The 212,500-nt window shown below is 42.1% G+C and overlaps 12 protein-coding genes across 15 annotated transcripts in view; 7 read left to right on the forward strand and 5 right to left on the reverse strand.

Moving 5' to 3' along the window:
• LOC138951928 (kinesin-like protein KIF26B) overlaps nt 1-2,401 on the forward strand; it is a 128,840-nt gene extending 126,439 nt beyond the window's left edge. For both annotated transcript variants that reach the window (XM_070323487.1, XM_070323488.1), the window contains exon 12: nt 1-2,401. This exon is cut by the window's left edge and continues 733 nt beyond it. The gene's annotated coding sequence lies outside the window, so the exon portion shown is untranslated.
• Nucleotides 2,402-11,951: 9,550 nt separating this feature from the next.
• Nucleotides 11,952-24,521, reverse strand: LOC138951971 (anti-sigma-I factor RsgI6-like). Its single transcript, XM_070323541.1, has 12 exons — nt 24,224-24,521; nt 22,903-23,039; nt 21,991-22,092; nt 20,220-20,385; nt 19,862-19,907; nt 19,272-19,433; nt 17,746-17,801; nt 14,833-14,970; nt 14,151-14,322; nt 13,538-13,648; nt 12,760-12,978; nt 11,952-12,213 (listed from the first exon to the last, which is right to left on the reverse strand). Exons 1-12 carry the CDS (start codon nt 24,394-24,396, stop codon nt 11,998-12,000), a joined length of 1,698 nt encoding a protein of 565 aa, XP_070179642.1. The 5' UTR covers nt 24,397-24,521; the 3' UTR covers nt 11,952-11,997.
• A 9,882-nt stretch (nt 24,522-34,403) lies between these two features.
• On the forward strand, nt 34,404-68,546 carry LOC138951932 (neuroglobin-like). Of its 3 annotated transcripts, XM_070323493.1 has the most exons (5): nt 47,289-47,851; nt 51,776-51,820; nt 53,954-54,133; nt 66,962-67,187; nt 68,080-68,546. In XM_070323493.1, the coding sequence occupies exons 2-5, from the start codon at nt 51,780-51,782 to the stop codon at nt 68,239-68,241; spliced, it is 609 nt and encodes a 202-aa protein (XP_070179594.1). In that variant the 5' UTR covers nt 47,289-47,851; nt 51,776-51,779; the 3' UTR covers nt 68,242-68,546. The 3 variants fall into 3 exon arrangements, with proteins under 3 accessions (XP_070179596.1, XP_070179594.1, XP_070179595.1); XM_070323495.1 differs by lacking the exons at nt 47,289-47,851; nt 51,776-51,820 and adding an exon at nt 34,404-34,558; XM_070323494.1 differs by lacking the exon at nt 51,776-51,820 and having other exon boundaries at nt 47,290-47,851.
• Nucleotides 68,294-72,418, forward strand: LOC138953336 (uncharacterized). Its single transcript, XM_070325135.1, has 3 exons — nt 68,294-68,347; nt 68,772-69,920; nt 70,644-72,418. The coding sequence occupies exons 1-2, from the start codon at nt 68,294-68,296 to the stop codon at nt 69,870-69,872; spliced, it is 1,155 nt and encodes a 384-aa protein (XP_070181236.1). The 3' UTR covers nt 69,873-69,920; nt 70,644-72,418.
• A 513-nt stretch (nt 72,419-72,931) lies between these two features.
• Nucleotides 72,932-84,030, reverse strand: LOC138951934 (uncharacterized). Its single transcript, XM_070323496.1, has 6 exons — nt 83,886-84,030; nt 80,664-80,706; nt 79,715-79,984; nt 76,022-76,123; nt 74,908-75,384; nt 72,932-73,315 (listed from the first exon to the last, which is right to left on the reverse strand). Exons 1-6 carry the CDS (start codon nt 83,949-83,951, stop codon nt 73,311-73,313), a joined length of 963 nt encoding a protein of 320 aa, XP_070179597.1. The 5' UTR covers nt 83,952-84,030; the 3' UTR covers nt 72,932-73,310.
• A 970-nt stretch (nt 84,031-85,000) lies between these two features.
• Nucleotides 85,001-138,251, reverse strand: LOC138953339 (TPR repeat-containing protein DDB_G0287407-like). The gene is made up of 27 exons (XM_070325139.1): nt 137,743-138,251; nt 137,181-137,357; nt 130,083-130,205; nt 129,565-129,603; nt 128,657-128,843; nt 127,757-127,924; nt 126,925-127,286; nt 125,267-125,428; nt 123,548-123,652; nt 122,882-122,949; nt 121,985-122,069; nt 120,120-120,259; nt 119,655-119,717; nt 118,717-118,765; nt 118,131-118,285; nt 112,578-112,737; nt 111,654-111,749; nt 111,032-111,177; nt 110,020-110,119; nt 104,539-104,688; nt 103,932-104,050; nt 99,593-99,737; nt 95,737-95,854; nt 94,082-94,331; nt 93,337-93,571; nt 91,582-91,830; nt 85,001-91,295 (listed from the first exon to the last, which is right to left on the reverse strand). The coding sequence occupies exons 1-27, from the start codon at nt 138,001-138,003 to the stop codon at nt 91,221-91,223; spliced, it is 3,987 nt and encodes a 1,328-aa protein (XP_070181240.1). The 5' UTR covers nt 138,004-138,251; the 3' UTR covers nt 85,001-91,220.
• Nucleotides 138,252-138,301: 50 nt separating this feature from the next.
• On the forward strand, nt 138,302-144,999 carry LOC138951973 (RRP15-like protein). The gene is made up of 5 exons (XM_070323543.1): nt 138,302-138,442; nt 138,716-139,101; nt 140,368-140,453; nt 143,466-143,652; nt 144,821-144,999. The coding sequence occupies exons 1-5, from the start codon at nt 138,373-138,375 to the stop codon at nt 144,974-144,976; spliced, it is 885 nt and encodes a 294-aa protein (XP_070179644.1). The 5' UTR covers nt 138,302-138,372; the 3' UTR covers nt 144,977-144,999.
• Nucleotides 145,000-147,103: 2,104 nt separating this feature from the next.
• LOC138951968 (heat shock protein 68-like) lies at nt 147,104-149,447 on the reverse strand. The gene has a single exon (XM_070323538.1). The coding sequence runs from the start codon at nt 149,319-149,321 to the stop codon at nt 147,405-147,407; it is 1,917 nt and encodes a 638-aa protein (XP_070179639.1). The 5' UTR covers nt 149,322-149,447; the 3' UTR covers nt 147,104-147,404.
• Nucleotides 149,448-160,921: 11,474 nt separating this feature from the next.
• Nucleotides 160,922-163,362, forward strand: LOC138951937 (heat shock protein 68-like). Its single transcript, XM_070323502.1, has one exon. It carries the CDS (start codon nt 161,060-161,062, stop codon nt 162,974-162,976), a length of 1,917 nt encoding a protein of 638 aa, XP_070179603.1. The 5' UTR covers nt 160,922-161,059; the 3' UTR covers nt 162,977-163,362.
• Nucleotides 163,363-168,290: 4,928 nt separating this feature from the next.
• LOC138951938 (heat shock protein 68-like) lies at nt 168,291-170,685 on the forward strand. Its single transcript, XM_070323503.1, has one exon. The coding sequence runs from the start codon at nt 168,428-168,430 to the stop codon at nt 170,336-170,338; it is 1,911 nt and encodes a 636-aa protein (XP_070179604.1). The 5' UTR covers nt 168,291-168,427; the 3' UTR covers nt 170,339-170,685.
• Nucleotides 170,686-179,221: 8,536 nt separating this feature from the next.
• LOC138951941 (heat shock protein 70 B2-like) lies at nt 179,222-181,549 on the forward strand. Its single transcript, XM_070323505.1, has one exon. It carries the CDS (start codon nt 179,356-179,358, stop codon nt 181,270-181,272), a length of 1,917 nt encoding a protein of 638 aa, XP_070179606.1. The 5' UTR covers nt 179,222-179,355; the 3' UTR covers nt 181,273-181,549.
• A 990-nt stretch (nt 181,550-182,539) lies between these two features.
• LOC138951940 (uncharacterized) lies at nt 182,540-211,762 on the reverse strand. Its single transcript, XM_070323504.1, has 13 exons — nt 210,708-211,762; nt 209,692-209,779; nt 198,922-199,121; nt 198,527-198,654; nt 191,770-191,951; nt 190,482-190,577; nt 189,959-190,113; nt 189,438-189,595; nt 188,534-188,853; nt 187,619-187,824; nt 186,548-186,788; nt 184,604-184,880; nt 182,540-183,187 (listed from the first exon to the last, which is right to left on the reverse strand). Exons 1-13 carry the CDS (start codon nt 210,835-210,837, stop codon nt 182,975-182,977), a joined length of 2,394 nt encoding a protein of 797 aa, XP_070179605.1. The 5' UTR covers nt 210,838-211,762; the 3' UTR covers nt 182,540-182,974.
• Nucleotides 211,763-212,500: the final 738 nt, after the last annotated feature.

Genomic DNA, 212,500 nt, shown 5'->3' on the forward strand with positions numbered 1-212,500 from the left:
GAGCCAACTTCCCAGATGGTCAACATTTATGGTCATGACTGATGAAAAATCTATACCTCGGAGTTCAAAATGTACACGAAGTTCTTTGCGTCCCGTAGACCGAAGAACAGTTAACAAGTTCGTTGCGTCCCGTAGACCGAAGAACAGTTAACAAAGTCAAGTCAAGACGATGGTTTATTCAACAACCCTTTTGGGGTTGCGGACAGAACCAGACCTAAACTACCTGAGACACGTGTGTGTACTGTTTACACAACTTGACCCGAATATTTCGAAGGTTGCGCTCAGTACCTGAAATAGAGGGGCAGCTACCTCATCTCACGTCATCGCAAATTTCGACCTTGTCAGAGGTTGTTCTCACTTTTCATCACTCGCAAGCGGAACTTTCGTCGTTTGAGAAAGGTCTTCCCACGCGGCCATAATCGGAACACTGAATGAGAGAAACCTGGGAACCCTCTCCACAAACAATCATTCATTGGACATCACAGCTGAACGGGAGCAAATTCACGTGAATGAACGCTGGCTCGTGTGCGTGTTCTCCCTCGGCAATTTTTCGGGATCCGTGTGCAGTACGGTGTATGTGTGAAACTGAAAGTTGCATCAGCACTTGGATTATTTTTCTGTGAACATGCTCGTTTCGTGTACAAGAGACTTCTCTGCGTCGTATAGTCGGATATGTTAGGCTTCCAATCTCCTCGTATAGCCAAAGAAGTTTGCCTTACTGATTTTTTTGTCTACAGGAACCCATTTCTTTTTTGTCAATGCTATACTACTACTTGACTTCTACACGAAGCGGCGTTGTGGTTTTTGTCAACCGCCGTGACAGGTTTAGGTTTCCCACTTGACCTGGTTATGAAGCACGTGCATAACTGGACGTATATTTTAGCCTCTCTAGATTATACCATGAAGCACTGTGCGCTCTACTGTTCACACAGACTTGAACACGGTTACTGAGACTTGTATGCAAGATTGTTTTTTTGTTCGGTGCAAATCTGTTCACGTCATATTGATGATCATCCGTGCAAATCTAAACTGCTGTTGATGATTATTTATTTTGTTACAACACTTGCTGCATCAGGATGCAATGAATGATCTTTCGACGGTTTTTTCTTTAGAGTTTTATTTTGTAATCCTACCTGTATCGTGTTGTGTGTGTGTATATATTTAGTAGCAACAGACATTTTAAGTATCTTTGTACATTATGAGAAAGAGGATATATATTTTCTACGGTTTCCTATCTTCAGCTATACATGTACGTGTGAGTATGTGTCCCCCCTTTATTTCATGTTGAATGTACATTAATTTTTAAGTGTTGGTTTTGTTCTGGTACCATATGTGATCTGTTAGTGTCATCTGACTGCTTAGACTTTTGACATCGTAACTGTATTTGGGACGACCTTTGGACCGTGGAACTTTTTACAGACAAGCTGTACAAACAAAATCTGATCGTTGTATATACAGTAGTAGACTTTCAGGTCCTCTTTTCGGATATCTGTGTTCGGATACGATCGTTACTTGGACAATGAAGTGGATGTGACAGAAAGCAAAAGTGACGATATGCGCAGAACACGAGTTATTGCAATCAGCGTCAGTCGAGCTTTCGGTATGACGAAGCCCTTTGCGATACTGCAGCCAACTTACATAATTTTAAGTCTGCAATATAAAAAGAAAGATCTGGTGATTTCCTTGTTGATGAGTAATTTATTTGTTTTACAATATGTTTAGCCAAATAAGCCTGGTCTGCTTTCAGATAAAGCGCGTAAGAAGCACCTGCTTTGTTCAAGTTTAGGAGTCATTGTATAAAATAAGAGGGATTTATCCGTTTTGTACATTTTTTTTTCAAGCAATAATTTAACTATAATGTTCAATAGACGAAGTCCGGAAATAACTCTGTTGGGTTTGTATTGCTTGTGGACGAGTTCCTTTCCCTTTTTTCTCCTTGATTTTCCATAGAAACACTGAAGCAACCAACACGTGACATTGTGCGCTTGTAGTCTCGCGGTCTCTATGGAAACGAGGGAAAGCAACTCGTCCAGAATCCACAGACACTTGACAGAGTTAGTTCCGAACATAGTCTTTTGAGGAGGCGTACTACATCAGATTGTGGGATTCTGGCCAGTAAAGCGGCGGAGGAAGAGGGGACTATTTGGTCAATGTGTGTATATCTGACTTGTTTATTCTCAGGTCGTGTCTGTAGTGGCCGTACTCGCTAACCGTAGTACGCGTTGTCAGACGGTGGGGAAAACCTTAGCACTGCTCTGTCTTTTGTCTGTGTGTGGAACCTGTAGCATACATGTTAGAGTCCTGCGTCGGCTTGCACCATACTAGAGCGATGTAAAATGTATGTACATTATACTAATAAAACATAACTGTGCAACATAATAATAAAGAAACAGAAAGAGAGTGAGGTTTTGTGCTTGACTACATGATTTGCGAGACTCGATGTGTGTATGTGTGTGTGTGTGTGTGTGTGGGAGGGGGAGCGACAGGCAGCGAGAGTGAATGCATGTTGTGGGTGTGTGTGTGTGTGCGAACGAAACAGGCAGGGAGAAAGAAAGTGTGTGTGTGTGCATGTGTGTGTGGGAGGGGGAGCGACAGGCAGCGAGAGTGAGTGCATGTTGTGGGTGTGTGTGTGTGCGAACGAAACAGGCAGGGAGAAAGAAAGTGTGTGTGTGCATGTGTGTGTGGGAGGGGGAGCGACAGGCAGCGAGAGTGAGTGCATGTTGTGGGTGTGTGTGTGTGCGAACAAAACAGGCAGGGAGAAAGAAAGTGTGTGTGTGTGTGCATGTGTGTGAGCAATTGAGTGAGGATCAGGCATCGTTAATCAGACTGAATAAGAACAACCTGTCGTTAACCCACTGGAATCGTGTGCCATCTCAACAGTAAGACGCCACTACACTCAGTCACTGGTAAACTTTAACAAATTCTGCCAAGTTCGGGATCAAACGGACTTCAAAAATATAAACACAAGAATATCACACACACACACACACACACACACACACACACAGACACACACACACTACACACACACACACACACACACACACACACACACACAGACACACACACACACACACACACACACACACACACACACACCGATAGAGAACAGTGCGTTGTATGGCCCCCTCATAACACTCGTTTATAAAATGTCATAGTTATGGAGAATTTTCGGGTTGAATTCGCCAGTAAATGGTTTCCTTCGGGGTCGCGGACATATAGGCTTTAACATGAGAGACACATTCGGGGAAATAACGAATACACACACGCATATTACATCCTTCGAACATGTTTTTTGCAGTGACCAGGTATACAGTCACAGGGCTTCGAGGTTATCATGTATCTTGTGTAAGGTTCCAAGGGAAACAACTCATCCCATTATTTCCTGCTTAAAAGTCGTCGTCTCTAGTCAAATCAGGCGACTCCACCTTCTCTCTCTCTCTCTCTCTCTCTCTCTCTCGCTTTACACACACACACACACACACACACACACACACACACACACTCACACGCCCGCCCGCCCGCACACAAACGAGCATATACGCTCGCACAAGCGCGCACACGCACGCAACCACACACACTCACACACACACACACACACACACACACATACACGCCCGCCCGCCCGCACACAAACGAGCACATACGCACGCACACACACACACACACACACACACACACACACACACACACAAACACACATACACGCACACGCGCGCACACGCGCACACACACACACACACGCACACACACACACACACACACACACACACACACACACACACACACACACACACACACATACACTCTTCAAAAAAAGTTAAGGAACGGTTGAAAAAACGGATCTAATAAAAAATTGCCAAAAAATTAAACATCGACATAATAATTAAAAGATTAATGTGTTTGAATTAACAAATGAACAAGAAGTCTTGACCTAGAATTTTGTTTGGCAGGCAGAGTTATTTCCCTTTGTGGGACTTCTCAAAAGCTTCAGCATTTTGGAAGAAAAAGGGTGTTTTTTTATAGCCCCATGAAATTTGCGGAACGCATGCCAGGGCAAAAGGTTGTGATGCACGTGCTACAACAGGGTCCTGGCTATGAACATCGCTCACCAGCTTGTGTTTAAAGGTTGACACGCTGAAACAATTATGCACAGTAGCAACATGCCCCCACGAAGAAAACTGAGCGATTTGGATAGAGGAAGGGCAATAGGATGGCTACAAGACGGTGTTGCTGCCAGGCAAGTGGCCCAGAGGCTTTCAGTGGCTCCCTCTGTCATCATCAGACTAAAACAGAGATTCCACGCAACTGGAAGAGTGCAAGAGCGACAACGTTCTGGTCGGCCCAGAGTCACCACACAAAGAGAGGATCGCTTCATTCAGAGGCAGGCCATGCAACAAAGAATGGCTACGGCAAACAACATTAAGCAACGCCTACAAGCTACCACCAACACTGTTGTTAGTGGTCAGACGATCCGAAACCGCTTACACAACTTTGGCTTGCGTGCAAGGCGTCCAGTCCGAGGAACAACCCTGACTGCTAATCACCGAGCAGCTCGCCGAGCCTGGTGCACTCACAATGTGAGGTGGCAACGGGCTCAGGTGTTGTTTACAGATGAGTCCCGCTTTTGCTTGGAACCTGCTGATGGTCGCATCCGAGTGTGGAGGCGTCGCGGAGAGCGCTTCGCAGAAGGCGCTCTTCTGGAACGACAGCGTTTTGGCGGAGGCTCTGTGATGGTCTGGGGAGGGATCAGCACACGTCTAAGGACACCTCTGTACCATGTAGTGGGCAACTTGACCGTTGTCCGCTACCAGAATGAGATCCTGCAACCCCTGGTCGTTCCAGCCATGCAAGCGATCGGCCCTCGTGCGATTCTTCAGGATGACAACGCACCTCCCCATCGCTCTGCAGCTGTAAACACCTTCATCCAGCAGGCCAGGGTCAACAGGATGATGTGGCCAGCCAACAGCCCGGACCTGAACCCCATAGAGCACATCTGGGACGAGGTTTTGTCGTCGGGTACAGCAACATCACCCTCCTCCTGCCAATCTGGGTCAACTGCTGCAATGGCTCCAGCAGGAGTGGAATGGAGTTCCCAGAGCATTCATATGCAACCTGATCCACTCCATGCGCCAACGATGTGTTGAATGCCTGGCACACAACGGAAGGCACACGCGTTATTGACACTGATTCACATTGTTGTGAATTCCACCCCCACCCCACCCACACACACTCACACAGAACACCTTCCCAAAAATTTTCACCAGACTAAGACAATAGAATGTCAGTTGGACCTTGACTAAAAATATGTATAGGTAAAGATGTCCCAGCTACAACAAATTGTTCTGTCAGAAGACCTACATGTCGAAATGATGTGATGGCCGACCAGCCAAGGATTAGAACAATGCGTCATATAATATAAGCATGTATCAATGACCCTAGGCTGAGGCCCGACAATAACACTGCCTTCTCTCAAATATGATTTTCTGTTATATAATAATATGACTGCTGGAACATTCATCTTAGCGTTAAACAAGGATTTTACCTGCAAACACACACACACACACACACACACACACACACACACACACACACACACACACACACACACACACACACAGTGACACACACTTACTTGGCCTCAACAGCCAGAATGTCGGGGTTGTACCTTGTAGTTTACATCCCTGTGAATGCTTTCTGTTCCATCCTCATGGTAATTCCATGACATCTAACACACTTCAAGTTCGTTTCAATTAACTAAAGTTTGATTACTCTTGGCAGCAGTGTTGATATGATTAGTTGCTCCAGCTGATCTCCTTGGCCAAAATAAATAGGGTAGGAAGGTAGGCAATCCCTTTTTTTTTTTTTTACTTTTTTTCCTTAATAGCAGAGCAACCAAGCGTGTAGCACTCGCAACCGAAGAAGATGCCGCCATTTTTGTCATGGCAAGCGTCTGTTGGGCCTTTTTAGTAATTTCCCATGCATCGTCTGTCGTCTGCATGACGACTCGAGCGCTTTCGCTTTCATTGCGTTTTCTGCACTCGTTTTCTTGTTTTCATTTTTTTTTCTTTTTGACAAATGTAATAAAACGTTATAGGGTCGGCCCCTAAAAATAGGGTAGGTCGGGTTACTGTAACCACACCTATTTTTTGTTTAGGCCTAATAGTAAATATAACGTTTTGTTTTGTCAATAGTAAATGTAACGTGTTGTTTTATCAATAGTAAATATAACGTTTTGTTTTGTCAATAGTAAATGTAACGTGTTGTTGTGTTAATAGTAAATGTAACGTGTTGTTTTGTCAATAGTAAATATAACGTTTTGTTTTGTCCATAGTAAATATAACGTGTTGTTTTGTCTGTAGTAAATATAGCGTTTTGTTGTGTTAATAGTAAATATAACGTTTTGTTTTGTCAATAGTAAATATAACGTTTTGTTTTGTCAATAGTAAATATAACGTTTTGTTTTGTCAATAGTAAATATAGCGTTTTGTTGTGTCAATAGTAAATGTAACGTTTTGTTTTGTCAATAGTAAATGTAACGTTTTGTTGTGTCAATAGTAAATGTAACGTTTTGTTGTGTCAATAGTAAATGTAACGTTTTGTTTTGTCAATAGTAAATATAACGTTTTGTTTTGTCAATAGTAAATATAACGTTTTGTTGTGTCAATAGTAAATATAACGTTTTGTTTTGTCAATAGTAAATGTAACGTTTTGTTGTGTCTACAGTAAATATAACGTTTTGTTGTGTCAATAGTAAATATAACGTTTTGTTTTGTCTACAGTAAATATAACGTTTTGTTTTGTCAATAGTAAATATAACGTTTTGTTGTGTCAATAGTAAATATAACGTTTTGTTTTGTCAATAGTAAATATAACGTTTTGTTTTGTCAATAGTAAATATAGCGTTTTGTTGTGTCAATAGTAAATGTAACGTTTTGTTTTGTCAATAGTAAATGTAACGTTTTGTTTTGTTAATAGTAAATATAACGTTTTGTTGTGTCAATAGTAAATGTAACGTTTTGTTGTGTCAATAGTAAATGTAACGTTTTGTTGTGTCAATAGTAAATATAACGTTTTGTTGTGTCTACAGTAAATATAACGTTTTGTTTTGTCAATAGTAAATATAACGTTTTGTTTTGTTAATAGTAAATATAACGTTTTGTTTTGTTAATAGTAAATATAACGTTTTGTTTTGTCAATAGTAAATATAACGTTTTGTTTTGTTAATAGTAAATATAACGTTTTGTTTTGTCAATAGTAAATGTAACGTTTTGTTGTGTCTACAGTAAATATAACGTTTTGTTGTGTCAATAGTAAATATAACGTTTTGTTGTGTCAATAGTAAATATAACGTTTTGTTTTGTTAATAGTAAATATAACGTTTTGTTTTGTTAATAGTAAATATAACGTTTTGTTGTGTCAATAGTAAATATAACGTTTTGTTGTGTCTACAGTAAATATAACGTTTTGTTGTGTCAATAGTAAATATAACGTTTTGTTGTGTCTACAGTAAATATAACGTTTTGTTTTGTCAATAGTAAATGTAACGTTTTGTTTTGTCAATAGTAAATGTAACGTTTTGTTTTGTCAATAGTAAATGTAACGTTTTGTTTTGTCAATAGTAAATATAACGTTTTGTTTTGTTAATAGTAAATATAACGTTTTGTTTTGTCAATAGTAAATATAACGTTTTGTTTTGTCAATAGTAAATATAACGTTTTGTTGTGTCAATAGTAAATATAACGTTTTGTTTTGTTAATAGTAAATATAACGTTTTGTTGTGTCAATAGTAAATGTAACGTTTTGTTTTGTCAATAGTAAATGTAACGTTTTGTTTTGTCAATAGTAAATATAACGTTTTGTTTTGTCAATAGTAAATGTAACGTTTTGTTTTGTCAATAGTAAATATAACGTTTTGTTTTGTTAATAGTAAATATAACGTTTTGTTTTGTCAATAGTAAATATAACGTTTTGTTTTGTCAATAGTAAATATAACGTTTTGTTTTGTCAATAGTAAATATAACGTTTTGTTGTGTCAATAGTAAATGTAACGTTTTGTTTTGTCTACAGTAAATATAACGTTTTGTTTTGTCAATAGTAAATATAACGTTTTGTTTTGTCAATAGTAAATATAACGTTTTGTTTTGTCAATAGTAAATGTAACGTTTTGTTTTGTTAATAGTAAATATAACGTTTTGTTGTGTCAATAGTAAATGTAACGTTTTGTTTTGTCAATAGTAAATATAACGTTTTGTTTTGTCAATAGTAAATATAACGTTTTGTTGTGTCAATAGTAAATATAACGTTTTGTTTTGTCTACAGTAAATATAACGTTTTGTTTTGTCAATAGTAAATATAACGTTTTGTTGTGTCAATAGTAAATATAACGTTTTGTTTTGTCAATAGTAAATGTAACGTTTTGTTGTGTCTACAGTAAATATAACGTTTTGTTGTGTCAATAGTAAATATAACGTTTTGTTGTGTCTACAGTAAATATAACGTTTTGTTGTGTCTACAGTAAATATAACGTTTTGTTGTGTCAATAGTAAATGTAACGTTTTGTTGTGTCTACAGTAAATATAACGTTTTGTTGTGTCTACAGTAAATATAACGTTTTGTTGTGTCAATAGTAAATGTAACGTTTTGTTGTGTCAATAGTAAATGTAACGTTTTGTTGTGTCTACAGTAAATATAACGTTTTGTTGTGTCAATAGTAAATGTAACGTTTTGTTGTGTCTACAGTAAATATAACGTTTTGTTGTGTCAATAGTAAATGTAACGTTTTGTTGTGTCTACAGTAAATATAACGTTTTGTTGTGTCTACAGTAAATGTAACGTTTTGTTGTGTCTACAGTAAATATAACGTTTTGTTGTGTCAATAGTAAATATAACGTTTTGTTTTGTCAATAGTAAATGTAACGTTTTGTTGTGTCTACAGTAAATATAACGTTTTGTTGTGTCAATAGTAAATGTAACGTTTTGTTGTGTCTACAGTAAATATAACGTTTTGTTGTGTCAATAGTAAATGTAACGTTTTGTTTTGTCAATAGTAAATGTAACGTTTTGTTGTGTCTACAGTAAATATAACGTTTTGTTGTGTCAATAGTAAATGTAACGTTTTGTTGTGTCTACAGTAAATATAACGTTTTGTTGTGTCTACAGTAAATATAACGTTTTGTTGTGTCTACAGTAAATGTAACGTTTTGTTTTGTCAATAGTAAATGTAACGTTTTGTTTTGTCAATAGTAAATGTAACGTTTTGTTTTGTCAATAGTAAATGTAACGTTTTGTTTTGTCTACAGTAAATATAACGTTTTGTTGTGTCTACAGTAAATATAACGTTTTGTTGTGTCTACAGTAAATATAACGTTTTGTTGTGTCTACAGTAAATATAACGTTTTGTTGTGTCTACAGTAAATATAACGTTTTGTTGTGTCTACAGTAAATATAACGTTTTGTTTTGTCAATAGTAAATGTAACGTGTTGTTGTGTTAATAGTAAATATAACGTTTTGTTGTGTCTACAGTAAATATAACGTTTTGTTTTGTCAATAGTAAATATAACGTTTTGTTTTGTTAATAGTAAATATAACGTTTTGTTGTGTCAATAGTAAATATAACGTTTTGTTTTGTCAATAGTAAATATAACGTTTTGTTGTGTCAATAGTAAATATAACGTTTTGTTTTGTCTACAGTAAATATAACGTTTTGTTTTGTCAATAGTAAATATAACGTTTTGTTGTGTCAATAGTAAATATAACGTTTTGTTTTGTCAATAGTAAATGTAACGTTTTGTTGTGTCTACAGTAAATATAACGTTTTGTTGTGTCAATAGTAAATATAACGTTTTGTTTTGTCTACAGTAAATATAACGTTTTGTTTTGTCAATAGTAAATATAACGTTTTGTTGTGTCAATAGTAAATATAACGTTTTGTTTTGTCAATAGTAAATATAACGTTTTGTTGTGTCTACAGTAAATATAACGTTTTGTTGTGTCTACAGTAAATATAACGTTTTGTTGTGTCAATAGTAAATGTAACGTTTTGTTGTGTCTACAGTAAATATAACGTTTTGTTGTGTCTACAGTAAATATAACGTTTTGTTGTGTCAATAGTAAATGTAACGTTTTGTTGTGTCAATAGTAAATGTAACGTTTTGTTGTGTCTACAGTAAATATAACGTTTTGTTGTGTCAATAGTAAATGTAACGTTTTGTTGTGTCTACAGTAAATATAACGTTTTGTTGTGTCAATAGTAAATGTAACGTTTTGTTGTGTCTACAGTAAATGTAACGTTTTGTTGTGTCTACAGTAAATGTAACGTTTTGTTGTGTCAATAGTAAATGTAACGTTTTGTTGTGTCTACAGTAAATATAACGTTTTGTTGTGTCAATAGTAAATGTAACGTTTTGTTGTGTCTACAGTAAATATAACGTTTTGTTGTGTCAATAGTAAATGTAACGTTTTGTTTTGTCAATAGTAAATGTAACGTTTTGTTGTGTCTACAGTAAATATAACGTTTTGTTGTGTTAATAGTAAATGTAACGTTTTGTTGTGTCAATAGTAAATGTAACGTTTTGTTTTGTTAATAGTAAATGTAACGTTTTGTTTTGTCAATAGTAAATATAACGTTTAGTTTTGTCAATAGTAAATATAACGTTTTGTTGTGTCAATAGTAAATATAACGTTTTGTTTTGTCAATAGTAAATGTAACGTTTTGTTTTGTCAATAGTAAATGTAACGTTTTGTTTTGTCAATAGTAAATGTAACGTTTTGTTTTGTCAATAGTAAATGTAACGTTTTGTTTTGTCAATAGTAAATATAACGTTTTGTTTTGTCAATAGTAAATGTAACGTTTTGTTTTGTCAATAGTAAATATAACGTTTTGTTTTGTCTACAGTAAATATAACGTTTTGTTTTGTCAACAGTAAATATAACGTTTTGTTTTGTCAATAGTAAATATAACGTTTTGTTGTGTCAATAGTAAATATAACGTTTTGTTGTGTCAATAGTAAATGTAACGTTTTGTTGTGTCTACAGTAAATATAACGTTTTGTTGTGTCAATAGTAAATGTAACGTGTTGTTTTGTTAATAGTGAATGTAACGTTTTGTTTTGTCAATAGTAAATGTAACGTTTTGTTTTGTCTACAGTAAATGTAACGTTTTGTTGTGTCTACAGTAAATATAACGTTTTGTTGTGTCAATAGTAAATATAACGTTTTGTTTTGTCAATAGTAAATGTAACGTTTTGTTTTGTCAATAGTAAATGTAACGTTTTGTTTTGTCAATAGTAAATGTAACGTTTTGTTGTGTCTACAGTAAATATAACGTTTTGTTGTGTTAATAGTAAATGTAACGTTTTGTTGTGTCAATAGTAAATGTAACGTTTTGTTTTGTTAATAGTAAATGTAACGTTTTGTTTTGTCAATAGTAAATATAACGTTTTGTTTTGTCTACAGTAAATATAACGTTTTGTTTTGTCAACAGTAAATATAACGTTTTGTTTTGTCAACAGTAAATGTAACGTGGTTTTTTTCTCAATAATAAACGTTCCAATTACCTACCATTCTTGTTTTTGGATTCAGTTGGAGGGTTCATTCAATAATAAGAAGGGAGTAACTTAATTGACTTACTGTAGGGCATATTGTAGGTGACGAATATTGAGTATCATTTGTGGTTTGGAAACGTCTTTTAGTGATGGTGGCTGCTAATTGCTGCGTCAGTCGTTTCATGTTGGGAATGGTGATAGATCTGTTCACAGTTGTGCAAGGTGGTCTTGAAAAGAGAGGAAGAAAGAGACTGTCTGGTGCCTGGTATCTTGCCTGACTGACTGACTGATTGATTGATTGATTGATTGATTGATTGATTGATTGATTGATTGATTGATTGATTAATTGATTGATTGATTGATCACTTCATTAACCACTAAACAAAACAAGAACAACATTTCAATGGATTGATACGTTTTATAACGTCATTTTGTAGGTTTAATTACACTTTATTTGTGAACATTGATGTTAACCGTATGAGTTCCTTTGCTGAGAGTGAACGTCTGATTCAGGCTGCTCAGTTCCCTCCCCTGGTAGATGACGTGTACCTCGTAGTCACCATGGAAACCACGCACAGTCATCTGGCTTCCGGAGAGATTGTGAGTCTCGTCCGTCATCCACTGGTTCTCCAGGAGGTCAAAGACACGACGACCTGCTGCGGTCATCTGAAAATAAGGGTAGAAGTTTAGAAGCATTGTTAAGACAACGTTAAAAACTGATCAGTGCCAATCCTTCAGCTGTGGTCATTTGTTGCAGTTAATCTAGATTATTATCTGACAATTTGCACAGATGGGTCGATGTCTTGAAAATGTTTACATGGAATTTGCTTTACCGTTTTATCGTGTTCTCCGGGAAAGGGGGGGGGGGGTAGTATGTTTTATGTCTTTTGTCCTTCATAGAATAAGTTTACAAAACGGATATTGCATCAGACTAACTTGGCAGACTTGTGAGAGTCATTGAAGAAATCTTTCTTTCCGCCATCGTGCACGTTTGTTTATAATCACATTGCTTCATTTCCACCTCAGAAAAACCTCTGTCGAACCTTGAATCACATGACTTATTATCCTGTAACACCTTTCTCAAGAGCTGAACGATTGCTCGTTATTGCACCCCTACCCCCATCCCATCCCCATTATTCTCCAAACGAGCGTTAAACGCGAATGGTCTTTACACACAATCAACCACGAGTGAAACTCGGCTATTTCAGTTACCTGCAGGTCGTTTCCCTTGACGAGGGAAGCCTTCTCCCCCCTCCAGTGGGCCTGGTCCCAGAAGCCCCAGAATATGATGCCCTCAACAGCCGGGTGCCCGTACAGAGCTCTCAGCGCCTTCTCGTAGAAGTCCGCCCTCTTGTTCTCGTCCTGAGCTATCACATCCAGCTCCGACACCCAGATGGGGATGCCGGCCTGGGCCAGGATGTCCAGGCGTCCCTGGCAGAGGGACGAAAATAATAGAACGTCAAAGAGAAATCCAGCTTTCGAACTCTTTGTCTTGAGGGCCTGAGAATCGAATTCTGGCCAAAGATGTTGGACTTCAAGGAGAAACTGTGGGGTCCAGCGGAGTCCCTTCAGCGAACTGCAGACTTGATCACGTCAACAACCTTGACAGTCTAGCATGGCAACGGGAACGCAGAAGAAGAACTCTTTGTCTTAATCAGACAGACGATCGATGCATTTAAGTAACATTGGGATTGGTTCGTTGACTAGTTATTTTATTTGTGCCTTTGTGCCTTCTATACACTTACGAAACATATCACATAAAATAGAATTAACTTTATCATTTAAACATGACGAATTACAGTGGAGGTGCACACAACAGACGAGACAACAGACAAGACACTTACTACAACAGTATGACCGTTTAAAAATGTTGCAAAAATCAGTTAGATTAACTTTCAGGAGACCTTTCTTGTGTTGCCAGGAAAACAGACGCTGTCTCAGGAACAGGAGACACCAGATCAAAGAGAGCGACATTAAAAATGGATCGTACCTTAATGACGGTGGGGTCGGGCTCCTGCTCGCTGCCGAAGTGACACTGCACCCCCATACCATAGAGACCGACGTTGGCTTTCTTGAAACGCTGCGCTTGAGCCAGGTAGTCCTGTGGCACAGACAGAAACAGCAGGAAAGCAACCGGTCAGATGGCTTGTGCACAATTCAGTGGACAAACATAAACAGTTCAAACACTACAACAAGAAAGATTGGAAGAGAGCCAGGGCTGGATTTAGTGTAACAGAGGGAAGGGGCTTCAAAAATGATACAGGGGCACAGGGGGTTGACCAGGCGCGGGGATCTTTGGGGCACTGCCGCCCAGATTCTGTTGACATTCAGCATCTTAAAAGGGTATTTCGGGTCACTCTTTGAAAATAAGGTACATTAGCCGGGTAAGGAAGGGGAAGGGGGGGTTGGGGGCTTCCGGAACCCCGGACCCCCCCCCCCCCCCCCCTTTCTCTAGATCCAACCCGATTCGTTTTGTCAACAAGTCGACGTTGCATTAACTTATGATTCTTGTACGGGAATGAGAACAGAGATGCAACGTTCATATCGATATAAACAAAATAACCAATATATTATGGATAACACTGTGCAAATGAAAGCCTCACGCTTGTTTCGGAACCAGCAGCAACGACGTCGTAATCGTTGAGGAATAGCTTGACGCTGGAATCAGCATGGTGAGCGATGCGGAACAGTTCAAGGTCATAGTCAGAGTCGTGTAGTCTGTCCTGGTACCACGTGAAGTGCAGGTTCTCGTTGTTCACGTCCCATTGCTCCAAACTTCAGACCAAAAAAAAAGTGACATGTATATGAAGCTTCCAGTTGGAAAGAAAACAATTGGCGTAGCCTCAAAAACGGTGTACGTCTCGAGTCGACCCTCGTATTATGTAGGGGTTGTAAACAGCAGTCATGTTGCACGCTCTTCAGTTCAAGAAATGGTTGCGAAGTTTTATAATCGACGGGCGCACTGGCTTGGTGGAAAGACTCCGGCATCCAAAGCGAAAGTTCGTGGGTTCGAATCCCGGCCGCGCCGGGTGGGTTAAGGTGGAGATTTTTTCAGAAGAAGAAGAAGAAATAATCGAAATAACTACTTTATCATACTAAGAGATCAGAGATCAGACTCTACACTTATACGCTTCACGTATGATAACACACAAAACAAAAATTCATATATTACACGAGTGATATTAAAAATAACAAACAAACAAAAAAACTATTTCTTGTTCTATCATCTTTTCGTACGATTTCTGATCTTTGTGTGACAGCACACAGTCTACGCATGATACTCACAGTCCGCGTGTCTTGTTCATTGTCTCCTCTATATGATTCTTGACCTCTGTCCTAAGCGTGTTGCCGGACAGCTCCTTGACCCAGTTCGGCACCCAGCTAGGCACTGACCACACCAGGTTGGAACCTCGCACCTTCAGGCTGAGAATACGGAAAACGGAATACGGTAAGTTGATTCGAATTGGCCTAATGACCCTTTCCAAGGGCATACACAATATACAAAGGCAGGGATTTAATGGACCAGCAAATTAGATGGACCAGCAGCAAAACAAGATGGGTTTCAACAGCAAATTAGCTGCGATAAATATTTTGGGCAGCAAAAAATACACTTAGCAGCAAATTGGATATTTTAGCAGCAAAAAAGATGGTTAACCAGCAGATTTGCTGTTTGAACAGCTGAGATGATATTTAAACTGCAAATTAGATACTTTACCAGCAAGAAAATACAACTGACAGCAGAATTGATGGTCACAGCAGCAGAATAGATGATCACAGCAGCAGATTACATGAATTCAACAAACGTGACTACATATGAAATGTAATCAGAGTTGTATCTGGGTCTTATTCACCTGAGCTTTGTTCGCCTTCCTGCCATCAGGAACGGATATGCCTCTGCCTTTGGGCGTGAACCGGAAAAAAACCCATCACATGCTGGGCTCATGTTGTCATGAACGTAGACAAGCATCTTCTGAGAATCAGAGACCAAAGAACCCGTCAAGCTGTACGTGATGACATCAGTCAGCTGCAGCTTTGTCTAGATGAAGATTCATTTCATCATGCAGTTCTTTTGTTCCTGGCCAAATGGGAAGATTCCGACGATCACGGATTGTTGTCTTTCGTGGAGTACTTCAAGGGGTCATGGATCGACCGCAATGACACCTGGTACGAAGGCTACGCCCCGGGAATTCCTTCCACAAACAATGGACTGGAGGCAATAAACCAGACCATCAAACGTCAGAACACATTTCGTGAGAGGCTTGACTTGTCCAGATTCCTAACCCTTGTTGAAAGAGACATTGTCCTGAACTGGTCCAGGGAGAGAGACAACGCTCAGCCTGATCATATCCCAGTGGCACAAGAACCAGACAGAACCTTGCCCTGCTGGACGGCTGCCTATCAGTGGGCATCTTCAAACGCAAAGTCCATCAAGAGGAACCAGAAAGTGTTCGTGGCCTCGGAGTCGCTTCAGAACATGGACCTGAAGACAGCTGTCAGGATTCAGCAAGACCAGTTCCAGAGAGCCTCTTGGGAATCGTTTGACCAGTACAAGGAGAGCCGGAACTCGGTTTGGAGTCTGACCGTGGAGGACAACAGAATTGACTGCAATTGCCCTGTCTACATGAAGTCCAACATATGTAAACACTCACTTGGCATGGAAATCCGGCTGTCCATTTCTGAACCACCAGCACAGGCAAAGACCGCCCCCCTGGGAGAGAAGCGAAAGAGGGGACGACCTAGGCTGGCAAAACCAGCTCTCATACGTCAGTAGGTCTGGTTTATCTGCTGCTAGCGCTCTGCATGGGCATTCTCTGCATCCGACTGTCTGGTGTACTTGCTAGGGCGCTCTGCATGAGCATCCTCTCAGATTCCTTTTTTTGGTGGTGGTGCAAGGTGGTGTGTGTGTGTGTGTGTGTGTGTGTGTGTGTGTGTGTGTGTGTGTGTGTGTGTGTGTGTGTGTGTGTGTGTGTGTGTGTGTGTGTGTGTGTGTTTGTGTTGATTTTTTTCAAATAGAGTGAATGCGATTTCATGTTTTTGTCCATTTTCTGTATGAACGTTTTCTTCAATTTTTATTACGATTTTGCTGATTTGTGTCCGTTTTGCTGTTTTTTCATCCTTTTTGCTGTTCTCATTTTGCTGGATTTTTCCTCTTTTTTACTGTTAAAGAAATCTGCTTGGCTGTTCAATTCATCTATTCTGCTGTTGAATTCATCCAATTTGCTGCTTCACATTCGCTGCTCACTCCTTCCTATTTGCTGCTGAAACCATCTATTTTGCTGGTAAAATATTTGTATGCGATATACAAATTACTCTTTATAATCATAATTATAGACATTATCAGATATGACAATAAAGACACTAACAGTTATAGGCGTCAATAATTGTGGTTTTCTAGAAGAGAATATCTCAACTTGAAGGAAATGAACAGTTAAATGTTAACAATTAAATCGTCATTTCTTGATTTCAACAATTGGGCTGTATTGAATTTGTGCGACTGCATATCTTTTTTTTCGTGTTCATTGCAATAAAAAAAATTCATGTAACCCTAGGTTTTTTTTAAAATAAATATTGACTTGAAACTTGGTAGGTACTTTACACGGTTTTCGACGTAAGTTGGACAATGAAATAGAAAATGATTTTCGTCTTCTTCATTATTTTTACAAAAAGGGCAAACTTCCCTTTCTTGTGCTGGAGCAGAACTTCAGGCTGAGAGAAAAGGAGAGAGTTTGCACACAAAAAATTGTCACAGTCAGCTATATATGTTTATGCTCTCTTGCTACACCTGCTGCGTGCATTCTTTTAACATTTAGTTCCAGTGAATTCATGTCAAGAAAACTTCAATATCTCACACATTGTCATGAGAAGTTACAGTGGTGGTGCATAGCACACCAGACACAGCACTTAAACACAAAAGACCTCAAACAAAACCTATCTCGGATGCAAACACTCTCAGAGTTAAAATGTAAGTTAATATTTCATTTTAAAAAATAGGCCTACATTCAGTTCCTCTTAACATCGAAAGGTAATCCGATGGATGGAGCATGGTACTATTCAGAGCCACACTCTGTCCAAAGTTAGAGACCATCTCTCTCTCCCATTTTTCAATGCAAAAGAATCTCTCCATTTCACTTCACACACCTTCGGGCCCACAACTCAGATTGTCTGAGCTAATACGGCAAACAAAGTAAATACTCTTACCCGTGGCTTCTTACGCTGTGAATCATTTTGAGGGCAAGATCGTAGTCCTTTTGTCCCTGCAATACGTGCAAAACAAGAAGGGCAAAGCCCATACGACTCACATGCTTTACACATTTTTCCTACCAAAATACAGTGGTTGTGTCCAAGGTCATGCAACACAAAGCTGTTAATTCAAGACATAGGAAGTACAATGGTGCTTATTGGCTCTTTCTACCATGAGATATGGTCACTTTTAGTGGTTCACTACCTTATTTTGGTCACATTTCATAAGGGTCAAAGTGACCTTGACCTTGATCATATGTGACCAAATGTGTCTCATGATGAAAGCATAACATGTGCCCCACATAATTTTTAAGTTTGAAACAGTTATCTTCCATAGTTCAGGGTCAAGGTCACTTCAAAATATGTATACAATCCAACTTTGAAGAGCTCCTGTGACCTTGACCTTGAAGCAAGGTAAACCAAACTGGTATCAAAAGATGGGGCTTACTTTGCCCTATATATCATATATAGGTGAGCTATTCAATCTCAAAAACTTCAGAGAAAATGGGAAAAATGTGAAAAATAGCTGTTTTTTAGGCAACATTTATGGCCCCTGCGACCTTGACCTTGAAGCAAGGTCAAGATGCTATGTATGTTTTTTGGGGCCTTGTCATCATACACCATCTTGCCAAATTTGGTACTGATAGACTGAATAGTGTCCAAGAAATATCCAACGTTAAAGTTTTCCGGACGGACGTCCGGACGGACGGACGGACGGACGGACGACTCGGGTGAGTACATAGACTCACTTTTGCTTCGCATGTGAGTCAAAAAACCAACCAAATAAACAAGTTTAGACATGCATTTTAAAATGATTGGAACGCCTGTAAAAAAAAGACCTTATCAAATGGAATAATGTCATTCAATCCTGACAACCGCATGTCTGCATTTGGAAAGAGAATGAGTGAGTGAAATACAGTTCTTCAGTTGAACGCTGTAATTAGGTTTTAAGTTTGAGTTCAATTTATAATGAAGGACATATTTCACCCGTAAAAAAATCCTAAGAAGGTGCGTTTGGGTGTAGAGTCTTGAGATGAGGCGGTTAATGTTATAACGAGTTGCCCTGTTATTTAAACACAGAATGCACAGACACCCTAACAGTCAAACTCGCAAAAGCTAAATCAGGTTCGTTCAAATGAACGAAGAATCACAACAGCTTAAACAGAACAACTTCTGCATGTCGGTGAAAAGAACAGTTCATGCTCAATCCAGAATGTCCAAAGCCGAAACGACATTCCAAACGGGGTATGTAAAAATAAGACGACCCACGTAATTCCTAAGCAACGAAAAAAAATCGTTCTTCTTTGTGAATGTTATTCCTCATATTTCGCTCTACCACATGGCTAGTGAACGAGTTGTTTTGTCCTGAATTAAACGTTCGAAACAAAATTAACCTTTATCATTTCTTCAACTCTAGTACATGGCTTTTATATATCTCGTAAAATTGTACAATATTCGTGTTTCCCATGCACAAAGTGACCTACCCTCTGCGGTTCAATGATCTTCCACTTGACCGCGCTCTCGGGCGCCATCCAGTTGAAGTGGTTGTGGACAAAGTCGCCATACTTGCCCCCCGCGACCTTGGAGTTGTACTTCCACGAGTTGACCGCTGTGCCAAACGGGAATGACTTCTTCTTCTGCAGGACCTGGTGGATGACACATTACACGATTCCATCATTACACAATAGATTCATGCTCACTTGTTTGTTTGTTTATATGTTCTTTGAGTCATTAAAAGATTCGTTGACTTTACAACAACAACAACAACAACCACCACCACCACCACCACCACAACAACAACAACAACAACAACAACAACAACAACAACAACAACAACAACAACAACACACTGATTCTAGCGTATTGTTAAGGATAGCAAGCCTTTTTCTGTTAATGAAGATTGCTCTTTAGACAATATTCTGTTGTCTTGTTGAAATCTTGTTTGTGAAAGGATAAATGTAAATGTATTCCCAAAACCATATTTGATCGTAGGGGAGCGAGATGTTAGAGATGTCAACGTTTGAAGGGTCAGCTTTTTCATAGGGCGTGTCTTTTTGTAACAAATTATACTTACATGAATCTGGACGTCATTCTTGTTAATCCCCGCTGCTGTAGTTACGCTGGTGAGACAAAAACACACGCCATCTTAAATATATAATACCAAAAAAGAAACTATAATCATGAAAAGGTAAAACAGCGGCTATACGCGGGTAGGTTAACAACTAAAGCCGAAGCGTTTTCGTTTTACGAAGTATTCTATTACATGTTCAAAGCAGAAATACATGTATACTTTCATTACTTTACGTATGTTTTTGAGACCAGACGTAGACAAATAAAATGCACGCATAAAACTGAACCGCATAAATGTTCCCTATTTCCAAATCTTCGACTTCCAGAAAAATAGAGTTTCTGAAATCGTGTACACTACTTACTGAAGGACTATGTTGCTTTTGCGCTGTTGGTCAATCACGTGATTAAGGTCAGTAAAGGTCACGTCACCCCCACTTCCGCTTGCCGGTGTGATGGTTGCGGAATCCGTAAGGAAACCAACAGATCCTTCAGGACCGCTCTGGATGTAGGGCCGTAGCCGTTTGATGGCTTTGAACACACACACACACACACATACACACACACCAAACACACACACACACACACACACACACACACACACACACGGGCACACGCAAACACACACGCACATACACGCACGCGCGTATGCACGCACACACACACACACACACACACACACACACACGTACGCACGCACACACACACACATACACCACAATCAATAATGGTCTCCTTAAAAACATGGTTCTAATGACACTCAAACAAACTTCTAAAATACACATCAAACGACCCATTCATTTTAAGACGGGGGTACTGGTGTGTTGTGTAGCATCACGGATACCTTCATTCTCTGTACATCACCACAGATCTTTGTAGAATGTTACAACGCGGTAAGAGCATTCTTTCTCTCAGTCAGATACCTTCATTCTCTGTACATCACCACAGATCTTTGTAGAATGTTACAACGCAGTAAGAGCATTCTTTCTCTCAGTCAGATACCTTCATTCTCTGTACATCACCACAGATCTTTCTAGAATGTTACAACGCGGTAAGAGCATTCTTTCTCTCAGTCGGATACCTTCATTCTCTGTACATCACCACAGATCTTTGTAGAATGTTACAACGCGGTAAGAGCATTCTTTCTCTCAGTCGGATACCTTCATTCTCTGTACATCACCACAGATCTTTCTAGAATGTTACAACGCGGTAAGAGCATTCTTTCTCTCAGTCAGATACCTTCATTCTCTGTACATCACCACAGATCTTTCTAGAATGTTACAACGCGGTAAGAGCATTCTTTCTCTCAGTCAGATACCTTCATTCTCTGTACATCACCACAGATCTTTCTAGAATGTTACAACGCGGTAAGAGCATTCTTTCTCTCAGTCATACCAAAAATCAACAGCGCGGCTGCTTCTCGTGCATAGATGAACATTGTTTGCTGTAAATGACCACAGGAGCTTGTATCAAATCGCCGGTCGATCATTATTTACATTCTACTACTACCATATACTACTACTATAATGTAAATAATGATCGACCGGCGATTTGATACAAGCTCATGTGTAAATGACACTATTACGTTACCCTGCGAAGGTAATTCAGTTAACACCGGTTCGCTCTACACAGTTTTCATCCAGAAAGTTGATGTTCAGTATGTATCGTTCTGGAAAGATTCGATTATCCTGTGTAAAAGCCTCCACATATATATCTGTGTTGGTTTACATGATTGTTCTGCTCAAAACGTAAGGTATGGTTTTCTTTTCGTATGCTAGTGCACGAAACACTTGAATTACCTTCGGAGCAAATCATAAGTTAATAGCCCTTATTTAAAACCTGCCATGTGAACACAGAGCATAACAGGAGACAACAAACGTCAGACTTTATCACCAACAGCTCTCTATAATCCATAGGTGTCACGCCTATTCGGGAGTCAGGAAACGTTTCAGCTATAAATAGCTCATACTCAAGGCCGGCAGACAACTCCGCAGAGCAGCTGAATGTAAAAGGGGGACTACTGCGTCATCCTGTCACGTCTTTTATAGAAATCTCAGCAATGATGTCACAATAGTACTGGTGCACTGTCAAAATACACGAACGACAACTGTACTGACACAGAGAAAAGTTGCCTACGTTTGTTTGTTGGTGCTGTAAAAATCCCCTGCAGATGGATCCAGCCGTCTGACGTCTTTGCGTTGGCATGGCGCGCCACTATCTCGTATTTCCCACTGCCGTCTGCACAACACAAATTGCTGGGTAGGTATAAATCCAAAGACAACAAGAAATTCCTTCGAGGTAGGAAAATCACCCCCGTTGGTCAAAGGGAAATAACCATTCTCACTGCACCCATTCTCACTGCCACCAACTGAGAAGGTTCTTTCCCTTTGACCATGAATATGTTTCTGTATAAGTCCTTGTAGAATCTTAATCCACCAATAACTCCCTAACCGTGTGTTTGACTGGTCCCAATTTTTGTAAGGACCGTCTCAGGAATGTATAGAACCTGTTCACCAAGTTTGGTGACGATCGGTCCGTTCATTCTTGAGATCTATATGCGAAATCAAACACACAAACACACAAACAAACAAACAAACACATCGACCGAAACCTATACACACCCCTATACCGGGGGTGTAAATAGACTGCTGACGTTTCAAAATTCAGAATCAAAAAACAAGAATTGCTGGTTAATGTAACGTTTAGTATTGATACAACAATAACTTCTATTATTGTAATAGTATTGTATCGTTTTTGTTTTATCAATAATAAACATTCCCTTAACCTACAATTTCTTTTTTGCTGACTATTTAGATCTCGATTTTACGAACATTTCAACGTATCACACTGCATTCGGCTTTTGAGACTCAAATATTAAACCGAGGTGTCTTTTGGGATATAAAACTGCTAGCATAGTTCAGCATGCATGCATTCCCACGCGCATGACTAAAAAAGAAGTTTACTCCCCCCCCCCCCCCCTCCCCCTCTCCCGTAGTCCCTCAAAAGAAAGACCCACAAATAAACGAAATTCGCTAACTTTTCACTGACCTGTGAAATAATAATTATTCATGAGCTCAATGTTCTGGCCGGCGTGGTCATTCAGCAGCTTGACCCACACCCCTGCCTTGTAGACCTGACCCCCGGTCACCTGAATGTACTGGGATGGTCCGTCTGCGTCTTTCGACCTGGGACACAGTGGTCATTACACATTCAGACATATGTAGACATTGGTATAGTTCTTTCTTTCTTTCTTTATTTGGTGTTTAACGTCGTTTTCAACCATTCAAGGTTATATCGCGACGGGGAAAGGGGGGAGATGGGATAGGGGAAAAGGGGGAGATGGGATAGAGCCACTTGTTAATTTTTTTTTGTTCACAAAAGCACTAATCAAAAAATTGCTCCAGGGGCTTGCAACGTAGTACAATATATGACCTTACTGGGAGAATGCAAGTTTCCAGTACAAAGGACTTAACATTTCTTACATACTGCTTGACTAAAATCTTTACAAACATTGACTATATTCTATACAAGAAACACTTAACAAGGGTAAAAGGAGAAACAGAATCCGTTAGTCGCCTCTTACGACATGCTGGGGAGCATCGGGCAAATTCTTTCTCGTCCCAACCAATATGGGACTCCCCCTAACCCGCGGGGGGTATTGGTATAGTTGACTTCGTTGCTTAAGTTTTGGATAATTCATCCGCGGGTCGAGAAGGCAACATAATTAGAACTTTGTCCGATTTCTACACAAGCCTTCGTTTATCTAAGGTGTTTTATTATATACTGTAACAATGAAATAGGGATTTTGTTTTTAAATAAAAATGACAGAAATGTTCATCTTTCGTGAGTAATTTTTCTCCAATATTTGTTTTTGCTGTGAATACCTCAAGTTTATGTTTTATCATCACCCCAACTATACACACATGTGTTATATGTTAACCAGCTATTTCTCATAAGTTCACAGGGAAAGTCGTTCAACATTCACTGAAACAAAAGAAGAAGAAGGAGAAAAGGAAGAGGACGATCAAGGGAAGATCTGAAAGTTTCAATGAAATAATGAAAACAACACCCAGAAACCCAGACAAATAGACAGACAGACAGACAGACAGACAGGCAAACAGACAGACAGACAGACAGACAGACAAACAGACAGACCGACAGACAGACAGACAGACAGACAGACAGACAGACAGACAGACAGACAGACAGGCACACACACACAGACACAGACACACACACACAGACACAGACACAGACACACACACACACACACACACACACACACACACACACACACACACGCATGCACGCTCAAACAAATTAACACAAAACAAACAAACGGTTAGCATGAGCACAATTTCATCTTCACCTGCCAGTAATATTGAGAGAGTGTTGGCCGGAGTGTCGGTCGCTGCTCAAAGAGCAGTGAGAGTTCCAGCAATCCCAATGGTCAAGGGATTCAAAGTCTGCATTCTGTAACAGCTCTCCTGCGGTCAGTGCAGACAGAGCTGCTAATGCTATCAAATTGCCAAGTATCACCATGGTTTTCCAGGAGCAGCGCCCACCTTAGACGCCGTGTCGACAAGAGCTCTCTGACGAAAACAGAATCCGCTGGTTCAGTTTGCTGGAACAAACGGTTACTGATTGTGATTTGTTTTTGCGTGTGACAGATAAGACGTGCAATGTCAACGGAGTAGGTATCCGGGTCATTGGAGCCAACTGTGCCAGGTACGCGATGTTCACAGTATGGTATGTTGGTATGCTTGGCACAAAGGGTCAACAATCTCCAAAAAATAAGGCCTCAAGAAAATAGGGCCTTTTTCGGAAAATAAGGACTGATTTTAAAGAAATAAGACCTATTTTCAAATCAAGGCCATAGATATTTCAGGTCTTTTAAAGATAAGACCTTATTTTAAAAATAAAGCCTTACAAGTAGACGGGGACCATCCGTCGCGATATAACCTTGAATGGTTGAAAACGACGTTAAACACCAAATAAAGAAAGAAAGAAAGAAAGAGGGACCATTTTGACCTTTTGTGCCTGTGCTGGCAGCCGCATTGCGGACAGGTTGTGGCAGACCTTCACGAAATTCACGTGGAAACCGTGCGGGTATCGGGTGATTTCGCTCACCGTTTAGATCACGTGTTCCAAGCATGCTATAGGTGTGTTTGGTAGGCGAACAGTGATTGATCAGGAAGATCGCTTGGTTTGGGGAAGCGACTGCCGATTGATCAGGGAGATCACATGGTCTTTCTTTCTTTTCTACAAGCTGGGCAGACGACAGGTCTGGGGTATTGCTCTGTTGACTAAGATTTGGAGGATTCCAACGCGTTGAAAGACTGGTTTAGGTCTGCCAACGGGCTTCTGATGTTAGTTCCATACACAGAAGGCTTAGGACAGAGAAATTTGGCCTTTCGCTGACGAGCGGGAGCCAAATATTCAAGCGGTTTGCTTGGGAGAGCTGCGTTCCACGAGCTATTGAGGTATTTAGACGTTACTTTACGTTGGTGACCGGTCAATGTTTGTGAAATGTAAACTCTGTGTCTTGTTTCTCCATTATAGCGTATAACTTGCTCATTATAACGCTAAATTGTAATCTGTATATGGTTTTTGCAGATATGGAGAGGCGGAGAAAATGTCTTGAGTTGTTATTAAAAGTCTATCCTTGCAGGTACCACGTGCTCGCTCAGGGGGAAGTTAGATATATATGTTTAAAGGTGGTAAAAGGGGGGATTGTGGGCATGGTCACTGCACCAATTGCTCTTGTTTCAGCTTGTTCCTGGTTGTTGCTGGAGGTGTTGCTGGTTGTTGCTGGAGGTGTTGCTGTACGTTTGCTGGACGTTTGCTACCTGGCTGCTACCTGTTTGCAGTTGAAGACGGGCTACACTGTTGCTGTCCTTTGCTGTATGGTTGCTGTTCTACGGCTGTTACTGGTGTTGCTGCAACTTTCACCTCTATACATCACTGTGCCACTGTTTCATCGAATGGACCCTGGCTACACCGAGAGTTGAGTGCACCCATGCGTAAACGCCCCCCCCCCCCCCCCCCCCACCTTGTCATCTTTCTAACCCTTTATGACGAACTTTGAGTTGTGACAACGTGGAGTGTTAACGCCTGTACAGTCTAAGACTTTTTACAGAGCAGCTAAGTGTTTTCTAACTTTACACGGTTCAGCGTGTTCTTATTATTTCATAAACTCTAACTGGCTTTTGTCAGTTATTATTGCTTTACGACTTGGTCGTAAAAACACTTTTGGCTTCACGAGAAGAGGGAGGTGGAGAGTTAGTGTATATAAACAGACGTCTAGAACTTATACCTTTGTTGATTCTTACTTCTTTGTGTGACTGCGAGAGTGGGTCGTGGTGTGGTTAGTCAGTTAGCAGTAATTGACCGTTTAAGGTCATTCATTTGACTTTAAAACGTGATAAGGGTCGGTGGTCAATAAAACCCTGAGAAGATTTGTTTCCAAACATCGTCAACTGTAGTGTTGCTCCTAGGCCTAAGTTTTTTTTTCTCTCACTGGTCCACACTTTTTTTCTTCTGATTTGAAGCACTGTTGTGACCACTGGCTAGTCAGCCTGCTGTCCGGTACATTTTGACATGTTGGAGGCCCTCTGATTGAAAAAATATTGTGATAAATCTTGAAGAAGTTGGCCGCTGAGGTAAATCCACTTCCTCTCCACTGTATAGTTCTTGTTCATCAGACTGTTACTGAAACAAACAGTTCAGAATATCATTAGTGCGTAGGCCTATAGTCCTTAAGCCAAAACACTGCAGCTTTTTTCTTTCACCTCTCCATCTACTTATTTGTTTTGCTTTTGTACGTAGTACACTCACTCTTATCACACAGAGTTTCTCAAATAAAAAAGAAACAAAACTAAAAACAGAGGAAACAAGCAAACAAACACCACCACAACCAAGAAGAAGAACAACCTAGCTGAAGACAAGCTGTTTTGCATAACGCAAACATGTGCATAATTCAAAATGGTAATCGGGACCTTCCGCGGGGTCGTCCGCCACCTCCACGCCCAAGTCCATCTCCAGCAAAGACTCGCCGCTGCTGACCGCCAAGCAGACCTCGCCCAAGAGCTCCGCGCTGCCCGTGCTCACCAACGGTCACGGGGCTCGCAAGGACAAGGACAAGAACGGCAAGAACGGCTCCAAGGACAAGACCTCCGCCAGCTGCAGCAGCCTCACCTCCTCGCCGTCCGGCAAGAACGGGAACAAGCCCGGAAACGGCAACGGAAGCAGCAAGCTCCCTCTGTTCAGCAGCAAGTCACCAGTGCTAGGGTCCTCTTCGCCCTCCCCTGTGAAGGATTCCAAGCTGCGCAAGAAAGAGAAAGAAAACGGGAAGGTGAGTGTGAAGAGTTCGACCATCAGTTGTGTTTTCAATTCTTAGAATCGTTCTTATTGACGACATTGTGTGTACATGCCGATGTAGCATGCATTCACCTATTTTTTTTTATTGTGAATACGTTTGCTTCAGCCCTTTTACGGTGTAAAGCAAGTAAACCGTGTTTTTATCATGGCACCTTGTTGTGACCTGTTTTTGTGGAGCGTTACTGTTTTTACGTGTGAGACTCACGTGCTCCTTGTTGTGACATGGTTTTGGTGTGAGCGTTGCTAAACTGCGTCGTAAGTTTAAGAATACGTGTGAGATTCACGTGCTCTTTTCCGTGTCCTGGTTTTGGTGTGAGCGCTGTAGAACTGCGTTGTATGCTTTAGAATACGTGTGACTCACGTTTTTTTAGTGTCAGTTAGTTCTTTGATCTTCTTTCTGTAAAATATACTGTTTCAAGTTTTGAGCATGCACGAGGTGCGTGATCAGTTACTGATTGGCTGTAAATAGTAGTCTCACCCAATCCTGTTTTAGGAATGTTGTTGGTTGGTCAATGTGGTGACCTTTTACCTTTAAATAACTATTCCATGTTAAGTTTTTGTTTTCTATAAATATTACTGTCTGACTTTCTCTCTTCAGTCGATCTGAGGGTTTTATGAAGTGTTTGGATTTTCGTTCTGTAAACGTATGAAGGTTAACAAGTAAACCAATGGAATGTTTCTTGTTGTGTTTTAACGTCAACGTAATGTTTTTTGAAGACAGTTGTATCTCAAGTGTGAATTGTTTTGTGCCCTTCGTTTGGGAGGCTACACGTTTCGGTACTCTGGTCAACCCACACAGCGCAAAAAACTAAACAGAAAGGAAAAGAGAAAAGAAAACAAATTATTAGACATGGCAAAGGTATCAAAAATGCATAAACAAAACGCAAGAAACAAAAAGGGAAAAATAAACAATCACAAGACAGGAGAAGACAAACAGACAAGAAAGTTACAATACCAAACACTCGTTGGTTAATCCTTTAACAGTAATAAAGGATTACGTTCCTTACGTTAAACAATACAATAAACACTAAGAATACTCAAGAAACTTAGCATAAATACGTTTAAATCCAAAATGGCTACTTTCAGGAAAATACAAAACGTTGACTCATCAGGCCAGGAATACAAAGCAAACTGTCATACCAAAAAGTCTCTAAAACGACAACGTTCCTGCGTTAATCAAAGTCACAAACAAGATATTTCCTCATCCAATTTCCCCCAATAGCGTTATTAGAAATAAGCTCGTTTACAAAACGATCACCACAGACCGCAAGCTCTTTTACCTAAATTCCTTTAACGTAAGGCTAGGATAAGTCAGAGAAAACGTTTCATCTTCGAACTTCGTTAACCACAGAAAACACAAGTTATCATTATAAACATTAGCGACTTTCTAGCGTCTACAAATCATTGCTGTACGTTTCACAAAACTAGAATAGTTGAACACACAATAAAGAAACACTACAACATGTCAGACTTTCAACTCATGTTTAAACAACTCACAAAGTCATTTCAAAATGGCGACCAAAATACAACACAAACTGAAACAAGTAACAACAAAATTACCCAATACTGTAACTCTATATATATACAATACTGATACCTAGTATCAGATGTAAAGTAATAAACCAGTATTTTTGCGCGTTATCGCTTGTAACCTGTGTTTGTCATTTCGTATGAACAATTTGTAGTACCAGCCTCGCACAACCCCCCGCGGGTTAGGGGGTGTCCCATATTGGGACGAGAAAGAATTTACCCGATGCTACCCAGCATGTCGTAAGAGGCGACTAACGGTTCTGTTTCTCCTTTTACCCTTGTTAAGTGTTTCTTGTATAGAATATAGTCAATGTTTGTAAAGATTTTAGTCAAGCAGTATGTAAGAAATGTTAAGTCCTTTGTACTGGAAACTTGCATTCTCCCAGTAAGGTCATATATTGTACTACGTTGCAAGCCCCTGGAGCAATTTTTTTATTAGTGCTTTTGTGAACAAGAAACAATTAACAAGTGGCTCTGTCCCATCTCCCCCCCTTTCCCCTATCCCATCTCCCCCCTTTCCCCGTCGCGATATAACCTTGAATGGTTGAAAACGACGTTAAACACCAAAGAAAGAAAGAAAGAAAGCCTCGCACACGAAGGCGCGCACATTGTGTGAACGCATTCAATCTAATATCCGAGAAACCCTTGAAAGGGACGTAAGCGCTATGAAATGCATTAGACGTGTGCAACAAGAGTAAGTAAGAGTTATGGGCAACCAATCTCTTAGCACCTGAGAGGATAACAAGCATTAAAAAGAACAGGCGACTTTCATTTCATTCGAATTTAATCTGGCGGTTCACCTGGACAGATGTCTAATAAACGAAGCTTCAATAGTTCTCGGCCAAAACGTACCTAAAGATAGTTTCAAGTAAGTTGTTTACGTACATTTAAGAATTTTAAAGCCTATTTTTGAAGCGCGCTAGGTCTCTTCAAAAGTCAATAACAGAAAACAGTATAACAAAGAATGTTTCGTAACCACTACGGCAGCGATGGCCGTAAAAAAAAACCAAAAAAAACCGAACGTTTATCACCCGAATGAATTGGAGCACACAATTGTTCCTTGTCGTCAACTGCATGTCACGTGGTAAACAGATTCAAAATAAACCATGCAGGAATGCATTGTAACGCTGCGACCGTCGATCGAACTATCGTACCCTATACAAAGTTCTGCTGCAGTAGATTATAGGGGACAATACTTTAATCAACTGGTCCCCGCCCAGCACTTTGGTACAAGTCCGTGTGACAGCAACTGCGCAGCATTTCACCGCTGAAAACATCGGTTGAACGCTGATCGCAAAGTCTCTCCTCTGACCGATACAAATACAGTTGCAAGAAAAGTATTCAGTACCTATCCTACGATGGGCGGATTAGGGGGGGGGGGGTTACATGGGTTCCGAGCCCCCCCCCCCCCCCCCCCCCGGCTGTCAATAAAAATTAACACTAACTTTAAAAAAATAATGAGTGGCTGCTGACACCAGTTGATCATGTTTAAAATCAAGGATAAGCCATAAAATAGCTAAAACTCTTCAGCTTCTGGGGGGCCTTGCCTTGCCCATGTACCCCACAAGGGATCTACCCCTGGAGCCCAGGTTGTAACCCCCCCCCCCCCCCTCCTTCTGGCTTAACTGCTCCGCCCCTGCCTACCCTACCCTACCTTACCCTCTTAAAGGTACATGTAGTGTCCTCTTGGTGTAAGCGGAAATGTACACTACCTCAGATCTGCCCAGACCTCTACATTGGTACACTGCTACTAATACAGTCGCCAGCCTGGCTGCTTAAAGATACGTGTATATTGTCTAAGCCGCCGTTTTGGAGTTTTCTGGCGACTCGGACCTTAAAAAGTTAAAGGGACATTCGTTGTACTGTAATTTAAAAACACCTGCAATGATTTGCTCAAAACGGCTTCGAAACTATGACAAATAATTAAATGAATTTTAATCAGCGAGCGGTTTGCATCGCCCAGCTCTCCTGTCAGGAGTCATCCTTATCTATTTAGTTTTCATAGATACCCATTCGTCAAAGTAGATCAAGACCGTTGGATTAAGGAAGTCAAATGTACAGTCTAGCTTATGCATGCAAATTATGTGCCATACAGCGCTAAAACGCTTCGCACAACAGAAACAGACACAATGTCGGTTGGAGAATATCAAGGTCTGCAATGACTACCAAACACAGCATTCAGATTTGAAAAATAGAACGCTCAAACACTAATTCTAAGACCTTCCTCGTGAGTATTGTCATCTATTCAACGCCCAAAATGTACTCTGCAGCTCTCGGTTCAATTTTACATCTGTATCTCTGGGAATAGTGCATGCAATACTCGGGGACGAAAGGTAGGACGAAAATTATGACTCGCTCAAAGAACGTCCCAATGAGAACTACCGTCTGGAAAACCCACTCAAAACACACCCGTTTTCAATTTGAGTGACTCGGCGCTCAAACATTTATGTTAAGGTATTCCACGTGTGTGGTCACATAAAAGCAAGATCTAGATCTTTAAACTTTTCAGGACGTGTACGGAAACGTGTACGTGTAGCTTCATCAAATCTAGGTTTTACGTCACGCGTTTGCCAAGATCTGCAGTCTTGGTGGGAGCAAAACAACGTATGCATTTGGAACATTGGACAAAAAAGTGAGTCACGGGTGACGCAATACGTACACGTACACGTACAGGTCTTTGCTACACGTTCGACCATCTAGAACACTGTAATTACTACTCCCAGCCTGAACTGCATAGCTCTTGGGGCGATCTGAGACAGTGTTCTTGTTAGATATAATTTTGTTAAAGTGCAGAGTAGGATTTGTATTTCTTCCTCTAAGTTAATTTTACAAATTGACATAATAAGTATCACTCAAGAAACGAATTCAGAACTATGGGATTGCATTTTAGTTTGGAAGCTAAATCACTGATTTAAGTTATTTGTCATTTAAAATTAGGCTTGACATTGAAATTGCAATTACAGATACAAAAAGTCTTACATTGTATTCTTGTGTATGTCCTGAGTATAAAGCTTATATAAGTATTCAATGTTTGGGTTGAACACGGCAGGGGCGGATCAGTTCATTTTAGGGGGGGGGGGGGGGTTTCCAAAAGTATATTGTGAAGATATGGGTGTGAAGGCGCAAAGCGCCGAGCCGACGGCGCGAAGCGCCTAGCTTGCTAGGGGGGTCCGGGGGCATGCTCCAACGGAAAATTTTGAAAAAAAGGATGCAAAATGGTGCAATCTGGTGCATTCTGAGGATGATCATTACCAGTTTCAGGCAGCAGATTTTGTCCAACAACAACCAAAAAAAAAAAAAAGATAATAATAATTTTTTGGCTGGGGGGGGGGGGGGTTCCGGAAACCCCAGAAACCAAACCCCCCCCCCCTCGTCCGCCCCTGTCACGTGCTCAAAACTCAGAAAGTCTCGTCATAGTGAGCAGTCAGACATGATTTTTGCTAAATGTCCAAGTGGATACATGCTCTTACCGCATTTTAAAGTTTAGACAGGTCTCAGGTGAGATACAGTATTGGGGTTTCACACACAACACGAGAAGACTGGTACCTCAACAGGTTGCGTGAGAAATCTCTATAGTATGTACAAACACCAGTAGTTCTTCCCTCACCCCCCCCCCCCCCCCCCCCACTAAACAAGTGTGACAAGAAATGAGCTTCTGAGAACCTTCTTTACTTAACCGTGATAAACCTAAATGTAAATAGTTTTAAACACTTCTCACTGTATACACTCCTGCTAGACAACTCCGCTCCTCTTCTGATAGCCGCACCCTAGTCATCCCACACACAAAATCAAAAGCATATGGACAACGCACTTTTGCATTTTGCGCATCTACTCAATGGAACTCTCTCCCCTCTCACATTCGCCACTCTCAGTCAGTACAGTCATTCAAGCGAGCACTCAAAACTCACCTCTTCCAGAAACACAACTCCTAAAGTCGCAACATTTTGCCATCCTGTTCTGTAACGGTTCCATCTCTATTCAGCTTGTTATTTTTGTCTTTTGTTTTAAATTATTATAAATATAATTTTTCACTGCAGTAGTCCTTTAACTTTAACCCTTAGCTGTAAGCTAGATATGCACAAGTCATGTCGGTGCCACATAATGCTGACACACATGTTCCTGTGCATAGTTTATGGATAACGTGTAGTTGGGAAGTTAAGAGTAGAAATATTTAGTGTTGGGGGTGGGTAGGGAGGGGGTGGGTATGGTTTACTTTGAGCAAGTCGGTTTCAGTTTTAATAAACAATTCTAGAGAATTGTGTATCTTATATTTGAGTCTTTCGTGTTTTAGACATTGATGCATTTAATAGTTTTAACGAGTTGCCTTTTGTTTTATCATTCTGGTGTTTATCTAGATGTGCTGTGTATCTTATAAGAAGTTCTTAAAAGTTCGAAGTTATTTTAGCATATAGGTTTTTTATGGTCTTAACAGTTAAACATGTATTACGTTATCATTAAGATTCATGCTTTGTTAGCACTAAGCAGTTGTTTTAATCAGTCTGGTTTTTCTCTTGTTTTCATCTTATGAACATTCTAAATGTTAGACTAACTTATTGTCTTGTACAGAATAACAACTGTGTGAATGGTGCTATACGGAATGAAAGAGTGTGACATGAAGTTCTTGTACATCATTGTAAAGAGTGTGAATGACGTTTTAGTTTAGATGTCAAGCGCTTAGAGCAAGCCTTTTTAACGAAAGTTTTTGATTTAGCGCTATATAAATGTTCTTATTATTATTATTATTATCCTGTAAAATTAGAAAGTAAACAAAAATAAAACAGTCCCGAATGACCAGATAGTTTGGAGGGACATAAAAGAAAAATATTACCAACGCCCACCCACCCCCATCCCAACCCACCCACCCCACACCCCATCCATTACCCACACACACCCCCCCACACACACACACACCCCCTAGTATCCCTACCTGACCCCCCTCGACGTCCTCTCACCCCACTAAAGCCCCCACCCCTCTCTGATCAACACCAGTTGAGCCGGCCCCTGAGGGAAGAGCTTATAGTTATAGGGTTAAAAGTAGAGCCACTGGAGAATGTACCAAGTCTATGTCCTATCATCACTATTCAGACAGTAAATAAACGTACTATCTCTGCTAAACATCATAAAATGTAGCTCAGAGGCTCTGACTTTTTCCCTCTAACTATAACTATTATGCATTAAATTGATCTTGGTATTGTATTTATGTTCGATTAAGCTTTTTCATCGTTTTTTTGTTTTTTTATTAAAAATTCGATGTGGTGCCAAAAGAAAAATGTCCATGTTTGTCCAAAATGAAAATGGAGTTTAAAAGTTTTGTTATCTTATCTTATCTTAAACAACGTGCTGAAAAGTGTGTATTTTTAAAATAGCACAAGCAGAGACAACCAACACAATTATTTACTTAAAGAAAAGAAATCGTTCAGTAGCTGACTGGGTGGTAGTTGATCATGCAATGTTTATCTGAATGCGGTCGATCAACGCGGGGTTTACTGACAATATGATATGACAATACAAGCGTTTCACAGCGTTCAATGTCATCAACTCCATTACTAACTGGCGTCCATAAAATTCGCAACTACCCAACGTTTACGATCCCTCAAAGACGAAATAAAAATACGAGTTGGACTAACTGTTGTCATTCCATGTCATTGACATTGCCATTCCCGTAGAATGAGTTGATTTGTTATTTGCTAGCCAACCAACTCTCTGTGTCCTTCTTGCGGTCACTTTTTCGCCGTTAGTGGTTTGGTCTGTCCGGTCAGTGTTTACTCCGTACACCTCATCGTCAAGGCAGAAGGTAAGAGAGAGGGAGAGAGAGAGAGAGAGAGAGAGAGAGAGAGAGAGAGAGAGAGAGAGAGAGAGAGAGAGAGCATGTGTAAGAGACTGAGGTAGAATATGTGTGTGTGTTTGTTTGTTTGCTTAACGCCCAGCCGACCACGAAGGGCCATATCAGGGCGGTGCTGCTTTGACATATAACGTGCGCCAGTGTGTGTGTGCGCGTGTGTGTGTGTCAGTGTGTGTGCGCGTGTGTGTGTGTGTGTGTGTGTTATTAGGACACATCATGCGGAAGTAATTGACAAATGTTCAATTTTTTTATATATTTTTTTCCGTTTTTGGAATCATTCTTGAAATGCAAAAAGGAAGAGACAAAATATTTTGTCAAAAGTTTCCGATGTTTCCGAAACGTAACTTGTTTCACAACCAGCATTTATTGTCAGCAACATTAACATTCGATTCTATTTATAGGCTTGTTCTGTGTTTGATTAAAACTTCCTCATGCCTGAAACTATTCAACAGCAAAGAATAAGTACATGACTGAACAGTGAGACTAGGAGTAGTACATAACATCTTCATCTTGACCTCTGAATATTACATTCTTCATGAACAAAATGCACGGGAGGTAGGTCTCAAGTTCGTAAAATGTATTTTCTCTTGAAGACAAAATACGTATGCAAAGAGAGCCAAGACTTAATACGTATTGGTGTCTAAATCTGGGGCGGGGATGTAGCTCAGTCGGTAGCGCGCTGGATTTGTATCCAGTTGGCCGCTGTCAGCGTGAGTTCGTCCCCACGTTCGGCGAGAGATTTATTTCTCAGAGTCAACATTGTGTGCAGACTCTCCTCGCCGGTGTCCGAACACCCCCGTGTGTACACGCAAGCACAAGACCAAGTGCGCACGAAAAAGATCCTGTAATCCATGTCAGAGTTCGGTGGGTTATAGAAACACGAAAATACCCAGCATGCTTCCTCCGAAAGCGGCGTATGGCTGCCTAAATGGCGAGGTAAAAACTGTCATACACGTGGGAGTGTACGTGGGAGTTTCAACCCACGAACGCAGAAGAAGAAGAAGAAGGTGTCTAAATCTAAACAACAGAGTGACTGTGGGTGAGATGAACAAAGTTTTAAAAAAATAAATAAATACTGTACTCACCAATACAAGGACAGCACACACAATACTGAATCAAATTTTCGCTTATAATTATTAGCTTCTTCAGGACTATTAAACAAACAAATAAACACGAAGGAACACAAAAAGCCAAAGCAACACGGAACGTAATAGGTATGAAAAGAAGATGGAGGGGAAACAAAAAAGGGAAGAAACTCTAGGAAAAGAAACAAATTACAGGGGAGAGAATTAAGTGGTTAGAACTTTTGCTTATTGTTGGCTCACGTAAGTGTAGCCTATGCGATGATAAACTTTGTCTGTCTGTGCGTGTGTGTGTGTGTGTGTGTGTGTGTGTGTGATAGAAACTTTAACATTTCCGAGTCTATGGATAAAGCTCGCATAAGAAGATTACGTCTCGGTCAAAAATGTTTGACGTGTGTGATAGAAACTTTAACATTTGAAGACGTCACATTATGACGTAAGAGGGTTAGACGTCACGCAAAGGAATTACTGAAAGTCTCGGTCATTGTTATTGTGAGCGGGCCGAGACTAGTTGGCAGATCCAGTGTCTCGCTTTCTTGCACAGTTTCACCTATGCTTACTGTGTGTGTGTGTGTGTGTGTATGTGTGACGGAGTGATTGAGTTTGTGTTACTGTTTGTCGATTTCTTACGTGAGCCTTGAAGGCTTCGCCTCTTGTTTTCATTTGTGTTATTTTTTTTTTTGGTTAGTCCTGAAAAAGCTTATATCAGCGAACATTGATTTAGTCATGTGTGTGCTGTCCTTGTATTGGTGAGTCAGAATTGTTTTGTTTTTTTAACTACATATTGTTGTGTGCCAAATCAAGTCGTCTATTTTTGACCCATTTGAAGTTAAGTATCCAGAGGAAACGACAAAAAATGTCCAGAAAAAACGTTTGTCTCGGCCACTTCGTCGTATAGGCAGTGGGAAACAAATCGTAAGGTCACCGCCATGCTGTGCATGTATCGGTATCGTATCTCATTATTGAAGGCACTTTTTTTCCCCCGTGTAAATGATCGTGGGATTTGTTTGCTGAATCAATACGACACGAGACAGCTATGTCAGTTCTTTTCACTGCACAGGAAGCAGCCATGATATTGAGTTTTGGTATACAATACAATACAATACAATACAATAACTTTAATAATCTCTAAAAGAGAAATTACATTGCTGAGCGTTTGTGTCCGTAATAATAACATACATAAAACATTCAAAATAAACATTTGTTCTTTGTCCTGAGAAAATATAGCACATTGGTTATCACATAACTTATATTAAAAATAAATTAACATGCATTCACCATCAACAATGCACAAAAGAAAGTCAGCACCTTGCCGGTTATCACATATTGTCTAAGATTAAGAGAGTAGAATTCAAAACAAAATCAACAATACTGAAACAATACAGAACACTGACCCCGTGCATCAGAGCGACAACACCAGCATCTACCGCCCCACCTGAGAATTGAAGATGTGAATTGCAGATGGAATGAACGAATTTCTGTAGCGTGTGGATCTTGCGGTTGGTTGTCTGAATCTGTTGCTCCTGTCTGTCCGTCTACTGTCAAATTCCGGTCTGAGTGGGTGCGAGTCGTCGGCCAAAATCTTCTGTACCTTGTCAGTCAGTCGTCGTTCATGTGTTGATGTGAAATTGTCCTGCTTCCTCCCAACCACCCCACTTGCTTTCCTGATGAATTTATCTAATCTATCCCTGTCTTGCTTGTTGATGTTGCCACCCCAACACACGGAGCCAAAGTACAACACACTATTGCACGTTGAAGTGTAAAACATCTGAAGGATTTCTTGTCTGATGTTAAAAGACCTGAGTTTTCTCAAAAAGTACAGGCGAGAGTGGAGTTTCTTCACAAGGGCATCAGAGTTTGGTTTCCATGTCAACTTATTGTCTATAATCACCCCCAAATACTTATACTGCTCTACCTTCTCTACGACCTCCCCCTTGATCACTATCTCCCTGTGTACATGTTCCCCCCTCCTGTTGTCCATTATCATTTCCTTTGTCTTCCCCACATTAAGCTCTAAATAGTTGTTTTCACACCACCCCACAAACTCTGTAGTCAGAGTCGTCGTCAACAGTCAGCAGTCCGGTCAGTCCAGTGTCGTCAGCAAACTTGGTTATGGGGCAGGAGTCACTAGAACTTCTGAAATATGCTGTGTAGAGAGAAAAAAGAAAAGGTGAGAGTACTGTGCCTTGTGGTGCCCCTGTGTTTGTGCAGATTGTGTCTGAAACTGATTGCCCCCCCACCCTAACATACTGTGGCCTGTTTGTCAGGTAGTCCATAACCCAGAGGATGGTGGCTGCTGGGACATTCATGCTAAAAAGCTTCTCCGCCATTAAATGAGGCTGTATAGTATTAAAAGCGCTGGAAAAATCAAAGAACATCAAGCGAATATAAGAGCCAGGCTTTTCTAAATGAGAGTAGATCTTGTTTAAAACATTCAACACAGCATCATCAACACTCCTGTTTTTCCTGTATGCAAACTGACATGGATCAATAAAATCTTTCACACAATCACTCAATTTGAACAAAACAACTCTCTCAAAGACTTTCATACAAACAGAAGTAAGTGCCACAGGTCTCAGGTCATTCATGGTTATCACAGTCTTTTTCTTTGGCACAGGAACAATGCATGAAGTTTTCCATAGGGCCGGTACCCTGCTAGCACCAAGCGACATGTTAAAAATGACTGAAAAAATATAACTAAGTTGCTCTGCACATAGTTTTAAAACTTTGGGCATCATCCCATCTGGTCCCCCCGCCTTGCTAGCATTAACATTCTTCAGCCCCCTCTCCACCTCTTCTTCCGTCACCACTATTGGGGAATCCCCTTCCGTAAGCCCACTATCACTGGTCAACCTGTCCCGCATTGCCTTCCTTTCCCCGCTGAAGTCATGCTTATCGAAGCGTGCATAGAACTGGTTGAGATCATTTGCATCTGACTGCGTAGCGTTGCTTTTTTCCTTACTCCCACCCTTCTTCCCCTTGTAGCCACTCATGACATTCAACCCCTCCCATGCCTTCTTCATGTTGTTCCCCGTGAAATTTCCCTCTACCTTCCTCTTAAACTCTTCCTTCCCCCTCCTTATCGAACTCTGGACCTCCCTCTGAACCTCCCTCATGTTACAATTCCCTTCTCTAAAAGCTTTCTTCTTCTTATTCAGCACATCTTTGATATCTTTCGTGACCCAGGGCTTTGTATTGCTGTACACCTTCACTGTTTTCTTCGGCACAACATTGTCCACACAAAAAGACACATAATCGGTTACGCATTCTGTCAGTTCATCAACATCACGGGACGAGTCCACAAATACTGTCCAATCAGTGCAATCGAGGCACCCTCTAAGAAGATGTGAACAAGTGTAAGAATGTGTTTGCCCCAAGTAAAAGCCGGGACATATAATTATTCGGTGATGTACGTGATCGTGCGCACGAGTAGTTTAAAGGCTGACATATAGTCCTATTTAATTAGCTTAATTACTTCCAGGGCTTTTCCCATCGTTGCGGGGGTGTATAAATTAAGCTTCCTGCAAAGTTTTAGGTTTGAAGTCCTTACCAATTACGAGAAATAATTAATTCTTTATTGCTATGTTTAGCAACAGTTCTCCTGGACTTGGGCTATTTTTAGACCGTCAACACAGACAGTACAGCTTCGTCAATCCCCGCGTGAAGGAAATCGCTCACCTTCCACGTGCAAAACGTAGTGATATTGACACGCCAGAGTAGCGCGGTAGCGTATTGTGCTAAGCAGGAAAGCGCGCTTTTCTGTATTCTTGTTAACTTCGCAATTTCCGGAAAACATCCACTTTCACTTTGAGACTGTTCTGTTTACATTCGACACTATCAACACCACTTTGCAATACTGAAATAATTTGTTTCTGTGTTCGAAAGCTACAGCCAATCGTTATTATATCCCCTTAGCTACAGTTTTATAACATTATTGGCACATGTAAACAATTAGTAATTGAATTACACATTAACATGCTTCCATTTGAAACTTCGGGGTCTTCATCGGGGATTTCGCTCCGTCGGGCTTCAATTAGACTTTGGGAGGGCGTCAATCCCCGATGAAGACCGAGAAGTTTCAAATGGAAGCATGTTAATGTTATTGTAATTCAATCTGACGACGATCTCTTTCCTGCTTTCATGCGGTTGTAAACAGACAGAATTGGTTCTGTTCTGTTCACACACTACTTTCAGTCCACCTACATGCAAGGGTCAAGTCCCAAGAAATATGTCTGTATTCCTATCGTATCACTCTGCTCCTGTTTTGTTTTCTTTCACACACATTTTCCCTTCTTTTTTGACGGGTTTCTGGACAGCAAACTCCAAAACAAATTCTTTTCATCACAAAAGCGATCGTAGTCCGGAAGAATTCATGCATCAACTTACGTCACGTATTCGACGTCATCACTTCGCATACCTTATGGTCTCGGTATTTCGTTGGCCTTCATATTTCCTACTTATAAAATGACCCTCAAAGCTAACCGAGACTAGTTGAGGCTGTATCAATGCGCCTCGCCAGCAGGTTGTTAATAGATTTTTTAGCGAGTGGTTATCGACAATTAATGACCGGTAATTTTTAATGAGTTGGGGCATTCTGACCAATCACAGGATCTGTTTCATTAAAACGCAAACTTGATTGAATTACAATATGAATTAATTAATGAACGCTACGTATATGGCCGCCTTTAAGTATCTTTAACTGTACTGCTGGGGCATACAATGCAATGATGAGGATGAAAGTCGCGTACGTGTTCCTTCCAATGCTTGTTATTCTCTCAGGTGAAAGGAGATTCTGCATAACTCTCACTTACTCTATTACACATGTCGTATGCATGTACTTCAATTCAATTCAATTCAATTCAATAAAACTATATTGTCTGAATATAACATACAGAAATGTTTCTTTTGGCTCGTGTATAACATCACATAAAAACACACTCTCAGAACACATATGCACATAAAAGTACACATCAATACACACATAACCCAACTTCCCTTTGTTTCTCAGATCGTACAATGCAATGTTTTTGCCGAGGACAAGTTCATTAGTCAAACAACAGTAAATAATAAGAAATTCCTCCGAGGTAGGAAAAACACCCCCGTTGGTCAAAGGGAAATAACCATTCTGACTGCCACCAACTGAGAAGGTTATTTCCCTTTGACCATTAATATGTCCCTCTATAAGTCCTTGTAGAATCTTAATCCACCAATAACTCCCTAACCGTGTGTTTGACTGGTCCCAATTTTTGTATGGACCGTCTCAGGAATGTATAGAACCTGTTCACCAAGTTTGGTGACGATCGGTCCGTTCATTCTTGAGATCTATATGCGAACACAAACAAACAAACACATCGACCGAATCCTATACACACCCCTATACCGGGGGTGTAATAAATGCAGTGGTATTGCAACGTCTTTGACGCGCGGTACGACCGAATATAGGTGTACTTCGATCACCCATTGCCTGGCATTCTATTCCCTAGTAATCGCTTTGTCAGTTTTACCACCGACGTTGATCCTTGGTCAACAAATTGAAAAGCACACCGACAATCTTTGACGTGCGACAGTTCGCAAAAACATGCCTAACAATGGTGTAACCCTCTTACCGCTGTTTGCTCCTCAAACAAAAGCATACCGACCCAACTGTCGATTCCGGGTGTGTGGGGGGGTCTTACACACACACACACACACAGAGACACACACCCACACCCCCCCCCCCCCCTGTCATTCCTCCTGCAAAGACACACATTAACACATTATCAATCAATATGAAGCTTATATAGCGCGTATTCCGTTGGTACAGTTCTAAGCGCTTATTTTCTTATTACAAGTCAAAAAGCATAGATGTAACATCACTGAGTAAAATGCTTAGGTATCAATTTCATATAGACTAACCGTGTACGCCATTGCATTGTCAGACGTGACTCTGACAGTCAGCTTATCATGAGGATTTCATCTAAGTTTGAAACAGAAGACCTGCAGTATGTAGAAGAAAGACTGTTGCAAGCTGAACAATAACAATAACAACAATAACAATTTATTGTTCATTAAAATGAATACATTACCATGGAAAATTGTCTTCGACACGTCTAGCCTGCCTGTCAACGATTATAAAATACACAACGGGATAGGAACCACAAGGACTGTCAGGACACAAGGACATCACGAGAGAATATTTCAATCACGCATGGTGATTGATACCAACTGTTAAAGGCACAGTCAGCCTCCCGTAAACCATCACAGACACTGTCAGGCTTTTACACACAGTACAAACACCCTTTCGTTTAAACAATCACCGCTTGAGGACATTCTAGGTGCCCTACGTAAAGAGCGAGCAATTTTCAAAGAATTTATTTTTGCGTGGCCAGCCGGATTGTCTGATCAGACAATCGGACGGCGCGATTTGGCGCTAGACCAAACTTTTAAAATCTAAATAAAAACAAGAGGCGAAGCCTTCAAGGCTCCCGTAAGAAATCGACAAACAGTAACACAAACTCAATCACTCCGTCACATACACACACACACACAGTAAGCATAGGTGACACGGTGCAAGAGTGGGAGACGCTAGATCTAGATCTGTCTGTCTGTAGCCTACTTACGGGGACACGACTGCCAGATCGACACTGCGCTTTCGACAGCGCTTCCTCGCGCAGACACTGAAAACACGCTGTGCAGATCAACCTGTAGGAAATCTCCTTTGGTATTTTCTTTATCTATTTTTCTGGAGCCGCTACGAAACCGAACAATGTGAAATCGTCTTCCCCGAATCGGCGAATGCAGCTCGGTTAGAACTGAAAAGTGAATCTATACCACAATCCTTCACGCGATCTGACCTAACCTTGACCCCTGACCTGGTCTACATACCACACACAACACAAACCAGTCACCTGTTTTTACCCCCCCCCCCCCAAAAAAAAAAAACCCACCACCGTTTTCTTTGGATACACACTTTAACTACATACGTGTCGACGAAATGTTGTTCATTGCTTCAATACTTTGAAGCTGTTGCTTGGATAATAACCCGGTAAAATTAGTATTTCGGTGTTCAGTCAAATGTTAAAGTTTCTATCACACACGCACGCACAGACAGACAAAAGTTAGCATCGCATAGGCTACACTTACGTGAGCCAAAAATGGACAGCTTGTTACACAAACATTCTTAAATCATAAAAGAATTCTTTTTTCATCAAGACAAGATCAGTACAACTCGAAGTTTTGAAAGTTTAAAAAAAAAGATAGCCCGGAAGTGTGTCCCGCAAAACGTGGTTCTCGTAGCAGACGAATGTTCTGCATGTCACCAGTTTCTTTCAACGGTCAACCGCAAGGCGTCCGCCCCGTGATCGGGAGGTCGTGGGTTCGAACCCCGGCCGGGTCATACCTAAGACTTTAAAATTGGCAATCTAGTGGCTGCTCCGCCTGACGTCTGGCATTATGGGGTTAGTGCTGGGACTGGTTGGTCCGGTGTCAGAATAATGTGACTGGGTGAGACATGAAGCCTGTGCTGCGACTTCTGTCTTGTGTGGGGCGCATGTCAAAGCAGCAGTCCATTTTATATTATTTGTTCCTTCACTATGAACAAAACATTTCCATCTTAACGGACTATTCTCGTATCAGTCCAAGAAAAGTATTATTATTTCAATGGCCTCTGGTAACAAACGACTGACCGTAACAGCATCAATGCAGACTATACGTCGACCGAGAGTGTCTGTCTGCGCAGGTCAACCGTGACAGCGGTTCAATCGTTTCAGCTAGCAGTGGGAAGTTGCTTTTATTTGGTCCCGCTAACGCTTTCCGCTTTTGTGTGTTCGTTTTTTGTGTGTTCGTTTTTTGTGTGTTCGTTTTTTGTGTGTTCGTTTTTTGTGTGTTCGTTTTTTGTGTGTTCGTTTTTTGTGTGTTCGTTTTTTGTGTGTTCGCTTTTTGTGTTTTCGTTTTTTGTGTGTTCGTTTTTTGTGTGTTCGTTTTTTGTGTGTTCGTTTTTTGTGTGTTCGTTTTTTGTGTGTTCGTTTTTTGTGTGTTCGTTTTTTGTGTGTTCGTTTTTTGTGTGTTCGTTTTTTGAGTGTTCGCTTTTTGTGTGTTCGTTTTTTGGGTGTTCGCTTTTTGTGTGTTCGCTTTTTGGGTGTTCGCTTTTTGTGTGTTCGTTTTTTGGGTGTTCGCTTTTTGTGTGTTCGTTTTTTGTGTTCGTTTTTTGTGTGTTCGTTTTTTGTGTGTTCGTTTTTTGTGTGTTCGTTTTTTGTGTGTTCGTTTTTTGTGTGTTCGTTTTTTGTGTGTTCGTTTTTTGAGTGTTCGCTTTTTGTGTGTTCGTTTTTTGGGTGTTCGCTTTTTGTGTGTTCGCTTTTTGGGTGTTCGCTTTTTGTGTGTTCGTTTTTTGGGTGTTCGCTTTTTGTGTGTTCGTTTTTTGGGTGTTCGCTTTTTGTGTGTTCGCTTTTTGTGTGTTCGTTTTTTGGGTGTTCGTTTTTTGGGTGTTCGTTTTTTGTGTGTTCGTTTTTTGGGTGTTCGTTTTTTGTGTGTTCGTTTTTTGTGTGTTCGCTTTTTGTGTGTTCGTTTTTTGTGTGTTCGTTTTTTGGGTGTTCGTTTTTTGTGTGTTCGTTTTTTGAGTGTTCGCTTTTTGTGTGTTCGTTTTTTGGGTGTTCGCTTTTTGTGTGTTCGTTTTTTGGGTGTTCGTTTTTTGGGTGTTCGCTTTTTGTGTGTTCGCTTTTTGTGTGTTCGTTTTTTGGGTGTTCGTTTTTTGGGTGTTCGTTTTTTGTGTGTTCGCTTTTTGTGTGTTCGTTTTTTGTGTGTTCGTTTTTTGGGTGTTCGTTTTTTGGGTGTTCGTTTTTTGTGTGTTCGTTTTTTGGGTGTTCGTTTTTTGTGTGTTCGTTTTTTGTGTGTTCGCTTTTTGTGTGTTCGTTTTTTGTGTGTTCGTTTTTTGTGTGTTCGTTTTTTGTGTGTTCGTTTTTTGTGTGTTCGTTTTTTGGGTGTTCGTTTTTTGTGTGTTCGTTTTTTGTGTGTTCGTTTTTTGGGTGTTCGTTTTTTGTGCTGAGTGCCAGAGGTCATTGAACAACCCTCGAAAATGGAATTCACAACAATGTGAATCAGTGTCAATAACGCGTGTGCCCTCCGTTGTGTGCCAGGCATTCAACACATCGTTGGCGCATGGAGTGGATCAGGTTGCATATGAATGCTCTGGGAACTCCATTCCACTCCTGCTGGAGCCATTGCAGCAGTTGACCCAGATTGGCAGGAGGAGGGTGATGTTGCTGTACCCGACGACAAAGCTCGTCCCACATGTGCTCTATGGGGTTCAGGTCCGGGCTGTTGGCTGGCCACAGCATCCTGTTGACCCTGGCCTGCTGGATGAAGGTGTTTACAGCTGCAGAGCGATGGGGAGGTGCGTTGTTATCCTGAAGAATCGCACGAGGGCCGATCGCTTGGAGGGCTGGAACGACCAGGGGTTGCAGGATCTCATTCTGGTAGAGGACACCGGTCAAGTTTCCCACTACATGGTACAGAGGTGTCCCTAGACGTGTGCTGATCCCTCCCCAGACCATCACAGAGCCTCCGCCAAAACGCTGTCGTTCCAGAAGAGCGCCTTCTCCGAAGCGCTCTCCGCGACGCCTCCACACTCGGATGCGACCATCAGCAGGTTCCAAGCAAAAGCGGTACTCATCTGTAAACAACACCTGAGCCCACTGCTGACGTTGCCACCTCACATGTTGAGTCCACCAGGCTCGGCGAGCTGCTCTGTGATTAGAAGTCAGGGTTGTTCCTCGGACTGGACGCCTTGCACGCAAGCCAAAGTTGTGTAAGCGGTTTCGGATTGTCTGACCACTAACAAGTGTTGGTGGTAGCTTGTAGGCGTTGCCTAATGTTGTTTGCCGTAACCATTCTTTGTTGCATGGCCTGCCTCTGAATGAAGCGATCCTCTCTTTGTGTGGTGACTCTGGGCCGACCAGAACGTTGTCGCTCCTGCACTCTTCCAGTTGCGTGGAATCTCTGTTTTAGTCTGATGATGACAGGGGGAGCCACTGCAAGCCTTTTCTTCCAAAATGCAGAAGCTTTTGAGAAGTCCCACAAAGGAAAATAACTCTGCCTGCCAAACAAAATTCTAGGTCAAGACTCATTGTTCATTTGTTAATTCAAACACATTAATCTTTTAATTATTATGTCGATGTTTAATTTTTTGGCAATATTTTATTATTAGATCCGTTTTTTCAACCGATCCTTAACTTTTGTTGAAGAGTGTACATATGTTATACTAGATGAATACCCGCTTCGCCGGGTACGGCTTCGCCGGGAAGAAGTCGAGCCGAATACCCGGCTGCGCCGAGAACCCGGCTTTGCCGGGTGTACGCCGGCTTCGCCGGTGCACCGCACGAAGGAAGGGAGATAAACGCGCAAAACACTGGAGAAGAGTAATACCCGGCTTCGCCGGGACAGTGACCTTCTAAAAATAGTATAACGGGAATATGGATTGAGCGTTGTCGACAGTGACCTTCTAAAAATAGAAACGGGAATATGGATTGACGCCACACGAAGGAAGGGAGATAAACGCTGAAAACACTGGAGAATATAAGAAAGAGTTACTGGGAATGGATCCAGAAAAAAAACGTAAATCGGTTTAGCGCTGCGCGCTGAGAGCACGTGTTGAAATATCTCATCGACCAGGTTGTGTCCGGGGTGTACCTGAATATGGCCACCAAATTTGAAAGAGATCCATCGAGAACTTTGGCCGTGCATCGCGGACACACACACACACACACACACACACACACACACACACACACACACACACACACACACACACACACACACACACACACACACACACACACACACACACACACACACACACACACAGACACAAGTCGTATATATATATATATATTTGGATTACAAACAAGCTCTGAAAATTAAAAATATGAAAATTATGATTAAAATTAATTATTCGAAATCGATTTAAAAAAAATTTCATCTTATTACTTGTCGGTCCCTGATTCCAAAAACATATAGGTCATATAGATATGATATGTTTGGATTAAAAACAAACTGACTCAGTAAGCTAAAAAGAATAGACATACAGAAAAGCGTGTTATCCTGCTCAGCGCGATCACTACCGCAATATTCTGCATGGCTTGTCGATTTCACTGCCTTTGCCACGAGCGGTGGACTGACAAAACTACGAGTATGTGGTCTTGGTGAAAAAAGCAGTGCGTTCAGTTTCATTCTGTGAGTTCGACAGCTTAATAAATGTTGTTATTTCGCCTTACGCGACTTGTTGATATATGCTTTGCACAAACACACACACACACACACACACACACAAACACACACACACACACACACACACACACACACACACACACACACACACACACACACACACACACACACACACACACACATACCCAGGGAGACAAACCTCGCTCTCCGCTCTCGTTAAAACACTCATTACTTGACTGAATGTAAAACAGAAAAATTAACAATCAAAATCAAAAAACAAGAAAGGTAGATGGTTCGAACGTTTGTTATTGACACAATACATTCTATATAATTTCTATAAAAAAAAATAGAACATTTTAACAGTATTGCTGACATAATTATATTATATTATATTGTCTTTTTACTACGGTGTATGTACCTGCGATGTGTGGCCCCTCCGATGAGAGGATACCTCCCTTAAAAGGACACCTTCTGAGGTCCCTTTGTCTATTATCTCTACCAAAGTATACCTGTCATGAAAGGCCACCTGCAATGTAGGGACACTTTTTTTCTGGTCCCAAAGGTGTCCTTTCATCGCAGGTACAACAGGCACTGTACATTTTTCCAGACAACAAAAAGAGTGTACATGTATTATGAGTCTCGGTCAGCGAATACTGAGTCTCCCTACTATACCGGGGTCATGGCACCCGAGACGAAATATAAGACTTCGCAGGTCTCGGCGAACAAAACATGGTGACTCTTTGGAACGATTTAGTTCGTAAGCTTACGTCACATCGCGCAAACAATGGATGAATGACGTAGGTTCCAGACGTGACAACAATTTTCGAGACAGCACGGACTCTCGTACCGTGTTGTTCCTCGCAATCTGTGCCTTCTATTCAAAAAGACTCCTGTTGAAGTTCAGAACACGACTTTCAGACTGACTGGTTGAATTTTTTGGAATATCGCTGTCCGAAAGAACATGGTTAGTTACAGTGCTCTTCGCCTTCGATTGGCTTCAATACTATCAGTTCATGGTTAACTGTTTTGGGGACATTTTTCTCTGCAGACTCTTCGCTCAAACAAAATGAAAAAGAAATTATGCCGTACCACTCTCGCTCATACATTTAGCACCTGTGGGTTTTGATGTATAAGAGTGTTTCAGGTCACTGTATCTCGACCACAGTGGGGGAAAGGCTCCTAATATGGACCGGCTCCTAATATGGACCACCTCCTGTTCTGAAAAACGAACGGCGCTAGAGCGCTCAAAACAATTTAATTCGCTTTGTTCACCCTCTCTGGATAAGTTGCACATGTCAAAACAGTTGCAGAAACACAAACCTCAAAACCGTTAGGCTTTTTCGCTTTTTATATTTAGTCAAGTTTTGACTAAATATTTTAACATCGAGGGGGAATCGAAACGAGGGTCGTGGTGTATGTGCGTGTGTGTGTGCGTGTGTGTGTGTGTGTGTGTGTGTGTGTGTGTCTGTGTGTGTGTGTAGAGCGATTCAGACTAAACTACTGGACCGATCTTTATGAAATTTGACATGAGAGTTCCTGGGTATGAAATCCCCGAACGTTTTTTTCATTTTTTTGATAAATGTCTTTGATGACGTCATATCCGGCTTTTCGTGAAAGTTGAGGCGGCACTGTCACGCCCTCATTTTTCAACTAAATTGGTTCAAATTTTGGTCAAGTAATCTTCGACGAAGCCCGGACTTCGGTATTGCATTTCAGCTTGGTGGCTTAAAAATTAATTAATGACTTTGGTCATTAAAAATCTGAAAATTGTAAAAAAAAAAATAAACATTTATAAAACGATCCAAATTTACGTTTATCTTATTCTCCATCATTTGCTGATTCCAAAAACATATATATATGTTATATTCCGATTAAAAACAAGCTCTGAAAATTAAATATATAAAAATTATTATCAAAATTAAATTGTCGAAATCAATTTAAAAACACTTTCATCTTATTCCTTGTCGGTTTCTGATTCCAAAAACATATAGATATGATATGTTTGGAAAAAAACACGCTCAGAAAGTTAAAACAAAGAGAGGTACAGAAAAGCGTGCTATCCTTCTTAGCGCAACTACTACCCCGCTCTTCTTGTCAATTTCACTGCCTTTGCCATGAGCGGTGGACTGACGATGCTACGAGTATACGGTCTTGCTGAAAAATGGCATTGCGTTCAGTTTCACTCTGTGAGTTCGACAGCTACTTGACTAAATATTGTATTTTCGCCTTACGCGACTTGTTTTAACTTTTGGCAGCGTTCACTCTAAATTTGCCGCCTAAAACGGACTCGTTTCTGTCCACAGCCAAAGCTTTCATAACACAAAAATGGCTATATATATGACAGCTAAGACAGTATTTGTTACATTTTAACAGTGTGTACCCCGAGTTTCTACTGCAAACAAAAAATAATAGCAAAACCTCAAAGTATGTGTGAGTCCCCTAATATGGACCACCTTCAACAAATCGAAGAAAATAAAAACTAAAGGCAATTTTAATTGATTCATTAAGAAGCTTGCTGAAAATAACCTATAACTAGCCCTTAAGATTTCAAAAAAATACAACAAATAGTCTTTTTTTGTGGAAGTTGATAATTTAAGTTATTGAGACATCCCAGTGCACTAAGGGATTTATAGAGCAAATCGAGAAAATTAATTATTGAACGAAGCGCATAGCGCTGAGTTCAATAATTATTTTCGAGATTTGCTCTATAAATCCCTTAGTGCACTGGGATTGTTTCAATAACGATATTATCAGTACTGCCAGAGAAAAAAGAAGATTCAAAACGCACATTTTGCAACGCGCATTTGGATAGGCGTAACTGTGTGGTCAGGTTTGTGTCAGATCTACTTTTGTGTGGGCTGTCTCAAGTGTGTCGTGCTTTCGTCACACGCAAACTCTTGTTTTAATTTCTGTTGAGACCTCATTTAAACTCGGAGAAAGGACTGTGCTCTGAGTGATTTGCGATTCGAAACCTTCATCGAGCTTACCGTGCACAGTGTTGCCCCTTGCCAAGGTCGACGGTAAGCACATTTTCAAAATAAATGTGGCATGTTTCTCGTGTGGTATCTTCACTCATCGGGGAGTCTGGTACTAAATATGAACGGTAAGAATGCTCTGAACCCTACACGTATTATATCCCCATCGTTTTATCGTTCACATTTGCCCAACATGTTAATTTGCTGAGCGGCATTTATGTCGTCTGCTAGGCTATGGCAATCGAACCACTGCACTGAGTCTCATTTCAAAAACAAAAATTGCTCGTCACGTTGCACTGAGTCTGCACGCATGAGGCAGGCTGGTAATAAGTCTTATATATGGTAAGAACGTTCTAAACCCTACACGTTTTCGATTCCGATTGTTCTTGCCTTGAAATAATAATTCGGAAAACATTAATTTACTGAACAGATGCAGTCGTATTTTAGTGTAGTCTGCTACGTGCTGATCTAGCTGCTACGTTATCGGAATAACACTTGTTTTTTTCTGTTAGCTGCTGGGAATTGCAAGGCCGGACTACCGGGGGGTTATGGGGGTTGCGCAACCCCCCCCCCCCCCCCCCCTAGCCTAAACATGTACCTCACTTATTTTTTTTTATTTATTATTATTGTTTATTTTATGCCGTTTCATGCAATGAGCGACCATTTTCCTATCTCAGAATATGACCTACCCATCAGCTTCAGGGGGCAAAGCCCCCTGACCCCCACAAGGGGCTCTGCCCCTTGACCCCGCCAGAGGGAACATCCCCCTGGACCACCACTGGCAACCCCCCCCCCCCTCCTCTTAGCCTAGTCCGGCCCTGAATTGTATGCTAACTCATCATTTGGTAATGTGGATAATAAGAACATGGCATAATTATGAGAGGAATCTTCGCAAGTCGAAACTGAAAAATTAGACACAGCGGGTTCTATTTTTAGATCAGTGGCAACTGTGGCACAGCAATCTGTCAGAAAAAAACCACTTCTGCTTTAATTGAGAAGCAGGAAATTTATGGTCATAATCATTGGTATTGTGGAGAATATAAGCTACATGTCATTAATTAATTCTGAGGATGAGAGTACACTCTCGCTTAGGCAAAGTGCGGATGAATACGCTCTGTGGAAAAGTTAGCGCACTCCAAGAGTGCGCTAACAGTTTTAGCGCATCGCCATTAGCCAATCAACTGGTTCACATCAGTCATGTGACACCAGTAATTACTGACAATTTCACTTATTTTCACTCTGTTTTTGATAAGATTCTTCAGGTTTCCTGGTGTGCTTAAAATAATGCTCTCATCAACCCGAAACAGCTCAATCTAAAGCATATTTGAATAAGTCTGACTTGCACACTAAGTTGTATTATGTTATTTTGAAGTATAGGGGGCTTTTTACAGTGATTCGTGAAGACCGCTTCACTGGTCCATATTGGGCGCCCAGGCTCCTAATATGGACCATTTGTGATTTTGTTCTGTATTTAATTTTTGCTGAAGGTCTATCAAAGCTATTTCACTCTAATTAGGCCTAACTGTTAAACTAAGAGAGAAGGACTACCAACCACAAAATGAAACTTCTTCGCAAGAAAACAAGCCAGTTATCAGCAATAAACAAAAAGTGGTCCATATTAGGGTCCCTTCCCCTATTACCTGTTACACGTCAGAACCATCAACATCAACAAGATGATGGTAGATGTTTCATTAAAAAAAGGAGAATAATGAAGTCGTCTTAGCTATGTCCAATTCTACTTCACTTGTTTTTCGAAACTGTTCACCAGCCATAACCTGTAGGCTACATACGTTCTTAAGTCAAAGATAGATCTCTCTGATTTACTGTAATTAGACCCACAGTTACTGAATCAGTAAAAGGATCAACCAGTCAGTGTCTGGGTCGACGACTTATCTCTCTTGTTTCGTCTCTAGCAAAATGGGTTGTTCGGGCAGCAATCTAAAAACGAAGGAGAAGGCGTAAGTAAACAACAGACCGTGACTCAAGTCTGCATGCATTAGTTTGAGAGAGAGAGAAAGTGCACTCACGCATGTTTGACTCACCTGGGCAATCAGGAGAGGCTTTGTACTGAGCAATGTCAGGTCATTTGACAAAGTCAAACACGGACGACCTTCTTAAAATAAGAGAATACCAACGAGCTGGACCTTTTGTGACAAATATGGTTTATAAATACAGCTGAACATGTCTATAACGACCAACCAAGAGATCGACCAACCAAGAGATCGACCAACCAAGAGATCGACCAACCAAGAGATCGACCAAAAGGTTCGATACAGACAGGTGGTCGCTATGGAAGGGTGAATACTTTTTTTTTTAAATCAAAATAATCAACGTGGATCTTTTGGGTAGTCGTAATGGGAAGATGGTCGTTATCGAGAAGTGGTTGCCAGGGCAGGTTTGACTGTACACATAAGTCGTTGGAGGGAGGGGACGGAGTTTCCTGTATCAGTTTGATCAAACGTATAATTTCTACCTACGACTTTTCTGCCTGACTTAGTCTAGCCTATGTCTTTAAACGTTACACCGATGTTTCTCTGTTCCTATATGGATACTATTCTGAGTGTCCGACCGAAAGCATCGGTGCTGCTAAGCAGCAAGGTGTCTTTAAATTGACGACAATGCTAAAAATCTCCTTTGTAGTTGTACCTTGCTGCTCATTAGTACAGTGTTCTAGATGATCGAACGTGTAGCAAAGACCTGTACGTGTACGTGTATATATTGCGTCACCCGTGACTCACTTTTTTCTCCAATGTTCCAAATGCATACGTTGTTTTGCTCCCACCAAGACTGCAGATCTTGGCAAACGCGTGACGTAAAAACTAGATTTGATGACGTTACCCGTACACGTGCTGAAAAGTGCCACATCTAGATCTTGTCATCGATTCGAAGACAATGTAGTAGTTTTTTCTTTAAGTTTGAAAACGCCTTCCAGTTTGTTTTGTTTTGTTTTTTACAGTTAACATTCACCCCTGACCCTTGCTCCACGCCGCGCCGCCCCAAAGACACTCCCTTCCCGTGTAATCGATTCGATCCACTATATAAGATCTGCTGAGGCTTCCACATGGAATAATACCATTCCTCCCTTCAACACAACAGCTTGATGTCAAGTGTCTCCCTTTGTGTCGTATGTGTGTCAGAGGCAGTGTCTTTGGGGCGGCGTGGGGCAAGGGTCAGGTCGGGTGAATGTTAACTGTAAAAAACAAAACACAACAAACTGGATGGCGTTTTGAAACTTAAAGAAGAAACTACTACATTGTCTTCCTTTGTGTCGTGTGTGTCAGAGCCATTGTCTTTGGGGCACGGTGGGACAAGGCCGCTAGGGTCAGGGGTGAATGTTAACTGTAAAAAACAAAATAAACCAAACTGCAAGGCGTTTTGAAACTTAAAGAAACTACTACATTGCCTTCCTTTGTGTCGTGTGTGTCAGAGGCAGTGGCTTTGTGTCGTGTGTGTCAGAGGCAGTGGCTTTGTGTCGTGTGTGTCAGAGGCAGTGGCTTTGTGTCGTGTGTGTCAGAGGCAGTGGCTTTGAGGCAGGCCGTGGGGCAAGGGCCAGGGGTGAATGTTAACTGTACAAAAAACAAAATAACTGCAAGGCGTTTTGGAACCTACACGATAAAACTAGTACAGTGTCTTCCTTTGTGTCATGTGTGTGTCAAAGGCGGTGTGGGGCAAGACTAATTAGGAATGTTTACTGTAAAAAAAAATAAAAAAAATATTAAAGTTAAAAAAAAGTAAAACCAACAACAGCAAGGCGTGATGAACATTAACGACGAAACTAGTACAGTGTCTTCCTTCGTGTTGTGTGTGCTTGTGTGTGGGGTAATGGCTTTGAAGTGGCGTGGGGCAAGGATAATTTGGAATGTTTACTGTAAAAGATAAAACAAAACAACAACAAGGCGTGTAGAAACGTAAAGATGGAACTAAACTACTATGTGTGTTTTCCTTTGTGACGTGTGTGTGTGTCAGGGAGGCGGCGGCGGAGGAGAGCGACGAAGGGCATCGCGTGTTGAAACTTATAGATGAAACTACTACAATGTCTTCCTTTGTGTGGTGTGTGTGTGTGTGTGTGTGTGTGTGTGTGTGTGTGTCAGGGAGGAGGCGGCGGCGAAGGCGCAAGACATGGGTTGCGGGTCCAGCAAGGCCGTCGTGGCGGAGGAGCCCGCGCTGAACATCACTGACGAGATCAAGGCGAGTGTCAGGGAGTCCTGGGCCCTCTTCCTCCAGGCTAACGAGGACAGTCAACAAAATTACGGAATGTTCATCTTCGTCAAGTAAGTGCCACGTTTATGAGGGGAACATATGGGATGAATGTGGGCGTCATTTCTCCACTCCATTCGTGGTTACCCCAGATCGGCTAACTGGGCCCCAGAAGACATGTCCAAAATAACATGGAGCCGATATGAGGCTCACAAGCGGTGCTGGTAGGGGTACGCCCGGACAGTTAGATCACTGTCATACATAATACATGAACACAAATAGGCGAATTCCGGAAATAACTCTGTCAAGTGTTTATGGGGCTTGGAAGAGTTGCTTCCCCTCGTTTCCATAGAAACACTCACGCAGGCCTACAATGTCACGTGTAGTTTGCCTCCTCTGTAATGGAATATTCCAAGCATGGAGTTTTATAATTGCTCAAATTCTGTACCTGATTGCTCAAATTCTCTACCTGATTTGATAAAACTAAGAACCTAATCTCTCAATCAGTCTCAGATACTTCTTCATTTCCAAGCAATGTGCATGGTGTCACAAAAAAGCATGCGCTGTTATGGAACGCAACCGTGCAAAATGTAAGGAAAATGGTGCAGAAAAAGAAAAACACACGCATTTATTAGAAGAAAAACAAACGATGACTGTGAGTGTCGCTGTCAAGTATTCCGGTGATTGTCCTCTTAAATTCATGCAGTAAATGCATATGTCCACAAACCGATACACTGAACTATGGCGGCCCGACAAGGTCAAAAACAGGGTATGATACTATATTCCCTCCCTAACATCAGAACTGAAAGGAATACATTCTCGGAACGTCGTCTTTCGTCAGGCGTGATAACGAGGATCAATTCATCCCTCGCACGCTCGGGGTCGCTTCAAAACTTGCCGTGGTGATAAAGGATTGCTGGTCGTGTGAGTAACTTAAGTAAAGACTCGTACAAGTAAACGGCACGCATGCTAGCAAACAATGAACACAAGGACAAGTCAGTTGAACGCGTGAAACGGTTTAAACTCTCGGCTTATTCGAGTGATAGCAAAATCACAACAACTATGAGGAATTTTTGATATCGCCCACTTAGTGTCAACGGTTTTAATACCAAATATAGATAAAAAGTTGGAAGTTGTCTTACAACTTCAGATACAGACAACTTCATACCAAAAAAACACACCACTCAAAACATGTGGCCAAGCATTGAATATAGCCGAACTTTCACCATGATCAAATGAAATCAGCAATTGAGAATATATCTCGATCCGGATCTTCTCTGTAGTATTCTATACTAGGGTACAATAACAAACCCAAGAGGCTCTCTCGTCAAAAACGCATAGATTTAGATCAAGGGCCACTTATCAAGTTACCGGCAATAAAAACAAATCCTTGCCAAAAGCATAACAGGCACTGTCACTCTCATACTGTGAAAGAGCGATTCGGTGGTGATCACCGATAAAGGGTCTGCTGAAATCCCCGCAACAAAGAAGAGCATAGAACATACCTTCAGGTTTAATGAAAGAAAAGTATAGCTCTAAAGAATTTCTAACGTGCATATAAAGCTGTGAATATAAATTCCCCACAAGGGTAGTGTGGGAAAAAACCGTACATTACACAAATTCAAAAGATCTAAATACACACAGCCATACATTTATAGTATCTGCGCAAAGTCAAGGATCACATGAAATGAAAACGTACGTTACATAGCCTCAAAATGTCCGAACAAGACACGGATGTTCAGCTGAAAACCCATATCAGTGACGTTCCCATTTACAAGACAACGCAAAAGATGGATGCAACAAATTTGCTTTGGAAATCTCGTTGAAAAAAATATTGTTTTCAAATTTAAAACAAATCAAAGTCTCTCCGTTAAGCCTTGTCCTTAAACCGGGTGAAGTCGACTACGCAAAGACTTAAGTATGCTTCTCAAAGCTGGCCGCACGAAGCTTTATCACTGAGTGTTCGGCAGCAGCTACACGCAAATGAAACTTAGACAGAATCTGTATCAATCATTTATCTGTAGATTATGCAAAGTCATGATTTTTTTGGACACAAGTGAACAATCCTATGACAAGTTTAACAACATTTTCCGAAACATTGCGTCACATCTGGATAAATAACCGTAACGATCCAAACTTTCGCACGAAGTATCTCTAGTATGTTGGTAAAATTTTCTGAAAGTTTCAAAGCAATCCACCAAGTCATTGCTAAAATGTAGCGCTTTTTGACATGATACCCATACAAATTGACGTAAAACGTTCCGTTTTTGACTGCTCTTGCGATCGACACCTGCATCAGTAGGAAGAGCATAGCACGCGAAATACGCAAGGTAGCAAAACAAAATAATCAGTTCAGGGTAGATAATTGGTTTGACTTTCTTCTTGTATGTGAAAAGTGCAAAGTTTTGCCTATTGTGATTTTTTGTCGATTTTTCATTCGGCTCTTCCGTTTTTATCTGGTCGATTTTGAGGGTACACTTACTTGAGCGGCGGTCACGTGATCCCTGTAAAAGAAATATTTAATCCAAAAGGTGATCCTGAAGGTTACGTGAAAGGCCTTCTTTGGCATATATACAGTTTTAATTAAATGACACAGGAATGATGCCGCTGATGCCCCCAACAAAAGATTTAATACTATTAATACTCTTTAGCTAATCATCAAGAGGTTACACACACAAAAACATACGTCCTAACACAATTAGTGAGTTCGGAATGTTAGGCAAAAAGAATAATTAGTCTGTTTACGGTAACATAGGCCAAAAAAAATAGGGTCGGTAGGTCGGGATTGTTTTTTTTTTAATTTTTATAAATTGTTATTCCCCAAAAAACATATTTTTAAGTTATTTTGCCAAAAAAACAAAGACTTTTTTTTTCCCCAAATGCCAAAAAAAAAGTCTAGGGTCGCGCGAAAAAATAGGGTCGGTCGGGATACCGTAAACAGACTTTTTTTGGGGGGAGGGGGGGGCTTAGCAGTCTATCTGTTTTATTGGATTTCTGATGATGCGAGATTTGCTTGAGAAATGCAAAAACTCAGAAAATAAAGGCAGTTCGATGGGTTTTGGAAGTAGAAATGTGCTTTATTTTACAAAATCAGCTCGTATATGACATCGGTTTGGGATTTTAATGGACGATGGAGTCATTGAAGATGCAAACAAGTGCTATTTTGGGGGTAGAATATATCGACCGACACTGTAGACGAGAGGCGGTCACATGTGAGAGATGAGCGTACGCGGGGCTGCCGACCGCGAATGGGACAGCAGATTCATAATTTGTTTTGATCAGTAACATACAGTCTTTTGTTATAGAATATTTTTTTCAATCAAATCAATCATTAGAACTCTCTATCTCTATCTCTATCTCTATCTCTATCTCTATCTCTCTCTCTCTCTCTCTCTCTCTCTCTCTCTCTCTCTCTCTCTCTCTCTCTCTCAATGATAGATAAAAATCCATGATAATCTGCACTCGCCAAAAACATAAACTTTTAGAAATAACTCCGAGTCTGTCCATAAATGAGCACCCCATTGAGCAAGTAGCTGAGCACCGTTTATTCTTTCTTTATTTGGTGTTTCCGTTTTTTTCCGTTTGTATGGCCATGTTGGGTTTGATGCGTGCATGCCTGGTTTTCTCCTGTAGATGGGTGTCGGCACAGAAGGTCTGCCCGCTGTCCTCAGCCAACATGCTCCGTCTTCATGGCAGCTCAAATTTTTTATCGAGGTTCTCTCCTCTAGATCCGCCGTGTTTCGCCTAGGGGCTTTCGCTGCCTAGTTGATAGGGTCACCTCGTAGAGGGTGTGGTCATAGACCACGCACGGTCGGTCTTGGGATAGGGAAACGTTATGCTAGTCCGGAGGGATTACGCCACAATGGCCACCTCGCGAAGACCCAGGGTCCTAGACTAGGGAGGTCCAAGGGGGAGCACCGGGAGGGCTACCCCTCTACCCGCACCTCCAACACAATCCCTTCCCCTGGTAGCTTCATCCCCAAGGAGGAAACAAAGCTACCTGCAACACCCCATTTGGTGTTTAACGTCGTTTTCAACCACGAAGGTTATATTGCGACGACACCGTTTATTGGGACTAATTGTTGATAATAATCTGAGATGGCATACTCACAGCAATGAAATTTGCAAGGAAATTGCTAATTATGTGTTATCAAATTTCTCTTATTAAAGTTGCAATGCATTATTAATTTTGACACACGAACTCTTTTACAAGGCCCACATAAAACCCCACACTGATTATGCTTCTATAGTCTGGGACGGGTGTAGTGAGGTTCACTTGAAGAAGTCGCTCCAGCGAAGAGCTGATAAGGTAATTCTGCCCAGTTCATCTCTTTCTACCAACGAAAAGATGGAAAGTATAGGGATGTTAAGCTTAAAGAAGCAGATTTTAATAAATGTTCATTTATGTACTAGTCGTCTATCACGAAACCCCAACCTATCTCATACAACTCTTCAAATTATCTCCGTCATATTATCCAAACACTAGAAATAACCTTGTTTTGCCAAGGCCCCGCATTGATTTGCTTAAAACAAGTGTTTCTAATATGGTGCATAACTTTGGAATTCACTGCCTGTAAATATCAGGTCATGTCTGTCATTATCTTCTTTTAAAGTCCGTCCTTAATTGAGCACGAAGTCGACTTGGCGAAGCTTCGCGAAGTCTTTATACCAAAAACCCACAGCTACGGCGAAGTACTTTGTACCCTACTTCGCTTCGCAAGTTTTGACATGCGAAGCTACGCCGTAGCTCTGCGACGAAGTTGGTTTTTTTGTCAGAAGAGTGCTTTTTGATTCAAGATGGACGGAGAAATCACACTCGAAAGAGCAGAGTGCATTCCCTTGGACTTCGCGCGAAGCTATGCTGAAATTAGTTCAATTAAAGCCCCAGTGCGTCCCAAATGGTTTACAGAACGATTTAAATCTTCTCAAGAAAAAAGCAGTTCTAACCTTATCGAACACACTTGCAATAGCATTTTGTGAATAGCATTAAATGACACAGTTCGTTTGAATGGCTATTTTGCTCGCGTAAACCACACACCTTTTTTTTTTTTTTTTTTTCTTTTTTTTTTTTTTTTTTAAACCTCAGTTGCATGCAGGTTTGCTACTACAATTATTTTTTGCCCCTTTTTTTTCTTTTTTTTTTTTTCTTGTGTGGCTTGGAGCAAACCTTCTTCATAGGTCTTTTCTTTTCTCAGTCAAAGGTGTACATTTTTAGATCAACAAACTTTATCAGTAAACTAATATGTTTAAGTAAATAAATAAAGATAATCATAACATAAATTTATTCCTTATCATACATTTCTATCCGTAAATAACAGTCTCTAAATATTATCATTTCAAACACTCAATTTAAACTTACACTTGTTTTATACCAGGCCCCTGAGGGTTAAATCCCTTTGAAAAATAAATAATATTTCAAGGGGTGTCCCATATCTAAATTTACTTATACACATTTTTCCAATCAAGATTAAATGGGTAAGATACTTAAACATATCATGTGTCAAACCATTCTTATCTCGCACACAAATCAGCACATCTGTTGCTTGTAAAATAATTGCTATGTTATATCGATCGTAAAACAATGTTTCAACATGCTTCCACAAATGGTGAATTTTACTGCAATAGAAAAAGAAATGTTCAATATAATCAACTTGTTCAATACAATATGGACATTTATCATTATTTGTGAGTCCCATTTTTAAGAGAAGAATATTGGTTGGGTATATATTGTGTAATATCTTCCACTGTAATTCTTTTAGTCTGGTTTCTGTTGTTGTCTCTTTTGCATTGAGCCAAACTTTTTCTTCAATATTAATACCAAGTTTGTTCAGCCAAAATCGAACACAGCAGGGTGGACTATATTTCATATCTGTCATAAAATTTCGAAAGTCTCTAGCTTTTAACATAACTTTATCATTAAAATACAATTTCGAAAATTCTTCAGTAACAGCATATACATAATCCGTATTGTTCTTTAAATAACGAGACAACGCCGAGTGAACAACAATGTACTGTAAATAGAGTTCTGGTGAAGTACCAATTAAGTTCTGTACATTTTGAAATGACAAAATGGAATTGTTTTCTAAAAGGTCATTGACATGTGTTATTCCTTTTTTTGCCCAGTTGTCAAAATAAATTACATTATTTTGATATTTTATATCGACATTATTCCATATGCATGCCATCTTCAGAGATGAAGGAGAGTGCAGTGTATTATGTTCCAACCAGACTCGCAGTACTTTGCTCCAGAAGGAGGACTGAAGACTATTTAACCCTTTAAACTTTTTAGGACCAATAATTGAATTAAAACAAGATAAATCTGTTCCAAAATTACGGAAATATAATCTAGGAATCCAAGTCCATGTACTATTGTTATTCATATTCGAAAGCTGAGCAAGCCAGCCGCACAGAATAGATTCTTGCAATATGTGCATATCAATCATTTGAATTCCTCCTGTTCCTATTCCACTGCACATAACACTTCTCTTCACTTTCTCAAACGCTTTCTTATTACAATTAATTTTCCTCCAAAGAAAACGAAACAATATCGTATTAATTTCTTTCAACACAGGTTCAGGGATGCATATTGCCTGCATAACATAAACAAACTGGGAAATCAAAAAACTTTTTATTACGCACATTTTACCAAATATGCCAAGATTCCGTTTTTCCCAGTTTAAAATCACCTGTTTAATACTCTTAATTCGTTGTGTCCAGTTTTCATTCACGAGGGAGGCACTGGATGTATTGCAAAAATATATTCCCAAAATCTTCATTTGTTTAACCCATCTTAATCCGTATCCTCCCTCGTTGCTATTCCGTTTTGATCCAATCCACATTGCTTCTGATTTTACTCTATTTATCTTCAAACCGGATATAATTGTAAACTCGTCTAATATCCCCAAAACAGCTTTAATGTCATCTTTATCACGCAAAAACATGGTAACATCATCGGCATACAGAAGTGCCTTCAAAATCTTTTTAAACATATGCAATTCTTCTGAATCGTCAGTTTCAATTTCCAAACCTTTTACTTCAGAACCTTTTCGAAATCGGGTTGCAAGCAGCTCAATTCCAATAACAAAAGCTAGTGGTGAGAAAGGACAACCTTGTCGCACCCCACAGCTGACTTCAAAATCACTTGAGAGCCAACCGTTGTATCCAATGCAGCTTCTTGTGCTACTGAACAATACTTCTACCCAACGTAAAAAGTCTGTTCCAAATCCGTATCTCTTAAAGGCATATAACATAAACTCTTTCGATATGCTGTCAAATGCTTTTTTGAAATCCAAAGCAAGTACCAAACCAGGTTTTTCTTGTAATCTAAAATGTTCAATAACATCATCTATTGTTCTCAGCGTATGAGAGACGTTTCTACCTTTAATGAAACCAACTTGATCTTCGTGTACTATCTTTTGAATAACTGGGCTTAACCTATTTGCTAAACATTTAGCTAAAATCTTATAGTCTGTATTTGTCAAAGAAATTGGTCTCCAGTTTGATAAACTGTGTTTTGATAAATCTTTCCCTTTGTGGATCAGGGTAATAACCGCCGATGCTTGGGTGTAGGACAGACTTCCATTCTCAAATGATTTGTTAAATGAATCAACAATAACAGTTCTTAACTTTGACCAAAAAAACTTAATAAAGTCTGTGGTAAGGCCGTCCATGCCTGGTGAGGAACCATTTTTCATCAATTTAAGTGCCGATGATGCCTCTTCAACCGTTACATTTCCTTCACACTCTGCCTTCTCCTCATCACTTAACTGAGGAACATCGCAATCTTGCAAAAAGGATGCAATATTATTGTCTAAATTTTCATCAGGTATTTTTTGTGAATAAAGAGTTTGAAAATACTCTCTCTGAGCTTCCAGTATATCAAATTGATCTGTAATGACTTCACCATTCTCCAGTTCTAATCTTGGCATTAATTTTGATTGTGCACGTGATTTTTCTAAGTTAAGAAAATACTTTGTATTTGTTTCTCCTTCTTCGATCCATTTTACTCGTGATCTTGTCTGGGCACTGTGCAATTCTGTTTTTTCAATAAGTTCCAAATTCAATTTTAACTTTTCTCGTCGAAAAATAGCGTTTTTATCATCTGGGTTTTTGGCTAAATGTGATTCGCATACATTTAAATCATGTAGCAATTTTATCTTGTCTGTTCTCTTAATTACGGCATTTCTCTTGCTGTATTGCATAGAGATGTCCTTAATTTCCAGTTTCAGTAACTCCCATTTCAATCCCGCATGCTGTGTCGGGTGCTCAGAGAGAAAATTATCAATGGTCTGATTCATAATATCAACGTATGCCTGTTGTTTTAATAGAGAGTTGTTAAATTTCCAGTACCCTGGACCTCTGCATGTGTCAGTACATTTTAATTGTAAATAAACACCCCTGTGATCAGTCGAAGGTAGTGAGTATATATTGCATTCAAGCACTTCGTCAGTTACGTTATCATTTAGTAACATGTAATCCAGTCGCCGTGCAATAAATGTACCCCCTCCCTTTGACCATGTGTATTCTTTTTCTTGTGGGTTGCAAATCCGCCACATATCATTCAAAGCACATTCATTTATAAAAGAGTTAAAGGCTTTTACCAAACTCTCTTGGTGTTTTTGGCCACTAATAATATCAAGTTCATTATTCAACACAGCATTAAAATCTCCACAGATTATTTTCCTTTCACAATCACATTCTTTAACTTTGACAGCCAAGTCATGTAAAAATTCCTTGATCTCTTTTGTTACACTGGGTGCGTATATATTAAACACACATACATCTCTATTCTCAATGGATACTCTTATTGCAATAACCCTTTCGTTTAATATAAAGGTCTTCCATGCGAACGAAAACTGCTTTCTAATTAATATAATCTGACCTTTACTGTGTGCAGTACTTTCTGAAAAAATCAAATCTCCTCCCCATTCTTTTTTTTCATAAGTCCACCACACCTTTGGTAACATACGATTCTTGAATACATATAATGTCATATTTTTTTTCCTTGAAATGTCGAAAAAGACTTTTGCGTTTTGTTGGATTTCGTAATCCACGCACATTAAGTGATAAAATGTTCAACGTATCCATAGGAAAGAGGGTACAAGGTTAATAAATACAACGAGTGTAAACACTTGAATCGTAAGACAATCGGGAAAGTCCATAGTCCGGGCCAGGTCGTAAGGGTTGAGAAACTTGGACAGGTCGTCCTATTCCTGTGTATCAGAGGTTAGCGCTGTCATGGGCTGTTAAGGGGTTGCGTTCGCGGCGCGGTTTCTTTTCGAGTTTCTCGAGTATTTTGCCCCCACTCTTTCCACCCTCTTCCTGGCTCGATCGCCGGCGCTTGGAAGACTCGGACCGGCTTCGCGAGTCACTAGCGTAGTGAGAGTGAATAGCAGTTTGGCGGGCTGAAGGACGAGGCGTGCGTGTCTCCCCACCTGTTTTCGTGGTTTATCTAACCCCTGAGCCATCGTGAACCCGTGTGATCCACTTTCCTTTTTTGACTCACATGCGAAGCAAAAGTGAGTCTATGTACTCACCCGAGTCGTCCGTCCGTCCGTCCGTCCGTCCGTCCGGACGTCCGGACGTCCGGAAAACTTTAACGTTGGATATTTCTTGGACACTATTCAGTCTATCAGTACCAAATTTGGCAAGATGGTGTATGATGACAAGGCCCCCAAAAACATACATAGCATCTTGACCTTGCTTCAAGGTCAAGGTCGCAGGGGCCATAAATGTTGCCTAAAAAACAGCTATTTTTCACATTTTTCACATTTTCTCTGAAGTTTTTGAGATTGAATACCTCACCTACATATGATATATAGGGCAAAGTAAGCCCCATCTTTTGATACCATTTTGGTTTACCTTGCTTCAAGGTCAAGGTCACAGGAGCTCTTCAAAGTTGGATTGTATACATATTTTGAAGTGACCTTGACCCTGAACTATGGAAGATAACTGTTTCAAACTTAAAAATTATGTGGGGCACATGTTATGCTTTCATCATGAGACACATTTGGTCACATATGATCAAGGTCAAGGTCACTTTGACCCTTATGAAATGTGACCAAAATAAGGTAGTGAACCACTAAAAGTGACCATATCTCATGGTAGAAAGAGCCAATAAGCACCATTGTACTTCCTATGTCTTGAATTAACAGCTTTGTGTTGCATGACCTTGGATGACCTTGACCTTGGGTCAAGGTCACATGTATTTTGGTAGGAAAAATGTGTAAAGCAGTTCTTAGTGTATGATGTCATTGCTAGGTTTAGTTACCCTAAAGGTCGAGGTCAAGCATGTGAGTCGTATGGGCTTTGCCCTTCTTGTTTGTAATTTAGTAGTCAGTTTGTGATTTCAATGCGACTCGCTGTATCAGCAATAGCGCGTTATTGTGTACTACTGAATCTAAAACACAACAAACGGCTGCGAGTCACACGAACTTGAGCGGTGGCGGTTGACCGTTCAAATAAACTGGCGACATGCAGAACATTCGTCTGCTACGAGAAACACGTTTTGCGGGACACGCTTCCGGGCTACCTTTTTTTAAACTTTCAAAACTTCGAGTTGTACTGATCTTGTCTTGATGAAAAATAGAATTCTTTTATGATTTAAGAATGTTTGCGTAACAAGCTGTCAATCTATTATTTAGATTTTAAAAGTTAGGTCTAGCGCCAAAACAAGCCTTCCGATTGTCTGATCAGACACGCAAAAATAAATTCTTTGAAAATTGCTCGCTCTTTACGGAGGGCACCAAGGATGTTCTCCAGCGGTGAGTGTTTAAACGAAAGGGTGTTTGTACTGTGCGCCTGACAGTGTCTGTGATGGTTTACGGGAAGCTGAGTGTGCCTTTAAGGGACGAATTCTCGTTCCGGAAGCTTCGCGAAGTCGACTTAGCCCAATTGAGGACATGCTCAAAAGACAGCTCCGAAAGCACCTCTCTAACAACTAAGTGTGTTGTGTGTATGTGCATACTGTGTGTGTGTGTGTGTGTGTGTGTGTGTGTGTGTGTGTGTGTGTGTGTGTGTGTGTGTGTGTGTGTGTGTGTGTGTGAGTGTGTGTGTGTGCCGTTATCTTAGGGCAACAGCTATAGGGTACGTGTGTTTCTAGGTTGATCAAAATGTTCATTGAAGGGATGCACCGAACCGTTTTATTGCACAACTCAACGCTTTTCTGACATTTCGTTCCCATGTGCTTCTGTTGTCCCATTCGCGGTCGGCAGCCCCGCGTACGCTCATCTCTCACATTTGATCGCCTCTCGTCTACAGGGGTCGGTCGATATATTCTACCTCCGAAATAGCACTTCTTTGCATCTTCAATGATTCCATCGTCCATTAGAATCCCAAACCGATGTCATATATATACGTGCTGATTTTGTGAAATAAAGCACATTTCTACTTCCGAAACGCATCGAACAGCCATTTCCGGCGCTCGATCGCCGACATGTTCAGCTTTGAGGGTAATTTACGGACAAATATGAACCGCTCTATGGCATTTTATGCATCGATAAACAAATTAAGGCATCGCTGAATCTGTAGCTTACCTTAAATCCCGACGTAAATCAAACAAATCCAAGAAAACTGACAAAACGTGCCTTCAATCGTGTCAGGCCTCGCGTACACCCTCTGCCCCGCTTATGCCAGGTTATCCCCCGTGTACCTCCCACAGAGCAAAATGAGGACATATCATACGAGGTTTAAAAAACAAAAGGCATCAAAGATACACGTATTTCAATGCATTTCCATTGTTGACACTCGGGCACTTGCATGTCAGCAATCCGATTAATACACACACAGTCTTTTAGTAATCAGTCAGTTAACCCTGCCTGAGTCAACAGAATCAAATAAAGATGTTCGACTTCTTTGAATTGTTTTCGAGATAGGCCTACTGCGGATGTGTATCTTTCTGTATATTTTGTGCAGGCTGTTCGAGCTGTCCCCAGAATCGAAATCACTGTTCGACTTCGTGAACAGCGTGTCGGCTGCATGTATGACGTAGAGCTCTGGAATTTTGCAACACGATTTGTTCTAGGCTTCAGAATCAAAATCACTGTTCGACGTCGGGGAATTCTATTTATAGTCGGTTGCATGCATTATTTAGAGCTAGAGCTCTGTATTGTTGCCACACGAATTTGTTCTAGACTCTGTACTTTGTTGCAAACTGTTCGAGCTTTCCCTAGAAGCGAAATCACTGTTCGACATCCGGGAATTATAGTCGGTTGCATATGCACGATGTAGAGCTAGAGCTCTGTATTTTTGCCACACGAATTTGTTATATAAGACTCTGTACTTTGTTACAGACTGGTCGAGCTTTCCCTAGAAGCGAAATCACTGTTCGACGTCTGGGAATTATAGTTACTTTTTTTTTTTTTTTTTTTTTTTTTTTTTTCATTTTTTTTCATTTTCATTACTTTATTGTCCCATCGCTGGGAAATTCGGGTCGCTTCCTCCCAGTGGAAAGCTAGCAGCAACGGAGTCGCGCTACCCAGGTGTCTGCGTGTATAGGTGTATTCAGCCACCTGCACTTATGGCAGAATGACCAAGGTCTTTTACGTGCCATTGTGATGACACGGGGGTGGGACATGGCTTCCGTCTCTGGGTCTGCACATAAAGTTGACCCGTGTCCGTCCCGGCCCGAATTCGAACCTGGGACCTTTCGATCACAAGTCCAGTGCTCTACCAACTGAGCTACCGGGCCTTCATGATGTAGACCTAGAGCTCCGTATTTTTGCCACACGATTTGTTCTAGACTCTGTACTTTGTTGCAGACTGTTCGAGCTTTCCCCAGAAACGAAATCACTGTTCGACGTCTGGGAATTATAGTCGGTTGCATGCATGATGTAGAGATGCATGATGTAGAGTTCCGTATTTTTGCCACACGATTTGTTCTAGACTCTGTACTTTTGTTGCAGACTATTCGCTGTTGCCCCAGAAGCGTATTCACTGTTCGAATTCGTGGAAGGCTTGTCGCATGAGGACCTGGTGGACAACGAGAAGCTGGGCTGGCACGTGAAGAAGGTGACAGAGGCCATCTCCGCCGTGGTCATCAACCTGGATGACATGGACTCGGTGGTCAAGATGTTGGTGGACCTGGGCGGCAGGCACTCGGCCTACGGCATCAAGGAGGAATACTTCGTGGTGAGGCCATCGTCTTTCCACTGTTGAAGTAGCCTGTAGTGTTTGTTTCTGCTCAATTCAACATTGATCGCGATAGTCATTATCCAAACTCTCACAAGTAAATGTGGACATTTCTACTAAGGCGAAAGAGGTTAACATGCCGAAAAATCGCCGAGAAATACACGTGCAAACCGTGGCGCCGTTCTCGTCTGCATGCACTTATTTTTGACTCACCTGAGTAATTGGTGAGTATTGGATTCATATGTCTCCGTCTGTGTGGACGGCCGGCCGTCCGTGGACAAAAACCTTAACGTTGAGGTTATCTCGGAATTTTGTTAAGCTAGACCTCTGAAACTTTGCACACAAGGGTTTAATGATCTTAAGAAGTGACCCCAGTTTGGCTTACCCTCGTCAAATTTGGGGGTCACAGCGGGGTCATGTTCGTTTCATAAAAACTTAACGTTGAGGTTGAGGTTATCTTGGACGTTGTTGAAGCTAGAGCTTTGATACTATGAACACTTCTAGGGTTTGATAATCTACTGACTTGACCTAAGTTTGATTGACCCTCGTCAAGTTTTGGGGTCACAGTGGGGTCATGTTCGATTCATAATAACTTAGCATCGACGTTATCTCAGACGGTTTTGAAGCTAGAGCTTTGAAACTTTGAACACTTCAAGGGTTTGATAATCTACCGACGTGACCCTAGTTTGGTTGACCCCCGTCACATTTTTTTTCAGGCACTTATTTCTTGACTTGAACGATGCCATTTGCATCAGTATTGGATCAGTTTTATCACCTATCTCAGGCACTTATTTCTTGACTTGAACGATGTCATTTGCCTCGGTATTTTCTATTTGCCTTGCAGAAGACTCGATGAAGCCAAATGGAATGTGTGTGTGTTGTTGTCGTGCAGGCTATCAAGGAGGCCGTGGTATACGCCCTGGAGAAGGCCTTGAAGGACAAGTTCACGGAGGAGCACAGGAAGTCGTGGACCATCGTCATGGAGGTCGTCGTACACTTAATGATCCAGGGCTTACTGAGCAACTCCATGGAAGAACAGAGTACCGTCATCTAGACATCTCTACAGACTTTTGTTTTTTAATTTAATATTTTTGTTTGGATACCTCATGAGGCAATTCCTATTTTTAATTGTCAAGATCAGAATCGAAGTTGATAGCTGGGTTATAGTCCAAGCAAGCAAGGAAACAAACGAACAAACAAACGAGCACATGAACTCAAGACTGACACCTCGATCTACATGTTATAGTCTATACCCGAAAGGTTGTGGCTCCTGTTGTGAGTTCCTGATCTGCCATCCCGTCATCTTCTCTCTTCATCCTTTTCCTCCCCACTGCAGACCCCCCCCCCCCCCCTGCACCCTACCTCCATCCCACCACCCCCCCCCCCCCCCCACCCCCACCCCCCCCCCCCCTCATTCCGCCACCGTCCCATTTCCACCATTTCCCGTCCAACGACCAAACAAATTAAAATTATAACTACAACGATAAAGCAATCATAGTTACCTTCAGTCCTGAAAGCTTGGGGTCACATCATCCACAGGCACCTGATTTTGATTTTGAGTAAATGTATTGTGGATTAATTTAGCCTTTTGATTTTGCTAATGCTGCTCTCGATAGCACGCGAACCAGGACGACCGACATACCTCTGTTCTGTTCGGGTCCAAAAGCAGGCCCACGTGTGCCTTGTTTGTATGTCTTGATATACTTATGTTCTGGTCTAGAATCAGGCTCACATGTGCCTTGTTTGTATGCCTTGATATACTTATGTCCTGGTCTAAAATCAGGCTCACATGTGCCTTGTTTGTATGTCTTGATATACTTATGTTCTGGTCTAAAATCAGGCTCACATGTGCCTTGTTTGTATGTCTTGATATACTTATGTTCTGGTCTAAAATCAGGCTCACTTGTGCCTTGTTTGTATGTCTTGATATACTTATGTTCTGGTCTAGAATCAGGCTCACATGTGCCTTGTTTGTATGTCTTGATATACTTATGTTCTGGTCTAAAATCAGGCTCACATGTGCCTTGTTTGTATGTCTTGATATACTTATGTTCTGGTCTAAAATCAGGCTCACATGTGCCTTGTTTGTATGTCTTGATATACTTATGTTCTGGTCTAAAATCAGGCTCACGTGTGCCTTGTTTGTATGTCTTGATATACTTATGTTCTGGTCTAAAATCAGGCTCACATGTGCCTTGTTTGTATGTCTTGATATACTTATGTTCTGGTCTAAAATCAGGCTCACATGTGCCTTGTTTGTATGTCTTGATATACTTATGTTCTGGTCTAGAATCAGGCTCACATGTGCCTTGTTTGTATGTCTTGATATACTTATGTTCGGGTCCAAAATCAGGCCCACGTGTGCCTTGTTTGTATGTCTTGATATACTTATGTTCTGGTCTAAAATCAGGCTCACATGTGCCTTGTTTGTATGTCTTGATATACTTATGTTCTGGTCTAAAATCAGGCTCACATGTGCCTTGTTTGTATGTCTTGATATACTTATGTTCTGGTCTAGAATCAGGCTCACATGTGCCTTGTTTGTATGTCTTGATATACTTATGTTCTGGTCTAGACTCAGGCTCACATGTGCCTTGTTTGTATGTCTTGATATACTTATGTTCTGGTCTAGACTCAGGCTCACATGTGCCTTGTTTATCTTGGAAGTGTCTCAGGTGCTTTTGATTTTAGACCATGATTATACACTACTGTTGTTGCTGTTGTAACCTGTTTTTGAGTCACTTGAGAAAAAGTGACTATGTAATCGGTCAGTGTTAGTCTGTCCGGCCGGCCGTCCGGCCGGCCGGCCGTCCGTAGACACCACCTTAACGTTGGACTTTTCTCGGAAACTATCAAAGCGATCCGGCTCATATTTTGTTTAGTCGTGACCTCCAATGACCTCTACACTTTAACGATGGTTTCGTTGACCTTTGACCTTTTTCAAGGTCACAGGTCAGCGTCAAAGGAAAAATTAGACATTTTATATCTTTGACAAAGTTCATCGGATGTGATTGAAACTTTGTAGGATTATTCTTTACATCAAAGTATTTACATCTGTAGCCTTTTACGAACGTTATCAGAAAAACAAGGGAGATAACTAGCCTTTTCTGTTCGGCAACACACAACTTAACGTTGGGCTTTTCTCGGAAACTATAAAAGTGACCGGGCTCAAATTTTATGTGAACGTGACTCCCAGTGACCTCTACACTTTGACGTCTGCTTTGGTGACCTTTGACCTTTTTCAAGGTCACAGGTATGTCTTGAAGGAAAAAAATTGAAATATCATATCTCTGAAACTATTCATCGGATTTGATTCAAACTTTATAGGATTATTCTTTACATCAAATTATTTACATCTGTATTGTGTTGTGAATAGCAATTTCTTCCTGTCCATCTGATGCCTCATATAATATTCAGAACTGCGAAAGTGACTCGATCGAGCGTTTGCTCTTCTTGTTAAAACACTGCTCCGCGGTGCACTCACAGGTTTTGCATTTTGAATAGTCGGGCTGACGTTTTAAAGGCACATTCCTTCTGGTGCAAGCGAATAGTCGGGCTGACGTTTTAAAGGCACATTCCTTCTGGTGCAAGCCAATAGTCGGGCTGACATTTTAAAGGCACATTCCTTCTGGTGCAAGCGAATAGTCGGGCTGACGTTTTAAAGGCACATTCCTTCTGGTGCAAGCGAATAGTCGGGCTGACGTTTTAAAGGCACATTCCTTCTGGTGCAAGCGAATAGTCGGACTGACGTTTTAAAGGCACATTCCTTCTGGTGCAAGCGAATAGTCGGGCTGACGTTTTAAAGGCACATTCCTTCTGGTGCAAGCGAATAGTCGGACTGACGTTTTAAAGGCACATTCCTTCTAGTGCAAGCGAAATCGTTCACCAACACAGACCTGTACAGGCTTTTACACAGGATAAAAGCATCCTCTAACTGTAACACACGCCAACCATCAACAGTCTGGCAGCTTGCTGCGCTGAGTGGGAATTTCTTGTTGAATTAATTAATTGTTGAATTGATTTGGTGACAGCTATATCATCCTGCTTGAGCTGTTGATTTTTGGTATGTGTCCAAGAGCATGGGTGATCTTATCCCGTGTATAGTCCTGGCCAGATCTGGGGCGGTGTGCATGATCGTGTGCTGGAAAGGATGGTACCTAAACAAAAATTGAGTGAAAGGGTTGGCAATAGGCAAGCTGAATTAAAGACAATTCTATTTATGTGATTTTACACTGGTAGTATTTTTTTGACAAGAGATATTCTTGAGGATGAGAACGTTCATGTTTTGAATAGTGTACACTCAGGTGACAATGATACATTTATGAAGCAAACCAAAAGACAGAAAGAATTCCGAAGATACAAAAACACCGTTATACAAATGTATCTTTACAAACGGGCCCGAAAACACCGAAGACTTCCCGCAGTGGGGCACTGCGGTTATGAAATTAAAGGCCCCTCCTGTTTTTGGAACCGCAGGAGCTTTCTAGTTTGCTGTTAGGTAGATTTTTGGTTCCTCTTTCCTGTCATGCTCTCTTTTTCTTCATGAATTCTTTTCTTTTTTCTGCCTTCTTGCTCATTCACCTGTATTTTTTCCAAAAATCTCTTCTCTTGCCGCTTGTCTCGCGATTCATGTATAGTTTAATCTGTTAGTGTTCTGATGTAAGTCCAGCAGTAGATAGGTTAAGCCTATTTTAACATACTGGAAACTGGTAATCTTCCAGTAGGTATTAATTTAGTTTTACTAAAGCCTGCTGGGACACAAGTAATGGGTTAGTGCATTTGTAAACAGGAATCGCTTGACAAGTGGCCCCCTTCATCCCCCCCTTCCTCGTCCTGATATGGCTCTGCGTAGTCGGCTGGACGTTAAGCAACAAATAAACAAACACCGAAGACTCAGTTATATCTCTCGACACCCTGCTGGTCAAAGCATTCACATTGACTCGTATAAGACATTGATTCATATAAGACAAGATCGTATAGCGTCTAGGTATTTCAAGTGTGTAGTTTGGAAATATGGTTTTAAACTTGCTCGCTTCATTGTTAAACTCATTTTATGTGTGTCTTATGATGTGTGTATAGAAACAAAAAAAAGTAAATAATGTTGCCTTCATCTTCGGTCATCTGACCATGTTCGTAGTTCGTAGTGTTAAAACCAAGTGAAAGAGCAACGTTGAGCCGCCTGTGATATCGCCTTATGTTTGAATTTTGAAGAATAAACGTTGTTTTATGTATACGTGCATTGCTTCTTGTGCTGGGATGTCTTTTGTTGTCGTGTTTCGTGCACTGCTCAACTTGATAGGTTTTTCTCTCTTTCGACTTTTTAGGTACAACCTTCACAGAAAAACACGGGAATGCAACGGACACGGACACACACACACACACACACACACACACACACACACACACACACACACACACACACAAACACACACACACACACAGCGCACACGCACACACACACACACACACACACACACACACACACACACACACACATGCGCGCGCGATTAAGTTCAGAAATCATAAAATGAATACAGCCGTACAATAAATATCTGTGTATACATGTAACTCCCTTTTACACCGTACTGTGACAAACATTAAATCCAAGCACTGACTTAGGCCTACTGCTGTACAATTAAAACCGGTATTTGTTTTGAAAGTGATCCTGGCATGTCTGCACAAATCGGTCACAGTCATTCGTAGACAAAAGACGAGAAAACTTGTGACTTCATTTAAATCCATGATTCTTTTTTTTTTTTTTTTTTTTACAGCTGTAGCCGCTATAATGAAAGGCGTAGGCCCTATATAGAGTGAATTTCCCATAAACGGATTAAAAACATCTGTCTCTTAATATGCTTGTGGCATCACCCATGGCCATTTATCCAAATGGTTATTTCATATAACGCTGCATTGTGTTCCAAGATGGTTGCTTTCTGGTCGAAGGTAGTTGTCCGTAAATGGGATTAGTCTGAAATAGTTCAGCCTGGTTATAAATGTCAGACAGTTCTGGGACTGCAAGCCATTGTCGTAGTGGATCTCTTGTATAGAACGCTACGACTCCATAACGGTGCAAACTGGGCTCACATTCTCCCCCCTCGGAAGTTCTAGGAAGGTGGCGTTCTCCTAATCTGCAATGTAGAAGTTTTAATATAAAGAAAAACTAGTTGTGTCAAGCGCACCGAATGGCAAAAGTGTCATTAGCAACTAACACATCCGTTATGAGTAATCTTTAGTAACTGAGGCGCTCTGTCTCTCTCTGTCTATCTCTGTCCTTTTCCATCTCTCTCTCTCTCTCTCTCTCTCTCTCTCTCTCTCTCTCTCTCTCTCTCTCTCTCTCTCTCTCTCTCTCTCTTCCACACAGCCCTTATTATTGACATAAAACACATTTTCTTGATTTTTGAGCTTGTTTTCAATCCAAACACAACATATGTATATATATTTGGATTTAGGAGATGTCGAAGAATGCAGTGCAATAATGTTTGAATCTGTTGGCAAAAATTTGATTTTTACCACGATTTTAATTCACAAACTGATTGACTAATTGTTCAGCTTCCGAGCTGAAATGTCTGTAAAGTTTTATAAACATCTGTCTGGTAGATTTCCTGGATGGCCATTATTGTTAATCGTCTCTTCAGCATCCTGGAATCGCTCTACACACATACACCATCACCTCCTCTGGATTCAAAGTCTATGTGAAAACGTTTACTCAAAACTGACTTGATGTAAAAAATTAAAAAATAAATAGTAATAATAATATTTAAACATGTACTTAAAAATAAAAGAAATTAGAAAAACAAGTCGCGTAAGGCGTAAATACAATATTTAGTCAAGTAGCTGTCGAACTCACAGAATGAAACTGAACGCAATGCCATTTTTCAGCAAGACCGTATACTCGTAGCATCGTCAGTCCACCGCTCATGGCAAAGGCAGTGAAATTGACAAGAAGAGCGGGGTAGTAGTTGCGCTAAGAAGGATAGCACGCTTTTCTGTACCTCTCTTTGTTTTAACTTTCTGAGCGTGTTTTTAATCCTAACATATCATATCTATATGTTTTTGGAATCAGGAACCGACAAGGAATAAGATGAAAGTGTTTTTAAATTGATTTGGACAATTTAATTTTGATAATAATTTTTATATATTTAATTTTCAGAGCTTGTTTTTAATCCGAATATAACATATTTATATGTTTTTGGAATCAGCAAATAATGGAGAATAAGATAAACGTAAATTTGGATCGTTTTATAAATTTTTATTTTTTTTTACAATTTTCAGATTTTTAATGACCAAAGTCATTAATTAATTTTTAAGCCACCAAGCTGAAATGCAATACCGAAGTCCGGGCTTCGTCGAAGATTACTTGACCAAAATTTCAACCAATTTGGTTGAAAAATGAGGGCGTGACAGTGCCGCCTCAACTTTCACGAAAAGCCGGATATGACGTCATCAAAGACATTTATCAAAAAAATGAAAAAAACGTTCGGGGATTTCATACCCAGGAACTCTCATGTCAAATTTCATAAAGATCGGTCCAGTAGTTTAGTCTGAATCGCTCTACACACACACACAGACACACACACACACACACACGCACACACGCACATACACCACGACCCTCGTTTCGATTCCCCCTCGATGTTAAAATATTTAGTCAAAACTTGACTAAATATAAAAAGAAAAGGAGCTGACACGACCTAAACAAAAAAAAAAAAGACAAACTCACTTTCAGCCTCTCGACGAACACGAGCGAACTGACGCTGCTGGTGGTAGTTCGTCTGAGGACTGTGGTACGAATACTGAGAGCCAGAACGTTGCCCGTTGTAGCTTGGATTCTCTCGCTGATAGTTATATTGATGATATCCATAGTCCAGACCGCCCGTCTTCACCTGGGCTTGGGAACCATAGTAGGCTCCAGTGTTGACAGGGTACTGCGGATATTGGGGGTAATCGGGGTATTTATTGTAACCGTGAGAGTACCCCGAGTAGACGGAGGCCTTCGGATAGTCGTAGCCGGTGTTGTAATCGGGGTAGCTGTAGTATTGGTAGTCCGTGAATTGGCGCGGCGTGTCCGGGTAGTCGTTGTACTCGGGGTAGACGTACTCGCTGAAGTCGCTCCGCCCTGAGAAGACCCGACGGGTCGGGGTGGGGGAGATGTCGGAAGGATTGTTTAAAGTTCTCGGCTCGTCTGAGACAGGGAAAGCTGTAAAAAGGACATTGTATCGAGTGAATCATGGCTGACCTTGTGGTGATGGTCGAGGAGAAAAGATGCCTGGGTTTGGGTACTGGAGGGGGGGGGGGGGGAGGGGGGAAGCGTGACAATAAAAAGCTGAGACAAATGAGGCCGTCATTCCGTACTTTCTTACCTTTCTGACGAAGGCAGTTTGTCTTCCGAAATATTGATAAAAAAAAAGTACCTAACCTGGTTACTGGCGTGTCTTCTTTTTATCTAAAATGAAGCGTAAAATGTAAAACGATGCGTGAAAAGATAACAAAAAATATAACCTCGATCAAGATGGAAACAGACTCGAACCCAGCTATGGATATGAACTTTATCAGTGGTCAAGAACTGAAAAACACCCAACTTGGGAGGTAAAGAGCATACAATGTTATAAAACTTACATGGATACGTAAAACTTCATATGCTACGGTGTGAGAAACTGATGTCCGAGGTTCAGTGCTAAGCCACACGTTTGACAAACCACTGAAGCAAGTAGTCGCACAAAGACCACTTGAAGCGACACGGGTACAGCACACGGCAATCAAATGATACTGGGGTGAAAAGGAAGCACAATCAATCAATCAATCAATCAAGTGGCGGTCAGATAGGCTTTTCTTACCTGGCTGTCTGCCAACGCTGTAATGTAGATCGAAGCCGGTACCGGCCACAGAGTAGTCAGACTCAAAGTGAATGGTGAAGGTTTCCCGCGGACCCACCGGTACTGTTGAGGAGAAACAAGTCGCGTAAGGCGAAAATACAATATTTAGTCAAGTAGCTGTCGAACTCACAGAATGAAACTGAACGCAATGCCATTTTACTCGTAGCATCGTCAGGCCACCGCTCATGGCAAAGGCAGTGAAATTGACAAGAAGAGCGGGGTAGTAGTTGCGCTAAGAAGGATAGCACGCTTTTCTGTACCTCTCTTTGTTTTAACTTTCTGAGCGTGTTTTTAATCCAAACATATCATATCTATATGTTTTTGGAATCAGGAACCGACAAGGAATAAGATGAAAGTGTTTTTAAATTGATTTCGACAATTTAATTTTGATAATAATTTTTATATATTTAATTTTCAGAGCTTGTTTTTAATCCGAATATAACATATTTATATGTTTTTGGAATCAGCAAATGATGGAGAATAAGATAAACGTAAATTTGGATCGTTTTATAAATTTTTATTTTTTTTTACAATTTTCCGATTTTTAATGACCAAAGTCATTAATTAATTTTTAAGCCACCAAGCTGAAATGCAATACCAAACCCCGGGCTTCGTCGAAGATTACTTGACCAAAATTTGAACCAATTTGGTTGAAAAATGAGGGCGTGACAGTGCCGCCTCAACTTTCACGAAAAGCCGGATATGACGTCATCAAAGACATTTATCAAAAAAATGAAAAAAACGTTCGGGGATTTCATACCCAGGAACTCTCATGTCAAATTTCATAAAGATCGGTCCAGTAGTTTAGTCTGAATCGCTCTACACACACACACACACACACACACACACACACACGCACGCACACACGCACGCACATACACCACGACCCTCGTTTCGATTCCCCCTCGATGTTAAAATATTTAGTCAAAACTTGACTAAATATAAAAAGATATAAATGAAAGTAAGCAAGACTGTACACCTCTCTCTGTCTCTCTCTTTAAGTAAAGAATTGTCATTGTCATTCTCTCTCTCTGTGTCTCTGTGTCTCTCTGTCTGTCTGTCTGTCTGTCTGTCTGTCTGTCTCTCTCTCTCTCTCTCTCTCTCTCTCTCTCTCTCTCTCTCTCTCTCTCTCTCTCTCTCTCTCTCTCTTGACTTGACTATAATAAATGTACCCTTATGAGCAAAATTATCACTGGATGTGTACCTGAAACTCTACATACAAAATGTACCATGAGGAAATCACGTCAATTTATGAGATTAAACACTCCTGTTCCTCGGATTGACCTGTTTAAGTCCAGTTTAGTTTATTCAGGTAGCAGTCTCTGGAACTCTCTTCCAACATTCCTGAGGCAAACTACCAGCACAAATAGTTTTAAGAGCAGATATTTGTCTTATGTAATGAAGTCAAAGTAAATGATATTTGTCTTAAATGGTATTCATTTTTATATTTAGTCAAGTTTTGACTAAATATTTTAACATCGAGGGGGAATCGAAACGAGGGTCGTGGTGTATGTGCGTGTGTGTGTGTGTGTGCGTGTGTGTGTGTCTGTGTGTGTGTGTAGAGCGATTCAGACTAAACTACTGGACCGATCTTTATGAAATTTGACATGAGAGTTCCTGGGTATGAAATCCCCGAACGTTTTTTTCATTTTTTTGATAAATGTCTTTGATGACGTCATATCCGGCTTTTCGTGAAAGTTGAGGCGGCACTGTCACGCCCTCATTTTTCAACCAAATTGGTTCAAATTTTGGTCAAGTAATCTTCGACGAAGCCCGGACTTCGGTATTGCATTTCAGCTTGGTGGCTTAAAAATTAGTTAATGACTTTGGTCATTAAAAATCTGAAAATTGTAAAAAAAAAATAAAAATTTATAAAACGATCCAAATTTACGTTCATCTTATTCTCCATCATTTGCTGATTCCAAAAACATATAAATATGTTATATTCGGATTAAAAACAAGCTCTGAAATATAAAAATTATTATCAAAATTAAATTGTCCAAATCAATTTAAAAACACTTTCATCTTATTCCTTGTCGGTTCCTGATTCCAAAAACATATAGATATGATATGTTTGGATTAAAAACACGCTCAGAAAGTTAAAACAAAGAGAGGTACAGAAAAGCGTGCTATCCTTCTTAGCGCAACTACTACCCCGCTCTTCTTGTCAATTTCACTGCCTTTGCCATGAGCGGTGGACTGACGATGCTACGAGTATACGGTCTTGCTGAAAAATGGCATTGCGTTCAGTTTCATTCTGTGAGTTCGACAGCTATACTTGACTAAATATTGTATTTTTGCCTTACGCGACTTGTTTATTTTTTTATTAAACACGCCCCTCTCCTCTTTATTGGTATAATGTACACAGACCCTTTTCGGATGAAGGGACTTAAAAACCAAGCACTATTTAGATGTGTGATGATTTTTGCAATGTCTTGCTTGTTTGATTGTTTTCCTTAAAATGCAATGTATGGCTTAGAGCATGATGTTGAGACAGTGCAAGCTGCTCTATACCACTTAATTCACATCAATTAACTCGCAATCTACCTCAATGCAATGCATTTTGTGTACATATGTATCATGTGTTTTCACTTTAGTTATCTGTTAAAATGTAGAATTTTAGTTTGTTTTTTATTTTTTTTATTTTTTTTTATCTTGTATTTTTACTTCATTGTCGTAGTTAGTCCCTCTTTAGGGCGAGGGCTGGATGTAAAAAAGCAGACCACTGCTTAATCTACTACCCTCGTTAAATAAAGAATTGTCATTGTCATTGTCATTCTCTCTCTCTCTCTCTGTCTCTCTGTCTCTCTGTCTCTCTCTCTGTCTCTCTGTCTCTCACTCTCTCTCTCTCTCTCACTCTCTCTCTCTCTCTCTCTCTCTCTCTCTCTCTCTCTCTCTCTCTCTCTGCCGTATGTGCATCATTGTGTGTGTGTGTTTGTGTGTGTTTGTGTGTGTGTTTGTGTGTGTTTGTGAGTGTGTGTGTGTGTGTTTGTGTGTGTGTGTGTGTGTGTGTGTGTGTGAGTGTGTGTGTGTGTGTGTGTGTGTGTGTGTGTGTGTTATTGTGTTTGATTTGTGTGTGCGTTCGTCTGTGTCTGTGTCTGTGTTTATTCTAGTACTTGACCGTCACAGTTCGCACTCTGATTCATTGACATTGTTCCTTATAGCTTTGATGCTGTGGTCTCTTTCGTTTGTGTCAGCAAGGCTAAAGACTTCAAGAATAGAAATGAATGGGGAAAAAAAACAAAAGAGAGAAGAAAATTTATGATTTTACACGAGGCTCTTACGAGTTGAATGTGCCCCAGTTTTCATGATGAACTGAACGGAAGAAGAATATTATAATTCAATTGGCAAAGGGGAAAAAAACAATGAAAACTATGCATATTCGAGATTTATACCCCCAAAACTACATAAGAACTACTAGTAAATGCAAATTTTCTGAACAATAAGGGAAAATCAACCACTAATAACAGCAACACTCAATTCCTAGGCTGTGCTGTCGCTGTCATGCGGAACATATACGTTCAGCTTGATTGAAAACGTGATCTTTGCACTTCAGACCAAGTGACTGTACAAAAAAGAAAACTTCGTTCGAAACACTTTCATTGGAACATTACACGACAAAATAATTTACAAACAACAAAACAATAACGTTACTCGAAAAGGCACCACTCCGCTGTCCACAAAGAACCAAACGTTCTCGGTCAGCCGAGCCGCCAAAAGCCAGTCTGTCTCGGTCACAGTTCTCGCTGTCCTCGATGTCTACGCGGTACCGGATGTTGATCCAGCAGGCGGAGGGCCGGTTGTTGGAATAGCGGAAGTTCCAGTCCGCCTTGTTGGCATACTTGCTTGGATCATCGGGGGCACTGTCGCACGACTCCACGCCGTCGATAGTACCTGATTCCTCCAGCGTCACCTCGCATTCTGCTGAAATTGTTAAACAGGAAAATTCCTAACCACAATAAAGATCTTCAAGGCAAGTCCTTAATTGATTGAGCCCAGACCAGAACTTAATTTGTTGTCTTTTTTAGAAAAGAAAAATTGGTTGGATCTGAAAAGTAGACGATGGGGATTAAAGTTGTGTCTTTTCATCAAGAGTTGCATGTCGTGTTGCACTGAGTTCACTTGACTACACTAACCCCAGGTCTCCTAAGGACAAAGAAACGGACCAGAGGTAACGCAGTCAAGTGAACTGCAGACAGCTGGCAAGACACGGTTTGACGTGTGAATCACAAAATGACAAGGTGCGTAGGACTTATCTCTTCCGTGCGAAGACAGGCTACAGGTGTCGTGTCTTAGGCTTGCGAGCGCGCGCGGGCTGCGAAAAACGAACTAATTAAACTACTCAGTGATTCAAGTTATGGTAGGTTAGGTGCTCTCTCTCTCTCTCTCTCTCTCTCTCTCTCTCTCTCTCTCTCTCTCTCTCTCTCTCTCTCTCTCTCTCTCTCTCACACACACACACTCACACACTCACACGTGCGAGCGAGCGAGCGAGAACTAAACCGCAGAAAAGACCTCATATTTCGTTGTTGACATCTCAAAATTGGAATTAGCCTAAGGGCAGGGTAAAAATGTAAACAGAAGTCAGTATTGGTAGTGTACTTACAGATAGGCTGCTCCACTTTCTTGCCTGTTAATTGTCGCCCTTGCTTGATTTTGACAGGAAAAAAAACATCGATAAATTAAGAGAACATGTACAAATTAAAAGATACGATTCTTTCCGTGTCAGTAAACACTGCTTCAGATTTGTCCAGGCGTTAGCATGGGACAGGACCATCCTTCCACGTAGGCACAAATGCCCAAAACAAACATCATGACTGCTTCCTGCGTAGTGCCAAGATAGTTGTCCCTGAATTCATTTCGCAGGTTGACATATATGTGTTAGTTATGCAATTCATTCCAGAAATAATTCCCATTCTGAACCTGACTCTCCGGGTTTGGTGTGTGTTCAGATGGGGAGATGCTCTCACAGTGCTGGCCGGAGCACTAACATTTTACTCCTATTCGTGACTTTTGTTTTTAGAAATCGGCATCAAGAAACTGTTAATAATGTGGCGCTTTTGACGCGACAAGTCTATCCGATGATTGTTTTCCATCAGAATTCTTGTAGTTTTACATATAACGTGATTTGGAGCGTATAAGAATGTGTAAGTGGAGCGTGGTCGAATGTCCATGTGTGAATGGGTAAGTTGAGCGTATAAGAATGTCCATGTGTGCGATGTGTAAGTGAGACATGGATGTGTTCATGACTGAATGCGTAAGCACAATGCAAGGAATGGCCAGAGAGGTATCAGTGTGGGAGGTGTGTTTATAACCTGCCCTGTTATATAGTGCTATATGTCTTATGTAAAAACAATGTCCTGTTTGTATTATTGTTATGTACCACGCCTGAATTTCTCTATGAGATAATAAAGTATTCTTATTCTTATTCTTATTCTTATGTTGGAGTCGTCAGCCAGATTTTTCATAAAAATTTCCCAGATTTGCTCAAAATGTATTCTTGTAAAAAAAATTTTAAAAATGGTTTTAAAACTTTTGAAAAAATACAGTTTTCCTCTATTAATAAAGAAGGTTCAGTTTTGTTATTCCATCATTCGAAACTACCTCAGAATGTGAAAAGTTTTGTTGTTGTTAAAAGGCGAAATTACTACATTTAGTCAAGCTGTGGAACTCACAGAATGAAACTGAACGCACTACATTTTTTCACAATGACCGTAGTCCGCCGCTAGTGCAAAAGGCAGTGAAAGTGACGAGCCTGTTCAGAGCGGTAGCGGTTGCGCTGTGTTGCATAGCACGCTATACTGTACCTCTCTTCGTTTTAACTTTCTGAGCGTGTTTTAATCCAAACATATCATATCTATATGTTTTTGGACTCAGGAACCGACAAGGAATAAGATAAAATTGTTTCTAAAACGATTTCGGAAATTTTATTTTAATCATAATTTTTATATTTTTTATTTTCAGAGCTTGTTTTTAATCCGAATATAACATATTTATGTTTTTTGAATCAGAACATGATGAAGAATAAAATAAAAGTAATTTTGGATCGTTTTATAAAAAATAATTTTAATTTCAATTTTCAGATTTTTAATGACCAAAGTCATAAATTAATTTTTGAGCCTCCATGCTGAAATGCAATACCAAAGTCCGGCCTTTGTCGAAGATTTCTTGGCCAAAATTTCAATCAATTTGATTGAAAAATGAAAGTGTGACAGTGCCGCCTCAACTTTTACAAAAAGCCGGATATGACGTCATTGAAGACATTTATCAAAAAAATGAAAAAAACGTCTGGGGATTTCATACCCAGGAACTCTCATGTAAAATTTCCTAAAGATCGGTCCAGTAGTTTGGTCTGAATCGCTCTACACACACACACACACACGCACAGACAGACACACAGACGGACAGACACACACACACACACACACACACACACACACACACACCACGACCCTCGTCTCGATTCCCCCTCTATGTTAAAACATTTAGTCAAAACTTGACTAAATGTAACAAGTCGCGTAAGGCGAAATTACAATATTTAGTCAAGTAGCTGTCGAACTCACAGAATGAAACTGAACGCAATGCCATTTTTCAGCAAGAGCGTAGCATCGTCAGTCCACCGCTCATGGCAAAGGCAGTGAAATTGACAAGAAGAGCGGGGTAGTAGTTGCGCTAAGAAGGATAGCACGCTTTTCTGTACCTCTCTTTGTTTTAACTTTCTGAGCGTGTTTTTAATCCAAACATATCATATCTATATGTTTTTGGAATCAGGAACCGACAAGGAATAAGATGAAGGTGTTTTTAAATTGATTTGGACAATTTAATTTTGATAATATTTTTTATATATTTAATTTTCAGAGCTTGTTTTTAATCCGAATATAACATATTTATATATTTTTGGAATCAGCAATTGATGGAGAATAAGATAAACGTAAATTTGGATCGTTTTATAAATTTTTAATTTTGTTTACAATTTTCAGATTTTTAATGACCAAAGTCATTAATTAATTTTTAAGCCACCAAGCTGAAATGCAATACCGAAGTCCGGGCTTCGTCGAAGATTACTTGACCAAAATTTCAACCAATTTGGTTGAAAAATGAGGGCGTGACAGTGCCGCCTCAACTTTCACGAAAAGCCGGATATGACGTCATCAAAGACATTTATAAAAAAAATGAAAAAAACGTTCGGGGATTTCATACCCAGGAACTCTCATGTCAAATTTCATAAAGATCGGTCCAGTAGTTTAGTCTGAATCGCTCTACACACACACACACACACACGCACATACACCACGACCCTCGTTTCGATTCCCCCTCGATGTTAAAATATTTAGTCAAAACTTGACTAAATATAAAAAGGTTGCACCATGCTACCACTGCATGGATTCAGTTGTGTATCTCGGGTTCAAGCGGTTATGTAGTCAAAATTTCTGCTTTGAGGGGCATTTTATTTATCTTGTAGACTATGGTCCGGGTGAGTTTTCCAGTTTTGAAAAGTGCATAGATAAAAAAAACAGTTATAGGGCCTATGTAAAATGGCCGTATGCCAGATAGCTTTTGGGTAGAAGTGTCACCACCAATAAACAATCAACGAAAGAAACAGACAATAAATAGAAAATGAAATAAACAACAAACAACAAAATAAATGGATAAAAGCATTGTAGGCACGAGTCGCACTTCACGTGGTAAGAGAAAATCAATTTCAGTAATAGTGTCATCATCATCTTCATCATCATCATCATCGTCGTCGTCGTCGTCATCATCATCGTCGTCATCATCATCGTTATCATCATCATGAATAATGTATGGCAAACAAAACACCTCCTACCCTTTCCTCAACCAATGCGTTGGCAAAGGCCAGGGCTAACGCCAGACAAATCAAAAGCCTTCTCATGATTCTCCTGGCCACAATACCTCTTCCTTGCTTCAGCAACCGTCACTGCAGCGATGGCAAGATCGAAAGTATTCAAATACTTTTTTGCCCATGAACTCACAGCCACGTCAGTCTCAAGCTGCCCTCTAATGACGACAATGGCACACTTTGTACAGTGGAACCCCCCTTTTAAGACCTCCAAAATCTTGAGAAAAAGTCTTAAAAATGAGGGAGTCTTAAACGGGGGGTACATGTAGGGGTGTTATGAACAGGATGTGTGAATACTCAAGGTCTTAAAAAATGGGGATGTCTTAATTTGGGAGCGTCTTAAAAGAGGAGTTCCACTGTAACGTCAGCTGTCCGTGGGGTCCTACACCTGCTCGCCCCAGCTGATGTCATCAGAACAGCCTCCGTATGCACAGGCTGGTGCATGATGCAGGTGTGAGGCTGTACCGTCGGTCTACTTCTTTACCAGGTGATACCTGATCTTCTCTTGTAAATAGCTGAAATCAGACGCTGGGCGTACTTTCATTGCATAGGTAACTTACTGTGTTAAAATGTTCTTTCTTGTTCTCAGTAACTGCGTCTCAGTGTGTGCGTGCGTGCATGTCTTGCGTGCACCACGGTTTGCGTGTGCGTCAAGTTGAGAAGGGGGGGGGGGCATGTTTGTGTGTGATGTGTATGTACTTTTGTGTGTGTGTGTGTGCACGTTTGTTTGTCTGTGTCTGTATGTGGGTCTGTATTTTGCGCGCGTGTGTGTATGTAGTTTGTGTGTGTGCATTTGTGTGTGTGTGTGTGTGCGTTTGTAAATGTGTGTGTGTGTGTGTGAATGTGTGTGTGTGTGTGTGTGTTTGTGCATATGAGTGATTGTAGCTTGTGTGTGTGTGCATGCATGTGTGTGTGCACGCGTACATTTGCTAACTCGCTTGCATAACACATGTTGTGTGCATGTTTGCCTGTCATATAAATGGATGAGCAAGTGTACGACGATGTAAGCATACAGCTGCTTATCAGGCAGGCAAGGCAGACACTGCAAGACAAATTGGTACAAGTGCAAAAAAGGCAACAACTATTTATGAAAGTAAAATTTATTCCTATTCATACTACAAAATGGCGTCGTCAGACAGGATGTGTTACTAAACTTGACTCAGAAGTTCCTGGACTCGGAAGAAGTGATGAATTGTGACAACTTCACTCTTCAGTACTGGTGATGACGGACCTTTCCTGCCAGGAGTTGTGTACTCCATGGTGTCTTGGACGATCGGCATGTCCTGTCCTGTGATGTCATGTACGTTCCTGCGTTGCTGTTGCTGTAAACTACGTTCCTGTGATGCTGGTAATCTTCGTTCCTGTCCTGGTAGCTGTGTCATCTAATATAAAAACAATCATTCAAATTCATAGTTTTTCACTGTTAAACGTTGAGCTAGTAATGGTATTTCAGTTCATATCTTGTTGTTGTTTTTATCAAACAAAGAACATGCTGATAAACATTATGTACTCTACATTAGTGGGTATTATATAGTCCATCTGGAACAAAATCTCTGGTTAAAAATTTCTCTTAAAAAAAAAAATCAAGAAAAAGAATTCAACACAGTAAAAAGAAAACGAAAACATGAAACGCGGAGGCAAGTATCACATTTACCGAAGCTAAGACACACACAAATGGACGGAAAGTACTAGTTTTCCTCCAATTTTTTGTTTGTTTGTTTATTTGTTGCTTAACGTCCAGCCGACTACACAGAGCCATATCAGGACGAGGAAGGGGGGGGGGATGAAGGGGGCCACTTGTCAAGCGATTCCTGTTTACAAATGCACTAACCCATTACTTGTGTCCCAGCAGGCTTTAGTAAAACTAAATTAATACCTACTGGAAGATTACCAGTTTCCAGTATGTTAAAATAGGCTTAACCTATCTACTGCTGGACTTACATCAGAACACTAACAGATTAAACTATACATGAATCGCGAGACAAGCGGCAAGAGAAGAGATTTTTGGAAAAAATACAGGTGAATGAGCAAGAAGGCAGAAAAAAGAAAAGAATTCATGAAGAAAAAGAGAGCATGACAGGAAAGAGGAACCAAAAATCTACCTAACAGCAAACTAGAAAGCTCCTGCGGTTCCAAAAACAGGAGGGGCCTTTAATTTCATAACCGCAGTGCCCCACTGCGGGATTTTCCTCCAATACAATGCATGAAATTAAATAAAAAGTTGCAAAAGCAAAATATTGTATCACATAAATATCACACACAGGATTGCTACTTATATGCACAGGGAACAAAACACCATACATGCATAATTATTACAAATCCCTCTCAATATTAGTGCTTTGGCTATTATATAGTCACTGCCTACATGTGATAAGAAATATTTGTGAGCACAAAAAAGCCAGCTGAGGTACTGTGTATTTAATGGGGTTTATTTGTGCCATCTAACATGAAAAAAAGGCAATTGTGATATGTAATAGTATGGCGTTTGGTGTTTATATTCGGAGGCTATCATAGGCTCACACTCTGGGCCACATCAGTATAACATCAGACGAATGTCTATATACAATACAATACAATACAATACAATAATCTTTATTCATCTCTAAAAGAGAAATTACAAGCTTGACTGTGTGTCTGTAAAATCAATCAATTAATCAATCAATCAACCATGCATGTAGTAACATTCACATCGCATATTCACATCATATCGTTACACGCAAACATTGTACCCACACACTTGCTAAAATAAGCCTACAAATAGAAGCAATGCATTGCCTGTTTAAAAATTATATCACATTATCACCTTATCACACGTTAACCACATTATCTTCTCACATTTGTATCCTATAAGTCAATATAACTAACAACAGAGAAAAACAACTGATAAAAGGATGTAAAGATTATGCCGTTGTCAGAGCGACAGCACCAACACCTAGCGCCCCACCTGAGAGTTGAAGTTTATTCATTAAAGTATAGAGCATAAGACATAAGCAGCATACAGTAACAGAGTTGAGCACAGAGTGAAACTTATTAGCATAAGCTAGGATGCTGTGCTGGAAGAAGTTTAGGATGCACAATGAACACTTATTTCAACTGATGATACCAGACCGTGGGAAGAGGTCTGAGAGACAACAGTCAGGAGAGGCTGGGTGGTGGCACAGTTGATAGTACTACATGATAGAGATTTCTCTTTAAATCAAACAAAAAACTAAAATAACATAAAAATTATGCAAACCTTCAAGCAAATATCACAGTAAAGAAAACTTGGGCACACTCAGAATGGACGGAATGTAACATTACTTCTTGATCTCCAATAAAATATGTAAAGTAAAATGAAAATGAGCAAAAGCACAGTTATTCTACAATATCAATATAATATCACACACAAGATTACTATTATGCACAGTTATTCTACAATTTCAATATAATATCACACACAAGATTACTATTATGCACAGTTATTCTACAATATCAATATAATATCACACACAAGATTACTATTATGCACAGTTATTCTACAATATCAATATTCTTCTTCTTCTGCGTTCGATGTACAATATCAATATAATATCACACACAAGATTACTATTATGCACAGTTATTCTAGACTATCAATATAGTATCACACACAAGATTACTATTATGCACAGGAAACAGAAGAGTACAAATATTGTGGAAAACAAAAAAAAATGCCCCTCAGACTCATGATCACTATCTACAAATATGCTGTTCAAAAACAAAAGCGAGACAGAGTTAATTTTTCTCTCAAAAACTGACAAAATATAAATGTAAAAGTAATCATGACAAATATAAATCAAAAACAAACTATCAGTAAGGCAAATGTGATAGTGCATGGTGCTTACAAGAAGGTACAAAAATAACATTTCTTCACACATAAAATACAGCAATGAAGTTTACATCAGAACTTATTTGAAAAATGACACTTTAATTCTCCCTTAAACTTTAGATGCAAAACTTGCATGGACAGTTTTTAAGGTGCAAGAACAAATATACAACTACTTTATTGCTAATATTGTACAGTAACTATACATTATTTGTTTTGTTGACAAAAATATCTCTCCCTCACTTGCATGGACAGTTTTAAAGGTGCGAAAACAAATATATACATCTACTTTGTTGCAAATATTTTTCACACTATACGTTATTTGTATTGTTGAAAAAAATATGACATTTTACACCAATCGAGACTGTCAGTGTTCCTCCGAGACCGCCAAGGGGTTGATGTGAACAATGACTGTCGAGATCTGTGTAAAAGTGTCATATTTTGGACAATACAAACAACATTTAAGTATCGATTGACTTAAGCTCAAATTCCTTTTACTTTTTACGATTGAACGCACATGCACAAACATGCACTCTTTTGTAGTCTGGGCTAACCGTCTGAACATGAGTTTTTGTTGGACTCTGACGTCACATGGCTCAAAGAAGGGAATTTTTTGTTGTTGTTGTTGCTTAACGCCCAGCCGACCACGAAGGGCCATATCAGGGCGGTGCTGCTTTGACATTTAACGTGCGCCACACACAAGACAGAAGTCGCAGCACAGGCTTCATATCTCACCCAGTCACATTATTCTGACACCGGACCAACCAGTCCTAGCACTAACCCTATAATGCCAGACGCCAGGCGGAGCAGCCACTAGATTGCCAATTTTAAAGTCTTAGGAATGACCCGGCCGCGGTTCGAACCCACGACCTCCCGATCACGGGGCGGACGCCTTACCACTAGGCCAACCGTGCCGGTTAAAGAAGAAGGGAAATCCTATGTTCAATTGAGACATAAGATAATAACTGACGCTGTGTCTAGAATTGTGCTTCTTTTTCTAATAATGGCCGAATTTCCTTTCATACTGGAAGGGGACAGGACAGATGAAATTGCGCTGAGCGGCTTGCTATGTACATGTATGTGACAGGGTGATGCAGTAGTCCGCCTTGTCACGGGCAGTTTCTCTGCATTGACGGAGTTGTCTCCCTGCCAACAATGTAGCCCAACATTCTTAAGGCCTGTCCAGACACTCCAGGCTGACCCTGTCCACATTTGACTTATGCTCAAAACGGTCCCACTGGGCGCGCCGCGGCGGGCTATGATCGCGTAGCGTTATTTGCAGAAGAATAGAACGTGTTCTAATTTCTCTGACACAGACATAGAACGGCGGAAATTTGACCACTCAGAGCAAACCAGAGCGATGACGTCAGCCGCTCGCGGCGTGGCAGTCGATGTAACTGAACCTTCCTGCCTTTAGGTGACCTTGACGCTTCCACTCCACTGATACCGCGTTGTGAAAAAAGTCATCGATGTGTGGCCACTCGGCAAAATTCCGCGCGACGCATAAAACGGCCTGCGGCGCATATACCGTAAAACGGCGTCCAAGTCTGGTTGGCCCTTTAGCAAGTCGGAAGACGCCACACCCGTGAAACGTGTAGTGGCTGTCGTGATGGGGTCTGGCCGCTGTTGTCACTAATTGTATGCTCTTGGGAATCTTAGCGTACCCATGGCACTTTTTGTAGGGCTATCAAGTTAGCTCTAAAATTCTCCACCCTGTTTGACTGGCTTTGCCTCCGAAGGTGATTGTTGTGCTTAATGCAATTCGTTACATGTACATCTTCAATCCCAACAACTTACACGTTTGGCAAACAGTTCCCTTTTTAATTTTTGGCTAGATTGTAGCTCTGCAACCATTTCAGTGTTAAATATACCTCTTGAAATGCTCCAAATCTGAGACAGATTCTTACTCATATACCATACTGATTTCAGTAAGCACGAACCAATGTAAATCCTGTAAATGTCAAAAGAACTTTGTCATAAAAGAGTCTAAAAACATTTGCAAAAATACAAAACATCAGTAAAAATGTGTGCATTCTCAAGTTCAAATTTCAATGTTAAAATGGTAAATCAAAGCCTGAAAGATATTCGCTCAGATCTTACCATGGTTAAACATTGAGTCTGTAACATGGATCCGGATCAATGTCAAGAAAAACAGAGGAAATTACATAAAAATTGTACATATTGATAATTTTCCTGGCAATTAAATCTCAAATCATTAATCAAATATCAGTTTCAAGCAATCCCCCAGTCCACAACAAACTTACACCATCGCTGCCTTTCAAGAGAAGTTTCACCAGGTAGATTGACACAGAAACAGGTAGAAAAAAAACTATGCATAAGAAGCACGATGACTGCATGTATAACAAAAACATGTTTTTAACAATCTGCAACATCCAGAACATATTTTTGGTCCTCTTTCTGTCAAAAGAAAAGTTCATTCTTCGATCGTAAAACAATTATGCTCAGCAACCGTTTGCTGCAAATGTTTGCATCCATTAAAAGTTACCTTCAATGTACAAGAAGTGATTCACTTAAAAATATTACACAACTCTCATGATTAAAATACATCCTGGAAGATCAAAAAAAAGATCCCGTCGCGATATAACCTTGAACGGTTGAAAACGACGTTAAACACCAAATAAAGGAAAGGAAAACAAAGATGGAAGAAGAGTAGGATTTCTTCTTCTGCGTTCATGAGCTGAAACTCCCACATACACTCGTGTTTTTTGCAAGAGTGGGGTTTACATGTATGACAGTTTTAATTACCCTGCCCTTTAGGCAGCCATACACTGATTTCAGGGGATGCATGCTTGGTATTTTTGTGTTTCTATAACCGACCGAACTCTGACGCGGATTATTGGATCTTTTCCGTGCGCACTTGGTCTTGTGCTTGCGTGTACAGACGAAGGTGTTAAGGTACAAGCAGGTCTGCACTGGTCTGGGAGATCGGAAAATTCTCAAACCTCAACCGACCAGGCGCGGCCAGGATTCAAACACTTCACCTTCTGTGTGGGAGGCCGGCGTCTTATCCACTAGGCCATTTCACCCGAATGCAGTGACACGGAACTTAACAGGCGCGGGAAAAACATGCATCAGGCACAGTGAAGGTCAGTGGGGTGCGTCACTGAGGCTCGTGCAGGGTTGAAATTTACCCAATTTTGGTTGAATCACTTATAAATTTATGAGGGTAAAGCAAAAACGATTAGGGATGGCAATTAAATCTTTTAACACAAGATAGTACTAATCGTCTTGAGCAAATTTTCTTCTAAACACTGTATAAAAGTCGCTTTGATTTATTTAAATAATTAACAAATGTTCTCCGCTAGCACCTCGGCCGGACTATACTAACAATGGCCGATTGCCTTGACAGACAGCAAGCGAGAGGACAGATGAAATTGCGTTGAGCAGCTTGCTGTGTACACGTACATCTTCCATGCCACCAAGATAGGAGTAGGATTTCAGGCGGCACAGGTGACCAGTGTCTTGGAGTCTTCCTCCTGGTCTTGGGGCAGGCCATCCAATGCAGCTTTTGCCTGAAAACATAACGCCAGCCAAACATGTTTCCACATATTCACAATAAACGCAGTTGCTTCCCTTAAAAGTGACTTCGGGCACACACACACACAAAAAAAGCATGCCCCCCCCCCCCCCTTCCCCCCCTCCTCCCCCTTGTTCTTTTTGAGAAATAAATCTCTCTCTCTCTCTCTCTCTCTCTCTCTCTCTCTCTCTCTCTCTCTCTCTCTCTCTCTCTCTCTCTCTCTCTCTCTCTCTCTCTCTCTCTCTCTCTCAACACACTTTGATGACAACACTTGCACTGACCTCGTCCTTCAGACTCTGATCTCGTGTCATGGCGGTCACCAGCAGCAGCAGCTGACGGGCCGGTCCCGTGTTGCCCTTGGCGATCAGAATCTTCGCTACATCCACTTTCAGTCTGGCAGGATCAACTTCCTCTGGGTTGAGCTCCTCGTTGCCTTTGCTGTAAGTTCTGACAAGGGCGTCTAGGAATGGGAATGCTTCTGTGGGACGGTTGAGATACATGCACACACGCATGAACAGCCTCTGGACTTTCTGTAAACACAGCAACAAATACCCTGTCGAGATATGCGAGAGAGAATGCCTAGGAGGGTTGGAGAGTCTTACAATACTCAATCAATCAATCAATCAATCAATGACGCTTATATCGCGCATATTATAAAAATAATAATAATACGAATATTTATAACGCGCACATATCTCACCAACAGGCGACTGTGGGTACAGTTCTAGGCGCTCTGCAGTGATGCCGTGTGAGATGAAATTTTATACGGCCAGTAATTGCAGCCATTTCGGCGCATATTTACCTTTCACGGCCTATCATTCCAAGTCACACGGGTATAGGTAGACAATTATTAACTGTGCCTAAGCAATTTTGCCAGGAAAGACCCTTTTGTCAATCGTGGGATCTTTAACGTGCACACCCAATGTAGTGTACACGGGGGGGGAGTTCGGACACCGAAGAGAGTCTGCACACAAAGTTGACTCTGAAATAAATTTCCGCCGAACCTGGGATCGAACTCACGCTGACAGAGCAAATTATGCCTGCTTGGTATTTGTATGTTTCCATAACCCACCAAACTCTGACATTAGCTAGGATGATAGGATCTTTTCCGTGCGCACTTGGTCTTGTTTTTGTGTTTCCATAACCCACCAAACTCTGACAAGGAAGATAGGATCTTTTCCGTGCGCACTTGGTCTTGTTTTTGTGTTTTCATGACCCACCAAACTCTGACAAGGATGATAGGATCTTTTCCGTGCGCACTTGGTCTTGTTTTTGTGTTTCCATGACCCACCAAACTCTGACAAGGATGATAAGATCTTTTCCGTGCGCACTTGGTCTTGTTTTTGTGTTTCCATAACCCACCAAACTCTGACAAGGAAGATAGGATCTTTTCCGTGCGCACTTGGTCTTGTTTTTGTGTTTCCATAACCCACCAAACTCTGACAAGGAAGATAGGATCTTTTCCGTGCGCACTTGGTCTTGTTTTTGTGTTTCCATGACCCACCAAACTCTGACAAGGATGATAAGATCTTTTCCGTGCGCACTTGGTTTTGTGCTTGCGGGTGCACACAAAGGGGGTTAAGGGTTAACAGGTCTGCACATTAGTTGACCTGGGAGGGGGTGCATGAGGAGCCGAAGGAGAGGGTAAGGGTGAAGAAACAATACTGCTGGTAGGAAAAGCACAAATACAGATGCATACAACAAGCAGCTCTCAGCTGATACATGTTGCTAAATGCCTTACACACAGTTTTGCATTGAGTTTGCATCAAGTGTGTTCCCTGAATATTCAGTTTTGTTCTCTTATCACACTCTTCTTTCTTCCAAGCGTATGTGCATGAGTGCATATTCCTTTTTGTTCATTTGTTTCTTTCTTCTAAAACTGACCTCCTCAATAAATTGTCTTTAAACCTTCAACCTTGTAAAATAACGTTCGTTCGTTCATTCGTTCGTTTGTTCGTTCGTTCGTCCTCTTGTCCAGTATCCAAAGCTTAACTACTGTCTTGTATATTGTATGACAAACTTTTCTCCCAACAAACCTTGTCCATCAGGTTCTCTTCCAGGCAAGACTTGAGGCATTCAAACCACAGCTCTTCCTTTCCTTCTTGCTGGGCGTACTCTGTGATGATGCCCACCTGCCCGTAATTCCAGTCAGTGTAGTGAGCGGCCATGTGCGAAATGAGCGACCTGATGCCCTCTCTGTCGTCCTTGGGGAACAGTTCAATCTTCAGCTTCACCTGGATCACCTCACTGTACATGGTGTGCGTGGCAAACCTGGAGAGAAACAAAACAGTATTATGTGAAAGCAGCTTAAAACTATTCTTGCAAGTATCATGTGAAAGCAGCTTAAAACTATTCTTAGCGGTGGTGACCTTACGAGTATTTTTCTACTGCTGATATGACGAGGTCACTGAGACAAACATTTGTTTACTCAAATTCTCTATCATTTCCTCAGGAGATTTACATTAGAAGTGACAGAACTTTTTCTTGACGCCATTATTCGCATTAATGACGTCTTCTCATACTTCGCTACGCTTTTAACGTCAGAGAATTCACCGTGGTTGAGAGGGTCAGGAAAAAACGTCTAGGTTTGTTCAATCTCCCCCGAAAGCGGCGTATGAAGGCCTGACTGGCAGGGTAAAAACGGTCAAACAGGTGAGCAAAAACATGAGTGAACATGGGAGTTTTAGCCCATGAATGAAGAAGAAGGAGGAGAAGGTTTGTTCAATAGATGTCGTATCTCATTAAACATAAGTCATGCTAAAAGTTTAGCCTATGCCTTACCTATCCAAACATCCATCAAGGGTGAAGCGGAACGGTCGTGGCACTCGCTTCTCTGCAGGAAGCGCCTTGTCAATGTCGTTCAGCTGGAAGTAGTTCATGGGGTGTGCCTTGGGGCTGTCTATCAAAGCCATGCTGATCTCCGCCGCCTTCTCCAGCATCTCCGGTTTGTTGTCCATCATGTACTGCACCATTTTCCGGTGCATCCCCGCCAGGCACTCCTCCAGCCAGCCGTTTTGGTTCAGGATGTCAACTGCACAATATAATAATAATAATGAACACTCATGAATCGCCCTTTCTCACTAGAGCTCACGGAGTGGTACAATAGCAAAAAACATCAGCACACACACACACACACACACACACACACACACACACACACACACACACACACACACACGATATCAAAATCCAATTGATACAGTTAAATAAAGCTTCTATCCCTACATAACCATAACAATTATTGGTCTAAAACTCAACAATACAGTGGAACCCCCCTTTAAAGACTTTCAACAATATGAGAAAATCAGGTCTTCAAAAGGAGGGAGTCTTAAGATGGGGGTCAATTTGGAGAGAGCTGTTATGAACAGAGAATCTGAGAAAACAGGGTCTTAAAAGGGAGCAAGTCTTAAAGATGGGGGTCAATTTATAATAATAATGAACACTTATATAGCGTGTCCTCCTCTGAAAGCGGCATATGGCTGCCTAAATGGCGTGGTAAAAACGGTCATACACGTAAAAGCAGTGGGAGTTTCAGCCCATGAACGAACAAACAAATAGCGTGTCCAACCACAGAATATTTCTGTGCTCTCCGCGCTTCACAAAATTTAGAGAGGTTTTGAACAGCTAGAGTCTGAGAAAACAGGGTCTTAAAAGGGAGGGAGTCTTAAATTGGGGGGGGGGGGGGGGGGTAAAAGGGGGGTTCCACTGTATATACCTTAGGTTTTAGTACACTACAATTTTGCAACCCTCTTTTAAAACTTCCAACAATATGAGAAAATCAGGTCTTAAAAAGGAGGGAGTCTTAATCATAACAATTGGTTGCCCTACATACCAACCGGCATAATGGGCAGTAACTAAGTAAGTAATCATAACAATTGGTTGCCCTACATACCAACCGGCATAATGGGCAGTAAGTAAGTAATCATAACAATTGGTTGCCCTACATGCCAACCGGCATAATGGGCAGTAATTAAGTAAGTAATCATAACAATTAAGGTTGCCCAACATACCAACCGGCATAATGGGCAGTAAGTAAGTAAGTAATCATAACAATTGGTTGCCCTACATGCCAACCGGCATAAAGGGCAGTAAGTAAGTAAGTAATCATAACAATTTGCTGCCCTATACATACCAACCGGCATAATGGGCAGTAAGTTAGTAAGTAATCATAACAATTGGTTGCCCTACATACCAACCGGCATAATGGGCAGTAAGTAAGCAATCATAACAATTGGTTGCCCTACATGCCAACCGGCATAATGGGCAGTAAGTAAGTAATCATAACAATTGGTTGCCCTACATACCAACCGGCATAATGGGCAGTAAGTAAGTAATCATAACAATTCAAAAGGGACACATTATACTCTTTATTGTATCATTTCAATGGTAATTTTTGATCCCCTAAAGTCACTTTTAACATGTCCACAAATACTTACATATTTCAATGAACAAGGGAAGCGCATCCTCCTGCTTATTCTCCTGTTTCATCATGTTTGCAAACAAGTTTTCTCGACATCGACGATATTCCTTCTTTGTCTTCTCAAACTCGTTCTTCTAGAAAACGAGAACAATCATGAATTAGAGTCGGGTTGTTTGTTTCCATTGCATATGCCTAAAAGTATATGTGTGTATTTGTTTGTCCGTACTGTTCCCAAAGAAATCAACGATACAACTAAATATGTCTCTGGTACAGGTCAGACAGGAACTTCTGCGATTTACAGTGGAACCCCCCTTTTAAGACCTCCAAAAATCTCAACAAATCAGGTCTTTAAAATGAGGGAGTCTTAACACTATTGTGACTAGCACTGCCACGGCGTTGACGTCCTGCCTGCCCAAGCTTGCCACCAAGAAAATTACAAAAAATCAGTAACTGTAAAGAAATCTGTCTAGCAAGCTTGAATTAAGTCCAATCACCACCAAATTTTTTGTACTAATCAAAAAATGGATGCCCAGTTCAGTCGTGCTATTTATAAGTTTGTCACGCGATTTGTTTTAGCAAAGGGGGGGTGAAAGGGGGATAATTTGTGTTTTTTAACGTTTTTTTGTGTGTGTTTTCTTTTCCACTGCTTTTTTACAAGTTATTTTTTAACAGAAAGTATTATAAATAATTTTATAACCAAACAAGGTGTAAAACCTATGAATTAGCTGAAATATTGTTAAAATTCTACACAGAAATAAGGAGACAGTACAAAGAAAAAAACAAGCAAATCCCGCATTCACTCACAGCATCCTGACTCAAATGAAACAAAACTGTGACACTCACCAAATGATGTCTAGGTAATCCATATTGAATATAAGTCACATTTTCACAACAAAGTCCCAACTGTACACCTATGAACATTTCCAAAAGGATTAGGACGCTCCAGCCATCCATTGTTATCAGTGCTGCCACGCCCCCCTTGCAACTACACATTCGAAGATTCATGCAGTAGACCTACCACCCTAACACGTGTAGTTTGCCGACTCATACTAGCAACACTGAACAGGACTGTTTCTTCCTCAATATCACTGCTATTATCGCTTTCTTGAGGCGAAAACAACACGTCGGAATCATGATCTACAGGGTCCTCAAGATCCAACATCCGGAGAATCTCCTCCCGTGACAAGGCTCGCCTTCGATTCATTTTTTTTCTCGAAAAAACCACACAAATATGGCGGAAGGGCACGCAAAGTGTGTCAAGGGAAACAACTCAATTTACTGCAAGCTTCAAAAACCGGGAAGCAATCACGAGTCGTGTACCCTGTATGGCTGTTACTGATTTATAAGCGTCCCGTCCATGGGCGTGTCAGCGCTGTTACTGATTTATCAGTGTCCCGTCGCGAAAGTGTTAAAATGGGGGTAAATTTACAGGGCTAATGAAAAAAAAATGCGAAAAGACAAGGGAGGAAGTCTTAAATTGGGGGGTCTTAAAATGGGGGTTCCACTGTATAGTTAATGGCTAATGTACTTGGGACTTCCACTACATCGAGAATTGGCAGCTGGGACCTACCTATTCTTCAAGGTCATCAAACTAATGTGTACATCACGCATCAAACTTGACACCACATAGACAGCGTTGCGCTACTTCTTCTTCTTTGTTCATGGGCTTAGAGTAGACTCCCACGTTCACTCATGTTTTTAGCACAAGTGGATTTTTACGTGTATGACCGTTTTTACCCCGCCATTCAGGCAGCATACGCCGATTTCGGGGGAGGCATGCTGGGTCTTTTCGTGTTTCCATAACCCACCGAACTTTGACATGGAATTACAGGATCTTTTCCATGCGCACTTGGTCTTGTGCTTGCGTGTACACAGGAAGGGGGTTAAGTCACTAGCAGGTCTGCACATAAGTTGACCTGGGAGATCGGAAAAATCTCCACTCTTAACCCACCAGGTGGGGCGGGGATGTAGCTCAGTTGGTAGCGCGCTGGATTTGTATCCAGTTGGCCGCTGTCAGCGTGAGTTCGTCCCCTCGTTCGGCGAGAGATTTATTTCTCAGAGTCAACTTTGTGTGCAGACTCTCCTCGGTGTCCGAACACCCGCGTGTGTACACGCAAGCACAAGACCAAGTGCGCACGGAAAAGATCCTGTAATCCATGTCAGAGTTCGGTGGGTTATAGAAACACGAAAATACCCAGCATGCTTCCTCCGAAAACGGCGTATGGTTGCCTAAATGGCGGGGTAAAAAACGGTCATACACGTAAAATTCCACTCGTGCAAAAAACCACAAGTGTACGTGGGAGTTTCAGCCCACGAACGCAGAAGAAGAAGAAGAAGAACCCACCAGGTGGCAGCGACCGGGATTCGAACTCACGACCTCCCGATTAGGAGGCCGACGTCTTACCACCACTCCACGGCGCCCGTCAGTTGCGCTACTTATAAGGCCTTCCTTAATTGAGCTCAAAGTTGACTTTGCAAAGACTTGGCTGGGGGCTGGTGAACAATAGACAGTGGGGAGGCGGGTTGTGACAGTGGAAACAGCACTGTTTCTGTTGTACAGTCCAATCAATCAATGAGTCTTATATCGCGCATATTCCGTGGGTACAGTTCTAGGCGCTCTGCAGTGATGCCGTGTGAGATGAAATTTTATACGGCCAGTAGATTGCAGCCATTTCGGCGCATATTTACCTTTCACGGCCTATTATTCCAAGTCACACGGGTATAGATAGACAATTATTAACTGTGCCTAAGCAATTTTGCCAGGAGAGACCCTTTTGTCAATCGTGGGATCTTTAACGTGCACACCCAATGTAGTGTACACGGGGGGAGGTTCGGACACCGAAGAGAGTCTGCACACAAAGTTGACTCTGTGAAATAAATTTCCGCCGAACCTGGGATCGAACTCACGCTGACAGCGGCCAACTGAATACAAATCCAACTGAGCTATATCCCAGCCACAAAGGGAGCTAGGGTGGGAGAGAAGGTGAACGAACAGGGCCGGTGCTTGCACGTTAAGTTATTGAAGCAGATGAGAGATTTTGGTCATGAAGATCGAGAGAAACACAATCACAGATGTAGACCTTTTGATAAGAGCCACGTCGCATATAAAAATGACTTTCTTCTTCTTCGTTCATGAGCTGAAACTCCCACGGCTTTTAAGTGTATGACCGTTTTTACCCCGCCATAGGCAGCCATACGCCACTTTTAGGGGATGCATGCTGGGTATTTTTGTATTTCTATAACCCACCAAACTCTGACATGACTGTTGCGCCAATATATGTCAGCAACATTGCGTGCCCTGGTCGGCACCTACAAATGTCAGTTGCAGGGCCCATATGCAATGCTGTGATCTGCAGCGATGAGGGTAGTTCTCATAAAACCCCTTCTTGAACACATCAACCTTACGCGTTCAGAAAGTATTCATCCAAAATCTTCTGTACGTGTGCATGTGCATGCATCTCTCTGTCTGTCTGCCAAGTGTGTGTTTTCCATATGTCGTGTCCAATGCTGATGGGGTCTAGCTATGTCGACCAAAAGAGTGGGATTCCCTGTAGGTGGAGTTCCACAGGGTGGAGTTTTTCAATAAAACTTGCAAACCATACTCGAATTTCTAAGAAATATCAAAAATTCTAAGAAATATCAAAAAAGATTGAAAAACATCAAATTCTACCGATGTCGCTAAGCATCACGTGACTTTCAGCGATATCAGCGACACGCTACAGAAACTAAATCCTGTGGTATTCCCTGTATACAGGGAATCCCCCTCCAGGAACTCCACCTACAGGGAATTCCACTCTTTTGGTGGACATAGACCCCATCAGCCTATTGTGTACTTTGAATGCTAATCACAACAAATAAAACAATCATTTTACCTTGTAGACCTCGATTGCCTTGCGTGTCCATTTTTCTGCAAAATCAAATCTACCACGGTGCATCTCTAGAGTGCCAAGGTTCATGTAGGCTGTGGCGATAACTACATGATCCTCGCCTACTGCGTTTTTCTTAATCTCCAGCGATCTGCACACACATTGTTACAAGCTCTGATAAAAAAAAATGTACAGTGGAACCCCCTTTTTAAGACCTCCACAAATCGGAGAAAATCAGGTCTTAAAAAGGAGGGAGTCTTAAAATGGGGGTACGTTTACAGAGGTTATGAACAGAACGTCTGAGAAAACAAGGTCTTGAAAAGGAGGGAGTCTTAAATTAAGGGGGTCTTAAAAGGGGGGTTCCACTGTATAACACACTAAAAGAAAATCAATTACATTAATTCACCCTTCTAAGACCCCCCAATGTAAGGCGCGCTTCCTGTCTTTTAAGAACTTTGTTTTTTCTTAGATTTTTTCTTCATAAACTCTGTAAATGTACCCCCATTTTAAGACTCCCTCCTTTTTACATTTCGTCAAGTTTTGACTAAATGTTTTAACGTAGAGGGGGGAATCGAGACGAGGGTTGTGGTGTATGTGTGTCTGTGCGTGTGTGTGTGTAGAGCGATTCAGAGAAAACTACTGGACTGATCTTCATGAAACTTGACATGAGAGATCCTGAGTATGGTATCTCCAGACGTTTTTTCATTTTTTTGATAAATGTCTTGGATGACGTCATATCCGGCTTTTCGTGAAAGTTGAGGCGGCACTGTCACGCTCTCATTTTTCAAACAAATTGGTTGAAATTTTGGTCAAGTAATCTTCGACGAAGCCCGGACTTTGGTATTGCATTTCAGCTTGGAGACTTAAAATCTAATTAATGAGTTTGCTCATTAAAGTTGTCATTAAAATTGATTTTTCGCAAACAGATTTAAAATTGATCGCATCGTAGTCTTCATCACATTTTGAATCTAAAAATATATACAAATGTCATGTTTACTCTTAAAATGTGATCACAATTAACGAAAATAGATTAATTAGTCTTACGATTAAAATGTAAGAAATCGATCCAAAAATGATTTCATCTTATTCTTTATCATTTCCTGATTCCAAAAACATATAGATATGATAGGTTGCATTCCAAACAAGCTTAGAAACTCTGAAAGTTAACAAGAATACAGAAAAGCGGGCTTTCCTGCTTAGCACAATACGCTACCGCGCTAATCTGGCGTGTCAATATCACTACGTTTTGCACGTGGAAGGTGAGCGATTTCCTTCACGCGGGGATTGACGAAGCTGTACTGTCTTGGTGAAAAAGTACAGTGAGTTCAGTTTCATTCCGTGAGTTCGACAGATTGACTAAATGTAGTAATTTCGCCTTACGCGACTTGTTAAGACCTGATTTGGTCAGATTTGCGGAGTTCTTAAAATGGGGGGTTCTTCTGTATCTTCATATACCACTGGCCACAGACATGCATGTACAGTCATAGAGATTAACAAAATATGCAAACAAACTACATATACTGTACGGTACCTATGCATATATACGTCACAGAGTTAAGAAGAGAGATAAAGAGGGAGAGGGGGAGGGAGAGAGAGGTGGTAATAGTTTAAATCAAACATTTTTCAAAACAGATTCTGTAAATGGGACTTATATAAGCTGTTAAATTTAAGCAGTAACACAAAGTGGAAATGTAACATAAAATAAACATTTCTTGCTTCTGTCATGCTTCTTCTTCTTCTTCAGTGTTCCAGAATTGTCTGGTTACGTGTGAGCTCGTTTGCCCATTTGGGTTCCCCACACTATACTCTGATAGCATAGTCAGCTTCACTCCGCTTTCGTTGGGTAGGCATGCTGGGTATTTTCGTGTTTCCATAACCCACCAAACTCTGACATGAATAACAGGATCTTTTCCGTGCGCACTTGGTCTTGTGCTTGCATGTACACACGAAGGGGGTTAAGTCACTAGCAGGTCTGCACATAAGTTGACCTGGGAGATCGGAAAAATCTCCACTCTTAACCCACCAGGCGGCAGCAACCGGGATTCGAACTCACGACCTCCCGATTAGTAGGCCGACGTCTTAAGTTAAAGTCACACACGCGATTCAATCGTTGAGATTCAATCGCGCGATTCAATCTTGAGCCGATCGCACATCACATCGTAGGCCATTGACCCGTCACACGATGAACGATAGACGAACGATTGACTAACGACTGACGAACGATAACTCCACGCGAGCTGGGCGGAAGTGACGTGTCAGAGTGAACACGGCAAACGCGCTTTGCGAGAGCAGACGCTAATTAATGTTCGAACATCGCTCTACCTTTCTAAAAAATACCTTTCAGCATTACGCCTTTGCGAGAAATAAAGTTCCCAGACAGTTGCAATTAATGGTTCCCGACCGCTGCACACGCTTAAAACGTCTCCTTTATATCTGAGTTTTGAATCGACGAAGAGACGCTGTCCGCCACTGTCCGCCATTTTTTTAGGTCACGACGTGATGGCCGCATCGACGCGTTCTGACTGGCTCTGCCCCTGCGATTGACTTACGACTGGGTCGCAGGAATAGAACAAGTTCTAAAGCTCAAAGCTACGAGGGAATCGCATGAGACTGAGTCGCATACTTGTCGTAGCTATTTTCCACGACTCAGTCGCCCGTGTGACAGGGTAAATCTCACGAATGAATCGCGTGTGTGACTGCCCCATTACCGCCACACCACTGCGCCTGTCTGTCATGCAACATACCGGACTGGGAGCAAAGTCTAAACCACCACATTTACTAAGAACAGTCAGGCTAATGTTTGAAAAATCAAATAAGGTTTATACAATTCTACAGGGAAGAGTGAAGTCATGTCATGCATGTGGGCTAACCGACACAACATGCAAGCATGGGTGCAAGCTGGCACACACACACACACACACACACACACACACACACACACACACACACACTCACACACACACACACACACACACACACACACACACACACACAGTAATTGTTGAAAAACCACTATACCAACATATATATCTACAGTCGAACCCACTTAAAACGAACACGCTTGTTACGAATTTTGACTTATGACGTATTAGTTTTAAGTTCCCAACTGAATGCCTCTTTCTTCATGCTTAAAAAAAATGCTTAAAACGAATTCTTTAAGACGAATTTATGCTTATAACGAGCACTTTTTGGATTCCCAAGCATGCATAATGTCTGTAATTTACTCACGCTTATGACGAAATCTTTAAACTCGTCCCGAGATCGACATATCATGGGAATTTAAGAAGTTTGAATGTGTCAAACGCGCCGGAATGCAAGTGTTCCGCCATGTTTATCAACGCACATGGACCGGATGTAATCATATTGCAAAGAGTATCTTCCCTTGCGTCGACTGCTTGAACCATCGCTCTACCGATCACTGAATAAAGTTAAACTGATTGTACTGTACTCACAAAACAAATTTAAATTTAGAATCAAAGTGATTGATAGCTCAGACACTGAACATGAATGACTGATATAAGGATCAGCTTTGATCGCGACTGCAGTCAGACAGATCGCCTACAACGATGGCAGATAAGAAACGAGCGATCTCTCTTTTTTGAACGGACGCCATTGTCAAAAAATATAGATGCCAGAGTGGTTTCCCTTGGACAACGTTTGCGTTCGCCGGTACGCGATAGTTTATCAGTCAGTCAGTACTATCGATTTGGATTTGAACATCATGTTGCAACAAAACAAAAAAAACTAAATTGGCCAAGGTTTGCTACCCGTCGCCAAGGTAAGTGATTCCGGACAAATGATAGGAACACCGCGAATGTGGACAGTGTCAGTGTGTGCGTGTGTGTGACCAAAAACGTAACAACTGGATGAAACATCTGTGTGCTCACTCTCACTCAAACTCAACAATCATCACTCAACATGAGACACACATGAACATGTAACTGAATATGTCACTTTATTGTCTAAACGTGAAGCAGCATGAAAGTTGCGAAAGAAACAAATTGAAACACCATAAAATGTACAAGACTTAAAAAAAAAAATATATAAAAAAAAAAATAAAAAAAAATCAATCAATTTTCTTAATACGAATTTTGGTTAAGACGAACTTTTTTTCCGATCCCCAGTGATTCGTCTTAAGCGAGTTCGACTGTATCATACACCTGTACGCATATATAGGCACAAACACACACAGAAACTACACGTAATGCAAAACCACCATATTAACACATATATTCATGCATTCACCTGTATGCACACACACACACACACACACACACACACACACACACACACACACACACACACACACACACAAATACACACACACACACAGAGAGTAACTCACTTTAAGTAGGCCTCCTCAGCTTTGTCAAGGTTATTCATGCGCCTGTGGACAAGGCCAATGTTGGTGTACAGGTTGCCAACATCCATAGTCAGCTGACCAAAATGTCCCTCTTCATATGCCTGTGATCACAAGTGTTTGGAAGTGATGTCATATGCTAAATATAACTACCAATTAGCATGATGAACAAGAACGCAAGTACGTGATAAGTCCTTTAGTCGCCATCTTAGTATTCTTCCCGAGACTCTTGTATTGATGCCAGAAGTCAGAGCTTAAAAGACAGAGTCTTAAAATGGGGGTAAATTTACAGAGGTTATAAAGTCTGAAAAAACAAGGTCTCAAAAGGGATGAAGTCTCAAAAGGGATGAAGTCTCAAAAGGGATGAAGTCTCAAAAGGGATGAAGTCTCAAAAGAGATGAAGTCTTAAATTGGGAAGTCTTAAAAGAGGGCCGGCTCCATTTGAACAACATTTTGCAATTGACCAAATGCCACTGATAGTTATATATGAAGTGTACCACAGGTAAACAGCACAGGTGAATCACAGAACCATCATATTTTTAAGCAGCATATGTCTTTGATAATTAGCATGGTGTCAAGCATTTATACATACCTCAAGGGCTTTTTTGTTGTATTCCAATGCTTTCAGAAACTCTTTTTTGTACATGTGCAAAAGGCCCAGGTTAACGTAGCCCGCAGCTTCATTAGTCCGATCTTTCTGTTCCTTGTGAAACTCAGCTGATTTCTTCAGGTACTCAATTCCCTACGAGTACAGAAAAAAATCACCCCTTCTCATTAATGGTCAACCTTAAAGGCATAGTCAGCCTCCCGTAAACCATCACAGACACTGTCAGGCTTTTACACATTGTACAAACACCCTTTCATTTAAACGCTCACCGCTTGAGAACATAATAGGTGCCCTCCGTAAAGACCGAGCAATTTTCAAAGAATTTATTTTTGCGTGGTCAGTTTCCTTTTTTTCACAATTTAGTCATCAGTTTGTGATTTCAATGCGACTCGCTGTAAGCTTATCTGCAATAGCACGTTATTGTGTACCTCTGAATCTAAAACGCAACAAACGTCTGTGAGTCACATGAACTAGAGCGGTGGCGGTTAACGTTCAGAGGAACTGGCGCTATGCAGAACAGTCGTCTTCTACAAGAAAGACGTTTTGCGTGACACGTTTCCGGGCTTTTCTTTTTTCAAACATTCAAAACTTCGAATTGTACTCATCTTGTCTTGATGAAAAAAGAATTCTTTTATGATTTAAGAATGTTTGTGTAACAAGCTGTCAATCTATTATTTAGATTTTAAAAGTTAGGTCTAGCACCAAAACGAGGCGCCTGATTGTCCGTTCGGATAGTCCACGAAAATACATTCTTTGAACATGTCTCACTCTCGACAGAAAGCAGCCAGGATGTTCCCGTTCGGTGAGCGTTCAAATGGAAGTATGCTTGCACTGTATGTAGAGGCTCGGGAAGCTCAGTGATGGTTAACAAGAGGCTTACTGTGCCTTTAAAGACAAATTCATGCTGCCCGATAGGAAACGCAGAAAACGCTAGCAAATGGGCACAAACACAAAGAGGACAGCAAGCGGGCAACACAGAAAGGAAGATAAATGCATGGGCACAAATTAAAAAAAGACAATACATTGGCACTAACACAGAAAGGTTGGGCAAATGGGTACAAATGCAAAAAGGACAGTAAATGGGCACAAACACAGAAATGACAGTAAATAGGCACAAAAACAGAAAGGACAGTAAATGGGCACAAACACAGAAAGGACAGTTCATGGGCACAAAAACAGAAAGGACAGTAAATGGGCACAAACACAGAAAGAACAGTACATGGGCACAAACACAGAAAGGACAGTACATGGGCACAAAAACAGAAAGGACAGTACATGGGCACAAACACAGAAAGGACAGTACATGGGCACAAAAACAGAAAGGACAGTACATGGGCACAAACACAGAAAGGACAGTACATGGGCACAAAAACAGAAAGGACAGTAAATGGGCACAAACACAGAAAGAACAGTACATGGGCACAAACACAGAAAGGACAGTACATGGGCACAAAAACAGAAAGGACAGTACATGGGCACAAACACAGAAAGGACAGTACGTGGGGACAAAAACAGAAAGGACAGTACATGGGCACAAACACAGAAAGGACAGTACATGGGCACAAAAACAGAAAGGACAGTTCATGGGCACAAAAACAGAAAGGACAGTACATGGGCACAAAAACAGAAAGGACAGTTCATGGGCACAAACACAGAAAGGACAGTTCTTGGGCACAAACACAGAAAGGACAGTACATGGGCACAAACAGACAGGACAGTACATGGGCACAAACACAGACAGGACAGTACATGGGCACAAAAACAGAAAGGACAGTACATGGGCACAAAAACAGAAAGGACAGTACATGGGCACAAACACAGAAAGGACAGTACATGGGCACAAAAACAGAAAGGACAGTACATGGGCACAAACACAGAAAGGACAGTTCATGGGCACAAACACAGAAAGGACAGTACATGGGCACAAACACAGAAAGGACAGTACATGGGCACAAACACAGAAAGGACAGTTCATGGGCACAAAAACAGAAAGGACAGTTCATGGGCACAAAAACAGAAAGGACAGTACATGGGCACAAAAACAGAAAGGACAGTTCAGCACAAACACAGAAAGGACAGTTCTTGGGCACAAACACAGGAAGGACAGTACATGGGCACAAACACAGACAGGACAGTACATGGGCACAAACACAGACAGGACAGTACATGGGCACAAAAACAGAAAGGACAGTACATGGGCACAAAAACAGAAAGGACAGTACATGGGCACAAACACAGAAAGGACAGTACATGGGCACAAAAACAGAAAGGACAGTACATGGGCACAAACACAGAAAGGACAGTACATGGGCACAAAAACAGAAAGGACAGTTCATGGGCACAAACACAGAAAGGACAGTTCTTGGGCACAAACACAGAAAGGACAGTTCATGGGCACAAAAACAGAAAGGACAGTACATGGGCACAAAAACAGAAAGGACAGTTCATGGGCACAAAAACAGAAAGGACAGTACATGGGCACAAAAACAGAAAGGACAGTACATGGGCACAAAAACAGAAAGGACAGTACATGGGCACAAACACAGACAGGACAGTACATGGGCACAAAAACAGAAAGGACAGTTCATGGGCACAAAAACAGAAAGGACAGTACATGGGCACAAAAACAGAAAGGACAGTTCATGGGCACAAACACAGAAAGGACAGTTCTTGGGCACAAACACAGAAAGGACAGTACATGGGCACAAACACAGACAGGACAGTACATGGGCACAAACACAGACAGGACAGTACATGGGCACAAACACAGACAGGACAGTACATGGGCACAAAAACAGAAAGGACAGTACATGGGCACAAAAACAGAAAGGACAGTACATGGGCACAAAAACAGAAAGGACAGTTCATGGGCACAAACACAGAAAGAACAGTACATGGGCACAAAAACAGAAAGGACAGTACATGGGCACAAACACAGAAAGGACAGTATATGGGCACAAAAACAGAAAGGACAGTTCATGGGCACAAAAACAGAAAGGACAGTACATGGGCACAAAAACAGAAAGGACAGTTCATGGGCACAAACACAGAAAGGACAGTACATGGGCACAAACACAGACAGGACAGTACATGGGCACAAACACAGAAAGGACAGTACATGGGCACAAACACAGAAAGGACAGTATATTAGCACAAAAACAGAAAGGACAGTTCATGGGCACAAAAACAGAAAGGACAGTACATGGGCACAAAACCAGAAAGGACAGTTCATGGGCACAAACACAGAAAGGACAGTACATGGGCACAAACACAGACAGGACAGTACATGGGCACAAACACAGACAGGACAGTACATGGGCACAAACACAGACAGGACAGTACATGGGCACAAACACAGACAGGACAGTACATGGGCACAAACACAGACAGGTTGGCTAACAGGCACGAACACAGAAAGGACAGTTAATGGGCACAAACACAGACAGGTTGGCTAACAGGCACGAACACAGAAAGGACAGTTAATGGGCACAAACACAGACAGGACAGTACATGGGCACAAACACAGACAGGACAGTACATGGGCACAAACACAGACAGGTTGGCTAACAGGCACGAACACAGAAAGGACAGTTAATGGGCACAAACACAGACAGGTTTTGTTTTTTTGTTTTGTGTGTATTTTTTTTCGTCTTTACACCTGTTCTTTTGTCCTGTTGTGCTCTCACACCGCCCCGTCCCTGCACTCGCTGCTCCAACCACCTCTGAATTTAAGACCGCTGCCAGACTTGTCGATTTTACAGACGCTCCAGGGGGGATGTCGGGTTGCTGCGGTAGGCTACCCTCGGAAGATGACGCTGCACTTCTGCTGAGTCACTTCGACAGTGTTCAGTAGTAGGCCAGTCCCGAGCTAACGGACGCAGCCCACTACCTACTATGCCCCCTACAAACGACATTGACTTTAAGTCGCGGAGCCAGACTGAGTGAGCGTCCCCTCCAGAGATCAGACCGCCACCACGTCCCTACGTCGACCCCTCAGAACGTCACACGTTCACGACTGACAGCAGAACTATTATTCAGGGAAGAATGGAACAGGAACACTGAGACCAAGGTCACCATGAGAGCTCCGGGCATCGAGGGGCCACAAGAGCAAGGATAATTTATATTTTGGATGATTAATGAGATGAGGATGATTATAATGATGATGCTTTGGATTTCCAATTTGGTTTTGAGACTACGTGACAGGGCAGCACTCTACGCTTACTGTCATAATATATCCTGGCGTCAACCAGGCCCGAGAAATGCCGCACCTGCGGTGTTGGTCAGGTATACAGAACCTGAACACCCTCAAAGTCGCATTCGTTAAGTGAATGACACTCGGCTGTGTGGTCCCTGCCTTCCCATAGGAACCATAGCACTTCAACTCTGGGTAGGAGCCGACCGTAGCCCGAAAAACCCACATGACCCTGATGGGATTCGAACCCACGACCTCCCGGCCCGCAGCCCGATGCGCTAACCACTGCGCTACGGGGGCCGGTTAACACAGACAGGTTGGCTAACAAGCACAAACACAGAAAGGACAGTTAATGGGCACAAACACAGACAGGTTGGCTAACAGGCACGAACACAGGAAGGACAGTTAATGGGCACAAACAGAGACAGGTTGGCTAACAGGCACGAACACAGGAAGGACAGTTAATGGGGACAAACAGACAGGTTGGCTAACAGGCACGAACACAGAAAGGACAGTTAATGGGCACAAACACAGACAGGTTGGCTAACAGGCACGAACACAGAAAGGACAGTTAATGGGCACAAACAGAGACAGGTTGGCTAACAGGCACGAACACAGGAAGGACAGTTAATGGGGACAAACAGACAGGTTGGCTAACAGGCACGAACACAGAAAGGACAGTTAATGGGCACAAACACAGACAGGTTGGCTAACAGGCACGAACACAGAAAGGACAGTTAATGGGCACAAACACAGACAGGTTGGCTAACAGGCACGAACACAGGAAGGACAGTTAATGGGCACAAACACAGACAGGTTGGCTAACAGGCACGAACACAGAAAGGACAGTTAATGGGCACAAACACAGACAGGTTGGCTAACAGGCACGAACACAGAAAGGTCAGTTAATGGGCACAAACACAGACAGGTTGGCTAACAGGCACGAACACAGAAAGGACAGTTAATGGGCACAAACACAGACAGGTTGGCTAACAGGCACGAACACAGGAAGGACAGTTAATGGGCACAAACACAGACAGGTTGGCTAACAGGCACAAACACAGAAAGGACAGGTAGTGGGCACAAACACAGACAGGTTGGCTAACAGGCACAAACACAGACAGGTTGGCTAACAGGCACGAACACAGAAAGGTCAGCAAATGGGCGGCAGCAAACACACACAAAGGCACACAGCTAAAGACAAGGACCGCGACACATGCAAATGGACAGACAGCCACAGACAGAAGGAAAAAGAAATGGCAGCTGAAACCAACCTTATCAAAGTCTCCTGTATTCATGCAAATAATCCCCAGCCCATTGTTGGTGTAGGCGATCTGTCTCTTTAATATCAAATCATCCTTCTCTGCCAGAGCTCTGCAAAACACAGGATAATTCATGACCTAACCTTCCACACAACCGTCCTATGGCACGATGTGACGGTTTGATAATCCTTGCAACTAAAATTAGAACAAAATTCTTTTAAATACACCTAAAGTCTGGACAAGGCACTTTCTCACTGAAAGGATTACAAGAGGGTGGAGTGCCCTCCACACACAGACACACACACATACAGACATACAGACACACACACACAGACACACACATACACAAACACACACAGACACACATACAGACACAAACACAGACACAGACAGACAGACACAGACACACACACACATACAGACACACACACAGACACACAGACACACACACACACACATACACAATGTGACACACACACCAACTCAATACTCTCCTTCTCCTTGCTTTCTCATATTTTCTGTTTATAAAGTCAGCATATAAATCCACCTTTATTTTAAGACCAACTCTGATTTTCCAACACTCTGGTGTTCTTAAATAGGAGGTACAGTGGTACAGTACCTTTGTTTAACGACTTTGAAAATGTAACCGAAATTCAGTCGTTATATCGGAGGAGTCCTAATATAGAGTTTTGGTTTGTTACGTCAATGTCTGGGTCCGTTAATATGGTACGGAATGACATGGACTTTTTGCTTAATACCGCCCATCAAAGTGATCATGTTTAATTTCTTTCCTTAAACAATAATGGTAACAAGTTGACTATTAAAATTAATTACACACATATAGTTTTGTTGCTTGTTTAATATTATTTTAGCCCCATAACTACTTGTCGGTTAAAGTTTGCAATAAACACAAAGAGGTCGAACAAAAGCTGCATATGCACATCGATGTTGATACTAGTGTGCCACTATATCCAGAATGCACACAATCCGGCTGCTAAACTTACAGCAGATTAATAAACCTCACTTCTCAAACTCAATCATATTGGACTCGTGCATGGCCTTGGCGTCATCGTAGCGATCCTGGGAGGCGTAAGTACAGGCCAGGTAATACCGAGCATCTCTAAGGAGCTCCAGCCTTAAGTTCTCGTCCATTTTGCCTTCAGTATTCTTCTGTTAAACAAATGACCTGATGCATGACATGTGAAATGGCCACCTCAAAAATTCAGTCAAGAAAAACTCACCAATGCAAAATAGTCTGAGTAAGCAAAAAAGAAAAAAATCCTTAACTTCAATTTGGTGTTAACATCAAATATAACCATTACAATATAGGTATAAAGCAGTGCATGGGTATCTTTTTCATACAAGAAACACTCAAATCATAAACCTGCAAATTCTAAAACAAAAACCATCACAGTCACATCAAATTCGTCTGCTTCTGCTCAAAAATACAACCCAATAATTATTAACCCTCTGTGACTGAAAATTTAGACTCACAAACACACACACACACACACACACACACACACACACACACACACACACACACACACACACACACACACACACACACACACACACACACACACACACACACATACACACACACACACATTTGCAAATAAATCAAAACATATGGTTATACCTACCAGCATTCCAATTTCTCGTTTGAGACAGATCTCCTCTCCCTTCAAATGATTTGCCAGACTGAAGAAAAGCCTCATATGCCCAAGTGCTGGTCGCATCTGTAACAGCACCCCCACCTCAATTTAAGTTTCCCTCTCCTTTAACAAGAAAGAACATCACGTATCTTCTTGACCCTCTCTTCAAAATTGAGATATCTGATGTCAAAAGCAGAAAAATATTTGAAAAGATATATGTACAAATAATGGTGTCACATACAATTTCGGTCACTTTTTCTGCATGTCTCGACAGTTGAAAATAACACAAAAGGTCACGTACATCAATAAGATTACCTGTTCATAACATCTGTAAATTTACCTCCGATTTGAGACTCCCTCCTCCTTTCCAAAGCCTAATTTTCTCAGATTTTTGGTGGTCTTGGAAAGGGAGTTCCACTGTACAGTACAAGGTCTTTGCGATTCCTTCATAAAAGAACATCCACTAGGAGTAAAAATAACAACACGCAGTGCTGGGAAAAAATCTCTAAAATATAGTGTAACCCTCCTTTTAAGACCCCCAATTTAAGACTCCCTCCTTTTTAAGACCTTGTTTTTTCAGACTTTCTGTTCATAACCTCTGTAAAATTACCCCCATTTTAAGGCTCCCTCCTTTTTAAGACCTTATTTTCTCAGACTTTCTGTTCATAACCTCTGAAAAATTACCCCCATTTTAAGACTCCCTCCTTTTTAAGACCTGATTTTCTCAGATTTTCTGTTCATAACCTCTGTAAAATTACCTCCATTTTAAGACTCCCTCCTTTTTAAGACCTTGTTTTCTCAGACTTTCTGTTCATAACCTCTGTAAAATTACCCCCATTTTAAGGCTCCCTCTTTTCTTCAGACCTGATTTTCTCAGATTTGTTGAGGTCTTAAAAGGGGGTTCCAGTGTACCTTAACCCCAGGGCAGCTCTCTGCCTCCAGTTCTCCTGCCTCTCTTGCCAGGTAGCAGTCTGCGATACCGATATCGAGCGCCTTCATCAGCAAGTTGCAGATTTCACTCCCCTTGGTTCCCGTCCATTGCCACAATGACAGCAACTCCAGTTCATGTTTACTGCAACATCATCACCGTACAGTCAACCTCATCATCATATTAGTGTTCTAGATGATTGAACGTGTAGCAATTAAAGACCTGTACGCGTACGTGTAGATATTGCGTCACCCGTGACTCACTTTTTTTCTCCAAATTGTATCAAATGCATACGTTGTTTTGCTCCCACCCAGACTTGGCAAACGCGTGACGTAAAAACTAGATTTGATGACGTTACCGTACACATGCTGAAAAGTTCCACATCTAGATCTGTCCACTTCATGATGCCAAGTCAAATACTTTGGTACAGTTGTACCTTTGAAAAATGGGCCGCAGCCTCCTAGTGGGTTAAGGGTGGCGATTTTTCCAATCTCCCAGGTCAACTTATGTGCAGACCTGCTAGTGCCCTATCCCCCTTCATGTGTACACGCAAGCACAAGACCAAGTGCGCATGGAAAAGATCCTGTAAACAATGTCAGAGTTCAGTGGGTTATGGAAACACAAAAATACCCAGCATGCTTCCCCCGAAATTGGCGCATGCTGCCTGAATGGTGGGGTAAAAATGGTCATACAGGTAAAAATCTACTCGTGCAAAACCATGAGTGAACATGGGAGTTTCAGCCCATGTATGAAGAAGAAGAAGAATTGGCAAAGTTTAACTTGGGAATAGCATAATATGTCCCTACTTTGTAGGTGGCCTGTCATGACAGGTATATTTTGGTGACAGTAAATGACAAAAGGACCACAGAAGGTGTCCTTTCACTGAGGGACCTCACATTGCAGGTACAGCGGTACCTCCCTAAATGACCCTTCTATTTTACGTCTCCCTCAATATTACGACCCATTTTTCTGACGGATTATTTTTCCTTCGATTTCTTTGTATTTCTTACTCTATACTACGTCCCCCTCTCTGATACAACATACAGCCGACCATCCGTGAACTTATAACTTTTCCCAAAATTATCAAGAGTTTGGTTTACTTAACTTCCTCTCTAGTCAAGTCAGTACGTGAAAACGTGGTAAAATCCTATCTGGGTACAACATCAGTTAGGGGCACAAACTAAAGTGTAGCCACATTTGTTCCTATCTATTTCAGCTTTTAATTATTACCCTATTTTGTCTAAATAAAGCTCATTTGCCAGATCTCTTCTTTATTCTGGAAAGAACGTTGCAACAACTCCATGTACATGCATGCAAAGTTACAAAATACGCTACTGCGTGTCGTGCCAGTGGGATGAAAAGCAAGTGAACCCACACCACTGGCTGCCATGCTTGAAAGTGTCATGTTGGTGGGAATCAATAAAGCAGACTAACTTGTTTATGGTTCTGAAGACGGCAAGGTCGGTGAGGGAGCGGATCTTCTTCTTCTTCTTCTTCTTTTTCGTTCATGGGCTGAAATTCCCTTGTTCACTCATGTTTTGCCACAAGTGGGTTTTTGTGTGTATGACCTTTTTACCCTGCCATTCAGGTAATTTCGGGGGAAGCATGCTGGGTATTTCTGCGTTTCTATAACCCACCGAACTCTGACATGGATTACAGGATCTTTTTCATGCGCACTTGGTCTTGTGCTTGCATGTACACACAAAGGGGGATAAGGCACTAGCAGGTCTGCACATTAGTTGACATGGGAGATCGGAAAAATCTCCACCTTTCACCAACCAGGCGGCAGCAGCTGGAATTTGAACTCACGACCTTCCCATTAGGAGGCCGATGTCTTACCACTACGCCAATGCTCCCCGTCTGTGCCTGCCGGCATAGCAACCCGCTTTACCCCCCTCTCTCTCTCATCCCCAACCTCCACTCTCTCTCTCCTTGGATCGTAGGCCTTTGCAAAAGTAGGCCTATAGAATCGAAACCTAGAACTTGCTGCTCGACGACACTGCATGTGGTGGCCACACGTGCTTTGCGTGGATCTTGAGATTCTTATGTTGGTTCGCTGCACCGAGATTTATAATGGAGAGACTCGAAGGGAGGTATGGAAATAGTAAAAACCTAAAATTTAGACCATTAATTAATTGTTTATTTTTAGTAGAAACGGCACCCTTTTTATAACCTCTGGTAGAGAAGTTGTGACCTAGACTTTGTTTTTTGACATTACGCAAACTTACGTTTTACTAAAAATAGCCGCTCCCCTTCAAGGCCGCTCTCGGTGTCACGCTCTTTCCAAATCGGTCTATTTTTTTGTGAGTGAACTCTGTCACGTGAAGAATTCTGAGTCTCTGCATCCAACGAACTTAGAATTCAGTTGGTGTGTCGAGCTGGTAGGCGAAGGGTCGTCCCTTGAAGTTGAATTGTCTGAAGAAGAACCCACTGAAGAATTCGCCGAGAGTAGCAAGAACTTAGAAGAACACACCGAAGATGAAGAAGAAGAATCTACAGAAGTTATGAAGACTCAGAAGTTATCTCCGTAATCCCGAAGTCTCACAGGCCAGGAATAGGTAAACTTTTACTCTTTATGTTTAGTTTAGCCTTGCAGCCTAGAAATAAAATCCAGTTTTATAAGGCTAGTCTCGAATTGACAGAAAATAGGCTAGAATTTAGTGGTAGAACAGTGTCAAATTGTGGTCAGCATCTTTAGGAATGATGAAAACAAAGGTGTTGAATTTTCTATTGTTTTTGTGCCTTGTAGCACATAAGTTATGATTTGACTTGTTTTTCAACTAAGTTTGGCACAAGAATGCTTGGCTTCTCTCAAAGTATAAAATCTTGGAATTGGCATAAGAAAAGTTCTGAATTCTCAATTGACCTTTTGAACTTAAAAACCCTTTTGAGTCAAGTTTCTTTATAGAAACATTTTTTTTGGTTTTCTTTGTGATAAATTGTTATTCCTTTTTTGTGCTTGTTTTTCTGCCTTTTTATGAACTAATTTTAATTGCCAGTTTTAAAGTTTTATAAAAAGGATAAAGACAATCTTGCTGACCGCAATGAGAACCCTTTTTTTTGGTATCCTTTTGTGATTTGATATGAAATGTGACTGAACAGCCTGAATTTATTGCGCTTTTATTGCGCTTTTTGAAATGAATTTTTGAAATATCATCCTGTCGGCAAATGCGATCATTGGGGTAAAATATAATTTGATTTACTTATTGTTCTTGATATTGATATTGGAACGGATGACTGCTATGTCATTGTAATTTCAGACCATGATTTATTTTTGAATTAAATTGAACACACAGTGAAAATTATACAGTTTGGTAGCATTTTGTTGTGTTTGCTTTGTGGAGTGATCAACTGAACATGTCGACGGTTTGGTGGATTACTTCACCCTTTATTGTAGAACAATTACATGATTTTCACTTGAACTGGACATTGAATATTTTTTCACCCAAATTGGTTGATTTATCTGAACTTTGAAACGCAATTTTGTTTTCTGAAATTTACCCTTTGATTGCTGCTGCTGCCAGTGTTGATTGTTTTTTGTGTCAATGATTTTGTATGTATGAATGATGTTTTTTGCCATGATAATAAATTTGGTCGAAACAGTTTTCGACAGGTTCAACAACCTAATAAACCTCGTTTGCGGAACCAAACCTGTTGGACAAGCCTTCATTTGTGTGACATCGGGCTGAATGGGTGTGAATCCACTGCAACACTGCATTTCCCACACCCTAATAAATGCTTCAGCATCCCAAGCATCTACACCGTCGATGACACGCAAGTGGAATGACACGCAAGTGAACCCACACCACTGGCTACCATGTTTGAAAGTGTCATGCTGGTGGGAATCAATAAACCAGACTAACTTGTTCATGGTCCTGAAGACAGCCAGGTGTCATGCTGGTGGGAATCAATAAACCAGACTAACTTGTTCATGGTCCTGAAGACAGCCAGGTGTCATGCTGGTGGGAATCAATAAACCAGACTAACTTGTTCATGGTCCTGAAGACAGCCAGGTGTCATGCTGGTGGGAATCAATAAACCAGACTAACTTGTTCATGGTCCTGAAGACAGCCAGGTGTCATGCTGGTGGGAATCAATAAACCAGACTAACTTGTTCATGGTCCTGAAGACAGCCAGGTGTCATGCTGGTGGGAATCAATAAACCAGACTAACTTGTTCATGGTCCTGAAGACAGCCAGGTGTCATGCTGGTGGGAATCAATAAACCAGACTAACTTGTTCATGGTCCTGAAGACAACCAGGTGTCATGCTGGCGGGAATCAATAAACCAGACTAACTTGTTCATGGTCCTGAAGACAGCCAGGTGTCATGCTGGTGGGAATCAATAAACCAAACTAACTTGTTCATGGTCCTGAAGACAGCCAGGTGTCATGCTGGTGGGAATCAATAAACCAAACTAACTTGTTCATGGTCCTGAAGACAGCCAGGTGTCATGCTGGTGGGAATCAATAAACCAGACTAACTTGTTCATGGTCCTGAAGACAGCCAGGTGTCGTGCTGGTGGGAATTAATAAACCAGATTAACTTGTTCATGGTCCTGAAGACAGCCAGGTGTCGTGCTGGTGGGAATTAATAAACCAGATTAACTTGTTCATGGTCCTGAAGACAGCCAGGTGTCGTGCTGGTGGGAATTAATAAACCAGATTAACTTGTTCATGGTCCTGAAGACAGCCAGGTGTCATGCTGGTGGGAATCAATAAACCAGACTAACTTGTTCATGGTCCTGAAGACAGCCAGGTGTCATGCTGGTGGGAATCAATAAACCAAACTAACTTGTTCATGGTCCTGAAGACAGCCAGGTGTCGTGCTGGTGGGAATCAATAAACCAAACTAACTTGTTCATGGTCCTGACGACAGCCAGGTGTCATGCTGGTGGGAATCAATAAACCAGATTAACTTGTTCATGGTCCTGAAGACAGCCAGGTGTCATGCTGGTGGGAATTAATAAACCAGACTAACTTGTTCATGGTCCTGAAGACAACCAGGTGTCATGCTGGCGGGAATCAATAAACCAGATTAACTTGTTCATGGTCCTGAAGACAGCCAGGTGTCATGCTGGTGGGAATCAATAAACCAGACTAACTTGTTCATGGTCCTGAAGACAGCCAGGTGTCGTGCTGGTGGGAATCAATAAACCAAACTAACTTGTTCATGGTCCTGACGACAGCCAGGTGTCATGCTGGTGGGAATCAATAAACCAGATTAACTTGTTCATGGTCCTGAAGACAGCCAGGTGTCATGCTGGTGGGAATTAATAAACCAGACTAACTTGTTCATGGTCCTGAAGACAACCAGGTGTCATGCTGGCGGGAATCAATAAACCAGATTAACTTGTTCATGGTCCTGAAGACAGCCAGGTGTCATGCTGGTGGGAATCAATAAACCAGACTAACTTGTTCATGGTCCTGAAGACAGCCAGGTGTCATGCTGGTGGGAATCAATAAACCAAACTAACGTGTTCATGGTCCTGAAGACGGCCAGGTGTCATGCTGGTGGGAATTAATAAACCAGACTAACTTGTTCATGGTCCTGAAGACGGCCAGGTCGGTGAGGGAGCGGATGAGCCCGTCCTTGTCGCCCTGTGCTTTCTGCAAAATGACCAGCTCCAGCATGGCGTGGTCCAGGTAGCGCTCGCCCAGCCTCCTGTCCACTGTCCATGGACGCAGCTGTTGCTGTTAGAGACAAACAGAAATTAACAGTTGTACTCTGGAATCCCTTTTTTACAGCCTAAATAAATAAAAATTAGAATTACAAAAATCTGTGAAATCCAGGTTTTTAAAAAGGAGGGAGACTTAGAAAGGAGGTAACATTCACAGAGGTTATGAACAAAATATCTGGGTGGGGGGGGGGGGGGGAGGGGGGGCACGGGGGGATAAAGTCCTTAAAAGGAGCAGAGTAATAAATCTGTAGGTCTTAAAAGTGAAGTTACACTGGACATACAAACCATTATGCAATTGTTTCTCTGCTGTCACAGGTTCAAAGTTAAAAGAAGTGCAGCACTCTCGACCTTCACGATTTACAGCATGCATTCTACTAATTAGTGTCTGTCAATTTAGTTGTCCTGCCTTATCAGTTTCAAATAAAGAATAATTAAAATACAAACCCTTCTGACTCCATCGAAGTAGCTGATCAGCTTTTCCCTTGCTTTTGCTCTGGAAAAAGAAACACAACAAAAACAATCAGGACTACAGTTGTACACATTGTTCAAAGTCATGGAAAATTAATTGTGGTAAGTGGTAGAAAGTTGTTAATTAGTCTGAGCCAATTTCCTAGATGTTTTCACCACCGCTTAACTCATTGTCTCCCAGGTACGGATATATCCGTACCAACTGATATGGCTCTATCTGTCCAGGTACGAATATATCCGCTCAGACTGTTGGCTTCAGTCGCTTCCTGTAACGTCCATCTATAACGCCTGCATTCTAGCGTGTTGATACACTGTTGCTACACAGTTACTAGAATTCTGAGTGACCTGCTGCAGCAAAACTTGTCTCGGCTAAAAAAAAAAGCTTGGTCAACATAGGTGGGGTAAAAAGTGTAAAGTCAAGCTCTCATTAATTGATATCATACTCATTGTGTATCCTATCCCGCCATTTTTGATTAGTCCCTCTTAAGGGTGAGGGCCAGATGTAAAAAAGCAGATCACTGCTTACTCTATTACCCTCGTTAAATAAAGAATTGTCATTGTCCTATAAAGAAGTGCTTGTGTGCAGCCAATCACTTGTCAGACTATTCTGGCTCAAGCTGGCAGGTGGGGCCATGCTTGTTAACTGTAAAACCTCATGAGATCACGGATCACGTTGACACACAATGACGCGTTTGAAATCTCGCTGACACGGTTTTCAGCGCAATGTGTATGCCATGGCATATGGAACAAAAATGTGCCTCTTGTTCCTGCAATGATATTCGTGGTATACTAATGGCTTTGTGACAAATTGATCACACAGCTATTGTAGCACTCTTTGTGCAGTGAGTGAGCACTTGTTAGTAATAACGCTTATTTAAACAAGGACCCAAACAACATAAACGAAATGTGCTTACACTGCATCTTCACTCTGAAGGTACTTCTCCTGGACAGCCTCTCGAAATTCACCAAAGGCAAATCTACAAAGAAACACACAGAAAAGCATTTTCTTCACGTTCTCGTCTGTTTTGTTTTATCAATTCTATGAATTCCTATGGTTTGAGTCAAATTCAACCTTGGAGAAACTGGATTTGAAATCTTAAACAACCCACTCAAAATGAATAAAAATTCCTTAAAAATCTAAATAAAAAAACCAAGAAGGTAAGTTGTTGAAACGTTTGTCATTGACAAAACCATACATTACAGTCACAGATATTTCAACCCAGCGGTCTTTTAAGGGCACAGACAAACAAACATTAATCAAACCAAAAAAAGACTTAGCTTTTTTGGGAACGTTGGCAGTCTTATTGTTTTTGGATTTTGTCTTAAAATTCTAAATATTTTAGATTTAGATAACGTAAGCACAAATTCAAAGCACTGACCCGAGGCTTCCCAGGTTGGATATGAGGAAGAAATCCATGGCAAAGTTGAAAGGTGACCAAACATTGGACGGAATGTGGAAAATGTTGATGATCTCACTCTCGGACAACCCTTGGTGAGCCACATAGATGGCCTTCAAGATCTGCAAAGACAAAACAAAACTAAAAACATACAAATCCAAAAACAAAGAGACTGCCAACGTTCCAAAATTCAGAATCAAAAAACAAGAAAGGTAGGTTGTTGGAACGTTTGTTATTGACAAAACAATACATTCGCAAATGTATCGACCCAACGGTCTTTTAAGTGCACAGACAAACAATAACGAAAACTTATCTGGCTGACTTTTTCTTCCGCCTGCCACTTTTTTTTCTTTCTTTTTTTTTAAAGAAAAAATCAGCCAGATAAGTTTTCGTTATTGTTTTTCTGTGCACTTAAACGACCGTTGGGTCAATATATTTGTGAATGTATTGTTTTGTCAATAACAAATGTTCCAACAACCTACCTTTCTTGTTTTTTGATTCTAAAAACATACAGAAAGTGTTTGCATGAACCCTCACATAATCACACACCAGCACACAATCATATGCGCACACACACCAACACACGATGATGATAAATGTTGTTTTATGCCCTTACAATAAAATCATTGAGGGTATAATTATGCTCCAGGGTTTTACTTCAGATGATGAACTGCAAAACAAAAGCCACTATCAACACTAACACATAGATACAGTCACTGTTAGGAAACGCTACCGTTGCTGAGCTTTGGTTCAGTTTTGTGTGTTGCATGTAGTTGACTTATTTGTACTTTGTGGGAAAGTACCGATATTATATTTTGTAAACACAATATTTATGCTTGGACGAGAATGCAGGTGAACTTTCTAGTCCTGTCAAAACAAGTTGTTTACCATGCTGTTTTAGTCGTGAGTTCGTGGCGTTCGTTCGGATTAAGTGCGTCGGCGCTTTTGATGTACGTCATAGAGAATGTCGCTAGTTTAGTCCATGCACGGCTCGTATAATGTAGTTGTATCATGTTCGGTCTGGAATATTCTCGAGATTGAGTATTTACTATATATGCCAGCGCGATTTGTATGTAAAAAAGCTTCTTTTTGAGTTCTGCTACGATGTGCAGTTGTATGTATGGAATGCTAAATAAATCCTCGAACTCAATTTGACGAGTTGTTTTCTGCTGCTGCGAAGACGGGCGACGTAGAATAAAAGAACACAACTATACGGCATTTGAGAACTTGTGGCAATCTCAAGTGTCGTGTAACAGACACACACAGACAAACAGCCACACACAGACACACACACACACACACTCACACAAACACACATATTGTGTCCCCTCCATTGAAACTGTTGTTATTTCTCTAAGATAGGATAGATCAAAAGCTTGCATTTTGCCACGGAATTCTGTTTAAACAACAAAAACAAATCCTTCGCGTGTGACTTCAGAGTCTTATTATGTTTTCATGCAATCCTGCACAATATATGTGTAACCGAGTGCCGAAACACCACCATCACCTTTGGAGGCGAAGTCCAAACAAACAGGATTGAGAATTTTAGAGCTTATTTCTAAGCCCTATAAAAAAAACTGTTATGCATTCGCAAAGGAATCCATGAACATACAGAGAGACAAAAGCCGCCAGACCCCATCACAAACAGAACTCTACAATCCACAGGTGTTGCCTTGCGAGCTATAAATAGCTTGCAACTTCTAAGGCGAACAACTCTGCAGAGTCTGCTGTGAAGGGCGACGGTAGTCTCCCTGTCACACATGTATAAGTCATATAAGCATATCATTTATCATAAAGAAAGCAATTTTATTTTCATGGATAGAAATAGCTCTTCAACAAACTCTTACATCTCCTACAAGATTCCCTGGGTATTCAGATACGTTGTAGTCAGCTTCCAGACGCTTCAGGCAGTTGTGCAGTAGTTCCTTGATGCTGTGAAGGAGAAAGAGAAAACCATTGTCTATCCTTAGTGGATGATGACATTATTCGGTTATTTCACACAAAAACATAAATGCCGCAGAAAAACGGTTTTGCGTGTATGTGTATACATGTGTATGTGGGCATGGGATTATACACATGTATGCACCTAACTGAGAAAAAAATGCTGCAGACTGGATGATGACAAACTTCGGTTCATCCACGGAAAACCCGTTCTTCCACAGCATTTCTGTTATTCCGCAATAAAAACGGAATACTGTCATTATATGCTAAGGATACTCATCAGTGGAGGTTATAATGCACTGCATTAAGAGGCATGCCTCAATTTTCAAAAGAAACTCAAAAGTAGACTTAATGATCAGTAGAAAATCCTGATACAGGTGATCGACCAATGTCATTCAAATGTGGTAAGTATATGTACATTAGTATCTGCTGATAAATGACGCCCTTAGGACCAATCAAAAGCGTCCCTTCATTGCAAAGTGGCCTGTCATGACAGGTATTTAAGTCAAGAAAATAGACAAAGGGACTAGTACTACAAAAGATGTCTTCTACTGGCAAGTGTTCTCTCTTCGGAGGGGCCTCATATCACAGGTGGCCTCATATCACAGGTGGCCTCATATCACAGGTGGCCTCATATCACAGGTGCCATTGCAAAGCTCAACACAATCTCACAGTCTGCACAATTTGAATTCTCTGGTTTTAACAAAAATTGCGATACTACCACAAAAAAGTTTGCCTCTAAAACTAGTCCGGCCATTTGAAACAACCTTCTAATTACTCAAGTGAGTGAATAATAAACTTACCTGGACACTTCTATCAAGGAATCAATTTTCTTATCAAGCTCACGGAATTTTCCAAAGATAGCCAGCTCCTGTAAAAAGTCAAGTTTTGTTAAATCAATATAAGCATAATCAGACATACTTCAGAGAATAAGTTGAAGATTTCAGGTTAATCAAAGAGTGTACAGAAGTCTTTCAAGTTCTTTCATAGGCAAGCTTACAGTTCATGTGTTAACCCATGATCAGGGAGTTCTATAACTCTTTATATTCATACGTTTAACAAACATTTAAATTATTTCACTCAGACCCCTCTTTGTCCAAACTCTCATTTTGGCAGTAAAGTGCATGTATGTGTGTAATGCCCACACACACATGCACAAACACACACTGACACAAACACACACTGACACTCACACACACACACTCACACACACACACACACACACACACACACACACACACACACACACACACGCATGCGCACAAACACACACACACAAACACAAACACACACTGACACAAACACACACTGACACACATGCACGCGCACACACACACACACATATGCACACACACACACACACACACATACACACAAACACACATACACACAAACACACATACACACAAAGTGCTATACATGCATTCTCCAAATCTTCCATTAGAAAAAATGCGCCCGGTGGTACTAACAGCAAGAACAATTTTGAGAAAAAGCGGATTCTCTGTCTGCACGGCTTTGACGATTCGGTCAAGTTGTTCTGGTGACAATTCCTTTCCACTGCGTTTCAAGGTTTGCTGAAACGAGAAAAACAAAACACAGCTATAGTTTGAAAATATGCCTTTAGTAAATTGTAGTACTGCAAAAATTAATTTCATGTCCTGATACAACTTGATAAGCAAAATCCAACACAGAGCTGTTATGCATTTAGTAATAAGCCCTTCCCAAAACAGACTCGCTGCTATTCATCTCTACTTCATATGAAAAGGGGAACCTGGATTTAGTAGGTTATGACAGACAAAATAAATCTGGGTTGTGCCACACAATTAAACCAAGATCCACTGGTTACCTTGGGGGGTGGGGGGTGAATCTTACACAAAACTTGAAAAAGTTATAGGAGCGCGACAGAAGGCTGTACGTGACTTAACACTATCGAGAAATTTAAGTTCTCAGGGATTCATCTAGGGCTGCGCCCTGCGCCAATGGAGCATTCTATCTTGAAATGACCCATAGAACCTTGAGCAAGTGCGCCGTATGACCCATCACTTAAGTGTTGCAATGCGCCAGCCTTCCTCCCTTTTCTGACTAGCTCACTTCATATCACTGCCTCTAGTACTTCCTAGCCAAGATAAAATGTTAATTAGTTTATTTTCCTCCTTTCAAATAAAATAATTCGTGACGGTCGTCGCTAACTGGAAGAAGAAAGGGAAGACGGCGACTGTGTGGTTGTGAAGAGAAACTGTCGTCTGCTTGTACAAGGGGAAGTAACTGTAATCGCCGGCACAGAACGGAAACGATGTTTGATTGGCTCATGAAATTGGTTTTCCCGGAAACGTAACATTTGGTTGTTGATCCCAACAATAATAGTGTCAGTGAAAATGCCACCGAAAAAGAAACTGAAGCTGATCAGCGGTCAAGGGAAGTTAGTGTTTGTGTGTGTGTGAGTGCGTGCACGTGCATGTGTACAGCAATTTATTTGGCTACATTTGTTTGCGGTGGCTTGACCCATTATCATTCAAATTGACCCATACATTTTCAAGAGAATGGGTCAATTGACCCATATGCCTGTCATTCTAGATGAATCCCTGAGTTTTACGCCCTCACGGCAAAGCCATTAGGAGCATGTCCCCGGGTGTTACCCCAACTTTAGATGTAACCAGCCACCTGCACTTATGGCAGAATGACCGAGGTCTTTTACGTGCCATTGGGGTGACACCGGGTTGGGACATGGATACTGTCTCTGAGTCTGCACACAAGTTGACTCGTGTCCCTCTTGATTGGTACTGGTGACCCGAGGATCACAAGTACGGTGCTCTACCACCTGAGCTACCCTGGACCCTCTACCACCTGAGCTACCCTAGCCCCTCTTAACACTTGGCTGTGCACACGTGTCAGATGTAGGGAGCTTTTTGTGATAGGGTCTGGCTGCTGTTGTATTCTGGTATGCTCTTGTGAACCTTTTGTGTCCACATATAGCACATTTGTAACCCTTTGCTTACTGATTTAATCCAAACCCAACCCTCCAGGGCCACTAATAGAGTCATGGCTCGCCCTGCCTGGCCTGGTTTATTTTCAAGCCTCAGACAGCGTGGAGAGATGGCTATTAATTTAGCCTAGACCATGCAATTCCTGCTTAACTTGCTTTGCCTCTAAAAATGATTTGAGTGTCATGTACACTTGGTTATACTTACTATACACAATTCACGCTGAGTCTCATGGTCCAGTGGCTGCATCCTCAGCACCTGATAACCAAGTTCTTTCTGCAGCTTGTCCACAGCGTCTTGGTCTGTGTCCATGGTGGACACTACACACATCACACCCTCCGGCAGCTTCTCTGGTAACCAGTGCAAAGCCTTGAACATGCACATATTATGTTATTTGTATTTTTGACCAAAATATGACATTTTACACAGATCGAGACAGTCACCTAACGGGCGCAGTGGCGTGGTGGTACGTCGTCGGCCTCCTAATCGGAAGGTCGTGAGTTCGAATCCCGGTCGTTGTCGCCTGGTGGGTTAAAAGTGGAGATTTTTCCGATCTCCCAGGTCAACTTATGTGCAGACCTGCTAGTGACTTAACCCCCTTCGTGTGTACATGCCAGCACAAGACCAAGTGCGCACGGAAAAGAGGGGGGAGGGGGGGGGTGTTCCAATGAATATCTGACAATGATACAATGATGCAGTCGTTCCCTGTGTCATGATAGAGGTGTTGTGATTGCCTCCCTTACATTGACAGCTATACAGTTTGGGGAGCTACCAAAGTCAAAGATTAATGCTGAATTTTTTTCCGGTACATGACAACATTTGTCATTCACAGGAAATAACACATTTTTGTTATGGGCTATATGATCGTATAATCTAAATGCTCCTTCAGTATCCTCACTCTTCAACATTTTTTCTACTGTGGGAGAGTTTTAAAAAAAAAAATTTAAAAAAAGTTGAACCTTGCGTATTCATTGATATTAGTGTAGCTGCAGGCTAAGGCCTAAAAAAAAAATAGGTGTGGTTATGGTAACCCGACCTACCCTATTTTTAGGGGCCGACGCTATAACTTTTTATTACATTTGTTAAAAAATAAATAAATAAATAAAAATTAAAAAAAAACGAGTGCAGAAAACGCAAAAGCAAAAGCGCTCGAGTCGCACACTTATTTCCCTGTCAAGTAGGTTGAATTTGTACACATTAGAAAAAAAAAGTTTAAAAAAAAAAGTGATTGCCTACCTTCCTACCCTATTTTTTTTGGCCATGTTACCTTAACCACACCTATTTTTTTATTTTTTTTTGCCTCAGCAGTGTCCAGTAACCAACAGAGATGCCCTTTCTTTCCCCTTTTTTTTTTAACTGATCCTGTTGGCCGTGATACAGTTACCAGAATGCTGTGGGCTTTACATATTGGTTCTATATACCGGCTGATGGGTTAAGAGTGGAGATTTTTCCGATCTCCCAGGTTAACTTATGTGCAGACCTGCTAAGTGACTTAACCCCCTTCGTGTGTACACGCAAGCACCAAGTGCGCACAAAAAAGATCCTGTAATCCATGTCGGAGTTCGGTGAGTTATGGAAACACGAAAATACCCAGCATGCCAATACCAACGAAAGCGGAGTGAAGCTGACTATGCTCTCAGAGTATAGTGTGGGGAACCCAAACGGGCAAATAAGCTCACACGTCACCAGAATTTCTGGAACACTGAAGAAGAAGAAGGTTCTATATAGCACACACCTCCCCTCCTCCTTCACCAACATTACAGGCTGACATCACATCTCAATAAAAACCCGAGAAAAAAAAATCACCATACTTAACTGGGTGACAGGCACTACAGTTAAAATTGTGACATGTACAACAAACTCACTACACTGATCTTGGCAGCCACCAGACGGTTGATGGCATCAAACACAAGCACAACTCGGCGACCCTCCTGAACAAGCTTCTCCAGTTTCTTCACCATCTGATGCTGCAGTTCTTTCCCCTTGGGGCGAGGTGCTGCCTTCGGTTTCTTCAAGTCACCTTCGTCGTTTGATTTGTCTTTGTCTTGAGTGCTGTCCTCTTGTTTGCCTCTGGGAGTGTCTTTTTCCTTTTCAATTGTCTTGGTTTCATTGTCACTCTGAATACCATCTCCTTGGTTGTTTCCTTCTTGTTCTGTGTCTTCTGTCTTGCCGTCGCTTAGAAGGTGATCCAGCTCACTGTACACATAGCCCAGCAGCTCTTCTGTACCTGAAAGCCAGCAGTGAGAAACATGAATGCGTAATGATTTTTTTATAAATGTGTTTATAAAAAAGAGTAAAAAAATGTGGTAAGGATCAAAATAAATGAATCATAAACATATGAACTCCCGCCCCCCCCCCCCAAAAAAATTTTTTTTTTTTAAATAAAAACTAAAAACAGGATGAAGCTAAAGCAGAAAAGAAAGCTTTATTTAAAAACATTTAAATATGGAAAATCTCATCAATAAAAATATAGGTTTCCCATTCAACTTTTAAAGTCTGCCTTCATGGCAAGAATCTTATCATTAGTATAATCAGAACGGTTTCTTCAGCATTAGCAACCGTCTGAACTCCATCCAAATTGCAATGAATTATTATACGAAATATCTTACAAATGAAAATATTTTCAAAGTAGAGCCCATATGGCCGTGGGCAAAACAGCAGATCTGGTGAAGAGGGTGGTAACGATAATGCACAAACCTCTTGTGCCGGCTGCACAGCCAATGTAGAAGGGAATAGCAACAACATCGGGTTGTTTTGCCACACAGTCATTAAGCCAGTTGCTTAGCAACGCAGATTTCCCACAACCAGCCGGCCCCAAAACCAGCACGTGAGGACAGGAGTTGGAATCATCACTGTTCAGTGTTGCTGCATATGCACAGAAAGACGCTCTATAAGCACACAGGGCCTTTAGTACAGTGGTATCTGGAAGGAAAGGATACCCTTGGGACAAGCCAAAAGTGTCCCTGCATTGAAGGTGGCCTCTTATGACAGGTAAATGTTAGTAGAGTTTTTTTTTATTTTTTTATTTTTTATTTATTGACAACCCATATTTTTTGCCCGATTTGTGTAATATTTTATTTTATTTATTTATTTATTTATTAATGTTAGTAGAGATAATAATAGTCAAAGGGACAACAGGTGTCCTTTCAAGGGAGGCGTCCATTCATGAGGGGCCTTACCTCACAGGTACCACTGTACTGAAAAGGAGCTTTGATTTAGTTGTACAATATATGCGCAACATCAATAACATTCTACTTTGCAAACATCATTGTGACAGCACCAAACAATGGCTTCTACCTTAAGTTAACCTGCCACAGAGGTTTGCTGGAAATGTGGAATGGAATATGTGCTGCTAAAAACAATCTTTGCTGCTCACTGCGCAAACCATCTCATTCCCTGCAACTTTTGTGTCAGCATCTAGGACCCAAATGGCCCATTCTGGTGTTCCTTCTACTACCAAAAACGTTCAAATAAGCACACCTACACTCTCTCCTAAATTTCAAAACATCATTTAATGCAAACAACCCTCGCTGAAAACTCCCTGTGAATCATAACAAATCCTAGCCAGTTTCACACATGTTTCAACAGCACACTTACTCAAGGCAAAAGCATTGTCCAGAACATCATAGTCTTTCTGGTTAGGGATGAAAAGGGAGGTGCGGCTGACAGCAAAGGCTTTGTGTGGAGCCTGGTCTTTCTCCCTTTGCCCCAACTTTGTGCTCAGCTGAGTCAGCACATTTTCTTCCAGGTACTTGACCACAGCTTCGTACATCAGTTTGGCTCCCTAGGTTAAACAAGAGGCGAAGCCTTCAAGGCTCACGTAAGAAATCGACAAACAGTAACACAAACTCAATCACTCCGTCACACATACACACACACACACACACACACACACACACACACACACACACACACAAATTAAGCATAGGTGAAACTGTGCAGGAAAGCGAGACACTAGATCTGCCAACTAGTCTCGGCCCACTCACAATAACAATGACCGAGACTTTCAGTAATTCCTTCGCGTGACGTCTAACCCTCTTACGTCATAATATGACGTCTTCAAATGTTAAAGTTTCTATCACACACTTCAAACACTTTTGACCGAGACGTAATCTTCTTATGCGAGCTTTATCCATAGACTCGGAAATGTTAAAGTTTCTATCACACACGCACGCACGCAGGCATGCACGCACAGACAGACAAAAGTTAGCATCGCATAGGCTACACTTACGTGAGCCAAAAACACAATAAATTAGCGGGTGTATGTTTAGCTAGGTGTCGTCAGTCAAGCTGCACAAAATATTCTCACCGTTTTGGAAACAAGTAGTTTTAGATACAGTGGCACCTCCCTATTGATTAAGACCTAAAATTTTATTTTTAAGAAAAAGAGGTCCTAAAAAGGCGTTAGTCTTAAAATGGTGGTAAATTTACAATGTTAAGAATAGCAAATCTGCGAAAAAAAATATCTTAAAAGTGGGTAAATCTTGGATTGATTATACAGTTACCTCAAGGGGATGTAGGTAATCCATGTGAACTGCTAGGGCCTGGAAAACACAGAAAAATACATATAAAATGCAAACCGAATGGTACTTAAAACAACCGCTGAAGACAGAGCACATATTCAAGTACAGTGACACCTGTCAAAGAAAACCACCCCAGGGCCAGCAAAATGTAGTAGATAGGAGTGGAATAAAAACAGGTAGATAGACAAACAAAGACAAAGAAACCGACAGAATCTTGTTTTTTTCAAAAAATAATTTACACCGCTAAAAAGAGGAACAGAAAGATATTCATTATTCCATGTCTGCGTATTTGAGCATGTGTGACAGTGTGTGTGACAGTGTGCGTGGGTGGGGGTGTATGGTTGTGTCTGTGTCAGTGCGTTTCTGTGTGAGACAATGTAAGAAGGTGAGTGTCAATAATACAGTGGAACCCCCATGTTAAGACACAACAAAATCTAAGAAAATAGGGTCTTAAAAGGGGGGGGGGAGGGGGTTCCAATGTGATGTAAAGAAATACCTACATGGTTTGCAGTATCCTGCACCCTCTGCTTGAGTTGACACAGTTTTTCCACTGCAGTGGGACCCTCAGATATGTAGTTAACTGCTTTTTCTTTTAAACGGTCTTTCATCAGATCATCAAATTTCTAAAACAAAGAAATGTAAATACAATCCTTCTTTAAAAATATCATATTTGTGTCTGTGACCCAGGGATTTTTTTTTCTTCACTAATTTTCACTTTCGTATTAAAACAAGTAATCAGAATCACAGGTATAGTACAAGACTAATTAAGTTAGAGAACAGCCCATGGCAAAAACACAACAACAAAACAAACAAACAAACAAAACAAAACAAAACAAAACAAAATCATATTTCTGAAAAAAACAACAAGAAAGGTTAGTTGTTGGAACGTTGTTATTGACAAAAATATTGCGGCGGGAAAGCCATAATTGTAAAAAGTTTAATGATTATGGGATTAAATATTGAAGGTTCAGGACAGTCATGGCATACAGAGTCAATCTGTCAAGCTATCGCTGGCCTCAGCTTTCAAAAGAAGCGTAAGAGTAATTGGTATCGAAACCAAAAGTAGACGACGCAAGGGAGGTAATCGAACTTTCGGTTTCTGTTTCGGTCGGCCATTTTGGACGGTACCGATGCGGTCTACCAGTAAAGATTCATAAACATTGGGAAAATGTGTTAGTTAATATAATAAACGGTAGAAGTGTGGAGGAAAGTGTTTGAAATATGTTTTCAGGCCATTGAAAGGTAGTTGTCAATTTAGTCAGGCAACGCGAAAGTCATAGCGACTCGTTGTTGTGGCAATAACGTTAACCGCTAGTCGTTCAGTGATCTTACTTGGATAAACAGAATTCATAAAAGAGAGGAGAGACAAGGTTTCTTTGATGAAGATAGTGATGTAGGTTGCTTAAATATTGCGAACAGTTATTAAAAGAGCGCTTGTTGTGATCAGCAAGTGTAAAGATAAAGGAAAAAGGACGGACTACATTATCCGCGTAATGTTTTGAAAGTAGTGCGGTTAATGTTCTTAGTGCGGTTAATGTTCAGCCAATCTGCCTCTGGTTCTGTGTGTTTGTTTACGTTGCCATGCAGATTGGTATAAAAGACAGTGTAAAATGAAGTTCCTACACGCATTAGGACAGGCTTTAGAACAGAATAGAATGGGTTAGAATAAGGACATAGACTGAGGGCGCTAGGTTAGGGATTAGAATAGGGAGAGAGTAAAGGCAAGGTAGACTAGATCAAGATTTAGAATAGGGACAAGAAGAAGAGACTTCGCATTCTTTCAACGGGATAGCATAGGGAAAAACGCAGAGTAAAAGAACTTAGAGAATCTTACCATTTCGTCATAAAGTCAGAACAGTGTAGGAGTAATCCAGTTTCAAAGGATAACCGCGCTTGCTACAGGCTTTTACCTCAAACACCAGTAAAGGTTCAAAAGATACATAGGCGAGAATTCGTAGATAATCAGAAATAAACAACCGGACTGTTAGAACGTCAGGTGACGTTTGATTGAACGGTCCTAAAATAGCTAGCTAGGCGGGGAAATTAAACCTAGGTGACCTGCGCAAACTCAGATAAGCTCCTTTTGGTGTCCCGTCTGTTTTGCGTATGGTACTATTAAATTGATTTAGGTTTAGGGACAAAACACTTTGGTGAAGAATAGGGGGATTCGTCCGTCCGGTTCTCCTCAAAGTTAATATAGCAAATTCTGAGGTTTTAGACCATCCTTAAATTGATCCCAATAGGGAAGAATAGGGGGATTCGTCCGTCCGGTTCTCATCGAAGTTAATATAGCAAATTCTGAGGTTTTAGACCATCCTTAAATTGATCCCAATAGGGAAGAATAGGGGGATTCGTCCGTCCGGTTCTCATCGAAGTTAATATAAAATACCGCCCTCCCCCCAATGCAAAGAACAAGTTCACATTCCCCATGTTTCTCACAGAAGCTGAAGAAATGCTTGAACATCACAACACTCACACCTCAAACATCGTCCTCATCGGCGACTTCAACATACAATTCGACCAGCCACAGAACACCGACACAAGACAGACGATGGACCTTCTTGACTGTCACGACCTCAAACAGCATGTAGACGCTCCCACACGCAAAACACACATCATTGACTGGATTGTCACCCATGAGTCCACTGACCTGGTGTACGACATCCTGCTGAATGACTACCTCAGATCCGATCACTCTGCAGTTTTGTTCTCTCTTAAAATGGCCAAACCATCCAAACAGAAAAAGCGCGTAGTCCGCCGTAACCTCAAAGAAGTTAACACTGACACATTTCGCGCAGAAGCAGCCCGCCGACTGCTTGATCCTCCGGTATCCTCAGACCCTGTACGTCATTACGACTCCACTCTCAGCACACTTCTTGATGAACATGCGCCCGCAAAAACCAAACTCATCGTAGATAGGCCTTCTGCACCCTGGATCACAGCTGAAGTTAAGTATGCAAAACAGTTGCGTCGCCGAGCAGAGAGGAAGTCGCGAACCTCAAAGCTGGTAGTTGACAGACAGATTTACAACAAGCAAAAGGAACATGTTCAGACACTCATCGCAGACGACAAAACATCGCACTACAGCACCAAAATCTGTGAAACAACCTCTGCCAAAACACTCTTCTCCACAATGAATGACCTTCTTGGCTGCTCTTCTGCTTCTCCCTTGCCCAACAACATCGACCCCTCCAAACTGTCGCAAGCTTTCTCTGATTACTTCCATAACAAGATCCAAACCATCCGTGACAAACTAGACAAAATCCCACACCAAAACTCTGAAACTCCTCCTGCATTTACAGGCACTCCCTTCACACACTTTCAGCCTCTCACTCTCACTGACCTGGAGAAAGTCCTCAAAGAAATGACCTTGAAAACCTGTGACCTTGACCCTCTTCCCACACAACTCTACTCTGACTGTCTTCCTGAACTCCTCCCTTCTATTCTCAAAATCATCAACACTTCTCTGCAAACAGGCACTGTCCCCAACTCCTTTAAGACTGCTATTGTCAAACCTCTACTGAAGAAACCATCGCTTGACCCAAACACCCTCAGCAACTACCGCCCTGTCTCAAATCTTTCCTTCATCTCCAAACTCCTTGAAAGAGTCGTCCTGAAACAACTCAACTCTCACCTTCTTTGCAACAATCTTCTCTCTCCGCTTCAATCTGCCTATCGTCCTCACCACTCCACCGAAACTGCCCTTCTCAAAATCACTAATGATCTCCTCCTTGCCACTGACCAAGCTGAAATCTCTGCCGTCGCTCTACTTGATCTATCAGCGGCCTTTGACACAGTCGACCACAACATCCTCCTTCAACGCCTTCAGCACACCTTTGGTATCCATAGCACAGCTCTTTCTTGGTTCTCTTCTTATCTTACCGACCGCTACCAGACTGTTTCGATTGACAAACTGAACTCTGACCCCATCAGGCTTGAAGCTATCCTAATAGGCACTACATCCAAACTCTCCAAAGCCACCTCCGACTCTCTTCAACTCTCTGACTCTTCTGTCCCTCTGTCTTCTGCTGTCAAAAACCTCGGAGTCACTCTAGACAACACCCTTTCCATGAAACAACACATCTCTTCTGTCTCTCGCACCTGCTACTTCCAACTCCGCCGCATCGCCACTATCCGCAAGTACCTCACCACAGATGCTACCGCCAAACTGGTCACTTCCACCATTCTCTCACGTCTTGACTATTGTAACTCTCTCTTGGCGGGTCTTCCCTCTTCTTCTATCTCTCGTCTCCAACGCATTCAAAATAGCTCTGCCCGTCTTGTCTTACGAAAGAAAAAGAGAGATCACATCACCCCCCTCCTAAATCAGCTCCACTGGTTGCCCGTTCCTGCCCGTATCACCTACAAAATCAACACTCTCACCTACAAATGCCTCCATGGTCTCGCCCCTGCCTATCTCTCCGACTCTCTCTCTCTCTATGTCCCTTCACGAGCATTCAGATCATCTGCTGACTCCCTCAAGCTCAACATCCCCCACACCAAACTCAAAACAGCAGGTCAACGCTCATTTTCTTTCCAAGCACCTAGCCAATGGAACACACTACCTCTCCCCCTCCGTCAACAACAGTCCCTCGAATCATTCAAATCTGCACTCAAGACATTCCTTTTTTCCAAATAATCCATGCATTCTACACTGCCCACCCCATCCCACCCTGAATAACTGTACATATTTTAATGGTTGATGGTGTGTGTGTGCTAGTGACTTTAAGTCTCCGTGTGTGTGAATGAGTGTATGTGCGCCTTGAGTCGCCTGTTGGTGAGATATGTGCGCGTTATAAATATTCGTATTATTATTATTATTATTCGTATTATTATCATAGCAAATTCTGAGGTTTTAGACCATCCTTAAATTGATCCCAATAGGGAAGAATACGGGGATTCGTCCGTCCGGTTCTCATCACAGTTAATATAGCAAATTCTGAGGTTTTAGACCATCCTTAGAAACGGAGACTACAACCCACAGGAAGACCCCATCAACAAACTAGACCGGAGAAGCCAAACCACCATTTTCCGTCTAAGGACAGGGCACTGTGGACTGAAGAAACACCTCAAGAGACTGGGCCTTGCGGATGACGCACACTGTGAATGTGGCTCGGAAGAGCAAACTCCGGAGCACATTCTCCAGAACTGCCCCCATCTAGAGACAATACGCCAGAAGTTCTGGCAAGAAGAGACCAGTGTTGGAGCCAAACTCTGGGGTCCTGCCGACGAACTGCGCAAGACTGCGGACTTCCTGGCAGCCACTGGTCTGAGGATCTAGCACGGCCACCAACATCGAACGCAGAAGAAGAAGAAGAAGAAGAAGACCATCCTTAAATTGATCCCAATAGGGAAGAATAGGGGGATTCGTCCGTCCGGTTTTCATCGAAGTTAATATACAGGCATGGGAATTGAAAATTGTATAAAAGGCGGAAAATTTATAACTGAAGACGCGAAGCGTCAAGTCGACGGCGCGAAGCGCCTAGCCTTACTAGGGGGGTCCGGGGGCATGCCCCCCCGGAAAAAAATTTTCTCCAAAGAACCCAGATGGTGCAATCTGGTGTCATCTGAGCTCCAAGTTTGCCATTAAATTCTGTTTTTAGAATCAGAGTTTTTAGTACAAAAATGTACCAATTTTTGCTTTTTTGAAGAAAAAAATATATACATGTATTTAGAATCAGAGTTTTTAGTACAAAAATGTACCAATTTTTGCTTTTTTGAAGAAAAAAATATATACATGTATTATATGGTTTAAATTTGTAAAAAAATTGATCTGTTGAGACAAACAGGAAAATGTAACTTGTAACACAATCTGTGCAATCTGGTTTACTTTCAAACATAAAAGTTCAATAACTGAGGCGGGCGGTAGCAGTGCGTGAACAAAGTACGGACAGTTTTCGCGGGCTTTTGCGCAAAGGCCAAAGTAACCGGTGCTTTTTTTGTGTGCCTCCCCCCTTTATTTTTTCGGCGGACACTTTTGCATTTTCGGCGGAACAAAAAAAAATTTCGGCGGAAACCCGCCATTCGGCAGACAATTCCCATGCCTGATTATATAGCAAATTCTGAGGTTTTAGACCATCCTTAAATTGATCCCAATAGGGAAGAACCGTTTCTTCCATCTAGAGATCCCATAAAGTAAATAGGTTTGAGAGAATTTCATAGTTACTAAGTTAGTCAGTCAGGTGACAAAAGATCCTGTAGCTAGCTCGATATGCGGAGTCTCGCCTTATGATAGGATTAGCTGGGGAAGGGAGATTAGGTGGCTTCATTGTTTTCTTATGATAACTTGCGCATTTTTGATGTTTGCCGTATAAAGGCGACCCGGGATTTTGTACCGACTTTGTATGTGAATTACACATTAACATGCTTCCATTTGAAACTTCGAGGTCTTCATCGGGGATTGACGCCCGACCAAAGGTAATTGAAGCCCGACGGAGCAAAGCGACGGAGGGTTTCAATTAGACTTTGGGAGGGCGTCAATCCACGATGAAGACCTCGAAGTTTCAAATGGAAGCATGTTAATGTTATTGTAATTCAATCTGACGACGATCTCTTTCCTGCTTTCATGCGATGGTAAACAGACAGAATTGGTTCTGTTCTGTTCACACACTACTTTCAGTCCACCTACCTGCAAGGGTCAAGTCCCAAGAAATATGTCTCTGTATTCCTATCGTATCACTCTGCTCCTGTTTTGTTTTCTTTCACACACATTTTCCCTTCTTTTTTGACGAGTTTCTGGACAGCAAACTCTAAAACAAATTCTTTTCATCACAAAAGCGATCTTTGGAATTGACTGACGTAGTCCGGAAGAATTCATGCATCAACTTACGTCATCACTTCGCATACCTTATGGTCTCGGTATTTCGTTGGCCTTCATATTTCCTACTTGTGAAATGACCCTCAAAGCTAACCGAGACTAGTTGAGGCTGTATCAATGCGCCTCGCCAGCAGGTTGTTAATGGATTTTTTACCGAGTGGTTATCGACAATTAATGACCGGTAATTTTTAATGAGTTGGGGCATTCTGACCAATCACAGGATCTGTTTCATTAAAACGCAAACTTGATTGAATTACAATTTATAATATTGCGTAAATTGCGCTTGTTGTATTGTTCCATTTGTACACTTTTCTAAATAATAAATAAGTCTAATAAACTATTTTATTGAAAAGTGATCCCATGAAATTGGCTCTATTATTCGTCTGAATGGTTTTCATTGTCACGTAGGTCGTCATTTCTTCTCGCAATCATAGCCTTTTTAGGAAGATAAGCTAACCCAGTAATTTTAGGTGAGAGAGGATAAATTATGCGAAAGACAGATTAGAGGTGCAGGCACTAGGAGAACGAACACAACGCGAGGTAAAAACTAGACATAAAAGTGAGTAAATAACAATTGCACGCACAAGAAAATAGATCTGCAGAGCTAAACAAAAGACGTTGGTTGTTTCTTATCTACAACTCTCACGGTTTTCCGCCGGGTTATATACCATCTTCATAATAGGAAAACTGCTACAATATATTACAATCACAAATATATTGACCCAACAGTCTTTCAAGTGAACAGACTTAACTTGGATTTTTTTTTTCTGAAAGAACTTACTTTATCCCTGAAGCAAATCACGGATGGGAGGTTACCAGGGTTGTTGAGGTGGCCATGAAGAAGTTCCAGTTCAGTTACACTGACGTCACGCACATTGTCCAGCCAGGGGTACTTGTGATGAGCATTGTCAAAATTCTCCTGCAGGCTTTGATCATCTACCCCGTGCCAGCCATATCGCTTTAAAAGACAAATTTAAGAAAAGAAAATATCACTCAATCAATGATTAAAATTCAGCAAAATAAATCATGTTGCAAAGGGGTGTGGGAATGTAAAACGGATGGTAAATGATTAAATATATATATGTTTGTTTGTTTGTGTGTGTGTGCATGTGTATGTGAGAGAGTGAGAGAAAGAGAGAGGCATTGTGCGTGCGTGCATATGTGTGTGGGAGAGAGAGAGAGACAGAGAGAGAGAGAGAGAGAGAGAGAGAGAGAGAGAGAGAGAGAGAGAGAGAGAGAGACTCAGAGAGAGAGAGAGAGAGAGAGAGAGAGAGAGAGAGAGAGAGAGAGAGAGAGAGATTTTGTGTGTTTGTGTGCGTGTGAGTTTTAACAGTATATATCACCTGCCCAAAGAAGCACACCATCATGTCAGACCGGTCTATCTCTCTCAAGCAGATGTTGATAGTCTGTGCCTCTTGGGCCGATTCCTTGCTGATTCCCCATCGCATGTCAACCGGAACGAACTGTAACCCCACTTCCGCGCACTTGTGTTGAATTTCAGGGAAATATTTGCGTGTTAACTCCTCTCGTTCTTCTTCCATCCCCTTGAATGGAGAAGAGAAGAAAACTCGAAAAGTCTGCGGGTCTTTGAGCTGCCTGGCCATTGCGGCATTTGGTGGAAGAAGAAGCTTTAATTTACTGTCATCTTTGAAAGTACGTGTTTACGCACCCGTCGTGACAACAAGTCAAGGGAAACTACTCTTCTTCCCTTTGTAGTAGTTTAAGGTTTGTCGCGATTTTGGGACATGCGAGTGGATTGTTCAAGCTAAAAAGCTCCAGTATGTATTTCAGGCAGCACAAAATAAAAGACAAAAGCACATTTTTATGGTCAGCATTTGATTCTCCAGTGGTCGAAGCATAGCTGGGGGGTAGCTGGACCACAGAGATATCTCTGTGAGCTGGACGGTCATTTTGATGTGCAGACGACAAAATCCCACAGGAAGTTGTAAAGAGTAACGTCCCCTGCAACAACAATGATGGCTTCCGTACACGTGCAGTATGATGTTAGTTCAGACAGTGAAGTTGAACAAGACGATTATTCAGGTAAGACTCATTTTATGATCAATATTGTGTTGACTTTGACAATTCAAAGATCGTGCTCTGGCTTCAATCATTCATTCCTGTGGACCTCTGATGCAAATAGAGCCAATTGTATTGCCAATGCCACTTTTGGCCACATGATTCTGTTGCAACTTGCATTGTGATTGTATAATAAATATAAATTTGCAAAAAGGAAATATTTAGATTACCTAGCCTTCTTCTGTTGAACAGAATATGACCGACCATTTTCTGATTTTTATTTTCTTTTATCTTTAGATAATGACGGCAACCCAGACGGTACACACCTGACAGCACAGAATGGCACAGACCAAGAGATCAAGACTGAACCAGAGAGTGAAACCGATGAGGCTCTTCCAACCACTGATAACAACACACAAGAAGATAACCAGAAAAGTGGTATTGCGGACGTTATGGCAAAAATTCTTGGCAAGAAGATCCCAAAACACAAAAACCCTATTCTTGCCCGAGGTCAGACCGACAGAGAAATTCAGAAAAGAAAAAGACAGCGAGAAAAGGAAAGTGGCATTGTCAAGAAGAAGACAAAAAAGTCTAAGGATGGAAATTGCTCTTCAGATTTGACGGATGAGAGTGATGATGACAGTCCTGAGGCCAAGAAAAATGCACATTTGAGATTGGAAAAGGTACTGTAATATTGCAGTTGTTTTTAACCCCCCTGTGCAACCTGTACTGTGCTTGAACCTAGCTGTTCTCAAACACACACACACACACATACACACACATATTGGTCTTATCAACAACAACAAAATGTTTGATCTGTAAAATTATGATTAATAATGTAAGTGCAGAACTTTGCAAAACATATTTTTTCCTTGGGACTGGGAGATGAGACTAGGCTTGCAAAGCCACCTCTGGGTACTTCTAGGTACACCGATAAATTGAAATTGAAGGAGACTAAGAACAATCACCACAGGAAGAATTGTGCCTTTTAAGAAAAAAACTAGCAAACAACAGTACTGCAGTGGATAAGAGATCGGCCTCCTAATCAGAAGTTCGTGAGTTCAAATTCATCGGGTAAGGCCAAAAAAAAAATGGTCTGTTTCTGGTCACCCGACCGACCCTAAATTTCGGCGCCAACCCTAAACTTTTTTTTTTCCAAACTCCAATTTTTTTGTTTTTTTTGTTTTTGTGGTAAAGGACAGGGTGAGAAAATGAACAACAAAAACGTGTAAAAACGAAAGTCCGCTGACGATTTGTAAATGTGTTGAGTGTCTTGTCTCTATGTATAGTGAATCCAGTCTCTTTGCGCGATTTTTAAAGTTAGTTTTATTGGTCTACATTTGGGGTAAAAAAAAAAATTAAAAAAAAAAAAATAAAAAAATCCCTACCTACTGACCCTATTTTTTTTTAGCCATGTTACCTACCAGAAACAGACAATTTTTTTGTTTGGCCTTATGGAAACACAAAAATACCCAGCATGCAACCCCCTGGAAGCAGCAAAATTGGCAGGCTAAAAAAGGTCATACACATAAAAGCCGTGGGAGTTTCAGCCCATGAACGAAACAAACTGCAGTGCAGCTGGAAATCGCGGCAAGGAATAGTCAGCTTCAGTGTGCCTTGATCGCACACTTGAACGGACACAGTCTCTATTGTTTTAAGAATAAGGGGCACAACTCTTCCACAGCCCTGATAAAAACCCTGTACACAGTCAAAGTCAAACTCTTTTTTAGGTTATAAATTAGAAGAGAACCAAGGAACACTGGAAGGCTGAGTTCCTTTCTGGGATAATAGTAATACTAATAGTCTTGAAAAAGGCTGAATAGTATTGATAGTTATTATAGTGATGCACAGCACATGAAAACCTATTAAGCGTGTATTGTGTGTATAGTAAAAAGATTTTTTTTAAATAGATTGCACGAAAGAAATAAAGGTGTTTTGTCTTATTTCAGAAAAAAGAATGGGAGAACATTGGTCGTGTGAAACCAAATGTGTTGGAGAAAGAAAAAGAGCGGAATCTCCAGAAGGTTGCCACAAGGTGAGTTCTAAACAACTTCCCTTCCCTCCCATGTAATTTCTTTCTTTGACTAGAGTTCTTTCCCTCTATGTTTTACTTTTACTTTTAGTTGCATATACAGTCGAGATCGCTTTACACGAAATGAAAGGGACCAATAATTTTTTTCGAGTTAACGTTTTTTCGCGATAACGAAAATGATCAAACTGATCACTTTTTTTTTAAGCAAGAATAAGAAGATAAAACAGTGCCATACCTTAAAAAAAAAAAAAGCCTCCGTAGTGCGCGGCGGACGAAGTACACGGTTCAGTCAGAGTCGACAGTTTTGTCGTCTGCTACAGTTCATTATTTTGTTGTACACTTTAATTCCCCACAAAAAAGATTAAAATCCATTGCAGTGTTTAATATCCATTGCAGTGTTTATGAATTCACACAGGACGAAAGAAATCCGTCAACTTCAACTGTTTGACAGGCTCACTGCACTTTCCGACGAACCGTTCAATTCTTGTGAAGTCGTCAAACATCCGCTTTCGGTTTGGTTGAACATCACATGACACGTACGCATCTTCAATCTTTTGTCTATTCTTGATGAACGTTGACAGAGTTGAATTTGCGATTGAAAACTTCTTACAAATTTCAGTCTTGTTCAGGTTTTTTTGGGTCAAACTCTTCTAAAACTTTGATTTTAAACGCGATTGTGTGGCTTGCTTGTTTTCTCTTCACTCCTGTTTTCGAGGCCATCTTCAATCACGGTCAGAAGGAAAATGAGATATTCAGCCAGTCATGCAAACACGTGAACACTTCTCGCTTTGGAAGCTACAAGTTGAAAAAAGACCGAGAATCGGCTTAATTTGTGTAAACGTTTTTTGCGTGAGTCTCAGATCGTTTTATTTCGCGTTATGATTTTTTTTTAGTAGGGTTTATGAAGGGAATGATTGGGACTGACAACACGTTTCGCGTAATGTTTTTTTTCGGCTTATCGTTTTTTGTGTTAAATGATCTCGACTGTTATATATTTCATTCATTTTTTGGTTCTCAGTAATTTGCTTTTGTATTTAACTTTTATTTGTGTTGTGAAGAAGCCTATAAGTCCAAGGGCAAAAGTTTTGCTTTGTATTTGTGATGTCCTTGTCTTGGTTAGTTCTTTTGTTTTCAACAAGGTGAGTTAGTAGCTCTTGACACTGTATTTTCTCAACGGTAGTCTGAGGTTTCTAAACTGATTATTTTGTTTTCTAAACTCTAGTTTCAAAGAAAGAGCTTTTTAGTGAGCTCAAAAACTTGTAACTACATGTATTAGAAACTAATTTTTCCAGTACGTAACTTTTCAGTTTTTGATTTTTGAACAGCCTCTCTCTCATTCTCTGGTCACTTTTTACATCTATTCCCCACCTTGATCCTTGGTGCGACGGGCGCTGTGGCGGGGTGGGAAGACGGCGGCCTCTTAATCGGAAGGTCGTGAGTTCGAGCCGCGGCCGCCTGGTGGGCTAAGGGTGGATATTTTCCGATCTCCCAGGTCAACTTATGTGCAGACCTGCAGGTGGCTTATTCCCCTTCGTGTGTACACGCAAGCACAAGACCAAGTGCGCACGGAAACGATCCTGTAATCAATGTCAGAGTTCGGTGGGTTATACAGGGGTGGGACTTTTCCGCGAATCTGCGGATTTCCGTGGACACAACTGACGAATTCCGCTGGAGTAATCTATTTTTCCGCGTCCCATTTCATCACAGTATCTATAACTTGTTGACTGAATGATATGGAGAGAAGTGAAGATGGAACATAAATTATGCTGACTGAAAACTCCTGATAACTAATAGTCATTTTGAGCTTCAATGCATTGAATCATACTATTGGATTATGGATACATGGTTCATTACGTAAGTATGCACCATTACAATGTTACCATTGTGAAAGTGTGTTTTGTGTTTGTTTTTGTGTGTGTGTGGTTTTTTTGTTCGTGTTTTTTTTTTTTTTTGGGGGGGGGGGGGGGGGAGAATGCCTTTTTTTACCTAATCCAAACGAGTTGAATTTTAGTCTCAGAATGCACCAGATTGCACAGATTTTAATGTACCATTTTAACAAAATGTCGGGGAAGCATGCCCCCGAACCCCCCTAGATAAAAGGGATTTCCTCTTTTTTCATCACAAGAGAGTCCCACCCCTGGTTATAGAAACACGAAAATACCCAGCATACCTCCCCCGAAATCGGCGTATGCTGCCTGAATGGCGGGTAAAAACCAGGTCATACACTAAAAAATCCACTCGTGCTAAAAACATGAATGAACGTGGGAGTCGAAGCCCACGAACGCAGAAGAAGAAGAAGAAGAAGAAGATCCTTGGTGCAGCAGAACCTTATTAACATGCTGGCTCTTGATTGAGTCACTTGAGAAAAAGTGACTCTATGTAATCGGTCAGTGTTAGTCTGTCCGGCCGGCCGGCCGGCCGTCCGTAGACACCACCTTAACGTTGGACTTTTCTCGGAAACTATCAAAGCGATCGGGCTCATATTTTGTTTAGTCGTGACCTCCAATGACCTCTACACTTTAACGATGGTTTCGTTGACCTTTGACCTTTTTCAAGGTCACAGGTCAGCGTCAAAGGAAAAATTAGACATTTTATATCTTTGACAAAGTTCATCGGATGTGATTGAAACTTTGTAGGATTATTCTTTACATCAAAGTATTTACATCTGTAGCCTTTTACGAACGTTATCAGAAAAACAAGGGAGATAACTAGCCTTTTCTGTTCGGCAACACACAACTTAACGTTGGGCTTTTCTCGGAAACTATAAAAGTGACCGGGCTCAAATTTTATGTGAACGTGACTCATTGTGTTGTGAATAGCAATTTCTTCCTGTCCATCTGATGCCTCATATAATATTCAGAACTGCGAAAGTGACTCGATCGAGCGTTTGCTCTTCTTGTTTTTGTTATGTTTTTATTTTTTTATTTTTTTCCCAAAATGAAGAAAAAAAGATTGGTTGGGTTTCTCAACTTACGGTTGTCGCAAATGTTAACCTTGCATACATTTGTCACGCAGGGGTGTTGTGCAACTCTTCAATGCAGTTCAACAGCAGCAGAATATCATGGGCGAGAAGTTGTCAGAAGCTGGGTCATCTGAGCGACGCAGAGACAAAGCCCTGGGATCCTTGAACAAGAAAAGCTTTCTGGATCTCTTGGACAATACCAAAGCCACAAAAGCTCAATCTACAAAACTAAAGAGAGAGGTACAGTGTTTCCTTGTCTTCAATCAATCAATCAATATGAGGCTTATATCGCGCGTATTCCGTGGGTACAGTTCTAAGCGCAGGGATTTATTTTCTTCAAGGCGCAGGGATTTATTTATGCCGTGTGAGATGGAATTTTTTTACACAATACGTCACGCATTCACATCGGCCAGCAGATTGCACCCATTTCGGCGCATATCCTACTTTTCACGGCCTATTATTCCAAGTCACACGGGTATTTTGGTGGACATTTTTATCTATGCCTATACAATTTTGCCAGGAAAGACCCTTTTGTCAATCGTGGGATCTTTAACGTGCACACCCCAATGTAGTGTACACGAAGGGACCTCGGTTTTTCGTCTCATCCGAAAGACTAGCACTTGAACCCACCACCTAGGTTAGGAAAGCGGGGAGAAAATAGCGGCCTGACCCAGGGTCGAACACGCAACCTCTCGATTCCGAGCGCAAGTGCTGTTAAAAATTCACAAGCAGAAAGTTTTGTTTCAGGGTGTTATGTGCAGACACTTAAACAGCAGTTGAGCTCAGGAAGGTCACAAGGGAGGCAATACATCTGGGCAAAGCTATATGTATTTCCTCTTTCTTTCTGTCCTCTGCAGAAAATCTTCTTATGTATAAGAATGTAATATTCTTTGCTTATAATGGGCACATCCAATGCAATTTACTTCACTCTTGATTGAATATAATATTAATCACACACACACACAGAGAAAATCATACAGTCTCTACTTTTCACACACACACACACACACACACACACACACACCCCCCCCCCCCCTTTACATTTTTTTTTTATGTTTGCTTACTTTGTCATTTTGTTGTTTGTGTTTATTTGCTTGTTTACTTACTTGTCGATTGTTTGGTTGCTGGTTTGTTCATTTAATTTGTTTATTTGTCATGTTGTTTTGCTTGTGTCTTGTTTATCATTTTTTAAACATTTGTATTAGAAGTAAGGACTGGTTGTAAGAAAAAGCGTCGCCTAAACCTCTATCCTTGAAAAATAAAGTTCCATCATCATCATCATCATCATCTCTCTCTTTATCATCATCAGATCTATCATTACGAACCGGTGACTGTGGCTAAACAAATCTTTACATTTTCTGACATACGAGCACATTGTAAAAACATCTGCATCTTTGTTGTTGAACAGATAAAGCAAGAGACAGACGACTCTGGAACGTGGAGCATTCTGAGAGATGACTTCATGATGGGGGCGAGAATGAAGGACTGGGACAAAGAGGACAACGACGGAGAAGATGAAAACACAGACGTTAAGCAGGAGAGTGCAATATCAGACAGTGAATAAATGAATTTTCACAGTAAAATAATTTTGTTTTATGTATGGGCAGATTGTTTGTGTGTGAGTACATGTGTGTGTGTGTCAGCCTGTTTGTTGGTGTGTTTCCCTCTTTCTGTCTTCTATGTTGCAGGACAGATTGCAAAGAGAGAGAGAGAGTGTGTGTGTGAGTGTTATAAGGGTGCCAGTTCCGCAGAAGAGCACAAAAGTGTCTGACACAGAGAATACTTTTGTTCAATCCACAGTTAATAAACATGATGTATGAGTCAAGGAAATACGAAAGGTACAAACAAAAACTTGCTCTACTAAATGACTAATTATTAGGAGGTGCTTCTTCTTCTTCTTCTACGTTCGTGGGCTGAAACTCCCATGTACACTCGTGTTTTTTGCACGAGTGAAATTTTACGTGTATGACCGTTTTTTACCCTGCCATTTAGGCAGCCATACGCCGTTTTCGGAGGAAGCATGCTGGGTATTTTCGTGTTTCTATAACCCACCGAACTCTGACATGGATTTCAGGATCTTTTTCGTGCGCACTTGGTCTTGTGCTTGCGTGTACACACGGGGGTGTTTGGACACCGAGGAGAGTCTGCACACAAAGTCGACTCCGAGAAATAAATCTCTCGCCGAACGTGAGGACAAACTCACGCTGACAGCGGCCAACTGGATACAAATCCAGCGCGCTACCGACTGAGCTACATCCCCGCCCTAGGAGCAGATTACACTCATTAACAATAACAATTACAATAACAACACTTTATTGTCTATTAAAATGTTACATAAAAATGGAAAATTTTCTTCGGCACACTTACCCTGCCTGCCTGTAAACAATTATAAGAACAATTGGACAAAAGGAAAGTACATGTACGGACTAGAGGCATAACGAATCAGAGTTCACTTTTTTTTTTCCCCCAGCATATCTATTTTCTCTATGCATGTCTTCTCAATATATCAATTTTCGGAGCATTGACAGAGAAAGTGAGAGAGGGAGTCATCAGTTTGCTACGTACCTACCAAACGGCCTCCTCCAAGAAGAGGCCACACATACACGTATAGATTAGGGACTTTAGAATAGCCCCCATACGTACACATGCAAGCGCACGCACACACACACACACAGGCACACGCACGCACACACACACAGATTAAAACATGAACATGCACGGACATAAATACAAGCAAACAGTGTCACACAAAAATGAATACACACAGAGTAAAACATGCACGCACACACAAACATTGACTAACTTGTTCTATCTCAGGCTTGATGCGAGGACCATTTCCCAGCCCAGCATGACTTCACATGAAGTTCAATTCTATCCCAGCAACATGAGCTTCAGAGATTCAAGTACTAACGTACGTCGAGGAGGAGGAAGTGATATTACTTATCACCAATGGAAGTCGTCTTTTAATTTGATGCAAATGTTTCCTGTGGATACTTATGAGGGTTTAGAAGTGTCACCGATTCCCATATGTATTCTACTATTTGTTGATACCAATTGTTTTCCATCATTGAATCATGTACTCAACCTCGCTATCGTCGGTAAAACATCTTGACGAAGCAGGACATCTATTTTGTATTTCTACCTATTGTCATCACTTTTTTTCGTATGAGTGAAGATTGTTAGAAACCGTAGTACTACAAAAATCGTCAGTCAGTATTTCTTTTCCCTGTGGGAAAAATGCAAGGTAAGTCCACAGCCGGGAATAAAGTACCATTGACTAATTGCACACATGACTCTTCAGTCAACGTAAGCTGTTTTGGTGATTTTCCTAATGGGTGTGCAAAGACAGAATTAAGGAGGGTTATATCGGAATTTTAGTGCGACAGTTGGCTTGTTTTGTCGTGTGACTGTTGAGAAGAAAACAAAGATGAGTCTGGCTTGTTTCATTAGTGTGTGGTTGGTTGGGTTGTTTGTGTGCCCCAGTTACACGGGTTCGTACTTTTTCTGCTGTTACTGTTTTACCTCGTTATTTGTTTGTGTGTGTGTAACATATTTGTGTTTCTGTTATCTGTTTCACACACAAACAAACACACACACACACACACATACACACACACACAAGAAAGAGAGAGATAGATAGAGACAGACATACAGACAGAGGTGTACAATTATAAGACCATAACTGTCAGAATTAAATTTTGTTCGGTATTTTATTTACCAAACCTCTTCAACATTCATCACTTTTTGGGCTCTTTCACAGCATTTTGCATTTAAATTATTTGTTGAACACAAAAGAGGTAGAATGAATGAAATCTTTGTTTACTTTAATAAATTAATATCACAGCGGTGTAGTCTTTGAGTCTGGTCATTTGTTCACCTGCATACAGTCTTCATTTTCACAATATCCGGATATCTTCCAAAACATTCAGTTTTTCATCCATTCGTCGATTTCTGCCATGCACTTTCATCTAGCGTATTTACAAGTCCGTGGTTTAGTCCACCTCCTCCACAGTGGGTCCTCCGGCCTGACCGGCGGACTGTGACCCCGAACTGTTCTGTCCTTGACCTTGACCCTGGCCATGCAGCTTGGCCATGTGAGGCGAGCAGAGCTTCTGCACCTCCTGCAGCTTGTCCTCAAACTCCTCCTTGTCGGCCAGCGAGTTGCTGTCCAGCCAGCTGAGCGCCTCGTCACACACTTTGCTGACCGCCTCTCTGTCGTCGCTGCTCAGCTTGTCTCCGGCCTCACTGACCGCCTGGCGCACGGAGAAGATGTAGGCCTCCAGCTTGTTGCGCGACTCCACACGCAGTCGCTGTTTGTCGTCCTCCTCGCGGTATTTGTCGGCCTCGTTGACCATGCGGTCGATGTCTTCCTTGCTGAGGCGACCCTTGTCGTTCTTGATGGTGATGTTGTTGGACTTGCCCGTGCTCTTGTCCTGGGCCATCACCTTCATGATGCCGTTGGCGTCGATGTCGAAGGTGACCTCGATCTGCGGCACACCACGGGGAGCCGGAGGGATCCCCGTCAGCTCGAATCGGCCAAGCAGGTTGTTGTCTTTGGTCATGGCACGTTCTCCCTCGTACACTTGGATGGTGACGGCCGGCTGGTTGTCGGCGTAGGTGGTGAAGGTCTGCGACGTCTTGGTGGGGATGGTGGTGTTGCGCTCCACCAGTTTGGTCATGACGCCGCCAGCCGTCTCAATGCCCAGCGACAGCGGCGCCACGTCCACCAGCAAGACGTCCTTGATGGCCTCACTGGTGTCCCCGCTCAGCACGGCGGCCTGCACGGCAGCTCCGTAGGCCACGGCCTCGTCAGGGTGGATGGACTTGTTCAGCTCCTTGCCGCCCATGAACTCCTGCAGCATCTTCTGGATTCGGGGGATGCGCGTGGAGCCTCCCACCAGCACCACCTCGTGGATCTGTCGCTTGTCCATCTTGGCGTCCCTCAGGGCCTTCTCCACGGGCTCCAGGGTGTGACGGAACAGGTCTGAGCACAGCTCCTCGAAGCGCGCCCTGGTGATGCGGGTGTAGAAGTCCACGCCTTCGTACAGAGAGTCAATCTCCACGCTGGCCTCGGCGCTGCTGGACAGGGTGCGCTTGGCTCGTTCACACGCTGTGCGCAGACGTCGCAGAGCTCGGGGGCTGCCGCTCAGGTCTTTCTTGTACTTGCGCTTGAACTCCTGGCAGAAGTGATCCACCAGGCGACTGTCAAAGTCCTCGCCACCCAGGTGCGTGTCTCCCGCTGTCGACTTGACCTCGAAGAGTGAGCCTTCCGAGATGGTCAGGATGGACACGTCGAAGGTGCCGCCGCCCAGGTCAAAGATGAGGATGTTTTTCTCGCCGGCCACGTTCTTGTCCAGTCCGTAGGCCAGGGCGGCCGCTGTGGGTTCGTTGATGATGCGCAGCACGTTCAAGCCGGCGATGGCGCCCGCGTCTTTGGTGGCCTGTCTCTGCGAGTCGTTGAAGTAGGCCGGCACGGTGATGACGGCGTCTTTGACTTTCTGGCCCAGGAAGGCCTCTGCCGTCTCCTTCATCTTGACCAGCACCATGGAGCTGACCTCTTCCGGTGCCATCGTCTTGTTCTCGCCCTTGTACTCCACCTGCACCTTGGGCTTGCCGCCGTCGTCGACCACCTTGAAGGGCCAGTGCTTCATGTCCTTCTGAACACTGTCGTCCGTGAAGCGGCGACCGATCAGTCGCTTTGCGTCGAACACCGTGTTCTCGGGGTTCATGGCCGCCTGGTTCTTGGCCGCGTCGCCCACCAGGCGTTCTGAGTCAGTGAAGGCCACGTAGCTGGGGGTGGTTCTCTGCCCTTGGTCGTTGGCGATGATCTCCACCTGGCCCTGACGGAACACGCCCACACAGGAGTAGGTGGTTCCCAAGTCGATGCCGATAGCTGGTGCTTTTCCCATTTTCACGTTTTCTGGTATCGCAGTGTAATGTCAAAAGTCTTTTTCCACGTAGGAAATGTTGTGAAGTATTCACTTCGCTTTAGTTTGTACTTGTAGTCGTTCGTTGCTTTGTTTCTTCTCATGCCTGCTCTCAACGTTGCGCCGCCTTATATACTGCAGCTCCGAAGGTTCGGGAATCCTACAGAAGGCGGCTTATCGATCGAGAACTAAAATAAGACGTGTTCGGGAATGCCCTGAGCCGTCCTTGTCTCTGATTGGTTGCCGCCAGTGGCATGCATCCATAATGGTGTCATGTTTACAGCGAAGGGCTGTGAACGCCAGCATCTCGACAGCTCTCGAACTTTCAAGAGATTTATTGATGTTTGTGTCCGATATACACGAAGAGGTAACCGAGTGCGAATACGGACCTGAGAAGGCACTCGAAAATGTCCAATTTGACAGTAGGGTGCGTATCGTTTGGTCCACAATACCGAATAAACATAATATTCGTATGTTGTACGTGGTACACACAGCGGAGCATTCAGTGAACACTTAGTTTGACCTACTTTGGCAATGCAGTATTTTAACGTAAACCGTGCATGGTCATAGTAAACGTGCTATTTTTTTTACAAAACATCTCGCTTTCCTTTTTAAATGTAAGCTCACTTGTTAACCATAATGCAACCCTCCAGATTACCCGTCAGTCTATGATGCATGCGCTGAGGTCATGTATGCTTTCAGTTTCAGTCAGTCACTGACTTAAATTCATTTTGACATATACCTACAAACTCGCTGCTTTCTTTGTTTATAATTTTTTTTGTTGAATTGATTTTTATAGAAAATGGCACATGTGTCCATGATCCTTCTTCGGTTGTACATGCTTAAACGTGTATCCCGTGTCATTGCAAGGACAATTTAATTAAGCGACTTAAAAAGCTGCGTGTATTATCTGGTTGGGTTTTTAATACACTTATTTCAAGACAAAACCTTGAATCAGTACGTGAACTTATATTGGTCTGAGAAGAAATTACTGTGGCATTGAATAGGCTACGAGTTATCAGTTTACTTCTGATTCTGTCAGAGAGCAGATTGAATATCGAATATACACAACTAACAGTATATGTGACTCTTAATCAGTTTAAGATGTTACAACAGCCCATGATGGGATTTAACTGTTTGTTTATCTATTTATTCATTTATTTCTTTATTCATTTGCTAATCTATTCATCCATTTTGATTTTTTGATTATTCAATTGATTATTTAGTTTTTTTAGTATTTAGTTAGTTAGTTAGTTAGTTTCTTACTTACTTACTTACTTACTTACTTACTTACTTTCTTATTTATACATTCATTTATTTATACATTTATTGATGTATTTATCTATTGATTTAATCATTTGTTTTCAAACGTTTAAAGGTACGTTCCTTTTTGTGTCGTAAACTACCATATGTAAACCACCAGGCTTTTACATTCCATAAGAGCATCCTTCCACTTGGAGACATACCAAAACATTATCTACAGCCTAGCTGCTTCCTCGACAAAGTGGGGAATTTCTGCTGAATTGATTTAGCATATTGTCATAAGCGTGAATTGCAAAGTTAATTTAGCTAACATATTCCCACTCTGCGTAGAGAAAGGCTATAGGTTGTAGACTGATATTTTATTGCAGTCACACAGAAGAGTACTTCGTGGATGATTGTTTGGGTGAATCCCTGATTCACATATCAATCCATCTACACAGAATAATCTGTTTCATTTGCATTATCGTAATAACTTATTAGGAGTAAGTCCAGAAAATGTTTCTTCTAGTTCCTAACTATGAGACTCGCCCACATGAAGTAAATTAATGTATTGATAAAGAGACGATGCTCCTTCTTTCCAAATCAATCTTTCTTAAATATCAGTTAGTTACTGAATCAATGTTTTAATCCATCGGATCATCAATTTCTATATTTTCACAAACCTTGCAGCAAAGTTGAGGTTGTTCCTTCGTTTACTATGCTTGGGTTTATTATCACAATTCTTCCACGAGAGATTGTTGCTATACCGTATTTTGCAAACACACTGGATTGTTACCAAGTTCACTAACACATGTATAAACCGTTGACAATAATATATATTCATACTTTCTCGGGTCGAAACTCTCATATTACTAGATCCTCCAGCATATCACCCACCACCCCCCGCCCCCCACCCTCTCTCACACACACACACACATACACACACACAAACACACACACGCATACCACATACACACACACACACACACACACACACACACACACACACACACACACAAAGCAACACACACACTCAAAGCAACACACACACACACAAAGCAACACACACACACACAAAGCAACAAAAACAAGACACTCTTGGTGGAATCGTGAACTGTGAAGCTTTCAAGTGAGGTACACTGACCTAAAATACGCTTATGAATCGCCAGCGTTTTGCCAGAGAGGTTCTTGCAAGATTCAGTTCTGAGATACGTTCTGTATTTTCCCACCATTCTGTTTTTTTCTCTGTGGCGAAATAAAAAGAATGCGAAGACGTGAATGTAATTGCTTTGAATTATATCATTGCTAACTTGTCAGTTCTAGGGAGAAGTTTGAGTGACTTCCTTGCATGTAGGCTAGGTTATATATTTCCGCAAGGAAGGAGTTGGGTGGCGCTGGAATATGTATGACAAATAGTTTGGTATCAAAACCAAGGCTTAGTGAATGTCAAACAGATCAATGATTTAGCAATATGTTTGTTTGCTTGTTCGTTTCCATATTTGCTAGTTTTTCTCCGCTTCGCTCGTGTGTTTCCTTTGTGTTTGTTTTGCTTGTTCGTTACAATAAAGGCAGATTTGTTCTGCTGTTGATGTGTTATTGCATAATTATTATGTGGTCTTTGGTTGTTTGTCTTTTGAAAACATCTGGGACAAGCTTGTGTTTGTGGAGAAAAGCGACTACAGGAATATTTTTGTCTTTTCTCCATATGCAATTTTTTTCTTAAAGTATATGGAGTGAAGAAGAAGAGAAGGCGTAGAGAGCAGAATATATTATCTAGGTTAGTATTGAAACGGTGTGGAATTAAGATTCACACTCTAAAATCATATTTGTTCTTTTGTTTAGTAAATGTTTGGAAATAGGTATGATACGGTCCCGTTTTCTATTGTTCTCTTGCGGTAGAATTAATTGGTTAATTGGTTTTGACACGATGGCGCCGACAGAACTGACGGGATATGACCCCTAGGTCGTTTCTCCTGTCACGAATGTTTATGCACGTGGGCCGTTAACGACTGAGGGCATTGTTTTGCTATATTCACCTCCCTTCCCAACCCCCTTTCCTTTTTGACCTGATTCTTTATTTCTAATACAGGTCTATGATAATACTTGTTACACACAGACGAACACACATACATAGACACACATACACATACAGACACACTCTCTCTACTCTCTCTCTCTTTTCTTTTCTGTAGCTTTTATATCATTCTTTCTTTTACCTATGTATTCTATATAAATATGTATTCTGTATTCATTTGTTTAGTAGAATGTAGATTTTATGTTTATCATCTACATATGAGAAGCCTGTTCAATATACACTGTGTTTGATTGTGGTTAACTTGTAACTGCATACAGTGTTTGGTGTAACATGACTATTTTGCGAGGTAATAGTCAGAGGTTTTGCACTTTGTTCACAGTGTTGATAACCGATGAGTGTTTGGTATCAAATGATGCGTCGAAGAATTTCCATTTTATTGATGTATATCTTTATAGCGTTTTTGATGTAGTTTTCTTAATACAGGAGTTTTTGTGTATGTTTGAGGGATTTTAACTGTAGCTTCTATGGAAGCTGACAGCAGCCTCGAGACTCTACCCCCCCCCCCCCCCCCCCCCTCCCTCCCCATTTTGTTCTATGACGTTGACACGATCACGCCGACTAAACTGGCGGGGTTGTGAACCCAAAGTCACGCTCCTGTCACTTGCCACGAATTTGTTTTTGCACGTGGACTGACGTCAGGGACAGTCGTGGAAGGTATATAAGCTGCTAGTTTTCAAGGTTCGGCGGGAGTCTTGGCAACCAACCTGGCTTAAGTGTCTAAATGGTATACCGGACTCCCCACCACCACTTAGGGTTACAGCATTGCTTCGGTGGGAATGGTTGTGGATGAGTCCAAACCTGAGTACTGAGAAGTATTTGTTGTCATCTCTAAATTGTCCTCCGGAGTTTTGGCAACCAACCTGGCTTAAGTGTCTAAATGGTATACCGGACTCCGCCCTGTGGACTGAACTGACAGGGTTAACAAAAAACGTTCCGCAGTCCCAGGTTACCACACGGCGAGTAAAGTGGCGTCGCTTTACTCTTTTACTTTATTTTTATCCAGGCCCCGAACCTCTGCCCAAATTTTCAGCCATTTTAGGACATAGGATATTGCTTTCAGTAGCGTATTTTGCTAAGGGTACCTACGGGTCATGCCCAATTTTTCAGCCATTTTAGGACTTAAAATATTTTTCGAGTAGTAGGAAAATTACAGGAATAGAGTGAACCAATGTACAGATATATTTTCTGAAAAGAACTACGCCTTGTATTGAGTTGTTTTTATGATTTGTTTTGATTCAATACAATTTTGAACTTTACCTGCCTCTTCTTGAGTTTATATTCTGTGTGTCTGTTTGTCCTGTCGTGTGATTGCCATCCTGACAAATGACCTTCAAACACGTATAACATCTAAGACACAGACACAGACAGTTAGAGTTAATGTGAAGCTAAGACCGCTCGGCTTTACAAATGGTGTCAGAAGTGGGATAAAGATTGGTTCACTGTAGTTTTGATAGCTTTCCGATTTGTTTTTACTTAGAGAGAGAAGATACCCTCCCATCCCTTTGTTTTTATTTTATTTTTCTCGGTCACTTAGCCAGTGACTGTTTATTTTTCTGGACTGCTGCAAAGCAAGATGTCTGACCTTGGTTCACAAGAAGACCTGCGGGCGTCAGGCGGTACTGACGACAAAGGTCGTCGCCTACCTCCCTTGAAACAGCATAATGCAAACACGAGCATATTTTTTTGTTGCTATTAGAGTTAGGTCTTTTTCTCTGTGTACTTTAAAGAGATGGGGCTGTTAGTGTTCAAAGCTTTAAGCTGGTTTTTCCTTTTGCTGGGCAAACCTTTTTTTTTCTTCGTCTGCTCCCTGAAAATCACCCTTCCTGCTGATGGCTGCGGACCGAAGCAAGATAGCGGACAATGAGGCAGTGTTCCAGAGGGCATGCAGTGCAGTCAACACATCTGGCAGTACTCCGATGCGGCACCGTCATGGAGCCAGTGGCTAGGAAAGCTGCTGGCATGCAGGGACAACACGGCACGTTGTCTTGGCAACGAGGAACACGGTCTACACGGCGCTTGGAGGAAAAGCAAGGAACCATCCGGACAACACAGCAGGGGTCGTCTTCAGTCAACTACACACGGGAGCAGTACAGAGTGGCTTTCCGGTCCGTCTCTCCAACTCGAGACCTGGACTGGGAAGCCAGAGCTGCATACTGTCGGCGACACGATTCACGTGTTGCTGGCAGGAGAGCAGAGCAGCCAACGCCAGGAGAGCAGCGCTCTGCGTCACGAGGCGACAACGCCGAAGGAGAATATTCGGGGACTGACAGCGGTCTTGGAGTCAGTCTCTGTCTCCCCGGATCACAGCGCGCACAGAACAACGGCAGTGGGGGACGAGCAGCCAGCTGGCGAGACAACTACAACTGCAGAAGAAGAGCGAGAGAGGCGACGAGACAGCGACAGAGGTGACACGAAGCTTGTCACTGGGGTCCAAGGACGATCGAGCTTTTCTGACGCTGCAGCCTCAGTGACACGCGGTCATCCTAACGTGTGTAACCTGGGAAAGCAACAGATGCCGGGCAGGGAGAACCTTCCCTGCTGGCATAGATGTCGAGTTCTGGACAGACAGGGACACTGTCTGGAACTCGAGGGAAGGAACGGCGCTTCGCTGACCGGCGGAAGCGAGTTCAACAGATGTCCGCCAACATTCAACGGAAAGGCGGATTGGGTGGCGTTCCGAGTTCAGTTCGAGATGATTGCAGAGCTGAACAGATGGACAGAGGCAGACATGGGTTTTCAGCTTGCTGTTTGTCTACGAGGGTCAGCTCTGGCAACGCTGAAACTCGTGAGACCCGAAGACAGACGGGAATATGGCTCGCTTGTTCGGGCCCTTGAAGCGAGATTCAGCACACAGATGCACGAGAAAAAAACTTTTACGGACGAACCTTCAGAACAGAACGCGTCAGCAAGATGAAAGTCTGCCTGCGTTAGCGGAAGACGTCAGGCGCCTGGTACAGATCGTCTATCCGGCAGCTAGAAGAGAAGACAGTAGCTGGAGGGGACAAAACCTGCTGAAGGTTGCTTCCGTGTGCAGTGCGGGACACTGCATGCAAGATACAGAGGGATTCTGTATACGTCCCAACAACTACACCGTCGGACATCTCGGCCCACAAGATTCCAGCGACGGCAGAGAAGAACTACGTCATTACGAAACGCAGCCGATACCAACAACAACACCGTACATCGAACTGACAAGGACAACCCAGCTGACCAGTGCGCTGCAGGGGATCCGGTCGGCGAGCGAGCTTTACGGCGCGATGCCAAGAGGCCGCGGTTCCTGCCTCTGTCTGACGAGACAGGGGAATCTGTCTGACGCTGCAGCTGGTGCGTCTCGAGTCCTATCACCGCCACAGAAGTCGTCACAGAGTTCACCCGTTCCTGCGTTCCTGTCCGGCGCCGCGAGGACGCGCCGGGTGTCATCTGGTCCTTTGTTGCTGTTCGGCGCCGCGAGGACGCGCCTGATGTCGTCAAGGTACCACTCTCCCGGAATCCGCGGAGCGAGGCTACATCAGCGACAACTCAAGCGTCAGACGTAAGCACGAAGGAAATAGGCACCAGTGACTTCGTGATCAATAAGATGTTTTTGTTCTGATTTTTGTTAAAAAGCATAGATTAGCATAACCAACGACGAAAGATATGCAGATAACAAAAGGAGAGACAGCAGACCGGCGTCATCGCCTGCTGGAGAGACTGAGATTTGACCATTAGAGGAGACTGAAGGGTTCACGATGGAGTAGACAGCGTCTGGCCAGAGCTGTTGAAACATTTGGTTTTTTTTCTTGTTGCAACAACTTACTACAGAAGAGTCATATACACTCTGCCATGGGTGTAGTCCAACAACCTGCGGGGAATTGGATTGGGAACCGTCTTGACCTGGTGTCACACTAGGTGGCACTGGAGGGTATGGTACAGAAGACCTACCAGAGGGCAGGCAAGGCAAGCATAACCGAAAGAGCGGTTTGAGCGGCGTGTGCTGGACCTATGCGGCCACATAGGTCGGGTGGGCTGATCAACTGGAGAGCTAAGTGCATCCAGCAGCGAGGGAGCCTGAGAGATGGACTTCTCGGAAGGGGACTTAGATTACAACGAGGGGTCCCGAAGACACGCATCGGTCACCAATCCATGAACCTATTGCAGAAACCGAGAAGGTTGTCAAAGAGAAGAACACAGAACCACAAATCTCTTCGAAAATCATTATCAGAATCTACGGTGGCAGTCAACGACACCACTACCTTCGTCCCGGTGAAGACACTGCGGTCGACCTGGGATGCCAGCTGCGTCTCGGCGTTAAACGGTGCTCCAGCTGGGGGTCGTCCGAGGGCGGATGTTTCACCGAGGTCGACGCCTTGGCAGTGACAGAAGAGACGGAGGTAGCTGTCTGGCGCCGCGAGGACGCGCCAGCCGATGTTGATGTCGTTGCTGTGACGGAGGTAGCTGTCTGGCGCCGCGAGGACGCGCCAGCCGATGTTGACGTCGTTGCTGTGACGGAGGTAGCTGTCTGGCGCCGCGAGGACGCGCCAGCCGATGTCGACGCCGATGCTGTGACGAGATGACGTCAGAGTGACGTAACATCATCGTCGTCAGCGCCGCATCCGTGATGTCGCCGCACCTCCAACAACGATGACGTCAACGATCGAAGGTTTTATTATTTTAAGCGCCAAAGACGTTGCTTTAATCGATTTCAAGAGTCAATAGATTGTTTTCAAAAGAAGGAGAAAGACAGATGTTAGAGGAGTTACCGCGTTGTGTGTGTGCGATTCAAAGACTGCTACGATGGAGACGGACAACAGATGCGGTGTTCATGTACACTTACGACTGGTAAGAGTATACATTTTGTCTTTTTATTTTGTTAAAGGTTTCTCGTACTTGCTGAAATGGCGAACATGAATACGTTTGAGAAAACTGGTTTTGTTGGTTGTTATTTTTTTTGAATGTTGTTAGGAATTTTGTTTACACATGTTTTTGATTTCAATGCTGAGTAACCATGGCGAAGTAAATCGGTGTGTGGTTGGTTTTTTTTTAAATGGAACAGAAGACTAGAGTGGAAAGTCTAACGTTCTTTTATAACAATTTTGTGTCACTATAACAGTTTTTTTTTTTTGTTTTCGTTGTTTTTACTGTAACCTGTAAAATACATCACTTATTTCATTGGGAAGGTCGCGAAGAATCCAAATTATTTCGACGTTTTTTTTAAACTTCCCTCCTTTTGGTGTCGGCGTAAGAAGCAATAATCGCATTATTTTAATATTTTTGTGTAACAATATATTTTGTTCTTTTTCTGCTTGCATTTTATAATGATAATAGAACTGAGAAGCTGAGAGAGGTGCTTTTATTTGGTTTGGGCCAAATTCACTATTTTTGAGTTGGAATCCAATAAGAACGGACAGAGGTTGTTGGTTCGGCGTTACAAATGGTGTTTCTAACGCAAATCTTATCCTTCCGCTCGTTTTTTTACATTTGGTGTCAGAAGAAAAAGGTATGGGTGTTTCACTGGTTTTATGTAAAAAGGATTTTTTGCTTTTTGTAAAAGGATGAGTACTTTTCTGCTTGGAGAAGTTTCAATACCCTCGGTCATTTTCAGTTTGAGGGCAAACTGTTTTTGTGGAGGGGGGCATTGTGGAGAAAAGCGACTACAGGAATATTTTTGTCTTTTCTCCATATGTAATTTTCTTCTTAAAGTATATGGAGTGAAGAAGAAGAGAAAATGTAGAGAGCAGAATATATTATCTAGGTTAGTATTGAAACTGTGTGGAATTAAGATTCACACTCTAAAATCATATTTGTTCTTTTGTTTAGTAAATGTTTGGAAATAGGTATGATACGGTCCCGTTTTCTATTGTTCTCTTGCGGTAGAATTAATTGGTTAATTGGTTTTGACACGATGGCGCCGACAGAACTGACGGGATATGACCCCTAGGTCGTTTCTCCTGTCACGAATGTTTATGCACGTGGGCCGTTAACGACTGAGGGCATTGTTTTGCTATATTCACCTCCCTTCCCAACCCCCTTTCCTTTTTGACCTGATTCTTTATTTCTAATACAGGTCTATGATAATACTTGTTACACACAGACGAACACACATACATAGACACACATACACATACAGACACACTCTCTCTACTCTCTCTCTCTTTTCTTTTCTGTAGCTTTTATATCATTCTTTCTTTTACCTATGTATTCTATATAAATATGTATTCTGTATTCATTTGTTTAGTAGAATGTAGATTTTATGTTTATCATCTACATATGAGAAGCCTGTTCAATATACACTGTGTTTGATTGTGGTTAACTTGTAACTGCATACAGTGTTTGGTGTAACATGACTATTTTGCGAGGTAATAGTCAGAGGTTTTGCACTTTGTTCACAGTGTTGATAACCGATGAGTGTTTGGTATCAAATGATGCGTCGAAGAATTTCCATTTTATTGATGTATATCTTTATAGCGTTTTTGATGTAGTTTTCTTAATACAGGAGTTTTTGTGTATGTTTGAGGGATTTTAACTGTAGCTTCTATGGAAGCTGACAGCAGCCTCGAGACTCTACCCCCCCCCCCCCCCCCTTCCTCCCCATTTTGTTCTATGACGTTGACACGATCACGCCGACTAAACTGGCGGGGTTGTGAACCCAAAGTCACGCTCCTGTCACTTGCCACGAATTTGTTTTTGCACGTGGACTGACGTCAGGGACAGTCGTGGAAGGTATATAAGCTGCTAGTTTTCAAGGTTCGGCGGGAGTCTTGGCAACCAACCTGGCTTAAGTGTCTAAATGGTATACCGGACTCCCCACCACCACTTAGGGTTACAGCATTGCTTCGGTGGGAATGGTTGTGGATGAGTCCAAACCTGAGTACTGAGAAGTATTTGTTGTCATCTCTAAATTGTCCTCCGGAGTTTTGGCAACCAACCTGGCTTAAGTGTCTAAATGGTATACCGGACTCCGCCCTGTGGACTGAACTGACAGGGTTAACAAAAAACGTTCCGCAGTCCCAGGTTACCACACGGCGAGTAAAGTGGCGTCGCTTTACTCTTTTACTTTATTTTTATCCAGGCCCCGAACCTCTGCCCAAATTTTCAGCCATTTTAGGACATAGGATATTGCTTTCAGTAGCGTATTTTGCTAAGGGTACCTACGGGTCATGCCCAATTTTTCAGCCATTTTAGGACTTAAAATATTTTTCGAGTAGTAGGAAAATTACAGGAATAGAGTGAACCAATGTACAGATATATTTTCTGAAAAGAACTACGCCTTGTATTGAGTTGTTTTTATGATTTGTTTTGATTCAATACAATTTTGAACTTTACCTGCCTCTTCTTGAGTTTATATTCTGTGTGTCTGTTTGTCCTGTCGTGTGATTGCCATCCTGACAAATGACCTTCAAACACGTATAACATCTAAGACACAGACACAGACAGTTAGAGTTAATGTGAAGCTAAGACCGCTCGGCTTTACATGTTTATATTCTCGTCACATTTACACCCCCCCCCCGCCCCCCGTGATAGTGTGCCTTGAAATGTATAAGTAATGTATAAGTAATTTTAGAAAAGTACTGGTTGGTGCTATATAAAGCAACTTTTGAAATAGCTTAAAATTGGTCTTGCAATGCCACAGAATAAACCTTGTGTGTGAAGCATGCAGAGCCATGGAAAGCCGCGAGTTTGTTGATATTCAGTTGGCCCATGTGTCCAAGCCAAGTAAACACATGCCTTTAGTGTAAGTATCCAAGACAAATATGTGGTGGTTTGCACGATGGTTTGCATGAGAAGAAAGAAAGTGAGAGGCTTTGCAAAACTGAACACGCTAAAAGATGGCCAAGGTTTATGTTAAAATATTGAATTGCTAAAGTAGGTCAAGCGAGCGTTTCACTAAATGCTCAGCCCTGCCAGTTCCAGGCTACCACGCACAATATTGAGTATCATGTTTATTCCGGTTTTTTTACCAGAAAAGTACACCGAACTGTCAAAGGGGAATTGTTCGGGTGCCTTCTTCGGTCGCTGTCCGCACTCTGCCACCTTTTCATGTATTTAGAAAACAAACATGAATAAAACTCTAACGAAACTTCGAGAGCTGTCGATGTGCTCAAAACATGATCCCATTATGGATGCATGCCACTGGGAGCAACCAATCAGAGACAAGGACGGCTCAGGGCATTCCCGAACACGTCTTTTTCTTGTTCTCGATCCACAGGCCGCCTTCTGAAGGATTCCCGAACCTTCGGAGCAGCAGTATATAAGGCGGCGCAACGCTGAGAGCAGGCATGAGAAGAAACGAAGCAACGAACGACTACAAGTACAAACTAAAGCGAAGTGAATACTTCACAACATTTCCTACGTGGAAAAGACTTTTGACATTATTGACACTACAATAATACCAGAGAACGTGAAAATGGGAAAAGCACCAGCTATCGGTATTGACTTGGGAACCACCTACTCCTGTGTGGGCGTGTTCCGTCAAGGCCAGGTGGAGATCATCGCCAACGACCAAGGGCAGAGAACCACCCCCAGCTACGTGGCCTTCACCGACTCTGAACGCCTGGTGGGCGACGCGGCCAAGAACCAGGCGGCCATGAACCCCGAGAACACAGTGTTCGACGCCAAGCGACTGATCGGTCGCCGCTTCACGGACAACAGTGTTCAGAAGGACATGAAGCACTGGCCCTTCAAGGTGGTCGACGACGGCGGCAAGCCCAAGGTGCAGGTGGAGTACAAAGGCGAGAACAAGACGATGGCACCGGAAGAGGTCAGCTCCATGGTGCTGGTCAAGATGAAGGAGACGGCAGAGGCCTTTCTGGGCCAGAAAGTCAAAGACGCCGTCATCACCGTGCCGGCCTACTTCAACGACTCGCAGAGACAGGCCACCAAAGACGCGGGCGCCATCGCCGGGCTGAACGTGCTGCGTATCATCAACGAACCCACAGCGGCCGCCCTGGCCTACGGACTGGACAAGAACGTGGCCGGCGAGAAAAACATCCTCATCTTTGACCTAGGCGGCGGCACCTTCGACGTGTCCATCCTGACCATCTCGGAAGGCTCACTCTTCGAGGTCAAGTCGACAGCGGGAGACACGCACCTGGGTGGCGAGGACTTTGACAGTCGCCTGGTGGATCACTTCTGCCAGGAGTTCAAGCGCAAGTACAAGAAAGACCTGAGCGGCAGCCCCCGAGCTCTGCGACGTCTGCGCACAGCGTGTGAACGAGCAAAGCGCACCCTGTCCAGCAGCGCCGAGGCCAGCGTGGAGATTGACTCTCTGTACGAAGGCGTGGACTTCTACACCCGCATCACCAGGGCGCGCTTCGAGGAGCTGTGCTCAGACCTGTTCCGTCACACCCTGGAGCCCGTGGAGAAGGCCCTGAGGGACGCCAAGATGGACAAGCGACAGATCCACGAGGTGGTGCTGGTGGGAGGCTCCACGCGCATCCCCCGAATCCAGAAGATGCTGCAGGAGTTCATGGGCGGCAAGGAGCTGAACAAGTCCATCCACCCTGACGAGGCCGTGGCCTACGGAGCTGCCGTGCAGGCCGCCGTGTTGAGCGGGGACACCAGTGAGGCCATCAAGGACGTCTTGCTGGTGGACGTGGCGCCGCTGTCGCTGGGCATCGAAACGGCTGGCGGCGTCATGACCAAACTGGTGGAGCGCAATACCACCATCCCCACCAAGACGTCGCAGACCTTCACCACCTACGCCGACAACCAGCCGGCCGTCACCATCCAAGTGTACGAGGGAGAACGTGCCATGACCAAAGACAACAACCTGCTTGGCCGATTCGAGCTGACGGGCATCCCTCCGGCTCCCCGCGGCGTGCCGCAGATCGAGGTCACCTTCGACATTGACGCCAACGGCATCATGAAGGTGATGGCCCAGGACAAGAGCACGGGCAAGTCCAACAACATCACCATCAAGAACGACAAGGGCCGCCTCAGCAAGGAAGACATCGACCGCATGGTCAACGAGGCCGACAAATACCGCGAGGAGGACGACAAGCAGCGACAGCGTGTGGAGTCGCGCAACAAGCTGGAGGCCTACATCTTCTCCGTGCGCCAGGCGGTCAGTGAGGCCGGAGACAAGCTGAGCAGCGACGACAGAGAGGCGGTCAGCAAATTGTGTGACGAGGCGCTCAGCTGGCTGGACAGCAACTCGCTGGCCGACAAGGAGGAGTTTGAGGACAAGCTGCAGGAGGTGCAGAAGCTCTGCTCGCCTCACATGGCCAAGCTGCACGGCCAGGGCCAAGGTCAAGGACAGAACAGCTCGGGGTCACAGTCTGCCGGTCAGGCCGGAGGACCAACTGTGGAGGAGGTGGACTGAACTTAGAGCCAGCAACTGAAGTGTGACTGATAGTGTGAAAAAAAAGCACAAGTTAAACATGAAAGAATGAGTGAAAAGAATGAGAATGACATGACAGTGGAGGTAAACAAGACAGTATTAAGAAGAAAAACGCTCAAGTGAATTGCCAAGATTGACGAATGGATGAAAAGCTGAATGTTGTGGAAGATATCGGATCATTGTGAGAATGAATTCTGTGCGCAAATGAACAAAGGACTCAAAGACTTACACTGTGATATTAATTCATTAGGACAACAAAGATCTCGTTCAGTCTACCTCTTTGCGTTCACCAAATATGTAAATGTTAAAGTGCTGTGATAAACTGATGTTGAAGAGGTTTGGTAAATAAAATACCAAACAAAATGTAATCCTGAGTATTCGTCTTATTTGTGTATCCTCTCTCTCTGTCTCTCTGTCTCTCTGTCTCTCTGTCTGTCTGTCTGTCTGTCTGTCTGTCTGTCTGTCTGTCTCTCTCTCTCTCTCTCTCTCTCTCTCTCTCTCTCTCTCTCTCTCTCTCCTGCTTTCGTTTTGAACTCGTGTGTGTGTGTGTGTGTGTGTGTGTGTGTGTGTGTGTGTGTGTGTGTGTGAAATGATGGACATTTAAAGACTAAAATGTCACACACACACACACACACACACACACACACACACACACACACACACACACAAAATAAAGCCTCACCAAAATACAAAAAAACAAATGTCACAGTTGTTTTCAAAAGATAAACAGCCGAAGACCACAAAATATGCACTAACACATCAACAGCAGAAAACACCTATTACCAAATAACAAGCAAAGAAACGAACGAACGAACGAAGAGACTAACTAGCAAACGGGCAAACGAACACTGGTATAATTCTGTACTTTCTTTGACATTCTCTCAGCACTGATTTTGAAAACAAACTAATTCTCATACCCATTCCAGTTTACCTTACTTCTTCTCTAGCAAATATACGTGCGCCTTGAGTTGCCTTGTGGTGAGATATCTGCGCGTTATAAATTCTTGTATTATTATTATTATTATATACATTAAAGAAAGTATTTGTCTCAGCGTTGACAAGTTACCACTGTAATAATTCAATGCAATTGTATTCTCGTTTTCGCATTCTCTTTGATTTTGCCACAGAGAAGAAACAGAATGGCGGGAAAGGTTATTCCAAGAATCTACATTCCCTAATCAGAGAAAAACTATAAAGATAAGCAGGATTACAAAATATAAAAAATTAAATTTAAAAAAAAATCTACACACCCACCCATACCTTTCTACAAGACCAATACAGAAATGATTTAACAGACGTTATTGAGGCTGAGTACTCAATTCACCGATTAAAAAGGTTAGTTACAGAAAATAATAGACTACATACGGGAATCATTGACACTTTTCGCCTTCGGATAACGCACAGGGATGCGGCATTCGAAACACTTGGAAAACTGGATGACACTTCACGAAAAAGGCGCACGAAGTAAAATTCAAGTGAGCCATGTTAACGGTCGTGTTTGGCTGAATGACGAACTTGGTTTGAAGGCTTGTATACAACAGATAATCTAAAGTGAATAATTATATCAACTGATTCAAAAATACCAAAACAGAGAGACTGCTATCGTTCCAAAATTTAGATTCCAGAACAACTAGAATGGTAGGTGATTGGAACGATTAATTTATGACAAAACAATACGTTACATTTGACATAGGACTGGGTGGCCGAGTGGTAACGCACTTGCGCTCGGAAGCGAGAGGTTGCGTGTTCGACCCTGGGTCAGGCCGCAATTTTCTCCCCCCTTTCCTAACCTAGGTGGTGGGTTCAAGTGCTAGTCTTTCGGATGAGACGGAAAAACCGAGGTCCCTTCGTGTACACTACATTGGGGTGTGCACGTTAAAGATCCCACGATTGACAAAAGGATCTTTCCTGGCAAAATTGTATAGGCATAGATAACAAAAAATGTCCACCAAATACCCGTTTGACTTGGAATAATAGGCCGTGAAAGGTGAATGTGTTATATATTGTGTGTAAAAAATGTCTGTTTGTCTGTCTGTCTGTAAAAAATTTCCATTTCAAACGGTAGAAATTAATATGTTGTAGTTCGCGCTATATAAGCTCCCCATAATAATAATAATACATTTACGGTCTTTCGAGAGGTCTTTTAAGCAAGCCTAGACAGACAGACAGACAGACAAACACTTAAGATGCAGATAATGAACATATCTCACAATCTTGCAAAACGCTGGCGAGGTAAATCAACTCTACTGATTCAGTTTGTCCCACACTTGTTTTAGGTGTCATTATATACTAGGCCCGCGGGTATGAGTACCTCATTCACCATCTCACCTAGAGTGTTTTGTTTTGTTTGCTTGGAAGGGGGGGGGGGGGGAGTGGTGGTATGCTGGAGGCGGGGGGGGGGGGGAGAGTCATTTTTGTCCCAAGAAAGCATGAAAAAGTATTGTCAACGGTCTGTACATGTGTTCGTGCACTTGGTACCAATTCCGACAGTAAAACACATATTTTCAGTGTGTTTGCAATAGACGCAACAGCAACAATCCCTCATAGAAGGATTGTAATAATAAACCCTAACAAAGGAAAAGTAGCAACAACCCCAACTTTGCTGCAAGGTTTGTGGAAATATAGACATTGATGGTCCGATGTATTAATATATTGATTCAATAACTGACTGAAATTTAATAAAGATAAACTTGAAGAGAATATGCATTGTCTATATATGAATACATTCATTTACTTCGTGTGAGCGAGAAGTTTGATAGGAAATAAAATAAACATAAACTTATTCCCCAATAAATATTTTTTTTAAATAATGCAAATTGAACATACATTATTCTGTGTAGGTGGATTGATAATTATATGAATGGATTCATTCAAACAATCATTCATTGATTACTCTACTGTGTGACTATAACAAGATCAGAATACATTCCTTCCAGGTTGACACATACCAAAAGTCTACTACCTAAAGACTTTCTCGGTGCAGAGTGGGAATGTGTTTTTTAAATTACTTTGTAATTCACGCCTATTCAGTAAAGCAAAATTAATTCAGCAGAAAGTGCACGTGACTCCCCACTTTGTCCGGGAAGCAGCCACACTGTAGACAATATTTTGGTATGATTTCAAGTGGGAGGATGCTCGTATGCAATGTAAAAGCCTGGTCAGATCTATGGTGTTTTACATGGTAGTATACACAAACAAGTCGCGTAAGGCGAAATTACTACATTTAGTCAAGCTGTGGAACTCACAGAATGAAATTGAACGTAGTCCGCCGCTAGTGCAAAAGGCAGTGAAAGTGACGAGCCTGTTTGGCGCGGTAGCGGTTGCGCTGTGCTTCATAGCACGCTTTACTGTACCTCTCTTCGTTTTAACTTTCTGAGCGTGTTTTTAATCCAAACATATCATATCTACATGTTTTTGGAATCAGGAACCGACGAGGAATAAGATGAAAGTGTTTTTAAATTGATTTCGAAAATTTAATTTTGATCAAATTTTTTAATTGTTTTAATTTTCAGAGCTTGTTTTTAATCCAAATATAACATATTTATATGTTTTTGGAATCAGAAAATGATGAAGAATAAGATGAACGTAAATTTGGATCGTTTTATAAAAAAATGTTTTTTTTTACAATTTTCAGATTTTTAATGACCAAAGTCATTAATTAATTTTTAAGCCACCAAGCTGAAATGCAATACCGAAGTCCGGCCTTCGTCGAAAATTGCTTGGCCAAAATTTCAATCAATTTGATTGAAAAATGAGGGTGTGACAGGGCCGCCTCAACTTTTACAAAAAGCCGGATATGACGTCATCAAAGACATTTATCGAAAAAAATCAAAAAAATCCGGGGATATCATACCCAGGAACTCTCATGTCAAATTTCATAAAGATCGGTCTAGTAGTTTACTCTGAATCGCTCTACACACACACACGCACACACACACACACATACACACATGCACACATACACACATACACCATGACCCTCGTCTCGATTCCCCCTCTATGTTAAAACATTTAGTCAAAACTTGACTAAATGTAATAAATGAGTGAATAAAAAATAAATTAGTAAATAAAATTAAAAATTTAAAAAAAACATCAATGAATAAATGAATGAATGAATAACTACTTGAATCAGTAAATATAATGAATGAATAAATAGATACTAAAAATAATAAATAATCTACTTAATAATCAAATAATCAAATGAATGAATAAATGAAAATAAATGAATATAAAATAAATAAATAAATAAATAGATCAATAAATAAAATAAATAAATAAATAAACAAATAAATAATTAAACAAATAAATAAATAAACAATTAAATTCCATCATGAGCTGTTGAGCTGAATAAAGGTCACATACTGTTTATTGTGTATAGTTGGAATTCGATATTCTGCTCTCTGACAGAATCAGAAATAAACTGATATTTGATCCCACCGTAATTTCTTCTCAGATCAAAATTAGTTAACATGTAGATTCAAGGTGTTTGTTCTGAAATTAGTGTACAAAAACACTGCCAAGTGCTACACGTAGCTTTTTACTAAGTAGCTTTAATCAAATTGGCCTTGCGATGACACGGAATAAACGGTTTGTACTAAGCATGTACAACATAATAATGAGCATGGACACATGTGCGATTTTGTACGAAATTAATTCAACATATAAATTCCATTTTCAACAAGGAAAGCGCCGAGTTAGTCGGAACATGCTATGTGTCCAAGTAAAGCGAAAGAACGTTCTTAGCGCATGTAGGCCGAGCATTGACTGACGGGTATGTGGTGATTTATATGATGGTTTATAAGTGAAAGGAAATGGAGGTAAAAATTAGCATGTTTAATTATTTTGACCAAGATCGTAGTTAGAATACAGTGTATTGAAAAAGTAGGTAAAGCCAAGTTTTCACCAAACGCTCAGCTGTGTCTAGAACGAACAATGAGTATTATGTTCAATCCGTGGCAATTCTTTTGACCAGAAAATACGCCGTACTGTAAAAGGGGACCTTTCTATAGTACGATCGTAGGTTGCACCCTGTCGCCTATTCGTGTATTTGACTCTTTTAGAAACAAACATCAACGAATATCTCCTGAAAGTTCGAGAACTGTCGAGAGGCTAGCGTTCACAGCCAAGCTTCGCTGTAAACATGACCTCATTATGGATCCATGCCAATGGCGGCAACCAATCAGAGACAAGGACAGTTCTGGGCATTCCCGAACACATCTTATTTTAGTTCTCGATCGATAAGCCGCCTTCTGTGGGATTCCCGAACCTTCGGAGCAGCAGTACATAAGGCGGCGCAACGCTGAGAGTAGGCATGAGAAGAAACAAAGCAACGAACGACTACAAGTACAAACTAAAGCGAAGTGAATACTTCACAACATTTCCTACGTGGAAAGAGATTTTTGACATTACACTACGATACCAGAGAACGTGATAATGGGAAAAGCACCAGCTATCGGTATTGACTTGGGAACAACCTACTCCTGTGTGGGCGTGTTCCGTCAGGGCCAGGTGGAGATCATCGCCAACGATCAAGGGCAGAGAACCACCCCCAGCTACGTGGCCTTCACCGACTCAGAACGCCTGGTGGGCGACGCGGCCAAGAACCAGGCGGCCATGAACCCCGAGAACACGGTGTTCGACGCCAAGCGACTGATCGGTCGCCGCTTCACGGACGACAGTGTTCAGAAGGACATGAAGCACTGGCCCTTCAAGGTGGTCAACGACGGCGGCAAACCCAAGGTGCAGGTGGAGTACAAGGGCGAGAACAAGACGATGGCACCGGAAGAGGTCAGCTCCATGGTGCTGGTCAAGATGAAGGAGACGGCAGAGGCCTTTCTGGGCCAGAAAGTCAAAGACGCCGTCATCACCGTGCCGGCCTACTTCAACGACTCGCAGAGACAGGCCACCAAAGACGCGGGCGCCATCGCCGGCTTGAATGTTCTGCGCATTATAAACGAACCCACAGCGGCCGCCCTGGCATACGGACTGGACAAGAACGTGGCCGGCGAGAAAAACATCCTCATCTTTGACCTGGGGGGCGGCACCTTCGACGTGTCCATCCTGACCATTTCGGAAGGCTCACTCTTCGAGGTCAAGTCGACAGCGGGAGACACGCACCTGGGTGGCGAGGACTTTGACAGTCGCCTGGTGGATCACTTCTGCCAGGAGTTCAAGCGCAAGTACAAGAAAGACCTGAGCGGCAGCCCCCGAGCTCTGCGACGTCTGCGCACAGCGTGTGAACGAGCCAAGCGCACCCTGTCCAGCAGCGCTGAGGCCAGCGTGGAGATTGACTCTCTGTACGAAGGCGTCGACTTCTACACCCGCATCACCAGGGCGCGCTTCGAGGAGCTGTGCTCAGACCTGTTCCGTCACACCCTGGAGCCCGTGGAGAAGGCCCTGAGGGACGCCAAGATGGACAAGCGACAGATCCACGAGGTGGTGCTGGTGGGAGGCTCCACGCGCATCCCCCGAATCAAGAAGATGCTGCAGGAGTTCATGGGCGGCAAGGAGCTGAACAAGTCCATCCACCCTGACGAGGCCGTGGCCTACGGAGCTGCCGTGCAGGCCGCCGTGTTGAGCGGGGACACCAGTGAGGCCATCAAGGACGTCTTGCTGGTGGACGTGGCGCCGTTGTCGCTGGGCATCGAGACGGCTGGCGGCGTCATGACCAAACTGGTGGAGCGCAACACCACCATCCCCACCAAGACGTCGCAGACCTTCACCACCTACTCCGACAACCAGCCGGCCGTCACCATCCAGGTGTACGAGGGAGAACGCGCCATGACCAAAGACAACAACCTGCTGGGCCGATTCGAGCTGACGGGCATCCCTCCGGCTCCCCGCGGCGTGCCGCAAATCGAGGTCACCTTCGACATCGACGCCAACGGCATCATGAAGGTGATGGCCCAAGACAAAAGCACGGGCAAGTCCAACAACATCACCATCAAGAACGACAAGGGTCGCCTCAGCAAGGAAGACATCGACCGCATGGTCAACGAGGCCGACAAATACCGCGAGGAGGACGACAAGCAGCGACAGCGTGTGGAGTCGCGCAACAAGCTGGAGGCCTACATCTTCTCCGTGCGCCAGGCGGTCAGTGAGGCCGGAGACAAGCTGAGCAGCGACGACAGAGAGGCGGTCAGCAAAGTGTGTGACGAGGCGCTCAGCTGGCTGGACAACAACTCGCTGGCCGACAAGGAGGAGTTTGAGGACAAGCTGCAGGAGGTGCAGAAGCTCTGCTCGCCTCACATGGCCAAGCTGCACGGCCAGGCTCAAGGACAGGGTCAAGGACAAAACAGCTCGGGGTCACAGTCTGGAGGACCCACTGTGGAGGAGGTGGACTAAACATAAAATCTGAAGTGTGACTGTTCAAGTGTGAGGCAACGAACATTCCAATTGTGGATGTGAATTACTGAGTGAATATGAGTGAGAATAAATGGACAGATACAAGAAAGATACTCATCGGCTACGAACATAATTAACAGACTAAGTAGCTTTCTGTGTGACAGTGATTGTGAAAAATAATTGTGTGCCAAAGAGAAATGTACAAACTGTCTCAGGAAAAATACTCATCAGTTCAATTGAATGCCTCTTTACAGCATTTGTGTAAATGACTTGCAGAAAATATGGCGTGAACACAACTGAATGAAATACCGGTGAGTTTTTCACAATAAAAATCAATGAAAAATTAATTTTCTGGGTTTGGTCTCTGTTTTAGAGAGAGTGAGAGAGAGAGAGAAGTGTGTGTGTGTGTGTGTGTGTGTGTGTGTGTGTGTGTGTGTGTGTGTGTGTGTGTGTGTGTGTGTGTGTTTAAACGAATATAAACTTAATTCATACACATTGTTACATTAATACATAAGCCTTTCAACACACTTTACCCAAAACAATTTCATGACACTATATGAATACAAGTCGCGTAAGGCGAAAATACAACATTTAGTCAAGTAGCTGTCGAACTCACAGAATGAAACTAAACGCAATGCAACGCAGCAAGACCGTATACTCGTAACATCGTCAGTCCACCGCTCACGGCAAAGGCAGTGAAATTGACAAGAAGAGCGGGGTAGTAGTTGCGCTGAGAACGATAGCACGCTTTTCTGTACCTCTCTTCGTTTTAACTTTCTGAGCGTGTTTTTAATCCAAACATATCATATCTATATGTTTTTGGAATCAGGAACCGACAAGGAATAAGATGAAAGTGTTTTTAAATTGATTTCGACAATTTAAGTTTGATAATAATTTTTATATATTTAATTTTCAGAGCTTGTTTTTAATCCAAATATAACATATTTATATGTTTTTGGAATCAGCAAATGATGGAGAATAAGATGAACGTAAATTTGGATCGTTTTATAAAAGAAATTTTTTTTTTACAATTTTCAGATTTTTAATGACCAAAGTCATTAATTAATTTTTAAGCCACCAAGCTGAAATGCAATACCGAAGTCCGATCTTCGTTGAACATTACTTGACCAAAATTTCAACCAATTTGGTTGAAAAATGAGGGCGTGACAGTGCCGCCTCAACTTTCACGAAAAGCCGGATATGACGTCATCAAAGACATTTATCAAAAAAATGAAAAAAACGTATGGGGATATCAATCCCAGGAACTCTCATGTCAAATTTCATAAAGATCGGTCCAGTAGTTTGGTCTGAATCGCTCTACACGCACGCACACACACACACACCGGCACACACACACATACACACACACACACACACATACACACACACATACACCACGACCCTCCTCTCGATTCCCCCCTCGATGTTAAAACATTTAGTCATAACTTGACTAAATGTAAAAAGCTGGTACCCAGGGGCTGACTGAGTTACGTGTGTGTGTGTGTGTATGTGTGTGCGCGCGTGCGTGTGCACCTGCGTGCGTGCTTGCGTGTCTGCATGACATTGAGTGCTTTCACTTGTCACGCCAGTGTAGCAAGGTTAGTAAAAAGATCTAACTGTAAGTTCGACCACTCTGTCCACACTCACCTGAGGGAGCTCTGCATTGGCCATTGTGCCCAAACTGAAGTCGCGTCACAAAAGACGGGCCTATTTTTCGGTTCGATTCATACAAACTGCACTTCCCAGTCAACACACGTTTTCAAGCAGGTTCTGAAATTCAATCAATAGATCAACAGGTATTCTATAAATAAGCTACCGTTTATTCATTTCAAACGCAAGGAAATATTTCGGCACACACACAAAAACAAGATTGAAGCGTAAAATAAGTAGAAATTTGTCTCCGAAAACTCATAACAAAATTACTTTGTGTCTGCCTATTGTAACTTTTGTTTTATCCTGAATTTTCTCGTCGATGAGTTTGTGAAATTTGCACAAGTTTGGTGTGCAAACGTAGTCAACCCTGCTGTGATTGGAAGCGTAAAAGCTGTCATTATAATGACACGAACCCGACACCCGGTTAGGTGGTCCGGTGCCCAAGGAGTTATTGGTAACGGAGACGAAAACCCCCTTCGGCTACCTCTTGACCCCTTTTTCCTCCCCTATGATATCACAGGTTGTCGGCCTAAATACGTAATATCTGCCAGAGCTTAAAGAACCTAGTTATACTGAACACGACTAGCACACTAATGGGAGAACAAATTTCACAACAATGCAGCATTTGTCCGCGGATTTAGGCCTACAAGACGCCCCAAACACTGCGGTAGGCATAGAATGTTGCTTCTTTTCACTTCGCTAATGGAAGAAACTTTCAGAAACAAATCTAATTTAAGGATTAAAAGGCCCATTTTCTGACTTTGACAAAACCGATTCTGCCCATAGACAAGCCTCTGCCATTTACATGACGTATTACACTTTATCTCACGTAAAGATTGGGATGGTAAGGAACATTAGAGAATTATAAACAGAGCCAGGAAGACCAATTCCGACAGACAGAGTTGCCGTGTACAAATGTTGTCAAAGAAAACGGAAAGAACAAACTTTGACGTGGTTATCATCCTTAAAGAAACATATCACGAAAGACGGGCCTATTTTTCGGTTCGACTCATACTATACTGCACTTCCCAGTCAACACACCTTTTCAAGCAGGTTATGAAATTCAATCTATGGATCAGCAGGCATTCTATAAATAAGCTACCGTTTGCTCATTTGAAACGCAAGGATATATTTCGACACACACACACAAAAACCTGATTTAAGCGTAAAAAAAGTAAAAATTTGTCTCCGAAAACTCAAAACAAAATTACTTTGTGTCTGGCGATTGTGACTTTTCTTTTATCCTGGATTTTCTGGTCGAAGAATTTGTGGAATTTGCACAAGTTTGGTGTGCAAACGTAGTCAACCCTGCTGTGATTGGAAGCGTAAAAGCTGTCATTATAATGACACGAACCTGACACCCGGTTAGGTGGTCCGGTGCCCAAGGAGTTATTGGTAACGGAGACGAAAACCCCCTTCGGCTACCTCTCGACCCCTTTTTCCTCCCCTATATGTTATCACAGGTTGTCGGCCTAAATACGTTATATATATGCCACAGCTTGAAGAACCCAGTTAATAGCACGCGCGACTAGCACGCTGCATCTTTTCACTACGCCGTGATGGGAGAATACCATTTTCTTCATATCTCTGCAGCAATTGTCGGATTTAGCCTCCTGAGACGCACTGACTTTTGTAACCAAACCAAACAACATAATTATCTTGTTGCTTCTCGGTTTTACTACGCTAATGGAAGAAACTTTCAGAAAAAAAGTCTTATTTAAGGATTTTCACACCACTGATTCTGACCATAGACAAGCCGAAACTGAAACTAATTCTGTCCATAGACAAACCTCTGCCATTTACAAAACGTATTACACTCCTCCAATTTGGCTGGCTATCTCACGTGTAAGAAAAAAAAAATTGGGATGGTAAGGAACATTAGATAATTACAAACAGAGCCAGGAAGAATAATTCCGACAGACTGACAGAGTTGTGTACAGAGATGACTAAGAAAGCGAAAAGAACAAACTTTGACGTCCACATTCACGAAACTGTAAAAAAAAAAAAAAGCTAACAGAGTCTCAGAAATGATAGTGCATACTATAGAGTATAAGTCCTAGGACATCATGGTCCCTCTTTTTAAATCACTAGTTCGCCCTATATGGTAATATTTGTGTGGTCACCATCCTTAATGAAACACATATTACTACTGAATAGAAAGTGTACAGCAGCGATTTCTGAGAAACCTATAGAGTATAAGTCCAAGGACATTTTTTTATGAGTTAATTTTGTAGATTGACACATAGGTGTCCTTTAAGAATTAATTCAGGGTAAAGTTGCCGCTCTGCACAGATACTGTCCCAATTCAGGGGTGATAGCTCAGTCAGTAGAAGCGCTGGTTGGAAACCAGTTGTCACTGTCGGCGTGGGTTCGACCCGCACGTCCGGCCAGGGATTTATTTCCCAGAGTCAACTTTGTGCAGACTCTCTTCTGTTTTCCAAACACCCCCGTGTGCATGCATGCGCACGATAAAGATCCCAAGTTCCTAGCGAAAGTCTCGGGGATTGGAAACATGCATATATACGCATGCAGGAATTAAGAGAAAAAAAGACGAGCAGTGCCGTACCGTATGGCCAGTTTTGTTGCTTTAGTCTTTTCTGTAAGTGTGTGTCTGTCTGTGCATCTGTATCTTTGTGTGTGTGTGTAACAGTGTGTGTGTGTGTGTGTGAGTGCGTGCATGCGGACGGTGTGTGTGTGTGTTTGCTAGTGTGCGTTCGCACGCGTCAGTGTGTGCGTGTGTGTGTGGTATATATGTGTCACGTGTGTGTGTGTGTGTGTGTTTGCCAGTGTGCGTGCGCGGCACGGCGCGTCAGTGTGTGTGTGTGTGTGCGTGCACGGTGCGTGCGTCAGTGTTAGTAAGACATTGAGTGCTTTGACTTGTCACACCAGTGTAGCAAGGTCAGTGGAAAGATCTAACTGTACGTTCGACCACTCTTTACACACTAACAGCTGCATTGTGCCCGAACTGAAGTCGCGTCAGAAAAGACGGGTCAATCTTACGGTTCGACTCATACAAACTGCACTTCCCAGTCAACTTGACAAACCTTTTCAAGCAGCTAGGTTCTGAAATTCGATTTATAGATCAGCAGGTAATCTATAAATAAGCTCCCATTCGATTTAATCATTTCAAACGCTAGGATATCTTTCGGCACACACACAAAAACTAAATTTAAGCGTAAAAGAAGTAAAACTATGGTTTCCAAAAACTCCTAACAAAATTACTTTGTATCTGGCGATTGTGACTTTTCTTTTATCCTGGATTTTCTGGTCGAAGAGTTTGATAAATTTGCACGAGTTTAGTGTGAAAACGTAGTCAACCCTGCTGTCATTGGAAGCGTAAAAGCTGTCATTATAATGACACGAACCCGACATCTGGTTAGGTGGTCCGGTGCCCAAGGAGTTATTGGTAACGGAGACGAAAACCCCCTTCGGCTACCTCTCGACCCCTTTTTCCTCCCCTATGATATCACAGGTTGTCGGCCTAAATACGTTATTTCTGCCACAGCTTAAAGAACCTAGTTAATAGCACGACTAGCACGCTGCATCTTTTCACTACTCTGATGGGAGAACCGTCATCATTTTCTTCATATCTCTGCAGCAATTGTCGGATTTAGGCCCGAGACGACTGACTTTTGGAACCAAACCAACCAACATAATTATCTTACATAATTATCTTGTACCTGCGGTAGGTATAGAATGTTGCTTCTCGGTTTTACTACGCTAATGGAAGAAACTTTCAGAAAAAAGTCTTATTTAAAGATTTTCACACCACTGATTCTGACCATAGACAAGCCGAAACTGAAACTAATTCTGTCCATAGACAAACCTCTGCCATTTACAAAACGTATTACACTCCTCCAATTTGGCTGGCTATCTCACGTGTAAAAAAACCAAGTCGCGTAAGGCGAAAATACAATATTTAGTCAAGTAGCTGTCGAACTCACAGAATGAAACTGAACGCAATGCCATTTTTCAGCAAGACCGTATACTCGTAGCATCGTCAGTCGACCGCTCATGGCAAAGGCAGTGAAATTGACAAGAAGAGCGGGGTAGTAGTTGCGCTAAGAAGGATAGCACGCTTTTCTGTACCTGTCTTTGTTTTAACTTTTTAACTTTCTGAGCGTGTTTTTAATCCAAACATATCATATCTATATGTTTTTGGAATCGGGAACCGACAAGGAATAAGATGAAAGTGTTTTCAAATTGATTTCGACAATTTAATTTTGATAATAATTTTTATATATTTAATTTTCAGAGTTTGTTTTTAATCCAAATATAACATATTTATATGTTTTTGGAATCAGAAAATGATGGAGAATAAAATGAACGTAAATTTGGATCGTTTTATAATTTTTTTTTTTTTTACAATTTTTCGAAGTCATTAATTAATTTTTAAGCCACCAAGCTGAAATGCAATACCGAAGTCCGGGCTTTGTCGAAGATTACTTCACCAAAATTTCAACCAATTTGGTTGAAAAATGAGGGCGTGACAGTGCCGCCTCAACTTTCACGAAAAGCCGGATATGACGTCATCAAAGACATTTATCAAAAAAATGAAAAAAAACTTCGGGGATATCAATCTCAGGAACTCTCATGTCAAATTTCATAAAGATCGGTCCAGTAGTTTGGTCTGAATCGCTCTACACACACACAGACAGACAGACAGACAGACAGACAGACAGACAGACACACACACATACACCACGACCCTCGTCTCGATTCCCCCCTCTACGTTAAAATATTTAGTCAAAACTTGACTAAATATAAAAAGGAGAGCAAAGCATTCACAAGTAACATTTTTCAAGCCCTTCACACCACGAAGCCGAAGACTCATAATAAAAACATTACCAGCCACAGGTAACACATTCCACACTGGCTACAGCTGCAATGATTTTTTTCTCCCAATAATGGATAATGTCAAGTTAATGAAATAGCAACAAATTTATCGTTAAGAGTCACACCAATATGTGATCATTGCATCCATTGTCAGTCTCTGTATTTACTGTCGATTTCAGGCTTCATAATATGTCTAAGAGTCTGTCTGTGTGTCTGTCTTTGTCTGTGTGTCTGTCTTTGTCTGTCTATCTGTCTGTCTGAAAATAATAGAAGTGATTTTGGGGAATATTTCTTTTCAACAAACAAGACAGAACAATACACTTACACGGCTCTCAACTGAACACTGTGTTAAAGTACGCGATCAAGACGTACATCGGATACACACACAAACATTAACAATGATGATGAAGCGGTAAAAATATAAATGTAATTTGAACGCAATCCGTATCGCTTGAGGTCGGTGTGCCCCTTTGTTTGTGTCTGCCTGCCTTAATTGTTCTCTGTCTGTTTATCTGTTGACCTACCGGTCACACACACGCACGCACACACACACACACACACACACACACACACACACGCACAAACACACAAACACACAAACACACACACACACACACACACACGCACAAACACACCAACACACACACACACACACACACATCAGTACACACACACACACATCAGTACACACGCACACACACACACACACACCAACACACACACACACCAACACACACCAACACACACACACACACGACTGTTCTCAAAGTGTGCATGCTAGTGTATGCCTTTGATGGAGACTTGTATGTGGGATATTCTCTAGATCGCTGTGTATCATTTTGTGACATGCATTTTCAGTCCTCTTAAATGATTATAACGTTTTTTAATGGCAACTAAATATTATAAAAATCTCTTTACTTTTTTCAGTACAACTCCAGTTAGTTATGATACAGACATGCAACAAAAAACATGATATATAACCGTGTTACTATTGAAATCCATGTCACAACCATTGGTTTCCATGTTACGACGGTAATGGTACTTTGACACACTTGTAATTTATTGAACGTAGACAAACAAAATGTGCAAGACAGTGTTTCTGATTCTTTCTCTGCAGGCCAAGGTTATACATGGAACCAGTAGTCTTTCTTTCTTTGGTGTTTAACGTCGTTTTCAACAGTTCAAGGTTATCATCGCGACGGGGAAAGGGGGGAGATGGGAAACCAGTATTCATTAATGAAATCAATGTATATAATTATGTCTAAGTTAAGCAAAGAAATATCACCTTTGAACATGGTTTTCACTGGTACACAGCTCTGGAGAATAACCCATATTATGGGGGCCAGGTTAGTGACACCCAGCAGTCAGGTCCAATGACAGATGCACTTATTTAAAATGACTCTCATAACAGCGTGCGATAAAGATGACATTCTGTATTGTCAGAACCTGGGGTTGTGTTGTTAAAATGTTTATCATACGCATGTTTTACTTTCCTAATGTCAGATTGAATAAACATCGTCGTCGTCATTAACATCGTCCTTATCATCATCACAATCATTATCATCTAGCCTGTTGTTGTTGTTGTTGTTGCTGTTATTGTTGTTGTTGTTTTTGTTGTTGTTTTTGTTGTTGTTGTTTAATGGAAGTGAAAAACTCACAACAGTTGTAGTGGTATTATCCGCCCAGTGCAAATTCTAGGTATTAAAGAGTTAATAACTTTAATGAGATAAAATCAAAGTTGTGAAAGAAACAGTTGAAAGTCAGCAGAGACTTTCTTCCGATATTTGTAAAATCTCTTAGCATACTTCCGACTGATTGGTTCACTAAAACTGTTGGCGTAAGTTTTGCACTGCAAGGCGTTTTTTGTTGTTGTTGTTTTATATCAAAGTATCAGGTCTGTTCTGTACGTATACTTTATTTTCCGAACTGATCAATAATAGAGAAAAGACACCTTGCTTTCGTTCTATTCATACCGAGAATTTGTGTCCATAGAAGCCATTTTGATCAAAACGAGTATGCAGCAGAAACATACACACTCTTGCTTGAGTTACGACGATGCAAAGACAAATCTCGACTGATTATTATCAGCTAACATAAAACTTAGTCGAACATTTTCGCGAACATTCTATTCTTTCGCCAACCCCTATCATTGTATTGATAGTGTGTCTATTTATAGAAACCTAGCTGCACCGAACACTAACTCGGGAAACTTCGAGACTTGTCGGGGCGTTCACAGCCCCTCTCGCAAACATGACCTCATTACGCGTCAACCAATCAGAGACAAGGATGGCTCAGGGCATTCCCGAACACATCTTATTTTAGTTCTCGATCGATAAGCCGCCTTCTGTAGGATTCCCGAACCTTCGGAGCAGCAGTATATAAGGCGGTGAAACACTGAGAGCAGGCATGAGAAGAAACAAAGCAACGAACGACTACAAGTACAAACTAAAGCGAAGTGAATACTTCACAACATTTCCTACGTGGAAAAAGACTTTTGACATTACACTACGATACCAGAGAACGTGATAATGGGAAAAGCACCAGCTATCGGTATTGACTTGGGAACAACCTACTCCTGTGTGGGCGTGTTCCGTCAGGGCCAGGTGGAGATCATCGCCAACGATCAAGGACAGAGAACCACCCCCAGCTACGTGGCCTTCACCGACTCTGAACGCCTGGTGGGCGACGCGGCCAAGAACCAGGCGGCCATGAACCCCGAGAACACGGTGTTCGACGCCAAGCGACTGATCGGTCGCCGCTTCACGGACGACAGTGTTCAGAAGGACATGAAGCACTGGCCCTTCAAGGTGGTCAACGACGGCGGCAAACCCAAGGTGCAGGTGGAGTACAAGGGCGAGAACAAGACGATGGCACCGGAAGAGGTCAGCTCCATGGTGCTGGTCAAGATGAAGGAGACGGCAGAGGCCTTTCTGGGCCAGAAAGTCAAAGACGCCGTCATCACCGTGCCGGCCTACTTCAACGACTCGCAGAGACAGGCCACCAAAGACGCGGGCGCCATCGCCGGCTTGAATGTTCTGCGCATTATAAACGAACCCACAGCGGCCGCCCTGGCATACGGACTGGACAAGAACGTGGCCGGCGAGAAAAACATCCTCATCTTTGACCTGGGGGGCGGCACCTTCGACGTGTCCATCCTGACCATTTCGGAAGGCTCACTCTTCGAGGTCAAGTCGACAGCGGGAGACACGCACCTGGGTGGCGAGGACTTTGACAGTCGCCTGGTGGATCACTTCTGCCAGGAGTTCAAGCGCAAGTACAAGAAAGACCTGAGCGGCAGCCCCCGAGCTCTGCGACGTCTGCGCACAGCGTGTGAACGAGCCAAGCGCACCCTGTCCAGCAGCGCTGAGGCCAGCGTGGAGATTGACTCTCTGTACGAAGGCGTGGACTTCTACACCCGCATCACCAGGGCGCGCTTCGAGGAGCTGTGCTCAGACCTGTTCCGTCACACCCTAGAGCCCGTGGAGAAGGCCCTGAGGGACGCCAAGATGGACAAGCGACAGATCCACGAGGTGGTGCTGGTGGGAGGCTCCACGCGCATCCCCCGAATCCAGAAGATGCTGCAGGAGTTCATGGGCGGCAAGGAGCTGAACAAGTCCATCCACCCTGACGAGGCCGTGGCCTACGGAGCTGCCGTGCAGGCCGCTGTGCTGAGCGGGGACACCAGTGAGGCCATCAAGGACGTCTTGCTGGTGGACGTGGCGCCGTTGTCGCTGGGCATCGAGACGGCTGGCGGCGTCATGACCAAACTGGTGGAGCGCAACACCACCATCCCCACGAAGACGTCGCAGACCTTCACCACCTACGCCGACAACCAGCCGGCCGTCACCATCCAGGTGTACGAGGGAGAACGCGCCATGACCAAAGACAACAACCTGCTGGGCCGATTCGAGCTGACGGGCATCCCTCCGGCTCCCCGCGGCGTGCCGCAGATCGAGGTCACCTTCGACATCGACGCCAACGGCATCATGAAGGTGATGGCCCAGGACAAGAGCACGGGCAAGTCCAACAACATCACCATCAAGAACGACAAGGGTCGCCTCAGCAAGGAAGACATCGACCGCATGGTCAACGAGGCCGACAAATACCGCGAGGAGGACGACAAGCAGCGACAGCGTGTGGAGTCGCGCAACAAGCTGGAGGCCTACGTCTTCTCCGTGCGCCAGGCGGTCAGTGAGGCCGGAGACAAGCTGAGCAGCGACGACAGAGAGGCGGTCAGCAAAGTGTGTGACGAGGCGCTCAGCTGGCTGGACAGCAACTCGCTGGCCGACAAGGAGGAGTTTGAGGACAAGCTGCAGGAGGTGCAGAAGCTCTGCTCGCCTCACATGGCCAAGCTGCACGGCCAGGCTCAAGGACAAGGACAGAAAAGCTCGGGGTCACAGTCTGCCGGTCAGGCCGGAGGACCCACTGTGGAGGAGGTGGACTAAACAAAAAGCCAGCAACTGAAGTGTGACTGATAGTGTGAAAAAAGCACAAGTTAGACATGAATGACTGAGTGAAGAGAGTGAAAATGAATTGACAGTGGAGGAAAACCAGCCAGTATTTTTAGGAAAAACACTCATCGGTTGATCTCTATGCCTCTTTACAGCATTTGCACAGAATAGTCAATTAATTATTTTACAAAAAATGTTTGAACAAAAATGGTTGTGAACACATCTGCTGAACTGAAATATCAAATGAATGTTTATAATGAATCAAATCAAATGACTCTGTTTCTTATACTTGAGTGGTGACGGTGGTGGTCGTGTGTGTGTGTGTGTGTGTGTGTGTGTGTGTGTGTGTGTGTGTGTGTGTGTGTGTGTGTGTCTGCTTGCTTGCTATACACTCAAGCATATATCATGTTCACCTCGCTTCTGACACACATTCTGTCGATTTCAACCTCTATCGCTCTCACAAAAACTGAAAACGTGATAACACTTATTGATTAGCTTAATAAAAAAGGAAAGAAATAACATAGGGATGAGATACAACTAAAACTCACAGAATGTTCACAATCATCAGTCCTAAAATGAACACGACACAGAACATTTGCAAAAACAACAACTTCCACTACAACTTTACAAAACGAAAAGATTGTTCACGATAGACCACACAAAAAACGACATGAAAGAAAACATCACATTCAAGGACAAGATAACACATGATATGGAATTATTTTTTTATTTGGTTTCTCTCTGTGTACACATTTAAGCCTACATTATGATCGACATTGAGGTGATGTCCTAGCGTATGGGACATACGGTCCTATCGTACCCTCAGTAATGGTAACAGTTGAATACTTGTTCTGCAAACTCTCGCTCACTCCTCACTATTACAAACTTGTTTATTCCATCGAACCTTGTAGTCGTCCTTCAAAAGTTTATGGAACTTCTTCTACGATTATTCGTCTAAAACACAATATCTTCATGCCCACACATTGACCGCGCTGGCCATTGTTAAAACTTGTTCTGTCTAAATCGCAGAAAACTTATCACTGTAATACACCAACCAGGCAAGGCTTGACTGAAACACAATGCTTGCGTTATACAGTTAAACCTCTCTATGTATCATGCCTGGTTGTCGATTTTATTTCCGGTACTTTGACATTCAAAATTCCGTTAACGTCCGGTATGGCCCGTTGCCGATTTTATTTCACGGCATTTTTGTACCTTTAAAAACGTCCGGAACGACTGGTATTTCCGATCATTTTATATAATTTTTAAAATACCCATAACGTCCGGTTAACGCAATCCCTGACACAGTAGTAGCCTACAGCCCGTCAATAAAGGCGATGATCACGAGCCAAGGATCACTTGTGACAGTTTGTAGTACAGCACGTCAATAAAGGCGATTATCACGAGCCAAGGATCACTTGTGACAATTTGTAGTACAGCACGTCAATAAAGGCGATGATCACGAGCCAAAGGATCACTTGTGACAATCTGTAGTACAGCACGTCAATAAAGGCGATGATCACGAGGCAAGGATCACTTGTGACAGTCTGTAGTACAGCACGTCAATAAAAGCGATGATCACGAGCCAAGGATCACTTGTGACAATTTGTAGTACAGCACGTCAATAAAGGCGATTATCACGAGCCAAGGATCACTTGTGACAGTCTGTAGTACAGCACGTCAATAAAGGCGATGATCACGAGCCAAGGATCACTTGTGACAGTCTGTCCCTTTGCAGCATGAAGCGACGCACGTGCAAATGGGGAGATGCTGCAGCGTTGTTAATGGCGACAGCTTGATGTTGTTGTTGTTGTTGTCGATGGTGGCTGCTGGAAGGGTTTGGGGTGTAGCGGCAAGGTTTCTGGTGTACGAATACTGTGCCCCCTGGTAGTGGTATGCTGTTGGGGTCCTGAGAAAAAAGACACAATGGTTTTAAGTTAATTTGTATTGTCTTGTCTTGTCTTTCCTTGGTATTTCCTTGTTTTCACTACCTATTTACACCCCCGGTATGGGGGTGTTTTATTCATGTTTTTATTACTTAGTTAGTGGAAGAATGTTTTGTAATGTATGTTTGATGGTGTATGCTTTTAATTAAGCGTTGTTGACTATGAATGTAGATGTAAATGCTTGTATAACTGTGTTTTAATTTTAAATGTGTCAAGCGCAAAGAGCATAATTGTAAAGTTATGATGTTGCGCTATATAAATGCTCATTTATTATTATTATTATTTATTGTCTTGTCTTGTCTTTGTGTGTGTGTGTGTGTGTGTGTGTGTGTGTGTGTGTGTGTGTGTGTGTGTGTGTGTGTGTGTGTGTGTGTGTTTGTGTGTGTGTGTGTGTTTCTGTCTGTATCTGTCTCACCGAGTCCCTGTCTGTGTCTCGGTGTGTCTCTCTCCGTCTCTGTCTCTTTTTTTGTCTCGCTCTGTCCCAATCTCTCTGTCCCAGTCTCTCTCTCTCTCTCTCTCTCTCTCTCTCTCTCTCTCTCTCTCTCTCTCTCTCTCTCTCTCTCTCTCTCTGACTCTCTCTCTCTCTCTAGGGGCTAGAGGCCTGAAGAATAAATGATGTTCTTGTTCTTGTTCTTGTTCTCTCTGTGTCTGTCTGTCTGTCTGTCTGTACATAACTTCTATATTTTCTTGTATCCCCTCGTTGTTTGTATTCTGTGTGCGTTTGTTTGTCTTCTTGTGTTATTTTGTTTTCTCCCTATATCTATTCCGCAGACTTCACGCGTTTTATCTATATATATATACGACTAGTGTCTGTGTGTTTGTGTGTCTGTGCGCGATGCACGGCCAAAGTTCTCGATGGATCTGCTTCAAATTTGGTAGGCTTATTCAGAGAGACCCCGGACACAATCTGGTCGATGAGAATTTTCAACACGTGCTCTCAGCGCGCAGCGCTGAACCGATTTTGGTTTTTCTCTGGATCCATTTCCAGTAACTCTTCCTTATCTTCTCCAGTGTTTTCAGCGTTTACCTCCCTTCCTTCGTGTGGCGTCAATCCATATTCCCGTTTCTATTTTTAGAAGGTCACTGTCGACAACGCTCAATCCATATTCCCGTTATACTATTTTTAGAAGGTCACTACTCTTCTCCAGTGTTTTGCGCGTTTATCTCCCTTCCTTCGTACGGTGCGCCGGCAAAGCCGGGTCCCCGGCGCAGCTGGGTATTCGGCTCGACTTTTTCCCGGCGCAGCCGTACCCGGCGAAGCGGGTATTCATCTAGTATAAAATAAAATAAAAACTAACCTGCTGCAAAAGGCACTGAAGAGAATGGGCTTTTCCTCTTTTTTCACTGTCTCATTCGGACTTTCGTTTCTTCAAACTTACCTCTACCTCGAATCGCTTCATGTGGGTCACCAAAGGTCGTGCCCTCGAAGAAGTAGGCCGCGGCCGGTGCGACGAGTTTAAAGGTGAGCAGAAGGACGCGATCCGTGACTCAAGGTCACGCAGGTTGCCCTCGCTGGTCTCCCAGTCGTAGAAGGAATCCTCGTAGAGTTCTTCGTAACCATGGCGACTGGCCGGGTTGCCCTCCGACCAAGCAGGCTCGCGTTCCAGCTTGGTGCGAAGCTCGGATCGTGCTGTGTTCGTGCAAAGTACGCGCATCCTGAGAAGAACAAGAAGGATTTAAGTCTTGGTCTTTTCTAGGTCCGTTTCGCAGTGACAAATAGATGGATGGATGGGTCGACACAGTGGGTGGGGGTGGAATATGGATGACTGGATGGATGGATGGGTGGACGGATGGGTGCGTGGGTTTTTGGATGGATGAATGGGTGGGTTGGTTTTGGGTTGGTTTTGGGATGGATGGATGGATGGTTGGATGAGATAGATGGATGAGATTGATGGATTGATGGGTTGATGGATTGATGGCTGGATGGCTAGATGGATAATATGGATCAGTGGATCGATGGGTGAGTGGATGGTTGGTTGGATGGATGGATGAGATGGACTGTAAGATGGATGGATAGGATAGCTGGATGGTTTTTTTGCTTTGTGAGTGCGTGAGTAAATCCGTCTTTAACTTTTCACTGACCTTTAATTGTTTCATTATAATTCATTCTTTTTGGAGGCAGATAAGAGTCCCGAACAGTTTGATGTTTTGATGTGTCTAGATATGAAATAAAATATTGGTGGTCGTCTAGCATGAAGCGAGGTGTGTGTTATTTCGACTCGAAGAGAATATGAACGGGGTAGGTAAGAGGGAGAAATAGAGAAACAGAGAGCGAAAGAGAGAGTGTGTATGTGTGTGTGCGTGTGTGTGTGTGTGTGTGTGTGTGTGTGTATATATATGTGTGTGTGTGTGAGAGAGTATATATATGTGAGTGTGTGTGTGAGAGAGAGAGAGAGAGAGAGAGAGAGAGAGAGAGAGAGAGAGAGAGAGAGAGAGAGAGAGAGAGAGAGAGAGAGAGAGAGGGGCATATGAAATAAAATATTGGTTTTAGATCTGTACGCTTTTATGTGAGTTCTGTTTTATTGTCAGACTTTTTATGTGTAACTATGTGTTTATTACTTATCTTACGGTTTTTTTTATTGGTTTTTTTATTATCTTTTTTAAAAACAATTTTTCTAGATTACTTTATATAACTATTAGTGGTTGTTGTCTATGAATTGTTTTTAATGCTTGTATGTTAGTTCTTACGAGAAAACTTTTTATGTAAAATGTTAAATTTTAATGTCTAATGTAAAGCGCCATGAGACTGCCATTCGGCGGTGAACAGCGCTATAAAAGAATATTTTACTATTATTATTATTATTATTATTATTATTATTATTATTATTATCATATAGACAGATTGACAGACGGACGGAAAGACAAGAGTGACAGGGATGAAAATGTTATGGAATGGAGAGAGAGGGAGAGAGACAGTCGTGAGAGGAAGAGATGACTAGAGACAAAGAAAAAGAGAGAGAGACAGACAGACAGACAGAGACACAGAGACACAGAGAGAGAGAGAGAGAAAGAGAGAGAGAGAGAGAGAGAGAGAGAGAGAGAGAGAGAGGGAGAGAGACAGTCATGAGAGGGAGATGACTAGAGACAAAGAAAAAGAGAGACAGACAGACAGACAGAGACAGACAGAGACACAGAGACAGAGAGAGAGAGAGAGAGAGAGAGAGAGAGAGAGAGAGAGATAGAGAGAAATAGAGAGAGAGAGGAGCGCATGAAAGAAAGAGTGACAGACAGACAGACAAAGAAAATCAGACAGACAGACATGTATGAACAGACAGACAGAGACAGAGAAGGAAGACAAACTGACAAACAAACAAAACACTCACCTGCTCTCGCTCTTGTCACGCTGCACGGAGTCCATATGATGAAAGATTTTCGACACCGTGTTCTGATCCAAAGTACCCTCCTCTTTCTCCTCCTCACCCGTCCCCGCTGACCCAAAGCCGTAGGAGGTTCCGCCCCACTGACTTTCGTCCTCATCGCGACACGGTACGATGCGCATGTCCATGGCAGAACGAGGGCGGGGCGAAGAGAAGGGCCGCATACTGAGTCGCGCTGACTGGAAACCTGAAAATCCCACATGGAAGTGACAGAAATTAAACTAAGAACTGATTTTTCACAAAGCAAACATTGTTTGACACTAGGCCTGAGCTACACGAAGCGAAACTGGGTACCACCCAAATTGATGGTACGCAGCCGCGAGGTCGGGATTTGTTGAATCTGAGATTTGTGTGATTTCAACCAATCAGACCCCGTGGCTTGTTCCCACCCTGTTGGATAGTACCCAGCTTCGCTTCGTGCACCTCGGCTCAGAATAACCAATACGCAGGAGTGGGCGGTGAAAACAAAAACACATGTCCACGATCTGTATTCCATTGTGCCCGTACCTCCATTGTGCCCGTACCTCCATTGTGCCCGTACCTCCATTGTGCCCGTACCTCCATTGTGCCCGTACCTCCATTGTGCCCGTACCTCCATTGTGCCCGTACCTCCATTGTGCCCGTACCTCCATTGTGCCCGTACCTCTGCCTTCCCGGTAGATTGTAAACATTGCTGACTTGAAGGAAAGCCGACAGACACCAACTGTTGCCTATCTCACCCTACTTTATACACACATAAATTATATATCCTTCAGCCTGGAGGCCCGCTGCCCCAAAACAGGCATATGATGAACTGTCAGACACATAACACGCGTTACCAGAGAAATAGTACGTTTAATACAAAAGAAATATAGGTGTAATCGCATCTCTGTTGTAATCAAAGTATTATCTAGCCCGTTTAACGGCAAACTAAAAGCAGCTGTCCTACCTTATGCCACAACGAATTCTTGCGCATGTGAAAACCGTCAAAGTTTAGTCAATCCAGGGACTTATATTTAGAAGTTTGGTAGGTCTAACCTGGTGCTGCCGAAGCGGGACGACGCGGGAGTCTGGCGAAGGAAGTGGTGCCATTGTCCTCTTGGGCGTAGTAGTCCTGTTCCTGGTCCTGCTCATCGCTCTCTGGCGGGTATCCTAGCAACTCCCGCTCGGCCTTGACATTGCCCTTCAGCTGCTGGATGCTTCGCGGAGCTTTTCTCCTCATGGCCGTGTATGTGCTGAGCATGCTGTGAGTGAGGTGGAATAAGGTCAAGGGTATATTGTATTGTTCAAGTGTGGGTTTTTTAACTGAACAGTAGGCCTAACCACTGCTACCTGACCATCGGGAAAAAACAAGAACATTCTAATAGTATAGACAAGATATGTGAAGGACAACCGTAAACATAAGGTATGCATTCTTAAAAGAATATGCCTGACTTTCAACGCTTGGTTGCCCGTAACGAGAGGTACAAGACAGGCAGAACAGACCGAATAAGACACTTATGATGAAGATAACGACGACGATGATGATGTCATAGTGATCGAAAAGGACGACTATACTCACAATGACAATACTGATGAAAACAGAACATCCAGAAGATGGAGAGGCAAGAATTGCATTAACAAGAAATTCCTCCGAGGTAGGAAAAACACCCCTGTCCTTACCATTCTCACTGCCACCAACTGAGAAGGTTATTTCCCTTTGACCATTAATATGTCCCTCTATAAGTCCTTGTAGAATCTTAATCCACCAATAACTCCCTAACCGTGTGTTTGACTGGTCCCAATTTTTGTAAGGACCGTCTCAGGAATGTATAGAACCTGTTCACCAAGTTTGGTGACGATCGGTCCGTTCATTCTTGAGATCTAACACAAACACACAAACACACAAACAAACACATCGACCGAATCCTATACACACCCCTATACCGGGGGGGTAAAAATACAGAAACTCACTTGAGTGAACGAAGCTTGGCGTAGGGGCTGTTCATGATGGCTTTGGTTTTGGACAACGAAGCCTCGCGATAAAAGAGCGAGTCTTTCACGTAAGGTTTGATCAATGGCACACGTCCTTGCAGAAACAAGCGCACAAGAGTCTTTTCAGATCCGCCTTTTCCGGAACGTTCTGTGAAGTTGTCGTCCTTGGCTTGATGGTGTCTGGTGTAATGATCCCCTGATCCGCCCCGGCGGCGCTGCAGTGCTTTTGTTGTGTCGTGCAAACGAGCCAAGATTGGGAACTGTGAGGCTTTCGAGGTTTGTATCCGTGCTGCAAGTTTCTGAAAAGGTGGAGATATTTTTTTACGATTTTAATGGTCATTTTTTTGTGGTCATTGGAACTAGGAATGCAATGGGGACCTTTCGCGTACGACTGTATTCTATCAGACCATCAACAATAAGTCAAAAATGCCACTGGATTGTGAGCTATGAATTTACAACACTGAAGTTCAACATTACCCAGCCCGCTATGTAAGCAGCATCATTCCGTCATCGGAAGAATAGATTTATTGTATATAAAAGAGATCAATCTTTATTTTATATATAAGTACACTCGAACTACAGAATTACAGCATTTTTCTTGTCCTCTTCTCATTCCCTTCCATCTACCCCCCCCCCCCCCCCCCCAATCTCAGTACCCCCACCCCAATCATAGCTTTTCTTTCATTCCTTCTCCCAGCCTCCCGGTTTACTTAGCCTCTCCTGCAACTCCTACCGACCTTTTTTTTTTTTTTTTTTTTTACCTCAGTTGCATGTAGGCTGCTTCAAATCCTCCTTTAACTGTTTCCTTCTTTCTTTCTTTTTTTTGTTGTTTTTTTTTGTTTGTTTTTGTTTTGTTTTGTTTTGTTGTAACTCCAATACCGACCTGACAAACGCTGTTGACAAGCTGGCGCACTGTGTGAGGGTTTTTCTTGGACACCAGACGATCGAAGTTCTTGGCGTTCAATACGAAGACCTCCGTGTTTGCTGTGGAGACCACAGTGGCGATGTTTGTGTCCAGTTCCAGAACCATTTCTGTGTCGCCTGTTGGAGGAAGAGAATGTGATACAGGTAAAGTCATTGACGGACTTGTTGAATAATGTTCTGCTGACCTATGCACTTATTCTGTATGAACGGTGTTATAAAAACACTCATGTAAACTAGCATGACGCGTAAAAGCCGGTGTATTGACTATTTTTTTGTGGACAGGTCAAAAATTCTTTTCAAAATTAGCAAAATTATGCTTAAAGGGGCAGTGCTTCCTGTACTGGACCTGGTTCATTCATGTATGGTTCGATGTAATGTTGGAAAATACCCTTAATTGTACGTAAGACTCAGAATGTTTCCTTTCGCGTGGTTTTACTGAGATTAGTACAACACAGATTTCTGAAAGTTTGTCAGACGTACCCATGACCTCGTTTCGTTCTATGCAGCAGAGATCCACGGTACGACCTTGCAGTCTTTTCTCGGCGGCGGCGTACCCTTGGTGACGTCGGACCTCGATCTGCGCATGCGTCTTGCGTGCCCGGGGTGCGCGGGCCTTCTCTCGAACTGCTGGCTTTCTGCGGGGACAGGGTTATGTTAGCATAAATGTGTATAACCTGTTTCCTTTGTATTAGATTCGGACGTGGAATTATATTTACTGTAACTTCAGCGCCGAGGAGCACTAAAAACAAGACACACAATAACAACTGTCATCTTCAAGGTGTGGCATGTCTAACGCTATGTAAACAGAGGGAAAGGGGGGTGGGGGTGAGAGAGAGACAGACAGACAGATAGACACAGACACACAGACATAGAGGGACATATACAGAGGCTGACAGACAGACAGAGAATCATACCACGCAGTCGGTAAAGCACTGTTAATGCACGACTGAAATACTTTTCAGACTGAAAAAAAACACCAGGTACCACACAGTGCAATACTGACTTGTTTGCTGTGGTCAGTGGATGAGAGGGGGGTTTCATCAGGGCTGGATACTGTGACTCGTGACGACTGGGCTCCATACACACCCTGGCCTGACCGCTCAAACAGTCAACCAAATCACCACTCTATCAGTCGTTTTATCATGAAGACAGAACTGGCTACATGATGCATTTTTTGTCAGAAAGAGCTTTCTCCATTTTGTCAGAAACGCTCAATTTGCATGTTTCCTACAGTTCATTATCAAACTGATACTTTTCTGATAAAAATGCGTCCATGTCCAACAAAACAATTTTTTTGCAGGCTATATTTCGGTGTCCTCTGTGTGTTGATGCGTTTGAACTTACATATTTTCAATAGATAAAAAACGCTTGGCGATTTCATGGCACCCGGGATAGTAAGCTGCAGTATGGAATCGTGATTAGTACGAGATTGAACAGAACTCATTTACAAAACGTATGGTGTACTACCACAAACTATTGGTGTGTGCACGTTAAAGATCCCACGATTGACAAAAGGGTCTTTCCTGGCAAAATTGTATAGGCATAGATAAAAATATCCACCAAAATACCCGTGTGACTTGGAATAATAGGCCGTGAAAAGTAGGATATGCGCCGAAATGGCTGCGATCTGCTGGCCGTTGTGAATGCGTGACGTATTGTGTAAAAAAAAAATCCATCTCACACGGCATAAATAAATCCCTGCGCCTTGAATATGTGCGCGATATAAATTGCATAAAAATAAAAAATAAAAAAAAATAAAAAAAATCCCTGCGCTTAGAACTGTACCCACGGAATACGCGCGATATAAGCCTCATATTGATTGATTGATTGAGTGAACTATTAGACACAAGGCGCCCCATGCACAACTACAGTAAGTAAGCCGACCTAAACCAATTAGTTTCAGTTTCAAACTTCAACCAGTGTTTCAGAACAATGACATCAATGTCTGTAGACCCCCTTCTGGGGGGGGGGGGGGGGGGGACTACATAATGCTCAAACCTGCGTGCCCTCTTCTTCAAACATTCAAGGATGAAGGACGGGGGGGGGTCCTTTTCCGGAAGCTCCCCTACCCGGCAAATGTGCCTTTTTTTCAAAGAGAGACCCAAAATACCCCCTTTTCAAATGCTATATTTTAACAGCATCTGGGGAACAAGTACTTGTACCCCTGCCTCATTTTGGAAGCCCTCCATCCCATACACTAGGTCCAGCCCTGGGATGTAACACCATTCGGAGGGCATCAAAGCCCTGTGTTGCTAAAGTGAAACCAACCCAAAAACAAAAGTGTGGTTTACCTGAGAATAAAGACGAGCCCCCGCGCGGGGTTTCCCTGCCTCATGATGACGGAGCCATAGGGGTGGATTTCCTTGATCAGACTCATCTCCAGCAGCCTGCGCGGCTTGACAGGCCACGAACTGAACAGCACGTTATGCTCGACAAACTCGTACCGCTCTTTGTACGCCGCCTCCTCTTTGGCCTGCACAGTGAGAAAGGTAGGGAGTACAAGAATGTCATTTGCCATATAGCATAACAGCCATTTGTATAAATGATTCCGGGTGTGGGTAACATTCATACACGCATGCACTGCTTACAAATACAATACATGAATAAACAACGATTAGTCCTGAAGAAGCCTTCATAGGCAAAGATTTGATTAAGTTTTGTATGTGCTGTCCGAGTATTGGTGAATACAGCATTATTTTGTTTTCCAACAGCAAAAAAAGCCAATAGGCCTAATCGTAAAAGTCAAAGTCATCAAAGAAATGCAGATAATACAGTAACGTGAGAAGAATAAGAATTTAATTCGCCATATAGCATAGATGCCATTGGTAATTTTCCGGGACATAGGGAATCCATTGGTAATAGACGATGTTCGGAAATAATTCTGTCAAGTTTTTTTTAGGTTGTGGAAGAGTTGCTTTCCTTGTTTCCAGAGGAAAAAATTGTCGCGTGTAGCTTGCCTCGGTATTTCTGTGGAAAAGCCAGGAAAATAAGGGACAGCAACTCTTCCAGAACCCCAAACAAAGTCGACAGAGTTATTTCCAAACTGTTCTATTGTCCAAGGCACGGAAAATAAGATTTTTGTACCCAGGATTACCGGTACATGTAGTACGTTGTATGTTGTTAAAGCGATAGCTTAAAGGCTGACATAGTTCTATTTAATTAGTTTAATTACTTCCAGGGCTTTTCGGCCCATCGTTGCGGGGATGTATAAATTAAGCTTCCTGCAAAGTTTTAGGTTTGAAGTCCTTACCAATTACGAGAAATAAATAATTCTTTATTGCATTGTTTAGCAACAGTTCTCCAGGACTTGGGCTATTTTTAGACCGTTGACGTCACTTCGTGACGTTTCGTAAACCAAAGATGGCGTTTGAGACTGTTCTGTTTACATTCGACACTATCAACACCACTTTGCAATACTGAAATAATTTTGTCTGTGTTCGAAAGCTACAGCCAATCGTTATTATATCCCCTTAGGTACAGTTTTATAACATTAGTGGCACATGTAAACAATATGAATTAATTATTGAACGCTACGAATATGGCAGCCTTTAAACCTAACACACAATTGAAGCAAAGGAAGAGAAACGGCTCTGCGTTTTCTGTATTCCTACAAACAAACAAACAATATGCAAGATTAATTTAACCAAAAATGTCAAATGTCATTTAGCATAATTATATGAATATTGTGTGAACAGTACTTGTGGTGATTTATGTCCGTATAGTTAATTGTTTGATGTAGGGTGTACATTTATATGTTCTATTCTGTATATATGTTCTTTTGTAAAGGGCCACAGGTTAGGCACCTAAAAATGTCCAGTTATTATTATTATCATTATTATAAATCTGGACAGAAAGCAGCTCGGCAGTTGATTGTTGCACTTGGTATGTGTCCCGGTAGAAAGATGCTTTTCTCGCATGTAAAAGCCTTGGCAGATCTGTGGTATTGCACAAGATGGCGTACACGAAAAAGACTGTACCTAAAACTAAAATAATCGAAATAGATTGTTTGTTAAATAGCAGAGGAGTGACAGAAAGGCATGTATAACCTATTAAAAAAAACAAGTCGCGTAAGGCGAAATTACTACATTTAGTCAAGCTGTGGAACTCACAGAATGAAACTGAACGCACTGCATTTTTTTTACAATGACCGCTTGTGCATAACGGAGTGAAACTGACGAGCCTGTTCAGCGCGGTAGTGGTTTCGCTGTGCTGCATAGTACGCTTTTCTGTACCTCTCTTCGTTTTAACTTTCTGAACGTGTTTTGAATCCAAACATATCATATCTATATGTTTTTGGAATCAGATACCGACAAGGAATAAGATGAAATTGTTTTTAAATCGATTTCGGAAATTTGATTTTGATAATAATTTTTATATTTTTAATTTTCAGAGCTTGTTTTTAATCCAAATATAACATATTTATATGTTTTTGGGATAAGGAAATAATGGAGAATAAGATGAATGTAAATTTGGATCGTTTTATATAAAAAAAGAAAATTATTACAATTTTCAGATTTGTAATGACCAAAGTCATTAATTAATTTTTAAGCCACCAAGCTGAAATGCAATACCGAAGTCCGGCCTTCGTCGAAAATTGCTTTACAAAAATTTCAATCAATTTGATTGAAAAATGAGGGTGTGACAGTGCCGCCTCAACTTTTACAAAAAGCCGGATATGACGTCATCAAAAGTATTTATCGAAAAAAAGAAAAAAACGTCCGGGGGATATCATTACCAGGAACTCTCATGTCAAATTTCATAAAGATCGGTCCAGTAGTTTGGTCTGAATTTCTCTACACACACACACGCACAGACACACACACACACACACACACACACACACACACACACACACACACCACACACTCACACACACACACACACACACACACACACACACACACACACACACACACACACACATACACCACGACCCTCGTCTCGATTCCCCCTCTATGTTAAAACATTTAGTCAAAACTTGACTAAATGTAAAAATAAGATCGCAATAACTCATCACAGTCCTAGCGAGTCAGAACCCATTTGGTGACAATGATTGATTTTCCAGGTGCCACCTAGGTAAAGGTGCTTGACTCAGAATCAATATTATCCATAAGTGTACACAACACATCGATAGGATACCTGTCTACTCACGAGCCCAGCCTACTCGGATCGAAAATCAGGTCCATAGCTCGGTCAACGATTAACACCTGTGTAATTAAATTCTGCAAATAATGTCGCCTGGCCTAGCTGACAGAAAAACAAGTCGCGTAAGGCGAAAATACAACATTTAGTCAAGTAGCTGTCGAACTCACAAAATGAAACTGAACGCAACGCAACGCAGCAAGACCGTATACTCGTAGCATCGTCACTCCACCGCCCGTGGCAAAGGCAGTGACAGTGGAATTGACAAGAAGAGGGGGGTATTCGTTGCGCTGAGAAGGATAGCACGCTTTTCTGTACCTCTCTTCGTTTTAACTTTCTGAGCGCAGCCTGTAAAAGGTCAGTAGAATTCCACCTTGCCATCGAGTAGTCATTGAAAAATGATAGCACCTGGCTTACGCGAGCGTATTAGACCCCTGTCATATTTCTGAATACATATTTTCCCTCCAATACAGAACAGGGTCCGGTGATTATATCCCTTGGTCAAACAAAAATCTCTTTCGTTGACCTTCTGGCGATCTGTCCAGAGCCCCATAGCTCTCCAAGTCCAGTGTTGACCATGAGTGTTTTGACAACGAGCATGGCCGCGTTCGGTCAGCGTGGTCAGAGAAAAACAGGAATCCTGCTGGACTCAAAGTCGGCCCCGGCCCGTATAATAACTGTCGCTGGCTCTTGTGTCCGGTTTGATGCTTCGATCTCAGTACAACCTATTCACTCCGTATCGATTCCTCGAAGCGCTGAGTGCGTTCGATCTGACGAGGTCGTTGATCAGTGGCTGCTGACTGGTAGGAAGTACTGTGAAACCCCCTTTCAAGACGCCCCGATTTAAGGCTCTCCCGTCTCCCCCCCCCCCCCCCCCACCACTCAAATTCACTTTTAAGGCCTTTCTTTCTTAGATGGGGTTTCCCCCCATAAACTCTGTAATTTGACATGTTTGCTTCCTTTTCAAGACTTTTTCAGATTTGTTTATGTAGGAAGTCTCGTGGAAACCCCCTTCAGGGCCTCCCATTATAAGCCCCCCCCCCCCCCCCCCAACCCGCTTTTGTTTTAAAGACCTTGCTTTCTTAGGTTTTCTGTTCCTGACCTCCCTCTCTTTCTCTCTCCCTTTCTCTGTCTCTGTCTGTCTGTCTGTCTGTCTGTCTGTCTGTCTGTCTCTACCTCTCTCTCTCTCCCTCTCCGTCTCAGTCTCTGCCTCTGTCTGTCTGTCTGTCTGTCTGTCTGTCTCTCTCTCTCTCTCTCTCTCTCTCTCTCTATCTCTCTCTATCTATCTATCTATCTATCGTCAAGACTCCATTCTTTCTATACCCGAGTTTTCTTAGATTTGTGGAGGCCATAAAAAGGGTGGTGCTACTGTACTCTTAAGCAGGTTCGGTCGTTAGTGTGCCGATTTGAGCAAAGGTGTACCAGTAATTCCCAAATGGGATGTAATCTCAACTTTGAGTCTAAACTAACTTGGCCGATTTACTGATGGGTGGGATATCTGTCTGTTTCTTTGTCTGTCTGTCTGTCTGTGTGTCTGCATGTGCGAATTTCCGAGTGTCTGAGCTGGTGAATGTGCCTTTGCTTTTGTGCATGCGAGTTTGTTCGTTTCTCTCTTTAATATCCATTCCTGCTTTTGTTTCTCTCTTCCAAAGTATAAATTCTTTTAAATATTCAAATCCCAAGTTTTCAAATTGCAGTCTGATAACTAGGATTCAAGAATGGTGACAAATGAACTAGGTTTATTCTACGCTTACCAAAACAGACACATTCGTAGTATCTTCCGTTATATAACAGCACAAAATGGACGAATATTTTATATTGATTAAGAATGTACCAAACCTGGGTACTGTCGTGTTCTCTTTTTGTTTCATTTTGATTGTCTTATTTTCAGGATCGATTCATTTGAACACGCCTTGCTTAAATATTAATCCAAAGAAACAAGCTTCAAGAAATTCACATTTTGAAGAAAGGGCACACTCGTTCAACACTTGTCTTTCCGTCAAGACTGATTGTAACGATATATGTTTACATATAAACCCTTGGTGCTACGATTGCAACGATATATTTGTACACATAGGCCTATATCCCTTGGTGCTACGCAAACATAGATCAAATCGGCGCGGGAAAAGACAAACAGTCACACAATATACTGAGTATTGGTTCGGTAATGAAAGTGACCGTCCACTGACCCACTTGACCACTTCTTGTGCTGTCCAGTCGCTGTCCACAAACACAAGGGGTTAGACATGTATGCACAGCCTACCCGGTGCCAGAGTCTTAGCTCTGTATACACTTTTCAGGGCTAGGCAGGCAGACTGGCAAAACTAAGACATTGTCTGTGAGTATTCCGAACAAGACAAAAAAGCCGTGGTGCTTCGAGCCCCCTCTCCACCCCCACCCCCACCCTCAGCTACCACCACCAGACGCTTCTTGTTTCCACTGATTTTACATTTAGTCAAGTTTTGACTAAATGTTTTAACGTAGAGGGGGGAATCGAGACGAGGGTTGTGGTGTATGTGTGTGTGTGTGTGTGTGTGTGTGTGTGTGTGTGTGTGTGTCTGTCTGTGTGTGTGTGTGTATAGCGATTCAGACCAAACTACTGGACCGATCTTTATGAAATTTGACATGAGAGTTCCTGGGAATGATATCCCCGGACGTTTTTTCTTTTTTTCGATAAATACCTTTGATGACGTCATATCCGGCTTTTTTTAAAGAGGCGGCACTGTCACACCCTCATTTTTCAATCAAATTGATTGAAATTTTGGCCCAGCAATCTTCGACGAAGGCCGGTGTTCGGTATTGCATTTCAGCTTGGTGGCTTAAAAATTAATTAATGACTTTGGTCATTAAAAATCTGAAAATTGTAAAATAAAAACCACAATTTATAAAACGATCCAAATTTACGTTCATCTTATTCTTCATCATTTTCTGATTCCAAAAACATATAAATATGTTATATTTGAATTAAAAACAAGCTCTGAAAATTAAAAATATAAAAATCATTATTAAAATTAAATTTCCGAAATCGTTTTAAAAACTATTTCATCTTATTCCTTGTCGGTTCCTGATTCCAAAAACATATAGATATGATATGTTTGGATTAAAAACACGCTCAGAAAGTTAAAACGAAGAGAGGTACAGTAAAGCGTGCTATGAAGCACAGCGCAACCGAGCCAAACAGGCTCGTCACTTTCACTGCCTTTTGCACTAGCGGCGGACTACGTTCAGTTTCATTCTGTGAGTTCCACAGCTTGACTAAATGTAGTAATTTCGCCTTACGTGACTTGTTTGGTTCTGTCTGTGTCTTTCTTTTTTTTACGACAGCTAAATTCTGCTGTCTTTTTCAGTATTTCATTGCGATTGTCATGATTTTGACTGATATAGGTCGTCCCTTGAAAATCGACCAATCATAATTCGCAGCTTTAAAATTAAAAAACAAAAATGGTTGGTTAGTTGTTTTTTATCGTCTCTTCAGTACAGTAGGTCGTGAGTTCGAATCCCGGTCGCTGCCGCCTGGTGGGTTAAGAGTGGAGATTTTTCCGATCTCCCAGGTCAACTTATGTGCAGACCTGCTAGTGACTTAACCCCCTTCGTGTGTACACGCAAGCACAAGACCAAGTGCGCACGGAAAAGATCCTGTAATCCATGTCGGAGTTCGGTGGGTTATGGAAACACGAAAATACCCAGCATGCCTACTCAGGCGTTACGGATGGCGTCAGACAGACAGACAAACACACAGACAGACAGGCGCACCTTGACAGAACCGTTGAAGAGCGCCCTATCAATGACGAGGAGGTGGGTGTCCATGTCGGCAATAATAAAGGCGTTACGGATGGCGTCAAGCAGACAGACACACTGACAGACACACAGACGCACCGACAGACACACACAGGCAGACAGGCGCACCTTGACAGAACGGTTGAAGAGCGCCCTATCGATGACGAGGAGATGCGTGTCCATGTCAGCAATGATGGAGGCGTTACGGATGGCGTCAGCAGAAAGCAGGGCGATCTCTCCAAAACTCGTTCCAGGTTCTGGAACAAGCAGGGCAAGAGATGGAGAGCCATTACAGTGACCTCTGTATGTCTGCGTGTCTTTCTGTGTCTGACTATGTTTGTCTGTCTGTCTGTCTGTCTGTCTGTCTGTCTCTCTCTCTCTCTTTCTCTTTCTCTCTCTCTCTCTCTGTCTGTCTGTCTCTCTCTGTCTCTGTCTGTCTGTCTCTCTCTGTGTCTCTCTCTATCTCTCTCTCTATCTCTCTCTCTCTCTCTCTCTCTCTCTCTCTCTCTCTGTGTTTCACAGACCATAATGCATGATGAATTTGCCAAACTTGGATCTGTTCAGTCCTTCGGGCTCCGCGTCTTCCGTGTCCTGGGAGGCCTCTTCCTCCGTCTGCTTAGCCGCCTTGGCCTTGGGAGGCCTAGTGGAGGCCTCTGGGGGCGTGTCCTCGTCTGTCTTCGTCACGATGTACACCGACGCACGTCCAGTCATGATGACATAAAACCTGCGGGATAAGTGGTAATGATAATAATGCATAATATTTATAAAGCGAGTATGTCCAGGGTTAAAAAGTGGTGAGATAAATTTGATTCAGCTCCTGTTGCTGACAGCATTCCATTGGGAGGCAGCGATCCGAATTTCCCAGCAATGGGATGATAAAGTAATGAAAATGAAAGAAAAAAATCGTGCTATTTTTGTTAGGAAAAAAAAATAAAAAATAGTCTGTTTACGGTATCCCGACCGACCCTATTTTTTCGCGCGACCCTAGACTTTTTTTTGGCATTTGGGGGAGAAAAAAAAAAGTCTTTGTTTTTTGGCAAAATAACTTAAAAATATGGGTTTTTTTAGAATTTTTTTTTTAAATCAAAAAAATCCCGACCTATCGACCCTATTTTTTTGTGTGCCTATGTTACCGTAAACAGACTATTTTTTGTGTGGGCCTTACTGCTGAACTGATTTATGTTGACGTGTTGTTAGTGGGGGTGGGTTTTTTAAATGATTATGATGAATACGACGACAACGACTAAGACCATGATGATGATGATGATGATGATGATGATACATTATCAATGTTTCTCTCCACCCTCTGACCCTTTATCACAAAGCCCACCAGCAATGACCGGTCAAAGAACTTTTATCACCGATTTGTGATGTCCTGGGTTTGAATCACTGCCGGAAGACGAATCAACCAGTTTCTGTGTATTTAGTTTTAGCGATACCGGTTATTCTGATATATCTTCGGACCATGATTATAGACCTATCAAGGTATATTGTGAGCGTTGAAACTTTTGTTTGCCTTTTCTGGACACTATCTGTCCACCTCCTTTTCGGAACATAATATTCTGAGCAAACAAAGATATGGAGCAAGGGCGGGGGGGTTACACGGGTTACGTAACCCCCCCCCCCCCCCACCCCCCAAAAAAGAGGTAATTTATTGGCTCAGGATGCACCAGATAGCTCTATTTTGCTTCTTTGGATAAAAAAAAATTTCGGGGGGGCATGCCCCCGGACCCCCCTAGAGGCTTAGGCGCCTTCGGCGCCGTCAACTTGTATCTTCGCAGTAATTTTGTAACCCCCCCCCCCCCCCCTCCAAAGTGAATTGATCCGCCCTTGATGGAGGCATTATAAAGGCACAGTGATATTACTGGTAGGATAACTTGATGCTAGTATGAGTTAGTAGCTCAGTTTTGAGTGTCCTGAGTGTCAGAATTATGTGTACGCTGCTTAGCATTACATTTGATATAATACTGTGTAGTCAAGTGGCGTACACAGTCTTTTTGTGTAATTATCCCCAGCCCGACCCAGTTGCCTCCCCTGTCTATTATCTTCCCCTGACCCAAGTTGTGTCTCCAGCGAGGATTATTGTGTGTTTACTATCGTAGGGTAGACTCTTGACCGGATTCCTTTCTAACCTCTTACCTCAGATTTAGGTGGTCGTTATGTAATGTGTCGCCAGACTGTCTGGGTATCGTTGGACGGCGTTTTGTCAAGTGGGTGTCATTTCTTTTGACAGGGTACATTATAGAAGATGCCAGGTCATGGCTTGGAGGTTTTAGTCTCTTACCCCTCTCCCCCTTCTTTGTAACTGGTTGTAATATAATGAGCCTTATCCGGTGTGCGTAATATTTCCGGTGTGTGACACCTCTGTAACGATTTCTGCCTCTTTAACGATCCCTTTCATTGGGCAGGCATTTTAAGTAGAACACCCCCCGTTGGCTTACACTAGGTAGCCTCCCTATTGGCTATTGGGAATCGGACGGTGACCAGCCTTTAAAAGACTGAGCATTTAGGCTAGAGGAGAGAACGCGATTTGTGATATACTGAGACTCGGCATGTAACCTCTACATACTGAGCTGTGTGCTGCTCGATTGTGTCGGTTGACTTGTGGTGTTAGATTCCGATACCTGTGCTCTTGTGTTTACGTTTCACTGAGTGTGCTCACTGAGGAGAATCTGTAAGTAACTAAATGTTTTATTCATTCCTTATGTTTTATTCATTCCTTGTGCTTTATTCTTATGTTTCATTTGATGCTATGATGTTTGCATATATGTACATTATGACGCCATTTTGATCTATCAGAGAGATGTGTTTTCTAGATCAGTTTCTAATCACTTTCATGATTTGACGCTGAAATTGAGCGTTGATAACTTCTAATATTTGATGACCAGTAGTTCTAAAGCTGTTTTAGAGTCTTGTAAACTAAAGACTCGTAGAGAATCAAGTAAGGCAGACTCATTCTCGTTTTCCCGCCAGTTCAATGGGCTTTGTTTGGGGAAAACACATATACACATTTTGTACTAGCATTCCACTGGGCTAAATAATGTCTAGCACATAAAACTCGCGCGTGTATCGTAACCCATGTGTATCGTTGCCATTTTTCCCCATTTTATCACATATTATTTCTGGAGATCAGTAAAGTCTGAGTAGTAGTCGGTTAAAAGCCCACAGTTAAGCCCTCCGTGCCATTGGCCCGTAAAGCTACCTATTTACGATTTAGGCGCAGAAACCCCTACAATTGATGAACGGGAATTATGGTTGACATATATATTTTGGGTAATGAACTCGTATCATGAGTTATCTTTCTTATTCTTGTCGTTATTATTCAACTCGATGAAATGTGTCTTCATGGCGATGAACATACTTAATAATAACAATTATTTTGCAGTTGCGGTTCATGCAGTTGATTAATTTATGTAGAGCATTTTCCAATGCAAGGCTTAGGCCTAAGGGAAGATGTTGGTTACTTCCCTTGACATTAGCTGTTGTGGAGTTGTTTAACTCACTGTGGATTCTCTTTCAGAGAATGCTGTGTCTGCAGGATTTTGGCTGTATTGTTTAGGTTTATTGTGGAATGTATGTATGGTTAGGATGCATTGGTATGAATGATGCGTTTTACTTGTTATGCCATGTACTTATATTATGTTTTCTTTTCTTTTCATGTGTCATCAGACACTGCTTTCTGGTGTTAACTTTCTGGTGTTAACTTTCTGGTGTTAACTTTCTGGTGTTAACTTTCTGGTGTTAACTTTCTGGTGTTAACTTTCTGGTGTTAACTTTCTGGTGTTAACTTTCTGGTGTTAACTTTCTGGTGTTAACTTTCTGGTGTTAACTTTCTGGTGTTTGCTTCTGGTGTACGTTAAGTAAAAGTCACGTTATTGCAACCTCTGTCTTGGCGTCTCATTTATGCTTCCTGGCCTATCCCCCCCTTCCACTCCACCCCATCACATCTGGCGCTGCGAGCAGGATTCAGGAAGTAGAGACGCCGTAGTTTAACACCAGAAAGCAGGGAAAGCAGTGTAGGACTAGGAGGTACTCGGCGTATCCAAGATGGCGGTCGACGGGGTTCCTAGACCCCAGTGGCAGATGTTCTCCCCTCCCAGGCTTCCCCTCTTCACTAGCAGCAAAGATGGCTGTCTGCTAGACGACTACGTCACAGAGGCTCGTCGCATCATTGCCCACTTCAACCTGGAGGCGCTGGGCGGCGAGGCTGCTGAATGGCTGATCCAGTCACTTGCTGGGCCTGCCAAGAAGGAGATCAACCTGCACCCCCCTCAGGCAACTGCCACGGCTGACCTTGTCTTGACCATCCTGCAGGACACGTTTGGGGACCACGCCAGCAGTTCCACTCTACTAGCGTCGTTTTACAGCATCTGCCAGAGTCAAGAGGAGGGCATTCTCTCATATGCCCACAAGTTGCAGGCTCTGCAGGTGAAGACGAATGCTGTTGTTGCCGGTACAGTTACTGATGCTGCACTTCGTGAGCAATTCATGCACGGACTGTTCTTGCCTGCAATGAGACGGGACCTCATGCGCTTTGCGAGAGGGCGTGAGGCTGTCACTTTTGCGGCAGTCCGTGCAGAAGCTCTCAGGTGGATGAGGGAAGATTTCGAGGTGGTGACGAAGCAACAACAACAAGCAACAGAGAGCAGCACTGAGGTACGCAGCCTGCAATTACAAGTCAACGAACTCGCCGTCAGATCAGCAGAGCTTCGCGCTGCCCTGGACCAACATCCGCGAGCTGCCTCACGTCATCAGCAACCGTCCGCGAAGCCACGTTGTTGGCTTTGCAACCGCCACGGGCATCTGCAGAGCAGGTGCCCTACCAAGCGTCATAGAGGTGAACAACTGCTGTCATGGAGACAGCCAAGTGAGAAACGCGCGAGTCATCAATCAACATCCATCACGGCGCAACCTCTCCTTGAGCAAAGCTGTCAGACAGAGGAACAGCATCGGCTGGCGACAACCCCCGTCCCCGTGCAGCTACACGACGCTCAGTTGATTTCATTTTGGGATTCGTTACTTAATCTTGCCCCTGTACCCCGAGTCCCTGCTACCCCAACGTTCCCGGACCGAGGCACTGTCTGCATCGCACGCCCTGTCTTCCCCCCACCCGTCCAGCCTCATCCGGTGCAGCCAGCGGCCCCTGCACCTGTTCTACAGGCCCAGGAGCTTCCAGTGCCAGTACTGCGAGTCCCAGACCAGCCTCTGGCTAGAGACCCAGAACCTCTGGTCCCTCATCCAGCTGCTGTGTCTGTGCGCCGCTCACAGCGTATACGGCAGAGATTGTCGTCGTTCTGAGCAGTCATGGGATTAACTTGATTTTATTTATTTTGAACAGACGGACTTGTGTGTAATATAATAAGTGTGCCGCTGTCATAACCCCGCCATCCGTCTATTGTGAACAGTCAGGAGAACAATGTGCTGCTGTCACGTGGGCAATGTGTCATTTGTGAGACTGTTCGTGTTCTGCTAAGAGACTGTGTACACTATGATTATTGATTGCCTGTTGTATTGTGTCTTTTATGAATGGGTTGGGTGACTGTGCGTGTCATCCGTGATTGTTTCTGATTTTATTTGTTGTTTCACTTGGGTGAACTTGTGTTTGATTTATAGATGTCATTTTCAGCTATTCCCGAGGCGCTGTACCTGCGAGGACGCAGTTGGTATAGAGCTGGGGGGGATGTAGTCAAGTGGCGTATCCAGTCTTTTTGTGTAATTATCTCCTGCCCGACCCAGTTGCCTCCCCTGTCTATTATCTTCCCCTGACCCAAGTTGTGTCTCCAGCGAGGATTATTGTGTGTTTACTATCGTAGGGTAGACTCTTGACCGGATTCCTTTCTAACCTCTTACCTCAGATTTAGGTGGTCGTTATGTAATGTGTCGCCAGACTGTCTGGGTATCGTTGGACGGCGTTTTGTCAAGTGGGTGTCATTTCTTTTGACAGGGTACATTATAGAAGATGCCAGGTCATGGCTTGGAGGTTTTAGTCTCTTACCCCTCTCCCCCTTCTTTGTAACTGGTTGTAATATAATGAGCCTTATCCGGTGTGCGTAATATTTCCGGTGTGTGACACCTCTGTAACGATTTCTGCCTCTTTAACGATCCCTTTCATTGGGCAGGCATTTTAAGTAGAACACCCCCCGTTGGCTTACACTAGGTAGCCTCCCTATTGGCTATTGGGAATCGGACGGTGACCAGCCTTTAAAAGACTGAGCATTTAGGCTAGAGGAGAGAACGCGATTTGTGATATACTGAGACTCGGCATGTAACCTCTACATACTGAGCTGTGTGCTGCTCGATTGTGTCGGTTGACTTGTGGTGTTAGATTCCGATACCTGTGCTCTTGTGTTTACGTTTCACTGAGTGTGCTCACTGAGGAGAATCTGTAAGTAACTAAATGTTTTATTCATTCCTTATGTTTTATTCATTCCTTGTGCTTTATTCTTATGTTTCATTTGATGCTATGATGTTTGCATATATGTACATTATGACGCCATTTTGATCTATCAGAGAGATGTGTTTTCTAGATCAGTTTCTAATCACTTTCATGATTTGACGCTGAAATTGAGCGTTGATAACTTCTAATATTTGATGACCAGTAGTTCTAAAGCTGTTTTAGAGTCTTGTAAACTAAAGACTCGTAGAGAATCAAGTAAGGCAGACTCATTCTCGTTTTCCCGCCAGTTCAATGGGCTTTGTTTGGGGAAAACACATATACACATTTTGTACTAGCATTCCACTGGGCTAAATAATGTCTAGCACATAAAACTCGCGCGTGTATCGTAACCCATGTGTATCGTTGCCATTTTTCCCCATTTTATCACATATTATTTCTGGAGATCAGTAAAGTCTGAGTAGTAGTCGGTTAAAAGCCCACAGTTAAGCCCTCCGTGCCATTGGCCCGTAAAGCTACCTATTTACGATTTAGGCGCAGAAACCCCTACAATTGATGAACGGGAATTATGGTTGACATATATATTTTGGGTAATGAACTCGTATCATGAGTTATCTTTCTTATTCTTGTCGTTATTATTCAACTCGATGAAATGTGTCTTCATGGCGATGAACATACTTAATAATAACAATTATTTTGCAGTTGCGGTTCATGCAGTTGATTAATTTATGTAGAGCATTTTCCAATGCAAGGCTTAGGCCTAAGGGAAGATGTTGGTTACTTCCCTTGACATTAGCTGTTGTGGAGTTGTTTAACTCACTGTGGATTCTCTTTCAGAGAATGCTGTGTCTGCAGGATTTTGGCTGTATTGTTACTTGTCTATATTTGTCATGATTATTTTGACAAATGATACAGTCATACATTCATAGGTTTATTGTGGAATGTATGTATGGTTAGGATGCATTGGTATGAATGATGCGTTTTACTTGTTATGCCATGTACTTATATTATGTTTTCTTTTCTTTTCATGTGTCATCAGACACTGCTTTCTGGTGTTAACTTTCTGGTGTTAACTTTCTGGTGTTAACTTTCTGGTGTTAACTTTCTGGTGTTAACTTTCTGGTGTTAACTTTCTGGTGTTAACTTTCTGGTGTTAACTTTCTGGTGTTAACTTTCTGGTGTTAACTTTCTGGTGTTAACTTTGTGGTGTTAACTTTGTGGTGTTAACTTTCTGGTGTTAACTTTCTGGTGTTAACTTTCTGGTGTTAACTTTCTGGTGTTTGCTTCTGGTGTACGTTAAGTAAAAGTCACGTTATTGCAACCTCTGTCTTGGCGTCTCATTTATGCTTCCTGGGCTACCCCCCCTTCCACTCCACCCCATCACAACTGTTTGAATCCGTATGCATTATAATTAAAATTATTAAAATGACTATCTTTGTTTTTATTACGGTAACATTTTCTAATCGTTTATTTTTCATATAATTTTGATAATTATCATTCAATTATGCGTTTGCTTATTTATTCATGTGTAGGCTACGGTCATTCATTCATCATTCATGTATTCATTTACTAATTCATTTAATTCTCTGTTTTATCACAGCAACAAAAATACCAACAAAAGAAAAGACAGGCTAATAGTAAGTAAGCACAAGAAAGAGGCAAAAGGGCGAAAAAGCAAGCAAGCAAACAAACATGACAGAAAAAAACGAGAAAAGGTCATGCCTATTCAAGGATAGGAACAAAAATCTGAACGTAGAGAATAAGCGCTGTGAGATCAAAGATTCGTGTAAACAAAGCATTTTCGGGCCGATGAAGATCATGAATGTTTGATCACAATCACATTAGTTGGTATTTCAAGCTTCGCATAGTGCTGATATAAGTTTACGATGGCTGGAATCCATACCATTATGAAAATCTCATTGTATGCTTTTCTGTGACAGAAACAATGTTGATCTATGCCGTCGCGATCAATTCCTGGTCTGTTTGCTTATTGTCGTTCAGCACACAGAGAGAGAGGGGAGGGGGGGGGGGTAAGGGTGGGGTGGGGGTGTGGTGTAGGCAAATTGACAGATAGACAGTGGGAGAGAGAGAGAGATAGAGATAGAAAGAGAGAGAGAGAGAGAGAGAGAGAGAGAGAGAAAAGAGAGAGAGGAGAGAAGAGACAGAGACAGAGAGACAGACAAACAGATTGACAGACACGGGCAGACAAACAGACAAGACAGACAAACAGACAAGACAGACAGACAGACAATGTTCGATGGAAAGAGCAACTTTCCTAGGGACACAACAGGACAATAACATACATATATATATATATATATATATATATGTGTGTGTGTGTGTGTGTGTGTGTGTGTGTGTGTGTGTGTGTGTGTGTGTGTGTGTGTGTGTGTGTGTGTGTGTATGTGTGTGTATTAGTGTGTGTGTGTCTGTCTGTGTGTGTCTGTGTGTGTGTATGTGTGTATATGTGTGTGTGTGTGTGTGTGTGTGTGTGTGTGTGTGTGTGTGTGTGTGTGTGCGCCCGCGTGTGTGTGACAAGGAATATGCAACGTAAGCCTAGACCATTGTATACAACAACAAAGAGAAACTTGTATTGAAACGACAACAAAGTTGCACCTCCTCTTACAAAAAATGAAACATGCAAGTACAAAAGAAGAAACTAGAGTTTAAACATTGAACGACTCCTCACAAAATACGACCTTTTATGCAAAATAAACAAACGAATCTTTTCATTTTCTCTCAGTTTACTTGATGGCAGGGCGCCCTTGAAAGCAAAAAAACGTATTTGATCAACTTGAAACATGAATTCAAAAAATGTGACACGCTCTTAATATCGGGAAAAGGGACAGCGGTCTTGGAAAATCGGAGGGATATTGCTTACAGAACACAATAGAAAGCAGTCCTCGAAATGGCAGGGAGGGCTAAAAGAGCAAGCAAATGTCATTCCGAGGTACGAACTCAATGGAACAATACTTATTGTGTGTCATTGTGGCTTGTTGCGAGAGAGTGTATAGAAGCAAGTAATTGGCACTTCGGGGTTCTCCCTTTCAACTACTCTCAATGTTTGGGACCTCATCGCATTATTGCATTTCGACTTGCGTTTCATATCAAGTAGCAGGCTTGCAAAAAGTTATTTACCACGGCACACACACAACAGGTTGTTTCGGGAGTCAGACGTGAATCGTGTGCTTGCATGGTAATAAGCGATAAATCATACAATACTCGATTCCACACAATGATCATTTACATTGTTCGAAAACGTGCAACATTGAGTTCTTGTTGCGCTTTAAAATTGGTTTCGCAAAAGAGAAAAGTAAAGGTCATACGGTCGTCGGATTGGTTGGTTTGAGGATTTCTTATTATTTTGTTTCGTAGTTTGTTTGATTGCTGTGAAAAAAATTATTTACTAAAAGCTAAAAGAAATTCGCTGTTGACTAAAGATATTTTATTAGAACTCTTGATAAATGGTGGGGAATAGCTGAACATTGCTCTGTGGTTAAGTTTCTTTTACCTATCAGAATTTTCCTGGAAAGTTAAACACTGGCATACACCTCTGTTTATTATCCTGATAGTACTTTTCTCCCAAACAAACAGGAAGTAGACTCATGTTGCTAAGTCCCATATCATGTTGCTAAGTCCCAAATTTGCAACAGACCAGCCGCGAAAAAGTGCGTGCCCATTTGGAACCTTATGAAATCCTACAAATGAAGTGGGTTTTTTTCAGTCCTAGTTTGTTTTTGTTTTTTAACGACAAGTGCTCAATATATTGCTCTAGTACGACTCTTGGTCCACACCTCCGACAAACATAGCATGGAAATTACACAAAGGTGTGAAAATACTCAGTATTAATAACAAACCATCAATTGTAGTCCGCTCGTCTGACAAACATAGCACATGATCTACAGCACAAAGACTTGTACTATTTACATAGCATTTATTAATAACAACACGTGCCAGCCCGGCACTACGAACAACAACATGTTATTCCTCGTTGGGTCAGCGTACGGTCACAACGTGCTCGTGCGGTCAGTACAGTGGACCCCCCTTTGTACGACCTCCCAAAATCTGAGAAAATCAGGTCTTAAAAAGGAGGGAGTCTTAAAATGGGGGTACATTTACAGAGGTTATGAAAAGCAAATGTGAAAAATCAAGGTCTTAAAAAGGGGGAAGTCTTGAATTGGGGTGTCTTAACAGGGGGTTCCACTGTAAGAAGAAAAACGTTATTGAACGTCCGTTTCCCTTTCTGGGCGCGATTACTGCAAAATTGAGCTGATCTGAGCTACCAGTCACAACATTGCGAGGTTACGCTCTTACGCTCACGAAGGTGTATAGGCCCTACAGTACAGTACGTTGACTCCTTGTTTTTGTCTTCTGACTGGTTAGGTTCATTATGTTTGGGAAGGTTGATAATTGCAGGTACTTTCGTCGCCGCTGGCATTGTGTACTTGTAATCGCTACTTCAGTGCATGTGATAGTCTGTCCTGGGCTCACGTTCACATTTTCTGTGTTTCTCTCTCTCTCTCTCTCTCTCTCTCTCTCTCTCTCTCTCTCTCTCTCTCTCTCTCTCTCTCTCTCTCTCTCTCTCTCTCTCTCACACACACACACACACACACATACACACACAGTGTTATGCATGTTTTATTTCTTCTTCTTTCTCTGTCTCTTTCTTTTCATATTTTCATTTCGTTCATGTCTGCCTTACTTACTCTGCGAACGCCAAGAAGAAGAAGATGTCTGCCTTACAACAGAACTAGCTCATTTGAAATTGTATGGAATCACATGTAGACCATTTCTAGTATCATCTCGCGTTTGTGCAGTATGAAGACGAAGTGCACTTATATATTAAGTTTTAAAAAGACAATTTGAAAAACAAAAGATGAAAGAGAAGCAAACAACTTACTTATCACCCCTGTCTCCTTGCTGCAGAATGATGTCATCATTGACCGCTCTTTCGTAGGAGCAATGACGCAGAATATCCTTGAGTGTGTCTGGGAGAAAAGCAACAGACGCATTAATTGCCGCTGATTTGTTTGTTCGTTCATGGGCTGAAACTCCCACGGCTTTTACGTGTATGACCGTTTTTACCCCGCCATTTAGGCAGCCATACGCAGCTTTCGGAGGAAGCATGCTGGGTATTTTCGTGTTTCTATAACCCACCCGACCGAACTCTGACATGGATTACAGGATCTTTTTCGTGCGCACTTGGTCTTGTGCTTGCGTGTACACACGGGGGTGTTCGGACACCGAGGAGAGTCTGCACACAAAGTTGACTCTGAGAAATAAATCTCTCGCCGAACGTGGGGACGAACTCACGCTGACAGCGGCCAACTGGATACAAATCCAGCGCGCTACCGACTGAGCTACATCCCCGCCCCATTGCCGCTGAAAAAACAGATTTCAGTGTAAATAGACGAATTCGGCAGTAAATAACTCTGTCGGCTTTGTATGGGTTGTGAAAGAGTGAATGCTCTTGCTTTTCATGAGGCAAGCTTTCTACGCGTGCTCCTTGTCCACGTGTTTCAGACACATCCCTCGCTAGTGACTGGCCTTTAATGTCACGTGGGAAAGTTTGCCTCACTAAAAGCAGGAGTATTCCCTCTTCCACGGCCCATACAAACCCGACAGAGTTATTTCCGAACATCGTCTATTCTGAAAAATGCTGAATTCCAAATACTTAGTGGGTTTTTTTTCTCAATTACTTGTTTTCTAGTCAGTCAGTAGCCAAGGCGACTTACTAACACTAATATTTTCCATCAACTTTCTACTTCAGTTCTGACTTTCTTTGTTTTAGGAAAGGTGAGGGGATAGGAAATCAAACGAAGACCGGAAAATGCTAAATCTTTGTCAGTTGAATAATTATGTTATAAATATAAAACAAAATATACAAAAACGAGGAAATATTGCACTTTATCCTACCTCGATCGAGCTCCATGAGGAGTTTGCTCCGTTTCTGTAGCCATGGCAACACCATCTCTATGTCACGCTCTGCACGTGCAGGAGCGGGTTTGTTGATGAGGCTGACCGCTCTCTCTTGTGGTGACCCCATCCTGAAGGTCACTCTCAGCTTCAGGCCGCTGGGATTGGAATGAAGAATTTGCCACGAATGGAGCTTGACTGAGATTGTTTGAAGATCTTTAGATCACCATTATAAGCTTATGGCATGTTGTTGATTCTGAAATTATATCCTGTATTGTACCAGTCGATAATTGATGAACACACTGTTTAAACGCAGGCCTTTAGATCGAAGCGTCCAGTATGAATTTTTTTTATAGTGAGCCAGTTGTTACAGGTGATTCCAGTTTTCATTGCTTCAGTTTTGAGTTTTATTGGCATTTCCGTCCAGGTACGTTGATGTTCCGGGTTAATCCTCCACAGTGCTCACTGAGTTTGTCGTTTTGGCAATAACTCCACAAGGACACTCAAACGCGAAATCAGTCCAAAGGTAAGCAGGCTCTGCCCGTTTTAATTAGCTGACTTTCAAAGGAACGCACGAGCACTGAATTTTGGCTCATATTGATAGAGCATCCTTTTCTCTGTACACGCTGAGACAAGAGTGGTTACAGAAACAGTTTCAGTCAAGTACTACCGTTTTTATATTTAGTCAAGTTTTGACTAAATATTTTAACATCGAGGGGGAATCGAAACGAGGGTCGTGGTGTATGTGCGTGTGTGCGTGTGTGCGTGTGTGTGTGTGTGTGTGTGTGTAGAGCGATTCAGACTAAACTACTGGACCGATCTTTATGAAATTTGACATGAGAGTTCCTGGGTATGAAATCCCCGAACGTTTTTTTCATTTTTTTGATAAATGTCTTTGATGACGTCATATCCGGCTTTTCGTGAAAGTTGAGGCGGCACTGTCACGCCCTCATTTTTCAACCAAATTGGTTGAAATTTTGGTCAAGTAATCTTCGACAAAGCCCGGACTTCGGTATTGCATTTCAGCTTGGTGGCTTAAAAATTAATTAATGACTTTGGTCATTAAAAATCGGAAAATTGTAAAAAAAAATAAAAATTTATAAAACGATCCAAATTTACGTTTATCTTATTCTCCATCATTTGCTGATTCCAAAAACATATAAATATGTTATATTCGGATTAAAAACAAGCTCTGAAAATTAAATATATAAAAATTATTATCAATTTTTTTTTTTCGAAATCAATTTAAAAACACTTTCATCTTATTCCTTGTTGGTTCCTGATTCCAAAAACATATAGATATGATATGTTTGGATTAAAAACACGCTCAGAAAGTTAAAACGAAGAGAGGTACAGAAAAGCGTGCTATCCTTCTCAGCGCAACGAATACCCCGCTCTTCTTGTCAATTCCACGGGCACTGCCTTTGCCACGGGCGGTGGAGTGACGATGCTACGAGTATACGGTCTTGCTGCGTTGCGTTGCGTTCAGTTTCATTCTGTGAGTTCGACAGCTACTTGACTAAATATTGTATTTTCGCCTTACGCGACTTGTTCTTTTTCGTCAGCTTCACACACTCTCCGCATTGTACCACTTATTTTCAATCGATCATTTGCAACAGAATTCACCAATAAAGTACACACGTTTTTAAAGAAAAAAAACACCCGCCCGAGGCTATGTCTCGATCTGCATTTAAACAAACCAATATAAGATTTCAGTTTGTCGTTTCGGCGATAAATCCACACACACAAAACCACCAAAAAGCGAAATCCAAGAGCAAGCAAACTCTGCTGGT

This window comes from Littorina saxatilis, linkage group LG17, assembly GCF_037325665.1.
Source record: "Littorina saxatilis isolate snail1 linkage group LG17, US_GU_Lsax_2.0, whole genome shotgun sequence".
Classification (NCBI taxonomy): domain Eukaryota; kingdom Metazoa; phylum Mollusca; class Gastropoda; order Littorinimorpha; family Littorinidae; genus Littorina; species Littorina saxatilis.

What these genes read in the sequence shown, in the direction of transcription:
- LOC138953336 (XM_070325135.1), top strand. Translation starts at nt 68,294, where the DNA reads ATGAGGCAATTCCTATTTTTAATTGTCAAGATCAGAATCGAAGTTGAT. An exon ending in GAATCGAAGTTGATAGCTGG is followed by an intron (nt 68,348 to 68,771) that starts GTTATAGTCCAA and finishes GGATTAATTTAG; the next exon opens with CCTTTTGATTTTGCTAATGC.
- LOC138951938 (XM_070323503.1), top strand. Translation starts at nt 168,428, where the DNA reads ATGGGAAAAGCACCAGCTATCGGTATTGACTTGGGAACAACCTACTCC.
- LOC138951971 (XM_070323541.1), bottom strand. Translation starts at nt 24,396, where the DNA reads ATGGTGATACTTGGCAATTTGATAGCATTAGCAGCTCTGTCTGCACTG. An exon ending in TACAGCACCAACAAACAAAC is followed by an intron (nt 20,386 to 21,990) that starts GTAGGCAACTTT and finishes GTGTGTTCAAAG; the next exon opens with CCATCAAACGGCTACGGCCC. An exon ending in CACAGCGTAAGAAGCCACGG is followed by an intron (nt 14,971 to 17,745) that starts GTAAGAGTATTT and finishes CCGTATTCTCAG; the next exon opens with CCTGAAGGTGCGAGGTTCCA.
- LOC138951934 (XM_070323496.1), bottom strand. Translation starts at nt 83,951, where the DNA reads ATGAGAAGGCTTTTGATTTGTCTGGCGTTAGCCCTGGCCTTTGCCAAC. An exon ending in GAAAGTGGAGCAGCCTATCT is followed by an intron (nt 79,985 to 80,663) that starts GTAAGTACACTA and finishes TAACAATTTCAG; the next exon opens with CAGAATGCGAGGTGACGCTG. An exon ending in CAGCGTTGGCAGACAGCCAG is followed by an intron (nt 75,385 to 76,021) that starts GTAAGAAAAGCC and finishes TCCTTTTTACAG; the next exon opens with CTTTCCCTGTCTCAGACGAG.
- LOC138953339 (XM_070325139.1), bottom strand. Translation starts at nt 138,003, where the DNA reads ATGGCCAGGCAGCTCAAAGACCCGCAGACTTTTCGAGTTTTCTTCTCT. An exon ending in CTGTGCAGCCGGCACAAGAG is followed by an intron (nt 127,287 to 127,756) that starts GTTTGTGCATTA and finishes GCTGGCTTTCAG; the next exon opens with GTACAGAAGAGCTGCTGGGC. An exon ending in CTCAGCGTGAATTGTGTATA is followed by an intron (nt 123,653 to 125,266) that starts GTAAGTATAACC and finishes TTCTCGTTTCAG; the next exon opens with CAAACCTTGAAACGCAGTGG.
- LOC138951973 (XM_070323543.1), top strand. Translation starts at nt 138,373, where the DNA reads ATGATGGCTTCCGTACACGTGCAGTATGATGTTAGTTCAGACAGTGAA. An exon ending in CTCCAGAAGGTTGCCACAAG is followed by an intron (nt 140,454 to 143,465) that starts GTGAGTTCTAAA and finishes TTTGTCACGCAG; the next exon opens with GGGTGTTGTGCAACTCTTCA. An exon ending in CTACAAAACTAAAGAGAGAG is followed by an intron (nt 143,653 to 144,820) that starts GTACAGTGTTTC and finishes GTTGTTGAACAG; the next exon opens with ATAAAGCAAGAGACAGACGA.
- LOC138951932 (XM_070323493.1), top strand. Translation starts at nt 51,780, where the DNA reads ATGGGTTGTTCGGGCAGCAATCTAAAAACGAAGGAGAAGGC. An exon ending in GGAATGTTCATCTTCGTCAA is followed by an intron (nt 54,134 to 66,961) that starts GTAAGTGCCACG and finishes CTTTTGTTGCAG; the next exon opens with ACTATTCGCTGTTGCCCCAG. An exon ending in TCAAGGAGGAATACTTCGTG is followed by an intron (nt 67,188 to 68,079) that starts GTGAGGCCATCG and finishes GTTGTCGTGCAG; the next exon opens with GCTATCAAGGAGGCCGTGGT.
- LOC138951968 (XM_070323538.1), bottom strand. Translation starts at nt 149,321, where the DNA reads ATGGGAAAAGCACCAGCTATCGGCATCGACTTGGGAACCACCTACTCC.
- LOC138951940 (XM_070323504.1), bottom strand. Translation starts at nt 210,837, where the DNA reads ATGGGGTCACCACAAGAGAGAGCGGTCAGCCTCATCAACAAACCCGCT. An exon ending in CAAGGAGACAGGGGTGATAA is followed by an intron (nt 199,122 to 209,691) that starts GTAAGTTGTTTG and finishes CTTATCCCGCAG; the next exon opens with GTTTTATGTCATCATGACTG. An exon ending in TGAAGCGATTCGAGGTAGAG is followed by an intron (nt 183,188 to 184,603) that starts GTAAGTTTGAAG and finishes CTTTTTTCTCAG; the next exon opens with GACCCCAACAGCATACCACT.
- LOC138951937 (XM_070323502.1), top strand. Translation starts at nt 161,060, where the DNA reads ATGGGAAAAGCACCAGCTATCGGTATTGACTTGGGAACCACCTACTCC.
- LOC138951941 (XM_070323505.1), top strand. Translation starts at nt 179,356, where the DNA reads ATGGGAAAAGCACCAGCTATCGGTATTGACTTGGGAACAACCTACTCC.